Source organism: Chanos chanos, chromosome 3, assembly GCF_902362185.1.
Source record: "Chanos chanos chromosome 3, fChaCha1.1, whole genome shotgun sequence".
Lineage (NCBI taxonomy): Eukaryota > Metazoa > Chordata > Actinopteri > Gonorynchiformes > Chanidae > Chanos > Chanos chanos.
This window is the reverse complement of record NC_044497.1, coordinates 14,107,267-14,382,500: the sequence shown is the minus strand read 5'-3', so window position 1 is coordinate 14,382,500 and position 275,234 is coordinate 14,107,267. Positions and strand designations below refer to the sequence as shown.

General features: G+C 40.8%; 5 protein-coding genes across 13 annotated transcripts in view; 3 read left to right on the top strand and 2 right to left on the bottom strand.

Moving 5' to 3' along the window:
• The first annotated feature begins 12,194 nt into the window (after positions 1 to 12,194).
• Positions 12,195 to 25,413, top strand: ptbp2a (polypyrimidine tract binding protein 2a). 7 transcript variants are annotated; one of them, XM_030768532.1, is made up of 14 exons: positions 12,195 to 12,254; positions 13,653 to 13,683; positions 15,728 to 15,788; positions 16,654 to 16,835; positions 17,107 to 17,250; positions 17,429 to 17,593; positions 17,815 to 17,925; positions 18,074 to 18,272; positions 20,671 to 20,786; positions 22,478 to 22,511; positions 23,031 to 23,123; positions 23,329 to 23,545; positions 23,632 to 23,709; positions 23,839 to 25,413. In XM_030768532.1, the coding sequence occupies exons 1-14, from the start codon at positions 12,247 to 12,249 to the stop codon at positions 23,966 to 23,968; spliced, it is 1,569 nt and encodes a 522-aa protein (XP_030624392.1). In that variant the 5' UTR covers positions 12,195 to 12,246; the 3' UTR covers positions 23,969 to 25,413. The 7 variants fall into 7 exon arrangements, with proteins under 7 accessions (XP_030624392.1, XP_030624386.1, XP_030624390.1 ...); XM_030768526.1 differs by having other exon boundaries at positions 18,074 to 18,284; positions 20,602 to 20,786; XM_030768530.1 differs by having other exon boundaries at positions 15,728 to 15,794; positions 18,074 to 18,284.
• Positions 25,414 to 43,852: 18,439 nt separating this feature from the next.
• dpyda (dihydropyrimidine dehydrogenase a) lies at positions 43,853 to 155,918 on the bottom strand. Of its 2 annotated transcripts, XM_030768357.1 has the most exons (23): positions 155,540 to 155,918; positions 144,950 to 145,060; positions 138,626 to 138,708; positions 127,345 to 127,432; positions 125,301 to 125,462; positions 121,359 to 121,555; positions 120,629 to 120,710; positions 119,837 to 119,924; positions 113,936 to 114,043; positions 111,837 to 112,006; positions 110,071 to 110,281; positions 104,925 to 105,109; positions 101,543 to 101,758; positions 89,403 to 89,567; positions 85,756 to 85,824; positions 81,441 to 81,524; positions 75,078 to 75,198; positions 74,576 to 74,695; positions 63,314 to 63,456; positions 58,217 to 58,396; positions 47,062 to 47,208; positions 46,601 to 46,741; positions 43,853 to 45,371 (listed from the first exon to the last, which is right to left on the bottom strand). In XM_030768357.1, the coding sequence occupies exons 1-23, from the start codon at positions 155,576 to 155,578 to the stop codon at positions 45,201 to 45,203; spliced, it is 3,081 nt and encodes a 1,026-aa protein (XP_030624217.1). In that variant the 5' UTR covers positions 155,579 to 155,918; the 3' UTR covers positions 43,853 to 45,200. The 2 variants fall into 2 exon arrangements, with proteins under 2 accessions (XP_030624217.1, XP_030624218.1); XM_030768358.1 differs by lacking the exons at positions 43,853 to 45,371; positions 46,601 to 46,741; positions 47,062 to 47,208; ... (8 more) ...; positions 104,925 to 105,109; positions 110,071 to 110,281 and having other exon boundaries at positions 111,879 to 112,008; positions 113,937 to 114,043.
• A 47,018-nt stretch (positions 155,919 to 202,936) lies between these two features.
• Positions 202,937 to 218,060, top strand: snx7 (sorting nexin 7). Its single transcript, XM_030768898.1, has 9 exons — positions 202,937 to 203,117; positions 204,785 to 204,976; positions 205,368 to 205,478; positions 205,645 to 205,809; positions 206,652 to 206,850; positions 206,978 to 207,177; positions 207,581 to 207,667; positions 211,796 to 211,948; positions 217,731 to 218,060. The coding sequence occupies exons 1-9, from the start codon at positions 202,992 to 202,994 to the stop codon at positions 217,809 to 217,811; spliced, it is 1,314 nt and encodes a 437-aa protein (XP_030624758.1). The 5' UTR covers positions 202,937 to 202,991; the 3' UTR covers positions 217,812 to 218,060.
• Positions 218,061 to 229,784: 11,724 nt separating this feature from the next.
• On the bottom strand, positions 229,785 to 253,685 carry plppr5b (phospholipid phosphatase related 5b). Of its 2 annotated transcripts, none has more exons than XM_030769371.1 (6): positions 253,455 to 253,664; positions 244,735 to 244,867; positions 240,848 to 241,098; positions 236,653 to 236,829; positions 232,807 to 232,941; positions 229,785 to 229,814 (listed from the first exon to the last, which is right to left on the bottom strand). In XM_030769371.1, the coding sequence occupies exons 1-6, from the start codon at positions 253,656 to 253,658 to the stop codon at positions 229,785 to 229,787; spliced, it is 930 nt and encodes a 309-aa protein (XP_030625231.1). In that variant the 5' UTR covers positions 253,659 to 253,664. The 2 variants fall into 2 exon arrangements, with proteins under 2 accessions (XP_030625231.1, XP_030625230.1); XM_030769370.1 differs by lacking the exon at positions 229,785 to 229,814 and adding an exon at positions 232,321 to 232,446 and having other exon boundaries at positions 253,455 to 253,685.
• A 15,342-nt stretch (positions 253,686 to 269,027) lies between these two features.
• The window catches only part of plppr4b (phospholipid phosphatase related 4b), an 11,453-nt gene continuing 5,246 nt past the window's right edge, over positions 269,028 to 275,234 (top strand). The window contains exons 1-2 of the mRNA XM_030769445.1: positions 269,028 to 269,105; positions 272,951 to 273,136. Coding sequence (XP_030625305.1) covers positions 269,028 to 269,105; positions 272,951 to 273,136 — 264 coding nt within the window. The remainder of the gene's footprint in view (positions 269,106 to 272,950; positions 273,137 to 275,234) is intronic.

The following is a 275,234-nucleotide window of genomic DNA, read 5'->3' as shown; positions in this document are numbered from 1 at the left end:
TTGACTTCTGCTAGGAATGGACCTTCTTCATATGGTGAAAATGCTATAGTCCTCTTATGGCTACTGTAAGCTCTCACAAGAATACTAGTATTGCTGGGTTTATTCTGGCAAATAAATGCCCTTTTTCCTCTGTTCTGGATCAGTTTAACATTTCATAGTACAGCATATTTCCAAATAAAGAAATACATTTTAAAAGCCCATAAATAAACAAATAAACTTTCCCTGAGACTGCAAATCCACAGACTCCATATGTATAGTACATATGTGTGTGTGTGTGTGTGTGTGTGTGTGGGTGTGTATACATATATGCCAGTTTCTTAAGGTTTCTACAGCTTTGATCACTATGAGCTAAGTAAAGCAGGAAGAAGCATAGCACTACACAATATTTAGTCATTTCAACACATTAATCAATGGGACAATTTCACCCCACCCCACCCCCTTTCCAGCCCCTCCTCTCCAATTTATTCTAATGCTTTATGAATCACTTAAATTGTCTGTGGAGAATCTAACTTAACAGTGCATTAAAAGGAGTTCTCAATGGGTGTTTTAATTTGAGAATAATAGTGTTCCTGTGTGTATACCTGTTTATCAAACCAACTCACTTACTCCCTCTGGTATCTTTAGCCCATTCTCTCTCATATGGGCTGTGGTTTATGTGCTAAAATGTACAAGTGTGAAAACCTGACCAGCTCTTATGGTCATGTTTCACAGAGGCCTGGTGTGATTAGTGTATTCATGCCATTTAACAGGCTTAGTTTGATGGTTTCTTTTATCATTCCTTCGTTAACGGTATTAATCAGACTAGTTAAACAAATCTCAAGAAGATTAATAGACAAACTAATATATTTAAAAAATTAATCACATGAGTATATGAATAAATCACTCAGTGTGTTAAAAAGAAGTGGTTGTTTATTGAAATTTAATGTTCTGGTGAGTAATTTGTCAATTCTCAAATGTCATGCAAAATGAGACATTACTGACGGTCGCTTCCCAATGGTATTAGGTGGATCAATGCTGACAATGTTAGATGTAATATAAGCTGTAATACTGAAGTGATTTATGTAGTTACGGATAAAAATGGTCAAATGGTGGCATATGGCATGTTTGAACCGTAGCTTAAGAATGAGAGTTTTTAAAATGTTGTATGTATTCTCTTGAGATAACCATTTGAGGACATTCACAATAGTAGCATACGGTTTTGAAATAACAGAACAAACATTTCAGAATAACCATCTATCTATCCATCAGCAACCTGCAATTACGCAGCTGCAGATGGTAATAATCATTTTTATATTATTAAACTTGGCTTGTCTGAAGTATAACAGCGTGATTCAATGGATTTTCATAGCAGAAAAAGTGATGTCACAGTTCATTTTGAGATTTGATTATTCTCTGTTCCGGTATATGACTTAGATGCAGCTAACCACTGACAAAGATCTTCTCAGAGAAATAAAGAGAGAGATACCTGTATGTGAAATCACTCTAGTTTCCTGCCTTTCATCTTCTACCTACATAATATTTTTCATCACTTTGTTACCACAGTCAACTTTCAGATGGGTGTCCTGGTAACAGGTTGAACATTACAGAATTTCACCTACCAGTTTTGACAGTTATCAGATGCAATAACAATGTCTCAGTTGGCGTCCTGACACCTGCATATTAAAGGCATGGAAATAGCCCTGATCATTATTAATGGACGGTGGGTGTGGTGTTCAGGTGGGCCCACCAGCTCCTTCACTGCGACTCAGATGCAGTGGAGAATTCTACTAATCTGATTACGAAATGTGGGCTGTAATCTCTGCTGCTTATCACTGGGGAAAGAAAATAATACCATCAGACTAGATAGATTTTGTGATGTTCAACCGTTTTATCTTCATGTTTTATAAGCCATCTATGAGGAGCAGTTTATACATGGTCTACATTTTTACGTACAATAATTTCACGTGTATCTGTATGTGTATCCTTTTATTTTGTGGATAATGTGATCTTATTTTATAGAGAATGTACTCGAGGTTTAATTCTGCAGCTCTGCACCAGAAGTGAACCTGGACTGCAATAGATGAACAATGCCTTTGGCTGTCATTTCTATGTAGGTTAAAGGCCAAAGACCAGACTTTTCCATATACTCCCAATATGCTTCAAATGTTCTAACATTTACACCACAGTACGGCCCTTGGCAATCAGATCTGTAGTCTGAGAGAAGACATGCCTCATGCCCCAAAGCTTCTATGCAAATAATTTGTAAATGCTACAGAATGCTATTGGGAAAACACTTTGTGTTGTTCTCAGTGAGCTATTCCTATTGCAAGTCCTCAGTTTGACAAAACATTTCCCCTTTTCACATAAACTACAAATAAATGATTCATATTTATGCATACAAATCAGGATAAATATAACCAGTGTTCACCCAGGTTCACTCAATCAACTTTCTGATGACTTGAGGCTGCCCTTCACTGAAAGTGGGAGTTATTCTAGCCTTGGATTTGCTCTGATTGCAGTGTTTAGTGAGGCTTTGAGAGGTCACTGGCCCTATCTCCCCTCCCTCAGTAGGTAATAGGCATTCTCTAGGCCAGAACACTCTCTGCCAACCCCTGCCTTCCTTCACTGTCCCAAACTCTCAGCACATCCAATTTTCCCTAGCCATGACGCCATAGGCGTGCTATCACCTCTCCCATCAGTGCAGTGTCTCCGAGTCACGATAGATCACTGCACAGATCCCCCTCTTTAACCTTTTTAACCCCCTCTCTGCCTGCTGATACAGCATCCTACGGATGTAACATCGCCACTTCTATATCTGATGCTTACCTGGCACTGTTGTCCCTGAGTTTGCACAAGCTTGGCGAACTCAGGGCCTGATTGGAGGATCCCTCGGTTGTAAAATGTCCACCCGCTGCTCTGTTTGTGAGCATTCTCATCGTGGGTAAATGAGTTATAAAGCCAATAAGAGGCAACATGGAGGGAGGGAAGTGGAAACTGTAGCAGAATAAAAAAAGAAAAAAAACACAGGGATGCATCAGGGTGGATTTAGTGGTTTGTATCCGTCCCCGTGTCTCTGCGTCAGTGGTGATGGGCCACACGAGACTGGAGACAGCTTGCGGCTCTCTGTTTCATCTCATTTTCATAATCATAAGGCATCCTGGTGCTGCAGCTGTGCCAATATTGTGTGGGCCACATTGGGGGAAAAACATGATTATATTACCCTGTAAGAGGTCCAGGCTTGGGCTCCGATTGGCACCGAATGGGCCTCTAAAAGGCAGACTTGAGAATTATAGAAATTGGATCAAATTTAGAAAAATGGACCCAATTCCATTTTCTCTCTCTCCCTGTTCCTGCTATTCACCATTCTAGCTACACAGATAACAGAGAGTGTAATAATAATAATAATAATAATAAAAATAATAATAATAAAGGAAACACAGCAACAGAAAATACATTTCAGGACCCAAAAGATGAAAAGGTAAGCTGAGGGTGTGTTTTAATGAATTTCCAAAGCGTCCCCCAGCATCCCCAAGATGACCTGATAACAATATATTAGTTTGTGTCCTTTTCTCCCCCCTACAATGCAATGCATAGACAGCTGTTCAGGCAGCTGCATTTCTCCTATGTGGACAGGAGTCTGGGAAATTGTCCTTCAACTCAGCACAAACAGTCTCGGGCACAATAGCAATGCATGAATATTTGATCATACCTGACCTTGTGACGATGCCCATTGTGTGACTATTCATTACCTTCAGTTGATGTGGAATTTGTCCTGACAAGCGCATGTCAAAGCCAAAGTAAGGCGTAACATTTTAAGCATTTCGGTTATTTTCACACATAGTTTCTCAATTCAGTTTTATTTCATCCTTCTGATTGTTTTCTGCTTGAATAATTTGCATTTTTGTGGGGCAAGAAAAAATGAGCCCATATGTAGTTTAGTAGTATTGATTTATATATTGATATGTTATAACCACATAAACATCACATGTCCCCCCCTTTGAATTGACGTACTATACAGCAGAAATACCTACACCAATATTATAAAGGATTCTACATATGTTTAATATTAATTTCAATACTAATTACTCAAATTTTCAGCCACAAAAATCGCAGTGAAGTTGGCATTTTGATATACAAACTTTAACAGCAATATGAGAGATCTAACAAATTTTGAAAGATGGCTGTCAGTTGAAGTCCAAGTTGCAGGTAGCCTACATCAGTTGTAGAATCTGCAACATTATTAAATGTATCAAGGGGAACGGTGACAAAAATCATGACAGCATATGCCAAATGAGAGGAAAGCAAGAAGAGAGAGGAACAGTACTTGCAAGTGGAGGCTGACCAACAAGGATGGATATTTCGTAAGATAAGTGCTAAAACACTGCAAATTCTGAAGTTCACAAAACTGGTGTTCATTGTAGGACTGCCATTCAAAACTAGCTTATAAATAAAGCCATTTCGACGCAATGACAATAACTTAATAACGAAATAACGATAACGAAAGCAAACCTTGGACTTTTGTGTCATGGCCTTTTGGTGTTCATTTTACTGTTTTTCCTGCATCTGAATGGAGTTATGTTTGGAGACAACCATGAAACCTTTACCAGTATTGCCCAGCCAGCGGGCCTAGATTCCACCCAAATCTTCCCAGACTCATTCCATGGCCAAAGTTATGTTGCAAGTTGGTTGGTTGGACGGAAAAGGACAACATGAGGATTTAATGGCTAGAGAGAAAGAGAGAGATGAATGTTTGCTTATTGTCGGTAAAAAACCTATCTGCACCTGGGTTTGTGAAGCCGGCACCAGTAGATGATGGCTTACAGCTCTGGTGGCTCCATCCCTAGATCATCACAAAGCTGGTGCATATGGGGGGACTGAATAACTCATTTGAACTTTGTCTGTGTTTGTTGTCTCTTGTCTTTTGTTTGGAACTCTTTTTTCTTTCTTTCTGTGCACAGACCTGGGACTTGTCTTTTTTTGTGTTCCTCCTGGGAGTTCATATTTTGAAAAGACATATTATTGGCCCTTTTGGCATCCATTCTGCATTTCTGGCCTTTCGATTTTTTTCCCTCAAACCTTTCCTAGAAGAATACAGCATCTGAAGATTGGCTGGTTTTAGCCCTTTTGGTGTTGGTTTTGAATTTTGGAACCTCTACTTTTTTGTTTTCTTTTATGGGATTTCTTTTGACTCTTCTAATGGACCACACAGTTGTAAATAAAATGTAAAATATTGTGAAGCTTCAGTTTGTCTCAGCTTGTACTGAGAAAAATGAGAAAAATACTTGCAAATGCAAATGTCATTTCATCTTATCTAGTTGTAAAAGCTTCTTGATGTGAATCTAATGTTTACTTTAACTTGTCTATGAATATTTGAACAATATAGCTGTTCATGAGTGAACAGAGTTTACATTTCAGTAACACTGAGGCCCTTTCTTTCGTTTACAATTAGCACTATGCTCATTACTTCTAATGGACTGTTAAAGCCTTTTCCCAATTGTTATAAATTATGGCAGACTTGTTAAATGGGTAACCATCTTATGAGTCAGTTGTTCTCAATATTACTATGCTTGGTAACATTTCAGCCAAAGAATTCACAAACCACTTTAGAGTCATTCCATCTCAAATCACACAAAATGACCTCAAATGGGCTTATGCGGGGCTGTAGGGTCGATCCACTGGTGGAGTTCGGCCATTTATCTGGTTTCCCCATGCCCAAATCCCTGTCAGAAAGGAAGTTTTGACAACTTGGAGCATCAAAATCATTTTTATGGAATATTTTGTGACTTCTTCAAAAGTGTTTCAGAAAGAGATTGTGGAGACGAGAGCCAAGAAGTAGGTTTAACACTGAGAGGAGTGCTTTATTTGTGAGGGGCCCTTTGTCTGTTTGACTGGCGCTCAGGGTACTGGCGTATAGGTGCTCAGTGTGGTGTAGGTCTGATGCCAGGCTGAATCTTTTGGCTGGTTGGTGGCTTCTGGCCGGTTTCAGTGCAGGGTCTAGTAGGCGTTGAACCCTGGGCTCCAGGATGGCTGGTAAGAGCTCTTCCTCTGGACTACCCTGCTGGCAGTGCTCAGTGTGAGAGGCAGCTCAGATCAAGTCTGTGGGAGAAGAGGGATATCCATTAGATCCCTCTGTCGTCTCTGCTTCCTTCTCCTTATGCTTGCTCCTTTAGCTGACACATGATGGATCTCTTGATGAGCTGCCAGCCATGCCTGCTTAGGTTTTACCACCGTTACTCCATGTTCCACCATTTCTGTTTTGGTTGACCATGTGCTTTTGTTGTTGTTACCTTGGCCAAGCGGTTGCTGTTTTTCCTGAGTGTGGTCCTAAAGTGGCATGGCTCGGCAGAGGACCAGCGTGGCACTGATCCTCTAAGACACAACCGTCACAGTGTGTATTTTGAGTGGACACTTATCTATCTCTAACAAGACCAATAATCTCAGAACAAGTTGACATCATAGGTTCATGGGTGTTGAACTCCACAAGTAACTCTGTTCCTGGTAACATTCTCTGTTATACACATAATTGAACAGATTCACATGTGGTGTCATGATTACCAAGATGAGATGAAGCTGATCATTTTGCATGGCCTATCCTCACACCAGATCCAAACAGCACCAAACCTTCATGGGAAATTCTGGAACATAGTGTGATGTGAATTTCCATCTGTTTTATCTTTTAAGGAAGTGACGATTTTCTCTTGAGACAAATGATCCAATATTTCACTAAAAGAAAAACTCTTTAAAACTTTTGTAAGAGTATCCCTAAGAATGACAAAAACTGTCCAGAGGGAAAAGGGCAGTCCATCATAGGTCCCTATAATGCTTGGTTTTTGTTGCTTCTAATGTGCTGAATTCCAACCTAATGTAATATTGAAAGAATGCCACTTTAACAGCATATTCCTATTGAACTGTAACAAAAGAAAATGTAATCATAAGATTTGCAGGTTGAAATTATTCCTCGTTCTGATAAAGAATGACTCATACTGGATGATAACTACTTCATCAGCTGATAGGCCGAATTTCTCTTCTTTCCTCTGGAGCTCACTTACACTGATGAGCAGTGAAAACAGAGCAGAATATTTGATGAATCATATCTGTTTCCTGCATCATCAGATGTCCAATCATACGTTTTCTCACTGGTCACTCTTTACTGTGTCTGAATCCTAGAGAGATGAAACAGAATTGCTTTAATTTGCAACGAATTATGTTTGAGTTCTGTCATCAAACATATTTAAATATTAAATTAAAATACATAACAATCCCTAACAGTATATTTAGTGACTAACATACAGTGGGCTCCAAAATTACTGGCACCCCTGACTGGCAATGCACAAACAATACCTTAAAAAATATAAACAATATATTTATAGAGAAACTATTTTTTAGAGATATAATACCAACATGTGAGAAATACTGTACTATACTGATGTTTCAATGGAACCCACCAAAATCGCTTACTGATTTCATTAAAAATCAGTTTGCTCCACATCAAAGTTTCACAATTAATGACATCCTGAAAGATTATTGTAAATAACATCTACCAAAATTAAACCAGGAATTAAATTCCACTTATTTAAGTTTATCTAAGTCTTAAGTAACTATACCGAGCCATTACATCAGTGGTTCTGAACTGCAGTCCTGAGGGCCAGTCCTGCATGTCTTTATTTTAACTCTTCATTATCACAGTTAATTGAGCTAATCAATGATTAACGATGATTAACTTGATGATTAACTGATCAGTGAAATCAGGTGTGTCAGTCCTGAGCTCAGAGGAGTTAAAACAAAGATGTGCAGGACAGGGGGCCCTCAGGACTGGAGTTGAGAACCATTGCATTACATCACTTCCTGTTTCAGTAGGGTATAAAAATGAGGCAACACACATGCAATACCCCTTTGTCATCCAACACCATGAGGAAAACAAAAGAACTGGCAGTTCAAAAGAGACAGATGGCCGTAGACCTTCATAAATTTGGTAACGGTTACAAGAAGATCCACAAACGATTGACTATACTACTGAGCACTGTTAGGGCAATTATTAAAAAATTCAAAAGATATGGAACAGTCGAAAACCTCATAGAGGGTGGAGGGTGCAAATGTATTTTGTCCCCGAGGATGGTGAGAGAAGCAACAAAATCCTCAAGAATCACTGTGAAAGAATTGTAGACCTTGGTGGCATCTTGGGGTCCCCAGGTTTCAAAAAGTACCATGAGATGCTACCACTACAACCACAGGCTTTTTGGAGGGTTTGCAAAAAGAAAGCCTTTTCTGACCCCAAGGCACAGATGCAAGTGCTTGGAGTTTGTCAAACGTCATTTAAATTATGACTGGAAGAAGGTGCTCTGGTCAGATGAGACCAAACATTTTGGTCAGATACAGCATTGGCATGTTTGGCGTTGAAACAGAGATGCATACAAGGAGACCCACCTCATACCCATGGTGAAATATGGTGGTGAGTCAATGACGTTTTGGGGCTGTTTCAGTTCCAAAGGTCAAGGGGTGCTAGTTAAGATTGATGGCATAATGAATTCCACCAAGTATCAGGCAATTTTGGCTGACAATCTGGTTGCCTCTGCCAGAAGGTTGGGGCTTGGCCATAGGTGGACTTTCCAACAAGACAATGACCCAAAACATACCTCAGGATCCACACAGAAATGGTTCTGTGACAACAAAATCAATGTTCTGCCATAGCTATCTCAGTTGCTGGACCTCAATCCAATTGAAAACCTGTGGACTAAGTTGAAGAGGGCAGTTGATAAGTGCAAACCGAAGAATGTCAAGGATCTTGAAAGGATCTGCATAAAGGAATGGACCAGAATCACTCCAAATGTGTTCCTTGACCTTATCAAACATTACAGGAAAAGACTCCATGCTGTTATCCTTGCCAGAGGTTGATGCACTATGTATTAAATGAGGAGCGCCAAAATTTATGAAACCTTGATTTTGGTGAAATTCATTTTGTATTAAATTATTGTATGATTTTGATGGTTCCATTGAAACATTAATAATAATAATGTATTTCTAACATGATGATATTTTGAGTTTCTCTCTATAATTATCTTGTTTATATTTTTTAAAGCACTGTTTGTGCATCGCCAGTCAGGGGTGCCAGTAATTTTGGAGTCCACTGTACATGATGCAACACAATCTGTGTGAGTAGGCAGTGGATATCTTTGTAACACAGCGAGCAAGGCAGAAAGATAGATATATTTAATAGAGACTCAAATTGAAAATATGGTGTAGTATTGGCTCCCAGGCAGCATCATCAGCATGTTGATCTAGCACTTTTGTTTAGTGATGCTTGGCTGAGGTGTGTGAGGGCTGGAGGGTCCCAAGAAACATACACGTAGAAAATTGGAAATCAATACAAGTTGATACTCAGTAGCAAAGCAATGCTCTTTTAGTGATTGGAGAAATGCTATCATTAATGGTGGGACTATTTGAGTGAGTGGAAACATACACAGTCTTCTTCCTTTGTCAATAAGACGTGCTAGAGAAAAAGATAAGAGAACCTGGGAAAGGGAATCACTTGATTAATATAATCAGTCAAAAATACAAAACAAGAGACTTACTGGTAGTGATTTTCACGCAGATTAAATTAATGGATCTGTATTTTAAACTATGAGGCTTCAAAATAGACATATAATAAGTGTGATTTTTAGGGATTATATTTAACTACAACATCAGTTAGTATCAAAAGAGTGTCTATGTTTAAGAGGATAAATATTGGAAACTTTACTAATAATAATGAAAGCATTTTTCTCGTTTCGTACTATTACTACTTGTGTTTATAATCACTAAGATTAACACAGTGTTCCTCAGAGACATTTCAAGGACTAATGCTTCTATAATACTGCAGTTTTATAACATTTCCCTGCATTTACAACATTTCTGCAGGCACTCATTCCAAGGCAGGCTGACTTCAGACGAGGGTATGATTCAGTCAGACAGCTTACTCGTTCTCTACACCTTATGAAGTGTCTGGTCCTGATGTGCTCTAAAGGAGAGCCAGAGCCAAATCAAAGTGCTCTGGGTCGCATTACAATGACATCATTTGTGAGCACATGACCCTGAATTCCCTGGTGATGTCAGGAGAATGACATCACTCTTGACATGGCTTGTCAGAACGGCCTTTATTTGTGCATCATAAGTATATCAATTAGTAACTAGGCCAAGACCCTGATGGATAATTTGACATGAATTTGAAATGTAGTGTTCAACAATATGAGGGATATTCTAATTCATTATTATGAGTTTATCAGTACAATATTTCACCAGACCAAAATGTTCCACTAGAAATGCCAGTGGTACACAAATATTACGGACATATTTTTATTTTTATATTATATTATAATACTATGCATCGAGATATTAAACCAAACATATAATATCAGAAATTGCATGATGATGTTTCTGCCAATACAAACACATAAAAAGTGCTTGCAGAATGTACTGTCAATAAAATGAAGACATAGTAAGGAGAACATATACTGTTGGCACACATGAACACAAGAGACCAAATATAAAATCTTGTAACTGCTCCTCACTGTTCATTGATAAGCTGCACCCTTTTCCTGTGTCTTGGCCAAAAGACCAGACCATAAGATGTTCCCATAGCAAGGTTGAGTGTACACCTGAGGTTAGCACAATAACCACATTCATATCATATCTGATTAGCATGCTACTAGCTAAAAAGAATATTACTTGTCTTGCTTGAGACAGGATTGGATGTCATTTAGCTGTTGTATCCCTCACTCTGGCTGATAAATGGTAGTGATTAGGTGGGCGGCTGACAGTTTGCTTATTTTTCTTCCGCTCAGAGGGCTCATATCAACTAATTTCAACATGGCAGTCTCGGAAGCACAACTTAGTGTTTGGGGAAATGTCATTTTTAATTAAATCCCAGGTTCTTTAAGATAAGCAGTTAGACATTAATTTCACCTGGGGCGTGAAGTTGCATAGAGCCAGAGTAGCATGACGTATGTCTGTCAAATTTAATGATATGCAAAAGCTCTATTTCTATTTTTTTTTCTTCACCACATTAAGTGAGACAAAGACCTTCAGTCACATGTATGATTCTGTAATATTAGCAGCGTGTAATGTGTTTGAATCAACAATATCAACTTTTGGTATACTTTTGGATATCCATGAATGCTTTGTGCAAATGTATGAATATTGATAATAAGGTATTCTTCACAAGAGTTGTTTTTCTTAATTAAGTTATAATCAAATGCATTAAATGAACAATCATTCTTTTACTTTAAGTGAAAAAACCAAACAAACTCAGCATAAACAAACATTGGTTTACAAATAAACTCAATGCCAGAAAAAAATAGTGTATTAGTTAGTATAGAAATGCTTTATATAATCTGAAATGTCATTGGCAAGCGAGTCTTTAATTCACTGCTGTTAGTATAGATGCACGACTAACACAAAATGAAAATAAAGGGCTATGCTACAAATTCCATAAATCTGATTAAGAATAGACATGTAGACTGTTACAGACATTTAAATACACATCCTACATTTTGCAGCCCCTCAGTTTACTGAAAAACTACTGCATGATTTCCTCAGATTATGAAGTAGGACATCATTGATCAATGCTCTCTACTCGTCTCCCCCAAAAGGAAAAAAAGTAATTTATCTGCTTCAGTAGAAATGTTTGTTCCTAACAATGACTGTTTTTTAGACTTCTGTAACTAGTTCTGTAAGAAATGAGAAATCTTGTTCATTATGATTTTCTTGATCATTATGATACATTTTTGTAATGTCTACATACGCCGTTTACATTATCATGACAAAGAAAAAAAAAGAAAAGAAATGTGTCATTGCAGATTAATCAGGGTTTCACATTGCTCAGATATCCAAGCATATGAACAACCCTCCGTCTAACACACACAGACACGCACACACAAACGTAAATATTTTTATCCTAGGTGGGTTTCAACACAAGCTTTAAAATATTTAACGTTTTAAACGTTAGGACATTTTACCGCGGTATATAACATATATATATATACTCAGAATTTTATAGTGAATATACTATGATGAAAATAATATTGTTTCAACATGAAAACTACTATTATTAGTAGTAGCAGTAGTTAACGTTCGTGAAGACCAGAGTGGCCTGTTTTTCGCTACCGTTAAGAGATTCGACAAGCTTCGTACTTTTCCGTCGCGATTTCCGCCTCCATTTTGTCGTCTTGCGCGCTGTTGGCAGAGCGGAAGAGTTGCACAGTTGGCTCTGTCGTAGAGATAGATTCCCTTGCCATGGACGGGTAAGCATTTACATTTTCAGTAGTTAAGCTGTTTTCTCGAATTTAAAAGTAGTGCATTATATGAAAAGACTACGCCATAAATGGCATTACTTTTTAGCTTGGTTACACAGCCTTCCCATCAAACCAGTTTCTGTGAAGATGAGTTTGCTAACGAGCTAGCCAAACAGCTAACTCATAAGCAAACGTTAACGCAGCGCAATGCTAAGTTACCTTAGCTAACAGTTAGCTAGCAGAACTCACTCACGTGTAGATTCCCTCTTAACCATAAAGTAAAACAAGTCAGGATAATTTAATTGAGGGGTTGTGCATTTTATTATTATAACTATAGTGAGCATTTACAGAGCCCATGCATCCAGTTTTGTAGCTAGAGAACAACTACACGCTTGAATATCCAGGAGGATGGAGTTGCTCTTCAGAACTAAGGCGCGTTGTGGCTAACTAGATACGAAAGGTGTGTCGCCGGTAGGAGCCTGTTGGAAGTCTTTTGTTTGTTGAGAGAGTGAAAACCGAGAAGGACCCTCGCTTTAAACTCCAGCTGTGTTTCACATGTTTGGCAAAATAATGTTAATGGGCTAAATTTTGTCGCATCCTCAGTTCAGTCGGTGACTTAGTGTTACTGTCAGTCTGGTTTTGTTGACGACAAGTTTGGCGTTAGCCAGCTAGCAAGGAGGGCTAACTCATTATCTCAGCTAACCTAGGTAAGTGTGCCGGCGGAGGTAGCTAACAAGTTAGCTTACCACTTAAGTGTCTAGATAGCAAACTTGGCTATATTGACTAGATGTGCACTAGAGGCAGTTACTTAACACGTAACATTCAAGAGAGCATTGTTTTCAATGTTTCAACACTTGATAGATCCCTGATTAGGTGAATTGAGATTTGATGTTATTTTTACATAAAGAGAGTTACAGTACGCTTGGTCGCAGTGGGAGGCCATGGCCTGTTGTTTGAGATGTGTTGTGAACTAGATTGTTCACATTCACCATAGTGCATGCATCTCTTATCAACTGTAGAACTAACTTTCCGTAGGATGTTATTTTGCTGATCTCTCTCCACTACGAATAAACGTTGGTCATACGAAATTGATTGATTTGGTTAGTCTTCGTCCAGTGCCGAGAAGTTTGCTACAAAATTGATACCTTCACATCCATTATTCGAGCATAGTTTTCATAACTAATTTTATTGCTATAAAAGTGCTGTAGGTCTCAGCGTTTAAGACGTGAACCTACCATAATACTGCTTAAGTACGTTGCCTTTTCCCCTTCAGCATTCAGTGATTCTCAGTGGCTCAGCATCACTGTTTTGCCATTCATGGGTTTTTCTTTTCCTGTTTGTACATATTATTAATCAACAATTAAATGAAAAAAAGGTTATCTGCAATTAAATCTCTTTGCTTTTCAGCATTGCCAGTGATGTTGCGGTTGGTGTAAAGGTAAGCTTTCTTCATGGATCCATCTAGATGTCTTGAGAGATTGTAAATCCCTTGTTACTTAGGCTTCTCTGTGTCTCTTGGGCTCAAAGGGTGTCATCAGTACAAGTCATAAGTCTTTACTTTTATGCTCTGTAACCTGTGTGACTGTTTTAATGGCCAACAACAGTCTCTCCAGGTAGAACTCTCTGCTGCCTTAAGCAAGAGCAACTAACAGCAGTCTACAGGTGGAATCATTTTTGATGCTTAAAGGGGTTTTTCCTCACCTGTGGCATGGTGGGAAGATGGAAACCACAACAGAAACTTAATCCCACTGTTACCTGAGAGGTGATGGTGTTCCATCAGTTGCAGCTGCAGTGTAGCTGCTCAAAGACAATCCAATATCTGCACTGATACTCCTGAGCTGAGGCATAAGCTGAGCTGTGTTATTTTTTATTGCATAACTAAGCTGCGTTTAGTAGTTTTTGAGATTTTTTTTTTTATGTAGCTTGATGCGGAAAATATCTCGCAGGTGCTTTCACAAGGTTTTGTTGTGCGTTTTCCCTTTGTCGGAGTTGCGTTTGATCATTTGATGCTGACAGGATTAGGCTAACCTTTGCATTGGGCAGGAGCTAAAAGTCAGTTGAAAGGCTGAGTCATCATTCAGCAGTATATATTACACTTCTACGCACAGCATTGTAATGTATCACATTCAGAATGGCTGTCAGAAAATGATTGGTCATATTCATAAAATAACATATTTTATTTAAGTGACAAGTTCAGGCTTGTTTTATCTAATATTTTTTGACTTGGATCGTTTATCTCTGTTGCCCATGGTACAGCACCATGTGAAATTTAAGAAAAAGCTTGCTTGACTAATGCATTAGAATTCACATTTAGTTTTTTTTCCCCTTTCAGATATTATGGGTTTATTTAATTGCTCTTCCACTTTAGGGGGAAAAAGAGGCCAATTCAAGCTTTAGGTAATGTCAGCGTAATTCATTTTGATAGTTGGGAAAGAATTGCCAAAACTATTTAAGTGCATTATTGGATGTCCTATGGCTTAGGTCTGTTGTCTGTAATTGAAAGAGTAGTAGCTTTGTCAGGAGATTTAGGCTTGTCTGTCGGTTAGATATTAAATATGTTTCAAGTTTCCATCTGTGACCTTCATGATATTAGACTGGCAGTAATTGAATGCAGCCTGTTTGTGTCTAGGATAGTTAAGGAAATCTCGTCCTGTTTCAGAAATGCCTTCTGATCACTGATCCACTAACATGGTTTGTGTTCCATGAGCACCATTTCCCCGTTGCAAAACCACGTTAACCTGTCTTTGTGGGAAAGTAGTTGGGTGGGAAAAAAACACAACATTTTTTTTTAATATAATTTTTTGCTTCCGGCCACCCCCCCCCCCCCCCAACTACCAGCTGCAAGGAGCAGCATTCATACAAAATCACCCCCTCAAATCCAAGCTTTTAGATGCCTTCGTCAGCTGTAGTGCTTTCAGATGCCTTGGTCAGCTGTAGTGCTTTGTCAAACCTTTGTTAGAAGTAACTTTATTGTGCTCTTATTTATTTGTGCTCTCTGGCTTTAAGGTTGGCGCAACGTTTGGTTTATCACAGTTATAAAATGCTCTGTCTGGTGAAGGGGGGGGGGGGACTATGGAATTCACTCCCAGGCCTAAACCTAAGACACCCTATTAGGCCGTGTGGTTTGTGAAGTCCCAACATTTGCCTTGTGTGTCCCATCAGTCAGATTTAGCTGTTGTGGGTACAGCCGTGCGCGGCTTCGGCTGCAGACAGCTCCGTGCCTTTGGGGAGCAGGAGGAGCTGGGGATGAGATGACACCATCTGACATTTTAGACTGGGCGAGATTAAAACAACAAAAGAGAAGAAATATAACAGGGACGTGACCGCGCCTGGGTTTTACACGGCCTAATTTCTCAAAGTTGTTTTCCAAGCACAGCATTTCACCGTCTCTTAGAGTAGCTCGAGAACAGGAGGGGAAATGTATTTATCGGAAGCAGCTGTCTTAGTTCTTAACCCATCTCTCTTTTTTTTTTCTCTTTCAGAGAGGCTCAGATGAGCTGCTGTCTGGCAGTTTGTATAATAGTCCCAACTCAGGGATGAGCAGTATCAGTGGTAAGTGGAGCCATGGTCTTTCTGTCTCTCTTTTTTAAAATCCCGTAGAACGATATTAACATAAGTCATTTGTTCTACCACCGAGGGCATTGAAGGAATTCAAAGGCTGAGGAACGTATCAAAGTCAAAGTGTTGTATAAGCAGATCTTGTCCTTGGATGAGGCAAGTTGCGTGTGAACAACCTCATGCTCCTTCGTAGGTGGGCACCCACACAAGCAAGCATGTGCTTGGAATTGAGATTATGGATGCTGTGCATCTTATTATGGTTCTTCAGAAGATACTTTTTCAATGCAACCTATTCATAGAGGGGAAAAGGCATTCATCTGCCTGAGAGGGCCTTTGTCTCCAGATTTTTCTCATTTAACTATCTCAATAGGCGCCTTAAAATGTAAGGGAAGAGCAAACTTCAGTGGAAATTCTTCGTTTTATGAATTTTCAGAGAGAGAGATTTTTTTTTTCCCCCCAACTGATAGCCATTGCAAAGGCCTCGTTAATTCAAGAAAAAAATATCAGTTATCCAGATGAATGTTTGTATTGTGTTGTAGAGATGATGCAAGGCTTTCTTAATGAAAATAGCCACAGATAGAGATGAATAGCCGTGACAGCAAATGTGTGTCAGATGATCTAAAAGTGAAGGTTGATTTTATGCATATGAGAGAGAGAGAGAGAGAGAGAAACTGCATTTTGACTGATGTAGAATATCATGAACTAGGAACACGTTCCTAACATCCTGAAAAGTCATTGCTTGCCTGAAACAAATTCTGTTCCCCCGGGAGGTTATTTAGACGACGAGCTATTTGTTAAAAATGCATTTTGCCGTTAGTCAGTGTTGAATTACTTTGAATTTGCTCGTTAGATGGCACATCTAATGGAAGTGACAGCAAAAAGTTAAGAGTGGAGGACAGAATGGATGCTCCACCTTCCCGCGTCCTCCACATCAGAAAGCTTCCCAACGAGGTCACAGAAACAGAGATTATCGCCCTGGGCCTGCCTTTCGGAAAGGTCACAAATATCCTCACGCTGAAAGGAAAAAACCAGGTGAGTCCAGCACTCTGGGCCAGCGGTTTGTTTTGCTTGAAGCTCTATGGAGTGTTATATACATTATAATGACACTATAACTTAGTCCTCGTGCTGTTGCTGCTGCTCTTCGTTTCGTGTGGTATTTTCCACGTCGGAATGAAATGACAGCGGTCAGTTTTTAACGTTTATTATTTTTGGTTTGTTTATGTGTCGGTTTTTTTGTGTAATATCATGTGTGTAAGGCTTAAAGTGTTTCCAGTGTGACTGAATGTGGCTGGGGTATGCGCAGGCTTTCTTGGAGCTGGGGACAGAGGAAGCGGCCATGACGATGGTAAACTACTACACAGCTGTCACGCCTCACGTTCGCAACGTGCCCATCTACATCCAGTACTCCAATCACAAGGAGCTCAAAACAGACAATGCAGGAAACCAGGTCAGAAACATTCCCAGCATAACACGCTTAAATAAGATCTAACTGTAAACAGCGAGTTCTGAATGATGACCTAAGCTAATTGCGTAGACACAGGGCAGTTTTCACTGCTGATGAGTCTGACGATGTCCAGAACATGGTTGAAAAGTTAGCGCGTCTGATGTTTTTTCCCGGGGACTAGCGGGCGCAGGCTGTTCTCCAGGCCGTGTCAGCTGTGCAGTCCGGTGGGACTCCTACATCAGGCTCCACAGCCAGTGAGAGTGCACTTACACCAGCCCCCAGCCCAGTGCTCCGGATAATCATCGACAACATGTTCTACCCCGTCACTCTGGACGTGCTGCAGCAAGTGAGTCCCCCCGCCTCGAAAATGCTATATTACTGCATTTAATAGAAGTGAAAAAGAAAGTTAACCGTCTCCTAGTAAAATGTAGTTTCTGTTTGTGACAGAACGATTTTTGCTTTTAGTCTTTTGCTTTTATACTTTAAAAAAAAAAATGTTTTTTAGATCTTTATAGTGAGGTACATATGATGGTCCATTGATTTCTGTGTTCCTGCTCTCCTTTCTAGATCTTTTCCAAATTTGGCACAGTCATGAAGATCATCACATTCACAAAAAACAATCAGTTTCAGGCCTTACTGCAGTATAATGACCCGGTGAATGCGCAACAAGCCAAAGTGGTGGGTGCCCAACACACACTGTGCTACATTGGCAAATATGCCCAAGATTTAGAGATGTAACTATTCAAGATCTTCACTGTTTGTTCATCTCATTTCTCTCTCTCTCTCTCTCTCTCTCTCTCTTTTTTTTCTTTTTTCCTCCTCGCAGGCCCTGGATGGTCAGAACATATACAACGCCTGCTGTACTCTACGCATAGACTACTCAAAGCTTGTCAACCTGAATGTGAAGTATAACAACGATAAGAGTCGGGACTACACCAGACCAGAGCTCCCTGCCGGGGACGGTCAGCCTGCTGTGGACCCCTCTGTAGCCGCTGCCTTCAGCAAGGACTCCAACTCCCTGCTCGGTAAGATCCCAGGTATCTTCCTCTTTTTTTTTCTCCCTCTCTGTTCTGTGTCTTTGTGGGCTTTTGGGTTCTGGGCTCTGTCAAAGCTTGCACTTTAATATTCTCTGGCTCTCTGCCTCTCTTAACGGTCCAAATTCAATTTCCTCCTGCATCTGAAATCCTTTTACGTATGAAAAGAACAACCTTATTGTGTTTTCTTATTTTCTTTTTTTTTTTTTCGTGCATGGGGGTTAGGTTGTGTACTGGGACTATCATTATAGTGATATTGAAGTCATACGTTTGAGGATCTTACACAGCAGTATGTAAACACTATCTCTCTCCATACTCACTGCGGTTGCATCTGCCAAAATATTTACACTCCACTTCCATATTCATGAACACGCTCTCTCTTGGAGAAGGAGTTTTCGCCAGGGGTTTATTGAGACTTTATTGAGATCTTCATTGATCTCTGGAGAGATCATTTGCCAATGACATTCATTACGAAAGCCCTCATCCAAGCATATTTAAGGATTTTACTTTTTTTATAATGTTTATGGTGAGGTAATTATAGCATTATTATTAGTTGTTTCTTTTCTTGTGCCTTAACCCATGTGTATGAAATGAAAGAGGTGCCGGTGAAGCAGAGCGGAAATTCAGTTGGGGAAAAGTCTTGAGTTGAGGGGCAGTTCACAGCGAGGGAAAAAAAATGTTAAATATGTGTGGAAGTCGACACATTTATCACCTAATCCATTTCATTGTCGAGTGTTTTTGGTCTGGATTTTCTTTTTCTTTTTTTTTTCTTTTTGAGAAAAGGCTTTTTAAATATTCTAGAGTGTGCTTATAAGTTAAATAAAATGTCACGTAGGCTTATACCTTTCAATAATTTGAATGACCTTTAGCTGGGAATCTAAACGCCTGACCTCGTATTTTTAGATTCATCTGACATTTCCTTAGTGGCTTGTCCAGACCGGTACATTTTATTAATGTTGATCTTAAAATATTATTTAATCCAGTTCACTTAGAGCAAATGAAGTCACCAGACCAGCGCTAGAACACCACTTTCTACCTTCTCCTTTCATTACAAGTGTTTTAAATAGGAGATTATCCAAATAAGCAGCTGTGCTATTGCTGGCTGTCTGACGTAGAATATTAATGATGCATATGGCTCCGTGAGTCCCGTAAAGCAGAGAAAAACGGAGCTTTGCCTTGCAGAGTCCTATAGCTCCTCGACTGTTATTGGCAAGAGAAACACAGCTAAATGAACCTATCTGTTCCAGCACATTAATAGTTGAAATTGAATGTTGGGTAAACTGTGCGCGTTAACCAAGGTTTGTTTCTGCCTCCACCGTTCACCGCACTCTTCCTCTGCTCTAATTGTTTTGGCTGCTAATGGCAAAACTGAAAGGCTTCAGTTCAAATGAAAACACAGAACCACTGACTATTAAACACTCTTGCATTCTCCCCAACTTTTTCCCATCCTGTTTCTCAGTGTATTGTTTGCACACTCTAGATTTTGGTAGAAGTGAGTCAAATAGATAATTGCATTAATAGATAATTGCCAGCATATGGGCAGAACTGACATAAAGGGTCTGAAAGGAGCTGTGAGCCACCAGAACAACTTCATCCCGTGCCATTGATTTAATATGTGTCTTTAACTCTTGAGGGATGTGACACCATTCTTCCACCAGAAACATTCTCGTCTGGTGATGTGTTGGTGGCGAAAAATGCTGTATGTCCTTGTAGAATTATTAATATGTGTGCAGTTTGTGTTGGGAAATCCATGGCGTATCGTTTAGGTCATTTTCACGTTCCTCAAATGGTTGCGCGGTCACTCATGCTCTGTAGATGGGGAGCAGTGTCGACCTGGAGCAGGCCCCTCCCTTCGGAAGTGAAATGCATTCAGAATGGCTTTATAGTTATTGAGGTTTACATTGCTTTTCTCTGTGTGACTGAGTGGAATTGAAGCATGCTGGGAAAATGCACCTCAGAATCCTACACGTGAGTGTCCAGAACCCCTCATCATGACAAACAGACACTCAGGCCTGGAGCTTTTTTTTGGCCTCCACTACACAAACACTCAGCACTGAGAACAGGATGAAATAACGGGGAGGCTCGTGCCAAACCAGCCGCAACACACACCCTCTCAAGAGATCTTCTCCTCTAGCCACAGTAGTCAAAGTTTCACGCCGGACCCGTCACATTTTTATACAGAACCCACGAGCAAGATGGGACATAAACGCTTAAATAACTCGGGAACAATGCCGTCGTGAATACAGTCGTTTTTCCTATGCCTGGTATCTCTCATCTGTGTGTATTTGTGGCAGTGACATTGTTACATTGTTGCTGTGAGATGGGGTGTTGAAAAAGCGAGTGCTGTGTTTCGGGGGAGAGGAAGATGATTGTGTCATGCCCGTTGCAGGAGCGCTGAGTCCTCTGAGTGCGGCGGCTGCAGCAGCCGCGGCCGCGGGGAGGGTGGCCTTGTCCGGACACTCGGGTGCCAGTGGTGTCCTATTGGCCAGCAATCTGAACGAAGAGGTTAGTACATCCTTATTACTCTACCAACAGCCATAGACCGGCTCTAGAATGTCTTAATCAGCCACTATGTACCTCTGTGTTGCTTCTTATCATACCATGGTCCCGTGTCTATGTCGATTTTTTTTTTTTTTATTTCAGTCAGTAAAACTACTCAATGAAATGGAAAAAAATGCCCTTGTTGGAGACTTGTTTGGAAATCGCATCTGTTTGGTTGGAATCAGTTTTTAGAGAGCGTTTTTGTGAAACACTAGTTGCTCTGCCAAAACATTTGAGCGGTGCCATTATGCAATGTCAGTGCATAGTTTAACCTATCACAGATAAAAGAGAATTGAATGATTGTGCCCAATATCTTATTACTAATTGACTGTCACCCCCTAAAACTCAACCATTTAGTACATAATATGGTGATAATAAAAACAATAAACCAAAGGACAGTAATTACTACGTTTTCCCTTTTCAAGCATTTTCCCTCTGCCCTCTGTGCTTGCATTTGTCCTGTCTGTCTTGTCTTTTTTTTTTTTTTTTTTTAACCTTTCCTCTGGAAATTCAACTCTTGACTTTTCACTTAGTCGGCTGTGCAGGGTTCCTGTCCAGTCTCCCGACAAACTTTGGTCATTGTGTCCAAAACTTTCTCTTTGTATCTGTTCTCTGCTTTGTTGAGGTGAACCTAGTTAACTCTCTCACTCTTGTCTATTTAAGCTCTCTCTCTCTCTCTCTCTCTCTCTCTGAAAGTTTGTATAAAATCTTAGGGTGGCACCACCACCTCTCTGCTTTGAGAGAACCTCTAAATTTCCCACGTGGCTATCATAACTGTTCTCCACATGCGCCCTCACCGTGTGTGTGTGGAGTTAGACATGACGGCATCTGTTCATGCCATAACTCTACAAGGTGGTTTTTCAGGCCAAATCAAAGAAACAGGCGACTGTACAGTGCACCAGTTCTGAGTGATTTGCCTTTTGTTTCATACTCTGCCACGCTTCAGCTGCCCCCAGAACTTCCAGACCTACAGCATGCCTCCTTTTCCTCCTGGTCCTACTGTTGTTATTATCATTGTTATTCGTTTTTATACTGTGTAGACGATTTATTTGGTTTGAATGTATCCAACCCAAATGCTTACTGGGTGACTACATTTGGCACAATTATTTGCTTGTATATGTAGCTTTGTAGAAATGCATAAACCAGCCATTCTCTGACCAAACTCCTGCATTTCCTATGTACTGACCTGTATTTTATTTTTTGTCCCCCTACTTTTTTTTTTATTCTGCATTTGCCCCTCCCCCACCATCATACCTCACCCCCTTTCTCTCTCTCTCTCTCTCCCTCTCTCTCCCTCTCCCACTCTTTCTCTCTCCCTCTCCCCCTCTCTCTCTCTCTCTCTCTCTCTCTCTCTCTCTACCTCTACCTCTACCTCTACCTCTCCACATCTCAATCCGTCCCTCTGTCCCAACTCTACCCCATGACCTCCAAAACCTTACCCTGACCACACCTCACTGTTCATGCTTTGTGCTTGAACAAAAATGTTCCTCCCTGGACCAACTTGCCCCCAATTAACTGCCTTGACCCATGATCCATGACCACCTCATCATTCTACGGGAAACCACCCTTCGTTCTGGATGATCTGTTCATCTCCGCTCTACCTCGACTCTTCTCTCTACCTGTCTCACGCTGCTTGCTCTTCTCTCCTTCTAAAGATGGTTACGCCCCAAAGTCTGTTTACCCTCTTCGGTATGTTCTTGTTAGCACTCTACCTCTTTTGGTTTGTTTTGGTGTTTACTTTCAAAAGTGTTTTTATTTGTCTAGGTAACACTATTTTTATTTATTTATTTATTTATTTTTATTTTGAGCATACAGTACGAAAGGGTTTTTTTTGTTTGTTTGTTTGTTTTTCTCTGTCTCTCTTTCTCTCTCTCTCTCTCATGAAGTGGTAGATTTACCTTAATGCACGCGTAGAATATTTTTGGCATGTAGTCTTTTATTTTCCATCAGACACAGATTTTTTTTTTTTCCTTTTAGTTTTTTTTTTGTTTGTTTGTTTAAAATTTGTTTTTAGGGTCTTATCATAATCTTCTCACTTCTGTTCAGACTGTGATCATTTCATTCATGGCGCTAAATGTTCTACCTCTTCCACTGTCCAAGTCTCTCTTCTCTGAAATGCTAACTGTTCCTCACGTTTTCCTTTCTTCTTCCTCTTACTTCACCTCTACTTCCTCTCCACTCCTCTGCCTCCTTGTCACTCTAACGCAGGGGTGTATGGTGATGTTCAGAGGGTGAAGATTCTCTATAATAAAAAAGACAGTGCATTGATCCAGATGGCAGATGCCAATCAGGCTCAGCTGGGTAAGATCTGCTTTGCCTATTGTGACTCCTTTAACAGCTCAAAGCACATGTCAGTAGAATGAACTTGTCAAAATGTGTTTCTCAGGCCATTCAAGTCGCGTGCTAAATATTTGAGTCCTGTGTCGTGATGTGCTTTGATTGTTTGAGATGCCGCGTTAATTTTCCTCTCGTTTGTCTCTGGGTCATTACCGTCTGTGTGTGTCAGCGATGAGTCATCTAAATGGTCAGAAGATGTACGGGAAGATTATCCGGGTGACCATGTCCAAACACCAGACGGTTCAGCTACCCAGGGAAGGCCTGGACGACCAAGGGCTCACCAAGGATTTCACCAACTCTCCACTGCATCGTTTCAAGAAACCCGGCTCCAAGAACTTCCAGAACATTTTCCCTCCATCAGCCACTCTTCATCTGTCAAACATCCCGTGAGTAAAAGGCTCGAGACTTCAGGCTCTTGTCAATCTCAGTATAGCTTGTCAGTGGGCTGAGTCTGTGTTTTGTCGATTGACAGACCCGACATAACTGAAGAAGACCTCCGAGTACTCTTCTCCAACTCCGGTGGCACTGTGAAAGCCTTCAAATTTTTCCAGTAAGACTCATGTTTTGTCATTCTGTGTGGACTTTTTAAGGTCTCTAATGCTCTTTTCAAATGAAAGGACGAAGGTTTGGGCTCATATGGTATATCTGCCATCTCTCTCTCTCTCTTTTTTTCGCTCAGGGATCACAAGATGGCTCTTCTTCAGATGACTACGGTGGAGGAGGCCATTCAAGCCCTGATTGACCTCCACAATTACAACATGGGTGACAACCACCACCTGAGAGTCTCTTTCTCCAAATCAACTATCTGAAAAGAAACTAGGGAAAACCAGCTGCGTCTTTAAGCTTTTTTTTTTTTCTTCTTCTTCTTTTCTTCTTCCTAGCGTTACTTGTTGACTTTCTGGACTCTGGGGACCACAGTTCTTTTTTTTTTCCCTTTTAATTTTTATCAGTCATTCCTTGAGAAAAATTTTTGAAAAGAAAAAAAAAAAAAAAGAATTTAAAAAACACAATCCCTTTGTGAAAAATGGGAGGAAATGAATGTGCATTGAAGACATTTTACTCCATTTTTTTTCCGCCCTGTGCGCTGTTTGTAGACGAGCGTGATAGACAGGCAGTACATACCCCCTCCCCCTTTTTCTTCACTAAAAGGAAGGAATGGATGACAGTTAGTACCTCCTTTTTACTCTAATTTCTTGATAAAAATATGTGCCTTACTCGACAGAATAGCGTAAAACTCTTTTACATCCATACATTTTTCACAGATCCTTGCAGTCTGCTACTGGGGTAAAAACTAGGTTGTGGTGCGGGACATTTTGTACTAAAATGTTGTTCTCTTCTCCGTGTGATTGTACAGTTTGTCAAGTTTTGTCTCCTGTACACCTGACCTCTTGGTTCCTATGCTTTTTTCCTCCCCCGTTTCTTAAAACTTTTTTTGTTGTTGTTGTAGAGGTCTGAGGTACATAGTGAAATCAACAGTGAACTGTATATAACTTGAGAAGAAAAATCTCTGATGAGCCTCTTCTAAAGCTTTAATCCTCGTTTGAATCCATACCCTGATGAAATTGTCATTTTAGCTTTCAGGAAGACTAAGTTTAGATTAGATGCTGCTTGAGTTTGGCTTCACAGGTGTTCACCTTTCACTCTCCTTATATTTGTATTGCAGTTTCATTTTTGTTTTTTTTTTTTTGTTTTTTTTTGCTCTTTTATTTTGTTATTGTTGACGCTGAACCCAAGGACTTAGGATGGATGTGGTTCTCTTTGCATGTACTGACAAAATGAGGTAGTTTGGGGATTTCTGAGTAAAAAAGCAAAAAGAAACAGCTCATGCGTGTGTTAGAGGAAGTGAACAAACGTAAGCCTACACTCACATCACAACAATTGACTGAAGAGGGACAACCTGGAGGGACCAAAGTGAATGTGCCTTGAGTCTTAATTTAAATGACATTTTGGGGGGAAAATTCCATCAGTGTCCTCATTTTTTTTTTTATTTCCAAAAAAAACAAAAGGCGCGACCCCCCCCCCCCCCCCCCCAAGTCAGATTGTGAAATTTATTTTACGGTTAATTTCGGACAGCTCATCTTGTTTTGTGTTCTTTCACCTTTCACTACCCAGACCAATGCAAATTAGGTTCTTTGCCTGTTAAAGAAAATGGGTCATGTATATTTTCATATTAGTGGAATTTTTACATCTTTAGAATTGTAAGATTCGGTATTGTTTGGACGCGGCACAATTAAAAGATAATTTTCTAACAAAGCGGGAAGGTTTGACTGGGTTCTGTGTGTTTTTGATTTATCTGTCTGTTTTTCTCCCTCGATACTGTAGTCTGCTTTTACCTTTGGAGCATGCTCAATAAACACTTCTTTAGCTCTACATTCACCTTCTCTGTCTCTCTGCTGCCTCTGTCTCCTCTCTCTCACTCCCTTTCTCTCTCTCTGTCTCGCTCCCTTTCTCTCTCTCTCTCCTCTTTTCTCTCTCTCTTACCAGTTTCAGCTTAACTTTATTTCTGATTCCATGTCTGTCCTCAGGCTGGGAAAATGGTAAACAGATTACACCTACACATTTTGTGTTTTCAGAAAGTTTCCAAATTGTTTCCCATCCTGCATTTTATTTTGCATCAGATTAATCTCTCTTCCCTTAAACTTAGTGCTTGGGTCCAGTAGCTCAGTCTGCTTAATGAGTCTTTGAAGTATCATGCAGCAAATCCATTTTTCCATAAACTTTCTCTCTCTCTCTCTCTCTCTCTCATCCTTGCTGAAAAACATTCTCTTGCGCAGTTTCAAAATGTTTATGGCCATGTGTTGGAAACACGTATTTGTGCAGAAAGACTTGTGTGGTATTAGCTTTCAAAAGATTTCCATGTTCTTTTTATGGCTGTAAATAAGTTGTTAAATGAGCTTGGAATTCTGGGCAATGCTTTGTGCTTGAAAAGAGACATCTGTGTTTGATGTGTAGATTGTTTTACTGTGCCGCCCTTTTACATGATCCAAAACAGCGATGCACTTCGGTTGACCTTGGTCCTTAGCATAATGTTAGTTTATACACTTGAGAATTCGACATTCAGAATTTGCAATTGATAAATGAAAAGAGCAAAACAATGTTTTTTTGTCCCCTTAGTAAAGCCTTCTATTTTTTGAGACTTTGATGCTGATGCTTTGGGAAATTTCTAAATGCCTGAAAGTTTGCCACACTTTTACACACACACACACACATATATAAAACAAAACGTATCTCTCGGCCTTAGTTTGTGATATTCTTAACATGCATTAGTCAAACAAGTCGCTATTTTACCAAGACCCAAAAGACTAGGCTCTGAGCATTTTGCCCTGTGTTGTCTACAATCCGTATACATTTACATGAAAACATCACTTTTTAACAACTAAGTACAAGTAGACCCTCTGGACTTCATGCATTTACATTAATATAATGAACTGACGACTATCTCACTATGGACTATAGGGACGTCATCGTAAAAATGTTACAGCAGGGTCAAACTCTTCCTTATTATGTATGTAGAGTGACAGAACGGGCCTTTAAAAGAAAGTTAGAGACACATTTTTATATTCTTTCCCCTCCCAGTTGAAAATGATAGAGGCTTCGCTCCTAGCATTCCTGTACTTCAGCAGTCGCCCTGCAGATATTGAGTCTGCTCATCGGAAGGTTACACAATGATGGACGCCCTGTCTGCCTTTGTCTGATGAAGACAATTCTGTAGCCTGTTTCAAAGTTAGGCCCCGGACGGTGCGATTCATCACTGGGTAGACGGCAGCGTTGCTTTACGCTGCTTTTATTTTGCACACTTAAATCGAAACACTCGTGTTCTCAATCTACCTTTATAAACAAAAATGACGCGATAAATCAGAGCATGGACCCAGACCAAATCAATACCTCGTCTGGCCATGAATCATGTGTTCCAGACATCTGTATCCATTCGCCATCAGAGAGGCAGAAAGGAGGGGAGGTGTATACCCCCTCCTCCTGTTCTTTTGTTTTCAGTTTATGGCTTTCCAGTCTCCAATAAAACTCATAGGAACTTTATATGTGATGAACGTGAGAATGTGATCTCGAAAGCTTGCCCGTATGAAGTAATCAAAGAGCGACAGAGAACTGTAATATTGAGGGTATAATCTGGGTTAATATTCAGAGGAATGTTTGCTGATTTATTGACACGTCTCAACCACCTACCCATGAACAGATTCTGGAATCTAATTATATAAAAAGATTAATCACAACTTGCAAGCATGGAACTGTAAGTTTTATTTGTGTTGAGAGAGTACAATGGAAAATTATTTGCATAAAATGGAAGTTTAACAGAATACGCAGACAGAATGGGTTCCAAGCGAACTGATGTCTTCAAATATTTCCCTAACGGTGTTTTAGAATCAATATTTCCCGGTTTGTCGAATAATCGTGCGGACAGAACTGGTCACTCTTATGTGAGTCGGGTGCTTGGCTAGCGTCGGGCGGGTTTTCGTGTCTGCTTCGTGGCACTCACAGTCTTGAGTTCTGTTTAGCTCAGCCATGCGACGCAGCGGAGCAGCAACTTTTCATAGCCATATATAGAGACACAGTCGCGCGCGCTTGCTGTTTTCATATTGTGTTCCATTTACTAAATTCACCAGTAGATCATCAGTGCGTGGCGGCGATTGTAATCGCTAATCCATACCTGCAGCTCGCAGGCAATTCTCCACTCTTAAAGAGCCAGGCTGCCCACATCCATCAAGCGCTTGACTCATAATCTTCACGTGTGTCGGCCGCCCTTTGCCCCAGGTGCTGTGACATCTAATTCAGCTCGGGCCTGCTGATAATGACAGTATTGATTTGGATTGTGTTGCTTTTCGGCAGACGCGCTTGTGTCTTTTTATGCTATGGCTCCTTCACGCTGAGAACAACCTCCTAACCCCCTCCTTCTCCCTTGGCCGCGGTAGCTCTATGTTGTGGGATCGTCATGGTGATTGCTGTCACCAAGCATTGTGTGGGGGGAGGTGGGGGGGTATTCATCGAGAGATATCAGGGGTCTGCGTTGTTTCAGCTTGTCTTCTCACTGCCTGAAGCAAGGCTGCCAGAGTCATATGGAACAGAGGGATTTCACATGAAATTACCCCTGTCAAGACAAGCACCTTAGAACTGCTTTCTCAGCTGCGCTCATGTAATAAAGCATCAAGTCTGCATACTAAAATCACTCTCATTTATGAATTTTAATATGACTGGTTTGTCCTTAAGATCACTCCCCTCTTTTAGAACTTTTAATCATGCTCGGTGGATGATTTTGGACATCTGCCTATACAGGTATTGCTCTCTGTTTATTATTTATTTAGGTTCTATACATCATGGCATGCTTTTTTTTTGGTCATGATTCCAGTTCAGAATTATTAAAGTATTTACCTTTTTTTCCAATAGCAGTGAAAACAACAACAAAAACAAATGGTTTATTTGACAGTCCGGTACTCATTTGCTGGTGCACATGAATCTAAATCAAGAATTAAAACTACTGAAGCGTCACATGATGAAATGCATCCTTCCTCGTGTGCATGCTGTGCTTTTATCAATTTCTTTCTTTCTTTTTTTTTTTTTTCCGGTAATATTTGTCAGATTAGATTTTTATTACATGGTAATTAAAAAACATCTGTGTGCTCATCTCAGTTAGCTTTTCCTTTGGACCTGTAATTCAAGCAATTTCCAAATAGTTTCATTCTTCCCTTATTTAAATGTAAGAGATTAACACATTTCTATTTTCCTTTGATCCGCATATCGGGCAAGCATAGTGAGGCAGGCTCATGTAACAAGCATGACAGTCATGCAGAGAATGACTTAATGTGAGTATTTCTGTGCCAAAAGGTGGAAATCTTGCAATTACACCCGTTAAACCTACAATTAGATCCCCCACTTAATCAGATGGCCCTGTTTCCATTTGTCCTTCTCCCCGTGAGCAGATAACTGGTCTTTCTCCCTGCCGTGGAACAGCACCTTTTACCGATGTTCACAGGATAATCAGGATGTGTATATGTAGCGTCGAGGTGCTCGGCCGTCTTCACTTCACTCTGCCGCCTAAAGAGGGTGTGGCACCCTGCATGCTAATAACTCAAGCAGGCCTAGGGGAGGTGGGTGAGGAGAGTTCATCTTTTTCCCCTCCCTCTCTCTCTCTCTCTCTCTCTCTCGCCTTTCTTTCCTGCCTCCTTGGTGCTGATGGAGGGCTGACCGTGGTCAGGGAGGCAGCTCAGTTTGCGCAGGGGAGGGGGGAGAGGAGGGGGGGGAGAGGTCAGAGCGCTAATGAGATGCCCGGGAAGAGACTGACAGGAGTGTGCATGTGTAAATAATCTATTAATTACAGAGAAGCACAGGATGAATAGGAAACCTTTCTCACTGATATCTTTATTCCTCTACTTGCACTTGCTTTCCTCCCTACCCCCCATCACCACTGCACACACGCACACACACACACACACACACACACATGTACACGCTCCCCAGGTTCATAAAAAAAAAAAAAAACACAAAGAGACATTTATTCAGAGATTAAAACAAAATCCTCAGGATTGCTGTATAAAAAGGTAATTTACAATATTAAACTGACTTTTATCTATATGCAAATGACTTCCCTCCTACACAGATTTAAATAATTTATGTGAAGGTTTGAAAGTGGAGGTGTGCATATGTTTGTTTTTTTTTTTAATTCTGTTTTTGTTTTTGTTTTTGTTTTTTTTTACCTAAAAAAAAAAAAAGATAACCCAGTTAGACCATGGTGAAAACCATTAACTTCTTTACTCCACCCCCCCCTCCCCCACCACCACCAGAGTTTATTTATTTCAATTACAGTAATTGTTTCATCTCTGGCCTGAGCTATGGGATTTTTCATGAGGGTTATTGCATTGTTTCTCTGTGAATATTTTGCCTGTGGGCTCATTCGGAATAATGTCAATATCTGAGGCTTATGCTCATTCCTCAGGTTTCCCTTCAGCCTCTTGTCACATATTGTGATGCCTCTCTGACATGAATAATTTCATCTTGTGTCAGAGTGTTTGCGGGCTTTCTACCAGATGTGACGGTCAGCCTTCTTCATGCCCACGGCATCACTGTACTGTCATACAAGAGCAATGACGGAGGAGAAGGGATTCCAGGAAACATCACTCTCCAACACACGCTGGCTGATGTCAGGCACTCTGTAAAAGAGACTTTTTCTTTCTTTCTTTCTTTCTTTCTTTCTTTCTTTCTTTCTTTCTTTCTTTTTTTACTCTGAATTCCTCCTCCTAATTACTGGAAACGTTCTTATGTGTGATTTTTTTTTTTCTCTTTTCATGAGCCTATGCTCAAAGCTTTCCTGAGAAATGGATGTTGACATGTTTACATCAAATCAAACAGTGGGTTAAAGCAAACTACGCATTAATCTTTGATGGGCGAAAAGATGTAGACTACAAAGATGATTTTAATCCTTTACAATTCTAGAGGCTAACACTGAGTGAGCAACAGGCCAAGGGGCTTAGTATTTGAAAAAAAAATAAAATCTTAAAGCTTTAGAAGTGTTTTAAAAAAGAGCGATAGTTTTGCCTTTGAAATGGAATTGGATTTGTTTATCTTTGATCTGTTTTAAATGTTTTCAGTTTGGAGCTAGTGGTATTCAATTGGTCCTGTCAACAGCAAAATAACTAAATAAATAAATAAATAAATAAATGGGGGGGGGGGGGGGGCGCGGACGGTTTGAGCACTCAGATCGCTATCAGACTTGTGGTTTTCTTGCTTAACTTTAAGAGCACAGAAACAGTTTAATGAGAATATAGGACACAAAGAGGACGGCCTGTTCTACGACTACTGCTAAAGACGCCAAAAACAGAAATAATCACATCTCAATTTTCCTTATGCCAGACATAGCCAGACAGACATAGTCTAGATACATAACAGTGCTTCTGCAGCACACGTATTTTGTTAAAGGTCAGTTGAGTACACTGTCCAGAGTTGGGAAAATACTTTTTTTTTTTTTTTTAGTATTTGTTTGGCTACATTGGAAGGACACTAACAGAATACTAAAGCACAGATTTCAGAAACTAAAAATAAAAAACTTACGTTTGCTCAAGAAACTGTCTCTCATACCTCTCTTGCCCTGTGATATATTTACACATCCTGAAACGGACTGGTTCTTTTAGCGCGTGTTTCTCCCTCACAACTCCAATCTCACTGAATAATATCAAATGCAATCCCTACCAACATATTTTACATGGTATCTGTTCAAATATACAGTAGTTGCATATTTTCACAAGTCACAGCCTGTAATATGCAGTTTCAATATTGCATTCAATGTATGGTGTCCAGTGTCCTCCCGTTCTTTGGGTTGTAGCCCTATGATTTACACCACATACTACAGCTGTAGATTATTAGACATAATTACGGCAGATGAACGCAAACTGAAATGTATGATCATCTCTTCAAACTTTATGTGCATCTTTCGCTTCCATTATTTATTTCTTCCCTTCATCAGAAAATGTATTCACTTCATTTTAAGCCAGTAATGCACTTAATACTGTCTGTTAATGCACACTGTGGTTACCTTGATGATGAAATCTAGATGCGACTGAGTCCAAAGGTTGAAAGAGGTTACATCTCCAGTGTGGTGTCTAATTGGTGATTATGTACATAATTTCTGCAAAGTGATTCATTTAATGAGCAGATCATTGGCACAATGACACACGGCCGATAGCCCCCCCGTTTTTCTCCAAGGACCGTGTTGGCATTGGGAATGACATGAACGCATGAGGTGAGGTCACCATTAGTGATCTAATCTCCCCCAAGGACGCATTACAGAATAAAAACAAGTTTAATATCCTGCTTTCAGGATGCTAAGTTGTCCTGATGGTGTTTCAGAAAGAGAGAGAGTGAGAGTGAGAGAGTGAGAGAGAGCAAAAAGCTCCAACCAGAAGCACATTACAGATAGTATCACATCTCACTATGTGTTCCTTTATTTTATTTTATATTATTTTGAGAGTATAATTCCATGTGGTATATCCTCAGCTGCTTTATCACTGCTTCATCTGTATCTTGGACACACAAACATGAGGGTTAAGAGTGTATTAGTAAAAGCACTCAGAGACTGAAAGACTAACATTCTGCTTCTATTTAAGTATACAACTCTGATGGTTTGAATTGATTAATTTTCCATCCTGACCTGTTCTCATATACATAGTCACAGTGGCAGAAGAACAATGAGAATGCATGCTCTGATTGGAGGAAGAGATGTGAGCAACATAAGTTTAAAATAGTGATGTCTCCTTGGTTACGGTGTCCAAAACAAAGCAGACGCCTAATTGGTTCTCTCAAATGAGTTTATTTCACAGGAGCTGTTTATGTGTCTCTATGACTATTACGGGGTCTGTTTCACAGAGGGCTTCAAGGAGTGGTTAAGATCCCCCGAGATCTTCTCACTGGGGGAAATAGACTAAGGTACAGGAGGGGAGAGGTCCACATTCTGTCATACATGTTAGGGCTAGTTTGCTGAGGGAGAAATATGTTTTCCAATCTTTAAATATTAGCTACAGAAACGCCACGTACTTATTCTTATTTAAAGTGAAAGGTCACCTTAAAAACATGCCAGAGAAGCAAATGGTTTATGATAATGTAGTTATGAACTATTACATATTGAAAAAAAAAATGAAGCTTACGAATTCTAATTTAATCAGGAAAAAGACAACAACAGAACAAACGTACAGTGATTCGTATTTTCCCTGCTTGTGGTAACAATTAAGAATGTGTCTTTTTAAATCAGGCTCATTGTTTCAATAAATAATTTCATGAAGCTCCAACATCTCAGACTTTTTTTGTTTTGTTTTGTTTGTTTGTTTTCTCTTTCCTTTCTTTCTCTCTTTTCTTATTTGAAGTCTTTTGTGACTGGGAGCTAATCAGTAAAGGGAAATACAGTAACCATGTTTTCATTGACTCTTCAAGACAGAGATAAAGTACCGTGTTTTACAGGGAACATTCATGATATGCCCTGGAGTACAACTACCACTTAAACAAGCAGAGGTACTGGAAAACACAGTATACCAATACACAGGAAAAATATAATATACTGCTTTCTGATATCTATACATTTTAGTTTGTTCCCTTGATTTGTTTGTAAAATACTGTTGTTTTATTTAAAAAAAACAAAAACAGTAAGAATACATAAGAAAGAAGGAAAGAAAGAGAAGAAACAGATTTTCAAGGGAAAGTCTTGCAGGAGGATACACTCATAATTATTCCCATGTCAGGGATAAATGTGTTTTGAAATCAAAAGAATGAATGTTCAAATGGATTCTTTATGTTACTCCACCACTCTCTGAAACAACATGACAAAGGGTATCTTCTGCTGTCTGGCAATTTCTGCTATTGTCACAGAGCACAATTCAGTGGGCTCCTTTCAGAAGCCTATGCGCCCTTTCTCATTGTGCCTGACTCGTTGACGTCACTGTTATAGCAACCAGTGTGGGGCCAATTAACATTTTAATCCCTATTTATACAGGAATAACATACATACTCACTGTGCCATGGATGTTTGGAAGAAAATTCAATTTAAAGCCTGAAAATCTGTGTAATTCACTTTTTTTTTTTTGCAATATTGAGAAAAATATGCTGGTGCCAAATTAAAGGACTGGATGCCGGTGAAATGGTAATTAGTTTAACCCAAACGTCCTTCTAACATTGGGCTGGGAAGAGGAATGTAGATTTGTTCCATCTCGCCGCAACATTCTGTCAGCAAAATTAGTACCTAAAATATTACAAAACTGACTTGGGGTATTTTTTGTCTATTTTCTGATGCAATATAATTACTGCTTCAGAAAACTCAACAAAGAGACAGATTGTTTTTCAGACTTTAGATATTGCCTTAATAATAATAATATTAACAAAAACAAGTAAACAAACCAGCCAAAATACATTTATAATTGTACATTTCATCAAGCTACGAGAGCAACATGCACAAGCGCTTGAGTTTTTTGGGAAATATTTCTCCTCCCCTTCTTCACTACAAAAGAGAGAAAGAGAGCAAAAGAGAGGGAGAAGGAGAGAGGGAGAGAGATTAGGAGCCTCAGGATTTAGGATAGCAGGAAAAAAAATGACAAACAGAGCAGCCGGAATCCAAATTGCAGCAGGCATCACAGAGCTTGTTTAATTCTGGAGAAGTATTGATTGGTGCCAGGAAAAAAAAAAAAAGAAAGAAAGAAAGAAAAGAAAAGAGGAGCGTGCACACATATCCAGCTTGCCACGGCGCTGATTACTGGCGGTGAGCGGTACATCAGAGAGCCAGAGTACAGGAGTAGTTTATGATGCATGCTGTGGAAGAAGGGAGGTGAATCTATGCTCCTCCTGCATCCTGTGAGTTCACTGCTAAGTGACACCAGCTTCCAGGGTTGTTCAAGCATTGGGTGGCACGAGATAATCCCAGGGGTATTTTTCATCCCTACAGGGTAAGAATACATCTCTCAGCATGGAGAAACATAGATTCAGTCTGTCTTGTCTCTGTCTGTCTCTTACTCGGCATCTGAGCACTCAGAGTTGAGCTGGTGTCTCCACTGTGCTCCTCCAGTGCAGGGTCATTGAATGCACAGCAGAATCTCTCCCTCTTCTGTCTGTGTATCATCCCACACAACATTGCACATCTCGCCTGGACATGGCTCGCTCGGGCTTCCAACATTTCACACACCCCTATTTTCTTTTTTTTTCTTTCTTTCTTTCTTTTTTTAAACATCCTACATCTGTGACTCTTGAAACTCATATTAAACGTAACATTAAAAAGCCACGCAAAATCCCGCTTCCGTCTTCATTATGAATGCCTTTCGTTAATGTGTTTGTCTCTTTTCTTTTCCTACAGCCGTTACATGAATTTTTAAACGGTAAGTGTGCATCCTGCTACAGTATGGTCTCAGATGGAGCCAAAATGGAGAACGGTGCAGAAGAGTGCAGTGCTTTCAGAGGCATATACAGTGCCACCAAGGGCAGATGTATTAGTTGTATACAGCCAACTTAGCGATTTGCGCTCAGATCTTGTTTTCAGACTATTGCTTTTGGAGTGACTGTATGTTGGCTAACGTTTGCCAAGTGCACCTGAGGTAAACAGAAGGTTCCAATTCATCCATCCACCTGCTATTCCTATTGCTGTATCCACGGGCCCCTCACCTCCCCTTGCCAATTCTCTGTGGCAAAGAGGTCCATTTGCCTTTTGAGGTAATCACTTCCATTAGCATTTATCAGTGCATTTATCCAGGGACCACTTTGGGAACATCTGCTTTCTGCCGCACTCTAAAAGGCAAAAAATGTTCCGTTCTGCAGGCCTATGCAACCACAGTGGTACAGGGGGGAGAATGCGCCAGGGCTTTACAAAAGTATTAATTGATGGCTTTTAGGGCAAACCAGGGGGTATTAGCAGCTAAAATGCCTACCTCCAGTCTTCTAAAAAAAAAAACAATGATTTTTTTTTTCTTTCTTCTCCTCTCTCTAATTGAGGGGCAGCCCCCGCAAGCCTTGGCAGAGGACATGTTTGTGACCCAACTCTTTGCCTCTTATTCCAAAACACCATTGCCCACCCTCTTGACTCTGTCATCCTCTCCAAATCAATGCCCTGCCAAAACTACGCAGGAAAATTCCAGAAGGTTTTTAATGATGCATGGTGCCATGGCCTCTGCCAAAATCCTTGACAGTGACGGCTGACACCAACTCCACCAAGGCCTGGTGGCACTGGGCAGTCTTCCGAGTGAGGCCCAGTAGCAGACTGGCACAATTAAATCACTGAACACAGCATGGCACAGACAGCCTTCTTACCTCCAGTGGGTTTCACTAAGAGGCAAAATAAGAGTTTCTCTTCACAAAGCGTAATTGAAATCGATTGTTATTACATGTATATCTTGTGGCCATAAACAGTTGAACTGCTAATTTGATGATTTGAAATATCAGCGTGTGACAAAACGTTTCTGGCATGAGATGACACGTGTAGAGGACCAAGGAAAGAAATACACAAGAAATAGAAAGTTCTGCTTAGTGGATTTTGAGGAAAGCTCTTTGATGATGAGTAATAGAATGTGAAGAACTTCAGTTCCATGAAAATCAGTCATTCTGGCCATCTCTTGGATTCCCTGTGACCTAAAAGATTGAAAAGGATGTGGTTGCCAGAGAAACCACAGTGAGGGATACAGGCAAAGGATCAATATCCTCTTGAATATACATATACTTGTGTACATGGTAGAAAACATTCACCGCCGACAACTGGGGGTATAAACCAGTCAAAGGCTGCATCATCTACAGCATCACATTGTGAACAAAACCAAACACTATTTGACCAGTAACATGAAAATATCTTTTTCCCCTCAAATAAATTAATATGCATAGTATGTTGTTTTATGTCCTCCTCCTAAGGTGTCTTGTTGTGTTCAGTGGTGGATGTTAGATATGATGTTTTATACCTAACAGACATCCAAGCAGGAAAGCAAACTAAAGAGGTTTTCTAAATTTTTAGATAAAAACAATATTTGCTGTACATTACTTTTGGAGGGTGATAAGTACTTCTATTATTAGTGCTTCGTGTGTATTTTCTATTGATGCAGAATTTGTAATATTATTCTTGGGTGGTTGTTTCTGTGTGAGATTCCATAATCACATCTAAAATGTACATCATGCAAAAAACATACCTAGTTTTTGTACTTGGGCTGATTGATTAACAACATGTCACTCACATCAGAAGTAACCCAGATTTATCAATTTTCTTTTTTTTTTTGGTCATTCAACTTTCCTTTTTGATAACAAAACCCACCCCCCCCCCCCGCCCATCCAACAGACACACACACACACACATAGATACACACTCACCCATCATCAATACCCTTCCTCCCTTATGTTGTCACTATGTGCCACCCTCTATTACAGTTTATCATGAAATCATATATATATATATATATTCAACCCTGCCTTTTATGCCCAAGTATACCAAAAATGGTATACTAGGAACTACTGAAAATAAATTCAAAATGTGCTTTCTGCCATGCGGGGAAAAAAAAAAAAAACAGCCTTCAAACAGGTATGATGAGAACAGTACACGCTGATTTCTTGTCGTTTTACATTGTGTAGCCATCATGCTGACTGCCAAGCACCTGACTCAGACTTTAAAGTCTAGAACACCAGTGGACAGGATGCTGAGTGACATGAACTACTACACGTGTGGGTGAGGAGAGCTTGGCATTAAGACAAAAAGGAACACACTCTGTGAAATATCGACCTTGTCAGGCGGATTAACATGGTAGCAAAGTTAACAACAAACAGATCAGGGGCCAGGGAAAAAGGGGAAAAAAAACAATTACGACTATTTGACAAGACAACTGCGGCAGTGCAGGAGAAATGTCCGTCGCTGCACCTGTGATAGACTCTATACAGCCTTAAAGAGATGGGTCTCGTCTCGCTCTGATCAAAGCCTCCCCACCCCCCCCCCACCCCCCTTTTTCTTTCTAGAACAGCAGGGACAAGATGCTGAGGTAATTCTCACTGGCACTATTTCTTCAAAGAGACATCGCTCTGAGGAAGGGTGGCGGTCCTTTGTGAGATAACAAAAGGGTCCAACCTTTTTCTTGGCTGAAAATAACTTCCCAGGCTCAAGACAATTACACTGATGGACGGAGCACTGTGACCCCCCCCCCCCCCCCCCCCCCCCCCCCCCCCCCCCCCCCCCCCCCCCCCCCCCCCCCCCGCCCCCAGCCTACTCCTGAGTGCTCCCTGACTCCAGCGTGTGGAATGACATCGGCACCATGAACGGGAAGAGAAACAAACACGCTCTTCTTGGATGACAGTTAGAAAGTGCTGGTTTAGACCTTTGAAAAGCTTTCAGGTTGGGGAACAAAAAAGGATTTTGACAGAGTTTAAAATGAAATAATTAACAATATCCAGAACAGAGGCTACATGGTATTCTACAATGTAATTAGATTAGACTATGAGTAGAACAATGGAATCAATTTAGTTATTTGTTTTGTTTTGTTTTGCCTGTGACGGTTGTTGTGAGATGTGTGTGGGAGAGGTCTGTGTGTGTGTGTGTGTGTGTGTGTGTGTGTGCGTGCATGTGTGCATAGCAAGGATTAGCAATGTTTTGGCCATTGGACAACACGAAATTTTCAAAGGCAAAACCTTGCTATAATTGTAACTATGCTAGGCCAAATTCAGCTTAGTACCTAGGAAAAATATTTTTTAAAAAGGGCCATTGACGCAACCATCACCATGGAGTACTTAGGACTGTGCGTCAGTTTTCTGTACATAACTCATAACGGTTCACTGTAAATCATACCACACACTCAGTCACACTTTTAGTCTCAGTTGACCTGTTAATTGCTGTAATACTCTTAAGCACCATTGCTTAAAAAATAGCAGAACTTTGACATAACTTGCATAAACAAAACCAATAAAAAAAAAAAACATCGTATTTCGAAATCTTAATATCTTAATTGTTCAAAGCAAACATTTGTTCTGTGTTAATTCTCTATGTCTAAATATAAGTACATTGTTCTAAAACCACTGAAAAAATACATGAAATGTGCATGCCATTTCTACACGTTCCCTGACTGACAGTGTTGTTTTGATCCCTGTTGGTGAGATTTGACTGCATAGCAAAGATTCTCCTGAAGGACATCATGTGATGCAGCGTTATTAAAATTCCCTGCCACAGACACAGAATGCAAATACATACAGTAATGTAATAGACAGCATCGTACATCATTGAGTAGTGGAGCAGAAAACGAAAGCAAGAAAAAAAAAAGAAAACATGCCTGCCTGGCTTGCATTTCAGCGCAAGAATTTGCAAGTTATCAGAGACAGAATATCTCAATCAAAATGTCACTTGATGCCTAGAATCTATGTCAGAACAGTGAGTGCTCAGCAGCCAGTGTTTGCAGATTGCTACTCAATATAAGAAGTCTCAAAGGATGGCACTGTAGCATAGATGTAACCACACGGAAACAGAGCACTGGATGGACTGGCTATCGTTGTATTTAACTTACCTCATCCCTGCTTCTCCTCATTGTGTGTGTGTGTGCGTGCGTGTGTGTGTGTTAACTATTCTGTTAGACAGTGCTGCTGTATTTTAAACCTTTAAGACAAAACAGCACAGCAAATCAGGGCTGATTCTCAATGGTCTCACTGATAAAGAGAGGATTACATAAAAAAAAAAAACATTGTTTTTAATACAAATTATGAGTTGAAAATACATTTGCTCTGTGTTTCTAAACTCATGACCAGGGTATTCATGATATTAAAAAAAAACTACTTTCAGACATGCACTGACACATATGACTAATTAGAACTTCCAGTATCTGATTAGTTGATGACATCAGTCAAATATGTTATAGTCTGGTTGGAACAGGAAAGAACAATTGTACATTTTTTGCCAGGACTTGAACTAGGGAAGGCAGTTAATTGGAAAGTATATTGGCTCAACCCACATTTTCCAGTAATTGGTGAAAAAAAAGTAAGAAAGACAGAAAGCAATATACCCATTTGCGTTTCACACAGCACACACTTAGCACCTTCCTCAGATCACCCAAGCCTCTTTCATTATCAGAATGTGTGAAAACACTTCTCTTCTCTGAGAATGAAATTATGAATTTGGTTGTCCTCAGCCCCTTGACAATTACTTGCTGGGCTCAGAAAAATCAAAGTAACAGTGTACACAGATTACTAAATGACTGGCAACAGGTTGTGAATCTCAACAGCGAGGAAGAGAAGATGGAACACAAGTATCTGCGTATGACGGGAGGAGAAGAGAGTTTTGTTGTCGGGTTGTGGTTTTTTTTTTACCCTCAGAGTAATGAAGCGGCTGAGCACGTGCAGCGCCCTCTGTTGGAGGATGATGAACGAGGAGTTTTGAGAGTTTTGGGTTGACGGACGCACAGGCTGATGTGAGAACAGCAGTGAAGTTCTGACTCAGCAGGGACAAATACCAGGCTGTCCTGACATCTTAAGCTCCGTGTTCTGCTATTTCCACTTGGATCCTCCCTCTGACCTTTCACTGGTAGGCTGCAGTTGTGTAGCTACTGGGGCGAACACGTCGACATGTCCTTAAAACAGCTTTCTGAAACGACCCGTGGTACAGTTACGCAATACTTTTAAGATTTCATTACAATCTTTTAATCTTCGCCGTGGCCTTTTGATTTGTACACTTTTTTGGGGGGGGTTATATTCAAAGCTCAAGTCATGAAAATATTACTTTAGCAGAGGGGGAAAAAAAAAAACTTTTTTTTTTTTTAATTTTGCAATGACAAAGAGGTTATTAAAAGGAGGGACCAATGTAATTACAGATATTGTCTGCATTAACAGGCACACCACGGAACAGAGTAGTGATGATGGTGGAAAAAAGCACTTGAATCATCATTATTTGTTTTAATAGAGGCAAGTTCCTGATAATAACACGCTCCAATAAGGTCAATATTTTTATAGAATATGGAGGGATGGGGTATGTCTATTAGCATTCATGAATAATTTAATCTCACATGGCTGGCCAAAGTCCAAGTGCATCATTTGCTAATGGCAATTAGAGGAGGGCAGGAATTGGCCTAGTGGACTGTGGGAACTGTGTGAGCCTGGGAAGAGGCTCAAACAGCAAATTTCTCTCATTCTTTCACCACGCAGGTCAACCAGGACCTGAGAGCGATCATTCTTTCTCTTATCATAGGTATAAAGAAACCTGGGAAAGTCATATAAACTCTCTCACACAATAAAAGCTATAAACAACTCCACACAGAGAAAAAGACATACATCATCATTTGACCCAGACACTGCTCAAGCAGTGAAAAAGCGTCCAGACATAAAACGTCCAGACTCTCTCCTTCACAAGTTTGCCAAACGGTGAGATGCAGAACTGCTATTAATCTGAAAAACAGTGGGGTAAAAGCCAAGAATCTTAAAGTAACATCACAGCAGCTGGAAAGTCGTAAGCGGTTGAAACATAACTTAGGTGAAAGGTTTACAAGTGGAAGTCATTTTGTTTTTACTGTGGATGTTGGTCTCACTGACGAGTAAGTCTCTGAAGCAAAAAAAAAAGAGGACATATCAGAGGGACTCAGCCAGGGCTACAGCCAAACTTTCAAATTGACGATTACCCTCTGCCACCCCGTCTCCCCCCACCGTTCTCGGAGAGAGAGAGAGAGAGGAGATGGTTTCTCTTCACATAGGCACGCTCGCCAGAAATCAAATTGATTATTACACAGTAGAGTGGATCCTCTATTACTATACATGTCTCTGGGAGCGTGTCCTTTTGAAGCGTTGCCAGAAATGCATTCTCCCTCGGCTCCGTGTGCCCCCACCGCGACACTTCTGAAAGGCACAGATGAGCACGAAGCCACGGAGATGGTTCACAATGCATGTCAACTCCCATCTTGACTGCGCAATGGAAATACCGTCGAACAGACGACCAGCTCCAACAATAACAAACGCCAAACAGGCTGTTATGCTAAAACTTCTTGTGCAAAAACAAGAGCTAGGACAGCTGTAAGGGCCTCTCAAGACTCAACACCTTCATCGTTTTTTTTTTTTGTTTTTTTTTCTCCCTTCCTCCTTAACATGTTTGGAAAGCTCTAACCACTGACAGGTGTTTGGCATAATCAGACAGCATGGAAAGAGGGCCTGTTTTTAAAGTCAGAAAAGGTAGGGAGGATATTAAAAAAAAAAAAAAAAAAAGGAAAATAAGAAAGAGAGGGAGCCGGCCGCTTTCCTCCAGCTCAGACCATTAAAGTTGAGGTGCTAGATACTCTCTCATTCATCCGTCACTCTGGCCTGGAAGTTCCAAATGTCAGACACAACGATTTCTCAGCTGCCTTCTCTTTCTGCACAACACCGACAGAGGTAGATTTTGTATCGAACCGTGTGGAGAGGGAACAAATACAAAGCTTTGAGCTAATGCTTTTGTTCATTACACCAGGTCTGATGGATGACACTTGCTCCAAAAGTTTCAGTGTCTTGCCCGGGATGCTCTGTCTGATGCCTGCCCCCTACAAAAATGACATAAACAGGGGCTTGGGGGGAGGGGGGAAAAGGATCGGATTTTTAAACAGTAAAACGTTTGTTGCTATGGTGACTGAAAAGCAGTGATGCTAAAAAAGATCTGGTCTGAAATAAAATTCAGTACGTGTTCTGTGTAACTTTTGAGAGCATAAAGTGCTTACAACAGACTGGATCAGCATTCTGATGTCTCGTCTAGTGAACTGCTTGCACTGCATTTCAAATGTACTTTGAGTCTTGGAGTACCGTAGCATTGAGAACATTACATCAGAGTTAAACCACTGCTGTAAATACCTTTACTAGACATGAGCGTAGATAAATGAAGCTTCATGACAAAGAGAAACTGTGACATATATTTCAACATTGGAATATATTGAGTAGGAATGTGGAGAAGTGAAGCGAGTCACCCGAAGATTACGCATGCATTTTGATCATTTAGATTCAGCATATTCCGTCTCCTGGCAGAGCTCCAAAGTTTGGATAATGGATCGATACTCAAGCCAGACCGAACAAAAAAACATACATGGAAAAACCATATACCATACCTATGTGCTCGAACTGGTTCGTTTTACTTAGTATGCAATGAGTTATTCTGTGATTTCTTTAACCAAATGGCGTTACAGCCCGAACGGTCGCCTGTACAGTCACGACACCTGTGCGGTTAGCTAGGGTCTTATTTCCTGCAGAGAGCATACTGAAACATGGTTTGCAATATTTTCAACAATGTATAATTTACATTTAAGTCTAACCAGGCAATTTTCTATCAAAATACACTCGCTGTAAGATGTCTCATCTCTTACGTCTTTTAGAAGCAACTGTGTGAATTCAATATCGCCAATTTACAAACTGAGTCTCCATCAGTAGTCTCTGTTACTGATCAATTCTGCTCTTCCAAGATCCCCTTTGTTATTTGAAACGCATAATGAGTGTTTTAACAAGCAAAAAAGATGTGACCTGGCTGAGTTTGTTTGGCGAGCAACGAGCGTGAATTGTTGTAAGGTCGTTCACCCACGTCATCTCAGTGATGGTGCGTGGCACCACGCAACTTAGCTCACCGGTGATGATCGTTCGCTCTGGCCTTGGGTTCACGCCCGCTGTCCGAGATTGATGCCATGTTGATTTTTAATGATGCACCGTGCAACGAAAGCGGGCAGTGGAAGAGCGCGTTTCATATCCTCGCGTTGCGTCCATGCTAAATGTCATTCTAATTATCTCTCCAGCTAGGGAATGGAGAAATAAACATTTACACTAACCCATGGCCTTCAGTCTCTCAGACGCAGCCGAACTGTTGCTGAAGATTTACAGCCTTCATTCGACCTTCCTCTTCTGCTATGCCGATTTGTACCCAGCATACTTATCTGTCGCGGTACAATCATGTCCTTAAAACGGGAACTGCTCATGACTAGACACAAATATAAATTATGATCCACCCGGAATTTGTCCTCAAGATTTCTCTTTATTTTCTATATACTGACGAGCTCTCTAGAGACGGTTCCTTACCATATGTTGTTTCTCCTTATTAACAGTGTCAGAAATGCCTTCCAAAAAATCAATCCTACTTGCGTTATGATAGTCTATATACCCTAACACTATCCACGAACGTGTGTCAACACTTCAAATTCACACATTACCTCACAAAATTAAGTTATAGGTTAACAAAACAAATGATTGAATAACACAAGTCGTCAGAAAAAAAACACACAAAAACGGAATGTTTTTGTGCCCTCAGTTTATTCTTGATTAAACAAATTTTATTAAAATGCCATTATAGTATTAGCAACAATAACAAAAAGATTTTTGTGGCTACTACCCTTGCTGTAAAGAGTTATTCTTGGAACCCCTTAGTGTAACAACCAGTATATCACTGTATGGTGTTTTTTGTAGGTCTGAAATGGAGCTGTTCCATAAAATTCTACATGTGGACAGGTATATAGTGCTCTGACACACATAAGCCATGTTTCTTCTCATGTATTACATGAACAGAGGCAGCTGCCAGTTTGAGCTCCCTGTAATGTGTGCTTGCTGGACAGGAGAGTATTTATTGAGTTAGAAGTGGTCAGAGTTGACCTTTAGGGTCCAGAATGAATCACAGCTAGTCTTCATATCTAATGATCTGGAAACAGTCAAAGTTGACCTTTTCTAACAAACGCTTGCCACATTACGCCAGCAATCTACCTCTCAGAATTACCTCTTACTGCCTCAACACATCAAAACTCACAACACATTGTTAGAATTAATTAAAAAAAGAAAAAAAAAAAAAGGATAATCAAAGTTAATTAAGAATTTAATGAAAACCTAATAAAATGGTTGCTTTCTATACATCACTTTAATTAGCACTCGAGAAGTATACAAGCTAATTATGATGAGTAGGTTAACATGTTCAATGTTGCGTTGTTGCTGCTTTGGAAACGTGAATGGTGAGGAGAGCCATGAATTGAATGTTTTCAGGGCTCTTCCTGCTCCTATTCATCTCTCTTCACGACCACCTCATGTATGTCTGATTATTTCCCCACAACATAATGTCTCATTTTACTGCAGTCTGCCTGTGGATGAACTGTCATTGCACCACTTGTTAGGAGATTGTAGCTACTATTGGGCACTGGCATGGGCTCCACACATCAGCATAAACATCCATTATATTTAGTCTCAGACTCTCGCCCTCCCCCCTGCTCCTTCACTCTCATTACCACTGTTTCTGCAGAACAGGAGGGAATGAACTCAACAACAACACATCGCCCTGCAATTGTTTCAAAATAATGCAACCGTTTTTCCGCCTGCATGATTATGTAGGGATAATTGGCTTTTGGGAATATAAGGCAATTATTTCTCAAAACTAATTATTTGCTTTTTTTTTTTTTTTTTTTTAAACCCCACAATAAACGTAATTTTTCACCCCACAATTATGAGGAGGAATCAATGCTATGATGTAGATGTTTAGATGGTCAGGTTCTTCTTTTTTTTTTTCTCTCTCTCCCTCTCTCTCTCCCCCTTCTCTCTTGCTTTCTTCCCCCCCCCCCTCTCTCTCTCTCTCCATCAGCTGAGGAAACGCTGTTTTGTTGTTCAGCACACGGGCACAACGGCTTGAGGGAGGCCTCGTTTTGGCACGTACGGCGTTGTCCTGGCAACCATTTTGATGCATTCGATGATGGGACAGACGCTGAGGCAGAGTGTGCAGCCGGTGCAGCTGTCCCTGACAGTGGGTAGATGGGTCTCAGGGTCAAACGTAATGGCCTGAGAGAAGAGAGAGGAACACAGACTATTAGATTAGAGTCATTATGCCCACATCAGGGGGTACAACCTGTTCCTGCTGGACATTACACAATACAGACACACACACACACACACACACACACACACACACACACACACACACACTCTGCAATGGCTTCATAGGCACTCTGACAACATGGACCTCTCTTCAATGCTAACACCAGGTAGTAACGACCTCCACGTGCTCTTGTTAGTGGTCTCATTTTGCCGTTTCACTGAGAATAGCAAAAAAACTACACACGGCTAAGCTGTGATGGGGGGAGAACTGCACCTAGAAGAACCTGTTTTGTGAGACCACATGTAATCAGTGGGGGAGAAAAAATAAACATCTTGTATAAAAGAAAGGTCAAACATATTTTTTTCCCTGACCCCCAAATGTAATGTCACACACACACACACACACACACACACACACACACACACATATATATTAATATATAAATATATATACACATTATGTGATGTCAAATAATGTCAGCATTTTTCAAACGTCAGTGGACTTTAGGTACTGCAAAAGTATGCTACTTTGCATAGTAAGCAGAGGCACCTATTTGATAGTGACACATAGTGTTGATGAATGCTCCTCTTTATTAGAAACCATTAATAACATCTAATCCTTCTCTGAGATCCACTCACCGACAACCAGCGTCACAATGAACAATTACTGCTTTGACAAAATGGGCCTGGCTACTTCATCAATACCCATATGATAAATCGCAGGAGACATTTATTTAGCAGCAGAAGCTGGAGATGAATACTTTAATAAAACTGTCAGAGCGGACCCACTGTGCATGGCTCTCTCTTCCTGCCGAAGCAGAAAAGACCTTCAGTGTTTTTCACAGATAATTCGCACTGAAGCTTCTGCCTCAACCGCAACTGGATAATGAGTTGCTTTTAGATTTTTTTTTTTTTTAAAAAGGAGGGTTACTCATTTTCTCCATTGTTCATGTCAGCATTCCTCAGACTCTGTTGTGTAAAGCCCATGGTAGCAGTGCGGCAGATGATTTGGTGTGCAGCACTGACTAAAGCTAAAATCTGGGTGAGTGACTATATTGTGAGCAGGACAGGTGGGGTGAAGAGAAGGACAGATATAGTCCAGGAGGCCCGGAGGCAGAGTGTGGAAAGGTTGATGGGCACGGCCGTGTACAGGGGCAAATATGGTGAGTAAGTGAATGAGCGAATGCTGGTACCTGGTATCCGGAGTCATTGCAGGTCATGTAGCACTTTCCACAGTTAATGCACATCTCTGAGTCAATGAGAGCTTGCACTTGCTCCTGGTTGTTAAGTTCCTGGTAGGCCCCAATATACCTCAATGCTCCAGCTATCACATCCTGACCAATGCAACAGAAACCAAATTCCATTTCAGTCAAACCGGAATATTGATGGAATTTTATCATTATCCCAGCCTCAATAATTCATAGCTTTGTTTAGACGTTTTATTTTGGGAAGATAAAGGAATGAGTTGATCCATTAGCTAATTGCTTAATTAAAAGAACATACGGTAATGTTTGTATAATGATAATAATACAGTTAATGATGTGTAAAAGATGGCAATATTTCTTATAATTGTTCTACATCAAAATACATCTTCATCTGCATTGAAAGACAAAGGAAAACAATGACAGTGAAGATTCGTGAATTGAATCCTTACTTTCACTGCTGGGACAGGTTTCTTAGGTGAGTTTATTCGTGATCCATTTGATTCCACAGTGATGTCACTGTGATCTCTAAGTTTCTCTTTGTACTTTGCCAGAGCAATTTTCTTCTCCTGAAGATATGGACCAAAATTGGGCAATGTCTGTGGAGGAGAGATGATCAGAGACATTAATCAATACATTTTGATAACAATATTTTTCTCATCAACATTGTCTGTTTTTTTAAGCATTAAAACAACAAGAAGAGTGCTTTTAGAGAGCTTCCCTTGTCAATCATCAAGCCAATAATGTATAAAAATAGATGCTCTGGTCAGATTTGGTAGCATCTGAATTCGTCATAGGCTCTGAACATCTCAATTATCCTTTGTGTGACACTGAATTAAATGGCAAACTCTTTTCTCTCTCTCTCTCTGTCTCTTTTTTTGGAAGCCTGTAATGTGTCTTTTCTTTTCAGCCCCTCTCACCAGGGAGACTGGTATTTATGCTTACTAGTGATTATTGAGCCACTGGGCTTTAGATGCTTTGTGTACTAAGGCATCAATGGCGTGTCCCTCATTAGAGTATTAGAGACAAACAAACAGAGAAGAGAGGAGAGTGAAAGCCCACAGTCTGGCTGACTGACTGACTGCACTAAACACACACACACACACACATACACACACACACACACACACACAGCTTTGCTTTGCAGAAGTGGCTACTGTTTTTCATCCTTGAAAATTAATGAGATCCCTTCTGTCCACATTCAGTGGTTTACAATGTCAGGGAGAGCCAGACAGAGCAGATTTCGTTATGGCTGTGGAAGAGGCTAAGAGGTTTATTCCATTTTGCTTTGGGAGATATCACAGGTGTAAGCTGAATCTGAAGAAATAAAAAAAAAAGAGAGAGAGAGAGAGAGAAATTTAACTTTTAGCTTTGAGACATCTCACATCTTTTCGACCAAATGCGCCTAGAGCACTTTGAGAAACAGTTGAAAACTGAAATGAAAGTTGATGTTGGTCATGCAGCGTGATTCCTCAAACATTATTGTCCTGGGTTTACTACTCTCTTATATTTTGCAGGCCCTGTACTGTAAAATCATGCACTATATTTGCAAAAATATTCATTTTCCATCCAGGCTTAAGACGTTACTATGCCAATGAACAGGGATATTGCGTGTTCACTCCAGAATGGTTGCCCCAGGCGATTCCACTTGATAATATTCAGCAGAAGTGACATTACAGAACACATTACCTCAACTGCTTAATGCCTGGCCCGGAATGGGTTGCTTTACCCTCTACAGCTAAAAGAAAACCACAAAAGCCACAATTCTTTGTCCTTAAACAAAAAAAAAAATTCTATATACCTTCTGAAAACACATGGAAAATGCAGGTTATTGCCTGAATGTGCAGGTGTTGCCTCAGAATTTGTTTGTATTGTAACTACTGGTTATGATATTTTACTATGGCTTTAAAATGAACATTAACCAGAAGTTTAAAGGGGATGTTGTATATGATTTTCCTTTTCAGTTGTAAACTGCCACTATGACTTGGACAAATACTGAAAGAATGGATGCAGATTAGTGTGTGAGGAAAGCAATATTCTCGGCTCCACATGAGGTTTAAAGCTCAAAGCGCACCCTGAACGGACCCAAAAGCCTGCTTGTGGCAATGCTCACCTCAAAGCTAATGTAGCTGATAACAATCCAAAAGAATGGGATTTACGCAAATGTGAAATTAATTCTTTCTCTTTCAAACTCTCCCTCACCTTCATCTCTCTCTCTCTCTCTCTCTCTCTCTCTATCTTGTGCGATTCATGGGGAGCTAATTTGATGTGAGCATCACCCAGCCACCCCATTATCGTCACCCACAGCTGGTGCTGAGCCGGGTGAGCGTGGGGGGGTGGGGGGTGGGGTCGGGTGGCGAGGGAGCGGAAGATGGGTGGTGACGACCCCGGATGAAAAGCGAACGTGCAGTCGGCCGCGACGGCCAAAAGGTCCGTTTTTTCCTAGCATGTGCTTAAGTGGAGATGTACCTGCTCTCTCTGATTTCCTCTGATTACCATATTCATGACAGTTTGGAGAGAGAAAATGCCACACACACACACACACACGGCTACCCTGGACATAGAGGGTAAGGGTGGGGGGGGGTGGGGGGGGGGGATTCACGCGTGGCATGGCAGGCAGTTTGTCTTCAGCAGGGCTGGGGACAAGTGGGGCTGGCGCTCTGAGCTGCTTTATGGAAATGGTGGGCGTAACGACGTGACAACAGGACGACTCACTGCAGCTGTGTGGAAACGTAATCACACGCAGCAACCAGCCTGTCCCAAATTCATTTCAGACTCCCCGATACCGACCCACAGAAAAACTTACAAACCATTACTCTTGTGCAGTGTGTCATAACGGCTGGGGGAACGTGATCAGTATTGGTTATTCTGAATTTTTTGCTTTTTGAAGAGAGTTTACCCAATCAAATTACCTTCTCAGTACCGGACTGAAACAGTTTTGTGTATAATAAAGTGACAGTAGCTTTAAACTGTCCTGAAGGAACTACACATTTACGCCAGGAATCAAGAGGATAACATACAAAGTTTACAACTAAATGGTCTCTTTGAAATGTTCAGTGACCAGTTTCAAATGTTCAGATTATCAGCTTTGTTTTCAGGTTTTGTTAATATTTAATGTATCATGACCCTTTTTTGTGTACTAAGGGTCATATGTATAGATAAACACACAAAATGACTATTAGAGAAATATAAAACAAGCACACAAACAAAAACTAAGGACGTGAGGAATATTGAGAGCAACAGGCTAGTGAAGGTAGATTTTTATATGAGATTTTAGGGAAAAAAATGTTGTCACCTCCACTCATGTAGTCTTAAAAATCTCTAATAACCAGCTGTGGCTTTGAGGACACACGCAGACGGCTGTTAAGGACATGAGAGATGTCTTACAAATTAGCCAAACAACTTGACAACTGAATATCCAACAGCTCCCTGTCCACCCTTTTCATTTGGTCACGAGTTTCACAGGTCTTAACAAAAAAAAAAAAAGAGAGAGAGAGAGAAAAGTGCATTAAAAATCAATGAGACTTCCGCAGATGGCTGACAAACAACACATTCACATTTCTCTGCTACAGCAGACAGGTGCGGCTGACATATGTCATCTTCCAACCAGCTATTTATTTTAATTAAATTTTAATCAATTTATTAATTTAATTTTAGTTTCATAATGAATACATTTTTGCTTAAAACAGAAAGACAGCTACATACAAGATAGGACAACTCTGTGGTGTATAACAACAACTAAAGACCCCTGCATATACAGAGTACCCCAGAATCACACATATGATGTGATTTCATTTGTATCATATACTGTGTGTGTGTGTGTGTGTGTGTGTGTGTGTATATATATATATATATATACACATATACACATACATATATATGTGTGTGTGTGTGTGTGTGTGTGTGTATATATATATATGTGTGTGTGTGTATAGGACACAAGGGTAACACACACACACACACACACATAGTAGAGTGTGTGTGTGTGGAGGTACATATATACCTCCATTATTTCAAGGTAGCAAGTCATACATTCAGCATAATGCATTAATTATGGTGTATTAGATATATTACATTAGTAAGTCAATTATTTAGCATAAAACATTAATTATGGTGCCTTAGCTGATGTCCCTGCAGGTTCCGATCAAAGACGTGATCAGTGTCTTCTCTGGTTTCTGCAGCTACAGTCAGGGCTGTCATGCCAAAAGATGCAAAGGAGAATTCAAAGCCTTACTCACAAGGCCATTTACATGAAAGAGAGGCATAGTTTCAAAGTCTGAGCGGGTGGGAGACATGCGTATTCTGCCATTTAGTCCCTCCAACACAGGCCTGTTCCAGAGTGTCTCTATATGATAAAAACATTATGGCTTATTGCTTCCTCAAATGTACATTGCCATTAAGAACAGACATCAGGTCATGAGTCTATATGGGGGGGGGGGGGCATAAACAACCCCGAAGCATAATAATTGTGCGATTTATCCTCACTAAACTACAGCAGTGAGCCATAATTAAATATGAAAACTTAAATTTATCTCGCAGTGTTCAACCCTCATTAATTTAAACCGGGGACAGCACAAAGTCCTAACCCAGGCACAGTTATTCTGCTCTCTCTCTCTTTCTCTCTCCCTCTTCCTTTCTCTCTCTCTCTCCTGCCATCCTCCCTAACCATTACAGAGCATTAAAATGTATATTAGGCTCTAAGCCCATCACCATAAACCACAAGGAGAGAGGGAATGCCCAGGGAGGCCATGAATGAGAGAAACCCAATGCTGGGCAGAGCACAAAGAGGTAGGAGACACACACTTAGGCTCATTAAGACAAAGCAGTCTCTCTGTGTGTTCTGCATGATAGCAGCCTGGTTTGTTGTGTAATAATTCAGGGCCTGTACACTGAAAAGTTGCCTGAGCGGCTGGGTTATGTAGGCTTTAATGAAAAGTACAGGGTGCCACCGTACTGCACGCCTGCCAAGTCCACGTCTTTAGCCATCATACCAACTCCTCCTAATTGGACGCAATGTTTTCCTCATCAAACAAAACTACACACAAACACACACACACAAACACACACACACACACACACACGCACGCACACACACACACACACACACACGAATACAAATACTGTCATCAGCATGAATTGTTTATGTGTTTCACTTGTTACGTCCTCCTTCACAAGTTGTAAATCATGAGTGTGGTGTAGAAGCAGCAACAAATAACCCATTGCTACATCTGCCTTCATAAATTATGCATCCAGAGAGAGGCCTGCTGCTGAACAGGATTTACTGTCAATACAAAACGCTAGCCTACCGACAGAAAATTATCACTTCGACCAAAAAAAAAAAAGAAAAGAAAAAAAGAAAAAGAAAAATGGATGAGCTTGTAGCACCCCTCAACTTTCCTTATTAATACCAACCTGCAATTAGATGAGGAAAAAGTGTTTACTAATGATCACATCATCTTCTCACTCACTCCTAACTTTGTCTGGAGCTCAGAGCACTTGCAAACACAATTAACACACAAGCTGCAAGAGCTTGGGCCTCTGGAAGTCAATTAGGCTTCCTGATTAACGGGACACTTTCAAATGATCAACTTCATCTGCAAAAGAACAAAACATAAAAAACAAAACAAAACAAAAAATAACTTGAATTATTCTAATAAGTCACACACATATGCTTACTGACACCAAAAGTAGGGCAAACCCACTTGACAATGTCAGAACCAGATCTCTGCTTAGTTCCCTAAAACTATATGCACGCGCACGCTAGCGCGTGCACACACACACACACACACACACAAAGCACTCACAAGACACAATTGGTCGGCGTGTTGGGAGCCCAATATGAGAGCATCTAATGAAAGAGCCCATAGAGTAGGCTGGCCTGCTTGGCAATAACAGTTTATCTTCACTCTGGCCACACTAATGGGACAGAGGGCAGCCAACCCTCTTTCTCTGTTAATATGCTCTGAAGCAATTCGCTAAACTGTTCTCCACAGACCGGCCTCACATGCTCACAACTCTACACGCAAATGATTCCATATGTCACCCTGAACAAACATGATTGTAATTGGTCTATCAGAGACAAAGTTTAAAGGGGAACTTCACTCTTTTTGACATATGGTTTCATTATACCTGGGCACTTGACTGTATTTCAGATGGGGTTTTTTTTGTTTTTTGCTTTTTGCACTTGCTTTTTTTGCCTTTTTTAAAAAAGGTTGTCTTTGTAATGATTAAAATGCATTCAAAATCACATCAGTGGATCTTTACCAACAATTCTGCACTATTAGACAGTGAACTCCCCCCAAAATCTTTAGAAGTCAAAGCAGGGGCGTCGGAAGGGGGGGGGGGGGGGGGCACTTGCCCCCCCACTTTTAGCTCTCAGAATATCTGCGTTAATCAACGCCGTCCACATTATGCCAAAAAACGGAGAGAGAAGTTAACCATCGCAGCGGTAACTGTGCTTGCGTCTAATGTACAGTCTCGTTGATTTGTACAGGTAGATATCTTTCTTTAGTTCTGGCTCGTAAGCGAGGGACCTCATAGCCAGCCCAATCCACATTATTTTAGGATTAATGTTTGACTCCCCGTTGTGATGTCACTCTGTACCACCAACCTATTTTATGCCTCGATCGCAAGATACTTAGCGTGATAATGTTTAGAAGGGTGAAGCTTACGCTAGCTGTGCATTGTGTTGATTTGGGAAATCGCATGTCAACAAACGCACTTGGATACCTGGCATGGCAAACAGTCAAGAGTTGTCATAACCTATGTCTGCATTCATTCAGTAATATTTGTTTATCTATATAAACCTACCTAGCCACTCCATCACTCAGTTTGCTAAACTCGACAAGTTAGCATTACCTTTGTGTTCACACAAAGGTTACTTCGACAACATATGACGCAGTCTCCTTAGTCTAAAAAAACAAACCTGTCGATCTCTAAATTAGCATACAGCAGAATGTCTGAACCCACAGAAAAAAATGAGAGCTCTCGCAAGCCAAATTATCATTCTAGAAAAGTTAAGAATACAACGTGACTCGGAGGATCTAGAATGATCTAGAATGGATGTGGAATGGATTCTTTACTTTTCAAGAATGATAATTTGGTTTGCGAGCGCTTTCATAAGGCTCTAGCTCTTCATCTCCGGGGTCTGCATTTTGACAGGTTTGATTGCATCAAATTAGAAATCATGAAATTACAATGTGGCATACGCTATAGATGGTAACGCCACTGCCTTTAGGCTTCCCGTTTCTGTCTCAAACTGTGGGAAAATGGTGCATTTAGATGCCCCCTGACCCCCCTACAGGTGTGGGTTTGCCCCCTCATCTTACCCCCCCCCTCCATGAAACGTTCTAGTGCCGCGGAGTCAAAGGAACACAGATAACTGAAAAGAAAACTATTTCTAACAAGCATAGGGTTATCCTAATTGTAAAGTATGCCAACATAATAGTTGTCTGATATATGTAAGATTGATAGCAGGTGTGACCAAAAGCACTTTTACTATTAGTCTTTAAAGAAACATTTAAATGTATGCTTGCCAAGTCAACCAGTGAATCACAAAGTTACACATTACAGTTTCACTAAGTGAAAGAACTGGTATATATTGGTCCACTGAAATAAGTTTTGAGAAAAAATGGATTAGCTACTAAATTATGAATGGGTTAATATTCAAACGGGTTCAAGTTCATAATTGTTTGAGTTGTGGAAAGGCATAGATTTCTACTACGAGAAACGATTCTCTACAATAAAAGCAGAAAGTTTCAAATTCACAGACTGACATCTAAACACAACAAATAGGACTGTTTCATTGCTTGCAGTAAAACTAACTTATATGAGCATGACTTATATGAGCATATATATCCAATTGTAAAATCTAGTTTCATTCTGTAATGAAAAAGTGAATCACAAGTATCAGGTTTATATTATTCTAATGGTCTAATTGTAATGGATTCAAAGTCTTTGCAACTTTAGCACCACCCATTGGCTGTTCTGAGCCGCCCAAAATGTAAACTGAAGCATTTCTTTACTCCTTACTGCTTTGTGGAAATCCACAGATCTGAACAGTTTACATCTCTACCTGCTCTAAATGACCTGCATCAGCTAATCAAGGTTTGGTAATTAGAGTTAGAGTTGAACCAGGTGAATGAGAGCAGAGAAACACCTATAAAGTTTAATGTTTTGGGCCCACTGAGCAGGACTAGGAAAAACAACTTTATATTACAGCTCCCTGCAGTTCAGTTGAACAAAGGGACACAAAACATGCACCTTAAGAGTGCATAGAAGATATTTCTTTACGAGAAAAATCTTTTAAAAATTCTAAAATGAAAAACAAGAAGATGAAAAAATATGTTTTAAAAATACACAGTCGTGGACTTGCGTACATTCCCACACAAGCACTCACACACACACACACACCACACGCCGTCTGTTCTGCCTCTCTCCCTGGTCGAGGCAGGTGGTTGGTCCCTTTCAGCGCGGGGAGCCCAGAGCCGTCTGTCTGAAGGCTTCATTACCTGCCAGGCCACAGTGCTTAGCGCAGCCGGCCAAACTGCTATTAAAGAGCCTCCATGCCGCCCACTGGCTACCACCGGAGACGCCCGCGCTCCCACTCCCCCTGTTTGGCCTAACTGAGGCAGGAGCCAGCGCAGGGGTGGGCAGCCCGGTCGCCAGCAGAGACACGGCGGGAGAGTTCAGAGGGGCACACGGCGTACTTCTCCAGGTTTCCCTATCACGCTGAGCCAAACTGCTTTCTTTCCAGCCAATGGCACACCTGCTGTACAACCCGCCCCCCACCCCCACCCCTCCCCTCTGTGTGCAGAGTTAGCAGAGTCCAGCAGTGCTTGTGTAGTTTCATAGAATCTGCAGCACTGCATAAGACATACTCTCTCTATATATAAAGTGCAGATCGGTTTGCCTCAATCCCAACATTTAATCAACTTCTCAAAGATGCTTTTCTCATATAGATATAAATCAATGATGAAAAATTCACCACAGAAGGCCAAATTTCAAGATTTACGGTGAAAAAACAAAAAAGAAATAAACAGACATCAACAAAAATTGAGATGTTTTTGTATTTTTTTTTAAATAAACGATACGCTTTGTTCTATGCCAGCATTCATTTTAAATGAAAACAAAGAGAAGAAAAAAATCTTGTTTCATGTTTATCAGTTATGGGTGACACACAGTAATGATGCATTGTGAAAAATGGAAAGCCTTTGAAAACAGGTTTGTGGAAACAGAAATTGCAAGACACACTCCTGAGCATCAAAGAAACGCTGCTTATCCCGGGAGATAGGATGGCTTGCTACAGACGCTGTCCATTTGAGACAGCGTGCTGACTGTCTGCGTTAAAGCGAGAAAGAGAAAATATGTCTTTAGTTGAACACTCCTTTAGGCTTGCCTTTATCAGCTGCCAGTCTCGTGAATTGCTATGACAGTGACTTTCCTGCTGTTGTCCTCTCTCTCTCTCTCTCTCTCTCTCTCCATGTCTTTTGAACTCTGGAGCTATCAAAACTGCCTTTTTCTGTGTTCTTGTTCTTCTTATTATTCTCTGTTGCTCACCATTTCTCCTGCTCCTCTTCTCCATTGCATGCTTCTTCTCGAACTGGCCTTACCTCCTCCTCTCAACTTCTGCCCCTTCGTAGTCTCTCTTTCTCTCTGTCTGTCTCTCTCTCTCTCTGTAGATAAAGTGTGTCTGAACCAATTTTTTCCCTTTTTCAGTCACAGCGGTGCCTCACACAGGTGAGCTTTCAATCACTTTGGGCTTCATGAGAGGCCAGTGTGAGTCCAGGGCTGACAGGCAATATCAACCATCCTCCTCATGTCCCCTCAAACCACAACTCCCTGAATACTCTCCTCTGCTCTCCTGGATCTCCTCCACTGCATTTTCTTTGGATGCCGCATCACGTGTCCATATGTCCATTTTTCTCCCATTTGTTACAAAACGAAAACGGGAAGAAAGTTAATAAATAAATAAAGGTTTTTTTCTTTTTTTTTTGTACTGAACAGAATCCAGCTGAAATATAGTAAAATGTCAAAGTTGAATGTTTAGCTGAAATCCCCTGCAGTAGACAAGAGAAAGACTTTTTATTTCTCAAGTTTAAAACAGCAGAAGTAAGTCACTGTGTTCAGAGAAGCACATGTCTATCGTTTTTTTGTTTTTTTTTTATCTGCGAGTTCATGATGGAGTGCGTTTTTTTTTGTTTTGTTTTTTTGTCGAAACCTTCCTGTGACCCATGCAATGAGTGACTTTTCCTTCTCGCATGTCACTACGCCGCACGTATGGGAGCGGATCCGAGCCCTCGGCTACGGGGGGACATGTGGGGAACGCATCTCCGTGTCCGCGCTGATATTTCTACATGACACCACACGGCTTCACTTTCCGTCGTTCCGTAGCCTGCCCGTTGGCCCATCCGGCCTCACGCTGTTGTTATTGTTGTCGATAGTGCAGACAACTCCGACAACAACGTCCTGTCGGCATGGAAATGACTCACACTTATCACTCTTCCGATACCGCTGTCTTTCCCTTCATTTATTTCTTCATTCCCAGGCCTCTTGTTTGGCATTAGCATATAAACTGTTGCCGTTCACCATAGCGCAATGTAATGGCCTTAGAGACTGCGCGTTAGCGGGTTGGCGCATTTGAAAACATGCGCCTTGCTTCAAAGACTTTCTTTGGCTGGTGCATTAGCAGAAAGACTGTGATCTGATAAAAAGCCTCTAATTCCGTGCTTTGAAAAGGGACTTTACTGAAGTTTGCTCATTTACATGTCGCCTAATATTTCTTGTGCACAAATAATAAGTGAGATTACAAAGTGTGGAACGCACATGCAAAATTACAAACCATTGAATGCAAGAGCAGCGGCTTTTGTCAAATCTCATTTTCTCTTTCTATATTATTACTCTGCTACTGTTATGTAAATGTAGTAGGCAAGAAAAAAGGCGGGAAAAAGTTATGGCACAAAAGTGAACCAATTATTTTGACTACAAGGCTAGACTGTTTTATATTTCAGCTAGATAAGATCTAATACCATCATATGACTCTTTCCTCCAATCTATCATAGATTTTTTTTGCCCTTTTTATGGCTTTTATTGCTTCTGGTATAATAGGTACTTTGACCTGCACTTAGTTGGTTGGTGAATTTGGTCATTTGGTACTACAGACATATTGTAATAGTAAATCACCAACATAAAAATCTGACCTCATTCAACAAGTTTTCTTCTGGCTTTACAAGGAAAAAAAAAAAAGGAAAAAAAAAAACAAAAAAAAAAAACTCTATAAGTGGAAAACGGGCTTGTGTTTCAAGGGATGGTGCAATTATGACGCAAATTCTCCAAGCCGCAAATCACAATGTAACACAAATGGAGAGAGGAGCGACCATCCGAACCGTGCTAATGTGGTGTTAATGAGTACCTACACTGTCTCCACTGGAATTATAGTGCGCTGCTTTAATGGACAGTGAGAGGCCTATAATAAAAGAGATAATACAGAAAGAATGAGGGAGTAGGTGTGAAGGGCAGAGTGAGGTAATGGTCGGGTGCGGCTTGGAGCCGGTGGCATTGGCGGGATTTGGAAAAAAACAAAAAAAAAAACGACTGCATGTCACTCACCTTCCCTGCCAGCTCCTCCGCGTGGGGCACGGCTTTGCCTTTCTGGTGGCGTGGGGTGGGCGGAGACTGGCCGTCCCAGTCCCGTAGTTCCTCGATGCTCTTCAGGTAAAGCAGCGTTTTCAGTCCCACGCAGTAGTCCTCGATGACAGTGAAGTCCTGGTTCTGAACAGCGCTGCACACCTGTTTGGTGGAACACACCCACACACGTGCATGCAAACGCACAAATACAGATAAGTACATAAACACACACACACACACACACAGAGAGACAGACCCAGACACAGGTGCACACAGACACAGACATACAAAACATAGATAGAGAGGGAGATGTTAAAACACTATCACACAAAAAGGCACTGAAAAAGGTAAGAGAAGACAAACAAAAGATGGTTTTAAAAAAAAAACGTTGCATGAATACATGACCAGAAATACTGTAGGTGACCTTTACAAAAATAGAAGGGAAAAAAAATATATCTATATATATATCTATATATATATATATATATATACACACACATATATCATACAGCAACTTGATAATGATCAACCTCTGTGAAAGCCCAGTAGTCAACTGCATCAAAATCCCCTTGCTCAAGCCCTTTCAATTGGCTCTTACTCTAAGCTGCAAGTATCTGATCTGCATCACGCGCAGGGACCCTCGCCTTTGTGTATGTGTCTCTGCCACTTCAGACAGGAGTCAGAGTGAGTCTTAAGGCAGAGAGATAAGATGTTTTTATCGCTGACTGCCATCTCTGAACTGACAAGAGTCCGCCGAGTCCGTAGGCCCGGCGTCAGCAGATTAGTATTCAAACGCACGGATAACGCACGGAATCATTACATGACTGAGCTGCAGGACCTCCTGCTTTTTTTTTTTTCTCTCTCTATCCAAGTTTTTCTTTTCTAATCTGATATCTTTTTTTTCTTTCATTTTTCCCCCCCTCTCTTTTCTGAAAACAAATTGACAACAGTCACAACAGAGGATTTCTTGGGGGGATGCCGAGCTGTGCTGTGTCAACTGTGTATTTAAAAATTAAATCTGCGACAGAATACCCCATGCTGAGAAAATGGAGGCATTTATTCAAACTCCCCCATCTCTGGCTCCCAGATATGTTTTCATTACCATTCTGATTTGCATAAAACTTGTTACACCGCTCTGTTACACATACAGTCTCTACACATGCTGCCTCTGAACAGCGCTCTTTCCGAGACGAGCAAACACAAACAAAGCAGAAATCAATCTGATATGTTTCTGCTTTGATTTAATTTCTGCAAATACAAAATGGCGGGAATTTGCCGGACACGCGGTTTAACGACCGAGTTGTAATTACGTCGGGGTAATAGAGTACATGTATTTGAAAGAGAGAGGGACTTTGTTTTTTGGGTTTTTTTCTAAGCGGGGTGGGTAAAGGACAGAGGAAAGGACTGGGGATTCTGTTTAGGATAGAGATAAAAGCGGTGGCCTGTTGAAGGAGAGTAGAGGAGAGGTACGTGTGTGTTTCCATTAGCATCAATATTCTCAGCTGTGAGAGAGACAGCTAGGCCTGATCCAACAGAAAGAAATCGAGTGTGCATTCAACGCAAGCTGTGTGAGAGAGGGAACGTCATTTGCGGCAGGACTTAAATAAGAAAAAAGGAAAAAAAAAAAAAACTTGCGTGGTTCCTTGTGGCGTTTTAAATTTAAAAGGAATCACATGTTACACTGAGCAATGACTAGACTGAATTGGACACTTCCTCTTCTTCTGGCAGATATTAAATGAACATGAGAGCTTAGGGACACTCTGTAGAAAAAACTCCAACCCTGTTCAAAGGATTACTCAAGGAAGAGGGGGGGAAAAATGGACAAATGAAAGTGAATGATAGTATTAATAATGCTAAAGAGGGATAAGAAAAAAAAATGTTGATCTTTTGATGGGTGGGACTGTAAAGTCTGGGCCTTGTTGTGACGCCTAGGAATATGTCCATTAGAGCCTCTCATTTGGTTGGGAACATCAAAGGATTGATGCCTTGGCACAGAGCATTTAGTGCTAATGTAGCTGACTCCTGAAATAAATCGAAGTGAGAATTTCTAAGTAGTTTCCAGGCAATTGAGACAGCAGGTCCTTTTTATCTGCTCTGAAAACTGTGGCTGTGCATTGATTTGAGCTCCTTCTGAGATCTCAAATGCTTTTAGATTCCCCACTCCAGTTCTCTCTCTCTCTCTCCCTCTGCCCCTCTCTCTCTCTCTCTCTGCTTTATAACTTTCTTTGTCAGCTCTTGTATATCCAGTGATAAAATTCTGGAATTTAGCAGAACACAATCTTCCCATAAGAAATGGAAACTAATTCAGTTTGGCGTCCAAATGTTACGATGATTATGCATGAAGTCCTTGTCCTTTTGATTTGTGCAGTATGACCAACATGCCAGGGGATATTAAGCACTGATATTTAGGTAAAAAATATCAGGTAAAAAAAAAAAACAAAAAAAGAAGCTGTCTGGAAGTAAGAGCAAGTAAATACATTTTACAAGTCAATGAACATGGGCAATTTCTTTTGTTGATTGAGTCCAGTTGGGGGGGGGGGGGCTGTACTAAATGGGAAGCCATAACCTTTTCCCTTTGTTTTTTTTTCTTTCTCTTTTCTGTCACAGGAATATGCGGTGCTGCTAAAATCGATATCTTAAGCACTATACAGACTGCTTGTTAAAAGCCTGTTTTATGGTCTCGCATTTTTTCTCTCTTTTTCTCCCCACCCAAACAACCTTTCTTCCTTTTTTTCCCCCTTTGCTTTCAATTTAGAAGCATAAAATCAAACGACAGATTCTTGATGTTGCCCGAACACAAGTCATTTTGGTTACCCGACGATGGCTCCTTTATCGCCGATTAAAACCGTTTACGTGCGGTGGGGAGGGCTAAAAAAAACCAAACAAAAAAAAAAACAGCATCCTGGGTCATTAAGACAAAACTGGCTCAGCCATTTGGTGAAATGCTGCTCCGTTGCCTCTGCAGGTAAGCTAATGAAAACGCCATCCAAATCTCCTCTTTATTTAGGTTAAATACAGCAATAAAAAAAAAAAATCAGCCCACAGAGCCCTGTAATAAAAGATGAACAAACTCCTTTCCATTGAACATTTTAGGTTTGCTAGTGTAACATCAACTCTTTTCTGCATTCCTATCTGAATGGTGACAGACACTGGAGAAGGGCAAATTCCTTTCCTGCACAAACCCGAAAAAGTCAATAGGTAGCGTATAAGGAAGAGAAATGCCCTCAAGAGTGATTGCAAACTTGTGTGTTTGGTAATGAATCAGCTAAGGAGTATTGATCGACAAGTGGATCACATTAGTTCAGCGTACGGATCCACTGCTCTGGCAAGGGCATCTTTAGCTATGCTTGTAATTTGCTTTCCGCTCAGAGACAGTCTCCATCAAGGGAAGTCTTTGGGCTAAACACTCTACACACACACACACTTATGAGGACACGCACCTACACACACGCACGCGCACACACACACACGCAGATGTAGAAATCTTGTTAAAACAGGATGAAAGGCATCTTAATTCTTTTCAAAAAGTCTTTTAAGTCTAACTTTACACCATATGATGATTTGCTTGTTACACGATAAGCCCTGGGATTGTATGAGTATGAGGATGAGTACTGAGGCCTTTTTAAAGAGTGCATGACAAAACTCTCAGATACAGCCATACTCCCCCCCCCCCCCCCCCCCCCCCCCCCCCTCTTTCTCAAGATGTCAATGCAGAATATGAATGGGCTTCATTATATTGTTTGTTCTGGGAAGAATGTGTTTGATGTGACTAAGGATCAATGAGATGGATTGCTCTGACACAATAGCACATGTAGCTTCATCGGTGTCGCACATACAGTTAAATGCCCACAACCTTGATTCTCCCATTCAGTCCCTTACTATAACCCTTTGGTTCTGACAACAAGACTCTTTGATTATAACACACTAAAATAAACAGTCCTTTTTTCCATGGCTATTGTGAATTAAACATGCTTCACTCCCTTTTGATGTTGTTTTTTTTGGTATACAGAATGCATACAGAAAAAAAAAAAATCTCAACTTTGTTGTGTAAGTCAGCACAACAATGAAAAAAAAAAAAACATTGAAAGCTGCTACTATCACAAGCATTTGCAAGGTCTTTCATTATAACAAAAGGTTGCCATCTGTGTGTGTGTGTCTGTGTTTTTCTTTTTTTCTCTGTGCGTTCAATTTCACAAAGCGGAAAGTCTCGAAGTTATCAAGGAACAAGCACTTGAACCCTGAGGTAAACAACCGGAGGCTACCCAAGACATTTCACTCAAATCCAGCTTTAGGTAGGAGCTTCATGTCTCTGACAAAACTTTTCATTTTTGACACTAACATACACTTACTTTTTCTCAAGAAGGCTGCATTATAAGTAGTAATTACATTCTGCAAGATGAAACACAAATGACGGCTTTACTAGAGAGAGAATTTGTAATTGAAGGAATTACGATACCATCAAGGAGGCCCTTTTTTAAAATGTAATTAAATTTTCATTATAATTTGGCAGTTAAACCTCTGGATAAACAGAGGAGAAAAAAAATTCCCATAGATCCCAAGTGTTAAGGTTTAACAGGTAGGTGAAGCAGTAGCATTAGGGAAACATTAAATCATCCTTTAAAAACATTGGAAGCATTTCTTCACAGATATTGATTCCATTTGCATGTAGATTCTCTCCCTGATTACTCCCCTGGCAAAAACCATTGAGGATATCAGGAGTTTAAAGAACACTTTTCAATCTTCAATCTAAATATTTCATTTAGACGTAACTAATTTGATTCAAAGTTTCTTCCAATTAAAAATATTTTCTACATTAAGCACAGGATTTGAATATATTTAACTGTCAAAGTAAAGAACATTTAAAAACCATTAAAATAACTTTCTCTCTCTCTCTCTCTGCCCATTTATCGCAAATTCCTCTCTTAATGTTAGATTCTGAACTAAGACACTTGAATTCCTTATGTCGGGGTTTAATGTTAGATTTTGAACTAAGACACTTGAATTCCTTATGCTGGGGTTTTTTTTAGTCCTAATGATTTCTGTAATGAGTCTGGTCTGAAAAAGCAGTGCGTACCGTACCTGCAGTACTGATGCTCCAGCATGGAGAAACTGCAGGCCAGACTCTGCAGAGTCAATGCCCCCAGTGGCCAGGATGGGGAACCCAGGCAAGGCCCTCGCTATGGCTGACACCGCGCGCAGAGCGATGGGGCGGATAGCGTTCCCTAGAAAAGAACGAAGAACATCCACACTAAAACATATGTATGCAAACATGCACACGCATAACAGGCACGCACACACACACGTACACACGCGCGCACACACGTACACGTCATTTAAAATAGCTCTCACACACATATATTCACAGACTGAATAATCCTCTGACTCTTATACCAGTTTATCCAGATTACATAAGTAAGCTGTGGTTTATCCCAGATCAGCTACACTCTTGCTCCAAACAAAAGCTACTCAAATATCACATTTGGTGGTCGAATATGAAATTACTATTAACGGCATCACTAAATCCAGTCACTTCAGCATAAGGAGCCCCCACCCCCCCAGCGTAACTAAACCACACGGTGGACTCTGAGAGTGAATATTTTGGCAGGAGAGTCAACCAGCATACAGTAAATGGCTCCCTTCTTGTGAGGGAGAAACAGCTCATGAAATTCTCCCTCCCTTAAAAGTGAACGTGAAGCTCAGGAGAGCACCGCACCTCCGAACATTACACCCTTTATTTATTTACCTGGGTCTCAATGTCCTGAATGAATTAAAACTTCCAGTCCAATCTCACTGACAGATGGAACAGTTTATCACATTAGATTTAACCTCATTTAGCTGGCAGCCTTCTCCACCATTGATCAGCGTGAGACGTTGTCTACCCTCATTTAGTGCCTGTGTCACTAAAGCCTCGACTGGAGACACACGCACGCGCACACACACACATACACACACACACACAGGAGAGGAGAGGAGAGGAGAGGAGAGAGAGTTTCTCCACATTCTCCTATTATAGGTTCTAAAACATGCACGCAGATGTGTTTCTCTCCTTACATCTTTAGCTCTAAACATTGTAGAGCAACACAAGAGATCTTTTTTTTTTTTTTTCTTTGCTATACATGCCCCCCCTCCCTCAAAAACTTGTGAAAAAAACCCCCCAAAAAACATGTTGGGTTTGATTGGGTCCCATAGCTGTTCAAGAGCAGCGCGGTCTCTAATTCCAAATTAGAGAACAGAGATATCAATGTCTCTCTGCTCCCCTCCAGCCCCAGGCTCTGTTGGCCAGAGAAACAGAACACTCGTCTAAAAAGGATTACACAAGCCAGCGCTGAACTCTTGTCACAGTGCCCCTGTCACTGATATACATGGGCCCGGGCCTACACGCCAAATGGCAGCCGTCACTACCACAGCCACTGAGTACACGGGTCTAGGAGTATGTTCTAGAAGGCTCTCCACCTCACATATTTTATGAACAGCATACAAAAAAAAAAATGCGAAAAACTATCTATGATTAACAGATACAACAGAAAATAACCAAAAAATTCATGGCCTAAATATCTTTTGTCTTCGAAAGATATCTTTTTTTTTTTTTTATTTTAAGTTTGCGACAGACAAAAACGAAGAGTAAGGGCACGCTGCGAGTTGGAGGTGTCAGGGACCTATTGGCTCAGTTCCTGACGTTAATCCAGCTGGTTTCATGGGTCACACAAGAGTTATGGATTAGCGTGACAGTTAACCGCTGTTCCAGATACCAGAGGCAGCCTCTCTCACCTTCACAGAGTGATGGGTTTATCTTCCTTAACACTACACTGCAAAAGCACTCCATGAAAAATGTGATCCTTGACACCTAGAGCCATGTAATCTACTGACACGAATTACAGTCAACTTAGTCATGGGACACTTAACAATTCTGCCAGCTGACACTCAAATATAAGCCTGGGGATTTCAAAGCAAGTGCAAATCACATCCGCTGACCAAAGACGGCCGAGGAGACTATCTAGAGGAGCTACTGAGGCTTCTAATTGCATTAGAAATGGACGAGCGGTACCCAACGATACAAGCCACTCCACAGGCACAATGCCGACACCCATCCTGTTTACAAATGCATGAGGGTCTCAGTGTTTCTTCTGACAGGCGAAGAAAGAAGAGAAAGAGAAAGAAGGACAGAGAAGCAAAGAGAGGAAGAGAGAGATAGAGAGAGCCAGAGAGAGAGAGAGAGACAGAGAGAGAGAGAGAGAGAGAGAGAGAGAGAGAGAGAGAGAGAGACAGAGAGAGAGAGAGAGACAAAGAAAGAGAGAGACAGAGAGAGAGACAGAGAGAAACAGAAATGACAGCTGGCTTCCATTCTGGACATGTTCCTTTTGTGTCATTACATATTGCTCGTCCTTGGTGAAGTGACGTTCCTTGTTTTCAGTGGCGTGGTAATGACGGCCAGCTCTCTAGGTGGTCGCTCTCATCTCAATGCTAACTGAGAAGAAACCAGCCTCGGGGTTAGCCAGGGGTCCTTACGGGGGGCTCACGCACCAGGGGTGGGCAGGGATCAGACAGAGGAGGCGAGGAGAAAACACTGCAGCAAGCTCCAGCTCCAGCTCTGCATCCAGGTCAATCAGGAGGAGAGACTTACACACACAATGCACGTAATATGTGCTATCGCCATGAATAATTCTGAATTCAGTGAGAGTGCTACTGAGGAGTCGGCCAAGACATTGAAGCATAGAATTCAGCATCATCAAACAGGAGAATGAAAAACAGAGCAAGAAATAAAAATGTACATTCAGATACTGGGGGTTCAATTAGGGAAATATTTACACAGCTGACCTACAGTATGGTAATGAGGAGTCGGCCTATATATGTGTGTGTGTGTGTGTGTGTGTGTGTGTCTGTGTGTGTGTGTGTGTGTGTACTTATTATATATTATGGACACACACTTGCAGTATGGCTCATACATTACTCAAATCTGTGTTTGGTCAGAAACAGAAGCAGGCGTGAGATGAATGAGTAATTGCAGTAAAAAGGCTTTTTGGAAACCCAGATGAAAGGATGTGCTTGAGGGCACAGAGTAGAAGTCAAAAAATCAACACCCATCATTAGCACATCGTGTTAATGACTAATGGTTGATACATACACGTGATATACATGAGATGCTTTGACTTTCCATGCAGGCCCTTGTGGCAGCAGTACATAAGGTTTTGCACCTTCACAATCCCTCTCTCTCTCTCTCTCTCTCTCTCTCTCTCTCTCTCTCTCTGCATCTGTCAGTACTGTCACGTCTTTCATCAGTTCAGGCTGCATCACAGGTGTCCGCATCAAGACTGTACCCTTTGACTGCTGTTTGTGCCACATATCCTGACAGCAACATTAAGATAATGAGCAATTTACTTCAGTAAGCAGTTTCAGATTAAAAAATACATGTATACACACACGTACATACACACACACACACACACACACACACAGCAAGGTTTAAAATAATGTACGTCAAGGTTTAAAATAATGTAATAAAAAGTGTTAAGATAATCCTGACATTTGTGAAAATGCCAGTGTTTCACCTTTTCGTTTTGATGCTGAGATGGCATTGTGTTTCAGCCATTAACTCATACAGCAAAGCTTTACTACAAAAATTCAACACAATCTCCAGGAACCCCATGACTGACGCCACATGGATCAGCCAGGCAGGAGATGAGCTTTTCAGTCTGAATGGAAGAATAATAGGAATGTGTAGCTTGTGGACTTTTTACTGGACAAAAGTGACTCTGTTTCCAGTATGTGTGATCACCATAACAGGAGCCTGCGCGCACGTGAGCACACACGCGTGCAAAATGCAACGTGCGGATACACACCCTCAGCATTCAGCTTCTGCCACAGGCCGCAGGCTGTTTCTGTGCAGCACTGTGGGGACTGCCACTAGCTGCTGCCGCTCCACACTCACAAACACACACACACAAACACACACACACACACACACATATACACACACATAGGCACACACAGTCACACACACAAACACACACACATATACAGAAACGCAGGCACACACACACACACACAGGTACACACACACACACACATATACACACATATAGGCACACACACTCACACACACACACACACACACACACACACACACGCACGCACGCACAAACACACACAAACATAGACACACGCACAAACACACACACATATACACACACGCAGGCACACACACACACACACACACACACACACACACATATCCCGTAAGGACTGAGTTTATTCTCCACCACACTCACTGTACAGGTCACTCCTGGCAGGTCCTTTCCTACGGGTCAAGGACTCTCGCCTGTTTGCACATGATGGTGAAACGCAAAGGTGCATTCTGCTGCAACTGTGCTGATGTATATGCATCACTAAATCATGAATCTACACACTCTCCATGCATTACAATGGGGTGCGGGGCTATAAGAGCTATCACATGGAGCGGAAAGCTTCATAATGACACACACAGAGGACCATATTTAAGCAAAATGCGGCTCCGCGTTGCAGGACTCGAACATAGATTAGGTTTAGAGATTTATCTTTCTCTTCTGTTGAAAGGAAGCACTGATTGTGAAGCTTTTCAGTTGTGGCTAACAAAAGGCTCTGTTTCATTCAATCTGCATCAGACAGAGGAAAGAAAGAAAGAAAGAAAGAAAGAAAGAAAGGAAGAAAGAAAGAAAGAAAGAAAGAAAGAAAGAAAGAAAGAAAGAAAGAAAGAAAGAAAGAAAGAAAGAAAGAAAGAAAAAAATGCTCACAGGTCAGCTATGCACGGCTGTAGCGCATTAATAAAAAATGGCCTGTATGCTTATACCTCTGTGTCTTACATTGGCAGAGACAGGTTAGACTAGAATAAGCATGAAATATAAAAAAAAATGGCCAAACTCTGAGGGCAATGGATACATTTGATTCTTGAAGAAAGAGCGGGCCTGCCTAACCCACCTTCAGCGCTTTTCTACCTGCACAGGTTTAGAGTCCATTTATTTTTCATATTTTTCATCACCGTTTTACATTAGCATTTTGGCAAAGCTTTGGAAGGACTGACACAGAGCAAAGGTGAAAGTATGAGGTCATCAAATATGTATGAATAGAAAAATTATTATGATGTAAGAACAAGCGCAGGAGAGAGTAACAGTGTCTTTAAGATTTAAAAAAAATACATAAATAAAACTTTTATGTGCAGCGTAATTAATGTCCAAACTACTCAATTATCACTTTCTTATTTGCACTGCCATGTAAATTGTTCTTAATTTCCTTCCTGTTTAATGCGTACTTAATTACGATGCAGGAGATAACGAAGCAGCACGACATGATCATTTGTGCTACAACATAAACAAATTAGCCGAAGCAAAGTTACATTCACAGAACATGCTATTTCGTTGTAAAAGATTTTTTTTTTAAAAAAGTGTCGTTTGAAGCAGCTGTTGAGAGTGGACCATCTAAAGGCTTTAAATGAAATACAATATCACTGAAGCAGACACAGATCAGTGTGTATTTAGCATGTCATGACACGTTTGTCTATTACACATCTGTGGGGGGCATTTCAACAGTATTCACTGTGTGTGAACAGATGAAAAGATTGGCCTTGTATGTGTGTTTACTAAGTTAGAAAAAATCCACAGTAGAGATTTGGACAAATATGTCCAGGCCAAATATCAGTCTGATACATGCACTGGAATACAACATTTGCCTCTAATGCTTTAGAGTAAGCTGTCCAGGCTTGAAAAGCCCTGGGCAAGAGTAAGTGCCACACAATCAAATGATGGGGGAGTGAATCCATTCTGTTTCCCCAACCTAAAGGACAAGAGCAGTTTCCTGTGAATTTCAAGAGCACTGAGCCTCAGGGCAACCCAGTCTGACCAGCAGATAGACAGATAGAGGGGTGGGGGGGTTAGAGGGAGAGAGAAAGAGAGAGACACTAAAAGAGAGACAGAAGGAAGAAGAGAAAGAGACATTACAGTCATGTTCTCTTCCTAATTTCTCTTTCAGTGTTTTCTCTCTCTCTCTCTCTCTCTCTCTCTGTCGGCGCGTCCCTGGAGACTGGAGTGATTGATAGCCTAATCCATTGACTATATTACAGGCACAGCATCCTGGCCTGTGTTCTTATCATTAGCAGTTAGCCTATGGTTACGTTCACAGCTCGCTGGCTGCTAGCAACCCCTGAGATTTAAGGGTCTGGCCTTTAGAAAATATTTAACATAAAATTGAAATCTTGACAGCACTGGTGAAAGTCCTCCTCAGCGAGGCAGTTTTAATTAATCAGGCCTACCGTACCGTGCTCTGTCTAACACGCAAGCGCCGGCGCTGTGACGAAGGATTACTGAAACATGTAGCACTAAATTAAACAGCCACCAGCTCACCAGCAGCTCAAAAGACACAGGGCTAGCTTCTCCCCTCACACTCATAGAGTTTTACTATGGCTGCTGGGGGAGGGGTGAAAAGGTGGATGAGTGGGTGTGGGGACAGAGCTGGTCTAGGCTGGGAGAATCAAAATGCAAATGTGAACGACGCGCTCTGCTTCTCGGAGCGGCTACTCTGCCGTTCAGCGGATCCATTTACGATCCAGTTAGAGTTCGCTGTCGGCTGCGGAGGTAACAGCTTTTCGCCCAGCTCGTTTCTTACCCTGTCCGTGTCGACGCTCTTTCTTCTCCAGTTCTTTTCTCCAGTTTGTGAGCGTTTGGCATTTCCAGTACGTTTGCTAATGTAGCTAGCGCTGGTGATGCGTTTGAGTAGAGGAATGGGTGAATCAGGTGTTGGAAAAGCTAGAAGTGTAGAATATCGCTGCCTCACGGCTATTACATGGCGAACCATGATCCTGTTATTCTCAGATTGACAGAACATCTCTGTTGATGTGCACCTAAGGATCTATCACTATTATACTGTAGCAAGTCCATATAGCACAGTGATAGACTTGGGAATACAACACGCTGATGTGGTTATGCGCGGGCCGCATGCTAACACTCATCGCCAAGTGGGTGGCGGGGGGAGGGGGGGGGGGGGGGTGAAAGCGAGAAAAAAAAGAGAAGAAGCAGAATGACATAACTTGTATTGTGAGAGGCTTGTTTAAACTGGACACCATTCTTGACAAACATCTCAACAATGCATTTACACTTCTCTCCCTATATATTTCTTTTCTCGTCCTTTTCTGTCACCTGAAGACTTCAGAAACGGGTGACAGCCATGTGGTACCTCGTGTTGCCATGTTCTGGTCACACTGGGTGTTAATGCACTCAAATGAGACCTTGCCAGCACACACCACTTGACTCAGCCATTACAGCTAATGACACAAGTCAAATGTTCCCCAGGCTTTAGAGCCCCAGTGTCCAAATTTGACTAAAAATAAATGTAAAATAAATTATGAAACCAAAAGTAAAAGATGGCATTGCCTGTGGAAGTTTGAGAAGTTTGCATTTTTGTGTGATTGCCTGGGTCAATAAAACCTGATCAAAAAACACAAACTCATTTTTAAGTATAATGACACAGCACTTCTACACATTTCAGAAAACCCTCAGTGGAAATCCTCTCAAAAGTGCCAGTATATACGGGGGTTTTATTTTTTGATCTAACAGTGACATCAAACCCGTACAAACAGAGTTTATGAATGCAGCTGTTTCTCGTTCTTACTTTTTGCTCCTTTGGTTTCCCTCAAATCGGAAATTACAGTGTGTTTTACTTTAACAAAAAGCCAGCATTTTTTTTAGATGCTGCGCTGAACACGCAGGTGAAAAGGAAAAAAAAAGAAAAAAAGAAACGAAACAAAATGTGTATGTTCTAGTCATAAAAAGTGAGCTGTCTTTGTGCAGTCTCTTTCTGACACATAACCATAGTTCAAAGGAATCTCTTGACATAAGCGCGTGTTAGATGTAGCTGTATGGCTCCGTCGGAGGAGTATTTAAACGTGACGGGGGGAGATTTTTGTAAAGTACACATGTGTGGTGAAAGGTCTGTCAGATCAGACTCTACTCCGACTGTGATCTCACCAGTGTGTGATATTTATCAGCTGTGAACAAACACACACACACACACACACACACACACACACACATCGAATGAGAGGATGGAAGACCTGAAGACAGCAGCAGAAGGCGTAGTCTGAACGCTCTATTGGAGCTACAGTGGGGTTTTTTTTCTCCAATATTAAAATAACCATAGTCATTGGAGATAATGGAGCCCCAGTAGCTGATCTTTACCCTCAAAGCCAAGCGGTAAGGGAAAATTGTCATACTTCAGTGCAGGTAAAACTAATACTTAAAAAAAAAATGTATTCTATGTAGCTTTTTTATTTACAGTAAAAATGCAGCCGGCACTGCCTCAAAGCATCGTACGTGCTCATTCATTTAAAGCATCCCATTAAAATGGACCCTATAGCTCTGAGATATCTTTGTTGTTCCATATTCAAATAAAAATCTAGGGACTCAGAAGAGAGCTGTTGTGGAGGCCCAGTTGAAAAGCAGTATATTAAAACTGCATTTGTTTCCAGGCAGTGGGACCGTTGTAATATTTGTGGCATGTGTCCCAGTAGCTACGAGTGGAAGGGTGTGATGGATGTTTGGCTAGGGTGAAGGAGAAGCCCTTGCAGGCTTCAGGTTGCCCAATTCCTAAGGGATGTCACCGAGCCCAACCAGCTACAACTTAAATGGGAGAAAGATGACACTGAGTAGTTTTGCTTACATAAAATACTGCTGCAATAGTTCTGCTATTAATTTTTAATGTTGTGCACTGCTTCCATAACCTTTTTTTTTCTTCTTTTTTCCAACCTTTTTTTTCCTCTCATATCCCTGTTATTGACTCAGTAGCAGCAAAAGTAAAAGAGAGAAGAAGAAGACGGAAAAGAGTTGGGCAAAAGGGGAGAGGTTCTTTCTGCCGCACACTATACCACACCGTACCAAGGGCCTTGTCAAAGTCATAAAGCCAAACACACACACACACACAAACCCATAAACACCTGAACCCATGAAATACACACACACACACACACACACACACACATACACACACACCCCCATAAACACCTGAACCCGTGAAATACACACACACACACACACACACCCATAAACACCTGAACCCATGAAATACACACACACACACACACACACACATACACACACACCCCCATAAACACCTGAACCCGTGAAATACACACACACACACACACACACACCCATAAACACCTGAATTCATGAAATACACACACACACACACACACACACACACACACACACTCATAAACACCTGAACCCATGAAATACACACACCCATAAACACCTGAATCCATGAAATACACACACACACACACCCATAAACACCTGAACCCATGAAATACACACACACACACACACACACACAATGAAAGGAAGATCCACTCATACATCATATTGAGTATGCAACTGTGAGGCTCCACAGCTGTAGCAATACAGTGAGAGGGGTGCAACATCACTCATATGAATTATTGACCACGGACTATAACACACCACTGGCTGAAGAACATTCTGGAATACTCCATAAGGAGGAACTCTGGATAAGGAGGGAGAGGTTGTAAAAGAATAAAAAAATCTGCAACATGACAGATGACAAAACATCAGTTGAGTCATGTTTCAATTATAAAGGGTAAAGGGCTTGTATTTTCAGATAAATATGAAGATAGCTAACGCTCAAATGATACTGCATAACTTTAGTGCTGAATGAGGATGTCATTATGGGTCAGAAAACAGTGCACTGGTGATATACAAACAGTGTCTCTAAAATGAATAGTACTACATTTTGTGTCAAATATTGTAAAAGCCTAAAACCACAGACAACTGTCAATGTTAAACACGCTAGACTGCTCCATGTGATGGATCTAAAGGAAAAAAAAAAGATGCCATTCTATTGAAGATGTGTCTCACTAATGTCTTTATCTTCTGCTGAAATGTCCATATCCCATGGCAACCAAAGAATCTTTGTTTCCAAGTCTCTACCGCTGAAGCACATCACTCAAAGTGTTCTGTAACATTCATGACATACTGAGTTGCAAGGAACAACTGCGACTGTAAAAAAATGTTCCAGTCCTACCTACAGATTACAGGATCAGTTCAAGCTCATGGCAACTCGGGGCATCCAATCACTGGCCAGTTGGGTGCTCCGGCCAATAGGGGTGTGGGTTTCTCACCCCTTCCCTGTCCATGCTTAGCTTTATGCTTACAAGTTTTTTAAACACAGCAAAGAGCATAGTGGAAGTAAGACAAGGAATATCTACCATGAGTGAGACTGAAACACAGGGAAAACACAAAACCCAAGACTGGATGAAGGTTTGAACAATATGTATCTTTTCTTTCATCTGATTTTCTTTTCCTGTTTTGGGAAACAAAGGGGATTTTGTCTTTTTTTTTTTTTTAGATTGGATCAAAGGATTCTGCGAGTACAAAATACCTGCTGTTGTCCTAGTCTCAGTAAAAATGAGCACAATTACTGCAGAACCCTGGGTTGAATCGTACAACATTTTCATCTGTGTGATTCTGACAGTTCTCCTTAAACGCTACAGGCTTCATAACATTTTAATACACAAATATAACTGTCATAGAAGTACACTACACAGGTGAGTTTTGATTTACATAGAATGTTCCAGACTGCATTTGAGTACATATATATGTACAATATGGGATTGTAGGATTTTTGCTTTGTTAGCTTGCATCTCCTCAAAGTGTCATTGTGCTATCACAGTAATTCCGAACACAATAGGGGTTCACGCAATTGCACTCAGTGCCACGTTGTCATGTTTTGATGGAACACACTCTCTGTGAAAATGCATCCTAAACCATTTTGGTACCATAAAAATTAAGCCTTTTCTCGGAAGCTCTATCAAATTTATTCAGGAAAGATGTCCCAGTCCCCGTCTTATCCGGCCTCTACTGTTTCATCTGGCACGGAGAGCCCACAGAGAGCTAGCATTAGCTGCACTCCCAGTCACTCTCCTTCCCATCTGTCACTTCTATTAGAGACACTGACCAGCAGCTCTGCACAGCCTGAGAAACACTAGAGTGAAGCTATTGCATTTATCCGCGAGCAAGTGCCCATCCAAATACAGTCACACACACACGGATGCATACATACATCCGTACACACACACACACACACACACATATGAATATGAACACACATATATGCACAGAAACACACACACACGTGCATGGATGCATTTGCACAAGAACACACTTACACAAGGCAAAAAGCAGAATATGCACATATATGCACATGCACGCGCGCACACACACACACACACACACACACACACACAATCTGGCTTTGTTGCCCCTGAGGAGAGGGAATGGATCCAGTGAGTTGGGTGACACTTACCAGACACACCGCCATATGTGGTGCGCTTGGCTTGGCCGATGCCAGGCCAGGGAGAGCCGTCTGCCTTCAGTCCCATCAGCCCAGACACCGTGTTGGTGGCAGTGACACCATCTGCACCACCTGCACCAACGAGTGCAAGACATTAACCGTGGGTGGGGGTGGGGGTTGCACTGGGGGCAGAGGAGAGAGACTAAATCTAGACCCCAAAAGCCCCACAGGGCTGTGCAGGGCCTCCAGTCAGTCTGATGGCACCTGAAGGAAGTCCACAGGGCAACACTGGGACACCAGTGCTAGTCTAATAGAATGCTGGCCAAGTCACTCCATTAGGACTCTTTTGTTGATTTAATAGGTTTGCCGTATCCCCTTAAAACTGTGTAGTTTCAGAATAACTAAATGGACAGATACAACATATAGCTTGTGTATTGCCTACAGTGATCTGATATTTGTAATCAACGTATGTTTTTGTCAGACCTAAAAGGAAGGGAAAGAAAGTCTGTTATACCTTCGTATGCTGCTTTGGCAATATCCACGATGTTGGTGACGTTGGGGGTAAGCTTGGCGAAGAAAGGGAGGCGGACAGCTTGTCGGACCCAGCGGCAGATGTTCCGCACCAGCTCTGGATCCTGTTCAAGAACAGAGGTCGCGAAACAAACAAACAAATAAACAGGCAAAAAATTGGAAAGAGTCTTGGAACGAGCTAAATGCAAAAAGGGGGCATTGCTTAATGTTGGCAATCTGTCAGATGACGGTGTGGGAGAAAGAGAAAGAGAGAGAGAGAGAGAGAAAGAGAGAGAAATGCTTAGGCTTGTGTAGGCGGGATCACATTACAGTAAAAGCGCGACTCCGGCAGGATTCATGCTTTATTAACCTGCCTAGAGCCTGTCGGTTGGAGTCTGTTTAGAGGGAGGAGCAGCCAGTCAGCGCCCCAGTACGACTCACAACAGCTACTCTGTAGCCTGCTCAAGCAAGGCCACATCTAAATCAACACTACTACAACAAACACCAGAAAAAACAGCGCACATACAATTAAAGTCATATTGTTCCACGCAACATATTTTCTTACATATTTATTTATTTATCTATTTATTTTCTCTCCATGAAATCTGAAAAAAAAAAGATTTCCATGAGATCTCCATGAAAAAAAACAAAACAATGGTTTATCGCTTTCGAGATTAAAACAACACATTCTGTTTTTTGGGGTTTTTTCTTTTCTTTTTCCTTTCGAGTCATTGTGCCCTGTGGAACAATTAGCATCTCTCATCTAAAAGGGCTTTTTGTTGTGTAAGGCATTTAGGATGACACATAGACCAAGCTGCATCTGAGCAGTGTCTGCTGGGGTGAGGCTCCTCCTCTGGGAAAAGACAGCACGTGAAAGACCGTCTACAAAATTTATGCATTTCCAAAAGGCTATTTAATGACCCATAAACTGTAACTATGGTCATTATATTCAAAAATATCATGGTCCTCCTTAACAATTTCTGATTCCCTCTGCTTGGGGTTTTGGTTCATTATGAAAAGTGTCTCATTATGATAACTACATAAAGTTTTCTGCTAAAAATGTGTAAAGTGGGCAAAAATCAGCCATCACTTTAACTCTACTTCCACTGCTATATTTCACCTCTCTCCTTTTTTTTCATCCTTTCCTCCACCCCCAGCCTTACACACACACACACACACACACACTCACACACACAAACATGTACTGCGCTCCTGTTCACAGCACACACTCTCTATTTTCTCTCTTTCTATCATTTTCATCTCTCTACCCTCTTCATCTCACCTTTCTTTCACAGGAAATGGGCCCCTGTTTTGACATAACCAATAACTGTTGGCATATATCCCCCTGAGCCGTGGGGTTCTCTCTCTTGTATAAAGAAGTGCGATTTACAAGGCCTATGTGCAAAACAGAGCTATCAGGTCAGCTCTTCACACAGGGGAAAGGTTAGCATTTGATTTTTTTTTTTTTTCTTTTTCAAACCATTAGCTAAAATTGATTTTTAAAGAATAGAAAGCCTGAAAGAGAATAAATAAATATATAAAAAACATATTTCCCTCCATCTATTTCCTTTCTATTTCCAGGTCATGCTGAGTGATTCAGGGCATAAAAAAAGATAAAAAAAAAAAAAAAAATCTCCTTTTCTCCAATGAGATTTGAATGCTGTAGTGTCCTCGGCGCTACATTCTGTTTTAGCGATGTGGAGAAAAGGGAGGTTGCAAACTGCTTAAAAAATATGCCAAACACATTTGCAAGACACTGGAGAGGGAGGGGACAGGAAAGGTTACTCTGTTGGAGATGATAAAATTCATTCTCAAGCTTTTTTTTTTTTTTTTTTTTGCCTTTTTTTTGCCTTTTTTTTTTTTTTAGAAGATATTGGATTTATGCACTTGTGTCTGCAGCTAGTGCCATCCATAGCAATTTGCCTTGATTTATTCAAGACTTTAACAGGGTATAAACAAGGCAGGAGCACCGGGTTCAGTCAGTCCACTCTCTCTGTTGCTTTCCAGAGGGGGAGCCGTAATGGCCGGACTCCTGAGAGATGTCTGATAGTGCTGCAGACTTCCTGAGGAAAAAAAACATTGGCTGACATAGCCTGTCCGCTACTCTGGGCAACAAAAAGCATTTGGCATCATCTTTGTTTTAGGTTTTAAAGCTGTGGGAGATGAGTACATAGCCATATCAATAAATACGTCAGCTCTAATATAGGTGTATGAAATATACAGTTTTGTTTTTTTTTCATTTTTGTTATATTTTATCTTTTCGTTCAGAAATAACTGATTCAAAAATCACCAATTAATCGGTAATTAAAATATTCAAGTAGTTGTAAAGCAGTGGGTGAAAGCAGACAGTAGATTCATGTCTTAAAAAAAAAAATTGAAGAAATGTTTGCAAAAGTCACATCAGACAGAGCTACAGTAATTCTCTATAAAACATGGCTCTTACTCACACCTATGGGAGAGTCACCAGCCTGAACCCAGTCTTGTATGAGGTCCAGCATCCTGAGGGCATGACTCTTTATGAACACACTGCTGGTGTTAGCCTTTAAGGAGAACAACAAAAACACAGCCGCACAGGAAGCAGAGCTGGCCCTCTTCCCAGGAGGGTCAGGGGAAATTACATTAGGCCCTGCTTCAGCACCATGGACGGGGGTTGTGGCCTGCAGCCAGGCAACCAGCGCCCAACCAGCTGCTGCTTGTAAGAATTCCGCTCTGGTGGAAGCCTGCCGTTCCCTCCCGAGCCCAGGCCCATGACAGCCTATTACGGGCCAGATGGGGGTGAAGGGGTGGTGGATGTCTGAGTGGAGGACTACAACCCTACCCCCCACCCCCTCCATCCCTGCGTGGTCTACAACACGGAGCATTACATGCTCCGTCGCACAGGGAGGACACCTGTGCAGCTGGCCTGCTTTTGCCCGCGAGTCCGTGACCCCCCCCCAAAAAAACCCTCACTGGTTGGCTTCACAGGCAGAGCAACGGTAAGACAGAGGCAGACTGGCCTCCCCGTGTTTTTTTTTTTTTTTTTTTTTTTTTTTTTTCTTTTGTGCCGTCGAGGGAAGAGGGCTTGGTTGTTGACAGGCAGTCAGTCATGAACAGGGAAAGGAACTCTTTAAATGCCTAATGGGAAAAGGGATGCAGTGATTGAGCACACACACATACACACACACACACACACTCTCACACACACACACACACACACTGAGTATTTATAACTGATAAAAAGTGAAACCTGAGTAAAAAGTGGCAAAATTTGCAGACTATGAAAACACAGAATTTCGGCTGAATCAAGCATGGCCGATGCGAGGCCTGCTATACAAAATTAGTAAAGAAACGAATGGGCCCCAAACACACTCTTTATTTTCTTTAACTTCCCCTCCCTGTGCCGTGTGCAAAGGCAAAGACGTGATTGGTGTTGGATTGGTTTTGGTGCAGCCTGATGGTGGTGCTGGTAATGGTGGTGTGTGTGTGTGTGTGTGTGTGCGTGTGCGCGCATATATGTGTGTGCGTGTGTGTTTGAGAGTGTGCATTGAGGAAGTGTGGTACCAAGGGGGGGGGGGGGGGGTGTTAGAATGTAGGTGAGGGAATAGAGGCTTTGCACCTGAAATTTTAATTTTACCGCCCAAGGTCACGGGAGGTTGGTGCTCTCGTTAAGAAGCGGCGAGTCAGGCGCAGTAGGGGGTAGAGGTGGAATGATGGAAGCGATGTGTCACTGGGCCCTGTTTGCAGGGCTGAAAATAGCCGTGGGAGGCAGCAGAGGTTTTAATTTGTGAATCAGACGAGCAGGATTGGAGGCAGGAGGAGAGACAGGAGAGAGAAGAAAGAGAGAGAGAAAAAGAAGAGTTCCCAGTGGATGCTGAGTCAAATGTGAGTCGAAGAACTCTGAAATTCAAACACCTCATCCTCCACAGATTCTGAGCCGTGTTGAGCCATTTTAACTATGATGACTATAATCCCTGACTGTGATTAAAGAGTTTTAAAGTTTAATAGGAACATGTGTTGATGTCATTTACCAACAGCAATGAAATTGTTATCTTCTCTCATGTATACATTTTACATACGGAAAGGAAGATTTCTCAGCTGATGCAAGTTAACTGTTGAACTGCTTTGGAGAAGACAAAAAAACAACGCAAACAAAACACGCAGAATTTTACTGGGAGAAAGAGAGAGGGAGTGAGAGAGAGAGAGAGAGAGAGAGAGAGAGAGAGAGAAAGAGAGAGAAAGAGAGAAGAGTGAGTGGGTGAAATTGCATATTAATATACCATTAAAATAAAGTTCTGTCCTTTCCTTCCATGCACTCAGAGCTAATGTTTTTTTCCCAGACATAGAGAAGAAGTGCCAAACAGTGTGATTAAATGATATTGCTTCTCTTTAGTTCACACAGAGGTTACCTGCCTGCGGCCCTGCGCCTTTGATTAGCTTTTTGTCTTAGAGCAGAAAATCTACAGCAGAAGGATATAGCTCTGCAAATTTACAGGCACTGCAGGAGCAAAATAGCTCTGTCTCTCTATTTGGATGGAGAAAAAAAATCTGCTTTATTTCCTCTACTGTACCATACAGCCAGAACAGTAAGAGGGAAAGCCATTCTCCGTGTGTATATATTCATGTCAGATACACTGATATAGCTCGTGTGGTTTTTAAAAACTGTCATGACCAGCATCGGTTTATTATTGTAACGTACAAATACAACATATGTCTCACATAGTGCATGGATTAAGAAAGACATATCTCGGCCTAAAATAATTCTTTCACGTAAAAGCCAAACAACACGCTTATAAATGTCAACTTTGTATGCAATGCAAAGTAATTCAGCAACAGATCAGCTCTACAGCTCCAGCCTTTCTTCTTAGGAACTTAATACTTGCCATCTGAGAATTCAAACACTGCCGATTTATTTATTCATTTGTTCATTTCTTTTCCATTAAAAGCCCGGCGAAAATCAACGCGGCAGCCTTCAAGTGTTACACGTGGAGAAGGTTGCGGACGGCGAGAGCGACGCTGGCTTCTCAAAAAAAAAACAAATAAAAAAAAAAACCCTTTCATCCAACTACTCAGGAACGCTACTTTGCATTTAATGACTCTGTTGTTTTAGTGATCTCAAACCCAGTGTCTGGAACCGCTGAATTTCGTGCCATTTAGTTGACCCCTACAAGATCTGTAACAAGCTGTGTCAAATACGTTCATGTCGCACGGCGCAATTTCCATAACACACGTTTCCATAAATGGCCAAACAATTTTGATATGAAGTATTTTAAGGCTGTGTTTCAGCAATCAAAACATATGGCTTAAGATATTTGACGGATGAACGATACAAACGAAAAGGAACGTGACTGTGTTTGTTCTATCGCCGCTAGATCGATAAACAGGTCTGCGCTCTACTTTTAACAACAACTGAAGCTATAATTAAAGTCATAAACAAGACTGTGTTATGTTTCCAAGAGATATGCATCGTGAGCGTGAAAAAGTTGCTTCTATTCCTTTATGGAAGACACAAACACGCTACATTAATCCTGGAGAATAGCGTACCTCGTATGAAAGAAAATTGTTTACAAACCACAAAAGGGATTATTTATGGATTATTAAATTCTGTTAATGCTTCAATTGAATGTGTTATGGAAAAGGTGTGTCATTAAGGCTTTCATAGAAAATCAATGCTCCGTTGGAGTGGAGTAACGTTTATATGTGTGTGTGCTAGCTGAGCTCTCTCTGGTGGATTTCATTGCCTATTCATACCAGATGCAATACACTTCATTTTACTGAGAATTATACACAGAGGAGCACATGTATGACTGCACCTCTCAGATACGAGTCTACACCTTGTGCATAATCACCCTCTTATTAATGCTATCACTTATCTCGTTATGATCCGCTAACAGGACTTTTCCCTATCTCCATGTGGTTAGCCACGACTAGTACTGCTAAGCAGCATCTAAATATACAAAACATATCACTACTAGCTATGAGTGGTTCAGTGGTCACAGTATACTCAATCACAGTAGCTATCAGTGATTCAGTGATTGCAGTATAGTCAGTCACAGCAGTGATCATTAGTTCAGTGGTCACAGTATACTCAATCACAGTAGCTATCAGTAATTCAGTAATTGCAGTATAGTCAGTCACAGCAGTGATCATTAGTTCAGTGGTCACAGTATACTCAGTCACAGTAGGTATCAGTGGTTCAGTGGTCACAGTATAGTCAGTCACAGTAGCTATCATTAGTTCGGTAGACACTGTACAGTCAGTCACAGCTATCAGTGGTTCAGTGGTCATAGTGCAGTCACAGTAGCTATCAGTGGTTCAGTAGCTGTGCTCTGTGCCTGTGTGTGTGTGAGCTGTCCAGTGAGGTAGGGTGAGGGCAGAACGCCAGACTTACCTGCCCGCAGGCTAGTCCCATACCCCTCTCTCCCATTCCATGTGGGCAGGATAGATTCAGCTCCAGGGCATCAGCTCCAGAGGCCTGTTCAATTCATGCAAAAGCCTCCAATTATTCCAATATATTCAATATATTTTCATCTTCTCAAGACAAAGAATGGTGTTTAAACAAAGTTACGCTTAAAGTTTAAATTCAGACAGACACACTTTAGGTATCAATCATGCTGAACCCACTTTCACTAAGAAATTCAAGACTCTCTGTATTTATCATGCAACACCAACAAAATGGTAACCATGGGGACACGACAATTACAAATAATAAAAATGGTAATTCAGTAAAGCCATTTTTGAATGTAAAACAGAAGAAAAACAGAAGAGCCGCCTGAGTGCACAAACATGCGAGACACACAGCAAGGGTGACTGAAAGATTATGGCTTAAAAAAAAAAAAAAAAAAGATTCGACAAATGATGAGCGTTCCGCGCGGCTGCACGAAGGAGAAGACACTGCTGTATATAGACTGGTGGAATGGGCCGTGGAGAGAGAGAGTGGCTGAGCAGGAAAGGCATTTGACAGGCAATTACATATCCGTGGGGGCTTTGCGCCACATCACAAGGGGGATTTAAACAATTACAACCAAAAAAAAAAAAAAAGCCAAAAAAAAAAAAAAAAAAAGAGGGAAAAAAAAAAAAAGCAAATGCTCTACAAACCTGCCAGACCACGACTCCAGCTGTAGATTTATGATTTTTTCCTCAGACTGACAACCATTAGAGGGAGAAAAGAATAATAAGCATTTTAGCCTTACAAAGTGCAGGAGACCAAGTGTCAGGATAAAGTCATTTGTCATAGTCAGCTATGAGGACAGCAAAGGGGTTCCAACATCAACCATGGATTAGGTCCCAGATTTCATGGTCAATTAAGGCCAATAGCAGGTACATAACAGGTACAATGAGCTAGGTTTCTCAAAGCCAATTATCAATAATGTTTAATTTCACCTGCCTCTCCTTTTAAGCTGTTCGTGGAGGGAGGGGGGGGGGCGTTGAGAAAGAGAAAGGGGCAGAGGAAAACCCCTCTCCCCACCCTGCTGCTGCCCCCCCCCCCCCCCCCCCCCCCCACCTCCATCTATCACCACAAAGAATGGTAGAGACAAAGAATAAATTGCTATCATTGCACATGACTATAAGAAGCCCTGTGCTTCTCTCTGTGAGTGAAGACAGTGCAAAAAAAAAAAAAAAAGCTGTTTGATATTACAGGCTGAGTACAGAGAGCGAGAGAGAGAAAAAAAGACAAAGAATGAAAGAGAAAGATGGGAGAACAGAATTCAGAATCTGGAGGAAAGGGGAAAAAAAAAAGATAATCGTGCAGAAGTTGTTCGTTAGAACAGATGACTCTGGATGCTGCCTGTGAAATGAAGAGACCTCATGGTCCCTTCATCTTTACCTGCCTTCATTGCTGAGAGAGAGAGAGAGAAAGAGAGAGAGGGAAAGGAGGGGAGAGCAAGGGAGGGAGAAAAGCACAGAGAACAAGAGGCTTACTACCATAGCAGCACACCTCCCAGCCTAATCCCAGCCAAGCAGACACACTTGAATGTCAACACAAGCTGTAGCATACATCCAAACACCAACAAAGCTGCCCAGTGAATAATAAAATACATTCCACTCTCAGCCACATGAATTGTACATTTTATTATTATCATTATTGCTATTGTTATTATTATTATTATTTTAATCCAGCCACCGGTAGACAGAAAACCTTGCATGAATATTAAAATGTGTTGACCCTAAACATTTGTTTTGGTCATGGGTAAGATGGGTGAGGACGACAATGGAAGATGAGGCTTCCCTTTAGCTTTTTTCTTCTTCTTCTTTTTTTTCTTTTTTGTTGAAAGCGTATAACTGCAAGAGCAGAGAGTCTTAAGGATATGCTCCACAAAAGAGCTGCAGGCCGCTGGTAGATATATATCAAACCTGACACTGCCTTTGACATGGATTATCAACTCCCAACTTGATAAGGAAAACATTACCTTTCCCTGTCATACACTTTGGAACATCAAGGTTGGCTTGATCTCTGGGGGCATTAGGAGGATGATACGGAGCGAAAAAGAAAAAAAAAATCTGAAGAGATACGCTCACTTACAGCAGCGCAAAAAAAAAAAAAATAAGAGAGAGAGAGAGAGAGAGAATTTACTGTAGGCTATAGCGGATAGACAGACAACAGATGAACCTCTGGCATCTCCAGCCAGTCTCTGTCTGTGACTGAAAATACTTGTTTTACAAAGGAAACTGTAACCTGTATGGAAATACCTTTGTTTGCTAGCTGGACCACTGTTTTTGAGTGACAGCTTCACTCTTCCATTTACCGTGTTTACCTCAGTGCAGTGACTCAGCCTTCCAGAAAGAGTTTGTGTCTCAGCTGTGATTACTAGTCTTAGTATTCTGCATTCAATTATAATCCCCTGAATTTAAACTGAACAAAACAGGAAAAGCTTCTGAAGTGTTTTTGACATCCATGAATTATAGTCTCTGGTATGGGGACTTTATTTTTCTTAAAGTCAAAGATTGCATGAAGAAAAATAAATAAATAAATAAATAAATAACAACAACAGGACTGAGGCAGCAGTCTAAAATGGTGTACCTCAAACTGACACCTCTGTATGGGTGGGTAAAAAAAGAGAGAGAGAGAGAGAGAGAGAGAGAGAGAGGCAAAGAGAGAAAGAGAGAGAGAAAGAAACTTTTAAGCAGTATCCTTAGGCAAGGAACAGTGTTAAGTGTACCCTTACAGATTTCAAAGTGGAAATGAATGGTTGATTCTCCTTGAACAGAGTTGCCATGGTAACCAGGCTTTTATTTCATATTTCCCAGCACAGGTAGCTAAACAGTGAGCTGCGGATGGGAAGAAGATAAGGGATCCAAGCTACAGAGGAGTCTATCTCACGTGACTATGCTGTTTCTGAGTAGGAGCCGTTAACTATCAGTCATCTTTCTGTCTCTTTCTCTCTCTCTCTTTCTCTTTCTCTTTCTCTCTCTCTCTCGTAGTCCTTGGTTTCCCTGAAACCATTCCCCACTGTGTCCAAAGCAATTCAGCTAGCAATTCAAGAAAGGGAGTCAAACATTTGCTATTGCAATTTGAATGAGCTTTAATACTATCTTAACAAATATTATCTTTTTACTTAAATATCAAATTTTGAATAACTTCTGGGGCAAGTTTTCTTTTACACATATGTCTTTCAGATGGAAATTCATATACTTTGTCTAAAGAAAGCAGATTTGAAACCCTGGTATGACCCAACTGTAATACCCTCAAGCAATGTACTAACCCTGGCTTACGTCAAGGACTAGTCAGCCCTATGAATATACAATATGCGAAATGTACCTGGCCCTCGCCAAGGCAGACTGCCAGGCAAATACATAATGACAGTAATCCTCTACATGAGATACACAAGTGTGTGTGTGTGTGTGTGTGTGTGTGTGTGTGCGCGCGTGTAAGGGACGAAACCAGACGTCTGTCTTTTTGTTAGGGTAAAATGTGGTTTTGGTGGTCTTGACAGGTCTGGTTTAATGAGCTGTCTGAGACAGTGGTACATCAATAAAATCGATAGCAGAATTACCAGATTGACAGTTGGACTTGTTTATTTTCTGATGTTTTTTCTGTGCACAATTAAGTGCCTGAGATATGTGAGTCAACTATGATTAATGCAGGAGTCACTAAACTGACTAGGTTCATCTCTGGTAAAAACATCAAGTCTGGCTGTATTGCAATGGAAAGAGGCAGCAAATTTCCATATGGGGTTGAAAAACCCGGTTACGCGGATACTACTGGGGATTTTTGTCTGCGTGACATCAGGAGACGAAAAGGAGAAGAAGCGTTCCAAGCACACAGATGGAGGTGCCTGGCTATGTCTGGCCTGAAGAACTCCTCTCAACACTCTTTCTTGTCTTCTTCTCCTCCTGCTCCGGTCTTCCTTTCCTCTTTTTTTTTTTATCACTGCTTGACTCCCACATTGTCATCTGTGTCACTTGTCTGGGAATCTTGGCAGGGTTACACCAGCTGGGCCTGATAAACATTTTCCCTAAAATGTTACACACTCCAAATGTCGGATCATTTCCCAGCCGTTCAATATTTGGGGTACTTAAGCGTGACCGGTGAATATGGCTTTCGCGGTGTGTTTTTTTTTTTTTTTTTTTTGGAAACAAGGTCAATTGTTATTTTTCTACACTCATGGAGTCAAAGCCGTTTGTAAAAGGATGGAGAGCCGAAGCGATGAATAAGGATATCGTTCCACGACCGTGGGACCGGAGAGTAATAAACAAATACTCACCTCTGCCATCTGGGAAAGCTCGGTCCAATCAGATTTGTTGTAACTGCACATTATACTGGATATAATAATCTATGGAAGAAAATGGGAAGAATAGAGAGAGAGAGAGAGAGAGAGAGGGAGAGAGAGAGAGAGAGAGAGAGAGACTGTGGTAAAAGTGGTCACAGTGATAAATGTACTTTGTCTTCCTTCATGGTCAAAGGACAAAGGATTCATTTAAGTGTGCACCAACATTTCAAACCTCAAGGTCTTCCATCTCCACATTATCATCTGAACACTATTATTATCTAGTATTTAAAAAGCAACTACCTTCTGCTTTTTTGCTCTCACAAAAGTCACAAAATCAATATTTATAATTTTCAAGATCAGAACAAATCCACTGGTGCACCGCTGTTATTAAAACAATAAAAATATCAGAGAGGAGGGGTGTTAGCTAAAAGCCCTTCTGGTATTGCTGGATTAGGTTCTACCATTTTGGCTTTTTTTCTACTTCAGACGCACAATAAGCTGGCTATAAAACAGGTTAGAACAAACCTGCTCTCATAATATCCCCTGCTGCTTTTAAGTAATCACAGACATAAAAAGCATTTGATATATAGACAAACTCAAGATAACCACACCATATGTCCTATTCTCAGAAAAGAGCGCTTCAGGCTGTGTCTAGCTTAAACAAAACAGGTATTCGCTTTGATATTTCTTGGACCACATCTCCGATCTTTGTTCATTTTTACGCGACACCGTTAAATACATAGCCGTGTTCTATTATTTTATTCTATTTGATAATAGCTGAGAAAACCCAGAAAAAAAATATGGTTCAACTGGGGCTACACCAGCTAAACCTGAGTTTGTTGTGCAACTGGATGTCTGTGTCTGCGACAGTCTGTCATCCAATGTTCACGGGCTCATTTTTGTTGGTACTGATGAGGGAAAAAAAAAAAGATGTCCCCCCCCAAAAAGACAGAAATTGTTCACTCTCTGACAATAATAACAGGTATGTGGAGTGAGGGGGAGAAAAAGCGAAACAGTGGAAGGATATTAAATGGCGGGGCCATGCTCTCCCTCAGGACAAATTTCCGCTGGATATAAATCTCTCGGGCATTAAGAGTTTCCCTCAAAGTGGTAAGCTGTTAGGGGGGTAACCCACACTCACAAAAGCAGAAAATATCACTAAGTTTTCAGAGGGCAAATAAAGTTAAGCACCCTGACATTTACCACAGAGATTTACTGAACAACAGCGATTTATGAGTGATATCTGATACACCATGAAATAGCGTTTGGCAATATTATGGTAAAGCTCCAGGCAGGCTGAGCGAGAGAGAGAGAGAGAGAGAGAGAGACAGAAATAAAGAAAGAAAGAGAGGGCGGAAGTGAGAGAAAGAGAGAGAGAGAGAGAGAGAGAGAGAGACAGAAATAAATAAAGAAAGAGAGGGTGGAGGCAATAGAGAGAGAAAGAAAGAGAGAAAGAGAAAGACAGAGGAAGGGATAGAGAGAGAGAAACAGAGAGACAGAGGAAGGGAGAGAGAAAGACACAAATAAAGAAAGAAAGAGTTGGTGGAGGTGGAAGAGAGAGGGAGAGAGAGAGAGACAGAGAGAGAGAGAGAGAGAGAGAGAAAGAGACAGAGAGAGATATTTTGTTATAGAAGAACGAAAACAGCAGTATGTCAGACAGCAGCTGTTTCAAGCTGGGAGCTAAGAGCTAACCTAGGGAGTGTAATGTTCCCTTTTTTGGTTTGACCCTCGAACTCCAGATTAGACAAGTAACATTCTAAACAAAAGGCTACTGAGCACCATTGCTTCCAAGTTTCATTAAAGACAATCCAGCTTCAGAGCCCTGCTCCGATACCAAAGTTAACCAGCACCAACCCTGCGGAGAGCCTCAGAGGAACTGGGATTACTTCGTTATCCGCTCAATAACTGACTCACAACTACTGCCCCCTAAAATCACATCCACCTCTAACAACATGTCTCCATGGAGATCTGTCCCCTGGAAACTGTCATTCCAGGCAGGTATGAGAAAATTTTGGGTTGGGGCTGAATAAGAGTGTAACCTGAAGCATTGATAACGACAGTCACAGCTATTTGTCCAAAAGCTCTGACCTGTGAAAGATGCGGAGGCTGAGCAGCCTGTCTGTGTGTGTGTGTGTGTGTGTGTGTATGTGTGTGTGTGTGTATTTTCCACACAGAGGAAATTTAGCTGTACTGTAGTCTTGATGGCTAGAGAACAGGGCAGACTGACCTAGCTGTTCCCCTCCTGTTGACAAATGTAATAATGGAAATCATTTACTCTGGAACACATTATAACCCCACTGAACTACCTCACACACTGACACACACACACGTGCGCATTCATACACACACACACACACACACACACGTTCTTACACACACATACACATGCACCTCACCCACAGATGCATGCCTACACATACACACAAACACACAAACACACACAGACACACACAAACACACACCACACAAAAGCATGCACACGCGCACACACACATACACACATATACACACACACTCAGAGCTCTTTTGTATATAAATGAAATACATCCAAGATATTTCAATTCAAATGGCCAAGGACTCTTTAGAGCCTTGCTCTGACTCAATCTGGATCGATGAAAAGGGGAACAGGGACACTCTCCCACTGATTAAAAACACACACACACACACACACACATACACACAACAGAGACATATTTCAGGTGTTTTCATCTTTCTACACAAAAGCTGTTCGACTGAATGCTGGACATCACTTCCATTAGCTCTCTCAATGACTGCAAGCACAAAGTCTCCAAGAAATCAATCAATCCTTTGATATTTCATGAGCATAAAACATATCTGAAATGGAGCGTCTTGGATGTGAACAAATGAGTTGTCATTTTGTAATTTTGGCCCATATATGCTGTTCCTAATGAATAAATAAAAAATGATACAGATTTGGCCAACGTTGCCAATATTTGGATTTAATTTACAAACATGAGTAAGAAGTCGAGAATAAACAATAAAGAGGGACACCGAGGAGTTAATATCAAAATCATATACAAATTTCATGAACATCAAGCAAAATCACAAAGGGTAAACAGGAGATAATTAGCTTACACAAAGAGGCATATGCTGAACTGACTTTGATAGCAATGCCTTTTTGAGCTATGCCAGGAGAGACTGACAAAAAAAAAACAAAAAACCAAGCAATGGCTTGAATATTGAATACATTATGACAGACCTAAATCTTAATAAAGACTTGAAGAATAATATCAGCGATTTGCCTGTATCTTAATTGCGCCTTTTGACTTTTCTAAAAATCAAAGACCGAAAAGAACTCATAATATTGATCTCTTATAGGAGCTCAATGCAACCGTGGCAGAAACCAAAGGAGAAACAGAAATCTACCAAGCATATAATTTCGTTTAAATCACCACTTAAGAAGAAATAAACAGACCAACTGACACAGAAAGGTTTTCTAGAGTGAAACCTGTTCATAGAATTCAATAGTTCTCGTATAATTTCGTAGCGGTTCCATTCTTAATCTTAGTTCTTCATCTTATTTTAATACAGGTTTGTGTGGTATTACAGAGTGTACAGTAATGATGCGTGTTTCTGAACCAGATTCCAAAAGCAGGCATTTATTGACATACGATACTTACATTATTGGGGAAATCAGCTTTGAGCTCAGTAACACTCTGACACCAGTAGGCAGCTGTCTTCTCACTGATCAGCTCAATGTTGAGGAAAGAACCCTGGTTTGGACCGAAGATCGGCCCTGACGTGGTCCCACGTACGATTCGAGGAGACACATTGGTCACCAGATCCTAAGAAAAAGAAGAAAATTCAAATGCATTCCTTTTTACGATAGCAGTAATGTTTTCTTCAAAGTTGTGGAGGAGAAAGTGGGCTAAACGTTGAACTGAATCCATGCTGTCTGTGACCTCACACAGCCTCTGTAACACTCAACTAATTACATACATGTGTGATACATCCACAGCTCAGCAAGCAGAAATAGCCTACAGTTAGTTTTACCTCGTGTTTAATATCGAGAACTTTACCACAACAGTGAACAGAGAACAGTGTTCTAAACGGCCATATGTTCTTAAGTCATTATTTTTCTGTAAAACACCATAAAGAGGACAATTATGGTCATATTTTACAAAAATACATGACACAAATTCAATAGTGTCATTTCATTTTTTTTTTTTTTTCTGCTCTCGTTCTTCCCTTAGGGGCTTTGAAGCTGAACTAAGCTCATATTTAATCGCACGCCGAAGAGAATCGTTTGAAAAATGACCAAGAGGAAGAGAAAAATCAAGTCTTTATGCACACAAGAAAAAGAAAAAGCTTTCGGCACCACAAAAGCAAAAAAAAAATCCAGCGGTTCTTCCACCCATTCCATTTATTAAATAATCGATCTGCTCTTTCGTTCTTTGTGCGCCGTCTTTACTTTTCCATGCTTGGTACAAGCTTGTCTTTCATTTAATGGGATCTTCTAAGAGAAAGCCAATGTTCTGCCACCTTTTAGGACCTCTCTCTACCTCTCTCTACTTTTCTCTATGATACATTTACTTAGTGCCAAGGGAAAATACATCAAACCTCAACTCCTGACAAAGGCTTTCTCCACAAAAAATCATGCCAAGCAGCCGTAACAGCCAGACGCAATTATGTTTCCATGTAGAAGAACATTTTTCTGCAGCCCTTTTCCACAGCTGTATAGAATCAGTTCACCCTACATGATCCAGTGCCAGCTGGAGAGAACTGGCAAGCAAACAAGGCTAATGTGCAAAGGTACCTGCTAATGGCTCTAATAGGTCATAAAACAGTCACAATTAGCACTACAAATGCAAGATTACTCACCAAGCAGAACAAAGAGATAAACACAATCAATGGGACTCTACACATGCAGTCAAAGCTTCTACAGACACTTGCCATAAACACCGGGAGTGACAACTAACTTCAAAATAAACAGTAGCTATTTCTCAGTTTCAGATACACAGATGACTGAGGTAATATTTTAATGAGTCACAAAAAAATTCTACATGCAATTTTCCCCCAAAACATCTTTTTCTCAAACCCAGTTATGCTTGAAGATGACAGCTTGAAGCTCATCGTGCTAATAATATGTCAATCATAATTGAGAGATGTGAGAGAACTATTTTTATATCTGAATGAAGGCCTAATACTGACAGCAAAATTTTCATAATAACACACTAACTTAATTTTCAACATTTAGACATTTTTTTTAACTACAGGAGGAAAATAACTTGTTAATTGCTGGCAATTAGCTCCTATTAACATAAGTTTGATTAGAAACAGTGTAGCCATAATGTCATCTCTTTATCAACCCAATTCTATTTTAGAATTATAAATCATGAGGAAAATCTATGCTTATTTATAAGGGTTGATACACAGTGTGGCAGCCTCACCAAAATTATCGCAGGACATCTCTTCCGCAGTGACTTACAAAAATTTGGATTTCAATTCAATGTGAATCAATGTTATCATGACATGTTTATATTAGAACATCCTAGGGAGGGGCTCCATCAAATACGGTTATTCCTGACATATGACTCTGGGCTCAGGCTACATTTATTTCAATTCAAAGAAAACCAGATATTTTGAAGCTATTGCTGCTGTCCTTTCTAATATCCTACATAAACAATCCAACAAACAAACAAACAAACAAAAATTTGAAAAAAAAAAAACCAACAACACGTGAATATAATGGAAGGTACTGGATTCACCTGGCTTGGTCTATTTCGTGTCGTGTTCCCTGTTTGATGAGTGGTTGTTTGGGATGAGACATGTAGTTGTGAATGAAGATGTATTTTTTTTTTTTTTTTAATGGAAGTGCACTGGTGCTCCACAGAAGGCTCTGTGGAGAATAGAGAGAGCCATTCCCCAGGGCTGCGGGCCACTCTCCCAGTCAGTATTTAATGAAGCTGTGACGGAGGTACATTTGGCTGCTGGCGGTCTGTATTATCAGGCCAGGCCCCAACAAGAGTTTTAATATTAAGCAATTGGGAACCATGAAAATCGCCCAAAGGGAGAGGGACTGGCACGCCGTGGAAACACACAGGTGCTACACACAGCGTGGAGAGATAAGCCACACAAACACACACACACACACACACACACACACACACAGAGACACACGCACCCTCAGCAACCCCTCCTTCTCCCTCTCAACTCTCCATCACGCATCCCAAGCAAATTGGATTCCCAAAGAGGCATCCTGTTGGACATGGAGCCGACATGCATTCCTGTCCGCTGAGCATTGCCGTAATGCGCGTGACTGTACCCAAAGAACACGAGACAGATTAACAGGTAGAGTGGACACGTACAATGTTTTATTTCTTTTTTTCTTTTTTTTTTTTCTTTACACCACCTGTGAGATGGAACATGCCCTTCCTGCTCTAGTGTTAAGGATTTTTTCTGAGCTCAATAAAATCAAAGAAGGAGAGAGAGAGAGAGAAAGAGAGAGAGAGAGAGAGACAGAGAGAGAGAGAGAGAGAGAGAGAGAGAGAGAGAGAGAGAGAGAAACTAGCACCTCTGTCCTGTCCATTAAAAGAGTCTGACCAGAGGAGGACTAAAATGGTGGCTCATTCTCTCTTTCATTCGGGCTCTGACTCGTTAGCTGCGACGTGTATGTCTTTCAGCTAACTGGGTTTTTATCACTGCTCAACAGCTCCCTAATCCTCCCATACAGCAAACTGCCTTTTCAGACAGACAGCACATGCACAAACTACTAATCGAATGCAATGGACCACACTGAGACACACACACACACACACACACACACACACAGAGAGAGAGAGAGAGAGAGAGAGAGAGAGAGAGAGAGAGAGAGAGAGAGAGAGAGAGAGAGAGAGAGGGTGAGAGAGAGTTGTGATTTTTAACAACATTCCTTGAGAGTATCAAACAAACAGGTTAACTGTAAAAGTATCTTTTTCAAATCTTACAAAACACGTACTTGGGTACCTTTGTAATGAGATGACACATTTCTACAAAAATTGAGAATGAACATATGTAATAAATGAATGTGTATATGCTTTTTATACCTTCTTTTTCAATACCCTTAGGAAGCTCTGTACTTCATTTCTCTCGCTCTCGCTCTCCCTCTCTCTCTCTCTCTCTTACTCTCTCTCTCTCTCTCTTTCTCTCTCTCTCTCTCTCATCCCAGCAGAGCTGTGCAGTGGAGGTCAAGAGCATAGTAAACAGGAGAATGGAAGATAATCCCACACATTAAACCACTGTCTAGAACTAATACCATATCAAATATTTTGCCATTCAGAAGCTGAGTGGTACATCTTCCTGTAACTCTATTATTTCAAAGGATCAACACTCGGCTTGTGTGTAAAATGCATGCAGTCATCAGCAATTTGGATGATAAGAAAAAAAAGAAGAAAAAAAATCAAAAAATACATTTATGCAAATACCTTCTTCAAAGTTAATAAGATTTTTCATGTCGTGTTATTGCAGCCATACCATACCCAGATTTCTAATAAAGGAAGGATTAATCTGAAATTAATTATAACGCTGTATATCTGAATGAAAATTTTAAAGCAAACATTAAAGAAAGATAGACAATGTTTATAATCAGGACCAGGTATCAGTTGGAGGAAGGAGTAGGAGGATCTTCACAACTGCATTTCCAGACAGACTGCAACATCCTGGTAACCAAATCACCCCAACATCTCACAATTCCTCTAAAACACCATTAGTCTAGGGAGCGTTTTCCTCAGCACACCATCCAAATCTAAAGGAATGGGTGAGATATACACCTAAATTTTAAATCATACCGTTTCTGAAGAGTCGGAATTATTTATTCATCTGTCTACAGAAGATAAAGGCGCGAGGGGAGGTTCCTCTGATACGGTGATAGGCACAAAACATCGCTCGGACTTCTTCTTTTTGCTCCACCCTCCTTTCCCTTTGCTTCCTGAACACACATAATGATGACCAGGATTCTAAGCTTGCTGAATCTATGTAAACATTACACTTAGAAGAAATAAGAATGAATCAAATCGTGTGGGGGCATAATTACAGTGAATAGCCCCAATCAATGCATTTATCATTATAAAGAATCAAGACAGCAAAATCAAAGCATAGCCATTTTGCTTCCCCTCCGCACCCAAGCAAGTGACACGCAGCAGCACTGTTAAACAAGACCTTCATCAGAGACAGAGAGAGAAAGAGCAAACGGGGGTGAATTCTTTTATTATTATTATTATCATTATTATTATTATTAATCTGAATATGGTTATACAGGGGCAAGGGTGACATCCTAAGATCTGTACATGTTTGAGCTGCATGTTATGTTTGTACACATGTGTGCCTCTGCCATTTCCTGATGCGTGATTTGTGGCAGAGATTACCAAAGACTTCTAATTCTTTGTCTCTACAGCCATCATTTAGAATTCTACACAACCTTGAATTTGTGACAACATCTAGCTGAGACATCTGCGCCCTTGAAACCTTGATAAACCATGTGACAGCTCTCTCTCTCTCTGTCCCTCTCTCTCTCTCTCTCTCTCTCTCTCTCTCTCTCACACACACACTTTCTATCTGCTAGTGAAAGGATTCCAAAACACAAAGCTCATAAGTGTTTCATTCCAACAGCCTGTGTCATTTGAAATGGTCAAAAGCATACGCTCCATCTCAAGGCCTTGACTTGTTTTTTTCTCGGTGAAGCAACAAGAACTGGGAAAATTTTCAACAAGTTGCCTGCCACTAAATCAGTGAAAACAAACACGTGCGTCTAGGTACATTCACTTGAAGCTCCTACCAGAAACCATCAACAAATCAACGCATACATATTTGAAGAAGGAGAAAAAAATATATCAGATTTCGGAGAAACTAAAGAAAGCTGATACGTTTGGTTTCCTATTATTTGTTACATTTTATGTCTCCGATTGATGTTGTAAAGAGTAATCTGATAACAATAGAGTGCTGTATTAAAAGGTATAACCATATTTTGCAGGAGAGAGCAAAAAACAAACTCTCCTTGCAATATAATCAAGCCTGTAACTTTTCCTGAAAATGTGACCAGAATTCCAGACCCGTGTGTAAGATCATTGGCTGGAAAGGGCTTAATAAATTTATGTCAAAGCAAAGGATATTAACCCCATGTGATAAATGAAGAAGGATATTGTCTGTCAGCTTGGTCATTAGTCCTTTTCACCATTTACTTCTCCAGAAGGAGAGGAGAAAGAAAATAACCTCAGCCTTGACTTTTTTTCCCCGGACTTTTCTATCTAAAACAACAAAACAAGCTCAAACATATCAAGGAATTAGACATCCATGCTTCGCTCACATTCAACATATACACATACAAGTATGTTACATACACATATACGGAACTAATATTTTCACATGCATATTTTCTAAACAAACAGTTATTTCAGGTATCCGTACGCAATATGCCAAAGCTTTACAAGATCTCTCAACAGTCTCTTCAATTGAACACTCCATCCAAAGAAACAAAAGCGTTAGCACTCAGACATGGGTGTCTCCAGCAGCTCTTGAATACGTTTAGCATGATTACAGACTATATCAGAGCTTGTGATTTACTGAGAGACTCTAACTCTGAGCTGAGACGCTGAGACTGCTCAGCTGTTACAATATGAGCACACAAGCTCACAAAGAGAGTTCTGCCAGGGCCAGTTAAAGTAAATGGTGCATTTGCAATGGCCGGCTTACACATTTAACTTTATCGAGGGTGAAGAGAGGCACATTTTAACTGAACGCACTTCCACTAGAGACCTTGAGTTTGTCTTTCTTTGCCTCATCCAAATTCTTTTTTTTTTTCTTTTTAGAGCAGCCATCACGCGCAGGAGGCTCTAGGAAGTGAGGTATGGTGTAACACTGTGTAATTCTCATCTAAATCACTGTCAGGCCTGTGAAGGGCAAAAAAAAAAAAAAAGAGAGAAATAAGTGAGTAAACAGATAAATAAATAAAGAATGCAGGTATGAGTCTCGTCAAATTAGGAAGACTAAACACATCTGTGAGCCACTGCTTATCTGGCCTCTCAGCCATGTGAGAGGTAGTCACTACTGCTTTGATCCTCCAATTAACGGCCGTATTTATAAACTGTAAACATGTAACTGAAGCTAATGAGCCCAGCCTATTTAACTTTCATTCTCTCTCTCTCTCTCTCTCTCTCTCTCTTTCTCTGTCTCTCTCTTTCGCTCTTGCTCTCTCTCCCTCCAGATCAATATCAACTTTGCTTTGGCTAATTTGCTTCTTGAATAAATACAAATCTCTGGACTGTGACTGGTCCTTCACATGCTAAATCCATTGTGCTATTGTTTAGTTGCGTTCGGTTTTTTTCTTCCCCTCCCCTCCATTAGAGAACGTACAGGGACTGTCCCTCCACAAACAAAGAACACTGGAACCGAGAAATCAGGATTATACAGCAGAATGCTGTCTTACAATTTAGGGCACATTTAACACCACAAACGAGACACAAAGCAGGGGAGTACTTAAATACTGATTTAGCATTTAAACATCAGCTACATTTAGTACCTTCCACGATGAATGTTTTTTGTTCTGTTAACTGTATGGCTAATGCATTTTACTGAGGTCTTTAAGAACTGTGAGTGTAGTCTTTTTTCTAAAGGTTTGGATTTCACCTTTGACATTTTGTGCATCGATTTTGATGGGAGTGTACTCTCTCTCTCTCTCTCTCTCTCTCTCTCTCTCTCTCGCTCTGTGTGTGCTCATCTCTCCCGTTTGACTTGGAGAACTGAACAGTGATTGAACAGCGGCTATGGCCTCTATCTCCCTCTGTATTGATTGGATGACAGCATAGATTGAGAAGACCGCCTTTTGTCGAGTGTCACGTCTTTCTGTTTCTGAGCCGTGTGGCAACTCTTATCAGAGCTGACCTGACAAAATGCCAACAACAATCCGACAGAGTTTACAAACCATCACATATCTGATGTATATGTGTTCATTCACAATCTCGCAACACGCTCTTCTCAGATGACAGACCGAAGCCGTGGCATAAACATCGATCTGTGTACTTCACACTGATTCTGCCCCAAACATAATGGAACATTAGAAGGCTGCGACAGAAACCGTTAGCATCTGCTCAAACGGTTATCGAAGAAACAAGCTGATCTGGAGTTCAAATAAGAATATAGAGGTACCGCTCATACACCGACTGATGAAGACAGAGGTTTGGAAGAAGTTTCTCTTTTTTGGGGGGGGGGGGGGGAGTGCTGTTAAGCTTTTCGGGAAATGCCTGCTGTCTCCTGTCAGTAGGTTACAGGAAAGCCAGGGCCTGCCAAGACACGCGTGACAAGCGTCTCCGTCCTAACACGCACATCCCAATTCTGTCATTCTCTCGTGCCTTCCCGTGTCATGTTAAGTGCCAGTCACTGCCACCGTGCCAATTATACAGCCCGCTTCCCGGGCATACTAACACACACACACACGTACGCGTACACAAAATTAGAGAGAGTGAGAGAGACTTCCACGAGACTACTGTGCAAGCTTACCCTAATTAACCATCAGCTTAATTAGACAATTTACTGTGTAATTAGCAGGCAATTAGTCAACACCTCTCAGATCTTACTGACTGCTTTGACAGGCCTGTTTTCCTGAGCTGATTCAGAGGGTCAAAATCACCTATGCAAGTTTTTTTTTTTTTTTTAGTTTCTTTCATCCTCTCTCTCTCTCTCCATCCCTCTTCAACATCTTAATGTGTAACAACTGCATCTAAGCACAGAGCATAATCATAGCTGATGAGGCAGGTACGGTAAAACACACACGCTTTATTTCGAAAAACAGGTGTGTGATGACATGCAGCATTCCCTCAACAGGAAAAGAAAGCCCAAACTGCCAGCTGAGCTTTTACTTGTGTTATGTTCCCCGAGGCAAAACTCAAAAAAAAAAAAAAAAGAAGAGGGAAAAAAAAAACAAAAAACAGACAGCAATAATCTATGAACAATGATTAAGAAGTGGGCGTGAGGACAGTAATGGCACATTTCACAGTCCAATTACGAGACGGAGTTCTCTGGGCGAAATAAAAAATCTACGACCAACGTTTTTACAGCCACTTCAACTTATACAACTTGTGTCTTGTGTGAAGGACGCAGCTGTCTGTGACTGTTAGCATCTCAATAAAAGTAAAAGAGGATTAGCATGGTAACATTAACATGAATTATGAAATGAGTGTGTAGGCGTTAAGCACGTGTGTGTGTGTGTGTATCTCACTGCGTGTGTGAGTTTTGTTGCCTTCTCTCGCCATGGCCATAACATGGACCCAGATCACTTCTCCGCTTTTTTTCTGGCACAGTCCTTGGGCTGATGAAATGACACTTACACACGGAGGGGGTTTGCTCCCAGGATTCAGTCCTTTTGGTGTGAAATGGAAATGAGCTCATGTGCAAGGCACACTGGGTAGTGCCAATCTATAATCAGGATACTGCTGAAGCCATGTGGGTGGCTTCTTTAGCATAGCATACATTCAAAATAATGACAATTTACAATAAAATCTAACCCAAAACAAACAAATTTAAACTACCTGACATACGAACATAAGAGAATGCTGGAATGATATTGGTTATATGTGGTATACGCTACTGTCATGGAGTGACAAAAGATGGAGGTGTAATTTCAGAGTACGGAAGTAGGGTGAAGCGCTAATAGTTATTTGCCTGTTGCCAATTTTATATCATGTAGCAATTAGATGCAGATATTTGTTGAGAACAGGAAACTACTGTAGTGCTCATTACTGGTGTCTGTAACCTTGATCTCTTGCCACATAGAGACAATGACAATTTACAGAGCATACGGCATACCTGCTGCTATTTATTATCAACAGAAATCACTCTGTGTGTGTGTGTGTGTGTGCGTGTGCGCGTGTGAGATAATGTGTGTTACGTTGTGCATGTTGTGCACGCTTGCATGTGTTAGGTTTGGATGAGCATGAAGCATCCCTGGAACATGACCTCTAACCTAGCTCTTCTTAATAAAAAACCTACAGTTGATTAACCTTAATTAGGAACACAGAGAATTCACAGGGAGCGGGTAGACGTGCATGTCGAGTGCGGGATAATGGTGCGCAGATGTTGGTCTAAAGGATGTGTGACACATCATCTGCGTTACCATGGAACCCTGTTCAACATCTCTCATTAAATCAGCTCAGTCGGAGACGTATAGCGTGTGCACGTGTGGACCATTACCGCTGCATGGAACTTCTGTTTTAATTGTGCTACGTCAGAACGCCGCGGTTCCTGTAGATTTCTACTTAACGTTTGAAACTTTCTTCAAATTGGCCCAACTTTCTCCCTCCTACACAAGAGAAACTATTGATGGTCTGGAGAGCGGATTGATTTTGTTCTGAAAGTTAAAAGGTAGGAGATAGATATTCATGTAGCGTAGGCATGTGAGAAACTCCAGTCATCGGAGAGCTCAATTTGGAGTATAGGGTCAGTACAATAGCATGTCTTCTCCACTCACACACTGAATGCATAGCAGTGAATAGAGCAACTAAATAACCTTATAAATACTACAGTGATCATTAAAGTGCTCAGCCAGACTGGTAAAGGTGATGTTACACGGCCTTAGCGAAGCACAGATAACTGGACCATAGATGAAGTGGATGAAGTTACTATCAACGACTAATTGGGTCGGTGCCAATTACAGGTGTGATCTATCCTGTCCTAACCAGCCAAAGGGTTAAATGGTCTCATAAAGTTCACGCCAAAGGAGGGCTGAGGAAAAAAAAAAAAAAAAAAGACACATTTTCATATGCAATACAGTTCATTAATTCTAATTAATGGTCACACAACTCGCACTGCAAAGCTTTGTTCTGCTGCCTCTCCACTGGCTCCGTAAGCTAATTAGCAATTCCAAGCACAGCCGTGCTCAGACAAGGCCCAGAAGCGTGAAGATTTTCATATCCATAGACAATCCACCCAGCATCTCCAACACTATCAATACCAAGGCATGGTAATGTTTTGATAGAAGCAGCACAAGGGGGGGAAAAAGCACAGGATATTAAAAAAAAAAATTCCCCAGTGTTTAAGCAGAACGATAGCAGAGTGCCGGCTGTTCATTCATATTGACATTAAGAACTTTTTATCTCTCTCCCCCAAGAAAACCCCCTTACAATCTTTCCCTTTGAGCACACAATAAAGAATAATATGATTTCTGTTTACCTAGATATCAGCTGGTATTTCAGCTCACACTGACAGCCAATAGCTGCAACATTATATTAGACCCCAATCTGGCATCTACAAATGTCAAGAGTAAAAACAGTGTGATGGGGAGTCAGAGAGAGAGAGAGAGAGAGAGAGAGAGAGAGAGAGAAACTGGGGGTAGGGTACAATGTTCACAAGTGCACAAAATCCAGAAAAGGAAAAAAAAAAAGGTAAGTTCACATAAACATATCTGAGACTGCAACAATATGCGGCTGTCAATCTTAATGCTTCACCTGGGAGCAAGGCACAGTGGGAGACAGGATAACGGAGACTTAAGCAGATGTCCTGACTTTGCCTCTCCTCTCTCAGAGCTCGCCTGGTAAACCCAGTGAAGGTAAAATTACATTTATTCAAAATGCACTGCTGCAATGCTAATATATACCCTATTGCTTCCATAAAACCCCTTCACCACCCAAGTCCCCTCGCACACCCCCACCCCCACCCCCCCCCTTCCCCTATTCATTCATCTCAGTTAAAAATAAAAAAAGCTGACCTTTTCCAAATGACAATGGAGTAGCATATAGGACTACTGATGGAAGCACTGACAGGTCCCAATGATACAGGTTCAGTGACTTTGTTCACACTTGTACTGCGGTAAGAATGTCATTTACACACCTTGCGAGGCTTCCCACTCCAATCAGAAATTAACTCACACACACACAGAAAGATGGGAGGTCTGAATAAACAAACAATTTTCCCTCAATGTCATCTCCTTTCTTTGCCTGTTAGCAGTATGGCTACATACCGAATGCTATTAGAGAGAAGTCTGTCGGGAGGGTCTTTTTTTTTTTCTTTCTCTCACTTTCTTCCTCTTTTTTATTAACTTTCATTTAATTGCCATTTCTAGCTCTATTAATAGAGGGTTGGTGGAAAGCACACACCAAACATATGTTACTAATTAATATTCATACCATCCTGAGACAGAAAAGAACATAAGCTTCGAAATTCAACAGCGCTTTCCAGATTTTCCAAGTTTCCTTTTTTTCTTCACAATTTTTTTCCCAAAATAATACAAATTCATGTATTATTAGGAGCACTCACCGATTTATTAGCTAGAGAGTCCAAATATACAAAGAAATATGTCTGTACACAAAATGCACGTCACAGGAATGTTTATCTTCCAGAAACAGTCCTTTGAGAAATGTGGTGTATGAATATGCATGGTAAAAATCGCACTTGAGATGTTGACTCTACTATAACCATAATTTTCTGTATTTGAATTTTAATATAATTTACTGAGCATTATACCCTGTGCAAATTTCTCACACAATCCTTCTAGGATCATATGATAATTTAAGGTTGTGTGGGTGCAGTAAGTCTGTGACACGAACAGTGCGTCCACAAAACTAATGCTTATATAACACACATTCATTCAGTCTCAAAGAATCAAGACCATATATTTCCAGAAATCAGACTGTAAAGCTAAGCAGACAACTCCTCACACCAATACATTTCAGTAGTAAGTGATACGTTAGTCACAGTGTTTCAGGAGGTCGACCATAACTGTGAAGGTTTCTGACTGTCAGTCTGAGGTAAAATATTTTGATTGCAGTTGGTAGTGTGGCAATGAGAGGACTGTTACCTTGTCCAGAGAGAAGGTCTTCGTCAGGGCGAAACCCCAGCCTTGCTCAAAGGCTCTGCGGATCATGGGTGTGCTGGTGGTTGGTGGAGCACTGGCCAAACCAAATGGGTTTGGGAACTTTATCCCACACATCTCCACGCTTATGTCCACAGCGTCTATGGGGGAGTAGAAGAGAGGCAGCTGGGGCTGACTGTCCACCGTCTGCCCGTGGAGGGACTGCCATGAAAAGAGACCAAAAAAAAAGCACTCACATGAGAGTCTACATCGACGTATGCTGTGTTACTCAGACGAGCTGCATTAACATGAATCAGAGATATATCATTTCAAGATGTTTGAATGTATATGTCTAAGGGTTATTTTTACAATTGAGTATATAATTACACATATGTGGACACACACACACACACATACACACACGCGCGCACATTTAATGCAACAGTAGCATGGCAGACAGTAAAGGACAGAGTGTGTTTGTCTGGCGTCCCACGGCACTGTTTATCTCACTCCATCGTAGCACAAAAGGCAGTCAGCACCAGTCATACATCAGCACTCGCTTTAATTAGCCGAGCGTTTATCAAGCGCTTATGATTGCTTTTGTAATGATGTCACTGCGGCATAATGAACGAGGGGGTGTCAAGCGGAGAAAGAAAGCATGCTATGACATGACAGCCCTCCCCCGTTCCCCACCGAGAAGCCGTCAGCCAACGAGAGATGTGCCAGCCCAGGAACACAGAGAAACACCACCAGAGAAAAACAACAAACACCAGAGGGGCATTCTCCCGCGTGCTAGCAGGGTAATCATGGCAGTTTAGCTGTCATTGCTATGTTTTGAGAAGCAGATATATCCATAAATGAGTGATTTTTTTTCTTCTTTTGGGTCACTGTTTTCCCGTCTCCAACTACGACTTATGTCTATTTATATTTTGTATGAAACATTTCACCTGAACTTATTTTACTGAACTTTCATAGAAAATATCTTCAAGCTTAATGTAACATCAAGCATGAATGCCGGGAAGGGTATTTCCATAGAGCTCTCTTAATTAACCTTTACAGTTTTCAAAGACTAAAAGACTAGCTCCATCTTCTATAATGCTGGTCAGATAGAACCCTTTTAAAGAGGACAGAAGGCCTGAAATAGCACTTACATGTCAGATGCCTAATTGCATACAGGGGGAAAAAAACACACCTACGGCACATTATTACTTTCATGAAAAAAAAAAAAAAACATATGGACGAAAGACATGGCGAATGCAGTTCAAGTGATCTTTGAGCGAGTCCGATATTAATCGGTGAACCTTTTGGCAAAGTGCTCAATTCATTTCCTCCAGCATGGTCCATTATTGTAAAAAGCAAGGCAATCTGCTGTCCTTCCTTTGGTGCTGGAAGTGGTAATTTAATCGGGAAATAAACAGTTATCTCTGTCTCACTCTGACCACTGTCTTAGCCCGACAATTAACCCCAGTATAAACTGCTTCAGTCAGGCGAGTACAGCACTTTACAAGACCACTCTGTATCAAATGGAGGGACAAAGGGCTAGGTCAGATACCCCTTAAGATGCGTACTGCCATTTTGGGGTAATCTTTCTGGTGTCTGAGACAACACAAGGTCACATTAGTCTGTCCTCTTTGTGTCTGATTCTCCTTTGAGGGTTTTTCTCGAGGAAAGAGATGGAGTCGCAAGTAGTTCATTTACGTTAAGCCGAATGCACCTAAATTACAGTTCACTGACCATGTCTGTCTACATGATTTTACTCATATAGAAACATTAATGAACTATTAATTAGCAACATGTTCATGAACATATTTAGGGACTGTAGACGTGTTATACATTATATAATAGTACATGGTACAGATAGCATAATAACTAAAGCCATGCTAATAATAGATCAGTTACAATGTAATATGTATGTTATTACAAAAAAAATCCCTTTTTTTTACTCCCATGAAGCCAGTGTAACAAACCACTTCTGTTCCAAGCAAAATGATCCATGTGATCCAGATTGTTTTCTACATCTTCTGAACACATGAGACATCCTGATGTCTCACAGGATGACATCCTCAGTTGTGCGCGTGCGCGTGCGCACACACACACACACACACACACACAGTAAGGGAGAGAAGCTCAGTCTTGAATCTGGCTCTCTGTGTACATGGGAAATGGAGGTCGTCTGAAGCATACGAGCCTCTAGTAAGCCTTTGTCTCTGGAGCCCCTGCCTGCTCCAGCCCGCAAGGCTCAAACAATTCAGAGCGCTTGCTCACTCGCTCTCCTGTAGGTACTTCTTAGAGGCAAACTAATTAAGCTAAACAACCTTCTAATGCCAATGCTTCAGAGGTGAGCCTTACAAAAAAATAAGCCTAAGCTAGTTAGCACGGTGTAAGCCTTTGACATGCTAGGGAGGAAAACAATAGGAAGACTTCCTGCTATGCAGAAGGAGTAAGTCACTAGAAACAGAATATAATATAAATGCCTTCATTTCAAGACTCAGATTAGCAATAAATAAATTGTAATGAAAGGTTTTTGTATCCACCAACATGAGAAAAACAACAATTCCCGTGTAGAGAGCATGTAAAGCTTTCATCTTCATAATTAATCAGCACTCTAAATCCTCCCCTTCCATTGGGTTTTCTGATCTTCACACAGGACTTAATCAGGGAAACATCTGCTTGGGTCTCATCAGCACTAAAGCAAGTGGTGTGAGGTGTGAAGTATGTGTGTGTGTGTGTTGTTGTGTGTGTGTGTGTGTGTGTGTGTGTTGTTCTTGTTGTGTTTGTGTGTGTGTGTGTGTGTGTGTTAGTTTTTGTGTTTATGTTTGTGTTTGTGAGGGCATGTACATATGTGCATCTGCATGTTTCCAAGCTTGTCTGTGTGTGTGTGTGTGTGTGTGTGTGTGTGTGTGTGTGTGTGTGTGTGTGTGTGTGTGTGTGAGTGTGGGTGCGTATGTGTGTGTATGTGTGTGTGATGCTCACATCACAGACTGAAAGGGTTGTTAATTTTGTGTGTGTGTGTGTGTGTGTGTGTGTTTATGTTTGTGTTTGTGAGGGCATGTACATATGTGTTTGTGCATCTGCGTGTTCCCAAGCTTGTCTGTGTGTGTGTGTGTGTGTGTGTGTGTGTGTGTGTGTAATGCTCACAGTACAGTCAAAAGAGTCATCTGTTTTTTAGTTTTGTGTGTGTGTGTGTGTGTGTGTGTGTAATGCTCACAGTACAGTCAAAAGAGTCGTCTGTTTTTTTAGTTTTGTGTGTGTGTGTATGTGTGTGTGTGTGTGTGTGTGTGGGGGGGGGGGGGGGGGGGGGGGGGTTGGCTGTTGTGTCTGTTTGGCCATGTGTATAAGCAGAGCTGGGTTATGTAGGGTTATGTGTGGTTAGGACCAGTTGAGTTACCTGTAAGTATCTGTGGATGTGCCAGGAGGCTTGCTTGCCGTCGTTGACCGATTCCACTGTGGTGTTAGCCAGGCCAGCCACATCGCCCCCAGCAAACACCCACGGCTCGCTGCACTGCATGGTTTCTGGATGCAGGTCAGGGAGTCCCCATCTGTTTAACCTAATGGGAGCCATGGCCTCCTTCACTGCACAGAGGGGAGAGACAGAGTCAGCCAGAGACACTGTTTGATAGACTGAAAACCATAGAGAGAGAGAGCAATATGAAGTCTCTGACAAGACAAATGACAAAAAGACTGTTCTCTCTCTCTCTTTCTCTCTCTCTCTCTCTCTCATCTACCACCCCCTCTTCTCTCTGCTAGGTTAATGTAACATTTCCTGATGCATTTCATTCACCGTTAGCAATGTTAGCAAAAACATACTCTGTCAAACTGATCTACATTATAAAATGGCATCCCCTCCCAACTCTAGCCTTCCTGTGCATACCTATACTATTCATCTTCCAGAAGCAATGCTTTTCAGCGTGGACGCTAGCTTGCATTTATCAATAAGGACATTTTAAAATACAGATCTATGAGTTGCACAAGATTTATTGCACACTATTAGTACTGGTGCGGGAAAAAAATCACCTTCTCTCTGTCTGTTTGGTGGAGAGAGGGTTTCTTTTGTGACCATAGGTCAACTGCACAATGAAATCTACAAATAATACAATACAAAATCTTCATATTTTTCTTAAAAGAATTCCATAAACTCTTGGTGGGATTAGGCAAGTGAAATGTATGACTCTTCAGCACAAGCCCAGAAAAAAAGTACACACTGAAGGCAAATAAAACAGAAAAAAACAAAAACATTCATGCAATCATAGACACTACAGAGAGAAAGAATGCTTGCATAGATCTGCCATATTGATGAATGGATTCAATTGTAGAGGCTTTCCAGAATGAAACAGCATTGAGTACATTCCTTTAGAGAGTAATACTGCACAAATATTACAGGCAAATGGGCCAACTTGTATTTTGAGCATTCTAATAAATATCACAACATCAAGTTTAATTATTAAGACGGGAACAAATGTTTAAGGTTATGAGAATGGTCAGTGAATAAAGAAACATTCTCAGCTTGGATAGTCAGAGAGAATGAAATGCATGAGAGGAAAAGACATGAATTATCTTGGTAGGTTTGTGGGTTAGATCAGAAGAGGACAAGCTCAGGTTTAGAAGGTGAAATTATGCCTTTAATGTTGTTTGAACCCTTGCATCTCTCTCTCTCTCTCTCTCTCTCTCTCTCTCTCTCTCTCTCCCCTCTCTCTCTCTCTCTCCCTCTCTCTCCATCTCTTTCTCTCTCTCTCCCTCTCTCTCTCTGCTTTTTTCCGAAATCATCTCGAGGAAAAATCTCAACGTCCAATAGCCTCACATGACCTGTTTGTACTCTCTCTCTCTGTCTCTCTCTCACACACGCGCACACAGAAACACACACGCACACACACACACACACACTGAGACAAACACTCACAGACACACAGAGACACACACACACACACTCACACACCACAGGAGGGATTGTATTCCGTCTTTTCTCTCCTCACTCCTCAGCTTTGGGGAGGTAGTGGAGTGTGTCAGGCCCCTCTTACTCCTAAGAGATCAGTCTTAAGTAAAATAGCTGCTGCTTGCACACACACATACACACACACACACACACACACACTTACACAAAGTACCCACTCTACACACACAGAATCTCCAGAGACCACTCCATATTGCCAGATGCAGATTTCTAGGCCCCATTAAGCAAAAGGATCTCTGCTGGATGGGAGACAGTGGGAGGATGCTGAGGCCCCAAACAGCTAGAGCCGAGCAGGAACCACACGTCCATATCTCTTCAAAATGATTCCGCGACACACGAAATCTCCTCAAGACCCGTCATAGCACAACAATTTCATTTCCTGTTTCCCCTCAAAGGAGTTTATGAGTTAACACATTTAGAATGTAAGCCATACATTGTCTTTTATGGGGTTTTTTTTTTGTTGTTTTTTTTTTTTTGTTTTACTTGGTACTTCCTGCGTACTCCTATTTCTGTGCGAGTCAATTAGAGTTTTATTAGTATTAGTACAAAACCATTAGGCACGTCATTGCGAGCTGTCGTACAAACGCTGGTGCATTAGACACGTGCATATGCTTAGCACAGAGACCAGACCAAACAGAAACATTAATGGTGAACACAGCCACCTGATTAATGACCTGAGAGGGATCTGGTGAGTACAGTCATTATCCTTGATGTGTGGTGATTAATGGAATGCTGATGTCTGAATATTTTGCCAAGGCTACGTGGAGGTGGGTCTCTCCAGAAGTGACAGCGTTCCGGGAGAAAACCGCTCCATCATAATACGGAGCAGGTCTATCTTCTGCAAAAGAAACCAGTGCCAAAAGTGGCCGGGGATCTAATCATCTCCTCACTCCAGTGGGCCGACCCAGTAGATCACCGGTCTGCTTTTTCTAGCCCTGTCAGCTATTCCTGCCCCGCTCAGCACCGGGGCCTCCTGAATGGATCCAACGAGATACTTGAGTGGGTAAGTAATTCATATTTCCGTAAATGAAAGAACACAGACTGTGGGAGAAAAAAGATGAACTCTCAGCGTTTTTTTTTTTTTTTTCCTTTTTTTTTTTTTTCCCGAAGACTTGGCAGAGGAGTTGGCCTGGAGCAGCACTGTACTATGTAGACACAATAGGTGGTGTTATACACTGTGTTTTATTTATGGCCATTGAGTCAATAGATAAGACTACGATACAGTACGCTGACTGCAACATGTTCAGGCATGTTTTCATAAATGTGAAACTGGAGGGTATCAAATAAAGCAGCAGAAAATACTGAAAATACTTGTATACTCGCATCAGCGCTACAACGTTCAACACACACCACAGCTACATCTTTTGTTTAGCAAAACTGATACAAACATATGCTAACCCTGACGGCATTTAAGAGTAATTATTCTGTTTGGGGTTTTTTTCAGTTTTTTTTTATGTTAAAGTCAGCAGGGTCTTTTCTGAGAACAGATCCTTTAGTAAAGACACCCATCAAGGCTGTGTCAGCTCTTCAGGTTTACTCACACTATCCATAAATGACGAGCACTTGTTTATTCCACTGTATCAATTAAACTCTTCAACGTATTAAAAACAGGTTTAATGAGTCATTAGCTAAATACAATATATAGGTAGAGGCACTGTGTGTATTCATGCTCCTTATGTGTGACATTTCCATGGGATTTGAGTTTTTATGTTATTTTGTAAGATATCATTAATTAAGGTCTTTTAAGTATAACTCTGGGTTATGCTTCTACAGTACAGCGGAAGACTGTAAATGACTGTTTTCCTTTAAGAACGAAGCAATACACTGCTAGATTGCGCATGACATAGCCACACACACACACACACACACACTTATGGAATAATTCAATATGCGAATCTTAAATGCCTGACCTTCCAAAATCACTTCAAGTTCAAAAGCGTTTTCAGAATGCAGGAAAAAAAAAAAACTGAATAAGTTGCTCAATTAAACAAGTGTTTCACGGAGGAGACGGAGAGAAATCAGAATGAAAAATAATAGAAAATGTGCTCACTCGTCTAACCCTTCGAGTGATATTCACCGAGTTCTGATCATTTGGTTGAATAAATGTGTATTTTTAGAATAATGGTTAATCGTACAGGCATGTAAAACATGCCCAACTCCTGCTTAAGTAGTGAGAACCTACATTAGCATGTAAGTAATGCCTCACAGAGCTAGGTAATGGCTTCACTGACTAACCAGTTGTGTAAAGTTCTGGTTTTGTGTGTAGGCTGAAACTCATTACTCTGATTTTGTGTCAACTCTGGTCTGCTCTGGACAGTGTTGCCCCCACCCCCCGTGACATTACATTGTTTATTCAATCCTGCCCTAATTGAAAACCGTAGCAGGTGTGCCCTTTATCTGTGTAATCTAATTATCTGTCTTCACAATGGTGTCAGAAAAAAAGAGACTATGGAGAGTCAGATGTACATAGCAATTCTGGACCATGTTGAAATGATTCAACATGAAAAAAAAAAACCCCAAAACAAAACTAAGCTCATTTAATGAACAATAACCCAACTGAATATTATCCCTAACATGAGATGCTTTTTAATGAGGGTCCCCAACAAACACTTTATATGTTCTTATTTGTTTGTGTTTATCAGCTGTTGTTTACTTGTCTAGTAAGAGTGAATGCAGTGTCCATGAAAGTTTTATGTCATATATATATATATATATATATATATATATATATATATTTATTTATTTTAATGACGGATAAATTACAGTGGAAAATGGCATGCTGTAAGTCTGTCAAGGACTTTAGCTAAAAACAAATCATGTTAAAAACAGCTAAATGACTACAGATACAGCTCGCTTAGTTAAATGACATTATCACCTGTCTGCCTGCACAGAACTACATGCTGCTTAGTGGAGTGTTCACATCTCTTACACAGAGTCTTGAACAGCTCACCATTCATTCTGTGCATCCTACCTATTAAACACCATTTCTCGGTCAGAGCAGCCAAAGGAACATTCACTTGGACAAGGCATAAAGAGGTAACATTTAAAAAGCTCAGAAGCTACTGATGCTATATTCTTGAAATTTGCAGTTCCTCGCTGCACTGGATGACAGTACAAGGTAATTAAAAACAAACAAAAAATGATACTGTTGAAATCAATGCTATAATCTATACCGTCCTACTAGAGAGAAGCTAAGAAGCTACTATGGCATTGCAATGGTAATTGTTCATAAACAGTGCTATGATTTCAGTTTCCTCCAGTTGCCATGAAACTAAGTGAGCAGATTATCACAGACAGCGGGACACCTGTTCAAATTTACCATTGTCCACTTCATCACTTCATCAGAGTCTGCTGTGTGCTAATGCTAGTCCCCTAGTCAAATTCAAACAGAGCAATAGGACAATATTGTCAATATGGCATCATCTGTGTAAAATGGCAGCTACTCAAACCATTCACCACACTGAGGATAACTGGCTTCACAACAAATCCGAGATGTAGAAACGCCGTCGTGTAAGCGTGACTTACGTGACGACGGTTCTGTGAATGTTTTTCATCGCAAAGAGTTTGAGTCTGTTTTGCTGCCCACCTTTGGGGTCATTTAGCACCGAGCCAAAAGCGCTGATGATGTAATCGGCTTTAAGGCGTATGATCTGTTCTTCATCCTCCACCCACTCGCCCGAATCCGTCTGCTCCGTCCGGCAGAACTCCATACCGCACACACGGCCAGCCTTAACCATGACCTCCCGCGGGGACAGGAAAGGCAAGAACTCGCATTTCTCCTCTTTAGCCAGCTCCATCTACACAGCAAACAGTAGGACATTGGCTGAATGATTAACAGAGCTGCACGAAAAAAAAGAACTGCACAGTATTAAAACACTCCCTATGTCTGCTATATGAAATATGAGTTGCACTGGAGTCTGAGAACCGCATAGGACAGTGATAGGACATTATACATAGGGGAGGCATCAAAAGGGAACCAATAGTCTTGAATCAGTACGAGCTGAAACTGTATTTTTAACTGGTAAGACTGAACACAATAAATCCATGGCTCTGTAACAATTTTCTAAAGAATACCAAAGAATTTAAAAAAGAAAATTAAAAAGTTTTTCAAAGTACTTTTGCACCTGAGACACAAACAAAAATAACAACGGCCAAGCAATAATGCCTTCTTTGTTTTCCCCTCCACGCTGTTTCCCTAAATTGTTTCAGTTCACATCAATGCGCATGTATCGCACCACTTTGAGTGGAATTTTCTCAGCTATGTGAAGGTTACTTACGCCTACAAGAGTCCAAAATGTAACACACCTTATAAACAAACTTAATTAGTTGGAGTTGATGGTAGAGGCTTAGCTATGCAATGCTGCTTGGGTGAGTAAACAGATGTGAATAATTACCTTACTTTCTTTAAGTTATTTTGGTCGTTTCTATGGCAGCGCAAGGTGGGCGCTGAGTAGAACTGCATGAGGCGTGACAAAAGTTAGCTTGGCTGGCTGATTTAGAATAGACTTCACTGATCTGTCTATTCTAATCTATCACTTTGTAACTTTTCCACCTTCACTGGTGTATTAATAGCGCAATTATTATAAACAATTCGTAGAGGAAGGCAGAAGTTATTTGGAACACGAAATGACAGTTATATTTGAAGCCATGGTTACGTTATATGACTGTGATGTGGTGAATGTGCCCTTTTTTTTTTCTTTTCTTTGGCTTTCTTCACCGTGTTTAATAGAGTTATGCTGTACCGACCAAACTCTTCCTCTACGCTTTATAAAACTGTAGCAAAAAAAGAAAAAAAAATGATTTCGGAAAATAAAAAATTAGGGGTGGAAAAATCTTTTTTGCTGTGCTGAGAACATTGGGAACAGGATAGAGTGGAGATGAAAAAACTTCTTTTTTTTTTCTACTTTCATGTCAGTGCTGTGCCTCAGACACCTATTTCTCTAGTACAGAGTCTAAATAAAATTGTTCATGACATCCTTTAGCTTACAAGCATCATTATCAGAGAAGAGTCACCCGTGCAGAGCAGCCTAGTGCCTGCTCTCCTCACTGGGCAAGAGTGGGACTTTTGACAGTAATCTCCCCCTGAAAGCAAAGACAAGTCTTTGCAATAAAGGAAAGTGGGGAAGGCTTAGGAGCAGTGTCAGTGGGGCAAAGAGAGAGAGGACATTCTCTGAGACGTCTTAATAAAGCACCAGCTAGAAACTCCACTCCACTCACAAGGCCAAATATTAATAAGCTGTACTCAGCTGCCTTGTGTTGACACTCTCTCTCTCTCTCTCTCTCTCTCTCTCTCTCTCTTTATCTGTCTCATTCTCTCCTGCTCTTTTTCTCCCTTTTCGCTCTCTTCCTCACCTCTTCGGGGACCGCGCGGATGTTGGTGAAGCCTTTCCTGAAGACCACGTAGACGCGACGGGCGCCGCAGCGGAGGGCTGACGTGGCGCAGTCAAAAGCCGTGTCGCCCGCGCCCAACACGATGACAGTGCCACGCAGCTCCGGCAACGCGGAGCGGCAGCTACACATGCCTGGAAACCAGAGAACAACAGGAGGCAAAGAAAAGACCCCATGAAGATAGGTGGGGGGTGGGGGGGGGGGGGCGCAGTGGAGAGAGAAAAAGAGAAAAAGAGAAACATGATTTCTTTCTGCAGAAACCATCACTGCTTAGCGGCTCTGCAGATCCTGGTACTTAAGGCAGTGTAAAATTGCATTTCCAAGTATGCCGACACAGCATGTCACTATCAAATTATTCTGCTTCAATGAAACGTAGTTCTATCCTTCCCTCTCTCTCTCTCTCTCTTTTTCTCTGTCTGTCTCTGTCCCTTTCTCTTTTTTTTTTGGGGGGGGGGGGGGGGGGGGGGGGTGGTGTCTCCGTAAAGGTAATTTCATACCCCACACCTTTAGCCGTGCTGCTTTTTATTTTTATCTGCGATAAGGATAAGCACAGATTATCACTGAATGCTGCTGATTTGAACGTCTGATAACACACAACGGCTGAATACGTCCTCACATATACTCATCTATTTCTACATGACTCACACTCAAAGACATAAAAGTTCCCATTCATGAAGGGTACAGGAGCATTGTCTCACAGAGAGATCAACATTCTCTATTAATTTCAACTGAGTGTGTGGCACATGTATTCTTATATTATTACAGTCGTGCCTCACTTAACGACAGGGATACGTTCTGAGAAATGCGTTGTTAGGCGATTTCGTCATCGTGCGAACATCATAGAGTGTACTTACACAGACCTGGATGGTATAGCCTACTACACACCTAGGGTATATGGTATAACCTACTACTCCTAGGCTACAAAACTCTACAGAGACGTGGTAAACACGAGATGTATGAGGCTGCTGCCGGCTTAACACAGCGTACTGCTTTAAAGTAAACTTTTTTTTTTTTTAAGTAGAAAGACTACACTTTAAAACAAAGATAAAAAGTACAGTATAGTAAATACACAAACCAGTAGCAAAGTTGTTTATGATCATTATCAAGTATTACATACTGTACATAATTGTATGTGCTTTTATACAACTGGCAGCACAGTAGGTTTGTTTACACCAGCATCGCCACAAACATGTGAGTAATGCGTTGTGCCACGACGGTGCGACAGCTACGACGTCAAGAGGCGATAGAAATTTTTCTGCTCCATTATAATCTTCTGGGACCACTGTCGTATATGCAGTCCGTCGTTGGCTGAAAAGTTGTTATGTGGCGCATGACCGTACTTACAGTTACAATGGATGAAGACTGTTGTGAATGCACATGTCAGGAGTCAGAGGCATATGGTACAAATATACAAATAATGTGTATACTATAAGCCTGTCATATATCATGACAACTCAGAGCATTTGAATAGGTATAATTAATAGATCTGAAGCACTTTCTCCAAATGTTGGAATTGCTAGTTACCCATGTTTGCAATTCTCCCTTTCATATAACAGCCTCTCTTGCATTCATTTGATACACGTGAAGCAGTGTTGAGCATCACTTGAAGTGTTACTTTAAGGTGAGGGAACTCTTGGCGAAAGCATGTCTGCTCACACTCTTCAGTTTACTTCTAAATTGGTAAGGACATCAAACAAAACGTTCAGCGAGTCTCAGTTGTGTTTTTTTTTTTCTTCTTACACAGCTATATCAAAGTTTTACTTCGCAGCTTTCCATTTAAAAGCATCTGAGGATGTCTAGAGCTTATCAATCTGTCCTTTTCTCGGTGCATATATGTTATGGTGGACTTATTCTAAGAAACAGGCAAATAAAACGCTTTTTTAACGCCAACAGTACAGAATTGCTATAGCTCCATTCGTGTGGGTTTGAACCTTAGGTAATCCACTTGAAGAAAATTGAGCATTTTTTTTTTTTGTATGTGACAAAGCAAAACTTTTGTTATATCTCTAAAAAAAAAACTCTCCCAAACAAATGACATGTGTGGAGTGTTCTTTTTTCTTTACCTTTTTTACTAGCCTTGGAAACCAGTGGTAGAAAATCCTTGGATGTATAAAAACCCTGTTCCATGGAAAGGCTCTCAAAGATTTTGTGCTTGTTGGCTTGAGGTAGACCTGTTTGAACAAAATTTGAAAAAAAAAAAAAAAAGTATGAATAGAAGGACTTAAATAAGGGGTACATAATAACAGTGAAAACAAATATTATTCCATGTCAGCTTTGGTTACTCCTAAATTTTAAACCCTTTTAAACCTCCTAAATCAAACACATATAAGTGGTTTATGAAGAACATGTGCATTGTTTTTCACAAAAACATGCTAATGTGCTACATCAATAACTCTAAAACCATAACAGGCTCTCCAGGTAACTGCTAACATTCTCCTCTGTTTGCAATATGAAGGATTAAGAGTCGATTTTGCATTTATTTTGTCTCTGTTCCTCCTGCATGTTACACTGTCCCTCGTAATGTGAATATCTTGAAATAATCCTCAATTTTTGTTGAATCTTCTATACACACAGATAATCAAAATTGTACCGAGGGGGTATAAAAGTCATGCCAAGACTTAATGCTAACGCAGCTTGCGCGCCCTCTCTCTCTCTCCCTCTCTCTCTCTCTCTCTCTCTTCTGTCTTTCTCATCTTCCATCAGCCCTTATATACTCTTCATATTCTCACCTCTCTCCCTCCTACCCCATCCCCCTCTCCTGTTTCCCTTTCACGTTCTTCTCTTCTCCTCTCTGCTCTACTCATTCTCATCTTATGTATAGGGTGCTATAAATTCATTCCTCTATTGTGTGAGTGAGGAAACGATTTCACTCCATCACTCCAGTAGAGACAATATCTGATATCCTACTGTCAAGTCTGCCGTACACTATCCATTGTGCTTTTGCAAGCTGTCATTAACCTCATCACACTACCTTGTCATTATCTTTGTGGTTTTTAAGGGAGCAATATTTAAATATATGCTTCAGGAGTGTCTAACAAAGCCTCTAATTTGTCATAACCTGCCATTACCACATATATTCAGAGGAAACATAAAATGAGAGGGAACCTGGACAAGCCTCAGATTCAGCTAAGTGACTATCAGCGAAATGCATTCCGCAGAATTAGGAGCCAGCCATTCCGCTTTTACAGTGGGTTGAGTATACAACTTCAGATCCTTTATGTGCAAAAAAAAAAAAAATATCTTTTTCAAAGAATGCGATATTTGTGCAAAGCTGAAACGCGAGAACCTCCGTGCTACCCACTTTCATTTCAATGTTAAGCAGGACTTTCACACATCACAGCTGTTAAACTGATTGAGAACAGGATGAGTGAAGCTTCTCCTGTCACTATCAATTATTTTCCACTGCACACTCTTCAATGTTAATTTGATTTCAAGCAACTGCTCCAGCCAAGTTCTGTATTAAAGTAGGCATTAATAGACCTTATTGCCTCTCACTCACCATTCCACCGCTTTCTTTTTTTTCTTCACTGAATTCACGTAACTGTTCGGTTAATGAAGTCAGTCAATCAAAAATTGCTTTTTTTTTTTTTTTTTTAAAAATAATAAAGTACAAATAAGAAAAAGCTTATTTTGTTCATCACTTTCATCCTTTAACGAATGATCTGCTGACTTTTACCTAAATTAGTACTTTTTTATAGCGACAGTTTTTTTTTTTAAAGCTGCATCCCAAAGTACCCTTCTTGGCATCTTTGGGTTGCTTTTGACCAGTTTTCAGTACGCAGTCGAGTAATAGCTGAGTTTCACTTAGTCATTTTACCTTGGCGAAGGAGAGTATCATCACAAGTTTTTTAAAAGGTGAGAACGAACAGCGTGATTTAGAAAGTTAGACTCATAATTAATAGACCTGGCCACTGAGTCACGCCATAATTAGACGCCCACATTCCATCATACACATTCTCACCTTTTACCTTCATCAATAACACAGTAATTACCCAGTATTTCATACTTAATCTCACCCACCAAAAAAAAAAAAAAAAGGGAGGGGGGGGGGGGTGGTGGAGGGTGTGGGGGAGGGGGGGGGTTTGCGAGGACGACGACTTGGTGCTTCTGATGGAGAGGTGTAGCTATCAATCTGGAGCTCATAAGGAGGCTGTCGCCCATGTTCAAGCCCGATGTGTTCTGGCAGGCTGCCATATGAAATGTTTGACAGAGCATCCTTACAGCTGTCTGCTGGATCAGGGCCTGCCTCGCGCGTGCTATACATCAGAGAAGAACATTAGCGCTATCACAGTTTTTATAAATGGTGCCATTTGGAACAGTGTAAACCGTTGCTCTAGCTTATCTGCCCTGCGCTACGCTACGCTCTTAAATAGTACCAAGCACCCCAGCACCATGCTATAATGAGGGAATTATATCATAGATGAGAGCTCATGAAATATGAATATGATATGCTAAATCACTGTGGCTGAGGGTAAACTGAGGCACAGGGGAAGGTTTTTTTCTTTTCGCTACAGCCGAGCTGTGAAAGCTAGTCTTTAAAAATGTGTACATAATGTTTACTATATATGACTCTATATGAATGACCCGGGGAAGAGCTCATTTCTGGGACTGTATGGGGGAAAAAGCCTAAACATACAGATCTATTAGCTACTAAGACAATCCTTAGGGTCTATAGACTTTCCTGTACACCAGGTCTGTTAAGATGCCAAGCTTTCTGAACATTACAATGAACCAAATTTCAGAAGCACAAGTGCTGAACATGCACATGAGGACTTGAGGTACTAGTTCATCACGGTTTTAATACATGTGACCATGCTGCGCAACCATTTAATTTCAAACAATGTTGGTTCATCATTTACAAATCATTTTGTATCTGTGCAGAACGAATTGAGCTTTCTGCTTACATTGCTCAGTTTCCCTCGGTTCTTCTGAAAGATTGATTTAAATGGAGCAGTCCCGGCATTCCGAACTCCTAATATATTCTTCACACATAGAAAGAGACTCCTGGTGCATGAATAACATGGACAAATAAAGTCACCTGCAGCTTCCCCCTGGCTTCTCTAAGTCAGAGACAGCTGTTTGCGTTAGTGAAGCTAGGCTACACTTCTAGCAAAGTTACGGAATATTACCTTCTGTCATCTCAGCCCACGTCAAGTGGATAAAAGAGCTACAGCTGTCCTTAACTCCAAATCAGAAAGGGTTGTCTGGGACGAAACAGATTTCTTTTTTTTTTTTTAATAAAAACACTCATTTGTCTCTGACAGTTCTTTTTGTCTTTTAATGTGTCTCCATTTGTCCCATCTTGCGTCTCATTTACCCTCTGTTCTGCATGGAGCTACAGTACAGTAGGCCGGGATGCATCCCCTCCCCCAATCCTGTTTCTTTCTTTCTTTCTTTCTTTTTTTTATGAAGAATAAAAATAATAAATCATCTATTGCAGATGTTTTCACTCGCGAGCCGACCCCTCCCTCGTTAATCACATGTTATCAGTTGCCATCGGCGCCCGACAGGGGAGAAGAGGGGAGCAGAATAAGCATCTCCACACTCAGCTCTGACTTTCATTCGCTGTGCAGTCCATGACCTGCGCTAACCCTTATGAATTGCGTAAAGCTGAACAAGGATCAGGGGCGCGGTGTTAAATAATGCAGAGGCACACTAAGTACATTAGGATTTAAAATAAATAAAGACCTTGGAGGCAATACATGTTCTCCTTCCCGGTCATTCATTAACCTTGTCACCGACCAAACTGGGGGAAGCTCCTGAAGAGAACGCTTTGAGAGAATGGCGCATTTCTTTCTCGTGTAGCAGCTAATCGATGTAGCCGCAACAAACACTTTCTGATGGACTCAAAGATGGCTTTCTGTGATTCATGGCTTTAAGGCAAATTTTTCAAAGCAACTGAGGAAAAGCAACATGACGCATCACAACTAACTAATTGTGCCAAGGTCGTGTTTTGGTTCAGAAAGCCCTCCACCGCGATCGATTAACTGACTTTTTAGATTTTAAAGCTTGTGGAAACATTCGCGTGGAAACATTTGTGCGCTTTCAAATATTAAACGTTAAATCTGTTCTCTTGTACCTTCGTATATTGATCTTTGCTTTTTTTTTTCTCTGTGTCTTTCTTTCCCTGACGCAAATCTGGCCGCGCTCTGGTTTGTACACGTGTATGGGCTTTATATTGATAACGCTGTCCTCTTTTAAGGCGTTCCAGTCAAATGCATGAGGTTCCTTTCAACTTCCTCACGTTAGGAACATCTGCCTCCTCGTTTTGTGGTTGAAAGAGCATTGAGCTTAGAGGCTCTGTTGTGAGACCAGCATCAAAGGGTAAGCTAAAGCTGTCCGACCACATCCCCAGATCACATCATAGGACGGCAGTGAAAGGGTTAATTCACTCTTTTAAAGCCATTGAACCTAGGAGCCAGCTCCCTAAGCCTATAGCCCAGAAACAATACCCTTATCTGCCTTACTCAACCTGGCATTCCACTTAGCACATTGCCAAGGAGAAATTTGCATGTCAATCATGGAAGAGGATGACATTTAAAAAGCCTGTAAAAGACTAGTGTGAAATCACAAGAAATTAATTGCAAACACCTAGCACTTTCATTTTCCCTGGGAATTGAAATTCCTTTGCATCTCTTTGTGAGGAGAAATCCCAAAATGGTTTGGGTAAATGACTTGGCGTAATTAGGACACCAGTATCAAAAGACTTGGAGCAATTTTTAAACAATGAATAATATGAGTTCTTTTTTCTTTTCCCATTCAGTACAATAAGACAAACAAAGAGTGAGCTTCAAGAAATGTTTGAATTTCTTGAATCCACATACGACAGGGGGGGTTTATTTTCTTACTATATAAAGTAAAATTACTCTCTTAATAAGTTTTTCAGGTTTTGTTTTAAAAGATATAGAAGTTTCTGGGAGTAGGAGTTCTAATTTAAACTGCATCAGGATGTAAGGGATAGCTTATTTGGGCAAATTTAATGGGGAGGCTAACATTGTGGTTTTTGCATAGCCGGGAGACATCTAGCGCTGAGAATACTAACGCTATTCTGTGGTTGGCAGAAAAAAGAAAAGTAATAATAATCTATTTCAGGTTGTAGCAAAACTCATTAAATTAGCAGACCATCAGACCATCATAACATGCCAACAGGGAAACCGTAAGACAAAAACAAACAAAGCAACAGCGTACCTTAAAGGCCACACTAATATATGATAATTATTGATTGATTGAAGGTGCTAGAGGTCTCCCCTTCAACAATATTCATTTATGGCAGTCAAAAAAGGAAAGAGAGAGGGAGAGAGAGAGAGAGGGAGAGAGAAAAAGCAAAAGAGCAACGGAAGATGTTGTCGCCCAACTCTCCTGATAAGACCATGATGCCTAAGAGAACTGCAGGTCAACAAGTGAGAGTACTGAATACGCCTCAGCAGGAGGAGCGTGAGGAAATGGGATTTGAGAAAAAAGTGCAGGGCATCCTCCACAAAGAGACGGTGGGCAGCCCAGCATGGGCCGTTAGGTTAGCTTAGCGGGACACATAAGACGGTGTCGAGAGAGAGAGAGAGAGAGAGAGAGAAAGTGAAAGAGAAAATGAGCACTGAATGGGGTTACGGGTTGAGGCAGAACTCTGAGGGAGAATCATTGTGGGAGCCAATCATCTACAGCCATTATCAGAGGAACACAGTGTCCAGTATGAAGTATGGCCTGCTTTCAATGCCCTCCTCTAACCCACAAGTCCCTCTCATTGTACTCTGTGTGTGTGTGTGTGTGTGTGTGTGTGTGTGTGTGTGTGTGTGTGTGTGTGTGCGTGTGTGTGTGTGTGTGTGTGTGAGAGAGAGAGAGAGAGAGAGAGAGAGAGAGAGAGAAAGAGAAAGGGAAAGACTGTGTTTTTCTGAGGTTAATACTTTGGGAACTTAGTCAACAGGGAAACACAAATATATATATATATATATTAAATGCAGCAAACAAACCAATTCCAATAAAGACAGCTTTGTATCCTTCCTCTTTCAGTGAGAGAACAGTCATTCCATCCTGTCCCAGTCCTTTCTCACATACAATCTGAAACGATAAACAAATGCATGTCAGAGACAGTAAACTCCAAGAAATACACAAACTAAGCAAGACCAATGTCTAACGTTCACGGCTAACGTATGTCGTGTCAGTAAACTCCGTGACTCAGATATTGAATTCTCTCCAACCAGGTGCCAGCTGGACCAATCGCTGTCCTTTCCTGAAGCACTATGTTATTTATCTTCGCCCCGCTGTCGTGTGCAGCTCTAAAACATCTATTTTTTTTTCCTTTTTCTCGGCATAGAGAACGCAAATGCAAATGCGTTACCTCTTCCCAACCTCCACCTCAGCAACCCCTCCAGCAACTTTGAGAAAATGTGTTTCCTGTTTAAAATGAATGGCGAGCAGCTGGGCTAGGATGAAGACTATCGATTGCCCTTTCTCACCATGCTGGCATTCAGGCTGCAGACAGGCAAAGTGCCCGCAGCCTGAGTGCAGCCCCTGTTCAGCCTCCACCGCCTGCCTCCCTAATGCTGCTTTTAATTGTTCTTTATTAATGCGTCTGACATTTGGGTTGCTGATCCTCTCTGAGACCTGTCGCCTTCCTCAACCCTCTGAAGCAGGCGGGAGAAAGACAGGTAGAAAAGAAAGGGAGGCAGGGAGGGAGGGAGGGAGGGAGAGAGGGAGAGAGAGAGAGAGAGAGAGGGAAAGAAAGAGCAGAGGGAGGAATGAGGTGAAATGCTACCCATTACCTTCACTCCCAGGTCTTTCATCAGATCAACCTCAAACTGCACCACCTCGAAGGGCAGTCGGAACTGAGGAATCTCTGAAGAACTGCAAAAGAGAAAAAAAAAAAAGTGGGGGAAAAACAAAAAAAGAGAAAAAAATGAGAAGAGGAGGACCAATATAGAGGGAGAGAAAGGTCCCAGTGGACTAGAAAGTTAGGATGGGTAGGAAATGAAAAGAGAGAGAGAGAGACACACACACAAAAAAAGAAGATTCTGCTTGTGCAGGACCTCTCCCTCTCTCTTATTCCATTTGATGTTTTAGAAGGTAGTGGATCTCCTGCTTCTCTAAACCAACAGCAGGTAGAGCTTCACAGTCTTATTTCCATTCCCACTGGCTTCTGGGGACTAACATATGCTTTGGACATTTATAAGGCTCCCCTGTGCTATCGACCACTTGCCTAAAGTATGCCCATGGTGAAAATGCGTGGGGGGGGGCGGGGGGGGGGGGGGGGGGGGGGTGACTAATTGATAACCTCGTCCCATCTCGGCATTTGAAAGATGAATATTCCCAATTACAGAGAGCGTTCATTAATTATTCTGACCTTATACAGTGTTTCCATATTGATCACACCTAGTCTGATCTACCGCTGCCCTTTAGTCTGACCAGCTGAGCCACCGGACAGGAATTCAGACTATGAAATGATTGCGGGGGGAAAAGACGGAGAGGAGAAGCGGGGGAGAGTGACGGGTTCACCTGAGTCCACCGATGTACTTCTGTTTCTCGAATACGGTGATGTTATCGTATCCCAGACGAGCCAGGAAAGAGGCACAGCTAATGCTGGCAGGACCACAACCAATCAGCGCGATCTTGGAGTGGTAGCTCTCAGGCATCTCCTCTGGAGGGGGCAGATTTGGGTTTCGTACCTGAGGAATCCCCATCTTAGAGAACACCTGTGGTTAACACAAACATAGTTCCCGTAACTGTCACGTATAAACCATTAATATGCACTGATGAGTGGTACATAATGCTGTAAAATGATGTTGTATGCATGAGTGGCGAATTCAAGTTTTCTGAACCGTAGTTTGTCACTGTGATATGAATATACATTACATTTGTTTGAGTGGATGAAATTCACAAATACATCATATACAAAGGATGATTAACCAGAGGGATTTGCATACCTTGTAATTCAGAGCGTAGACCAAAAGAGGATGCAAATAATAATAATAATAATAATAATAATAACAACAATAATAACAAAAAAAAAACATGGTTGAAGGTCATTTTACTCTGAGAGTGACTGGAATGTATTTGGTTTACGTCAAATGAAGACATTGAAGAGATACATGAACACTGCATTGAGTTGTGCAAACTCATTGTTATGTGCAGTCCATGGCTGTATATCCATTACCAGATGTAAAATGAGTGGACCAGCTCTTTGTCTTCTTAATAAGATTATCTACATCTATACATAAAGTCTGCTATTGCTAATATGATATTATGCCTCAGCAGGCAACATTATAGGTGATATTAATTTAGTTATTCATGAGTTTCATGAACTGTGAAGCTCAAATTGCTGCATGACAATGCATTTTTAATAATCCCTAAGAGCAGTTTAGAGATCTTCCTATTATACAGCTGCTATGATACAAACAATACATCAATTCAACACACAATCTCGCCTCTCTAATTCTCTTCATCGCATGATTGGAACAATGAACGTCGAACTGCTTTTGACAAACCGTATCATGCTGAATTGGTTGGCTTAAAGTTAGTGCGCAAAAGATCTTAAATGATTTGTCAAATACATTTACTACTGTGCAGTGAATGCACTGTCCAGCTGACGCGAACAGTTATGTTATGGCTATCAACTCAATGGAAAGTAACACAATGTCAATGTCTGCCTAAGTCTCCAGAAAAGTTTTAATAGACAAAGAAAGAGGCCTTAGGAGAGTGATTGACAAGTGAAGACGTTTCTTCTCGGTCGGTGAGACCAATTTGGACAGAAGACGGCAAAAGGTTTGGATTGGTCTATTTCTCTGGGAATTTGGCATAGTCAAACTAGTCTCTATAGCAGACACCCAAGGTGGCACTCTTTGGGTGGGGTGGGGGTGGGGGGGTCACTATTTACAGAATAGAGTCGGCCCTAAGGAGGCTAATGCGCTTAGCCTCCCAGAAAGATAGACACGCAGTGTGTATGAGGTATAATTGAGAGGGGGCATTGACTTTATCTATGATTGCAGTCAAACTAGAGGAGCAGTGGCTGTGTGAAGCCAGGCTGCGATATCGCCCCTCTTCCTGGGGTTATCTAATTATCAACTCGATAACCACACTGACCTCTCACATTTAAGGAAAGGGGAGCTGCCACCTAGATAGAGATGTCTAATAAGTCACAGCAGAGGTGGATGGCAGAGAGAGAGAGAGAACGATCACTTTTGTAATTGTACCTTTAATCCTTTTGGAAGTAATGAAATTTTACACGCTGTGCTTGCTCTCTGGCTCTCTCTCGCTCTCTCTCTCTCACTCTCACTCTCTCTCTCTCTCTCCCTCTCTCTCTCCCTCTTTTTAAGTGTTGTAGATTGGGCTTGATAGGAAGGACAAGTAAGGGTCTCGGGGACTTGAGAGGGTCACCTGATGGAGTCAGGGCAAAAATGAACTGCCATGTTTCAGTCTCTCTCCCATCAGCCCATTAAAATAAATAAATAAATAAATAAAAATAAACAAATAAATAAATAAAAACATGACATGTGTGAACCTCTTAGAATTGCAAACAAATGGCTTAAGGACAAACCCTCCCAGCAACGCCAGGAGATACAGCCCTCTACAGTCACTTCATTTACCTCTGCTGAAATACATGTTTCTGAATTACATTTGGAAACGAAGGATTCCCAAGTTATGACTTTGACAGCTGTGCTGCCGCATACATATTTGGTAGAAAGCTTGACATAGAGCAACATTACAATCTTGGCCATAGTTAGTTAATAAACAATGATTTATATGTCTTTTGGGATCCATTGGTTGCATTTGTTTGAATTTAAGTTCCTGTGTTTTAATGAGTATTAATCCATGGTACTTAAACAGTTACACAACACTGACTAAAAAAAAAACACGTTCATACTCACTTTGCACCCACCCACAGCAGCGCATGGGATAACCACAACCCAGAACAAATACTTGAATTACCCTTTGTTTATTTTTCAGAGAAATGTATGAATGTCATTACGCAGTATTGTTTTTATGTTCAGAATTTCTAACCATAAGCAGATTTCGCAGTCTGCTTCTCCTCGTCACACACTGGAAAGCACAAAGCTTCGTTAGGAGGAGAAAACGCATCCTTCTCGCTGGCCATAGTAGGCCAGGGGTCAAAGGCAGCAATTCAAGCCCACACACTATCTTTGACATTTTCATTTAATTAGCAGTTACCAGGGAACTAAATAAAGCCCGCTATGACAATGACAAGAACAGATACCACGATTATCTTCCTACTTCTGTAGTGTTATATTAAAAAAAAAAAAAAAAGAAAGAAAGAAAAAAAAAAAAACACCTGTAGCTCCAGTCATTATTCTGGCAGAGGGGAAAACACGCCTACAGAAGATCAAAAACATCTGCCGCGTCTTGGTTCAAAAACCTAAAGCTCTATGCAAGAGATGTCGCCATTGATGATAACAGTCACGGCATGCGAGAAGGCCATGCTTCCCCTCACTTAAATCTCAGCTCAAATCTGTTTACCAAAAAAAAACCATCGTACATATCCTTTAAACCAAAAGAAGAAGAAGATGAAGAAAAAAAAAAGATACACCCTCTCTTCCACCTCCCTAGTCTTCTTTTTTAGTCTTTCCTTTAGAACATGAAATCAATTTCATTTGACTTTGAGTCTTGTGTTTTAGACATGAAAGAACACCCCCATAGTTCTTTTAGCTTCTTAATACCAACATCTTAACATAGGCATCTGTGTTTGACGTTTAGCCTGAGTAAGGAAGCACTTCCATTTCCTCTGATTTCTCCTGGCCTGTTTTCTGTCGGTTGAATCTGACGTTTATCATAGCAGAAGGCTAAGGCGGCTCCGATAAAGTATGGAGAGAATTATGACTGTAATGGTACGACATGACAGACGCCATGCGCTCAAACCCATACTGTTGCCATAACAAAGGACTGAGGAGTCCCATTAATAGTGCACTGCTACAACAGACCGCCACTCCATCATGGCTTATGGGAAGTAAACAGAGAAAGAGAGAGAGAGAGAGAGAGAGAGAGAGAAGTTGCAGCATGCCAGTTCACAGAGGTTGCACAGATACCACACATCAAGAATGGTAACATCAAATCGTGTATGTGTGTGTTTATGTGTTTTTGTGTTTGTGTGTGTGTTTGTGTGAGTGAGTGAGAGAGAGAGAGAGAAAGAGAGTGAAACCTGAGTCGGATCCAGTACTCTCGAGCAATTAATCATAAACCACATAAAACATTTTTCTAAAAGCAAAAACGCGAGCAATGTCACCGTGATCCCATTTGTTACCATAATGCTTCAATTAAAATAGGTTTATTCAATTATTAATGTAAAACAGCACAAGAGAAGAACAAGTCCAGTTTTCAATACAAGGACCTGGCAAAGTTGTTAATGCAATTTTTGACTGAAGAACGAGAACAAATGACATATTCTGTCTGAGCATTCCACAGAAGTCAGACTGTAGCAAAATTTACCTCAGTTGCAAACTGCTGCAGCCCTCCAATGTTGATGGGTCCCTCTTCAGAGGCGTACAGGTTACAACCCCCTACGCACAGGTCAGAGGTCGGACAGACCATTCCGCATGTCAAACCTAGTGGATTGTCTGAAAGAATGGCACGGGCGGCCCCGTAGTAGTTCTACAAGAGATCACACACATACACACACACACACATACACACACACACACACACACACACACGCACAGTATAAACCTAAACAAAACAGTAGGAGTCCATATGCAAGAGGCAGCACAGTAATGTTGAACTAAAACCTCTGAATTCCTTTTCACCATGCATTTTCATGGTGATTTTCCTCTCTATAGTCACAAGGTCACCTACAAAGTGACATCAGTTCTTAGCTGATTGTCATGTGTCCACTGACTGTCAGACTCACGTCGAAAGATATGACAGCAATGATATGACTACCATTCAATAGACAGCCTTGACGTATAGCCTAGTTTCTCTATTCAAAAAAAAAAAAAAGCAAGAGATGCCCACAGCCTTAACAGAAAACAACACATAATGAGAAAGGAATAATAGGAAAAGTAATGGTAACCAGCATTTATTAAACCCATTTTAGAGAGCATTTTTTTTTTTGGGGTCTCATGTTGATTATGCAAGTTAGTCTTGAGCTTCAATAAAGGAGTACTGACAATACAAATCTGTTGAAAGGCCTGGAATATAAGAGAACAGGAACCTTCCAGCATGGATGAAATGTTACAAGCAAATTACCACTTTCAAATAGCTCTCACAACTCCTGTAAGAGGGAGTTGATAACAAACGCCTAAAAGTTCAAGTTCACTGTCGCAGCTTATGCGCATTCTGCATTTCTTCTGTCCAAATTATTACTCGTTCACTGCAAGGAATCATGTTTGAAGGAAAAGAAGAGAACACATTGAAGCTCTTTTTCATTTGTGTCTATCTCATTGGAATGAAACCATCAGTAGTCAAGGCTGGCTTGAGCTATAGAATGGAGGTGGGGTTTTTTTTTCCCTTCACAGTTTGTGATCATTTCATTTCCCAAATGTACAAAAGAATAACAAAGCAAATGAAAGTTGCTTTTTTTTTTTTGTTTCTTTTATTCTTTACAGAAAAAATTATCAAAAGAATCTCCCGGAAGTGTGGTACACTCCAGTATTCGAATCTTAATGAGATTCTTCAAATATTAAATTAAAAAAAAAATCTTGAAACTGGATGGATTTATAATATTCTCCACCATAGCAAATGAACAGACATGTTTGCAATAGGAGCTTATAGCCTGCTTCAACTCCGCTCAACTCTCCCTTCTTTCATCTCATCAAGCCCAAAGTGTGTCACAGCTAGAAAAGGAAACGAATGGAGACGAATTTTAGTTTTTAATAAAACTGTGGCGATTCACATATGTGACATGTGAAGGCAGTTCTTAAAATTGTCACCAGGATATCAAAGTGATAAAATTCACAATAATCTTAAGATTCTAATACAATTCACAAATGGTTTAGGGTCCATTTCTCTAATTCAATGATTTTTGTAAAATGTGTTTAGCAATACATGAAAAATAACTTGGTTGACAACCTTAATGCACCTTAATATATAAACTACATGCTTAACTTCACCCTTTTTCTGACACTTGTCCTATTTTTTTTTTTAAGTGAGGATTATGCTTAATGTGCTTCACTGTGGCCTCTAACTGACTCAAACTTCAATTAGAGAGAATCTTACTTCATGTACACAGAGCTTTGAATACAGATGTAAAAAGATAGCTTATTAAATCCAGTCCAATCAGCTCTTCCTTACCGCATCCTGAGGACATGCTCAAATGACCTAGACTCATGTCCAAAGACTTCTCTCCTACCCTCCTTTAAACATGGACAGGATGCTGAGGCTTTCATTAGCAAGATTAAACACTTAAAAAAAAAAAAAAAAAAAAAACACAACTACATTCAGCACATACTTAAATGTCCGAGTATCGTGGCTTGGAAATTTGACAGATATTCAGAGACGCTGGAACCTTTCTAGTTTAGAGAAACTGGACTGTTACCTTGTTAGAGATGCTAGTGATGAAGGCCTTAATGTCTAAGTTGGTCGGACAGCTCTTCTGACACGGTGCATCTGCACATTTCAGACATCTGTAAAGTAATTAAAGTCCAACACACGCTGTCATTATTACATATTAAACAGAGGGCTAGCATACACTTAGCATGCTAGTAGAGAACTATAGAAAGAAAACAGTCAAGCTAACAAATAATTGTTTATTTGTGTGTGTGTGTGTGTGTGTGTGTGTGTGTGTGTGTGTGTGTGTGTGTGCGTGAGTGTGTGTGTGTGTGCCCTTTGCTCATTATGAGACCCAATCAGTCAAAAAGAAAGAAAAAAAACAACAACTACAACAAAAAAAACAGAAACGTGTTTGTCAACCTGAGATAAATCTATTGCTAGTGTTTCTGAGGATCCCACTGCATGATTCCAGTGATTGTACTGCAGCTCAGACGCCATATTGGTGACAATGACATACCAATTTTAAATGATAAATAGGGATAATTTAGAGGAGGCCAATTAAATATTCATGCACAATCAGAATGGATGGGCCATGTTTTGCCCCTCTGTGAGAGTGGCGCATGCCAAGCAGAGAGGGGCGGGGAGGTTCCCATCCCTGCTGCTTGTTCACAGTCATTATTTTACACGTTAAAAACACACAGCTGTTTAAACAGGGAGTGGTTAATGGTTTCACATGATGTAGCAGTGACTTGGAAGAGTGGTTTTGCTTTATGGAAGAAAGAAAGATAATAAGAAACCAAGAGTGAGTGAGTGAGTGAGAGAGAGAGGGAGAGGGAGAGAGAGAGGGAAAGAGAGAGAGAGAGAGAGAGGCACACATAAACATAGGAGAGCAAGAACCATCCCCACACCTTAGCTTCTTTACACACACACTCACACACATACACACACATACACACACACTACAGCTGGACGCCCATAATAATCCCATCTTGCAATTCTCTGAGCTCACTGCAGTCTAAAGTGCACAAGGCTGCCATTAATACCACTTATCAGGATGACAGCAGGGTAATTACAGGAGCGCCGTGGCCAGGTAGAGACGGCAGGAGCACACAGCGCCGCTATGTTTTATTAATCCTGGGTGGTTGATCATCAAGTGACATTAGTGTTGACCCATTTTCTTTATTTGACAATAAATTATCCTTGGCCCATAGCATAATGGAGATTGCAGTCTTTGTCCAAGAAATATGCTAGGCTGGGATTCAAGTATGTACACACACACACACACACACACGCACACGCACACATACAGTCACATTCACTCACTCATACACAAACCTAAAGTGGAAGAAATACACTGAGGAGACTCGTGTCCCTGATTTAGCCTGACTTGATTAATACTGAGAGTACACACCAGGGAATGAATGACAAGAATCCATTTCTCTCTCTCTCTCTCTCTCTCTCTCTCTCTCTTCCACCCACCCTCTCCCTTGCTCTCTCTCTCTCTCTCTGTCCAATGCTTATGTTTTTAACTTCACATTAAAGTAGCATGTTATGAAAAGGGTTCCAACTGAGCCGTTCACAATTTGATACTCAATACTGATGACAAGTTTAGATACACAGGCTAGAAAACAGGATCCCAAGTCAAAGTGCACAAAAACATTACAAAAATGAGATGCTGGAGATCAAAATGGAAATCTGTGAGCAGGGCACCTTCATTCGATTGTTTGGTGTGGGAAGGAGTTTAAAAAAAAACAACAAAAAAAAACAAAAAACCCTGAGACAAGAAAAAGAGGAGGCAAAATAAAATGACCCTATTCCCCCCACAGTCACACACAAGGCTGTGCTGAATTTCTGTGGCCAACAATCCTATTGTCTCTCTCTCTCTTTTTTTTCTTTCTCTTTCCCTCTCTTCTCAAGGTAACATTAAAGACAGTGGATACAGACACATTTTAGGCGCTCATCTATCTCTCCTGGCCGGCAGCCGAAGTGCTTAGCAAATGTCAACAGAAAATAATGCACACACAAAGGCAATCTTATTTGTTCAAGAATCGCTCTAGGTCACAGCAATTGAGGTGGGCACACACAGCGAGAGGCGCTGCTAGAAAAGAGAGAGAGTGAGAGAGGGAGGGAGAGGGAGAGAGAGAGAGAGAGAGAGAGAGAGAGAGAGAGAGAGAGAGGGGCAGAGGCTTTGAGAACACTGCATTAGGTACAGCATCACAGCTTTCACCAGCCATAATGCAATCAAATCATTGTGCACACATTTTTTGCACAACCCCCCCCCCCCCCACACACACACACACACCCTACTCTCCCCCCTCCTCCCCCCATTTCAAAAATGATCCAATAAGCATTGTTAAAATTGAAGGTACTGTTGATTAGCAACCCTGAGCTATCTGCCCCCCCCCCTTTACTGCCCCTCTCCTTCCCCCAACCCCCCCCCCCCCCCTTTCTCTCTCTCTCTCCCTCCCTCCCTCTCTTTTTGTCCTTTCGCTCGACTTATAATCAAGCTTTTGAAAGCTTTGTATGATGAGTGTATTCCAAGGTATTATGAAAACCCAGTATGCACAGGTAGCTCATCTTGTAATTCATTGTTTCGTATTATTACTAAACCAAATGAGCTAGCAATAGAAAAGTGGAATTCAATAACACAAGCCTCTCTTTGGCTTTACAGTTTAATGATTGCTTTCCTCTATAAATTAGTTGTCTCTACAAATATAACTACTCATAATTTATTTGAGAAACAAATCATTTTATTCATAGCCACAGTAAAAATTGGAACCTGTATTGTCTTTTTTTTTTTTTTTTTTTAAATAAAAAAGCATTATGAGCGTCTGTCAGAAGTGCTCTAAAAATTTTGCCTGAATCCTAAAATGGCAAAGCGTCACAGTCAAACTGCTCTCAGCGGAACAGTGAAATGGAAGCAATTGAGATGTTACCTCAGAAAAAGTCTAAAATTCTGCCTCCCATGAAATGGACTCCAAATCGTAGAGCTCAAGTGTCATTTGACAATTTCAACTGTCTCTCGTCTTAGACTAATCCCGGCAAAGTTGCCGAAATCAAAATGCCACCAAGCATTGCCCTAAGAATGCTGCTCCTTGTGATATTTTGAGGAGGCTTTGCCGAAAAACACAATTTTAAAATGGTTCTAAAAATACCTAAACACCAGTTGTCTTAAATGCCCATTGTCTAACATGAGACAGTTGCTTACTCAACATCAAGACCTCACGTATCAAGTATACGTTAAAATATCTAGTATATTTTAAGCTGTGTGCTGTGTTTTTGAGCATTTATAAAGATGAGCGTTATCAATATATAAAATTCTTTGTCTGAATCAAATGCTGTTTGTGCATAGCAGGTATTACCTGTGGAGCTTGTGTGGTTATTTTTTCTTTTTTCTTTTTAAGTGAGCGTGAAATTAAGAGCATTGTCTGTAATGGCAATATCATTTAACATTCAAGGAAAAAATCTAGAAGTAGAAACAAGATTTATTTTTCAGTCTTGGTGGACCTGCCTCATAAGTACACACAATTACCAGAGCCAAAAATGTTTGTGAAATCTGTTTTCTGCCAAAGGGTCTCTTGGGTTTAAACATCAATCTGACTTCCATTTTTGACACTGTTCAGCATAAAAGCAAAAGAATAAGAAATAAAAAAGTGATTTTCCACTTTGTGAATGTGCATGACATAAATCTAATCTAATACTTCAATATCTTTCCCCCCACCTCTATCTTGCTCTTTAAACTTGCATCCCAAGAGAATCAATCCATTCCACATTGCTGACAGGCAAACGCATTTCAAAACATCAACAAAACAATCAAAAAAATGCATATTGAACAGACATCAAACTTTTCAAATGGTAGAATCCTTGTCTCCACTCCCCACCAACAACGAACATATTTTCACTGTTAACCCTTCAGAATCTACTGTAGGTAGTTTGTGAGATACAACTCCTGGATGTCAAAAACATCACATCTGAATGCCACTTCCTAACAATTTGGTGCGGTATTTGGATCAAACTTCCAGGTCAAACGCAATCATGTCCAAAACAAACCAATACGCCAATGCACAGTTCACATGCTGGGGGAGATGTGATGTTGCCGTGGATGTTTGTGGGAGGAGCACAGCTGTTGGTGCCCAGGCCCTGGTGTCTGCTGGATGTTTAATGATGTCAGTGTGGCTCAGAAGGGAGAACCTGGCAGGACTCAGAGGGAGGTGAGGTGAGATTACTGTGCTCTGGTCAGGTTACCACAGGAACCATCAGAGCTGTCAAAGCAGTCCTGTCCAGCTCTGCCCTGGATCAGACGCTTGGGGGGTGGGGTGGGGTGGGGGGTGGGGTGGGGATTCTACAGCTGCACATAATGCACAAAAAAACACCTTCTCATTCTAACTCAGACAGGCAGATGCACACACACACGAACACACAAACACACATACACACAGACACTCTGATTCATTGTGATGTGGATGTGAATGTGTATTCAGCTGAAAAGCGTGTGTGTGTGTCTGTGTCTATGTGTGTGTGTATGTGCCCTTGTCCAGGTTATACGTATAAATTTGTGACAGTGCTGATGGTAATTCCAGTTGGGAAGGGAAAAGCCTTAACCGTTGTTTACTAACTTAACTAATGTTTACTTCACTCCACACCACCCATACTCTCACTGTCTAAACAAAGACAGTGCATTTAGTGCATTTAACAGTGCACACAAATTAATAACAAATTCAGTTCCATACACATAACCTCCTTCCCAAATCGTTGTAACTTTGACTTAAATGGAATCAAGTGACTGCTGCCATGGTAACGGCTGGTGCAGGGGAGGGTATGGGATATGTCAGTTTAGACAGGTGAGGTTAAGTGAACGTGCTCACTTTGCAGGTTCAGCTGTCGTTTTAATTGCTTGAATGGTCACAGTTTTAACCAATTAAAACTGATACTAAAAGTCCTGCACAACTAATGCAAAAAATGCTTTGTTTGATCAACACTTTTGTTACACATTGCCTAATCTGCATTTATTACTATATGACATTTTTTTCTTCCCTTTAGTGGAACAAATGTATAATTTGTGTCAATCTAGGCAATAAATTAGTCATTCATTTTGAGTATTTCAAGGAAGTAGAAAAAAAGACAAAAATCCAACAGGCTGTCAGGAAACAAAGAGCAAATGACTGCCATTAAAAGTCAAGAATTTCAGCTACATATTAAAAGGCATTTCCCTTTTGTTATGAATATTGGAGCCTTGATTTTAACGGCCTTGTTTAAATCGAGCATCGATTGATTTTTTGCTAATCCGGACAGTTTGCAGCAGCAGCAGCGGGAGCTTCTGCACTGGGAAAGTGCCTTAATAATGACTTAACTGCAGAGGACAGCAGAGAGCAGTGTGGAGAACTGAAAGGATTCATCAGAAATAATTCTACACAATCCCACAATTAGCGGCACTGCCCTGATCTCAGATCAGCCCTGTTATCACCACTCAAAACCCTGCGACCGTGGGCAACGAGTCCAAACGTTGGTCTCTCTCTGACCCTATCACTTGCCAGTAAGAACAGAGCAAGTCATCACACCGTGACGCAAACCCAAAGTACACATATTTTATTATATTCTGATTTTCTTTTTTTTTTTTTTTTTGTCGTAAGGTCTTCAAAGCCAAAAAAGTACATCTAGATAGTTAAATGCATATAAAGCGAACAACTATTTCAGTCTGTGTATGATTAAAATGTGAGTGACAAAGCCTTAGATCTCCAGGGAACTGTCTGTGAGTAAAGTGAGACTGTAATTCATTTCTTTCCGTCATTCAAATGGATGACGGCAGTTCTCCACTACAGGAATATGCAATCCAATTCTGAGTGACCATTTTCAGCTCAAAATGACACGATAATAGTAATGACCGTAGCCTTTGGAAAGGCATTTCAAATCTCCGACTAACTCCTGTGGGGGAAATACCAAAATGAAATGCGTGGGGAAAAAAAAGGCGGCTACAACAATAAACACATTTGGATCTATATTCTAAAAATAGTACGTAATAAAAAGGGTTTAAAAATAAAATAATACAGTTATATTGAATAACTTGATTTTGTCATGAGCTTATCCAAAAAGAATGAGAAACCGGGGAAACCATTTTAAATTTGAAAGAAAAAAGGTTTTGATCTTGGTTTTTGCCATGCGGCAGGCACAGAGTTCACAATGGTAAAAGGGACGTAAAAAATAAATAAATAAATAAATAAATAAAATAACCATAATCTCTGACAATGGTGCACTGACAAAGGTCACTCAAAGTCCTTCCAAGGTCCCGGCTTTTTGAAATCCAATTGAAATTCATATGTCTATTGAATGTGGCCCAGGATGCTTTGAGGGCAGTGTTTTCCCCAGCGAGAGCATCAGTCACGGCACAGGAGAGTGAGGCTCACGCTAACAGCGCGCTCGGGCCAAGCGGCCGCAGCGTCCAATCAGAGCAAATAAAAGCAGAGACAGATGACTGCTGCTTCACACGTTTGTGAGTCATACGCTTTCATTTAGGGAGCGGTTGGCCATCCCTCAGCGTGGCAGGGACAGTATACTCTCTCTCTCTTTGTCTCACTTTCTCTCTCTCTCGCTCTCTCTCTTTTTCTGGCCACTACCAGCTCTTAGACTCCTAGCACTCTTCTGCTACCGTTCAGCCAAAGCAACACCAATACGCGGCACCGCGGGGACATTTGTTGCCACTCATTAGCTCCGCGCTGTCGCTAACGGGGCACCACAACGCCACGTCTCCCTGACCTCTACGTCCTGCTTTTGAGTCAGACCGCGGGTACAATCACCTCTCTTCAGCCACCACACCTAGGTTCCTTCCTCCAGGTCAGGTACTTTTCTGTAATAGATAGCACTGAATCACCACGTTGCAGTTTTTTTTTTGTTTTTTTTTCTCTTCCCTCTGAGATGCAGTGCTAGAGAACCATATGTAAGTGCCAAAAACTCCCACTACTAACAGGTGTTCTGTGTCTTTGAGCAGCCTGCTGGAACTGTACGTACACACACTCACACACACACACACACACACACATTCAGAGTGAAAGGCATCTTGACACAGACTGTTAAGTCACTTGGACAGTGGACGTTAGGAACCCACGGAGGACTTAGCAGGCCAGACACACTCATACTCAAACTTAACTTCTCATCCTCAAAACATGAGTCATACCAAGAGGCTCCAGAATCAGACTGACTTCAGTTGACTGAGGTTCGATGTAGAAGTATGTTAACCGTACACTTCAAAATCTCTAAATAATTAATCGTTTGGGTCTAGCAAAATGAATTTCTTAGTCATAACTAATAATGTATAACAGATGATTGGATTATTCATTTTTTTTCTTACCAACAAATAAGTCACTTGGACTTGGATATAATCTGTATATTCATTTCATTTAGCGTGCGCTTTATCTTAAATTATACGCTCCCGACACTTTGGATATGACACGAACGGAGCAGTGTCAACGTTTAAGGATTTGCCATTTTTATCAGAGGATTAGCGATGTTATTGGCTAGATTTATTCTCCAGCACTTGCTTTTTTAGGGCAAAAGGTTTATGGAAATTTACTCAGACCATCCAGGGATCTGACTCGCTGCATGCGGAATGATTTGTGGCGGAGAGGTGTAGCTAACCTTGTTAACTCGAGCAATTAAAGTCATGTCACACACTCATATCTGTGCCATTATAGGCGGAACAACTTAGAAAGAGACACAAATGAGGATTTTAACCGTCTCTATCTGTGTCAGTATCACTCACCTCAGAAAACACACACACACGTACACACACGTACACACACGCACACGCACACACACACCTCTTCCACAATAAACTGAGGAACAGACGCTCACACTGAGATAGATGAACAGATCCATTCTCCTCACACACCAAGCTCCAAAGCTCACTCACATACACCCCCTCATTCAAGTTCAGATCTCTTTCTTTCATTTCAGAAGTGCAGATTTTTAATCAAACTCTATTCACGCTTTTAATTACTGTATCAAAACGCACTTATTGCATAAGGATACAATCATATATCAGAAAAATCTACCGCCTCTGTCATGGGAATAAACACAAGTATATTTTGTTCTGGTCGACTATTTGGTAGCTGGTATCAAACAACTCAGTGATTACTTGGGAATGGTCAGCAATGTACCATTAAAAGAAGTTGCGTGTTTTCTGTTTTGGAAAATACCATTGTTACATTAAATGCTGTACCCTGTCCATTTTGGAGCTTTCACAGACATTGGTAGATTTTTTTTTTTTTTTTTTTTTTTTCAAATCGGCATCTGAAGTCTACATTTCAAAACATACAGCACTAAGGCTACAACTAAGGATGCAAATCTTCACATTAAAGAGGATGAGACTTTCTGCCAAAATGCTGAAGCTGCTAGCTAACCAATAAAACACATTCACATATTGATGCATTAATGAATACATTTTAAACTGATAAGTAATTCATTATTATTAGAAGCCTTACTGCTGTCCTTAAAAGGCAATTAGTGCAAGATCTTAAATATTATTGAATCAATGCTCAAGATTAGCAAACCAGTAACAGACAGTCTTCACAAATGTATTAACTGACAGCTCAAAAACACTGTCACTAATTCATTTAGCTCTGATTAAATGATCTTAACATGTTTATTTAAATAGAGGAGATATTAACTGGAAAATAAAAAATTAACCAATCAATTATGTCATGCCCTGGTTCTCCCTCTCCCCCTCTGCTGGTCATTCTATGTTAGATTTGTTTATGAACTTTCTATGTTACTTTGTTAGTTTAATCATTTGTTGCACCTGAGTTTGTTAATCTAGTCCTGTTCTGTCCTGTATAAACTGTTGCAGTTTTCCATTGTTTTGTTCTAATAAACTGAGGAACCTGCACAAGAATCTAGAACCTGCTTAAGTCTGTGACAGAATTCCACACAGCACCATGGATGCAGCAGATTGTCCTCAGTTCATATAGAGACCAGAGAGGTATGATGGATCCCCTTGGAATTGCTGGGAATTTCGGGCTCAGCGCTCCCGGTACTTTGCACAAGAGAGGATCTATGGTGACGATACCCAGATGGCAGCATTTATTAATCTTCTAGAGGGACAAGCATTGTTATGGGCAGCTGACTGTTGGCGGGGGGGGGGGCACTACTACTTGTTCTACACCATTTACCTTCCATAAGGCCTCTTATGACAAGCTCATCTCCCAGTTCCATGCCACCCTTTGAACACCTGCTAGAGGCGACAGTGGGTAAGTCAAGGCGGACCACGAGAACTCCCATCACCAGAAGGCCATGGGCGAGGAGTCGCCACGGGGTCTGGGATCTGGATGAGTGGGACGCCCTCTGCCTACTCAACATCCAACCACTCGTTACAGCTACCTGCCACCTTAATGCTCCGGGTCACTGTTTCCACCATCCCAGGGGCTCTGGACCTACATCCAGATCCTGCTCCTGCCCTGCTGAGGGTTGTGGTGGGGACTCCAGTCCCAGATCCTACTGTCACCTAGGCTTTGCCCTCCTCTGTCACTGTCATGCCCTGGTTCTCTCTCTCTCCCTCCTCTGGTCATTTTGTTAGGTTTGTTCATGCATGTCCTTATTTACCTTGTTAATCATTTGTTGTATCTGAGTTTGCTAATCTAGTTCTGTTCTGTCCTGTATAAATAGTCCTACTTTTCCATTCTTTAGTGCATGGAATTGTTGTCAATGTGTGTACACCAGAAGTCGAATCCTGAAACATGATAGTTCCTTGAAGTCTTTTGTTAAACCTGATTCATTCTAATGAACTTAAGGATTTGCACATGCATCCAGAATCTCCTTCAGCACATGACCAATTGAAAACTCCATCCTACGCTCTCATATGCAGAATGACTGGATGCGGCATCCACCCTACAAACAATATGAAAGAAAATCTAAGACTATAGAAACAAACCATTTCGTTACCAAAGATACCAGAATCTTCCTGATTCTATAAATGGACGTGTTTATTAGTGAAGTCTAGGCCTCAGCTCCTCCCTTTACTGCCTAATGAAGCCAGATGTCAGAGTTGCTCTTCTTGGCAGATTTGGAAGAGCAGGACACTGCGCCCTTACATTCTTATGATCAGTGGCAGATAAAGGCAGCCTACCAGGTGCTTTGATGTTTCACATTATTAGCATTTAGGAAACCTCAATCTTTCATCAAATTTTGTTGCTCGCCTTAGCAGGGGGTCGTTTAAAGAGGAATTCTAATCAGCAAGCATGCCAAACTGAGGTGGATCTAGGCATCGCTGTACAAGACTTCTAGTGTTTCCTTCTTTCTTTTTCTTTCTTTCTTTCTTCCTTTCTTTCTTTCTTTCTTTGTGTGTGTGTGTGTACTGTCATAATCTCTTCTATAGATTCGGCCAATTAGCACATCCTAGTATGCCGTAATTCTAGCAAATAACACCCCATTCTACACAAAGGGAATTCAATTAATTGCTATTTTGATGATGTTTGTGTCTCCCTGATGATGTATTTATCTGGGTACTGTTTAAATTTCACTAGGAATTATGTTCATTTACATGCAGTTCACTGTAATCCTACTCTATCTTTTTTAATGAAGTTAAGGAGATTAAACATGATTTTGCAACAGCCACCGCGCACCACGGATTCTCCACCGTCTTATCACGCTACCCCCATAATTCCATTTGTGCTATGGATCAGTGAGAGGAAAATGGAATGGAGAAATCATATTTAATACACTGGTTATTCTGAAAATGTATAACGCTGATATGTTCTCCATTGATGAATGGCTTGGCTATATTCAAAGCAGTCAAAAAGCATTCATATCAAGCAGCAACTTAAGATAGCTACACAAAATGTAGCACAATAGATTTTGGCAAACGCTACACATTCAGCCAACGTCCCCACGTACACTGAATATCTCCCCAACCATATGTGTGATTAAAGACGCACTTCAAGGTAAAACAAATCACTCTGGGTGTCATAAAAAAAAAAAAAAAGAAAAACAAAAAGCGAGTTTAGCTAGGACAACAGTACACCTTGGCCGGTCTAATATCTATCCAGGACACCATAGGCAGAAGAGGGCCAAATTAAACAGTGACATACTGCTGATGTGGAGGATGCCTGGGGTAGTTCAGAAACAAGAGTGAGGCCCTGGGGGAGACTTCTCCACTCACGAATGAATACCTCCGAGAGGAAAGCTGAACGTTGGCAATAAACTCATTTGTTCCCCCAATAATGAAGAATGACTACACCTCCTCTGCAACAACGGACAACCCCTCCACCCCCCCCCCCTTTCCCAAACACCCTTCCTCTTAACCATATCTGTGACTGTTGCCATGGTGACCCCGGCCTTACCTCACAGCTTCCCGAAGTGCTCCGCGCTCACTCAGAGTCGTGTGTTTGATGTCGTCAAAATTGTTCTCCAGCTTCACACAGCTCTGCAACAACGGAGAGAGAGAGAGAGAGAAATGTGATGAGACAGGAAACAGATCTATTTGTTTGCGTGTGTGTTTGTGTCTGATACGTCACATCAATGGGGAGCCATTACAAAGGCTTTGAACTTAATCCTCTTCAATATCATCACCCAGCCTCTTCTTCTTCTTCTTCTTCTTCTTCTTCTTCTTTTTTTTTTTGTTTTCAGCTTTATCTTCAATGCAAATTGTCCCAGACTTCCCAGAGGTTTGTTGGCGCGTGCACGATTCATCAAATGTGACAAGGCCAACTTCTAGGGTGGTACAAAATGTCCGACCTTTTTTAGGGCCGGCATGCTGTTGTCATGGCAATCAGCCTCTCCATCCCCCTGACCCCTGGAGGTGAGTTCGGATGTGGACTGAGGCCTGCTGTTATTGACACCGGGGTGATTAGAGCACAGGAGCGGGCGGGCGGACAGATAAACAGTGCCGTCTCTCTCTCCTGGAGCACGCGGGGCTCAGCGGCCATCCTCCTGATCCTCTCTCCTCACACTCCAGAGCAGAGAGCAGGAATCATTATCTCTGATAACCCTCACTGGCAAACACAATAAACAGCTCCTCCAACTGTGCTCTATGTGTGACTAAGCAGCCACTCCGTTCGTTTAGCCCTCAAAAAAAAAAAAAAATACTGTTTATAGCAGCCTGCAGCAAATAATAATGTGTGTGTGTATGTGTGTGTGTGTGCGTGTGCGTGCACACATGTGTATGTGTGTGTGCACGTGCGCGCTTGCTTGTGTGTGTGTGTGTGTGTGTGTGTGAGTGAGAGAGAGGGAGAAACAGAATTGCTTGAATGCTTCAGTATTACGGTAGATTGTGATGGCTTGAAATGCAGAGCCCAGACCATACATCAAAACGTGATGTTTCATTTTATTTTTTGCAATGCTTAACACAGATTCACTACAATCCCAAAGTTTTAGGATTTTAGATATCCAACACACGGAAGTCATACAATAACATACATAAAAACGTTGGATAAACAGATAAACGCTTAGATTTATAACATTTCTCGCTTTTTGTTTACTTGGACTATGATATGGCTCTGCTAACACAGAGGAATCTGAACTCAGTTTTCTCTTGCTTTTTTTTTTTTTTCTTTCATTCTTTTTTTTTATGTCATGCACAGAAAGACCAATGGTAGGTCACATTTGGATTCTAATAACAGAGGAAATGCTCACCAATTCTTATTGACATCTCATTTGCATGATTATGGCTGAACTGCAAGTCAGTGATTTTCAAATTGAATTCTCTCCGCGCCCTTCGCCAATGTCTTCATCTAATTGAGTGGCATTAACAAATGTTTTGTTTCACGTTGTTCAAACAATAAAAGAAAACAATGATATGGAAATTGATAATTATTGTATTGTCTGTGCTTGTGGGTGACAGGAAAATATTACATCTCAAAGCAAAGTGGATACATTTGGAAAATCGTTTGCGTGGGCTTTCCATCCTTAACTGCATCCTCTCCAGGAGTCTAAGGAATGACTGTGATATGATGAATAACATAATAATGCCATTCAAGATGGAATGCAAATATTTGCAGCATTACTGAGACAGTACTGGGGTTCGGAAGATCATTGCAAAAAAAAAAAAAAATTTCAAACTGTCTACCACTGCAATACATTCCAATGACAAATGCTTTGAAAATGTATGATAAGCCAGACTTTGCATAAACTGCAGCTATCTGTCTGTCCGTCTATTAAGAAAGTGCAACAAGCACCGTCCGTCCAGATGTCCGTGAAATGATACTTGAAGCCGAGTTAAGGTAATCTTTAATACCTGGGCTTTTGTCTGAGGCGTCAAGATTTCTAACCCTTCATTTCATACGCACGCACTGCCCGTGAACACAGCTCAGAAAGTTCCAGATTAGCCAGAACGCTCACATTAATGTTCCTTGTCAGATTTATGAATTCTCTTCTTTTGAATGAATATGATTAATAGGAGCCATTAAGCAAAGTGATGTGACATGTATTCCCTCGTGTCTGGGAAGTAGTTTTAAAAAGAACTGCCATCAACTTTGGTGCCCTCCCTAAAGTTAAACTAACTAAATGAGCTAAAGGAGCTAAAAGCAGCACCCAACAGGACACAATATGAGACCAGAAGCCGGTAAGTGACTTAAGAACATCTCCTTAATGAAAGCCCATGACAAAATGAAAGAGTCTGTTATTGGGGAAAAGCCATTCAGGATATTACCAGTCTCCTGTTACTGTACACAGCTAGCTGAGCAGGCACAAAAAAGCTCTCTATGTAATCCATTGTACATTAAGAAGCATGGAAATATGCTTGGAGGAAAGACCTATTAGGGGTTTCTATTAACATCAAACCTTAACATTATTCATTTAAGCTGCCCCCCCCTCCTCCCCACACACACAGACACACACATCCTCTTCCTCCTCCTCCTTGCCTTTCCTCTATCAAAATGGCTTAAGCGTGGAAGCGCTGGTGGTGTAATCCGTGTATCTGCAGTTAAATCCCGGGAGAGGAGAGGATTCAAGGGGGAGTGTTGGGATTATGGATGGAGTGGGGTGGGGAGCGGGGGGGGTTAGAGTAGGGTTTGGGTTAGCTAGGACTTGTCTCTGTGCTGGAGCTGATAAAACCAGTTGATCCTCAGCTCCCCCTCAACAAACACACATACACACACATACACATAAATACACACAAATACACACACACACATCTCCCAATCTTGAACCCCCTCAACCTCCACACATCTTGAACCCTCTGACCCAGCGGCACAGGCAACAGGATGACATTACATCAGACAGAAGCAATCAAATCAGTGCTTCACCTGATCAGCATTGCATAAATGCAGTGAATACTTAGAGATTGGTGATCAATCTGTTCAATCTAAATTTCATACTCCCCTCTGGAATGATCCAAACTAAGCCACATGCCTAGGCTGCAGCTACACACAGCACCCCCTATTGGTCATCCTGAGCAAAAGCGCAATTTACTTTCCACAGGGCTCCTACCGACTGGATTTTATTGTATATTTCAGTGCCAAAATGTCACTCTTACATAACAATCTTTGTGGCTGTCAACAACACTTTGATTTCTGCAACAAAGGCTCCTGGGTCATTTTACTGTGACAACCTTTATATTTTGGAGAGGGAATAAAAATTAAGCATGTCACATTTTTAACAGCATGCAAACGTTTTAATGAGCAATCTATCTTCCCATCGGCCGACGATTAGAGACATGATCCATTTACTTTTATCTCAGAGTGATGGAGTGGAGCATTTGTTCCTCATTCTACTCCATCTATTTCTCTTCAATGGCCACACATCAACCTGGCAAAACTCTTAATGTGAGACAATCTATAACACTCACAAAGAGGGAAATGATTTCATGTGCTCAGATTGAACTACTGCAGTTGAGTCTCTGTGTGTGTGTGTGTGTGTGTGTGCGCGCGTGCGCAGTGAACCGCATTTCCTTTAACAAGCACTGTGTAACATTTAGTTTTGCTCACGAGCTTGCACAACTTTGATGCAAGCAAACACTTCCAGCAATGAAAGTGCAGTATATTTGTTGTAAGAAGAGTTTAAAAGGCAAAAGAAAACTGCTTTTGACTCAAAGTCTTGTCAGTTTAAATTGCTTTACTTGGAAGATGGATGAAATGGCCTTTGTCTTAAAAGTAAATGGCATATATTATCATCCTGTCTTTCACTTACTAAAGAAAATAGTGATAAAGCAATGCTTTAATTTGATAGTAAAATGTTATTCCTACATCTGAGAGCCTCAAAGAGCCTTAATATCAATTAGACAAAATGTTTAGCACCCAAATTGCTCTAATTTGACCATAATTTATGCATCTAATGAACATGAAGGCAAATGAGATTTTACGAGAAGGAGGGGGAGAGGTGGTTGGGCTATAAAAGAAAATCTATTTTAAAAAGCAGAGCTTCGACTCCTTCGATGGACCTTGACTATGACCTGAGCCGAGCAAGGATTATGAGAGGCAATTTGAAATATTTAACGAATTCCAGAAAGGATTCGTATTAAGGTTTTTTTTTTCCCCCTCTCCACTCACTTTCATCATGTCTCATTAAAGCAATTACCTCTGATGCTTAATAAACCTCCCAGAAGCCTTCTTCAACACCAAAGCCCAGACCCCAGACACTGAACAGAACGGACTATTAGAGGGAAGGCTAGCAAGTAAACGAGCTATAACTCACTGTCGCTATGGAAGCGCCATACTCAGCCTCTGGCCCGTAAGGAAGGCTATTCCACGAGCAGCGCTTCAGATAAAACTCAAAGGGATTGAGGGAAAGAGAAGTAGACAGCCTTATTGAGAATGCCAAGGTTAAAACTCACAAGTCACTCTTTGTGAATGCGTGTGCGTGCGTGCGTGTGTGCGCGTGTCTCTCTCTGTTTCTCTCTCTCTCTCTCTCTCTCTCTCTATTGCTGGAAGAAAACATTAGCACCTGTATCTCTCAGATATACCTGCCCTTCACTCAGCTCTGGGATCATAATGCAATCTGGAGGCTCATTAAATTGGATTAGACGATACGAGCCGATTATTAAAACCAAACCGTAAGTAAACAGTGGCGTTATCAGAAAAACAAGGGCACTTCAAGTGTGTTTCCTCTCTACATCTCCATACCTGGAGCAAAACCTATAGCCTTCGCTTTTTTTTTGTTGTTTAATAGATTATCTCAAGTCCTTGATTTGCTGTTGGAGCAGAAAGACAAATAGCGTGGAGCATATGGTCAGTTCATGGTTTAAAATCAAACCCAGACCAGTGAGAAACGTCTTTCGTGGTAAAGAATAACAAAGTGACTTCACTGAAGGAAGCCTGTACATAAACGACAGAGAGGGGGGAAAAAAGCCCAGTCTAGACCTCTATCAGACTATGAGAACATTTCCTATATGCCTGTTATATCTCTCTGGACATTCACTGTTCATAGATTCCCTATAAAAATAAATTTACAACGACTGTAGCATCCTGGTGCTTCCACCAAACAATTATGATGATGCCTCTGGTCCCAACAAAACTTATTTTAAGGATCACTAAAATGCTCATTGCTTCTGCTTTACGAATACAGATAAATCTGGCGCGAGCGATCGATGCCTAGAAAGTGTGTTATCGTCACCGGTGAAGAGACTCAGCAGTCTGAGGGAGAAGCTACGGGGCTGTATCGGCGAATCGACAGCGAGAAACGCACAACGTGAAGACGAAACACTGCAAAACCATCCATGAGGGATAATGCCGGTTTGAATACGTATCTTCATACAAACGAATTCAATTCCCCAGTCTTGTTGTTTTCTTTTTTTTTTTTTTTATTTGGCTGTCACAATATGTCACATCAGTATAGCAGTCATTAAGACAGAAGAGGAATGTAGACTAGGCGGACACAAAGGCTGAACATGACAAATACCAGAATGTGTGTATACCCCTGATGCTGTATATACACAGACCATATGTTTAGTCCATAGCATAGGGCCTGCATGAAATAAAATGAAGCTTCCAATCTATCCACATAGATTAAAATGATGAATTAGGCGGCTGTACTTAGCAACAGTGCAGTCAGTGGGGAGTTGATAATCTCTCCTACAAAATGCCTCCATCTTGTTTTGTGTCTACATCAAATACGCTAGAGTCTCAGTTGCCTTTAAAGGACAGACGAGACTCCAAGGCCACCTGCCAAAAAACAAACACTTCTGCGACACCCTGGTCTTGGGAGATATTCCTGAGTCTTTGACAGTGTGTGCCTGGAATCCTAAGATAATTACATTTGAGACTGTTTGTGTCTGTCTGTCTCTGCACACAGAGTAGTACAGTACCTTTTTCTGTGTTTGCGCGCGTGCGCTTCTCTGTGTGTGTGTGTGCGCGTGTGCGTGCGCGTGCGTGTGAGAGTGTGTCTTTGTTCATTTGTTACTGTGTAACTGTTTGCTGTGTGGGTGTGGTGTGGCATATGTGTATGGTGCGTGTGTGTGTGTGCGCGCACGTTTTTATAGACGAGGATTTGCATGCTAGAACACAGCTGCAAACTCCCCCATAAGAACCAAAGAAAGGTTGAAAAACAGCCACCACCTTACGTAACCCCAGCAGACGGGGTCCACTGCCAAGAAAACAAAGCTACTAAATTTGGCTTCAGCACACAAGTCTCCTACCTGTCCCTCCTCCTGTTTGGTCAGTGAGGTTGTGTGAGGGCCAGACCTCAGCGTGCTGGACCATGTGTATGGGGTCAGTGAGAGGGGATATACTCACGTCACAACCTTTCTCCGGGTTTCTCTTCCAGTGCTTCTTCTCCACTTTCTTTGCAGCAGTGGAGTGGAGCACAGCATGGGTCTTCACCCTGGGGTTCAGTGCCAAAATATTCTAAGAATAAGAGAGAAAGAGAGAGAGAGAAAGAGAGAGAGAGAGAGAATGCTTCAGTAAAGATCTGCAGTATGACTAAATGGTTTTTAAGAGCTTTCCTTTTTCCTTAGTGTGTGTGTGTGTGTGTGTGTGTGTGTTTATGTGCAAGTCTGAGTATCTCTGTATCCACTGAGATTCTAATCAAGGGCAAATTAAACACTCCAAGCCAATAACACACAAAGGAAGTTTCACACACTACAGATCAAGAGTCATTTGAGGCCATGTTAAATTGTTTGCTAAAATTATCTCTGAAAAGAGGAACTTCCCTGATATCTGCAACCAAAACTGTAAGCAAAAAAAAAAAAAAAAAATAGGGTTGGACATACTGGACACATATTTTACCTCTGAATAAGCCTAAATAACTTTTTATGTGTTTTAATCCACGCTGAACTTATGAATTGCTTTTGGTCCTCTAAACTAAGCTATGTACTCACAATGAGTTTTCAACTAATAATTGCTTATTATCAGTATATCTTCATTTCTGATATATTGAATAAATGTTTCGCCTTCAGTTTAAATTATTATGCTGTGCACGGCTTGTTTTTCATTTTCTCTCTCTTTTGCAGAAAATCTGGATGCAGCTGGGTCCAGAAACGGACACGTTTACAATAAGAGAACAACAATATCCCAAAAGCTGTGATTTCCTAACAACGGGTGCATTGTTAGAGCAGACTTGTCTGACACTTGTGCATGCACTAAGTCTCCAAATCACGTATGCACGTATTAATACTTTGGTATGAATCGTTAGCTTTTTAAATCGTTAGTATTCGTTAGTATTTTTAAAACCCCCTTACTGTATAAGCCTCAAGTGCTGAGCATCTCATCTGTAAGACCATCCTGACAAGCTGAAGTCACTTTGCCCTATTCAAATGAGTGTATTTCAATCTCTCTCTCTCTCTCCCTCTCTTTTTCAGATTCTCTATACCCTACTCAAAAACTAAACCTCACAAGCATTGCTGTTCACAATACCTCCATTTGTTCTTGACAACAAACACTAAAACATAACCTCCCATTACAATCAGCAATGCCCCCACTCAGAACTGGAGACCAGCCACTCCTGCAGGACAGTGCTCAAATCAATCCACAATCATATCAACCATATCACATTACCCATGCACTGCACACAACAGTATTGTACTGTACAACGTGTCTGTCTTAAATATAAGACTCATTCAGCAAGGCCACAAGGAGCTCGCCATCATCTAACATCTAAAACACCAAACCTATAAACAAACTTAATGGTCTAAAGTCTGGTTTTAAAGACAAGGTAAAGATTTGAGGAAAAACAGACACAGATTTGGATTGTGCAACAAATGTTTTTGGCTCTGTTTCAGCAGTTTGGAATGATGAAATACTAACTTTTGACCGGATTTTTTGCCTGTTCCCGTTGACTTCTCACAAGCCAAGCGCAAAAACTTCTCTATCTCTGTATTTTGTTTACACTTGAGAGAGTCACTTTGAGATTCTTTGCTGCGCTCCCCCATTTTCACCATAACATCGACAGCCCACCTCAATTAGTGTCCTGCAGGCAACGTGACAACACATAAAACATCTCCTTTCAATATTTTCACAGTAGGCTGGATGAAAGCCCATTTCATATGGAGGTATGTGGTGTTAAAAGGGCAAGTAGACACTGGGTAACCTGCCTCTCTCTCCCGTCGAGCGTCAGCCTGGAGACGTCTTGTGCTAAATGAAATGTCCCGCTTTACGCAACAGCAGCTATCGTCCTATTAATTCTTTAATTTCACACCTAATAAAGTGTAGTTAAACCGCTGCGTGAGATACATATTGAAACAATAAAAAATACACCTCTTCTTGGTTTTATTGCATGTTAAGGGCTATAATACTTATCTGTTTTTCATATAATGTGAGGCAGATGGGCCAATCTCTTTTTCCGGATAGATCCTTTAGGTAAACTCGGAGGAGATGATGGCAAGGTCGTTTGTGGACTGGGGAATGAGCCACTCCTGGGATCCGGTGACAATAATCAGTGTTGGGCAGCAGGAGCCTGGTGCTACAAAGGCTAAACAGTCTTTTCTACCTATCAGGTGGATACAGTACATGCCTGCTTTCTGCTTTCACCTTCACACACACACACACACACACACACACACTGGGTAATATAATCAGCAAAGCTTTGCCTCATCAGGTCTCACTGTTTTCAACATTACTTAGACACACTGCATTTGTTTGAGGTGGGCTCAAGGATTACGAACAAACAAACATAATTAGCTTTGGCTGCCCGAAGTGGAACTGAGACAATACACAGCCAAAGAGAAGCCACAACACCGTTAATTAACGTTAACCACAATTTAAAACAATACAGCCACCGCAATCAGATTGACCAGGGGCACTATCAAACAAATGGCTGGAAGAAAAGATCAGGTGAGCTCAAAGCAATATTCCAGCTCATTTGTATTCCAAGGTCAACATAATAATTATGAGAAGTGTTTTTGGACCAATTTTTATTGTTGGTTATTAAGGTTTTAAGAAGATTTAATTTTAAACAAAATTCCCAAATTGGCAGATTACATTGACGCACTGAACCTGTGTAGGCTCAGAGGAACGCTTTGAAGCCTAATGGACCACCTCATGAGTTCTTAAATATCAAATTGAGGGTCTTTTTTTTCATATTGAACCAATGAATGAAACCGGTACCATATGGATGTTTGTTATGCGCATTGATAGTGTGTAACTGAAGTGCCAGTCTGTTTCAGTGAGGTCCAGCACTCCTGTCATTACCTAACTGTTTGGCAGGAAAACGGCTAAAAGCCTGGCTACTACTGAAACAGGCTAAAAAACACACAAAAAAATCTCCACATTAAATACATTAAACACAATTCACATGCTTCATATTCCTTACCATAATGTATACCACAGTTGAAGCACTACATACTAATACTGGCTTTTTTCTAATAAACAAACAAACATACAAAAAGAAAAGCAAAGCATTACCAAATGCTAATGCTAATTTGACACAAGCAGTTTTAAACCCTCTTGTTGAGAAGATTTAAGCACACAAAAGCTCTGAAGAAGCACCTCTGTTTTCCTGTCTCATGCTGAGATTCTTGCCTGGCCCAGTATTGACCTTCTCTCCTCAAGTGGAAAATGTACAAGAGAAACAGATCCATGCTGCAAGACGGCTAAAGGAACCGCTAATGATGTTTGACAGGCTCTAATCTGCTTCTGCTACAGAATGTTTAAGGCAAGAGAAATTACACCGAAGAAGCAGACTGGATTGTATCTCTAGGATTTTGTACAGTTAAAAACGACGAAGGCCACATAGCCAGAGTGATGCTAACTCGTTGGGAGCCTGGACACAAAACGTGCCAAATTTTACAGTGGTTTACATGTCCTCTTCACATGTATTCACATAGAATCACAGTGATTTTTTAAATCACAGGTTTAAAAATCAACATTCAAAGGGTTTCTTCTCTGTAACGTCAAACGTTATGCATCAGCGCCAATGTGATCAATACTGCACACAAGACAAGGCATATATCCATACAGTCAAATCAATACTTCATGTACTGCAAGCCCTGAATACTATTTTAAACAACCTCCCATTCGCTAGTATAAAGGTGGCATAACAAAAGCAACTTTGGACATTTATACCCATCCCCAGACTTTTTTCACAGTCCCAGTGGAGTATTGTCTACGTTGCATTTGATAAATGTCATGGAGCCAAATTATCTTAGACAGCCATGTCTTTTTTTTTTTTTTTTTTTTGTCCTCTAGTTATTGAAAACTCTTCAAGGATTCACTGGACCAACAAGGGGTTATGTGTGCTATCAAACAATATTTAAAATACAAAACAGCCACACATCTCCCCGATGTTTGTGTGACCTTTTCCAGTCAGTACTGAAGGCAGTACTAGCGGCTAGGGGACTCGCAGACAGCCTTCTCCTCACACAAGGCCCATCTGTGAGTCTTGGATCATTCCGCAGGGAGCCGGAGCGTCTGGCTTTATCACTCCTCACTGATCACACAGGCCCAAACAGATGGGAGATCAATAACCGGCTCTGCAGAGCCAAATGCATGCAAACGCCGGCCCCTCCGAGGAAATCAGATAGGAGCAAATATATGATGGACAGGGGGAAATGGCAAATCAAATTCAGCTGCATGTGGTAATTAATGTAGGGATGAGAGCTGAGAGGCCGCAAGCCCTGCTATATGTACAGCGGTCACTACCACAGGCAACAACATATGAGACATGTCGAAATAATTCAAAGAGACACTGCTAGCCTGTCTTCTTGCGGATATACGTAACTGCAGCTATTTGAAAAAGTACAATAAAAGATTTGACCTGGTGCATGACTTTAGCTCACCACATTACGTTCTTATCTTCTATAGCTGTTTGGAGTTGGAGACACATGCTTGAAACATTCATATGGCTATTAGCAAGGCAGTTGGGCTTGCCCTTTTGCTGTCTAATCAATACCAGCACCATATTGTGCAATAAATTACCTTGACCTTCCTCATCCCCCTCGAACAAGACAGAGCTCCCAGGATTTAGCATGCAGGAGGCGTCGTCAGTCTTAGCATGCATAAGGAGAATGCAGCAGAAAACTTAACTCTTTTTCACATTAGTGGCCTTCTTAAACAGGGAAATCATTTACTGCTGGAGGGTAGGGAATAGTTAAACATGAGCTGGCAGTCTTGAGCCACTTGCTCACTCCTCTGCTCCGATCAATAGAGGAATTTCCACATATTGATCTGTCGTTAGGGAAATAAAGCAACAGCCTGTAGGTCAGCAGTATTAAATATAGGACCCTGAACATCGTTTAGTCTCTGGTATGATTAGAAATGTCACAAGCGAAAATGACAAGTTATGAGACATTCCAAAAGTTACAGATAAAATTTTGTCAGACAATTCAAAAACCTGTAAATAACCTTTTTAAAGCTGTGGAAACGAGAAGGTTGTGACAGGGCGAGTGTAATTATGGGAACGCGCTCTTTGTGTCATGCTATTCATCAGATTTGTTATATGGCGGGTGAACAATAATGTAGTCAATAATAAGGTCTGAACTATATCATATATCATAACTGTAAGCTCTTTATGAACACTTAAATCACAGTTCAACTGAGCCTCAAAATGCCAAAGCTGACATTAAAATACACAGTCTATAGCCACATTTCCACTGTCATCAGTATGTTTACACAGAAATTCTGATTCTGCTCATATCTCCATTCAGATGTCTGCCCAACTATCCACAGTAATACATGGATAAAGCATTAAGAACCACTGCAGGCTAAAAGTGCACCACCGCCTTCATTGCATGACATACAGTCTTAAGTCAATTAAATTACTGGGAAATGGCATTAGGCCAAAAATCAGATTAACATTTAGAACGTAGAATTGTGTAGGTTGAGTCTTTCTGCTGATCATATACTACCCCGTGATTACGTATCACATGAGCATCCTGTGAGCTGGTTCCCAGGCATTCTTTTCTCCCTCAGAGTTGGAATGTAACAAAACACAAGTACTGTACTGTAACTTTTTTTCATGTATTTTATGTAGGTTTGTTTTGTTTTTTTTAATCGGTTGATTGATTTGAAGTATTGTACTTTACTATTAAAAAAAACCCTTCCAACTAAGATTATAATATTATATGTACTTCATATAATTTTTATAGCTCTGTCAGTGAGATCTTTTTCACATTCTCCTTATAGAACCTATGATCAATTCATTTGCTCTCTTCCTTGGCAACAACAACATTTAAAATGTAACGCAAATAAGTGATACTCTGACTTGTTGAAAATATTTCAGCACTCATTCTGCCCCTGCCTTTTTGAGCAGTGATAGCAGATTATGGTATTATTAAATCAGTGCAGAGCAAGAGCAGAACTCAAAGCTCTGCTTCAGCGAGGTTAAGGACCCCACTGACTGAGGTACTTCAATGAGAGTCAGGGGAGCAGCATTATATTCTCAACATAAAGCATGTTTTCCATGTAGACACACTGCTTAGAGAATGATCTATAGAACATTTATAGAGCTGTGGAGGGGGAGGATCCTCATTCCAAACAGTCCAGTTTTTCCCCATAGAAAACATAACCAGAAGGTTGTAAACTGGTGCCCTCAGTTTGACTTAGTGCCACTGACCAATCATAGGAGCCCATAATCATTTAGGAGACACACGCCCCCATGAAGACTGAGCTTGTTCAGAACATTCAGCTCTTCTACCTACTAAGCAACAGAGCTATAAAATACAGCATGCAGACCACTCTGAAGATATAACACACAAGTAAAAAGAGGAATTTAACTGGCACCACCATCACTAGAACTGAAGGAACTGTCCAGTAAATAAAAAAAGAGAGCTATACTATGAGATCCAGTCTCTGTTTCCTTTCTTAATTTCAAAAAAACGTATTTGAAGAGTTAAACAGAACATCTCCGGCCATCTGCTCCACTCCTACAAATCCAGGCATTGTATGTGAAAGGGAGCCAGACCCAGAGTATGTATCAGTTGCACCCTCTTCCCAGCACTGAGAATAGCAAAACCTCATTCTCCAGCCAGGCTCACAGTCTATTAAATGACGCATAGGTCCACCGTGCTGCCAATCAGAACCCGACCATGGGCCCTTCACCACAGTGTGGAGGCACGGGAGGCCAGGACCTGCTGGAGACAAAGCAACACACCATGGCACTGGCTTTAGTTCAGTAATGGCCCAGACGTGCCAAAGCCTCATTACATGGCCTTTGAGATGGTCCCTGGGTATGTTGGGCCTCAGAAAACAATTAGCACAGAAGCAGAAGGGAAATGAACTGTAAAGGAATCAGGGCTGGGTGACCAAGGATTTATCTGCTCTTGGAGGAAGAGTAGAGGGAAGAGAAACACACGCACACACAGAGCAAGAGAAGGACAGAGGGATGAGACATAAAAACAAGTTCAATATGCCACATGCACCATACGTGTGGTAGCAGCCTGGCTTGCCTGGGGGGGGGGGGGGGGGAGGGAGGGAGGGAGGGAGGTCTGGGCTACGAACTCCTCCGAGGGGGATTGAGTTTGCAGACAGAGATTGCAGCAGACAGAGAGGTCACATGTGATCAGGTGAGTGCGCGCTGCCCCCGGGGGCCTGGAGGAGGAGGTGGCAGTAAATTGTGGCAGTTGGAGAAGCACACAGTTCCAGCAAGCCGTGCTACAGCTCTCTCTCTCTCTCTCTGTCTCTGCTTTCATTCTGCAGGCTCTGGGAACAGAGTCTTCAACCCTGACAAGGCTCCAGACCATCACTGCTTCCTTGATTGATTAAAAGAGCAATCCGAGCGAACTTTGCCAGAGGTGCAATTACCGGTCCACCACTTCTCCGCAAGCTCGCCCATTCGTGTCTGAAACAACGCCAACGACACTATGATCTAAACCCAGCAACAAGGTGGGGTAGACATTCAAAGGCACTGCCTTTGATCCTAGTCATGTTTACATCCATCTTGTGTCTGTATAAACATGATAAATATTACTTGGTTACACCCAATCAAGTAACTGACAAAAAATAAACAAGAGAAATGCTAATTGGAAAGGGCTTCATACCTTTTTATGGTTGCCTTATCTCATTTTGCAGTAAGGTGCAATGGATAAACTATGCTTAGATTATTATATTTGTACTGTTGTTATATACTGCATGTTGCAGCAGACAGGAGTCAGACTAGTAAATAACAAAATCATCAACACTGAAAATCCCCCCCCAAAAAAAAGAAAGAAAAACTGTCTCTGAATTTCAGTTGAAATATAAAAATTACAGCTTACTGGAAATGTCAGTAAATAAAGAATGAATTATCTGATCTTTTTTGAACCCCTGTTTTAAAAACTAGGCAGAAAACACCATTCCCACATGTGGTGTTTGAGCAGCCAAACATTTCCATAATATTTAATTTGCATTTTATTTTGGAGCCGTCCCCTGTCAACATTCCAGACGTCAACCGAACAGCACCAGCCTAGAGTGGCACGAGGTGTCTGCCTTTAAGACTTGTACCTCTTTGTTTAAATGCTGCATTGCACTAGGTTTTTTTTTTTTTTTTTTTTTTTAATGAACTCTAATGGCGATCCGGGAAGGATTTTAATTAATCTACACGCTCACACAAAAGGCCCCCACATTTTGAGCTTTCAGAAGCACTGTGGATATTAAAATAAGACATCTGACAGGCCAGCTAGGAAAAATGGAGGATTTAATTGCTCCAGAGATGGCAATTATTATGAGATTTAGAAAGCCATTTTCAATGGGCAGACAGGAGTCGTTTAGTGGCAGTCTTAAGAGCAGCAGAAAGGCGAAGGTCACATCACTGTTGTCGTTACTCCCTGAGTAAAGTCACTAATGAAGGTGTACCTTCTTTCCCCTCCTCTCTCCATAAAGGTTGCAGTGGAGTCCCCGAGCACATTTTCCAGGGCCACCCTTACTCATATTAACCTGAGAAGAGCTGGGAAATGTGGACAACTGCAGAAACATGTTGCTTGCATCTGAGAGCACAAACCAACACGATTATGTTCCCAATGAACTTTTTGGTGAAAGGTGAAATGCCTTTTCGCTGCCTTTTGTGACAGCAAAACGAGTGCAAATATTTCTAACAGCAATCACACAAAAGTGATCCAAAGAGCGGGCTATCATTTTATTTCCTTACAAAGAGAATTGTAGCGCTGTTGTGTTTTTGTTTATACCGTGTTATAAAAACCAAATTATATTTACTCTCTTTATCATAAACAGAGCTGTTATAATTAAGCAAGTCTGTTGATTATAACTTGAAGTGACATTTGACAAGCAAATCTGCACAGCAAGCATTGTTCTGTTGGTTGTTTTGTTTCTTGTGAGATTACTCACAATGCTAACTTTGAGCATTTACCAAGTCAGAGTTGGCCAAACATCTTTTTGTTTTTGCCCAACATTATTTTGCCATCTCAACAGATTACAACAAAAGTCACATTGAAAAGACTGATAGGAATCATAATATACAATATACACTAAGGAGGGAGAAATTAAGTATAATGCAGTAAAAATAGTAATAATAACAACAACAACAACAACAACAACCATAATAATGTAATAATAATACAATGTTGCCACTGTATGTTTTATTTTAATTATTTGTAATACTTATATACTTTTACATACTATATACTTTTATATACTATACCTTTTTGGCTTCATGAACACACACATATGTGTTTGATTAGGCATTAGTGAAGATGTTACATTTTAAAGGGTTCTTTTTTCACAGACATTATAGATGCAGACAATAGTTAAAGTAGCTTTCTACCAAAGCTAGTCGAAACAGTGAATGAACTTTGACTGAAAAATAAAGAAATAATTCCTTGAATTAGTAAACAATCCCACATGTTCACTCCATCATGAGCAAAGGCTCTCATTGGCTGTTTCCAAGCCAGAAACAATGGTTAAAGGGCATTGCCTGAAGTAAACTCAAGGCACGGCGTTATTTATTGGTTAATGATTTACAATACAATACGAAAACAATTCGAAGAACGATTGAAACGGACAGTAGCTATCGCATTTCTGATTTATACAAGCTGTTAAACTTGCATACACTTGCTGTACCGACAGACGATTGACTGCTCCATGTATTCTCCAGATTAACTGTAGACAGCAGAGAAAAGAGTGTGTGGTACTCACATGGCTGGTACCGTGTGTTAGCCATGCAGTGGAATGTGTTTCTCATAAAGCTGTAAATCTAAATCATTCCTGAACCCAGGAAGCACTGTTCTGCCCTAACATGTTTTCTCTCTTAACTATTTCGTGAGAAAGTTGTTTCCCCAGTAATTCTCATTTCTTGTTTAAAGCTTTGCAGAAAACATCATAGCACAGGCAGTGGTAATTTGGTCATGTAAGAGGATAAAAATATATCATCAAATATATTTTAAAAATTCTGTTTACACAGCTCTAGCACTGTCCGCTTTTGCTTAGTGACTTAAACAGTCGATTTTTAATCTTTACATTCATTCTAAACAAATAACCAACATATAATATTTACTATGTTATATTTGTACATGCATGAACGAGACACAATCACCAAGAGGAAGATGTAACACTTCTCAGTAGCCCCGTAGTACGTCAACAACATTCGTCGTATTTTTCTCAGATGCTACAGGGAACGTACATCCAGGAAAAAACCCCACTCCGATAAACTTTAACCCGATAACTTTTTTCCTGAACCCAAGCACAACTTTTCGACACTGCTTGCTCGAATTCATGCCATTTAACAAATTAAAGTTGACAACTGAAAGTAACAGCGACGCTTATTATTATAGTATATTACACCGATGTTCGTTTTCTGAAGTGCACCGACAAGTGATAATAACGCTGATTCACGGGAGTTGCTTTACTGCACGGATCGGTTCTCCGTCTGGGCTTGGTGCAATAGACTACTGCTCAACTTAATGTTTGTAATAAACTATTGTTTATTATTTTGGGGTGGGTGATAGGAGTTTAACAATATACCTCGATATCTGGAAGATCCTTGCTCAGCATTCTAGCCATGTCTTCCGTTCGCAGAATCACAACACAGATGACTTCAGTTCCAAGCAACCGAAACCGAAGCAAAAGCAATAAAACTGTGCGCGCTTCCGATGACTTGTTTGATATCCCGCTGTTTGAGTCGCAAGAACAGTCGAGGGAGACGGATCCAGTGACACTTTACTGATCTCTATGCGACAGCGTATTTGATTTCTCTCGAACTGTCCTCTGCAGGTCAGAGTGAAGGAAAAGTGGTCACTACGACAGCGAAATGAATGTTGTATAAATACTATGCATAGAAACCATACAGTTTCCACTAGAAAGTGAGAGAGAGCGCAGAACAGCGGTAGCGATTCCAACATGAGCCAGCGGAAAAGTTTAATATTGACTTGTAACTTTGCGTTGCATCACAGGGCGTGGTACATGCGTTCACGCGAGGTCAGTGGCCGGTACACCTTTCATCTTTCAGAAGTTCCCGTCTCAGGTGACCCCTATGACAATCGAATCGATGCAAAATGGCATTGTTTGTACATAAACTATGTTAATTTCTGAAAAGAGTGGGGTCCCGAGTATGCTGTCACACTTTCTGTCAAGAGGGTGACAGATAGGACGCGACTGTATGGCTCTGGCCATCATAAGATATGTTTTTTTTTTTTTCTTTTTCACCACTCTCATAATTATGGACTTGCATATTCACTTGAATGGCACATCTGTTTGAAATGTATCTAATGTCTCACAAATGGTAAAAATGTTTACTGTAGACTTTATGAGTCCTTTGCATTGCACCACTGCATCACACAGTGTGTGCTCCCAAGATCAAAATTAATTGATCACATATTTCCACTGTCAACATTTTCAAATTTAAAATGGTTGACTATTCTTCAAGAGATTTCCCTTCAGTGTTTAGTCCCATCATTTGTCAAACGAGCTATTCTGTTGCAGTCTCAAACATTAAAACCTTTTTTTTTTTTTTCTTTTTTTTTTTTTTTGCTTTTTCCTACCGCTTGCACAAACACATGGAGAAAAAAAAAACTGGCAGTCAGATGGCAGAGTGTGTAGGGTCCAGCAGAACAAACACACTGCCTATTGATCTTCCCCTGATGCAGGTGTCATGCAGTCCAATACCCTTTCATTTGTTAGGCAGCACTTTTAATGCAAGCAGCAGAAGCTGTTGATTACCTATGCACACTTTGACCTCCTCCTGTCTAAAGAGAACAAATAATAAATTAGATGTCATTTCAGCACTTTAAAGCATTTATCTAGCATTTTGATTCTGATCGGACTGTTTGGGTAGATTCTTATTAAGTGAAGATGTTGGGTTTTTTTTTTTTCTTTAAAAGTAACTGATACTCTTTTTTATTTTTGAAATGTGCTGTGGCGTTTATGTGCAAGTGCTTGAACCAACGTTCCATGAGTACATTTTGTAATCATTAAATGCCTGATTTGAGGAATTTGGACCATCTGTGTGCTAATAAAATGTCAGTGAAAAAAGTTCTGGTTAATATTTAATGTAATGAGTATATGCCTTTGCCAGTGATGATACTCAGCATTTGTTCTGTCAGTTGGCATAGATTTCACTCCACAGTATATTTAGTTTGTGTCAGCAGAGTTAGTCTTCTTTCTCCACTGTTTTATGAGGTTCAGTCCGGATCTGTATCAAGACCTGTATCTAATCTGAACTCATTTATAGAAGACGTTATGTACTGCGGAGTGAAGCTACATCCATGTGAGTGTTCCAAAATAAAGCTGTAAAATGTTACATAAACAGCAAAACAGCATTCAGAAATTCTCTGCACCCTCTCTCTCTCTCTCTCTCTCTCTCTCTCTCCCTCCCTCTCTCACTGTATGTATTTCTTGTCTGTGTGTACACTATGGCAGTAGCTTGCACTGACTGAAAAGACTTGGCATTTGAGACAGGGTTGACATGTTTTTCCTGCTCAAGGTTACAGAACAGGTCAGGAATTGATTAATTCACATTAAATCCCCCACCCTCAGTCCTGTCACCTAAACACAAACACAAGAGCTTATTTTTTTTTCTGATGATGCAGCTTAAACTTTGCCCACAACGTCTCTCATTTACCATGTGAAGTTCAGCTGTGTCTCCGATCACGACTATTCAGCTTAAACAAAACAAGAGATCTGAATTACAACAAATCACAAGAATGTTACTGGTCTTACAACCACGATACTGAAACAGTCTTCGTGATGCTTTAGAGAGACAATAATATTGTAATATAGTATAAGCCGTTAAGAGCTTTGTCTTTCTTGTATCTGACCTGACAACTGTTTTGACTACAGGGTTACGAATAATAGATTGTTTTCTCTTGTGTGTTTCATGTATTTACAATTCATTTCAAACTGAAGTTTTTCGTTATGTGAGCATGTCAAATCCAATTACACACAGTCCGTTTTTATGTTTTGAGAGTAATCCTCAGTTTAATGTGATTGTAGACTTTCCTTTTCTTTTTTTTCTTTTCAGATCGCGTTTCACTCAGTTACTGCGGGCCTCTGCATATTTTTAAATAATGTCCTGTTATTACTTAGGAAATGGGACCATTTCTAATCAGGTCATACAAATTTCATTACGTTGCATATTTCATGATTTCATCAAACTAATTGAGTCATTTATCTGACTTAAAAAAAAATACAAGTTTAATTCCCATTTACAAACGTGACTATCTATCCTTCTTCTTGTTAAAGAATGAAGAGTGTTTTCACACCAGTGACTTGTTATGATCTATAGGTTTTTCTCCCATTTTGCTGTCAAAGTCAAAACATTATGGAAGAAAAGAAAAAGAATTTAAGAAGGAAGGAAATGTTTCACACCACCAATGTGGTGGTTAATATTTCACTACATATTGTAATTCTTTGGAAGCCATTACAACTATACAGACTATAATCCGCCTTTATGCTGGGCCTTCTAAACCACAAATGCATTCAGCTACAGAACTGTTACTGTAAAAATTCCTGCACGTAACATGCCGGCATTGTTTCTGTGTATCACATTCTGATCTTGACATGGTTATGAAACTGGGGTTGTAACCAATTAACAGGATAAAGGGCTTCTCAACACCACCTTTTACATTGCTGTACCATGTGTTTATTGTTTTGTCTTAATGGTCATTAAAATCTCAGATTATAGGAGAACAGTACGGTTTTGTATAGAAGAAACACTTATATAAATCAGAGTCTAATGAACACAAAGCTTTGTACTTCATGTATTACATTGTGTTTTCTGACTGAAGCACAGAAACTTCCGGTAGTGATATGTTATGTGGAAGAATTAATTTATTGTAATATTTCTGTAATTGAATACATTTATGGCTAGGAGCATCTTTGTTTTTTATAAGAAATCAATAATTATAGTGAATAGACCATGCTTGAATAAGCACAGAGTCTGTTAATGGTATTAATAATTTAAACTCAAGTAACTAAAGAGAGCTGAGTGGTTTGCCACATTATGCATTAAAGTTCCTAAAAATGTGCCAAAGTTCAATCGAATAAGACTGGACATTTTTTTTTCCATCAATAATGGATGATATTTACTGGTTGGCAATGAGTAAAAAAGTGCCCAGGGACACGCCTTTTTGCCCTCGCTTCATTTGGCAGTGTGACAGGATCCATAACCCTCCTCGAGTCCCTTCAAATGATGTGGGATGAAGTGTCATCTTCTCACTCGATGCTTTTGAGAAGTTTCATCTCTGCAGGGAACTGTCATCAGCTTCCCCCTCTCTTCTTTTTCTCATCTCTGCCTCTCTCTCTCTCTCTCTCTCTCTCTTTCATTCCCATCAAGTGGCTCCCAATGCCATGGCCATCAGATCTCCCCAATCACAGGCTCATTGTGCCGCCATCCACTCAGCAGGTGAAGCTCCAGCCAGCATCCCATCCATCCGTCCTCCACCTCATAGCCTGCAGGGAACCTGGTCTCACAACCTCTCAGCTGGCTTTGTCCTGGCCCACCTGGGTAGAGTCCTCTCTCTCTCTCTCTCTCTCTCTCTCTCTCTTTCTTACACCCCCCCCCTCTTTTGCTTGCTTTCTCTCTCTCTCTCTCTCTCTCTCTCTCTCTCTCTTTCTCTTTCTCTCTCTCCCAACTGCCCGCTGGTCCTCTGGAGCAAACATGCTGCATTTTCTCGTCTCATTCTTTTCCAAATGCACAGCAAGCTCTTGTATTTTTTTTTTTTTTCTAAGGAATGTAGCAGTGCTGTGTGAAAGGGAGAGGCAGTGACCTTGGAAAATAAAGAGTTTGAACTGAATGCCTTTCATTGTTGCTTTCTGTGAAACGGTATAACTTCATAAATAGAGTTGAGGAATTATAAATATTGTCATACAAAATTGTCTTAAGGCTGTACTCCCACTCAATGTTTTTATTTACTGAAGTGTGGGCAGTAATTAAAAAGTTTTATTGTAATTCTTACAACCAATTAAAAATACAAATAACTTCCAATAACTGCATTCATGTTGAAGGCCAAATGCGTCATGTTGTTAAAAAATGCTACTAATAGATTTTTTACTCATATGATGAAATACGTACAAAAAAAAAGTTTTGAAACCATCTCTTTGTTTAAGTTATGTGACACCGATAGCCCATAGTTGATACATTTCACACAAAGATTTCATAGCCAAATGGCAACAACATCTCAAAAATCACTGAGTATTTACATCCATCAGTGCACACTACAAGTGTTATAAATCATTCCCTCATCTAGCAAATGAATTACTATTTTGTCCTACCTTATCAATCCCATATTCTGGAGTAATTGAGCCGTAATCTAATTGGTCCTGCGACCCCTTACATAATTAAACGTTATCAAAGAGATCTGTCGGCAACTGGCAGCGAGCAGATGTTGCGTTTCAGTGGAGTAATCAGTCATCGACCCCCGACTTCAGTCAATCATAATTACCTTGATTTGCGCTGTCCAGAATGTGGCCCCCTCGTCCTGAGCGCAGCAAGTCAAGTCTGACCCTACAATCAATAGCCTCCTCTGCCACGCCAACAGCTCTGCTGCTGATCGTCAATGCGTTTGATCAGGCTTTCCGTCGGCCGGAGTCAGCCATAAAGAAAAACACACACTCGGATGCAACCGTGTGTGTCCCATCATGCACCAGGAGGACACAAACATGAGTAATCATGGAAAATAAGCTTGGGTTTATTGTTCTTATTCTTGAAACAGACATGTGTGTATATGTGTGTGTGTGTGTGTGTGTGTGTGTGTGTGTGTGTGTGTGTGTTTTATGTTCCCCCTGCTGTGTGGGAACCTCATTTTTCTACCTTGAGTTTTTTTCCCCTTTCTTTCTTACTTTCTTTCTTTCTTTCTTTCTTTCTTTCTTTCTTTCTTTCCTCCTTTTTTTTTTAAATGCACAAGTTTCTGAGTTCTTGGAATTGTGATAAGTGTTAGATTGTACTTTTAAGTTCAATGCCTTTCAGTTTTATTGTCAGGACAAAAGGCTCTGTGGTTATAAATGAATCAATAGGAAGCCTTGAGACGTCCATGTTGCTGATATGATGTAATCTCTCTTTGTTAGCCCCATAATGTCTCCATCCTGCGTGACTGACTCATTCTGCCTTTCTCATTGTACTGTGTTCCCGTGCTTGTTCTGGTATGTCTGTAAGATATCCAGTCAGCTTCTTCTTTCTCCCAGGTTTCGTCAGCGCAGTCGGGATAAGCAGGCCTCGAAGGCAGGATAATTAGATCAAACAATAGGATTAGAGCTCATTACAAAATAAGAGATCCCCCCCCCCCCCACCTTCGCCCCCACTCCCACATCAAGCCCTCATCTCCCCCCATTTTTTGAAGGGGGCTCTGCATCAGCTTGCCAGTATTTGGCGGGGCACCATTTGGTTTTAGGAGGCACCAGCGTTGTATGAATCATTTGATTTCTTCATCATTAGTTTTGCTCAGTGCTTAGTCTAGTCACAGCATGGCTTGTCTATCAGAGAGAGAATAAAAAAGATGGAGGTCTGAAGTGCTCATGAAGGACAGAGGCATTTTGAAGATAACATGGTCTGATAAAAAAAAAAAAAAGATAATAATTAATTAGGTTTCAGCATTTCTAATAAAGTTGGCATATTCAGTTAACTGTTGCTCCTTGGTTGATGACTTATGATCATCAGTGGTCAAATACTATATGAGTATATATGAAATCGTTTAACTTCCCACCCGGTACAGTTTGATCGGACAGATTTACTGAATAGAGGTGAGGTGTATATACAGAATATGGTGGGTGTATATATTGTATGCACTAGTGTGCAGTGGAGCCCATATCTGTTTAAAATAAGCTAGTTACCATTCTGCTTATATAAACTAAAAATACGTAAAGTATTTTATTGGATTATGTCAATATGTGAAGAAGTACAAACTGTCTAAAACCAATGTTTAAAAAAGAAGAAAAGAATACAAGCTGTTGAAATGAGAGCCTATGTCAAATGGAACATTGCAAATAAAACAAATATTTAAAACGTTTGGCCTTGTGGCTGAAATACACACCAATGAGGTCAGTCATGATTTAATTGTGTATTTAAATGTTTTATTTATAGAATAAAATATCATTACAGTGGTCCCTCAGGGATCCTGAGGGGGTGTTAGTAATAAAAACAGCATCTAATTAACAGGGAACACAGTAACTGAGACCAGGATAAGGTTGATTCACTATTCATGCTACATTCATATTTCAAACATTGTCTTCAGGCTATTTACTGCAGGTACAGGGCCACTATAGGAAAAAAAAGAAGTATCACATTGATTCACTGTATGCTTTCACCTCATGCAGTCTGCAGAATACAAATTAAATTTAAATGATACCAGTGTAACAACACAAAACATCGAATATTCATGAAGATTTCAGATTTTTTTCATGGTATGTGAAACGTGGTTTATAAAGGTACAAAAAGCCGTTGTCTATGAAAGGTGGTTTATTTCATAACACACACACACACACTCAAAGAAATGGCGCAGGTTGAGGTAAAACACATGAGAAAGGAAACAAATCTTAAGATAAATTCTTCTGTTAGGGTAAATAAGGTACAGTATGTGAGCCTAAGATGCTGGAGTCAGACGTATCCAGAGTGAAGCAGTGCAACGCTTCTCCTGCTAAATCAGGCAGCATTCCATCACAACACATTACCAGAGAATGGAGTGTCCCTCTGCCATGATGAAACCTCACAGAAATAACCTGCAACATTTGCACCTTGACGAAAACAGCAGACAAAATGTGAACAGATGTACACTACTCCGTTTAAACAGTCCCATTCACTGGTCTTACATTCACTGCAACATGTTATTTCATTTCATTTATTCCATTAGAAGCCCTAAATTCAAGTGTACTAACACCCTGTGTTCATTTTAGAACAGAATAAAAAAAAAAAAAATAGAGCGGGGGGCAAAAATGACATTCCTCATGGGATTCACAACTCCCTCAGAATTCCAATCTTATTCCCAGAATTCCATAGCGGCCAGAGAGACATTAATTGTAAATCAGACAGGTCGACTGTTTCCACTAAGACAGGCGTCCCAAAATGAAGTGTTATTCTTAATTGCAGGTCAGTGTGAAACTGATGTGTCAGCTGCTCCGGCTGTTAATTAATTCTATTCTGAAAAGAAGTCGACGACATTCTCCATCTGCTAGTGTTTAACCTGAGAGAGAGCGGAATGTTGGTTTGTCATGCTCTCATTATGACAATGCACTCGGCTATAATTACGACTTTTCGCTGGGATGCGGAAGATGAAGTAACGTTTTCCTTTTTTTTTTCTTTCAAACATCGGTATCTGAAATTTTGTAAAAATGCTACGTTCTTGTTTCAGGGTGTTCTTTTTCTTTTTTTTTCTTTTTTTTTTTTTGTTGTCAATGAACACGTATTATATAATGCAGTGCTTGAGAAAAATTATTAGATTCAGAGGATAAACGGGAATTGGTTGTTCTTCTTCCTTTTCGGGCGCGAAACTGCCACAATCCATTCTTGGGAATATCTCCATTTGGTTGTAAAATAGGGACAGGAAAGAGAGAGAGAGAGATGAGAGAGGGGGAGGGAGGGAGAGAGACACAGAAACAGAAACAGCGAGACAGAGAGATACAGCGCTTTTACAGGAGCAGCATTTACAAGTGTCTATTCATCAGAGCTTACCATCACCCACTCACACATAATCACTGGTGATGATGTCACAGCAGACGCAAGCACTGATCATCTGTAACAAAATGACCAAATTGATTAGTCCCCCACACACACGCACATGCACACTCACGCACGCACGCACGCACACACACACACGCATACACACACACACACACACACACACACACACACACACACACACACACACACACAAACCCTATAGCCCACATCTTGGCCTAAGAAAATGCATGCATCATCATCAATAATGCATTACTAAATAAGCCAGTCATTAAGTGCTTCCCACTGTCCCTGCTTTAGAGCCCAGTGCAGGCCGGGTACGCTGATGACTCACGCTTTGTCTCAGAGAGAGAGAGAGAGAGAGAGAGACAGAGAGAAGGGGGGGCAGAGACAAGGACAGATAGATAGAGAGAGAGGGTGAGAGTGAGAGAGGAGGGGGCAGGGTGCTCTAGGTGAATGACAGGAAAAACAGAACAGTTGGAGAGGTAGAGAGAGTATGCTGTTTGTGGTTCAGACTGGAGCTAAGAGAGAGAATGTGTGTGTGTATGTGTGTGTGTGTGTGAGAGAGAGAGAGAGAGAGAGAGAAGCCTACATTGTCAGTCTGTGTACAGGGAGTTGACTGGATCATTCTACCTGCTCTCAGCAGTGTGAGAGGAGATCTCCATACATACTGTGAATGAGGAGGGAAGATAAGTACCTGTGCTCATGAACAACATCACCTATGCACCAGTAACCAAAGACAAGTTTGTGAATGGAGATGGTCTGAACATCAGAGTCATAATATGATAACATCAAAATGTGAAAATATGTACAGAAAGACAAAAAAGATAGAGCACACTGCAGGCAGGGTGCGTATTGGTGGGGGGGGATACTGGGGAGGTCTGACCCCCCCTAATTAAGACCTGGACCCTCCCCAAAAGAGGTAAAAACAACAGTTTGGTGGGGAGGGTTGAAACATTTACATATCCTGTGGTATATAGCCCTGGAGAAAAAGTTGACCACCAACTGTCATTGTATAATTCACACTTTGGCTGCAGGTCAAACAACTTTATAACACAGTAATTCATTAAAACAATATAACTACCTATTTCAGTAAGAAGTAAACAAACATAGTGAATCCAATGAGAATAGCCTTTATATAAATTAAAGATACTAAAATGGGTCAAACCATGGACAGAAACTTTGAAATCAACTTGAATGATCAGAGAACATATTGTAATACTGGAACACCTCGAGGCATTCTCTCTCTCTCTCTCTCCCTGTCATTACACTGAACTCGTTTTTGATATTGTTCTGGTGACATTTGCAGATGGTAGTGCTATTCACACATTCAGCACGACTGCTGTGAAGGTAGTGTCTCCACAACTGTTTTGTGAATCAGGAGTAAGCGTTTTATTTGCCCTTTTTTGCATTGGAATGACACACCAGAAAGCATTAATGTTTCTATTATCAAGACCGACCTGGACAATGGTGTTCACAAGATATTCTCTTACAGATACATCATTTGGTTGTCCCATAGTTACATCTAAATATCAATATACAATATTGATATACAATCCATGTCACGGGTAAATGAAGGTAAAAAGCTGTACCAACTAAGCATTTGATTGACTTTACAGATTCAGGTGGTTTTGAATAAATCATAGCAATTATTAATATACATCATAAAAATATTGCATATTAAAACAACAACAACAAAAACAGCACAAGGACACATACACTAAAGACTATGGCCATGACATAAGGCATTGTAACTGCTCAACACACTTTACCCACCAAACATGATATTGAGCCAGTTTCAGCTGACTGACTTTTGCTTTATTTGAGGTGTTCTGTGGCTTGCTGGTCTCTTACTGAACAACCTTCCATTTCTGAGCAGCGAATGTCATTTGAAAATGGAATGAAGGAGGATCTCTACATTCTAAAGCCAGATACACAACTGAGTATCTTAAATAGGTTTGCTTTAATACAGCCTCTTTCTTATCAATAACACAGTAATGTAAGTGCTCATGTGTCCTGGTTTTCCTCTCAGAGAGATAAATTACACTCAGACAGTTGTTCCACTTTACTGAGAACCGCTGACAATAGATGTTTACCTAGATACTGCAAAATGCCTGTTTTTCCCTCTTTTTTTTTCCTGACAATGATGCGTTCCATCAAGATGGAGCACCCTCTGTTCACTGGAAGAAAGTCCAGAGATCTCCATTCCCAAGGAGCACCTCTGAGGGGCAGCCAGCATTTAGGAGATTTGATTAATCATAGGCTCTCTCTTTCTCTGTCTCCCTCCCTCTCTCTCTCTCTCTCTCTCTCTCTCTCTCTGGGTTTGGCTGAGGTGATAGCTCATGGCGCGAGCAGGCCAGGCCCTCGTTAACTGTGCATCCAGGGAGAGATGGGAGTTTACAGAATGGTGTGATCAAGGAGAGATGAATGAAAAGACCCGCTGCAACCATCAATTATCACCCTCCACCCCTTTCCCTATGCGACGGGACAGCTTTACGCTAGGCAAACACACACGCACGCGCACGAGCACACACACACACACACACACACAAAATGACATTTATCTGTGTGATTCACACCTTTTCTGATATTCCAATGAGATCCTTTATTTTTTTCTTGCAGTTTTAAATTGTAAAATAGTGCTGGATGATGCTTGTAGCACTCTCAGAGAAGGAGTCCCCAAAGTTTGGGAAGAGTGATGAGATAAAGGAGAGGGGAGAGAAATAAATAGATAGATAGATAGAGATAGAGAGAGGAGAGAGAGAGAGAGAGAGAGAGAGAGAGAGAGAGAGAATGATTGTAGAGGTTGGGAATGAGTGGTGTCCACAGAGAATTTGGAAGTAGTGGATCTGACTCCCCCATTCAATCTGTGCAATCTCCTGTTCTGTGAAAATAAATTGCTTTTTAAATAGATTGCTTAGCTCCTATCTATAAGACACTAATGTGGATACATTTCAACTCTATTTAAATGAATCCCAGCCCCCAAACCACCGTTTACCCTCATTGGTAGTACCGGTAAGTAAAACTGTCTATTCTAACCTAAACTTCATCTCAAAATTCATTGAGGATATGATATACAAGATAACCTGCCCGCAGCATCCAAAAAAAATCTGGCACTTGAAATATATTTAGAGGCGAGTAGCATTGCAAATGATTAATCTCATGAAAGTTAGCGTGTCATATCAGCCCTCGGTAGCAGTACAGTGATATTGGCCTGTAGAAAAGGCAGTAAACCTGAGGATAGGGGTCTAATGTCTGTCTCCGCTTTAGTCTTGTGCTCACAGGCTCCAGATAGCGGATGTGCAGTTGGCTAATGGAGCACGCTTCCAATTGATTAATGCCATAGATCTTATTTGTGGAAACCACATTATGTTCCTAGAGGAAGTGGAGTGTAGATAGGGAATCATTTTAGTTATGCATATTGGAAAAGAGGAGGGGTGGGGGTGGGGGTGGGGGGGGTATGATAGAAAAACCCTTAAAAGATACCACTCAAAAACATTCTGATGTTTCATTTCTAATATATTTCCATTTCACTCCTCATACTGAAAGCATTTGGATCTTAGGTCATGCATCAGTAAGTACACCATTTACGTCAGCATTCATTTCTAATATACTTCTGTATGTTAACATCTTTACAGTTGATAGAACAAATAAATAAAAAAAATACATATTTATACTTGAATTACATTTGAATTATATCTTATTTAAATTACTAGCAACATTTTTTTAAAAAAGGTCTGAATTAATCTAGGCAGTTCAAACATGCCAGGTTAGTATAGGGCCATGCTTCCATTATCGGTGAGGCAAAGACAGACCAAAAGAAACTCTACAGTAAAGTGAATGCAGAATGGTGATCCATCAGGCTAAAATGATATTGCTCCAAAACCATTTCCTTTCATTGATTCTTTTTGTGTGTATACTCTTATGAAATCCCATTATCCTAATAGTGTTTTAAATAAATAACAACCACACACACACACACACACGCAAAAAACACAACTCTCACCAATTTCAGTACAGCATTTCATCACAACACCACAGAAAGGGACTAATTCATATGCTCTTTCCATGACAACTGGAGCGCTAGTGAACATTTAGTATCTGCTTAGGTGGGCCACTGTAATATGTAAGAGCCAAAAAAAATGCACATAACCAATTACTCTTACCAAAAATGAATTGTACTTCAAAAATAAATGGATGAGTGAGAAAATCTAAACATTCAGTAAAATTTAAAACACGGAGATGCTGAACTTAAAGAACTTTGGGTAATGGGTTTGGTCTGTGTCCACTGGGAGTGAATGACTGACAGGTGATTTCGCTCTGTTAAATGAAGTGGATGTTAGTAAAGTAGAATAATCCTGTGTCACACTGTGTCACTGATGAACTGAGATAAACAGATGTGCCTGTGAATTGACAGGCTAATATTTTAATGTGAATGTCTTTGCCTGAAGATGACAGTGACATTTAGGGCCCAGCAATAAAGACCTTCTGTTGTCGCTTGAGCAATGTGTTTACTCCCTTTGCTGAGCCAAAACATAAATGAATTAGCACAGACAAGTAATTCAAAGGCGCTCAGGGCAAACTCCGGGAGAATAAATAGGATGTAATATGATAATTTGGTGAATTGTGATATGATATAAATTTCATCCAGCGATAGTTATCATAAAAAAAGTGTGAAGGCAAACTGTTACAAATGTGGTCATCCTAAACACTGACAAGTTGAGTCATTTGGGCAATTGAGTTTGTCATTTGTCATTATATGAGTAACTTGTAATTGTATGTCATATAAGTTTCCCAGTGTATTCCATTTTGATTAAAACATATATATTTTTTTCTATTCTTGGAGTGCCTGTTTTTAAAGTAATAGTTTTTGAATTGCTATTCCAAAATTACCAGGGAAAAAAGATTCAAATACAGCGTGATTTCATTTGAATAAAGCTTTATTCCTCACATGAATAAAAGGGAAACGTGCATGACTAGAGAATTTTAATAAAGTACAGTTAAGTTAGAGAAATATGAATACCTGAGATAGGTCACAAGCTTTTATCAAATTTGAACACAGTTACTAAGGGATTTTACAGAAATATATGACCTTTAAAAAGGTGTATATTTGTTAATAATTCATTTTTTATCGTTTCAAATTCCATTGTTATGACAGCACCAGATAAGTTATTATTGTTGGTCTAATTTTTCCATTTTGAAGAGAGAGTAAACAAGTCTAATAATTAAACTGAGTGTAGAGTCCTAGTGTTACAGGATAACTATGTCACACTGCAAAATCAAGCAAAGGGGGGGGGGGGGGGGGGGGGTAGAGACTAACTGCAATACCAACTGCAATCACACTGGCCAAATTCTCTTCCCTGACTGATTTCATTAAGAAAACTATGGTAAGGTGAACAAGTCCACATGGCTTTGGGTTTAGTGAAGGTTCCTCTGCTTGTGTTAATTTATTACTTTATTTATTTATTTTCTTACTAAGCATACAAGATCATCAAAAACAGCTCTCTAACATCTCTCTCTCCTCCTATAGCAGAAAAAATCTAGTTGACGCTCAGAAAAAAACAAAGTGAGGAGACAAACTGTAGTTTGAATTTTGGTTTCGGCTACTGAAACAGTGACAAAAATCTCTCTTTTTAATTTTCTTTCGTCTCCACAGAATCCCAAAACTCCATCTAAAATAGCCCACATTTGGGCCTAATCTCTCCTGCTACAGGCAGTGCAGGAAAGAAAGAGAAAGCTAATGTCTTCTCTTGTCCAATCAGTTTTAAATGGCTCAATCATTCTTCAAAAGCCTCTTGCACCACTGAGGATATATATTTCTCCAGCTATTTCTGAAGATATAGGGTCTTAAATGCTAGTGGAGATGCTGAAGTGGTAGGCAGGTGCATGTGCTCCCACCTTTGAGGTAGTAGGTGAGACAGATGTGACTGAATGGCCCTCAGCACAAGGCCTGAGAGCACATCAGGGCTCAGGAAAAGAGTTCAGTCTACATTCACAACGTCAGCGTTGGAAAAAAACAAAAACAAAAAAAAAAAGGTGAGAGGCTACAGCTCCACAACTCACTACATCACCCTGGGGGAGCACAGACACTTCTGGTAAGAGAACCTACAGTAGAATCTCTTCAGATTCTCACTGCATCCCCATGAAAAGACACAGGGGGACTCCCCAGGAAAAGGAGCGTAACTTGACTGATACTCAGAGAACACTCTCCTGCTCCAACTTATATTATGTTTAATTACATTAGGGCACCAACTCAGATTAACAGTTTTAGCTGAAAATTGTCAAATAAAGATAAACATATCCTAAAAGTAAGGCTTTTTTAAAAACAAAACAAAAAAAAACCATATGAACACTGTACTTTTGATAGCATAACAAATGCTTTTTTTGTGAAATCCACAAAAGTGTTTCTCAAAATTATTATTATTATTATTATTATTATTATTATTATTATTATTATTATCATTATTATTATTGTTGTTGTTGTTGTTGTTGTTGTTGTTCCAGGTCATCAAAGGATTATGTAACACTTAAATTATAACTGTACTGTTGGACAATAAAGTTACTGTGTTTTGTACTTTAAATTCTTCTTTAAACTCTTTGTAGTGGGGTGCTGTGCTAAAGTATTGACATTCAAAGGAACTGTGCAAAAGCAACTATATTTAATCCTTTCTAAAGTCCTGATTAATTTTTAAAAATCACAAAAAGGTGATTTGTTTTTTAAACCTACATTGGATAACAAGTATTTTTACAATGATGCTACTAATTCAATATTTTACTACCGAGGTTGCATTTGTTGTCTATTGCTTAAAGTGATGATTTGTTAAATTAAAAGACATGGCAAAATTGTGGTAAGGAAAATATGTTATATAATCATATTAGAACAATTACAATGTGGTGAAAATAAACATAACATAAACTTAGATTTCTCCCACAATGTTAATGTTAGAATATCATACATCTCTCCATATTCAGGCATGGAAAAATATACTGACATTTATTTCTAGCTGTATATTTATGCCACAAGGACTTTAAAAATGTATATAAGAACTGCAAAGTATATTTTTCTTCTGTTTCTTTTTTCAGTTGTCTGGGTCCCCTAGTGGCAAGGCTGAATAAAATGGCCCCTCCAATTTCTTTCTTCCTTTGCTGTCTATTCATTTAAGCAAAGAGCCAGAGGAAGGATAATTATAGAGTGATCAAGAGCAGAACCACACAATTGTTTTCTTTAGACTATCTGAAATGCTAATGTGTCATTTGAACATGGTTACTGACAATTAGGAGTAAATTGGACTGTTTGCAGATTTAGAAAATCGTTCCCTCTTAATACATCAACAATTTCTTTTACTGAACAAACCATCTTTACATTTTGTCACGGCTGCAAAAATATATATAATGATAATAATAATAATAATAATAATAATAATAATAATAATAATAATAATAAATGTTAAATCAATTCCTGGCCACAAAAACAGGGAGAAAAAAAAATCTCATGTATATTTATGAGATCTGACATGTCTGAGGATATGCTTTCATAAGTCAAGTAGATCCTATTAGGTGGTAAAATGGATTTTCATGGGTATTAGAGTTTAGAATGCACCATCATATGCAAGGATGTGATACATATTCATGGAACGTGTGTGCTTACATGGCAAAGCAGGTCCTAGTCAATCTAAGCCCTTTGGTGATTGTTTATCTCTGCTGTGTGTGTTGCCTTAGAATCAGTAGTCTTCTCAGTGCATAAATTGAGCTGTCTCTAGCACGCTGGACAAATTTTTTTTTTTTCTTCTCTGTCCTGATAGCATGGTAAAGCTCCTCTTGCGGAAACCACCGCACGATAAATGTCATTTCCAAATCAATTTGCATTTGAAAAAAACGAAAAAGAAGAAAGGCTGGAGTGGGAGTTAAGGAGTGTGTGGTCTGGAAGGACAGTTAATAAATACTCTACCCTACATATATATATATTTCCATGTCAAATCCAGCCCAGCTTTCTACTGCTCTTCTTATACATTCAGACTCCCCACAAATGCAGACGCATTCAAAAAAGAAAGAAATAAGTCAATCAATAAGTAAATAAGTAAAAATCACCAGACAGCAAAAAGATTAATGCAGCTAAATTAGATTTACAAAATTCAGTGCGCAGGAAAGCAACAGACAAGTAATATGAAAAAATAATAAAGCGTCTACATACAAATATAGCCTCAATCAATATTTGCAGATTATATATATATATATATATATATATATATATATATATATATATGCACACATATATACATATATATATATCTGTGTGTGTGTGTGTGTGTGTGTGTGTGTGTGTGTATGTATTGTACGTGTGTGTGCATAAGCAATGGTCAGCAATGGCAGTGTGCAGCATCTCTACCAAGCAGCACAATCATAACACACACAGGCAGGAAATGCAGCTCTGTCTGTCTTGCTTAACAAACCAACCCGGGTGTAAGTCTCGACCTGCACATGCTGCAACAGCCCCTCCAGTACAAAGGAAACAGGCAGGTGGGCATTTTTGGGCGGGGGGGGGGGGGGGGGGGGGGGGGGTTGGGGGAGTCGAGGGGGGGGGGCAGGGGAGAGTGTTCATCACGTTCTAGTCCCATGGAGTCTCCGCAGACATGACTCTCCTCGACTACGCGTATTCTTAAGCAATAACAACGTGATCCGTATTATCCACCCAAGAATACCCGTCACCGAAGAGAGCCTCCTCTTTTTTTTCTTTTCTTTTCTTTTTTTTTTTTTTTTTTTTACATAGAGAACGCAATAATGCTATCGCTAGCATTGTCCCCGGCCGTTTGGCAACAGCCATGGCTCTCAAAATAATTGATTGAAGATGCTTTGTAGTACAAGGCAAGGCCCCATCAATGGCTTTTCTGTAAACAGAAATTAACAAAGTGCATTTTTCAATCCAGCTTTAAATGAAAAAAAGAAAAAAAAAGAAATGAAAAGAGAAAGATGAAAAAAGAAAAAAAATGTCTAGCCATAGCTTTTCTTCCAACAGTCTTTTTCCCTCTTTTTTCCCCCTCTGGTTAATTTTGTATTTGATGAAGCTGCGTCAGAACGGAAAAGAGGGTACGATTATGGGGGAGGGTGGGAAGAAGGTGGGGGCATTGCTCCCCCCCCCCGCCCCCACCCCCTCCCCAGCAGACACTTACTTAGGGTTCGTAGGTCGTGAGGGCCTGCTCCAAGCTTGGGTTCTTTAGCAGCAATCCATGGATTTTTCCCTCTTTTTCCTCAGTGTCCAATAAAACTGTATCCGAGTATGTTGGACCCTCCTGAAAAATAGGGAAATGGTGTTAAGAGCTAAGTGTTAAGGTTCATGACCTCTCTAACCTACCTGAACACTCTACACCCTATTACATAAGCTAACCTCATCAGTCCAAAAACAGAGACAGACAAAGGGACAGAGTGACAATATACCAACCAGAATCACATGAGAATTCAACACGAACAGTTTAATTACAATGAGGCATTCAAGCACTTCTCTCCTTAATCCAATATTAAATTAAATGTACAATAACAGTGAATAAAATTTAAAACAAAAAGAGAGATGATAGATTATAAATCCTACAAAGCAGATACATTCAATTAAAAATCTTTACAGCACAGAACCAGAGTTCGTGGTTTAATAATATCTGTCTTTGGAAAGATAGTTGAATTATTATTTAAAGTGAAACTGAATCATAATATAACATAATAACTATGAAACTGTATGCTTGCAAAAATATTTTCAAAAATCAGGTAGAAAACAACATATTTGATTATTTTATAAACACCCAAATCAACACTCAGTAATATTTGATATTTAAAGCCATAAAATGAAGGTAATATATTTCCATTTGAATAGTTATGTTAATATGCGTAGAAATAACATGTTCTTGCTAAGCCAGCTCAAAATTGCTTCATTGATTTATTTTCAGATCAATACACTCAAATTAGTCTTCAGGTGTTGGCTTCTACTTTTGTATTTACATTATTCTGTTCAGACTTTTTTTTTTTTAAAAAAAATATGTTCTTTATATTGAGAGTATAATATTTAACTTACACAGAATAGAGAAGACAATAAATCATATCTGGAAATTCAGATCAAATACAATCAAGACATAAAACCTGACTGAGAGCACACAACACAAACAGCACTTCCATCTAGAGTTATATATCAATCCATTGACCACTTAATAGGAAAATAAAAGCTGATTTTCCTCAAAGAACCCAAATTAAAACCACAAAAAATTCATCAAACTAGCCCAAAAATTCTTTTTGGCAAAAATATTGTGCCTTTGCATAAATATCTGTATTAACCTGTTGTATCTCCTGGCTGCATACAGATGTTCCGAAAATAGAGCTGTCACATTTTAAAATCATATGGTACACAGAACCAACACACTCACACAAAAGCATTGAAACAGGATGGGTAATTTAAAAAAATAAAATACAACAGGCTTACCCACACTAAAATCCCAATACAGAACCAATACTACAGAACCAGAGAAAGAGAGAGAGAGAGAGAGAGAGAAAGGTAGAGAGAGAGAGAGAGGGAGAGAGAGAGAGAGAGAGAGAGTGAGTGAGTGAGTGAGTGAGAGAGAGAGAGAGAGAGAGAGAGAGAGAGAGAGAGAAACAGAGGCAGAGACAGAGACAGAGACAGAGGCTGACGGTGAGGGTGAGGGTGAGGGTGAGGAAGGGGGAAGCAGTGAGTAGAGGGGTCGGGAAATGGAGAGGAACTGCTGTCTGAATGTTCCCTTCCTGTGCACGGACGCAGGACTCAAGCACTAAACACAACAAAAGCAGCACTGGAGCATCTCAGCACTCCTTCGTCAGGCTGCCCTACTCCCTCTCTCTCTCTCTCTCTCTCTCTCTCTCTCTCTCTCTCCTACTCTCTTTCTTTTCCTCTCTAACCAGCCTCAGCAACCCTCACAGCCTACTGAAGCAACGGGACGTACCCCCCACACGGCAGCCCTGGTGCAGGGGTATACTCTCTCAAACACACACACACACACACACACACACACACATAGACACACACACACACATACCCCTGTAGCCTCAGGGCTCTCTCTCTCCACCACCTCTGAGCAAACACACAGACTCACTCTCAGACCCACCACGCCAACATGGATTTCTTCCCCCTCTACCCCTCAAATTAATCAATGCCCCTTCATGCATCTCTCTCTCTCTCTCTCTCTCTCTCTCTCTCTCTCTCTCTCTCTCTCTGTCTCTCTCTCTCTCTCTCTCTCTCTCTCTGTCTATCTCTCCCTTTTCCTGTCTCTTTATTTCTCTGTATGTCCTCTGCAAAGTTCCTTTGGGTGCATTCAATCTCTCTCTCTCTCTCTCTCTCTCTCCCTCCCTCTTTCTCTCTCTCTCTGTCTTTTCCTTTTTTCATTTTACGCTTTATTTCTGTTTATCATTCTCTGTCTTATATAGTATGTCCTTATGACGGAAACATGCAACTTTGATTTCAGGAAAAGAAAAGGATAGAAAATCTCTAATGTCTCTCTCTCTCTCTCTCTCTCCTTCTCTCCTTTTTTTCATCGCCGCTGTTGAGCATCTCTGAGTGAATCTGTATTCTCTCCATCACTCCACACCTCTTCTCTGACTATGAGCTCCGTGGTGCCCTGTTCCACCGGATCGGTGAAGGAGAAGAAGAAGAAAAAAAAAACACTTCTTCCAGGACCCTTTCCCTGATTGCAGTTTAATTGCACTGAGTGCCTGAATGCGGTGTTACCTTACAGAGCACTTGGTAAAATCCAAAAAACAAAAAACCCTCATACAAGACGTTTAAACATATATTACCACAACGACACACAGACACAAAACAGAAAAAGAAAAAAATAATTACACCCAAACATAAAAACTTCTATTGTTAAAAAAAAAAAAAAATGCATATCAAAATATTTTTAAAATTTATAAATGAAAAAAAAAAAACAGTAAAAGAAAAGACACACCAAAACTACACGACGAATCTTTCTAGACGCCCTTTTCTCTATCTGAAATACTAAAACCACAGAAGAAGAAAAAAAACAAATAAAAGAGAAAACAGAGAGATGTCCACATTTGTAAGAGGAAACGTCTTACCCTCTCAGGCTTGGTCCAGAACAGCCTCCCACCGAGCATGACGCCAGGGTGGTGGCTGGTGTCGCTGCCGATGGCTGTGATATGCCCAGGATGGGAAAAAAAAAAAGATCGTCTCCTCTCTTCTTCAGCGTGTGACAGCCTTTAGAGTGGGAACTGCGTCCTACGGGTTAGTGTGCCGGCAAGAGAGCCAGAGAGCCAGAGAGAGGAGAGGAGGAGGAGAGAGAGAGAGAGAGAGAGACGGAGAGAGAGAGAGAGTGAGAGAGAGAGAGAGAGAGAGAAAGAGCAGATGCAGGCAGTCCCAGGGTATGCAGGTGGACTCTTCTGCTCCTGCCTCTGTTTCTGGTGCTGAAACTGCTGCAGCATCCTCCCAGGGATGCTCAACAAAAGGATCAAACCCCCCACTTCCCGCTCCAAGCCAGTTGTTGCTTGACACAGCGAATGAACTTGCAGTGAGCAGATCGGAGTGAGAGACAGAAGGAGAGGGAGAGAGAGGGAGAGAGAGAGAGAGAGAGAGAGAGAGAGAGAAGCGGGGAGAGCGAGCGAGAATGACAGAGAGGGAAGAGTGTGTGTGTGTGTGTGTGTGTATGTGAGAGGGAGATAGAGAGGGAGACAGAGGTAGAGAGAGGAGGGGAGAAAGAGAGAGGGGGGTCTGAGCAAGCGAGTGAATGTGAGAGAGAAAGAGGGAGAGAGAGAGAGAGAGAGAGAGAGAGAGAGAGAGAGCAGCATAAAAAACCCTTAGCTATAAGGCTGTGAACTGACACTGGATGGTCTCTCTCTCTCTCTCTCTCTCTCTCTGTCTCTCTCTCTGCTTCTCTCTCTTCTTGTCGTTCAGAAGAAGGGGGAGAATAATTAGATTTGAGCCACACGCGCTTTCCAAACGCACTGAGTCGTGGATCCCAGGCACCTAATGGTGGATTAATTGAGGGAGATCTGACGTGCTACATGCTCAGTGAGCTTCCAGTCCTGACATCCCAAAGGGGCTGCAGCCGAACACCCCCCCACCACCACCCACCCACCCACCACCTCCATCGCCCCCCCCCTCCCTTCCCCCAGGGACTGCTGTTAATACACAATCAAAAAACTGCCATCATAAAAATGGCTATGTGTTTGCTGCTTCCATTCCCCTCTCTCACCAGCATATGCTGACCGACATTGCTCAGTTGGTTGTAAAAAAGAAAAACGGAGAAAGCTTTTTTTTTTTTCACCTCTTCATAAATTGTTGAAGGCTCATTTTATCCCCTTATGAACAAAAAAAAAAAAAGTCATATTTGTCATCAGCGAACATAAAGTATGCTGTAGAGAATACCTGGGAATGGAGGCGTTAGATGCCAGAAGTGGAAAGAATTCCTTAGCGACTGGATGAGAAAAGGGAAAGAGAGAATTTCATCGGAATATCAAAAAGCCAAAAAAAAAAAAAAAAAAACCCCACAACAAATTCACGTAATTTCATTCAGGGCTGATGTAAGGTCGTCTTAATGCCAATATGGCTTTTAACTTCCCTCAATGGGAATGACTTTTGAAGCTGACATTTTCAATTACGAAGACCAAAAATGATTTGAAAAGGGTGATGCTTTTCTCTTTTTTTTTGTCTTTCCTTTTTACTTTTCTTTAAGTAATGGTGGGCAGACGGCTGGTTTATGATGTGAGACTATTCCCATTGGTCCGTATGGATAGATCTGTAAAATAACTTCATGCAAAACAGAGAACGTAGCTCATGAAAAAGAAATCTGTTCTCTCTGTCTCTCTCTCTGTCACCTCTCACACACACACACATGCACACACGCACAAACACAAACATGCGCGCGCACACACACACACACACACACACACACATACACACACACACACACACACAATTTAAACAATACATCAAATTGTTTTTATTTTGCTCTGGAGGGGGTTTTTTTTGTTGGAAAAACTGTAACAGTGTATTTTTAAAGATCAAAAATGTTGTTTGCTATATTTAATAAGATCTGAATCATACTAAATCATAGTCCAGAATTGGAAAATTAGAATGAACATTTCAGCAAAATGATACTAATTTATTCATCTTATCGTTGCAAATATAAGATGTCTGTCAAAGAGGTCTGAGTGCATAAACAGATGACAACCGTGGTGTCTATTTTAAAAGAATAATTGATATTTTCATAATCAGTCATTTTTTCTCCTCAGCACACGCTCCTCTAGCCTTCAGCAGAAACCCTGTTACATGCAAGAAGTACAAATCATATCCGTGTTTAAGATAAATGAAAAATAAAACAGCTCTATCTCCTCAATGAATTCTTATTCAAAGCAGACAAAGGAATAAAATGGGCAGAATTTCAGGCAAAAGACAGCCATTTACTGCCCCCTGTTGACCAATCTGTTCTCAAAACCAAACAGCAAAGGCCCGTATCGGTTTTATAGAGGGATGGTTTGTGCCGAAAGCACGCCATAATTATAGGACAGCAGTAAATAATTCTTTATCAAGCACAGTCATTCAAGAAACAAACAACAACACATAAAGCGTGAAATGCAGAAAAGCGTGGAGGCAAGCAAACACCTCTCTTCCTTTCCCTACTCCGAGGGAAATCATATGATGAAGGGAGAGGACAGGAGGAGGAAAGAGGGAGGAGTAAAAGAGAGTGGAGCTGGAGCCATCTCGGGGAGGTTATCTCACAAAAGCCTTCTTGATTTTTTTTTTCTTTCTTTCCTTTTTTTTTTTTTTTTCATCCCCTTCAAGGCCAAGCACAAATACAGACTGTATACACTGTGAAAAACTCTCTCTCTCTCTCTCTCTCTCTCTCTCTCTCTCTTTCTCTCCCCTCTCTCTCTCTCTCTCTCTCTTTTTGACATAAAGGAGTAATTAAGGTGAATGTGTAGCAGAGCACTGAGTACGAGGAGAGAGAGAGAGACTAGATTCTGTTCTCGTGTTGACATCCTTTGTTTGCTCGTGTTGGAGTAATTGAAATCGACTTTCAGAAGTGGAATCGGGCGAGGGTGGGGGGGGGGGGTGTCGGGAAGGACACAGTAATTGGTCTTCATCACTGATGAAGGTCCGGGTCAAATAAGTCTTAAAATTATCACTATGGTGAAAAGGCTCTTTTTGAATCAGCGATGATGAAAAAAATGATTGCTATCTCTCACTTTAACTGTGTCTCTTAAAGAAAGAGAGAGAGAGAGAGAGAGAGGGAGAGAGAGAGAGAAAATACATGAGAAATACATAGCATTATAATGAACACTGAAGAGAAAGCAGCATGTGTCAGCTAATCACAGATGTTACACGACGCCTGCTGTTCTGCTCCTTTAACATATATGTGAGCAGATTGTAATGGTCTGTTATTTGTTTTTTTTTTATGATATTTATGTACTGCCCATCATAACAAATCACTTTATTAACACCTGCTCAGTCACCATAACCATTCCCTCGCTGCAGCAGAGGGGGCGTTTCCAATGTAGGGGTGGGAAAAAAAGGAACAAACAAATGGAAAAAAGATGTAAACGTGATAGAGTCGGTTGATTTGTCTTTGTGGATCATGTTATCTTGCAGGGAGCTTCTACGGTTTCTGTTACTCTCAGGGTTAAAACACGTGTCTGGCAACCTTTCAGTTCCATAAATACACACCCACATGCCTCATCGATATTTACCGACACACTTAGCGTATGTATATGTCCACAATCGCTGTACATGTACACACACACACATGTACGTACACACGCATACACATGCACATACGCACACACACACACACACACACACACGCACACTCTCTCTCTCTCTCTCTCTCTCTCTCTCTCTCTCTCTCTCTCTCTCTCTCTCTCTCACACACACACAGACACACACAGATACAAATACACACTATGTAAAATGCTGCATACACACTCGTTTAAACATTCGTGCCTGGTAAATAGAATTTCTTCAGATATACGTGGGTTGAAAGGCACTCTGGGGAGAGAGAGAGAGGAGAAGGGCACATTGCAAAGGCCATGCTCTGAGCACTCTGAAACCAAATGGCATTATTCTTCCTCAATGTGTACATCTTAGGAATGCATTATTAAAAAGCAGGAGAGCTGCAGGCCACAGCTGAGGGACTAGCAAATAATAAACAAGAGAAAAATGCCAACATTTGAAAACTTAGCATGCATAAATGAGCTTCACACATTTATTTTCCACACTAGCTTCTTGTGTGCAATTACATGTGTTTGTGCATGCTTGGCTACTATGTATGAGGTGTGTTTATGTGCTTTCGTAGGAGACACAATATTTAAGTGACAAAATGGGTGTAGGTGTACGTGTAGTTGTGTTTTTCTATGACTTAGAGCATTACTACAGAGTAATACAACCTCTTAATGAAAAACATTTATTCAGAGAGATCAGAATATTTCTAAAACATGGCATCGGGATGGAAACTGTAATCCTCCTGTTAGAAATCAAGTGCTTGCCTTGATGAAAGTGAAGGATTTAAAAATTTTCAGCATTTTTGTTTGTTTGTTTATCTATTTATTTATTTTAGCGCCAGTGCTGACAAAACCTTGTGCACAGTTCTGTACATAATGGTGAGTTCTTGACATGGCGGTGTTGACCCGTGGATAGCCCCTCACCAGTTGCAGGCTGCTTATTAGTCAGAGCATTGGAGACCCCTGGCTGCTAGGCAACACCCTGCACACCAGTATACACTCAGCCCAGTGTCAAACCTTTGATCTTGTACTAGCTTCAGAGAATAGAGTCTCAAACAAACTGATTTATCTGAGCTATCTGTACGTGCTGATGATGACATCATCACTATGGCAATAGATTTACAGTGCATGAGGACTAGGGGAGGATGGATTGAGCCGGTGATGTGGAGATGTTTTGGTCCGTTTTAGGGTCAGGTGCATTTTAAAAGATTTATGAATAATGCACAGTTGACTTATGTTAGGACAAATTTTGCATTGAGAACTAGATAGCTTTATAAACCGGTATGAAACCTCTGCACAAGAGGATTCTGGGGCATGCCATAGAAATTATAAACCATCTGAAACCATGCATTATCTCTCTCTCTCTCTCTCTCTCTCTCTCTCTCACACACACACACACACACATACACACACACACCACACAGACTCAGGCTAGGTATGTAAATCGGATGCTCTCTCATGCAAATTATTTGTTAGTTATTAAAAGTGGTCAGGGTTGATTTGGAAAATCTGCCACTCCAGTAGATTTAAATTGCTGTAGATGGTTGCTTTTTAATGTAAATACATAAAAAAATACCTGATTGAAATGCAAGGTTTTTTTATTTTTGGTTTGTTTGTTTGTTTGTTTGTTTTAGAAAGACATTAGGCACAGCACAGCACAAACAAAACATTTTTGAGAGGGAGAAACTATATTAAGTGGCATCACATCAGAGAAGACACACACACATATAAGGTATAATTTTTTCCTCAAGAAATCTCTCTTTGTTGCTGTCGCCTATCAGTTGTAGCTTGCTGGCTGTCATCAAGAGCCCCAGCCAATCTCTCCTTGGCACCCGTCTGTCAATACTGACAAAGCAAAATTATTGCACGTCACCACATATATATTGCTGGAGAGCTCGAACCAGACAGAATTGTTCTATATTATTTCTGTCTTCTGTCCATAAATTGACCGGGAGATTGACCTCTGTCTGCTGCCATAAGTCATGTGGCTGAGACGCTCGGCAGCTCCATTGGATAATAGCCATAAATAAAGGACCAAATGAAAGGCCCCTCCAACCTAAGGGAATACTTTAGAGGAGTAGCTACTGTCCTGCAGTGTGCCTGTCTTCCAAAGGCATAGCCTCATTACTGTATCCACTCCCACAGATGAGGGATGCATGCATGTATTTCATAATCAATCAATCACAGTTTGCCTCCTCTCCCTGCAGACGGATCCCTGCTATTGTTGTAGTCAACTGTAAGCTTTGGTGCAATACAATGTTAAAATTTCCATTTCCTCTCTCCTCCAGGTTTACACTTAGGTTCAGGTGCACAATAACTTGGCAGGAATGGGTTTTAACAAGCTTTATTTAGTCACATGAGATGAACATGAAATCACAGGAAAAAGGGTGGCAAGCAGACATACATACTGAAGCCAGAGGTATACACCAGGGAGTTTTCACAGTTTTCTTAAATACTATACAGAGCCCTCTAAGAGTCACACACCAAACCATACACACATGAATTTGTAGAGCAGCCTAATAAGCATGGAGAGAGAAAAAAGAAAGAAAAATGACAAAATTTGCAAGAAAAGTCCTTTGAGGCAAAACAGCAAACATCTTTGGGAAAAAAATGTGGTCCTTCACTCCCCATAACTGATCTGTTCAGTGACCACTCAGTCTGCAGTGGGTCCCTGGCTGGCCATGGCCACTCTGTCCTGATATCTGGCCTCCTGACACCCAGCCATGTCCTTAGGAGACTTCCCTTTTGTATTTCAACTTCCTGGGTGCACATGATGGTTGCTGCAGTGGATGGTCCAGGTCAGCCCATCCTGTTCTTCTTGCCAGGTCTGGCAAAGGTTTGTGTCACAGTGGTGGCTGGGATTCCTTCGGGACCCACTCTCACAGGTAGGTGCTAATTCCAATGGGCCTGTTCCAGCTCACTGATAGTTTTCTGAAGCTTGAAAAAAAGTCCAATTCATTCACTTGAAGGCACCATTGCCCTGTGGATGGAAGGGAATAGGCTACAACAACCATAAAGCATGCACAGCCACTGGGCTAGGTCTGCCAAGAATGAAGAATGTCCCTAGTCCTTCAGGATCCTCAAAGAGCACACAAAAGGCAAGATCGCCTGGTCCACAAAGCCTGAACTATGGCGACTGCTGTCTGGTCTTTGGTCAGCAAGGGTGGGCCTCAAACAACTTGACCATCTCTAATACGTATGAGCATGTGTCTCTGGGGAAACTTAATAGCCAAGGCCCAACACTTCCCCTGGGTAACTTCTTCAAGTGGGATGCAATAGCGCCCTCACCTCTGACCTGGCACTGCCTTGGCAACCCCTAGTTATCACAGTTCATCCCAAATCATAACAGCCTCTCCTATAGTTGCTGGTCCTTTACATGGCCCAGAGTTGACTAATACTCCTTGCTGATGCCCATATCACAATGGCAGTGCCTTCTCCCTCTGGCTGCAAATTATAAACAAGTCTGTACCATACCTCCAGCTGTTGTAACCTGCCGATCCTCTGCAGGTGACTTTTCCCAGTCTTCATAGCAGTGTGTGTAGGGAGCCTGCCTTCGTTGCAAAGGCAGCTGTGTATTTTTGGTAACATAGCATATCAAACAAGGCCGCATTGGTCACCATACACACCTAAACCTCCAGCACCTGTTCAGCCACCCTCACCATGTCACCATGTTTTGAACATCATCTGTGACCAGTTTTATTACTTGAGCAAGGGACAACTGTTAGATATGTATGAGGAATATAAAGAGGGAGTAGGACCCATCTGTCCTGCACTTAAGTAGAACTCACCTATCCTGCACTTTTCACAGTTCTTGTTCATGCCTCTTCTGTGTGAGAGGGGGCCACTCCCACCCTGAACCCCAGCCCACATGTCACTGTTGCTGCCCTTGGGATACTATATTTGAAAAAAGTGGATTGATACCCTTTTTTGCAGAGGCGCTTGCAACAGTGCTAGGTCACGTTCATGTCTAAATCTCCAGAGCTGGATAAGAGGTAGCAGTTCTGCTCTCAGCTGGAGATGCTTCGATTTGCCAGGTATCTCAATCATCTCTTCGAAATGATTGGGTGACATCAGCAAATCATTGCAAAATCTGAGGAGCATAGCTCTGGGTGTAATCAGTTATATCTTTCATCAACACTTGTTTGAAAACAGTTCCTCCTCCATCCACGGCAGTCTATAAATGATATCCGTCATTTTTCCTCATTGCAGAACCATATGTGGAGTTCCTGCTTCGCAGACTATGCTCTTTCCTTATAGTGCATAGTCTGTGCAAACATGACCAATTGCATCTGTTAACAAACACAATATCCCCATCACCAATACTGTGGCCCAGTTCAGTTAAAACATTCAAAATATACAAAACTATTCAAATATTCAAAACATATATGTACTCATATTGCGAAATATACTGCCTGGTACATGACACTGTAGATGCGGTGAACTCTGCCAATAGTGCCGATATTTTCTCTATGCATAAGAGAGAAGCCACTGGTATGTATATGCGTTGGGAATATTATGTGTTTGCACATGTGTGTGTGTTTCAGAGAGAGAGAGTGTGATGAATGAGGCGAGCAATTTCAGATTCATATTCATCGTTTTGGAAAAATACGTCTTATTTTTACGTTCAGTCTTCTAACCTGATTTCACTAAGTGACATATTCCCAATTCAGTAATTCTCTCTGACCTAACTCTTCTGTCATGTTGTCTTCTGCAAACCAGCTGGCATTCATACAGAAATTGGAATTCAGCAACGACAATGAAACTGCACAATGTTCACTTATTAGGTTTGATTCCCTAGCTAGGTTAATTATCTGTCAATGTCCTCATCATTTTCTTCTTCTTCTTCTTCTTCTTCTTCTTCTTCTTCTTCCCTTTTGTTTGCTTGGCTTGCAACAGACTTATTATTTTTGGCACATTTACTCATGTTTACTCTTGAGTGCTCAGATATTTATGTGGTTGAAGGAGAGCAAAACTGAGGTGGAGCCAAGTCGCTGACACATTTTTGAGATGTTCTGGTGGTTTCCGTGACACATGAGACTGTGGGAGTGGGTAGAGGCAGAATGTGATCTCACACCCATCTTAAAAACTGCCATCTGTCTCCTCCAGTACAACAGGATGACACTCACGCTAATGAATCGTTGTAATGTGCTACATTTTTAAGCGTGGAAAAGGCAAAGATTCTATAATTTAAGAATTTGGTTTGATTCTGATGGTGCAAATAATTGTTTCTGAAAGTGCAACAACTTGTCACTAAAGCAAAAATGTCACTCCAAAAAAAAAAAAAAAAAACCCATCTGTGAAATTGTATTTCCTGCAAAGATTTCTATGTATCTGTTTTGACAAGGGGAGAGACAGTGTATGTGATAGCTACCAAGAGCTATCGAGCAGGAGCAAAACACATTTTATACTCATGGTGGAAGCTATGAACCTGGAAGCTATTGAGGTTGTGTGTTGAATGTCTTGTAGCTCAGCTTGCTATCTATGTTTGTACAGGCACTATCTCTCAGTTGGGTAATTGTTTAGGTCCATTTGTAAAGCTTGCTGACAGGGTGGTAATCCATCCAGCACACCTCTCTTCCTTTCATACTGGGATGTTCTGCAGTTAAATCAGTCTGAAAATCACATAGTATACCCTTCCTGGAACATTCTAGCCTCCTCACTCATTTTCTTTAACGAGACCGGCATCACCTGAAAACTTAAACGTAATAACTCTTCGCGGAATTTTATGACCTCACGGTGTGGTATTTGATGAAATACAGTCTGGGTCCTGGGGTAAGTTTTGTTGTGTGTAGAGCGTGTGATTTGGGTTCTGTGAGTGGGTTGCTAATTGACGCCGTGCAGCGGCATGCTGACGGTGGTGTGACGGCTCTTACCAGAAGCCAGCCATGACTCAGGCTGACAGAAACATGGCACCCAGGAGACTTACACCCAGATCACCATCGCTTACAGGAGCCCGAGTGACACACGGTCGACTGAGACCCGCACACACTCTTTCTGGGCCTTTCTGTGTCTTACTCTTTCTCCCAGTTACTGCATGAGCTGTTTCCTTTTCTCTCTCTCTCTCTCTCTCTCTCTCTCTCTCTCTCTCTCTCTCTCTCTCTTTCGCTACACTCACAACACCTACAATGTTTTTTTTTACTGCCCTGACATATTGAGTATTTCACTAGCTGGAAATTTGTCATCGTGTATAACACGCTAAAATTCAAAGTTGTCTCCAAAATGTATTTACTGTTGATTTTTTTTTTCTTTACTATCCATCTGTATTTGTTCATTTTGTGATATTGGCATCTCTTCATTTATTTACAACACAACTGTGATCATCAGGGACAGCTGTCTGGGATCAGTGCTGAAGCTATACAGATAACTAAATATTGTTTTACACCTTAACTTTCCCTTGTCAAATCTTTGCACTTTCCAGTGATATTTTTCCCCTCTGGCACAATGATAGCTTGGACCACTAATTGCTAAGTTTCAAGCATCAAAGAAACTGCCTGTGATCCTTTGGCCTATAAAAAATAAGGCTATAACCTTAGCTATTGCATTTATCACAGCAGGGCCAGGGCTGCCACCACCTGGTCAGGTCCAGAAATAAAGGTGGATGCTGTAATACACAACCTAAGACATTGTATAGGAAAAGGCAGTAAATATTAAACAAAATTCAAGAACAGCTAGCATATGGGAGTAGAAGGCAAGAAATTAAAACATATTGTTTGAACATACACACTATATATATATATATATATATACCCTGTGTTGCGTATGACAGTACCATTTTCCACTGTGTTTTTATGACAGTCAACTGCTTTACGTGTGCTTTTGTCTTGAACACGACTGATGCTGAAAGTAAAGGGAATAGTGTTTTAGGGAATAGTTAACTATCGTGCGGACCTCCATTCATTATGTTGGCTCCTTAAATGTGACACCCTGTGCATAAATCAATAAGAAGACACCCAAAAAAAACCTGTTGGCACATTTCAGATGAGTAAAGGTCTTATAAAAAACTCTTGTTCCTAATATTATCCTCCTATCTACCATAACATCCATTAATTTGTCTTAACCTACCCTTATCACACAGTCCTCACAATCCAGGACTCTTCCCTAGACAAGGATCTGTAAGACGTCAACACCACATGTTTCAGGAATACTGGATGAGACCAGCAGAGGACAATTCTGCAAACATTAGCTTAACACCATAGTCTCATACTGTCCAATGTACCACATCCATGATTTTATCCCAGAGAATCACATCTTGACAGTTCTTCCCTGTTTTACAATGGAAGGGTCAACAATGAATCTTAAGAAATACGTATACTGGTTTTAACGGGAAGAGTTCACCACCAAAAACCCCTCTCAGAATAACAGACCTACACCTCAGTTACACGGAACACCCACCACCAAGTCAGCCACATAGGCTATTGGCCTCAGGAGACCATTAGTGAACCTCACATTGATGAGTGCAGTCATACACATTAGTCCAGCTTCTCTTCCTTTAATAAAGAGTTCCCCGCTCCAGGCTCCATGACCAAGTCCCAGGTGCTCATAATTATACTCTTAATTACAGACATGAACACACTCCCTCTTCACATTCAAAGATCTCACTTTGCTTAAGTGACAAACAGTGGAAGCCTATATCACTTAAAAATCTAAATCATGATCTGAGTCAAAGCAGAAGCACATAAAATCTCAAACCTGTTTTAGGGAAAGTTAAAACTCTTGATATGTGGTTATTTGTCCATTCCAACATAACTGCCATCTACTGAGGTTATGCAGCTGACTGCTCACACACCAGTGAAACCACTTCAGTAAAATTTATCTTTCCAACTACCTTGGTTTGAGTCACAGAACCTGCTTAACATCTGGTCAAATATTTGTGTGTTCCATATCATTCTGTTAATCTGGGCTATCTCTGATTTCTAGTTATATAATGACAACATGCATTGCATTGTAGTAGGCTTACTGATGCTGAAATGGTGGAACAACATGCGAAATCCACCGAGAAAAGACACAGCGCACCGCTTAGATGTGAATAAAATCTCTTGAGATGAATTTAATGAAGCTTAATTTTGTTTGTTCATTTGGTGGTTTGTGCTCTTTGGGAGTTCCCTTTCATGTCTGCTCTCCTTTGTCGTGGCATATGGCCCAGTATCCATGATCCGAGTTCAGCTCAAACGGTGCTGGTAGTGAGGACCAGGGCTCCTCACTCAGAAGGCCCGATCGCTGTGAGCGATCGATCCTCTTGTTTTTTATTAGCCCTAATTAAACATTTACAGGCACATGCCCCCCCGTTGCTCAATGTAATTTTGTCTGAATTCAGAAGTTTTGCGGCCCGGGAAATCTTTATTATTGGCAATGAACCCAGAGCTATAATGAGCAAATGGGATGAAATACTCCGTTTAGCAGGCCCCAGTTGCCATTTCAAGGGTTCCACTAAGCCAAAGGGGAAGGAGGGAGGCCTAACACAGGGTGTCAGTGGCTCATTACCCAAAGATAAGGATGTGTTCACAATAATGCAAAAAGGCGCGTCAAATTGAACAGCTGAATTCACAGCCAACGGCATAATGAAGCCAGATCCAAACAAGCAGGACTGAGCAGATTCTGTGTTCTAGTGTAACAGATCCTAATAGCAATGACACACAAATGAAGAACTTTGAATCAAAAAAAGAAATGAAATTTAAGGCTGGATGACAAAACAATTTATGGGTAACAAATCGGCAGATTTGAGAAATCAGAGCTGTAAACAGGATGTGTGTTTATTGACCGATTAGTAATTGATTTGTTTTGGTCGTAAGAATGTTTTTCCTTCAGAGATGACTTTTTTTTATATATCTTTGTGAGGATCTCTAGTGGGGAACAGACATTTTTGAAAGGCACGTCTGTTAGGCAGAATTAAAAGTTAAAGTGAGATGTTATGATAAATTTTGTTTTCAGTCTTGATTTTACCCCATAGATGAAGCCATGGCATCCCTCACTGTCGTGAATGATCTTTTAAGTCCGACATTTCACTCCACCGAGCAAACACAATATGTAATTGATTGCACAGGGTTCTGAGTGTATATTTAATTTATTAAACCAATTTTTACAAATATATCCACCATTACAAAATAGGTTGTATTATAAGGACAGATTCACTTTGGAGAAAATCTGTCTCGACAAACAGATCCACCACTGCCAAAAACCTATTTCTACTTCTACTAGTATTGCTGTTATTTCTCTGGCAGTAGCGCTGGTACAATTGCAAATCTTGATTTGCTCAGATCAATGCATATACATTTTAATAGCTGTGTTTCTGCGCAGTAGCTGTGAGGAACACTGTTCGATCACTTGGCCCAGCAATCTGTGTTGCGCTTATTATCAGCTGTGTTTTATGAAATGCATATATCTGTATCAAGATGTACATATCTATAACTCTCAAATAAAACTGAAGTCCCCCTTTACTCTCCTACCAACCTTCTACACTTGTACGTTAATATTAGAGCCAATCTGATGCTCCAGTGCAGAGGGAAGCATTACTCATTTAAGGAGAGCATGACACTATCTGTCTTTATCTCTCTCAGTGTGGGGCCTAATGACTCTGATTGTTTTCCAAATTCAATTTAGACAGGATATTACCGTTACATGAGCTTTCTCCAACAATGCCATTTCCCTTGCTTACACAGTACATTACCCATCAACGCTCACTTCCTCAATGAATTCTCTACTAAAAACAAACAAAAAAAAGAAGGCTTTGAGATCTTACAGCTCTGCGAACAATGGTGCTATGATTGGCGATTTCAAACTGTATTTAAGGGCAACACGATTGAAATTCTGCAGCAGAGCATGCAAAATGTGTATACTCGTGAGGCAATTGCATTTACAGCGTGGTAACAGCGTAGAGCAAGAATACTAGACAACCTCAGACCATCTTGATCATTCAGACTGTGCCTGCACACAAGCAGAAACTTTTTCCTCAGCCCGTCACGTCACCCGGTGTCACTGCATATCTCGGAGATCCGCTATTGTAGGTAAATATTTCTGTTTGCTCTCGGCCAAATGAATGTGATCATTAATGAAGGGAGGTGTATGTGTTTTTTTTTTTTTTTTAAAAAAAGATCTAGGATCCCTGTGGTGCAATAAATAGGCCTTTTTATAATCGGCACGGCCCATTGTGTAGATGCTGGGCCTGCAAAGTTGTGCAGGCAAGCTAGGCACTGATTATTTTAACAAATAGCATCCCTATTCAAGTCAACAGAAAGGTTTCCAATGACAGCTCGCATGACAAAAGGTCAGAGGGAGGCTGCTTGGCGTTAATTAAGTAAAATTGGTGAATGTCAGAAATACAAAGGTCAACGCTAATCCCCTGATATTGTCTCCTCCAGCTCAGAGGCAATGAGGGATGGGGGTTGGGAGCTCCATTCAAATGATCACGCGAGGAATATTCATTCACTATTTAAAGATTTATCCTGCAACATACCACCAAAACCACAAAGCCAATGATATACATGGTGTAAGAACTGTATTTCTGTCACAGATATTACAGAAGGAGATGGCAAATAGACCCAAGTTCTATCCTTTCTAATTATCTCAGTGATGTTTACACGATACTATGATTCACAAAGCATACAGATGGAAACTAACGCTGTAGTGCAAACACAGTGCAAACAGATCATTTCAAAGAAAGGGGGGAAAAAAAGAAAGAAATCATAAGATTCTGAATTCATGGTCCAATTTAGCCAGATATGAAAGGTTTGTTGTAGATGCAAGACAGCCCTCTGTTTGTTTATTGAGATTCTCTGGAGAAGCGTTGACACAGCAGATCACTGTAGTCTATAATGAGCAATAACTCCATCCTCCCGTGTGTTCTCTATTGATCATTAGCCCTCTATGTTCACCAAAATGCCTAATATGATTGTGTTTTCCAAAGGACGCCAACATCTCCAGCAGAGTTCAGCAACGTTTGAAAGCATGCAAAATGCATATCTGTGGTTTTGACTTCTCAGGGGATGTTGTGGTGTCATTTGCTAAATGTAAAAGTTTAGGCTTAATATGAAATTGGGATGGTATCTTATTAACCTGAAATGCACTATGTAAAAAAGCACAAAATTCAAAAAGGACGAGGCTGACAAACTGATAACATCAGTTTGAAGTTTTCATAAAGTTTTTAAAACAAACACCGACAATTTGTGTTTCAAACTGATAATTACCCAAATACAAGATATGAAAGTTAAGCAAAGTCCCTCATGGACAATGAAATGGAATGCGATAATGTTCCAAAACAGCATACACACAGTTACGACACCATCTCCACATGCAGAATTCAGCCTCTTTATCACCAGTGGGCAAAGACTGAAGACAGAAGAGGTAGAGGGAGGAGAAACAAAGAGAGGTAGACAGAGGCTGTCCATTCAGTTTCAGTGTGGCACTCCAGGGTTGTGGGTAAAGCTGGGTAGTAGCACTCTCTAAAGGCATTGTTGGTTGATACAGCTGGGCGTCCGCTTTGCCTCTGTGGAGACCGTGCATTAACTCGTCAGGATATCTGACAATCGCACAATGCCACCGTACCAGCTGCTGGCCAGTGCCTCTCTGCTCCTCATCCAAACAAACCTCATTTACATCACAATTAAAACCTCGCCAGTGGATTTGGGATGATGTTTACTCTGCGGGGGGTTAATATGCCTTCTTCACAGTCTGATATTGTGATGATCCAGGTGGCTACATCCCCTCCACCCACACCGTTCTACTATGCACACACACACACACACACTCACACACACACACACATACACACATTCATACATACACATGTGTGCACACACGCAAAAACACACATGCCCTGCAGGGTCTTTGAGAATGTTGCCAAATGCTTTAACTTTCCCAGAAGGTGTGTATGCATGTGTGTGTGTTTTCCCCAAGGTTATATGTTCTCTGCATTCATTAAAAAGCTCTGGCGGAGTTGAACATTGAAGTTTTTATATTCCTAGAGCAAAATGGCCACATAGTTTTAAGGAGACACTGCTTTGGGAAAGCTTTACCGTTTTCTCAGCTCTTAAACCATTGCAATGTTTACTTCAGCACCCTTAAAGGGATGCTATGGATCCGCGTAACCACGCTGTATAACCACAAAAATAATTCCATTCCACATTTGTGTGAACAGTGAAAATCTGACGTAGACATTGATGATACTAGACACTGATTTGGACAGATTATGGCAGAGACAGATTTAGGCTTCATTGACAGAAACTAATTTAGGTTTTATTGACAGAGAGACTAATTTAGGTTTTAGTGATAGAGAGACAAATTTAGGGTTTTAGTGATAGAGACTCGTCTAGGTCTTATTGATAAAGGCTGATTCAGGATTCACTGTTAGGGACTGATTTAGAATTTGTTGATAAAGACTGATTTAAGATTTATTAATAAAGACTGATTAGGATTCACTATTAGGGACTGATTTAGAATTTGTTGATAAAGGCTTATTTAGGATTCACTGACAGGGACTGATTTAGGCTTTATTGATAGACTGATTTGGTATTTACAAATAAAGGCTGATTTAGTTTTTATCGATAAAGGCTGATTTGGTATTAATTGATAAAGGCTGATTTAGTATTTATCGATGGGGGCTGGTTAAGGCTTTCCTGATAAGGTCTGATTTAAGTTTGATTCAGACGAACTGATTTAGACATTTGATGATGGTAGAGACTGATTTGGACATTAACCTGAGAACATAGAATGATAACGTGGTTATTTACATTAACACCAGAGACTCTTGGGAGGGAAGAGTCGATGAAATTACACACTCACAAAGAACACAAACAGCTTTTATAAAGCAGGGCGTCCCAGTAATTTAGAAAAATATTTTTTCCCCTTATACTCAGCGTAATGCATTAATTATTTAGTTTCGAGTTCAAGTGTTTATTTATGCAGGTGCCTCAATGTATTTTTAATCATGAGACAAATTGAACACTGAACAGTGTTGCTTTCATTAATATTTGTCATCCATAAGAGTATTTTTACTCCAGTGTGCATTTTAGCCCAAACTGTAATTGCTCATTTTTCAGGAAATGATTAGAATAAAAGCGGTTGCATTACAGGAGGAATGTGAAAAGAAAGGAATTAGTGCAGCAGCAGTAATCTCATTTGGAGAAATACTGGACCCTTTTAGCGAGAGACCACTGCATACATTACATTGCTGATTAAACCTGATGTCGCGCTGTGCGACGGGTCTCTTTCATTTCATGACCGGACTCAGATTTTTGTCATTAGGGGCATCGTTTTCCCCCCCGCTCTTCTTTTTTTTTTTTTTTTTTTTGCTCTCCCTTGGCCAGCCGTTTGCTGCCCTGCGCTGGGGACCTGATTAGCTGAGCCTCTGCTGGTTGTTTGGAATCATTACTGCTCCCTAAATGCTTCAGCGACCAGGTTGGCTCATAGAACACTCGAGCGGAACGCCGAACCTGCAGGAGAGCTGATAAAGCCACCAGACCAGGAGAGAGAGCGGGCGGTTAAAAAAAATAAAAGAAAGTATCGAAAAAGTCCAACTTCCCAAGTCGGCCCCTCAGTTTGTAGTCAAGCGTTTAATTATTTATTTATTTGGTTGGCTGGCAAATAGAGCTTGGAATCAAACTTGGTGGCAGTGGACCAAGTCAGGTTCCCAAAGAGTGAGAGAGCCTCCTATCACAGTAGCTGATGGAAATATGTGATGGGGCTCTTGAGAGAGAGAGAGAGAGAGAGAGAGAGAGAGAGAGAGAGAGAGAGAAATGTTTTTCACCGAGTGGGATGGACTATCAAATGATCGACAGTAGGTTGATTAGGAGCATTCAAGCAGTAAGGTGCATGGTTTCATCCAGTCAGGAATGCCACTGCATAGAGTCTGTGCATCAGGGCCCTGACCGCTGTCAAAAATGGCCAGAATTTTCTATCACAGTGCATTTTAAATTTAGATGGCAAAGGTGTGTATATATATATAGTGGTACATGGTATACTGTGTTTGTTTGGATTGTGGGGGTAGATCTTGGCATAAAATCCTCATTGTAGCTTGGATCTCTCTCTGGCTGACATTTAAACCATTTTATCATCTCAAAGTCGAGTAAAATATTGGTAATGCAGTTTTAAAGCCTACATTAGTCCATTGTTTGTTCATTCATATGCAAAACACAAACATCTGAATGTCAGTCTCAAGTCCAGCCAGATATTCTATAGTCTGAGTTGTACACTAAGAGTATTCGAAGAGTAGAGCCATTCTGCACTGTTTCAGGCCCCTCAAAGACACCAGAGTGATGTAATGTAGTGTAAAGTGTGAGAGATACAGATTGTGGAAATGAAAAGATTTGATGGTGGACATATTGTATGGTGAATTGCGGCACCCTGCTGACCTGAGAATGATTCACCATGAGCTCAGACCTGAGACACACACACACACACGCGCACACACACAAACACACACAAAACCTGACTCAAACATTACCTCACCTCTCCTTACACTAAAGCACAGCTACAATAGCTCACTAAAGACCATTAACACCTAATGCAAGGCATCAGGTCTGCACAGTAAACCACTCAGCCACAAATTTCATTCACTACAGCAGACATACACAGAAACTCATGGAAAAATATGTTCAATCCCATGTTCTTCTAAATGTGCAGTTAACGTTAAGTGTGTGTGTGTGTGTGTGTGTGCGTGTGTGTATGTGTTAGGGGGTGTTTACAGTATGGACAATTGAATAGAGATACGCCTTACAGCGGGCAGCATTGTTTGCTCTTTCTCCTTGCATATATTCAGAAGCATTTACACGTAGGCCCGTGGGGAAATGTCAAAAGAAAACAGCTCACTTTGGATAGGGTGGTTAGAACTGTTCTCAGAGGGCCTGCCAAATACTTTTCCACCCCTCCACACACACACACACACACACACACACACACACTCCCTCTCTCCCCCTTATAAATAATGCACACACAGCTCCACTCATTTCCATCCAAGACAGCCCCAGTGTTATGAAGTGCAAGTTAATGGGTAAACTAATTGCAATAAACAGGAGTGGTGTTTAATGCGAGCGAGCACTTTAATAGGGAAAACAGGCCTAATTAGGGTGTGTTGCTGATGTGACAGCGGGCACGCCAGAGACTTCTCCATTCATCAGCGGGGGGGAGGAGGAGGTAGAAGGGAAAGGAGGGTCATGACAGCTCTCTGATCATCGTCTTTACCGGTGGACCCTGCAGGCCCATCTCAGAGGGCTCAGCTCCTCGATTGATCTGCTGCTGCTGCTGCTGCTGCTGCTGCTGCTGCTACACACACACACACACACCACTGACAGAGAAGACGGATATTTTCTTTCCACGTCATAGAGATGCCATGACTGACCTCCACGTCATCTTGCGCAAGCGAACACGTGCACACACGCGGTCACACACACACACACACACACACACTCGGTTGCCCAGATAACAAAAATGAACACACGTACAATACGTACTCATGCACGCAGATATCCACTCATTCTAAAACACTCACACACACACACACACACACACTCAGAGGCACTAAAAAAGGCACACACATACACACAAACAAATGCCCCGGTAACGACGTTGGAGCTACTCACATTGCTTTTTGATGAGGATGAATTGAAAGAGCAGGCTGCTATGATGTGGTCCAACAATGCTGGTTCTTATTTGCATTGAGCACAACCAGGTAGCCTCAGTAATGGCTTTGTGGCTCAACAACAGATGTCTTTGATGCTGGCTGAATCAATGTGGCACTTGAGAACTTCATATCCCTCTAGATACATCTTCTCATGTCCACTCAGACAGCACCATCAGACCAAAATAAGAGGAGAGCAAGAGATAAAATGGCTTTTGTGGCTGCTCTCTTTCACCCAATTCGACAACAACAAATAGTCTTGTGTGAGGAGTCAGACATTGTTTGTCTATTTCTGAGCCTTTACGACAGACATGTACCAATTCAAGTAGTTGAGTCATTCAACTCATCTTCCCCCCCCCCCAAAAAACTGAGGTGATTTATCCACACTTTCCAAATACCACTTTGCAGATCTAAATTACCCTTCATTGAAGCTGAACTTTCACAAAGAAAAAAAAAAAAGTTCCTTACTTCCTCATTGGGACTTGGGTGTAGACATAAAGCTGAAAAGCATAACTCTGAGCATGGGAGGGAGATTCTGTCGCTGGAAGCAGCACTGAGGATAATTTGATGAATGAAAGGTGATGGTTAGTCATTACAGGTGTCAATGAGGGCTCTGGAAAATCGCGTGTGGCAGGCCCAGCTTCTTCCATGAGACAGCTTGTCACCCAGTAACCAAAGTAAAGGGTAAGCTGATTAAATGAGACCTTTCCCAGTGTGTTTTGTTTGGTTAGCTCCACTGGAAAAATTCGCTAACCCCCCCCGCCCTCCATCCCTACTACCCCCCCACTATGAAATGAGGGGCAAGAGTGCAGAGCTACATGATAGAAGTTCAAATAGGCTTGTGTAATTGGGATGCAGGTAGCATCTTTGGGCCGCAAAAGGGCCTCTGTGGATGTGTTGGTCGGTCACACTGTTCCAAGCAGATTAACATAACTGAAACAACATGTCAACTTTGGACCACTCTAAGGAGATGCTAATTACACATCCAGAGTATAAATCAATACCTTAGAGAAAATGCAGTTACGTAAAAAAAAAAAAAAAAAAATCCACCCAAATTACACTTTAGCTTTTTTTTTTTTTTTGTAACCCCTCCTCTTTTCTTTCCCCTCCTCTACAAAGGCCTCATTAGGGAGATGCAGTGTTATCACCCGGCTACCAAAGACTCTGCTTCTGTGTCTAATGCCACCCAATTGGTTGTGTTTACTGAGGAGCCTCTGCCGTGGTCGGCTTCTAATGCGCTGCTTTAAATTTTAATGCTCCGAGTTCACACAAGAGGATTGTGAGGCCCCATCAAGGAAGGGGCAGGAGCCAGATGCCCATCTCTGCCCCAGAAGGATGTGGAAGTATTACATTAGACGGTAAATCAACACCGCCCTTGTTAATTATTTAGGAAAACAAAGTGCTGCAGTCATAGACACTCCGCTGTGCGGCTGTGCAATGTTTAATCTACATAATGTATCTGGAGGCAGACGGAGTGGGAAGAGAGATAGAGAGAGAGAGAGAGAGAGAGAGAGAAGTAGAGAGAGGGAGAGAGAAAGAGAGGTAGAGGTAAGAGAAGGCAGAGAGAGGAAAAGAGTGCAGCACCAAGGTGACAGATAGGCAGGTAAAAGGTGAGATAATGAGACACACACACACACAAGACAAGCCTGAGAATTGGAGGAGAATAGAATAGTAAAAGCAAGCTAGGTAAGAGACCTAAATGAGGGGTCCATGAGAGGTGAGAGACAAGAGATTATATAGTGTTGCAAAGAGAGGGAAGAGTGGATAAGTCTGAAATCTAAAGGATGAACAGAACAGGTACAGGGGTGTCAATTAAACAGAAGACGGTTTGGTATTAGTCTGTTGTGGGATGACTGTGCAGAGAGAGAGATAGAGAGAGAGAGAGAGAGAGAGAGAGAGAGAGTGTGTGTGTGTGACAGAGACAGAGAGAGAGCATGAAGAGAGACAGGATTACAGCACAATGTGGTGATCTGGACAGAATAAAGTTTAAGGAGAAATAGATGAATGGGTGGATGTTTTTAGGTGGATAGACAGGAAATTGAGACAGAGACCTCAGTATGGCACACTAACCACACACACACACACACACACACATACACACACACACACACACACACACACACACACACACACACACACACACACACACATCTTTCCCCTTCTTAATCCTGCCATTGTTACAATGTCTTCAGTGCCTCGCCTGACTGAACAAAGACTTATAATTGACAATATGCTTAAAAATACATTTTTATGACATAAATAAAGAAGACAATATGGATTTCTTCATTTTAACCATTCCAGACAATGGTAAATCCCCAAAACCTAATCAAAGGAATAATAACTTTTTTTCCCCCTCCTATATCCAAATGAAATCCCTCAAACATAATATTTGTCAAAGCAGGGTAGAACTGATTATAAGAAAAAAAAATGTTTTCAAAACTCTGTGTGTGCATATTTCCAAAGCAGACATATGTAGATATTCTCCTGTTGGCACAGAACTGAAAAACATTCAATCACATGAGAATGTGACCGCACTTGCCACACTCCCACTGAAGCAATGTTGCTGGTATTAATAAAACATTCATAATTTAAAAAGAGAGAGAGAGAGAGAGAGAGAAAGAGAGGCGGTGGTAGTAGGAGGAGTTGGCATAAGGTATAGGAAATAATGGCATGGTAACTGTAAGCCTAATTATTAAAATCAGGCCATCCAGAGACGCGTGTCTGGTTACATACTACAGCGCTAGCATCCTTCTGTCGCCTGCTTCTCTTCAACTCCCTCTGACCCCTGCCTTCTGCCAGCCGCTCACAAGCCTGTCGAAGTTCAGAAAAATAAACCGAGAGACCCCCCTGTATATCCCTCAGCGACTGCCACGTATGCCTTAGGGACGGTCACACTCAACTCTCCATATCCAAATGCATGCGGCACGTTTCTAGAAGGTTCCTAAAATAAGATTTTTTTCCGGCTGGAACAGTAGCGACGGCGCTATGTCAAACAGTTTCGAGATGAAATCTCTCTTTTGTAACAAAAAAAAAATGGTCAAAAAAGAAAAAAGACAATTTACAGCAAGTAAGCTGTGTTGGCACCTGACTTTCCCCATGTGTGCGACAGGGTTATTTAGAATTCCACTGAAGGCACTTTGAGCATGTTTTCCCCCTTCTGTTATCTCCTGCATTCAGCCCTCAATCATTCTGCTCTCTGTTTTAATTTATCTTATTTCTGGATGATTGATTAGGAATGCTTTTTTCTGTTTGTTTCTAGTGGAGACTTAATTAGATTTCACAGGTTAGAGGTCCACATACTGAAAGTTCAAGATAATTATTATTATTTTAATTAAAGGCTGCCATTAAAGTAGAATGCAGTACGACATTGTTGTGCAGAAAGGAGCAATGGTGTATGGACCTGCCAATTGTATTATTATGAGTGCAGCACAGTTCAATAAGAAGACATCTTGTCTTATTCACTTGTTGGTACGCATGCACGTGAAGAGAAAGAGAGAGAGAGAGAAAGAGAGAGAGAGAGAGAGAGAGAGAGAGAGAGACTACAAAGTGGAGTTGTGTTTTTTTTTTATTATTTATATTATTATTTTGGTGTCTCCATTCATGAGGCATTTATTAATATGCTGCTTGCTGCTGATTCATATGTAATACCATAGTCTGTTCATCAAAACCCTAAAAACTAGAAATACTTGAAAACAGATACTTGATGTCAACCAATTCAACCAGCCTCAGGCAGTGCAATTTCCACAAATCAGACTAAAACTACCAGTGGTATTGTTTTTGTGCGACACATTGGGGAACACTCGATGCTTCATCCGCTGATCTACACAGTTTGGTAAGAATCCAGACCTCTCCTGAAAATAGTACAACGTTAAGTTTCAAGTAATCTCAGAAATGATGGGAAAAGGCCAAAAACAAAAAAGATAGTTCAGTTAACCCCAGCATAGTCCAATTTAAAATATGATTGTCAACTCCCCCCCCCCCCCCCCCCAAACAGGTTTTATGTCTGTCACCATAATGAATGGGAGACCATGCTTCTCTCATCTCAAAACGTAATGCACTGGAAGTTTCAGATTTTAATCACTTATCATTTATAGTAAATGGTTTGAAATCTGACATTTCTGTCATCTTTACTCTTAAGTGGCAGTGAGTAGATTTTTTTTTTTTTTTTAGGGAAGGCTATTAACAAATAACCCTCTGTAATTATTGTAACATGTAGTAATGAGAAAAGTAGATGGCGTGAGAGTGTGATGTTAGCTCCTCTGAGGGGATTTGGTGTGTGGTTCCTGATGTAAATGAAGCGAGAGGACAGGGAGTAACCAGCAGAAATCAACAGCCAGCGACAGACGTGAGGTGTAATGAGTGATCATTAATATGACGTGTACAAGCTTCTAATGAGGGTGATAATCAGGCCACGGGCATTGGATTGGACACCTGGTAGGAATTTAGCAGCAGTCACATTTAAAATGCATTTAGGTGCCTGATTACAACCATATGAGATTGTGTATAATGATCCTCATCTGAATTCACTGGATCTCAAAAAGTAAGCGAGGAAAGAATGAAAATAATATATATATTAAAAAAAAAAAGAAACGTTAAAATGATAACTATTACACACATCTAGGGGGGAAAAAAAATAATAATAAATGCGTGCTATGCAACGGTGCTTCCATCAGTACTGAGAGACACCAGTCTGCATGTGGCTTTAATTAGAAAGCAAAGCTTTTTTGACAGCAAATTGATTTTTAATTGTTCACTTATGTATTCACTCCAGGTGGCCGAGTCTCTTCCTCTGGTTGTTTTGTGTGTGTGTGTGTGTGTGTGTGTTTTTTTTTTCTCACCCTCTCTCTCTAAACACCGTACATTAAGAGATGCAATATAGTAAGCGCCAATCTCCCAAATCCAAGCTCATATTGCACATTTTAAGAAAATTCCGGCAACTCTAGGCGTAATTGTCTCCTATCCGTTCTGTACGTATCCAGAGGCTTGCATTCACAAACAGTACCAATAAAGGATGCTGTGCAGACGATCTGGCTTGGCCACGCTAATGGGCCTGACAGGAAGGAAATGTAATTTCAAAGGAGCTGATCTATGGAAGCCATTGTTGTGGGGCAATGCTGATCTAATTATTAACTGCCACTGATGGAACAGTAATGTTAGGCGGATTTGTGTCCAGCGGGCAACGCTGGATGCCAGGGCTCGCTGGTTAGGCGCCATCCAGCCACCGCACTGGCGTAAGCAGCGGGCACCACCTCTTCACCTAGGCCTGGTGATAACTTGATGCTGTTGTTTCTCAGTCGTAGTCTTGAAACTTATAGAATGACTGAACCGCTCTGCGTACGTCTGGAGGAGGACGCGTTGCAGCCTGAGTCAGACACAAAGGAGCTGTTCCTTTCCAGCGGCACAGTTGGCGCGGGGACACGTGAAATCCGAACCCTCCCTTAAATCAAAGTGGGGAAGTACTCTGCCGCTGGACAATGAGTCTACAGGGAGAGATTTTCTAGCATGTAGCATTTTAAAGGTCTGATAGAATGACTAAGGGCATGATCGATATGCGTGTTTGTGAGATAGGAGGATAAACCATAAGGCATTAGCAAACGACAAAAAAAATTGGCAGAGCAGAAAGAAAGGACATCACTGACCCATCTACAGATATCAGTGACTACAACTTTCAATAGATGTGGTTTGCTCTTTCTTTTAGGTTTGTGTTAATGTTGTGTTGTGTACAGCTTAAAGACTAACAATATTTTTGTGTGTGTTCAGATCTGGCATGTCGAAAAAATCCAGTGAAACTGAAAACCATGTAAAGTTTTAAAATAAGGTCTGAATAACTGGCAGTGAGAGATGTTAGCGATCGAACTTCAAAGTAGGTTTTTCCCTTTACAAGGTGCCTGTAATCACACACATTTCATGCAATTAAGGATCAATTATCTCTCTGTATTGAACACCTTCCTACTGATGCTGGTACTTCATCAAAGTCTACCACACTGAGATCTCTTTTTATTAAAACCATCAAGGGAATATGAAGAGGACTGCACTCCTGATATTTTCACAGGGTTCAACGTTGTCATGTACACACAGGCCCACGTGCACACACACACACACACACACACACACACACACACTTTTAACATCAGGTTAAAATCAATCACACAGACAAATGATATGAAATGGCAGGAAGATAATACGATTGTGGCGAAGGTGACCTTTTCTATATTCAGTACTGTACCAGTCTGAATTCCACAAAGCAAAGGGCTGACCTTTGTAAAATTATTATAATACTGTCTAATCTGAATGGCTGAGGAATATGCTTCTCGCGATTTATGGAAAGGTTACGCAATCCGTATGATGGTGGCAGCATTTCAAGGACTTCTCACGTGTGGGAGTTTCTGTTGGAACTGACACAATATTTGCCTGCCAATATAATATACATTTTACTATGTTGTGATGAAGAGAAAGTGTGATGTAGACTAACTGTACTCTCACCCTCTCTCACAGTCTCTCCCTCTGGCTCTGTCATTATCGTGAAATAATATACAAACAATCACATAAACATGTCTTACATGCCACTGACAGCTCTGTTATTGACATTACCCAATGTGGAAGGATGACATAGATCATAATGTAATTATTATAATATAATATGTGAAATATGTTCATGTTTTAAATGTGAAGAATTCATAAAGAAGGCATATTGGCAATGATACATACCTTTACCACTAATGGCAGCAAACCTGGATTATCTGAATTAGGGGCCATTGCTGGATTATGGTCAGGGACATCACACCAGGTTCACAATTCTGGCTCTCAAATCTATGTAAGTACTCACATTTCAATTACAGTTATGGTAACTGTAAGTTTTGAAAAGGAGACTTCAGTGTTTTCACCATCATGGGATAATCTGAAAGCTGTTTTGCATTTCAGTGCTAGGTAAGGTCCTCCTTCCAAAAGGAATTACATCATCTTTTTAGAATGACAGCATATGTACCACTTTTTCATATCTTTATGAATATCTGCTAATGTTAACTGAGGAGACATGTTATGCCTGGAATTATATTTATAGAATTTAAATTTCAGTTGTGTTCATGGTCATGCTTTTGATTGTGCAACAGTGACATCTTTTGGTCAAGGCAGCTCACCCAAAAGCCACCCACAGAGAGCAGCTTTATCCAGAGTAAGAGATCCCCCCCCCCCTTCCGTCAAATCATTCACAATGGACTGGCTCATTTTTCACTGACAGGGTAGAGTTTTCTCTCTTCACCACAAGGATCTTGCTTCACTGTAACACAGGATTAATCACAATAGCAAGTTTCACAATAGTAACAATAGCACATTTTGTTTAAAATATGGTGAGAGACTGGCAGTTTGTTGGGAGTGGCCTATGGCTTTTGGCAGAGACAGACTCGGAAGGAAACACAGAAGGTATTGAATACAGTGGGCTCAGTATTATGTGTCAGAGGTGATAATGTCATAGTAGGAGTATAGTCTTTTCCAATATTATCTCCTTCAAACAAAATATTATCGTGACTTATGGAATTTGGGTTAAGATTAACAGCCGGCAGGGACAAGCGGGGCCGGGTCACCTTTTCAATAACGTTGCTGGAAAAGCAGGGATCCGCCTAAAAGCAACAGGGATGATCAATGAGCTCGGTTACAAATAAAATGATAAGACCCATCAGTGAAACAGCGAACGAGCAGTAATCCAATAACGACATTTTTCATTCTATTCGAGTCTGTAAACCACACCACGAAGCAATTATTCCACTTTCCCACTGATTCTGTCTATCACTTTTCAGCACATCCACGTACCATAGCCACCCTCATCCACTCCTCTTTACTGGGTACGGTATTTCCGTTTCTGCGCAGTAAGGTCGATCTGTCTCGGCGTTGAGTTTCAGAGTTTTTGTGGAAAGCCGACGAGGCGCAGAAGTTGTCACAGAGTAGTGATTTAAAGTAGGCTAGGAGAGATGATGAGTGGGACTATCTCCGACACCACAGTCTCCTCAAGTACTCCAGCTCAAGCAATACCGGCAGACGTCTCTGGACAAATGTTAGATCTAGATGAGGACGATGACTTGGAAGTTTTTAGTAAGGTAATTTTAAGGGCAAACTTCAGGGAAACGGGGAAATGGACAGTGATTGGTAGTGGCTGTGGCTAAGGACTGAATTTGATACTTGCTACGTGGAATCACTGAGCAATCTGAACTTGAAACAGATCTAAATCATATCGTTACTTTTACACTTGCTACATTTAACAAGAGATTGACGACTGTGTATCTATATTCGATTAATCATATGTAGCCTACAGACTGAGTAGAAAAGTGTATAGGCTATGTAAACATAGTTTACATGCGAGAAATGTCTTATCCGAGCGCATCACGGTAAGCGAAATCGGTTTAGCTTCAGTCTGCTGGCACTTTTCGGGTCTTGTGTTAAGGTATCAAAGGTCAGTAATCAGGTGCTATCGTTTTGAGATCAACAGCTCTCCCTTGTAGCAAGTCTTTTGATACAACAGTCACAGCTGAATATCATCATTTTCATGTAAGATAGTCGTGCTCTTACCTTAAAGAAAAATGCCGTCTTTTGGTGCTGGTCATTTTAAAATATGACATGTCAACGCTGCTTATCTTTCATTTTATGTGTTGGTACCTTTGGTCATTCCGTTCATATCACCCGAGTCTTCTCCAACAACTGCTTTCTTCTCTTGTTTGTGTCTCTTTATGGAAGGGGGTGACTTTATGTGATTTTCTTTAGCGTCACATTTATTCAGGACAACCGTGTAGGCCTCTGTTGATCACTTTGTTAGACTTTTTTTGAAAGCGCTACCGGGAATTCGTTTCTGCTGACGGTTGTGTAGTTTGTTATGACAGGAAGCTCCCATGATAGAACGGTGATGAAAGCTAGTATTTGTGAACAGAAAGAGGGAGCATCCGTCGAAATGAACCCAAACCACTGTGTGTGTCAATCATCTACCAATGGCTAGAGAAATAAACAAAGGCCATCCTTTATATGGATATATACCAGAAATGAACCCATTAAATTCACTTTTTCTACAGCCTGTAAAGCTGCTCACGCCCTCCCTAAAAAAACATCAAATGTCTGTAAGAAAATGATCTGCCAATGAACTCAACGTTATGTACTTCTATACACTATTGTGTTGTGAGGACTTTTTACCATTGTCGCCTGAAAAAGTAAACAGTACAGTATACAGGCATTCTGTGCAGCAGATACACCCACATTTTAAAGTTGTATGACCTTGTAAGACTTACCCAGTAGTCTTTGCACTCTGTGTGATGTTTGAAAAACAGTTCTGAAACTTGGGTCACGTCATGCTTCATGTTATCCTCTGTTTCGACTCACGCTATACTTTCAAACCCACATTATTTTTATATTCATCATACTCCTGCAGTCTGCTATGAGCTATTAACATTAAACACTTTCAGTCTCCAGTATATGGCTGATGCTGTCCAATGTCACAGAGTAGCTCTTGGTAACAGTACAGGCCATTAGCATGACTAATGGAGACACTAAAACGAAATCATTTTTCTATAATATCACTTACATTTATTAAAAAAAATGATTTAGTCTTCTATTTATTGTAATATCCCCTTCTTCACTCTCCACACAGATTTTCAGCCGAAGTCATTCAGTTAATTTCCGTTTTAGGCCTCTGAAGTTGTTTGATGACTGTTTGAGACAGGGGTTAGATCAAGCACCCTTGGGTTGTTACCTTCACCTTCGTTTGCATTCTGTTCCACAGAACGTGACCCTTACAGATGGAAGCTCGGCCGACGCCTCCATGCACACCTCCCCTGGGTCCATGGTCAATCAGTACAGGTTTGAAGAGGAGGATGGAGATGCTGACACCAAAGACATTTTTGTCACGGTGGATAGTCCAGAGAGTCATGTGACTGCCATAGAGACATTCATTACATACAGAGTTGTAACTAAGGTACCAGCACATTCATTGTATTTTTTTTTTTGTTAACTAAACCTGTTGTAATTCATTTACAGGCTGAAGTCAGCGTTATCAATCATTACCATGATTCACACAAGACAACAGTAAATAGATTTTTACACAGTGTGTTTTAGCCACAGCATTAAAATATCTGGAGAAACATGGTTTTAACCAGTGTAGTGAGGGACCATAAATACCGAGGAGATCTGGTGTAGATGTGAGAGAAAACTGTACAATGCCATCAGTATCTGTTGTTTTTAACAGTGTGGTGTTTGTTAATGTAAATATAGATTGATAAAAGTGAATTATTAGTTCCTCTTGTCATAACTTATTTGCACAATATTTGTATGTGTATCTCTGAGTGTGTTCTTCTGTCTGTCGTTAGACCACTCGTAGTGAATTTGACTCTAGTGAGTATGAAGTCCGCCGACGGTACCAAGACTTTCTGTGGCTGAAAGGTAAACTTGAGGAGGCCCACCCCACGCTCATAGTTCATGTAAGTGTATCATTCTCTACAGCATTTCTCATTATTTTTCAGTCTGTTTTAGAAAGTTGATACAGTCCTCTGCTGGTGGCAGCTGAATGATTGACCAAAGTCGCCTTTTTTCGAGTTCATGTGTTCTTTTCAGTGTAACCTGACTCCAGTTTTGTTTTTCTCTCAGCCTCTTCCGGAGAAATTTGTGATGAAAGGAATGGTTGAGAGGTTCAGCGAGGATTTTATCGAGACGCGGAGAAAAGCCCTGCACAAATTCCTCAACAGGATCGCTGATCACCCAATTCTCTCCTCCAGCGAGGATTTCAAGATCTTTCTGACTGCACAAGCCTGGGTAAAATAAACAGACGCAGTGCAAAAGCACAAGAAACACACAATGCATGACAGAGCTACAGATTCTAAATATAATTCAAGTATACACTGTGCTCAAATCTGATCGCTAGCTAATGTCAGCATATGCGTGTATGAACAGAAGTTCAAATTTCGTGGGTTTTTTTTTTTTTTTTATTTATTCTAGTCTCTGTGATAATCTTATGGTGGGACTCCCTAAGAGGATTGTGTTTCAATAACCTGAGGAATATTGTGTGGTAGGGAGAGATCTGGCTGGTACGCTCTGTAGAGGTCAAGTAAAAAAAAAACAACAAAAAAAAAAAACTGTGAGGTGGCCTCTGGATACGAGGCTTGGTCAGTTGAGGGAAAATAGAGAAAAGCTGAAGCTATTTCTCCTGGTTAGAATATGCCATGAAAATGAATCCTTTTCATCACTTCTGAAAGTAAGAGCCTCGTTGGTCTTTGGAGATGACCTTAGAGGTTCTTTCATTACACATAATGAAAGATGCAAGACAGGAGCAAGGGTATCCGAGCTTTCAGACTGACATTGGCCTCAACACAAAACAATAATATTTGAAGAAAAACTGAGCGCCCCAGACTTATATATTTCATTATAATGTAAGCTCTTTGGACGGTTATTTTTGTCTCTGAAAACAGAAATGTTTGTCATTACATAACAATCAACTCTTATTACAGTGCTTGTGTATGCATTATGTTTCTCTGGATCTTTTTATATATCTGTATCGGATCTTTGTGTGTGTGTGTGTGTGTGTGTGTGTGTGCGCGTGTGTGTGTGTGTGCGCGTGTGTAAGTCAGCATTCATATTTTCTATGTAATCCTCCGCAGGAATTGACCTCCCATAAGAAGCAGGGTCCAGGTTTCCTCAGCAGAATGGGGGACACAGTGAGAGCAGTAGCTGCCTCAGTAAGAGGGGTGAAAAACCGACCAGAGGAGTTTACAGCTATACAGGAATACGTGGATGCCTTCAGTCAAAAAATGACTTCACTGGACAAAATTACACAAAGGATAGTCAAAGAACAGAAGGGTATATATGTGTATATATATGCATCCCGTGTGATCAGTGCACCAGTGGCATTATACATACACTTAGATTCTCTGTAACATAGAGGATCCTGGGTACTGTAGTGAAAAGCCATTCGTTCCTTTCCCAGAGTACCTGGACGAGCTGAAAGAGTACGGTCCCGTATACACACTGTGGTCAGGTTCTGAGGAGGCATTGGTAGATCCCCTGAAGAGTATGGCTGGCTGTTTGGACAGGTGTTGCCGGGAGACAGAGGAGCAGATCCGACAGCTCTCTGAGAACCTGGTTCCGACGCTGCACGAATATGTCTTGTGTGCAGAGACACTCAAGGTACAGTTTTCTCGCCTGTCACCAGAATAGCCTGGTCTTCAGATTTAACTTCATAGGGAGGGTGGTAAGCAACTCCTGCGTAAGACTTTGTTAAAACATGTATTGACTGAATCAGTGGAAGCTTCAAATAGTGGTGTTGTTGTTTTTTGTTTTTTTTTAAAGGAAATTACTCTGCCAAAGTAAATGGTGCCTTGTTTCCCAGTATTAATCCTGGTTTGAATTGTGTTTGACACTCATAACATTATATGGTTTGTGTTATAGCTTTAGGCTCAAATCCATGTAAGGTATTAAAATCATTACACTGTGCATTATGTTGTACCTATCCTTTTTCGGGGGGGGGGGGGGGGGGCAAGTCTCATACTTCATTAAAGGGTATTGATTAACAGTAGTGTCTTGTGTTCAGGCAGTGCTACGGAGAAGAGACAACATTCAAGCAGAGTTGGAATCTAAGAGCGAGGCTCTTGCCACTAAGAAGGCAGACAAAGAAGCGGTGAGTGCGATATTGACTCTTTCCATTCCTTCTCTAATCCACCTTGCTCTCTTCATCAATTTCCCAAAGATTATTAGTAATAAAGCCTTGCTCCAGTGCCCGTGTCTGATCTCGTCTGAAAGCAATCCATTCTAAGCCCAGAAGGAAATCTGAAGATATTGCTAAAGGTCTGTTGTGGAGATTATCTAAATATCTTTAGGATGACTCAGAAAGTCCCACAGAGCCCGATCAAACCTGAAGGAGAACAGTCATAAACATTATTGAATTTAGCCTCTGCTAATCAAGCTGTATAGAAGATCTCTTGAGCTTTTGATGTTTCCCATCAAATATCAGGGGGGCAAAAAAAGGACCTCCTCAAGATGTGCGGAGAGAGGAAAAAAAAAAAAGAAAGATGCACAGAGAGGGGGAAAAAAAGAGAAAAGAAGAACTCTGATGGGAATTAAAGGACAAAGTTATTTGAAGAAACCTCCTGATACGAACCCAGCATAGCAACAACCTTTCTTCCTGAGATTTTAATTAAGAAACTTGGAGTGAGTACTCTGCCCGTGGACTTTAACAAAGCACCGAAATGGCAGCAGGTTTGAGTAGGGGAACTCCCATGATCCTGTTTTAAAATAGAATGCTTTTAGTATCCTGGCTACTGCTGCACCCCAATGCTGTTAACACAACTTTTAATGTCAAATGCCTGCTTGTTCTACCAGTTCCCATTGTGCATCCCGGTGACTTTATTGAATGTTGGAATGAGATTCTTATCAGATGCTGGAAATGAGGTTAAGTAAAGACACTAGGCCATAACATACAACATTTGAATACCTCCACATGCAAATACAGAGCGATCTGCTGGAACTTTAGCCCTTTGCCATGGACTGTCCTTTCTGTTTTAGGGTAAACTTGCTTGTTAAAAAACAATGATCCTTTAGTCAGTAAATTGTACATAAACTACCTGTTTTTGGAACTACTACTTGGTCATGAACATGAACAGACACATTCCCAGTGGAGCGGTTTTCTGACTGGTCGATTTAGGGTTGGGCATGACTTGTATCACGGATAAGAAGAGAAACCTGTCTGGGGTTGTGTTGATACGAGAATTCCTCCCCTTTTGAACTACTGAAGGAATCGAGGGATCTGAGCTTTGTGTGGGACAGCCTTGTTGGCAAAAACCCAGAGATGACCAGGCAGCAGAAGCAACGGCGACTGAACGGAGAGATCGAGGAGGTACAGCTTATAAAGGACGTAGTTCCTGTTGGGCTGCTCTCAATGTTTGAGCATGGATGCCTTTCAGTAGAATCTGCAGTGTTTGAGATGGTAACATTTTAAGTAAATCTCTACTCCTCAAAGGACCAGGCTTCGACAATTTTAAGATGTCTGGGCTGCGACCGTTAGTTGTAGAAGAAATATTCGACATAAGAACACAGTGCAATTTCACTTATATTCTTGTGTGTTTTGTCAACTGATGAACGTCTTCCAAGTGGGGGAAAACGTATCATGAAATGTTACCAGCTCATGCTTGGAAAGCAAAGCGATAGCATGGTTCTATCCCCTTTAAACGACTGTGGTGTTCTCAGCTTGCAGTGCTGCTAACACTGGCCTTTGTTATAACATTGCTTTGGTTTATCTGACTATGGGCTCAGTCCCATAAGCCTATTAACACTGGTGATGTGGATGTGTTTGGAATGGCAAATTAACCTACTTTGAACTGACTTGCAGAATTCTCACCTCCTTTGAATAACTAGTTAATGTTTTCAGAATTTTGTTTTGCTGGCAATTGATTTGACATTTAAAAAACATGTTTATTCATTTATTTATGGGGGGGGGGGGGTCCCGTAGACGTACAAGCTAACAAACAAATACTTCTGTTCCAGCATGACATGTTCAGTCCTACTATGTCAAAAATTGTGTGAACATAGCGATAGCGGTGATGATTTTTCTATCCACTAGATGGCAGTAAAGGTCAAAGCAAGCACGTTGCACTGTCTGCCGATGAAAGACCATTTAACCTGTCACCGGATTATAAATGGCCTTCACACACCGGCGTCTTTATACCAAACTTTCTGACAGAACTCTCATTAAGAGCAGGATGTAGTGCAGTATAATTTGCAACAAAAGAATAGTATGTATATTGTCTTTCTCTTCTCTGAATCTGTTCTTTGAGTGATATAGTACGTGACTTGATGAACCTTGAAGTTAATAATGAGTATTTGTCTTGTTTGTTTGTTTCCAAGTGGGTTGTGCTTATTTATGTGTATAGTTATGACAGCAAGGTCCAGTCTCTGTAACTAATGATGTGTCCTGGTTGTCACAAGGGAGACGTTGCTCCAGACAGTTACTGATCACGCTAGCGCTTTAGCGGCTGCCCCACTCGGCCTCGCGTTCCACTAGACAGCCTTCCGGAACGTAACCAGACAATGTCTGGGGTAGAGAGACCGTCACAAACCCTCCTCCAAAACTGCGCCTGTGGAAGAACGCCAGCAAGTACACAACGCTCGACCTTCATCAACTCACCTGTCAGTAAGCGTCGGGTTTTCATAGCGGTTCGCTGCGTCTTCACACAGTAATTTGACACTTAATCCTCCCCATAGACTGCAGTCATCCGTGCCATCATTTATGTTATTAATTATTCATTTCACTCTGTGCCGTAGTGTGTCAACACCAGTACTTTTTGAGACTGCTACTGGAAGCCATCATGGCCCATGAGGGAGTGCTTGTCCCATTAACAAAAGGGCTTTGATACGGGGATGTTGTGGGAAACCACCTCGATGAGGTCGACAGATCGATAAAGGCGCAGTTACAAGAGAACCATTGTGTTCGTGTGTGTAAAGCGGTGAGAGAGTTTTAGCAGCACACGCCACCGTGTGTGGCAGTTAGAGACAATGTATGTATTGTGCTCTGAACAGGAAGCCCTGAATACATCAATGTAGGCTTAATGGGTCTGTGTGAAGTTTACCGAAGTTACAGGTAGCTTCAGGAAAATGAGCTAAACCACACTGGCCCAACCTGTGCAAAACAAGTTGACTTCTCAGGCCAGATCTACAGCTCATACTAGTTTAATTACATAAAATGGAAAACGTGAGTGGAAAGTAGATGAGTAATTTCTTTCAAATGAAAGAGTGAGAAGATGCACCTAAAGACTACCTGAGCCAAACTAAGAATTAGAAAGGATGATAACTGCTATACATAGCCATCCTGCTATACAACATTTTCTGCCTAACTAAAAAACTTAATAAAACTTCCTTCTAGCATATGAAGGCCTCCTTCTGATTAAATTACCACAAACTGAGCATGCTAGTCACAGCACTAAAATAGCATCCAAAAGTGTAATCTTCAATCTCACTCAATCAGTCTCACGATTCTTTTTGCCCTTGACACAGATACACAGTGTAAATGTGTTAATTATCACTAGGAAAACTTGTTAGGTGCACCTGTCAAAGGATTAGCGCTATTTTTCTGTTTATTTGAGTCTGAAACGAGAGGCACTATGGAATTGTCTGGTTTCATTCCGACAACAACTCGCACCTCCTGAAGACGGTGCTGGTTTGTGCCAAAGAGCAAATCTTTTTAATTAGACTGATGTATTAATCAGCTTATTACTTCACATAACATTTACAGCAGTCCGCTGCAAGTCTGCAGAATTTAGATTTCTGCTCAGTCCAGTCATTATCGATCACATCTTAACAGGGGCCATAGTCCACCATAATGGAACTTTTTACAGCATTTTTGAAATACCTTCATAACACGTATAAAGCTTTGTGCTCGGAGGATACCTCCAGGAAAGTTAGTGTGATTCAGCAATACCTCTGCCAGATTAGTTTAAAGTTGGAAAACCAGGGATGCTTCATGACAAAATGTCCATGTTTTGTGTGTGTGTGTGTGTTTGTGTTTGTGCGCGCGTGTGTCACGCATTTGAGTGTGTGTGTGTGTGTGTGTGCATCAAGAGCAGGACGTTATAATGTTGTCATGCCTATAATGGTATCCGCTGTGTGTGTATGCACATGTGTGTGTTTGGGTGTTCGTACATGTGTGTGTACATTAAATTAGTGTTACTCTGACGTATGTGAGCATGTGCTGGATGACTGAGGTGGTACCCTGTGTTTGTACATAATATAATTAGACCTGGGTTTGTTTCAACAGCTGAAGGAGGAGGTTGATAAATTGGAAGATAGGCTGGAATGGGCCAACAATGCCCTGAAAGGAGACTGGAGTCGATGGCAAAAGAGCACAAGGAATGACCTCAGAGCGACCTTTGTCACCACAGCTGAGAAGAACATAGACTACTACGAGAAGGTGAGGGACTCCCAATCCTGTTAACACCACATACTGCACAGAGCCATATAGTTTGTGTGTGTGTGTGTGTGTGTGTGTGTGAGTGAGTGTGTGTGTGTGAGAGAGAGAGAGACAGAGACAGAGAGAGAGACAAAGACACAAAGTGGAAGAAATTCAGAGAACATTTTTTGGTTTTAAAAACAGAGACCTGACATAAGACAAAAAGTCAGCTTAAATTTAAAAAAATGATCAAATAAAACATATGTCAAATAAAGAGGGAGATTTTAGATCAGAAAGCTGTACAAATAAAATTTGTTTCCAGCACCTGAGGGCTTTGAGGCGCAAAGAGGACTTGACAGATATACGTAGCTATGTACTTCCTCTCATTTGCATCCTTGTACTGGAGGTGAGCCAGTAGAGGGTGGTAGTAAGTCATTTTTATTTCCACTGACAAACCAGTGCAAGTGATGGGCTCCCAGGCTCCTTAAATTGCCTGATATTTCCAGTTGAAAAGGTTTAGAAGGGTAAGGTGTTTCAGAGAAGTCTCTAGACACTTAAACATTTTTTTTTTGCAGTTTCCTCTTGTAGTAGTCACCTCTATTTTCTAATGCTGAACTAGAATTGTGACCCAAACATTGATGACTCACCATAGATTTAAGAACTGAGGATGTTCACTGGAGATCAAAATGAAAAAAAAAAAAAAAAACTCCCGTAAGGATTCTTGAGAGGAGTGGCAGAGGTTTTAATAGAGTTTGTGAACTATTCTTGCTCTGTCTGGCTTCTTGGTTCTCCAGGGGTCCAACCTTCACTTTCTCTATGGCCAAGAAGCAGACACATGTAATTATCCATAGTGTAAATATCCCATGTTTTCTGTGTGCTGTGTCTTTCCTCAGGGATACAAAGCTCCACGGAGCCTCAGTGCATTGATAGCACATATCGTCAGAAATGCCACATTCTGAAAAAGCCATCCCTATGGTAACTGAAACTGGCACCTTTTTTTTTTTTTTTTTTTTCTTTCTTTCAGCCTGGTTTTGCTGGCGGTCGATAGCTCGCTTCAGGCTAGCAAACTCTTTGTTATATGTTCCAAAAAAGCAAGGAAAAAAAAACACTAATTGATCCAGATGTCCTAAATGAATTTGCTTAGGGTCATTCATCCTTTACTGTAGGTTTTCTCACGGAGGATGGGAACCGAGACGAGATCTATATTACATCAGCCCATTTCTCGAATCGTCTCGTGTCGTCGTGGATCCCTAAGGCTGTATAAAACTGTTAAATATAGTGAGAGAGGGTGAGAGGGAGAGTGTTGTTCAGTCTTAATCACTAGAGACACTTGAGAGTGAATGAAGGTGCAACCTGGTAGAGCAGCTGTTGAGAAGTTAATGTGCTTTAATAAGAGCTGAGTGGAAGCTGTGGGTAGGGCCCATGGAGTGGAGATGTGGGTCTTTGCGTTGATATTCAGGTTGAGACGGTTGAAGGCAGCGCGCCTTTGGCAGCTGACGGCTTCATGAATGATTTATGGGTGTCAGAGCGACCTCAATAAGACGCAGGAGAAGGAAGAAATGGACCATTCGCTGAAAGTCGGACGTGAAGGGGGCGGGGTCAGTGACGGTGCCCCCCCCCCCCCCCCCCCCCCCCCCCCCCCTGACTGAAAGTCTTCACTGCTTCTCAGCATGGCATCCAACAAGCCTAATTATCTGTCCCTGTATGAGGAGAAGGGTGAAGGAGGTGAGGTGGGGAGTACAAGGAGAAGAGAAGGGAAATAAGGCCGAGGCATAGACGGAGGGCGAGGTAAAGAGTGATTGAGGGAGAAGAGAAGAATGATGGGGAGAAATCGAGGAAAAATGGTGCTGAAAGAGGACCCACCAGACTGTTTGTCAATACTGAGTGTAATATTCAGATCCCATTGCATGCTGACGCCAGTCACTTGCAGCTGGAGTACAACATCCGGCACGCATCTCGACATCACTGACATAAAACCACGTGACTACCTTCTCTCCGTCTGTGTGTGTGTGTGTGTGCGCGTGTGTGCGTGCGTGTGTGTGTGTTTGTGTGAGCGTACTTCCTATGATTATTCATGCATGCATGTGTGCCTTTGTATGTGGGTCAATGTTCATTTATATGGATTTTTACTGTTCACATCTGCTCACGTTGGTGCATTCACGCTCTGTCATATGGTATGAGCAGCCTATAGTTCATATAGGAATATTTCTAATGAATTAGGCTATGTTTACCAACACGAAATGTAATTAGTTATGTTTTTTCACACACTTTCAGTTGCAGAATACTCTTCTCTGTTGATGTACATGGCAACATTAGAATCCTATAGAATTGTGTGGGTTTTTTTTTTTTTTTTTTTTTTTCCCATTGGCTGATCATGTCTTTGATGAGTTGATGCAATCTTGGAGTAACCACACCTTGATCCCCTCTTTGAATCTGTCTCCCATCCAACACTATGACGTAGAGACAACGTGTATGTAAATATGATCCACATCATTTGGGCATGTAATGTCACATAATGATGTTGTACACAGCTCTCTTCTGAATGGTATCATCCAGGGAGCTTGACTCAATGAGATGTGGTTTTTTTTTTTTCTATTTTCATTTTTTTCCTGGATGCACAGACAAACATACCATAAGTATATCCAGTATAACCCTATGTACTTGTGTGGGTGGGTAACAGAAATCATCATTTTTTTAGAGGTATTTGCATGGTACAGAATTCTGGGAGCACTGCAGCTGTACACTGAAAGATTGCAACTTCAGAGGATTGCCATGGAGACGCCATAGCAACAAGGATGTTGCTGGAAGACGGGAAAGACAAGGATCTCGTCATTAAATGTTAGGCTTAATTCAGACCACGCCAAAGCACACTGAGGGCTTTCAAGGATAAACCTCTAAAACACTTCTTTTGTTTAAGGACGGTATCGCATAAATTAGACTTTTAAGTTCTTTGTCCGTAAGAGTTACCCTCAGTTATCAGTAACCCCCTTCACAATTTTTTTTTCTTCTTAAATTCTATTTTCCTCGTCCTCACTTTTTTTTTTCTTTTTTACCGCTGAGTTTGTCCAATCGTTCCCCTCTTTCCTCGTTGATTATGGGTGCAGAGAGCTCTGAAAGCCCTTGTCTTCAGTGTGACAGGAACCTGAGCATGCCTAGCAGGGAACGAGACAGCTGGTTTCACCCCGCAAGCACCATCCTTGTGCTCCCGATTATCTCTGTTTACCTGCACGCCGGGCTCTTGGGCGTCTGCAGACGTGGGGACGCTCCATTGGCTAATGGGGCCAAGGCCTCAGCTGGCTAATGAGAGACACCTAATTACAGCTCCGCGTTTTTTTTCACGTCCCCCACCCCTCGCTCCGACTCTGACTCCATTACCGCGGCGGGATCCGTCTCAGGTAGTGTCAGACACTGAGAATTGCCTCTCTTCTTCCTTAAGCACCGCACTGGCTTCTTCGCTTGTTCTCAATGGGTGAACTGACATTTTCAGGTCTCATCAATGAGCCAAGAAGACATCTGATTGGACGGCCAATTTATCGGTCCCGTGGATTGTTACGTCAATGCGCGTCAGTAGGTGTCAGAGTTGATGCCTAGAGAGAGATCAGTGACAGGTTCATCTTTTTTGTCGTTGTTATTTTGGTTTATGTGTTTGTTTGTTGAATGTGACTGAGTCTTTTTTTTTTTTTTTTTTGTCATCTAGGATTGTGACAAAAAGAAGTTAACGCTCGCTGAATGTGACCGCTGCCTTAGGATGAATGAAAGAAATCACTCTTGGGTGGATAGGGAATTTTGCCAATTTATTGCCATCTTGAAAATAGGCATCTCCAACAGCCAATAGAAATCTCAGTCCACTATCCCAGCTACACCGTCCATTAAAACTTAAATTATGGTCAAGCATATTTTAGAACCAATGAAATGCCATATATCTGGGCAGCAGTATTGAACTGTCAGTTCTCTTGTTTAAAAACATAGCTGTATGGCCTTATATGACAGATTGCACTCCTGTTTCTCTTTCCTCATACTCTGTCTTTCTTCTTCTTCTTTATTCTTCCTCTGTCCTTCTTGTATGTCTTCTGAGATCTCAGGGTGTTGAGGTTTTTTCTTTCTTTCTTTCTTTCTTTTTTTTTTTGTTTTGTTTTGTTATGTCCCTACATCAGCTGCCATACCAAAGCAACACTGGTTCAGACAGCACTGGGGTTTGAGTGACAGCTGTCCATCTTAGCCTTTCTGCTGTCTCTGACACCAAGAGCCAGACAGCCCTTGGCCAGGCTCATCTGATCGGAGCTTCAAATAATCACTGATCTCTCTCTCTCTCTCTCTCTCTCTCTCTCTCTCTCTCTCTCTCTCTCTGTCTCTCTCTCTCTCTCCCTCTCCCCCCCTCCCTCCCTTCCCTTCTCTCTTTCTTTCTCAACTTCTTTCTCTCCACTGAGAGATAACCACCTGAGCTTTCTCATGCCTGTTGGCTCTTAAACTCAAACTCACATCTTTAACCTTCTCCAGAGATGACCGTCATTCCCTTGTACTTCAAGAAACTCTTTTTTTTTTTACAGTCTTTGCCAAAACTGACACTATTTTCAAAGCTATATTCAGGTCTTATTTGATGTTTTTAAAATATTTTCCTCAAAGACAATGTGCAGTAGTGTGGTATAAATAGTGAAGCAGTTACACACAGTGTGCTAAACTTTCATCATTTCTCTTTCTGATTCAAATGGAGAAATTTTAGAATGCATTTACATTTTACTCCAGCTCTGAGAATTGCTGGCCCGCTTAGCTTAAATGACTTAAATTTATGACCTGGGGCATTGGAGCGGTCAACCTGAGGGACTGTTTTTTTCTTCTTTTTTTTATCCAGTCATTCTTGGCTGTTCCTGAGAACCACCTGCCCTCCTTCTCCAGTAATAATATATTGTTGCTGAGTCAGAAAGTTCAGAATGAACTTTGTGGAGGAGAGCGCAGCAGGTAGTTAGCCCAGCAGTCGGGAAAGCCAAACGACGCCATCTCTTCCCGCCTTTTGTCCTATCGACGGTCCTAAACAAGCAAATCTGTTTTCACTGCCTTATTAATTATGGTTTTTTTTGGTCGTTTTTTTTTTTATGCAGGGCAAAGAAGTTCAGTGTTAATTTTTTTTTTTAATCAGTGTGCCCATTCAAAACTTTTCTTTTTTTTTTTAAATCATGACTTACCTGATGTCATTTTACGCTTCTCCTTTTCAATTACAGTTACACACCATATCAAAAAGCTCTGTTTGAGGCACCTCAGACCTGTTCGCATGGCGAACGGCCAGCCCGAAATGTAAAGGCTTTGGACAAGTGACGTGTCTGTGCGCGTCTGTGTATGTGAGCATGCCTTTATTTTGCCCACCGCGCTAAAAAAAAAAACAGACACAGCAATGCCAGGCAGGGTTGCTCAGTCAGAAGGTGGGGGGGGTGGGGGAGCGGGGGAGGGGCACATTCGACGGCACCGGGCGGGCGGCAAGGCGAAGGCTTGGCTAGAGCATTAATCAGGAGTCTGTGTGAGTGACACCTAAATGAGACAGGGGCCAGGGACTCGTGGCAGCGTGTGAGTGAAATTGGAGGCTAAATTGAAAGGAGCCGTGTGTCAAGCCTCATGGCAGTCATTAAACAGGCAGCCATTACTTTGGGCTCGGGCCGGTTTTATTGATGTGGGAGAAAACAAAAGCGGATGGTCGAGTCTATAGGTGAAAGCCCACGCTGGATTCACAATGAGACAGATAGAGATTTTGTGTGCTCTGTTGACTGTGACGTTGTGTGTGTGTGTGTGTGTGTGTCTGTGTGGTCTCTTCCAGTGCCTGGCGGTCTGGGAGTCTTTTCTCCTCTCCCAGAAGACGAGTGTGAGTGATGGAGATGTCGGGGGGGGTTCCTCCTAACCTCTCCTACAGGTGCCTGTTATCCAAGCGCGGACCACCAAAGACCAACTATACCTGTGACCAGTTTTAACCCTGCAGTCTCAAGGCTGCATTCTATACAGCCACATAGCACAGCCAATCCAGGAGATGGGAGCACACATCCTGATGGGCCTTAGGCATTTTGACCAGGAAGCCTGGGAAAGATGACAATCTGTAATGGATCCCATATTGCTTTCATCTCAGGGTGATGAGATGGCCCCAGGCATACCTGTTTTTTGTTTTTTTTCTCCTCTGTTCCTGTTCCAGATTTTTTTTTTTCTGATAATGAAAAAAATAGCCAAATCTTTTATATACATATTTTTCACTTCTTTATAAAAGGTACAAACCATTGATTTTTTTTTAGATATGAAATAAATAAAGGAATTTCAACTAAACCAAACTGATCAGAGATGCGTTGTTTTATTTCTACGGTTTTCATAGCTATTAACTGTATCATTGAAAAGAGAGGAACCACAATGCAATGGAAATTCCGTTATAACCAGTTTTCGATAAAGAAATGCCTGTTTGGCATATAATATCGATAAAATCCATATTCACGGAAAATACACTTCAAAATGACTCATTTCCTGAAACAGACTGAACTGATGTACCAGTACACTAATACACTACAGCACGGAACCACTGTTTAACGAGAATATGCATGTTTTTGAAAGTCGAGGTTTAGAAAAAGTTTTTAACATTTGTGCAGCTCAGTTGTGTTGCAATAATAATAATAAAAAATTCCCATAAATATGTAAAGGGATTAGCTTTTTATAGACTGTATGTGCAGCACTCCAATTACCTTACTGCGGCTAATTTACATCTTGTGGAAATAAACAACCATATAGAGCTATAGACCCCATGGACATCAAGAGAGAGAAAAAGTCGTATTTTTAGAAATTTGGCTTCTAAATGACAAACTGTAATTGAAAAAAAAAAATAGTCTTTTGTGGTACATTTAGAGAGGGCTAAATAAGGATTTTTGTTTTTCTTTGTGGAGAAACTCTTAAGTCTGGGTGTGAAAGAACAGAGAGCTCAGCAGCATGTTAGATTGTAAAGTAGGTTACTCACTTGACTTAATCGCATTAAACATTAAACAGCTCTCTTTAAATAACACAGCACCCTGAAATGATTGCTTTTATCAGCAGTTTATTTAATTCAGAATTTAAAGGAAAAGGGCCCTTAGTTCTGTTTCTCTCTGTTTTTTGGGGTTTTTTTTTCAGAAATCACACGCTGGCTAACTGGACTCTTATTGATTCATTGGCTAAACAGACGGTGGTCTAGACAATACCGACAACTGCTGGTCCACCTGATGTGGGATGGTGTCAAAGCCCTCATCCTATGACACCAACCACCAACTCAGCTCTTCCCCATTTCATTTCATGTTTTTTTTTTTTTTCTCAAATGAAAAACCCACCCTTACAATCTTTTTATTTTTTTTTTCTTTCTGCTCAATTATCACACTACTGGGATAGAGGAATTCGTAATGAGTCGACGGACTTGGTTTTCCTCTGTGGTTTCCCTGCCGACGGAGATGAATATTCTAGCAGTGTGGTTAAGCTAAATAACCGTGCTACCCATTCCACCACTTCACTATGAGAGGACTAACTCATCAACACTAAGCAGAGATCCCCTCTCAAAAATCATTCAGGATGTACCAATATGTATTCATGTATGGAGTAGACCCTCTGAACAAACCCTGAGGGAAATGTGTGTACGAGCATGTGAGGGACGGGCGGAGATGCTTCAGAGATTCTGGTATTGGAGCATAAGCGACAAATTAATGTTCATTGCACTCCATATTCTGTCCTCTTTTTTTTAATATTAACATTTGGTGTGAAGAGCTGGAGGCAGTTTTACACAGTTTAGTGTGGGGTGAGTTTTGATCTCAGGTGTGTTGTTTGAAGCTTTACTCGTCATGCTGAATAAGGATTTTCGGTGTAATTACACATTAAGTAAGTATGATAAATTTTAAATAACAAAGTCCAACTGACAATGGTCCCCCAGGGACAATGTTGCATCTGCCAGTGACTTTACACAAACAGATACTTATATACTACATGAATGCCTCACAAACACACACACACACACACAGATACATAAACTTTATTATCTTCCATGTGTTATGGAATTTTAATTTTCTCTGGGGTTATCCAGAACAGATGTTTTCTTGGCTTGGGCATCTGGGTTTACCACAGCAGGTTCACTCAGAACTGAAACCCAACAGAGTTCACGAAGTTTTTCATTGGCAGAAAGATATGGAGATAAATTGCATCAACAGCACACAAAAGAGATGAAAGTCCGTACACTTAGCATCCAAAAACCCACTTTCAACCTGCCTGGCAGTGCGTGACAGGCTATTTGAAAAGGGAACGTAGCTTCATCAAACTGTTGCAGTCATCATCTCATCATTATGAACTATTTCAAACCCAAATGATAATACCGAAGACCTGGTACCAGCTCACATTTTGAAACTACCGAAGTCATTTATCCTTTGAATGATACAGTAGCATGTGAAGACATTATCTATTGTAGTTTGTCACAAACTTTTCCTCAAAAAAAGTTTTATTCTACATTTCAAGGCTATGAATCATCCTGCATATGATGCAAAACATTGCCACCTCAACTGGAAAGTCTGGCTTTTCTATTCATCAGATGTAAGCATGTTTCTCTGAGTTGTGAAAAATTTTTGCATTTGTACTTGGGGCCTGTATTTCCCAGGACAGTCAAGATTTTTTTTTTTTGGGTGGGGGGGTTGTTTTTCTTTTCCCTGAAAGCAACTCGGAGTATAAATAAGAATTCTAGGTCTAGTGTAGTTTTGGGTGCAAAACACTTTGGCACGCAGGAGGTGCCTTACCATTCCACATAGTGAGTAAGTGTGTGTGTGTGTGTGTGTGTGTGTGTGTGTGTGTTTGTGTGAAGTTGCTATATTTTCATTATATATTTGAGTTTCTAATTATGAGCCTTTAAGCATCCAGTTTTAGAATTTCAGAAGAAAAAGATTGCATGAGTGGGAGAAGGAGCTTGAGTGTGGAGGTGTACTCCTCTCTCTGTAGTTCGGAGAGGGAGGTTATGTCCCTGGGTTTCATTGTTTGGTGGGTGGAAATACTTGCTTTGCCAGGTCTTGGATGACCCTGACACGCTCATGCGGTAAATGAACCATGGCCAAGTTCCTAGTTACGGTTGTGAGTCTCCGTAATTACAGCAGTGGGTGTGAAATCGATGCGTGAACAAGGCAGACTGAGCGGTTATGTCAAAATCCTCAAAGCGTTTGAATATGCCAACAGGGGAATATGAGGAAAAGATGGTCTCCAGTCGAGAATAAACCAAGGAGAAAAAGGTACATCTGCTACAGTTCATACAATTTCTCCAATATTCTTGTCAGTTTTATATCGAATGCAGTTTCTTCACGTACCTGGGCAAGGTAATGATCCACTTTGCAAGACACCATGAGGCACAATGAAAATGGCTATAAATCATCACCATTAATCTCGTTTAATATGATTGACATGTTGATATTATTATTTTCTAGCCCTGTTAAAAGGAGTTATAGGGAACTTTGGCTTTAACGTTGCTGTGATATAAACACTACAGAAATAGCAGGGGACTGAAGGTTAGCCTTTAATTGACATGATAAAATAATAAGGAGTAATGAACAGGATTCTCTGGCACTGTGGAGGCCCTTTATTTGTTCTTGCAGGGCTCATTTTCTAGAAACTTCAGAGGGTCCTCTGTGAATTGAGTGACTGTGTGTGCTCTATCTGTGCCACAGTGCCCAGAGACATCAGAGGATAGAAAGGACCTTATACTACACATACCCTGCAGACATGTCAGTTACTGAGAGGGGAAAACTAGAAATGCACTGGAAAGTACTCATCAGAGTCCATTTGGGGAGCAGCACATCACCTTTACATCAAATGATGTTACCTCTCTCTCTCTCTCTCTCTCTCTCTCTCTCTCTCTCTCATTTTGCTCTGTGTGAGTGATTTGGTGTGTATCTAGCATTGTAAAAACGAGCAGTCATATGTTGGTTTTGTCACAGTGGCGATAATGGAGGCCAGCGTATAGCGGTAATTATGCACATTTCAGGCCTCATTGACCGAGAATTAAAGAGTGCTTCGCTCTCAGATGAGATGTGAGATGAGGTGTTCAAAAACGTATATTCATTTGGATCACAGCACACATAGAGAGACTGCAGTAGGATTCACTTTTTCAGTTCATTTTACAGCTTATCGCATGTACCATGGAGAGGAACTAACGTATCCAGGCCAGTGTTAATCACCGTTCTTACACTGGCCGTTACCAGCACAACACTGGCTACATGACACCAGAGACAGTATAGAGTACAATGGAACACATGACTTGAAATAATCCCTCCGCATGGAAGCATAACGTTCCCTTAAATTTCTTTAAGTGGCGTTGCTTTGCTTAGCACAAAATCAGCAAATCAAAATGTCCTGTTCATTAGAGTGTGCATTGTGGTAAGCTTTCTACAACAATGTTGCGTATAACGGCTGTAATATCAACTTCTTTCAAGTAAAATACTGCTTATGGTTTCCTGTAATTATGACTTGTGTTGAAACGAGTCTTCCGTACGCTTTCAAAGAACTTGCTAACACTTTGATGAGTACATTCAGAATATTCTAGTCTTTCTGTGAGCTCATTCGTAATCTGTTCACAGAGAAGATGAAAAGAGAAGCCTGTACAGTGCTTGGGAAAGCTTCGATGCAGATAATGGATGCATTGGTAAGTAATCAAAGCCATTCATTCTCAAACCTGTTTAGATCTCTGAAGGTAGAAAATTCTAATCCCGTGTCTACGAATTTCATCGACTGATGAGGCTGGTCTCACCGACGAAAAACAGTGTCGAAGAAATTCAGTGCCCTCACCACACGTATCTATGACACCAATATCTCTCCAAAGCTGTAAATATATATAAAGTGACATTCCAACTGCATGGCCCTCAAACATAGCTGAGGTTTAGCAACAGGAGAGGACAGATAATGGCTGTAGTCTGTTTTTACGCACTGGCCACATCTCCGGTGTTTCTCCTACATAATTGCGCAGGCATCTGGCTTGCTGCTGTGCAGAATTCTTCGATACAATCCGAGGGTATTTATTATGCGTGGAACAGGCCCAGTTTAAACTACTGAGCTTAGCTTGACTCCCTGCATGTTGCAGAGCCGCTGCACAGTTTTGGGATTTAGAAGCAGAAACTCCTGCCAAGTGCGCAGTGGTACAGAGATTTGCAATCACAGAGACACGCTATGTTGATACGACAAGTTCGGAATAATTTTCTGGTTAAATATTTTTGGTTGATTCTGAATGCCGTAATTGACTAGTTCCATATTTTCTCTATTGAGGCATAACTTCGAGAGAGGATCGTTGCTTGGAATATTTATAGAGGGCACTTCACTTGCAAATCACATTGTGACACACCCCATGTGTCTCAGATATGAACCGCTTCCTGTGAGTTCCCTGTCAAATTAAAGGTCACTTTAGGGTCTCTAATATTAGAATTCAGCCCTTCTGGCTTAGACACTGAGGAGCATAAGATATGAATAGTGAAAAATATGCCATCTCTCTCTCTCTCTCTCTCTCTATCTCTCTCTCCCTCTTTCTCCCTTTAACTGTGGTGTTGGTTGAAGAGAGAACTCTCTCTGTCCCCCAGTGGCAGTGTAGAACAGTGTTCTGGAACAGAGCCTGGGAGTAAGTCATCGATCAGAGGCGGGCCATGTGCTGTTTGGACCTGACATTCATTTGTCAGAGCCTGTGATTAATCATCAGGCTAACAGGGCCTTGGCTGCACAGCTAATCCTACTGTACCAGTCCCTCTTACCCTATAATACACAACAGGCAATTACACATCAGCACAACCCATTCATGGCTGACATTATTCCTCATTACATGGAAAAATTAAATAATTCAGCAACCAACAAAGTTCCTAGCTGACAACACAACCAACTGAGAAGAGATGCATCAAAGACAGAACAGTAAACAGGGATGAATTCAAAAGAAAATATAAAAAAAATCAGGAACAGAGAAAGGAAAAATGAAATTATATACAAAAAAACTAAGAAATCGTGAATCATCACCTATGAACACCTGGGATTTCAGGAAAATGTGTTATAGTTACATCTAATAAATGAAAGGCGTTAGATTGAGTGCCCCTTTCTGTGATATTAAACAAAAATAAAAAAGAAATAAAGATAAACTGTGGGTATGACTCTTTGATAGAAGTGAGGTATAGTCTTACAGAATGTTTTACTACAGTAACTACCTTTTCTGCCATTATTTTCTATAATGACAACAACTCTTGAATGTTAATGATCTGTTTTTGATGTGTTGTTTTTCTCAATGCCTGTGGAGATTCAAGGAACTTATTCCAGCTTAAATGCCCTGGCGGTCACCTCCAGCTAGGCGGCCATAACGGGATTAACGTAATTCATTTTCCTACTTGGTAAATATGAACAATTTCTCATTTATTGCAGATGATAATGCATTTCATGGATGCCAGAAGGCTAAACAGGAGGTTGGGCAGAAATGCAGATTTTTGGATGAGAGGAATATTGTACTGTCACCTCATTTAGTAACTAAGCCCTGGTTCCGAGGCACAGAGAAGGGTAATGTGATGAGGAATTTGTTTCCAGGACGGGACCCAATTCAAAATAATGTTTTCCCATCTACATCTGCAACAAACCTCCAGGCAGGCCTCAGGTTTGAGAGGTTGACTCCAAACAACGCTGACTTTTCTCAGACAAATTCCCGTCAGCCCAGGGACTCTGTGATCCGTAAACGAGATGATGCTTTGGACCCAAATCCCATGCAAACAGATATCACGGGACCGAGGCACATCCTAAAGTTGATACCGCTGAAAGAGTGGGTTCCTGCCATATCCCATGTACGAAGCTCAGAGGAACCGGTACCTTGGCGCTGTGAGGCATTAGTCACGCTGAGAAATAAAACAGGTCCCGTTCAACCGTTGAATCTCAGGAAAAGGACATTTGGCAAGAGGGGGGACAGTGGTCGAGTGAACCGGGCCAGCGAGGCTCATCTGGGGAAGCGGTCACTCGACGCAGTTCTGTCTGCGTTGAGAACCAGAGCAGCCTTTCAGAAGGTGACAGGACTCAACAGGGGTCACAGAGGGGCCCAGCTGCAGGGCAGCCACATGGAACAGTGGGTCGGGCCAGAGAGTTACTGGGAGCTGGTGGCTCGCGACACAAGCCTGCACAGTACTGATTGTAGCGTGTCAACCCCCACAGTATTCACCCACCAACAAACCCATTCAACTGGCTTCAATGGCTCACTGCCATTACGGGCAAGTGAATGTAGAGAAGTTAGCGAACAAAGGGACAGAAATGAGGGCCAGAATGATGTTCGTTTTATGTTTGAAAGGAAGCAATGCGGTCGGCAGGGAGAAGAAGCAGACGCGGTTCGTTCCGAAGCGACGGGGTCAACGGTAAGAGCTTGCTGTTGTCATGTTCCATGCAGGTGCAGATAGGATTCATATTTTATCTGTCTGCTCCGTAACTTTGCCTCCTTCATCAATGCCAATCTCTGTGTCTCCTCTCTATTCTATTTTTTTCCTTGTGGAATGAAAAGGACTTTTCTGTCTGAGGACAAAAAAAAAAAAAAAACTCTTACTCAAACTCAGATACAGTAAGATGCATTGAAACACTTGATCTTAAGAACACCCTCATAGTGGGGACTTTGAATCCTTGCTGTGCCATTAATAGTACTGATCAATTTGACACAATACATGTTATAGTACTCTCAAGATACAACAGAATGCAATGTTTTTCATATATATTCTGTCATTGTGTGCTTAAGTATAGAGGAACATTGCAAGTAGTTATTTTTAGGCAATTTAAGGTGAATGCAGTGTAGATAAGTATAGAGAGGCCTACTGAAAGCTCTGTTTCATCTCACCTTGAACAATGTCTACTGTGAATCTTAACAAAGCCATGATCCATTTTCTTAAATCTGCAATTACCACCCATGGCAACCAAGTGCTTGGCATTGTGTGAAACAGCTCTGTTCATAGAGCTTCTGGAGTTTTCAAGATAGACAACACAGATCCACACAGGATATTGTGTAGATAATATCTGGGCTTGCTTCTTTTTCTTCTGCTCAGATGAAAACATTGCACATCAAAGAGAAAAGCTTGTCTTTTTCCAGTCAGTTTATTTTCCAGTCAGATTTATATCTGAAAAAGTAACATAGCTCTTTTTTCCCTGACTAGTACCTAATGGGTCTCATTTTGTATAGAGTGGCTTTCTGTCTAGAGCTTGTTGGCTGCAGATAGCTCGGGGTTTACAATCATAAAGTATTTTTTAAAAATATACAAATAACTTGAATTTCCGGAGATAAAATGTTATCCCTCCCTTCGTAGCCTCTATTTTGTCCAATGTAATTAAATGTCATATTCAAATGTGATAAAACGGAAGGCAATATGAGAAGTGAGGATACATAGTGAGACTTGTGTGATGGTGTTGTGAATATAACCATTGAGAGTTTGTGTAAAGGGCATGACAAAGCTTCCAAAGACTAAGATTAAGCAGCAGTCGTTTCAAGCAGCTTCTAGTCATTAGCGGGAGAGATTTCACAGTTTGACTATAGTCTCTGATTGAGTTTCACTAAAACTCTGCTCAACAGAATATATTAGAAGTCTTTCTTTCTGGGAACACAATGATCTTGCTGAAGTTCGAGAGCTAAAGCTTGCCCAAATAACGACTTGGTCTGCACTAAGTGACAGTTACAAATGTGCGGTTCTTGTACTACTTCATCTCCCTTGTTTGTTGGTTTGTTTGTTTGTGTACTGTAGGATATGTCGTGTCAGTCGAAACAGCAACGGAGCATCGTGTCCTTGGCAACTGACTGTGATGTCACCCTGTTTCATCTTCTCCAGGTTCTACAGAACAAGTCAGTCACGCCCCCTCTGGTCAGGACCAATCAGCTTCAAAAACTTTATGTATAAAGACCTTAAAGACAACGCAGAGCTTGATGTGTTTTCTGATGACTATCTAGAACACATTGGTGAAATTGTGCAACTCAAAAACGTCTTCAGTAAAGCAAAACACATATCCTCAGATTTTTTTTTTTTTTTTTTATTCAAAATCTTTTTATTTCATTTCATCTACAGTGTAAAAGGTCATAAGGGGTCATGATTTAATGAATGTTTACAAAAGATTGACTGATGATGAAAAATGAAAGGGATTAAGCTATGACATCCATCCAAAAGCATCAACTACATCGTGATAATGTCAATCAGAAGTAAAGCCCAATAAATAGATGAAATTAAAATAATCAATAAAAAATACTCCATCAGGCTGTAGGAATCTGTCTTTCTTAAGACCACAAATTCTGTACAAGCTATAAAACGAAATCAAGTATGAAATATGTCAGACGTTGTGACACAACAAAATATGTAAAATATTAACACCATTAAAAAGAAATATTTAAAAAAAGTAATTAGCTAATAACAGTATAACAGTGAGTTTTACAACAGCTATGTGTCAAAGTATCTTAAAGATTAAATGAACACACACTACATTTTGTATTTTTTGCGATATTACGTACACACTCACACGTACATACACGCATACCCACACATACAAGCACACACACAGAGTGCACTAACATAAGAGATTGAACAGCCAATAAGGTTGACAAAATTATATTAGTATGTGCATTAATACATTTATTCACATCTTAATTCATTTTCATGTAATACCATTACAAGTACTATAGTAACTGCAATGCACATTTAGCGTTTTCCCTTTGAATCCTGATTCATCGACAGCTTTATGGGTGACAATTATTATATCTGCGCCTTTTGAATTTTAGTTGATTTTAAAGTGCTGCATTTTCATTGTCCAGTCTAATGGCCTTTATGTGAAGTGCCTAATCAAGAATTACAAAAATATAGGCCTACCATTTCAGGGGCAAGCTGAATGGAAAAAACAATGAAAGTATTTGTGTAGTAAAACAGAAAGCACAAAGTGTTATTGCTCTTTAAAAGAACTGCTAGCGTCACTGGGAGATCTCAGTTTCAAATATCTTTTCAAAATAATTAAATTATTTTATTTATTTATCTATCTATCTATTTATTTATTTATTTTTGGATGAACCCAGCGGTGCCCTGCGATGGACTGGCGACCTGTCCAGGGTGTTTCCCCGCCTTTCGCCCTATGAGCGCTGGGATAGGCTCCAGCACCCCCCGCGACCCTAATCAGGATAAGCGGCTTAGATAATGAGTGAGTGAGTGAGTGAACCCAGCGGTGTCTTGAGAATGGATGTAATAGGCCCTGTTTGGAGTTCACATACAGAGCTGGAGTAATCCGTTGCAAACAAGTATGCCACTTCAATTTGGCATGTAATGTAAATTAAAAAAAAAAAAAGAAAGAAAGAGGAAAACCCACTGATTTAATGTGGTAACTTACCTTTAAAACTTAAATTAAAAACTTCAAACGGAACACATTAGTGTCTCAGCTCCCCTTTCAATTTTTTTTACAGTGTGTTCATTAAAAAAAAATTGGGGGATTAAAAATATTTGCTCATTTATTTGGATTCCATCATTAGACCTGAGGTATCGTGGTTTCATATCAGTAAATCGAGGGGACATTATAGCTATTTAACTACTTGAATATCACATGGCTTCAGAGGAAGGAATCCACATCTCTCCAAAGCCATTTTAAAGCCACAGGCTGTCCACAAACCCAAGAGACTAAATTCATTTTAAGAAAACAAAGGAGGGGCAAAAAAAGAGAGATCAAACGTTAGAGACAGGTAAATGATGACAATAAATCTCCATTGTTTACCCTGTGACTGGGCCAGATGATCAGAGAAAAACAGGAATAAATCCGAATCCTAATGAACTGAGCCCCAAGCTCTGTAAAACTGAGGGATGGGCCACAGCGGCACGGCAAATGCCTGCATCATCATTCCCCCAACCCAAATTAACACCGGCTAGTCCTCTAGCCTGCTGAATTACCCAGAATTCCTGGGAGGGAGGGAGACAGAGAGAGTGAAAGAGAGAGAGAGAGAGAGAAAAAAAAAGAAAAAGCGCTGGTGATTGTCTGTACGGCTGATCCATCCTTCATGGATTGGAGGGGATGAAGGACAAGAACACAGCAGGGGAAATCAGCAGCATTTGGCTGCTCTAGCTTCAATGATTGCACTATATCAGGCATGGTACAGACAAACCCTCTGTACACTCATGATCATCAACATATACATATATATAATAATCAATATCTCATTTAGATTCTGTCATGTTTGTCATGACCATTCTAGATTTTAATGATTTTTAACCACCAAGTGAGTTCTCTTCTTAACTGTATCAGTAATGTGGATTACATGTTATTTTTAAATATAGGAAAAAAATACACATACAATTTTCCCAAATTTTTGAAATGTGAACTCCGCAGCGCCAGATATGTGCTTTTTTTTTCCTTCTTTTTTTGAAATACAAGCACAAAATTATGCAAAATATATTTCAGTAATACGGAAAGCACATAAGAAAATACACTTATCCAAAGACATGAATCCAAGCTGTCCACTCTTGAGTATGAAAGGTGAAATTCTTTTTCTTTTTTTTTTCCTTCTCTGAAAATAGATTTCAAAACACATGGAATTGTCTTTCCAGATAAAGACAGGCAGATTTGAACTGGTTTAACTTCCACTTGCAGACGGTCCAGCAAACGATAAATAAAATCAGATAAAGAGCAATGGATTTTAGTTTGCTCAAGCGGCAGCTGCAACTTAGTGACACGCAGTGTTTTTTGTTCTGGACATGACCAACATGTTTACGCACACATACTGGAGGGCAGGAGTAATCCAAAAACAATAGTGGGTAGGAGATGACTGTTGCAGTTAGCGTTTCACCTTGACTATGATGACTGGACGGTAAAGAGTGTGGATGTCCAATGGGTTTGCCATACCGCCGATTCAAGGTCATGTGACTTCAGCGAAGGCGATGTGATTCTGTGACAGACAGACAGACACATATGTCAGCAAAGGCATGAGCTGAAATCTCATTAAGAAAGCATCTCCTTTTAAAACCTGCAAACAGTCACTGGACGTCAATCTTTTCCACGTAGCAAGCGTTCTATAAATAAATGTGTTTACCCCTCATGCAGATATAAGCTACAACATGTCGCTTTAATGAAGAGTTTTCGATGAACGAGTTTTCAGTTAATGTCTTACGATAGAAAACCTCTTCGTTAATTTCTAGTTGGGAATCCGTATGCCCATGTAATATGTATGCAGGCAGCTCTGCTTTGCGATTAAAGCGTTTGGTGAGGAAGCAGGAGAGAGGGAACTGGTTATTTTTTTTATGCAGGCACAATGACTGCGTGGCTTCAAAACCAAGCCAAAACCTGCCACCTGGAGATTAATGTAAGTGCCTGGGAAGAGCTCATCTCAAGCACAGGAAGCAGTCATGCAGTGCCCGGCTCCAAAGTCTTTGTGCTACCTTGATAATCTTGTTCAGCTGCCATGTAACCCTTATGTTCTGGCCAAATCTGAAACCAAATGAGTGCCCATCAGACACAGTCACTTATATACACATTAGGATCCCAGGGAAAGAGAGAGAGAGAGAGAAAGAGATAGAGAGAGAGAGAGAGAGATCAAAGACAAATTCTAGTAAGAACAGCCATATCTAAGGTGAAGTACATTCCAAACATTACATTTACTTGAGTACTGGAAACAGTTCTGTGCATTTTATGATTTTTCTCAGCTACATACACTGTGTACTGCAGTTGTCTTTAATATTTAGTGGGAAAATGATGCAATCCAAATTCTTAGCGGTGTTGTTTGCAGTGGAGCAATTAATTACAGCTGCTTCAAGGAAAACAGAGACATCATTAGAATTTCCGTGCATCCCTTGTTAATATTTCAGTTTCGAGGTCAGAAATAATTGGTATGTTAAGAGCACTCTTAAAATGAGTCATTCAAGCACGTGTTAAATTTTCATAGATGCAATTACAAAGAAACAGAAAACCGGTGTTCCTAAACTGTCAAAACTACACGAGAACCCGAACATCACGCAGAGAGATCAGATGAGTGCAGGGTAGCAACATATCACCACACACCCTCTGACCAGACAAGCGAGTGATAGTACACAAGACCCAAACCGCACATCAACGAAAGAGAAGAACATACTATGATGTGCACTTTCATCCTTATTTATATATTTCTTTGCATTCACGTGGCATGACTTCCTCTGTATTATCTGTTGCGACAGCGGTCTGAACCTGAGGACATTTCTGTGTGAAGCAGTGCGTGATGTGGTACATCACTGCTCTCCAGTTTCCTCCCTCTCCTCAGACTGCACTTCACTTCCACACATCTCTAAACGACTTGTCACAAAAGACAAACATGACCGATAAGCATTCCCTTCCTTTCCTTGAATCGACCTCCTCGGGGAGAAAAAAAAAACAAAAAAAGAGGGGAAAAAAAGGGACATTAGGATTTTTTTATTATTATTATTATTGGTGCAGATATCACTCCGGTCTGACACACCTCACTCCATGCGTTTCAGTCACATTACCAAACCCAAAAAACCTACCAGCTTTTCTTCAAACAAGTAAAACATTAAATTCCCCCGTGTGAAAGAACGACAAAAAAAAACCCCACCAACAAAACAAAACAAAGCAACACAGCAATCAGGAATTTAAAAATTCACTTGTTTGCTTGTTTGATCATCTTATGAGTATTGCAAATTATATTTAAAGCGTTATAGTGATGGTGTAATTATGTTCTTACTGAGTGCTGTGCAGTAGGAGTTCAGAACGTAGAGTAATTAATGACAGGTTGTCAAATCTAAATCAGCACCCTGCATGCTGACAAGCTACTGAGTGTAGGAAGGTAAACACAGACAAAACTATACCCAGAGAGACAGATGCTTTTGAAGAGCTTTTCATAAAGGTCTCCTTGGGTTTAGCAGTGTGAATTGGGAAATCTCAACCCCCTGTAATCTGAGGTACAAGAGAACTAAGAGGTTATTTTTAGATCTGTCTTCACAGGTACTGATGTGTACACGCCAGCTCAGTCTTGAGAAATCTCTGACAAACACATCAGGATGAAACCAATGCACTCAACCAGTTCCCATTAGTGTGCTTTGCCTTGCGTGCAGCTTTTCCTACATGAATTAGCGCATCGGTATTGCGGTATTGTAACCCAAGTAATGCCCAAAAAATAAATAAATATACAAATAAATAAAGAAGCTGTCATGTAAGGTGAGAAGGCACAACCGATGGGAGACCTGACTGAATCAAATCGAGACAGATTAGCACAACGCAGTCTTCACAACGCACATGAAAAATTTCAACCAGGAATGCCAAACGCTCTGGGTGCGGCGCGATTACGGATAAGTAATTGGAACGTTGGATGTAAATGAATGCGATTGGATTTAGACTGGCTCTAATGGCAACGGCAACACACTCCAGAGGCTTGGCAAGCTGGGATCTTCACACAGGTGTGCATACGTTTATTGCCTTGTGCTGTGCAGGTGCTTAAAACGTCTGGTCCCCGTTATCCAGCCAAAGAAATTCAGGAAACGATCTTTCAATGTACGGGGCGCCAGATCTACCTCATCTGCTCTCAACTCCGCCATCTGAAGTATCAGCCAGTACAGACACGGAGAGAGGAGAGGGGTCATGCACACCAGACACAGAAGCCTTGAAACATAGATCCCACGGACCAGTTTATATTGCTCACTACCAATTTGGCATAATTTATTTTGGCACATCCAAACTCAATCATTATACACTTGAAACCAATGCCACAGGAGTCTATTTCATATAACCATGCTGCTCTGCACATAAACCAGCATGGCTTTGTTTAGTGTTCTCGCAGTGGATTCATGAATGTAGGAGTCGCACATACTGGGTTACTTTATATGATCAATGATTTTTCCATGGGGACTGAGTATAGCTTAGCTCTGTGCATTTTTGTGCAGGGTGCGGTCCTTTACCTGTGAGGCCATGTATTTCTCCAGAGGGCTCTCCACTCTCGGCATGTTTATCATAGGCATATTACCCAGGTGATCCTGTGGGGCATCCTCATTCAGCAGCAGCTTGCCTTTGAAGTTATGGACAACACACACAACCTGAAAAAAAAAAACACAAAGAAAAAACACAACAAATGATGGCTATCACACACTGACCGTGACACAGCGCCGAGACGAGAAAAGGCTTGTCGGGAATCCGGCACCGCTGAGCCATGCAGCAGTGTCAAAGTTAGGGATGAGGGAAGACCCTCTACGCTCTTGAATCTGAGTATAATCAAAAGACAAAATGCAAAACATACTCTGTCTCGCCCTAAAACAAAGCCCGGGACCTGCGTCGGGCTTCGTCTAATAGGTGTAGGGCTGGTGTGTCTCAAAAAGCAGCAGACACAGGATGAGACTAATGCCAAACGTACACAAGCTCACGAAGAGCACAGAGACACTAACAAACACGTCAACGAGACACAGGGTTTAGTTTTTCGAGGCTGCTGCCTTTTTCGTGCTTGAATATTCCAGTTGTTTTGCATGGAAGAACTGGGCGAGTTTCACTCTCTCAAGGCAAGCCATGCCCCACATAAGTCTTCATTATCCTACACCGCAAACGCGGCTCGCCAACCGCAAAAGGGACAGAAAGAAAGAGAGAAAGAAAGAAAGAAAGGGGGGAAAAAAAGGCTGCAATGCAAATGCGTGTGCACTCGAGGCGTGAGAGGGAATGTGTTTTCCCCTGGAGTAGGTCTGTAGTCCAAATGGACGAGAGGCCAAACCGTGCACCGGTATTGAAGATGAAGTTATCAATCACAGCGAGTGCATCAGCTAAGCAAGGAGCCGTGTGCATATTTTTGTCTTTGCACCGTTCTGTTCGTTAGTCTGTAAAACTGAAAGAAACACTTTACCATCTGCGTTACACCACTGTTTTCCCCGGGCACAGCCATGCTCTTTATTTCACGCAGATACCAAACAGCCAAACCCACAGAAAGCGACGATTTAAACGCGCCTGTCTTTTTTAATTACTGGGGGAAAATGCATTGAAATACTTATACACAATAAAAAAAACCATATATATTAAAAATATAAGTCCCCCAAAGCAAATAAATAAATAATAAATAAGCAGACAATACAAAAATTACTCTAAACAATTTGTTTCCTAGTTGTTGATAATTGATGTCATGTCAAAACATGTTCTGATGAGGCAAACTGGGGCAAAGTAGGTCTTCCTGACTCCTAACAGAAGAGCCCTGTAGCTTCGTTCTCCTAGCAAAACAAAGCCATAGGGCCCTGTGCTCTGAGTTAACTAACTAAAACAGAGTTTCCACTAAACCCACTTTCTGGAATACCCCAATGGTCTATAACGCAGAGTAAATATTAGTAACCTAGTGACAGTGTTAGATGCTATGAATTCATAGCATCAAAGACTAAAATAAACATTTTCAGCATCTTCGTTCTCAGATATATTTGTGCTTTGGGGCTATAATGAAGTCTTAATGAGATGACTTATTTATGCTCTCACATCACATTCAATTAGTCACCGCTGATGGACGAGCAGTCTGACTTGCTGTTTGATCAGACTCAGTACAGAGAGCCCTCTGACAAACTAATTGCTGGAGTCAATCAAATAATCATCGAAGATTTCTGTGTTAGACGGTTCATTAAAACAGACATCAGCCTCTATCTTTGACCACTCAATATTCACCCTTTCTCCATCAGGGGAAGGAGTGTTCTCAGAGGAGTCTGATATAATTTGATTAATATATTTCACTTTTTAATGATATCACGAGGGATTAAACGAATTTAAAGGGAACAATGTTTACAGTTTCTTCATCTTCAGTTGGAGACTTGGGAAAAAAAAAAAAAGATTGACTGGGTCTTCTCGCTGCCTTATCAGACTGTTCATTTTCCCAGATGGCATTGCAGTGAGTTGATTGATGGCTGATATGACTAAGAGTCTCCTCTATACTGCACAATAATCAGTGGTCCAATCTATGGGGATGGTGAGGAGAATTTTGAAAACTCATAAAACTCAGAACAAACAGCAAGGAAATACTTGTACATAATCTCACAGTAATGTGACCAAATCAGATAAGTGTTTCAAAGAAGTAACAAATGCCTTCAGTTCTAATTGTTCCATTGCCATAATCTGACCTAATTAACTGCTAAACCACGGCTTATATGAATCCTTACCATTTGCTGGCCTCTTTTGTCTGGCAGGCATAAGGGCGTATGGTGCTTGTGTATGCCAGACACTCATGCATATTCAGTATGGAGGGAAAGGATAGAGTTGTGGTTTAGTCATCCAACATGACTGCTATTGTAGTGAATGTGCAGCCTTCTCTGGATCCAGAGTTCCACCCCAGAGAAGCCAACCACATTTCAGAGCTCACCTGTCTACAGCTTCTGTAGACTACAGACCCAGGCCTTTTGAGGTCATCTCATTTCCAAAGGGACCTACAGCCACTCACTGTGTGAGCAAGACAACTGCTCTCTGCTTGCAGCTAAGACAAAAGTTGAAGTTAAGGATGAAACGCCTACGGCTAGAGTCACTGGGGTCCTCTGGCCCTGCCGAGCGCTGAGTCTATCTGTCTTTGTAGAGGAAGGGTGAGAGAAAGAGAAAGAGACAGAAACAAAGAGTGGTCGTGGCAGCTGCTGGATCCATTATCTCTTCAGCCACATTTTCACTCGTGTTAAGCCACAGGCACTTGGAGACAGTTCTGGAAGCTTGTGCGCTGCAGGGGCAGTGACGTCTCCAGATCCGGGTGGTGGAATGAGAGAGGGAATCCGCTGCACGGTAAATAGGTGCTCAGCTGCATACAATTGGCTTTGGGTTGGGGGATGGCGTGGAGGCTGGTTGAGCCAAAGGTGTAGAGGCTGTCAGGCACGGTAGGGGGGCTGCTTGGCTGTATGACCGATAGGGGTGGAATTGAGCCCAAGTACACTGACTGAGGGTCTCAATGGCTCAGATTAGAAGCTCCCTGCCAGGCAACCTGACAACTCCATCCTCCAGGAGCCCAGCATAGACTCCACAGCCACCTGCAGGGATGGGACTTTGAGCCTCTATCACAGACTGGAAAGTGAGTGTACACTCTTTCTTAAAAGGGCACCAAAAATACCCTCGGGGATTGTTGCTATTCTCAGGGCATTTGTAAAGGGTATTATCATACACAGTGAGGAGTGTCGTGCTATCAAAATGTCTCTGTCAAGAACTGGTATTGAGTTAGACATTTGTGAAAATGATGTATGTATCCAGTGTCTGTTTAGAATGGTAGGTGAAACCGCTTGTCTAATGAGGTGAAGAGTCCATTAGGAAGTACAATGTACATGACATGCTTGATAGATTTCACAGTCTGCCCGAGTCTGTGCATAATTCTTTTTATTACTTTTTAAAAATTTAATTGAGTTTTAATCCCCCCCAGTTATTCTCCCAATTTAGAATGCCCAATTCCAAAAGATCTCGCCAAAGTGTCCCCTTAACACGGCAGACTACTCTGATACACGTTAAGCCCTGGCAGTGGCCCTGACCGAGACACCAAGACAGGGGAAATGTCTAACTGTGTTCCCCTATACCCACAGCCACTATTGGCAAGAGTGTCACAGATCATAGCTTGTATCTCATCATTCTCAGGTGTCGAACACATCTCTATGCCATGTGATTGGGTGCACCACTCAAGAGTCAAGCCATTGTCACAAGTGTAATTAATGCACCATCTGTAATTTTTTCAATCTTAGACCAGAGATGGCTCCAGAATATGTAAACAGCTGATGGTGTCCATAAGCCAGTGGTAGTACAATGGCAGAAGAACAGTAAACTCAAGATCTTACCAGAAAAGTTGCGATGGCCACTCCAATGATGAAGCCGGCGATCACGTCGGACCAGTGATTGCGGTACTCAGCCACCCTGTTGATCCCAGTGAGGAAAGCCAAGCACATCAGGCCCAGGGACATGACCGGCTTAGCTAGCCTGGTTCCCTTGGCTTTCACCGTACATGTGATGTACATCTACACCAGAGGAACAGAAGACAAATCACACGTATCAACCACAATGGGCAATTACAAGTTTTTCAGGTGTTCACTTAAAGTGGAGTTTATTAATCTTGCGGTGAAAAACACTAAGGCTCATCAGAGATGGTGACCAGAAAACGAGCTGACAGTAAATAAAATGATAAGGCTGTAAACTCACAGGGACTGATTCATCTTTCTAGTGACACTGCTGACAATCTTCATTACCTGAATTAGCATCAAGCTGAGGCACAGCTGACAGCAAAATAAGTATTACTACACTTACATAAAGATGTCCACATGAGAAGCCTAAATGAGAAGTTGAAATGTGAAATGTGTGTGTGCGTGTGTGTGTGTGTGTGTGTGTGTGTGTGTGTGTGTGTGCGTGTGTCCTTTGCCCTAGGGAGACAGAGGGAGAGCATGCAGCTGCCCAACACTCTCTGCTAAATCAGAAAGACTGAGTGTCAGTCAGACACAGCGCCTGAAGCAGGTCTGCCTATTGCACAGCTGAGAGAGGACACATTTTATATTTTTCACCACAAAAAGTTAATGTCAAAGTTTAACTTAATGTGCTGTGAAATAAAATGTTGACACAAAGGAAGCCAAACAAAAAGCTGAAGTATTAAAAGCACTCTTAGAATTACATTCAAAAAGGGCTTTGGGTGCTAAATGTACGTTACTGTACCAAGGTAATGTGTAAATGAGAGAGGAACTCAGACACAGTATTAGGTGCTGTGAGATGTTTTTGTCAGTTTGTTTTTTTGGTAAGTGGGAACATGCTGAAGGTCACAGGAAGTCTGTCTGCACTCCTGAGGAAGCCAAAGACAGTGGCAGTGACTATAATCCTCTGTGAGTCTCACGCCTGTTCCAAAGGACCATTTTCTCTTGCTTGTTTGTCTAGTTTGTTTTCTCTTTTTCCATGAGGAATATTTGTGTAAGGACTCGAAGGTCATCACTCTGTGACCCAATTTCATTTCATCTCTGGAGGGAAGAGATGAGAGCACATTTCTGCTCCATGCTCCGTCTGGGTATGTGTGTATTTGTGTGTGCGTGTGTGTGTGTGTGTGTGTGTGCAGATGGAGGATAAAGCCAGTTAGAATCTTTCCTGTAATACGATAAAGAGTACTTCTACACATATTGTTTTTGAGGTACTAAAAATCATTTTTAAAAAAATGCTCAAAGGTTTTGGTTAAGTGATGCAAATGCTAATCTAAAAGCACTTTTGGTTAAATGCATTTAAATGTTCCATATGATTTAGCCTTGCGGCAAATGAGCCAATGTTTGGGGAAAAAAAAGAAATCTTTCCTTTGGAGATAATGGCACTGACATGTTTCATTTAATTCCTAGTTACAGTTTCATAAAATCTGTTCAAGAGAAACAGAAAAAAAAAAATCAAAATATGCAAATACTATTTTTGTGCAAACCAAACATTATAAAAATACATGGCTTATTTTCTGCCCTCGCTTAAGGATTAACCTTTCCATGTCAAAAACAGTCATCATTATTGTCAAGGGCATGATTCACCTATTCCCTGGAGCTACATTAAATATCAAGCGTATTTCTGTATGCAGCAAAGTCTCTCCATTCAGGGGCAGGGCAGCGCCTTCGGTCAGCATGAGAGCTGAAGCTTGTAAGTTGTCAAAAATAACCATTTTACTTGCGGCTGGACTGGACCGTGCTCTGGCGCGGTGGAACGTCCTTTCTGTCGGCTGGGGTTTGCCAAACCGTGGCATCAACTTGATTTACACCGCGTAACGACCCAAACGAATATTTTTCAGGCGCCTCGTACCTGTTATTTGACTTCTCAATTGGATGCGTGACATTAACAGAACATTCGCTCTGTCTCTTTATCAAAAGTTTTCAGCTTAACGGGTTTGGGGGAAATCATATATCTTCACTCTTAGAGCACTTTAAGAAGTGTAAGAGTGTCCTCAGACGCTGTAGTTAATTAGATTTATCGTCTTTTGCAAGATACTGCAATATCCTGCGGGGGTTTCTCGCTCGCAGCCTAACTGAACTTCATCAGACTTAGGCTTTTATTCTCCGAATGTATGGATTTAGCTAGTGTTTCTATATTTGATTGCCTCTCTATTTAACACTTGAACAATATGAAAATGGCTCTCCCCAGCAGAGTTTAAACACATGACCAAATCATGTACACAGTCTATGGTAGCCTAGGGGCAAAGTTATCAGCGCCGAACATGTATGAATATCTTCCTACACAATGGATCTTCACGAACAAGAATGATGCTCAGGGAGCAGCCAAGCACTTGATCCAGATTATCAGCCTCTAACCATCCATTCCTAATGGTTTTATTAGAATTATGTTAGGACCCATCACACCAAGATGTAGTTTGAACAGGAACAAGCAGAAAACAATGTCTCCATAATAAGTGACCTACTTAGATCCCGATCTACTCTGCAGATAGCGGGAAACAGTCCACGCAAACACGCCTCTTGGGCGACAATTCAAAGAACCGAAGCTAAATGTCTTAAGACCTGACATAGAAACCAAAATCTGATACACTCAAGCCTCTCCCACTGTTTTTTTTTTTTTTTTTTTTTTTTTATGGCCACTTAACTTTGAGGACTTCAGGAGTCTTTCTGAGAACTGTTCACCACCCATTTAAAGTCTAACTGTCCACATGGAGGCAGCGTTACCGGTCCTTTCCTTCCTTAATACCCATCAAGCCATGGCTACATTTTACATCCTAGTCTTAACCACCGTAGGACAGGCTCCATCAGGCAAGACGGTAATTCATTGACTTTGGTTGGCTTTTCGGGTAATGCTCCCCTTCATCTACCAATGCAGGGCTTCCCTCGTCCTTCTGTTTTTTGTTTTTTTTTTAAGAACTGGTGATGTGTAAAGTGAGAGTTTTATCTGAGAGGTAAATGAGATGATTCATCTAATTGGCTGGTTATTTCAAAGACACGTTGGGGTCAGGCAAGCTGAGTTAGCAACTTCAGAGAGAGATCGTTTTACTCAACCAAAATATTTTTAGATCACAGCAAAATGTGTTTCATCAAGCCAAAGAAAAGTTTCTCTTTTTTTCAATCCTATGCAAGTGAATGATATTTTGAGTGGCAATCCCCCTGTGTTTCTCACCTGCAAAATTTCTTAATTTTAGTAATACAAGAGACTGATTTGTTTTTATATTCAACACATTCGCAAGATGTTGTTTTATGGAAATTACAAAGGCCAATATCACAGCCAGAGGCTGCACAAGGCACTCTGATTAGCATTTGATCAGATCTTTAGCACTTTGATTAGTTTTCTTTTCTTTTCTTTTTTTTTTTTCTTGTAACATGTCCTAGAACTTTTGCCTTCACTGCAGGCGATGCTAAATATGTCATTATGATTCATAAAGCATCCAACACGTTCTAATTCATGCCTTTTATTCAGATTAACAGCACATCAAACCAACAGATTGTAGAGAGAAACAGTATTGAAGGCCAAAAAGAGAGTTTCCACCCTATGCTTGCACTTATTAAGCAAAAACATCGGGGCATTCTCATAGCTTTCACCGCGACATATTGCATTCCACTCGGCATCCCCGTGCTCTTTCACACTGCATAAAATGCAAATCCAGGCCTTGTGAATGCACATCTGAATTTCAAAAGCGTTTGGGGCTAAAATCATCCCCCACTGCATGCAGGGCAAGATTAGAATACGCTGCAAAGATTGCCTTATAACGCTGCATCTGATAGACAAAGCAGCTGATTTATGACAACGTCTGCCGCAAAACACATTACGTAAATCAAATAAATTTGAAGCAAATGATGAAAACGTAAACAAACAAACAAAGATTTAAAAAAAAAAAAAGGGGGCAAAAGTACAATTTTCTGGATTAGTCTCTGAAAGTATACCAAAACAGACACTGGCTGAATATTGCAAGGAATACAAGCAAAACAATCAGAGACTGAAATGAGAATTGACAAAAAAAAAAAAAGCACATTAATCTTTCGGAATAACAGAGTCAGAGGTGAGGACAAGTAATGTTTCAGCCAATCTACTCACAGCGAGATAGAGCGCTGCGTAAACGCTGAGCGCTGCCTCTTTGGAAGGGAATGTTTTGCGGGCCCGTAGGATGTCCTCTTCATTGCCTGTGCAGGCCTCCTGGTGACTTATGTAGCGTAGTGCCTGTTGACAGCCCAGCGCTGTGTAGTTGGGTTTACATACAGTCAGAAAGTGGGGGGCCAGGTTCCCCGTGACCACCTGCCCGGCATTGACAAATATGTCCGTGGTGAAGAGACCGAATGCGTATACACCTATGGAAAAAAAAAACGGAAAAAAAAAACAAAAAAAAAAAACGGACAGACAGAAGTATGAAAAAGACGTCGTCATACAAATGTCAGGGACATGGAAGAAAACACAAAGAAACTCTCATCCTCGGCTATGGAGAGCACTTTTCATTACCAAGTTTACAAGCGTAATTCAAAACATCCATGAAGCCATGTTATTGTATTTGATTATTCATTATGAGCCGGTCCAAAACACGTCTACGGAGCCTGTTCAAGCACAGGCAGTAAAAGGATGACAAATCTCTCACAGGACCGTTTTTGGTCTACAGACATGGCTCAAATTATACAGTTCCCCCTCACAGACAATCATCTTTCAGAGCGAGTGTGAATGTGCATAAGAAGTACTAATGTTCTTCCACTGAAGAGCTAATAAGTTTTCCTTGCTTTCATCTCAGTAACATCACACTCCACGGATCTGAGTGTGTGAGAATAATGACACGTGTAACAGAGCTTAGGAACATTATTATCACTGCAATTCCAGAAAAAAAACCCCTACTGTGTGCACAGACTAAGGCTTTATGAGCACAATTTACATGCTAAAGAGAACAGCTAGATTGTTTTTGAGATAAAAACCTAAGCAATGGCCTTTACCAGACACCAACAGCTAAAGGAATAATCTGTTTAGTATAACAGCAGCACTAAATCAAGAAATGTTCTGTCAGATGTCTGTAAGTATGATTTATAACACGGCTGCGTTTTGTTTCCTTTATGCTACGTTTCCTAAAGACATCGACTAAATCTTATGTTTAATCTTTTCATTAGTTAGCATTTATTGTTATATTTCATCATATCTTTTTCATTCTTTGGCTTCACGTTTTTAGGGACGCTTTCGGCCCTAATCCATGCTCCATGTACTTTCCGTTACATTTCTTGTATGGAAGGCACTGCACAAACCAAACTATTTGTCCTTATCATTACTGTTATTATTATCATTATTGTCATCACTGGCGAATAATGACAAACTGTTATTGTGTGTGAAAGCGTCGTATTTCTTTCCTTCACTGTTGTTACAATCTAATCGTCACGTTTCTTCTTCCCCATCTGTGTATCTCCTGTGACAGACACACTTGACAGGAGCATTTTTACAGCTGTCAGATAAGACTTGCGTCTTCATTGAGTCATCTGATAAACATCGGCCGAGGCATTCCGTCGACGCTAATCGAACAATACCCCTTTTAGCAGCTTACACACCAAAAACACAATTGGCCCTTGGCTGGAGCTTTTCGAGACATGGAAAAAGTCCCATTTTTTTGGCGACAGCATCCAGGAAAATCTCGTCAGATGACATTAGTGAATGTGACTCAACCTGATTGCTTTGCGTAAAGAAAGTATAAATTTAAAAGGAGTCTGACTTATGTCAAATTCATCATATTTGCTGTCATGCATGCATGCATGCAGTACCGCTGGGCTTGGAGAACTTGGGAGTTGAAGTCACTGGCTGTACACTGGCTGCAAGTGCAAAAACCCATAATAGTTCACATCTGTCTACAGAGTTATTTCAACTTTGAGGTAAAGTGATGAAGTCATTCCAGCTGATGATCCTCAGTTGTTATTAGTATTAAAGGAAATCAAAAACTTAGGTAAATGCTGAATGAGAAAGTGATTAATGTCTTTTTTTGTTTTTTTACTTTTTAATTCACACTGTTGATGTAAGTGTCAGGAATAAACAATGACTCAAGGAAATATTTTAATAAGCTAGTGCAAAATTGGATTTCTTTTTAGTCTGAGAAATCCTTGAAAATTACTTTATGACTAAATGTCAGAGATAAAAAAAAAAAAAAAAGTATTAGAGATTGTTGAGATGAACTCTCAAAACTGTGTCAAGCGTGACTGTCTTTCATTTTATTTAAAAAAAAAAAAAAAAAAAAAAAACAAGCTACAAAACATAAGTCATTCAAGTTTTGAATTCATTTGAAAACAGCATTTTAGAGCTTTAGAGTTTTTCTTTTTTTTCCTGACAACTTCTGTTCTACTCTGAGAGCAGGCAAGAACCTGCAGTGTGCTCTCTTTGAAGTACCTTTCATCTTTCTATGCATTCCCTCTATCCAGCCCTCTGCAATTGTCTCCACAGTGTGTATTAATGAGGAAACCTCTTCAGACACAGAGAGTGGAAAAAAGAGAAGAATATAAACATCGAAAAGCAAAACGACAGTGTGCCTGTGGTTAAGCGCTGGCGTATCATGACCTGTGGCTATTTTTTCTAAATTTAATCTCTGACTGGTAACGCTGCCATGTGAGTCATTATGCACATACGAAAGGAAAAATGAAGAAAAGCCCGGGTCGTGAAGCAACTGGTTTCATTGAATATGCTCTCGCCAAAGTACTCGCAGACAGAATTACTATCAAGACGTCTGTGGGTGTGTGTCCTCTGTCTATCTGTGTGTGTGTGTGTGTGTGTGTGTGTGCATGTGTGTGTGGGAGGGTGTGGGTGAGTGCCAGTTACATGGTCTGCATTTAGACAACAAAATCCACAGAACAATAAAATGGATAAAGGCAAAGAGGAGAGTTACAGAACCCAGAGGTACCCCCCAAAAAAAGGTAATGAAGCCAAATTCTTAGTTGGAGTAACTGCAGCGAAAGGTTTGCCAAAGCTATAAAAGGATATATGATATTTCTTGAGTGCCTATAAATGTATTTAGTCAAACACCAGAGAAGAAAAGCAAAGGAAAGGGTTTCCATCCTAACCACTGGAGTAAACGGTAATAGTGCCATCTACATTTTGTCACACTGGTATTTTTACGGACGGATCCTGTGGATAGAAAGTGTAAGTGTTAATCAGTGATCCCTGAGAAAGTGGCAAGAGCCCTGCTCTTCGTAGAGCGCTCCTGCTGTTTCTCTCGGACGGATGCTCTCGTGGTCCTAAAGATCATCCTGTTGGCACCACAACAATAGAGTATGAGGGCCTCCTCCTCCTCCTCCTCCTCCTCCCATCTGATCTGTGTCTTTAAAACCAATGAGTAATTCTGTCAAATCCTCAACCGGACAAATCCACCGCTCGTATGGTGTCCGAGAGTAAGCTGGCGTGAACGTTTAAAGCCCACACACAAGCAGTGAGGATCTCACACACACACACACACATACATAACCGCTCTGATTCTGTTTGGAACGATTATTCATAGAGTTGAATTTCAGTCAGGTGTAAAGTAGCACAGGTATAAACAGTTAACTAGCAATGATATGTAACTGTGGCTTTTCTCAACTGAGAGAGGTGAGGTGAAGAGAAAAGAGCCTATTTATTGGTGTAAATGCAAGACTTAAGAGGAGATAGGAGAGGATTTCCACTGAAGATCAGGCTAATAATCCTCTTCACTACTCTATCCTTATCTCGGAGAAGCTCCAAAGCAGAAGAGACAACTGCACAGTATAGCCCCACCTTTACTGTGTCAGGGTTCAGAACCTTCATTGTACGGCAAAATCACTGGAGTGAAACAAACTCCGGGATTGTTTGTACCGTCTTAAACTCTCAGAGTTGGACACCGGTACATTTGCCGTCTGAGGGCAAATGACAATGACCCCCGAGGTTAAATGAGACCGGAGAACATACTCGAGTTAGATATATTTGTGATGCTTTAAAAAATATACAGAGAAGTCATGCACACATACCTAAAAAACGGAATGTCCTGCGGACCAGCGGGTTGAGATAACAACAGTCCCCCGTCACAATGGTCTTCTCTCGGGTATCCAGCTCTTTTGATGTGTACTGTATCAAAAAGAGCGCAGTCTCTGTGATAGTAATCTAAAAAGAGAACAAAACAGATAAAAAAAAAAAAAAAAAGAACAGAGAGGCATTAACAACAATGCGAAACTCCTTTTCCGAAATCGCCATAAAGTAAACCGCTGGGTGGCACATGACAGTCGCCATGGGAAACCAGTCAGAACTCAGTACGCAGAAAGTATACAGCCATTAAAAGGAACGCCATCTGCATGCCACCTGCTGAATGCAATACGGCATATTGAGAGAGATTACCTTGGCTTACTCAGACAGTTTACATTACTGATACACTGACACACCGCACACAGGTGGCAGCTGTTGTAAGGTTCTCCAGCAGATGAATGGATGCATGAGGCCCATGTCCACACGCAAAATACAAAACTCTCTCACAATACTACAGTTACGTTTCAAGGGCCTATGCAGGTGGGATGGTTAACAACAGACATGGTACTCCAGTGGGCTAAGGATTGTAACAGTTACTGGTGTGTGAAATGTTGAAATTGAATATTGAATTTGTTGTTGCCATTGGAGACCAGGAAGAGAAAGAGGGTGTAGGAATGGAGGGCAGGGGGAGTGGGGGTGGGGTGTATTTTGCACTTTCAATGAGACACTCAACACAGTAGAGAGAGTTTAGAGATAGATTTTTCGCTATGAAACCTTTTTGAAGCGTTGGTATAAAATGCACCTGACGATTTCTTCTTCTTTTTCTTCATTTTTAATTAACTGGTTTTGTTTCATTGTTCAAGTGCCAGTAATGCCAAACATGCATAATTCAAACGGTTTTGGAGTTCATACGTGATGCTGGCACACATTGGCAGCTGTTAGTCAATGAACTCTGGATTCATTACTGTGCAAAGTACTGTCCTGCTTTTTTTTGGCAGCTGCCCTTTCCCTTCACATCCATATTGGCCTATACTCTGACTAATTATCTTTCCTTTTTTTTCTTACATAATTATACAGAGCCCAAAGACACATTACAGGAGGCACCTTATATCGCACTTTATAACAAGCCTTCAAGCATCAATGTCACAAGATGCGTGAGAGTGTGTCCGGCGTCTGACAAAATCATTTTCCTATGGGCGGCGCTCAGAAAATTGCAGGTTTTATGCCACTTTATGGATCCTTTAAAAAAGAAAAAAAAAAGAGCACATTCTCCTTGTAAAAAGCTACGCCTGAAATGACTTTGCTTTCAACTTGACCATGGAGCAAAATCAGGTTATGGAGTTATAATAACATTCTTACTCAGTCTAAACCTGCTGCATGGTGGACTTTTCACACTGGCCCTGAACTGTGCACATACACCCTGCTCCTGTCAGAGAGGCACACTCCAGCTTACAGGATCAGCTCTGTATCCAGAAACGCCAGGTTGATTTATGAAACCCTCCAGCCGAACAGTGCAGCAAAGACAGAGAGAGAGAGAGAGAGTGAGAGAGAGAGAGAGAACACCCAAAGGCTTAACACAAGGAATAAACCTGAGTAGAACAACTCTGAATATGATGGGGTTTTTTTTTTTCATAGTGTTGCGAGAGCCACACAGATATGTGTGCTGAAAAAAAAAAAAAAAGAAACAGGAGGTCTTGGCTACAACCCCCCCATCCACACACACACTTACACACGCACACACACACACACACAAACACACACCACCTTTCTCTGAAGAGCCAAGCAGCCCTAGGCCTGGCTCCACAGCACAACACCACGGTGAAATCTGGGTTATGCTCTTTTCCTACGAGAGACATGCTCTGGGTACTTGAAAGACATCATGCTGTGGTTCTCTGTTGTTGTAATTTGGATTCTTTTCGCGATGGTGCAAAAATGAACTTGATATACTGCACATTCAGTTCAATATTCTCTCTCTGGGTGAAAGTGAAACTGATTTAGCACAAACAAAAAACAAATGCAAACATCAAATTCGGATTCAAACCTGTTTTACTGCCTACCGTAGTGCAGTTTCGTTCCTGTATTACTGAAAAACAGCTATGAATGGTATCATGAAGCTCTCAGCGATATTGCTTTTCAGAATAGTCTTATTACCAGACATCCCATTTGAAATGCATGAGGAAGTAACACCTGTACTGAAAACCACATTGCCTCAAAATCCTCAAAAGTATCATTTTTGAGAATTGCTAGCACAAGGAGAAATATAATTTGTTTCTGATAATTGCCCTTGGATATTTCTTACACTATGAGCTGTGTTTATGCTCTCATGATATTCATATATCAACAGAGGATAAGAATAAGTATGTCTATTTGACGGGCAGTCTGAGTTTCGTGATGCATTACTCTAATAATGTCAAAGGTTAAGGGCTAGATTAGGGTTTATATGGTCCAGTGCCCTATAAAGCTCAATAGAGCATAAGAGGCATTTTAATGGGGTTTTCAGACACACAGCTCACTGACTGACTGACGGGGGTCAAATGAACTATAAATTCACTGGAGGACTTTCCCCTTTTAATCCATAAAATTTTAAAAATAAAACATCTTAACAGATTTGAATTAGACTGCAGAAATACAAGCATTTAAAAAAAATCCCCATTAAAATAGAGTTGGAAATTAATCTCCATCAAAATAATCTAACAGTTAACTCTAAGCCTTAACTAAGCCATGGTGTTCTTAAATACATATTTTCAAGGTTTCTGAACATGAAGAGATAATAAGACAGCAGTTGGAGTAAAGAAATGAAGTCTCAGGCCACCCTGACAGTTTGCCTTGCTCTCACAGTAGCACCACTACACAGTCTTTGTGGCCTGTCAATGCATGCTCCAATCAGAAGCCATTAAGATACTGACAGAGAAGCAGTTCTACAGCACATACAAAACATACTGCACATAGATACACAGAGAGAGAGAGAGAGAGAGAGAGAGAACTATAGACCAGATACACACACACACATGCACACATAACTGTGGCGCACACACACACACACACCCACAGAGCTGTGCCGTACACACACATACACACGCACGCACACACACACACACACACACACACACACACACACACTCTCACACACACACAGACACATCACATCACACTGTCATATTTCTCAAACCCAGCACTTTCCAGAGGCAGAGGAGGAAGAGGAGGCGGTAGTTTGGCTCTTTTATGTTTTCCTACTCTACTGTCGTTTTCACTTTTGCTGATGTTCTATCAATTTATATACCTTCTCGTTGGTGCTCTCGCTTTCCCCGATCAATATCGGCATTTAGTTCTTAACTCAATCAACTGATTTCTTTTCTTTGGGTACACAAAGGAAACCGATGAGTGCCAGGGTGTGTGTGTGTGTGTGTGTGTGTAAGAACACTAACCTCTAAAAGAAAATAATGCTGACAAATCCCTCTAATAAAACAGTTTACACTTGGTGTCTCATTTCCCTTTCCACTAAGGAGAATAAAGCAGTTAGGAAGCATTACTTCCAGGCTTTGGAAAGATGGAGCAAAACTGTGAATAATTTACAGGGTAAACTTAAGGTACCTGAACTTCCGCAGTTAGTCACTGCAAACCGTAGTCTTCCTGTCGTATCCCATTAACATAAGCTACAATTGCCCTAATAAGGTACAACTTACTTATCCCAGTCTCTTAAGCACACAACACAACAGAGAGCCATTAAGACCAAACCACTGAGGCAGCTAGAGAACATCTGTCAGTGTTTCCCCAGCCCCGTGACAACAGTCTGATCCTGGGCGAAAATAAAGAGATGTTTTTGTAGGCACCATTCTCTGGACCTAATGAACAGGAACCACACTATGTCTTCATTTGAACCCAACCCATTCATGGCAAATATCTACACACTACACACACACACACACACACAAACAAAAAGGTTGAAACCAAAGCTCAAACTGGAATCCGCACCTGTGTATATCAGTCAGACCAGCAGTAGGTAGCTGTAATTTTCAATGCGTCCCATCTGAAGGATAAAAGGGTTATTGAGGTCTTTTACAGGTATATTGGATTTGGGGGGAAAAAAGAGAGAGAAAAAGACAGAGAGAGAAAAAATGTAATCCTTTGAACATTAAGCCAGCTCTTGGTGTTTTAAATTTTTTTGTTGCTCTAGGCTATGTCTTTCTCATGACTTTTGCAACAGAGCTCGCAGTCAAATTTCAGTAACCCTTAAACCTTTCAGTGCACCAAATTACTAATCACTCAAACGTTCAAAAGAAGGTGATTTTCATGAGGTGAAAAATATATTAGGACCACTGCAGTTGAACAGTCAGAGATATAACCATAAGCAGACTTCAGGATTGGAACAATTCCAGCATAGTAACAGAGAACAGGGGATTAAGAAATAAAATTGCATTAGTTATCTCCTTTTTTTTTAATTCAAGGATTTCTTACCAACACAGCTTTGACTAATGGATAACGAGAGTTTATAGACACCATCAATTCCATAAAATTATTCTGTGTCACAAGAGGTTAAATAAATGCACTGTAGTTAAAGCCAGGCACTGAAATTTAAAATGGAATGTCTTGCATAAAAACAAAAAGGAGATATTTTCTGCAATCTTTTCAAATGCATCCAACTAGTTTTCTAAAACGTTACCTCTGAAGATTTTTAGCGGGATTCCAAAAGGAAAAATCAACCCAGAAAACCAAGCATACTTCACACATTCATAATTCATGGCACCTTTTTTTGGCAATTTCAAAAGAAAACAACTAAGCTTTTAAAAACTCTCAGTCTATGTGGGCACAGACAACTAAAAATTCCTAACAGTGTAACTTATTTAAAAAAAAAACAAACAATAAAGGCCAAAACACGCATCTTTCACATAACAAAGACTAAAATCAAGCCACTACAATGTAAGCAATGCAACATTCATGTTAAATGAAAGAACTTAGGCCTGTTTGTTGCATTTCCAATTAAATCCAAACTCCAAACAACAGATACACCATCAGAAAGAAACCAACCAGCACAACTCTTAATGGTCTGGACCAGGTTGTCACATCATTACCTTATTGTCCACTGTCCAGTGTGAATAGGGAAGGAGAGAGGAAACTCAATATTCTCATGAATTTCATTAAAATAAATGCAATGGACTGATGATTGCTCAGTGTCTTTAGTGAAGAATGTAGCATTCAAAGAATGTGACTGCACCCTTTTTTCTTATTCTTTCAAATCTTTTTTTTTTTCTCTCGTTCAGCTTTCATGTGCCAGTCTAAGGTGAGGTAGATGAGGATGTGCAATCAGTCTCATTTGAATTGAACCAGGAGGTCAGAGATACTGTTTATCTGTTAACTGCAGCCATTAGCATCTGTGTTTGGATTCAGTCAATCACACCTGCTCTCTCTCTCAGGTCAGTTCAACAGCCCTGGGCTACAGATGCTGCTTGTGCATGATGTGTGTTTATGTTGGTGTAAAGTGAGTGTGCGAAAGAGAGAGAGAGAGAGAGAGAGAGAGAGAGAGAGGGGGGGGGGGGGGGGGGGGAGAGAGAGAGTGAGAGGGGGGAAGGTTGAAATTGCTAACTTTACCTGATAAGGATTATTGACGATTTCATTGATATAATGTGATTTGCGCATACATTAAAAGGACAATGCCTTTTTCATTTGTATATCCCTTCTGTCGAAATCACTTAACCGATCTATCTGGTAAGGATTTTACCTAAATCCATGATAGAAATACAAATCCCACATAAAAGCTATCATTAAACAAGCATTTAAACATTTTTATTCCTTAGAACAGTAAGGGCTGGTTTTCACTGAAGATTAATCCAAATGGATTTTTACACTGTATTTATGTATTTACCATGGCTGAACAGGTTTGGCATCAGTCCAGCATATCAGTTCATCATCTATGGCACTATACTGTCAGAGTGGTTCAAGCCTATGCTACGTCATCTGGTACTGTCTTTACCTGTGTCCCCGACAGTGTCATAAACAAAATACCAGTCATAAAGCACCATAACCTGAAATAGCTAGCAATTCACAGAGACGGACGCCATTACCTACAAGTGCTATAGAATAGCGCACGGCAATTTCAATACTGTCAGTTGGTTCATAATGGAAAAGGTGCCATGTGTCATACGAAGTCATACATTTTATGTTTGTGGGCATAAGAAGGTGTTACGCTAATTATGTGCCATTGTTTGAGTTGATGGCACTATCACATTTAACAAAGACTTGTTAATTGTGAACTACTGCTTAGTTTATAAGTAGATTTTGAAAAAGTTATAATGTCAGGGAACTTACATTATGATAAAATACAGCAATTACCACAACAAAAACAGACATTGCTTTTTTTAAGTTCTCCAAACTATGTTTTGTTAAATTTGCACAGACATGTTTAGAGAAGATCAGTTGGAAGATATGATTCTCAGATTAACAAAAGCACTACTGAATTTAATAACTTCGGTGTATCAATCTCACCTGAACCTCCTTTACAAAAACACTCAGGGTATGAAGTGTTTCAGTGTAAAACAGTCTTCTTATTCAGCTTCACGCAGTATGCTTCACTGCTCATATGATGTGGTTCATCTTGTGCAAATCCACATTTTTTTGTATTTTTTTAGACCAATCCATATCCGTCACGCTACCAGCTCTGACTATAAATTAGACACTGTTTTACTGTACAGTAAGTATCAAATCTCCCTGCAGCTGTTTTTTGTGGGGTTTTTTCCCTTCAGACTGAACTGATCTCTGTCTACATCAGCTTCACCCAGGGTCAGCTAAAGTGAAATGGAACTTGGGTTATTTTTTTCCAAGCCTGGATCAGGAGAGACGTGATCCGTATATGTTATCACCTATCTCCCAGACTATTACACCAAGCAAGAAAAGACTTATTGGACAATGCTGTTCACTGGGTCACCATCACTTTCAACCAGCCCATCGTTCAATGAAGCTTGATTCAGTAAAGCCGTTCACAGAAGACCATTAATACATGCTGGAATGATATCGTCACTGAATTACATTCCTTTAAAAGAAGGATTTCACATCCATTACTAAGGTGAGAGAGGCTCTTCTTGTATTGACCGATCTAAGACTTTCCAACCCTTTCTTTGTGACACAGTGTAACATTATGCAGTGTAACAGATATGAGGAAATGTGACATGAGACAGGTCTTGTGCTAAAAGTCGTTAATGATATGTTTCTGTAGAAATGACTGGTAATTCTAGTAGGAATTCTAAGTAGGAAACCCTTAATCAGAGTGCAAATTATACAATGACAATTGGGGGGGTCAACTTTTTCTCCAGGGCTCTATAGCATAGGATAAATAAATGTTCTGACCCCTCCCCCAAAATGTTGTTTTTTTTCCTCTTTGTGGGGGTCCAAGTCTTAATTAAGGGGGTCAGACCCCCCCAATCCCCCCCGTAATTCGAACCATGCCCTTAATGCAGTCATGAAGTGTAGGTGACGGTCAGTTTCACCATAATACACGTGCTGAAAGACATTTGAGAGGTCATTTTGCTGACAAATGGTTTTCAGCCTTGGGGATTGACAAAAACAACAAAAGGCAGAAAATATTTAACTGTCTGCACAGACAAATTCCACATATTAACGTTTAAAAATCATTCAGACCCGAACGAAAGTTCGTAAATAGGCAGTGGAAATACAGAAAGCATCGAAGATGACCTAGATGCAGTGTGTAGCGGTGGAGGTGCGTCTGAGTATACCCTACAGATTTTAACAGAGAGCAGTCAGACAGATTGCACACTGAAACTACGAACAAACTCCAATTAGAGGGTCGTTCTTTGTCACAAGAGAAGTGTGAATAAAGTTCGAAGTGGGGATTGATGCAAAGAGTTAGGCAGGAACAGCTCTACTGAGTCACTTACAGATTGTCACCTCTAATGATTGTGTGTGGGCTGTGAAAATGTGGGGATTTCTCTTTTGTCTGAACAGATAGTGACGTGTGAGTCGGGAGTTAGAACGGACGAAAGTTAGAGAAATCTCCTTTCAAAACTGACAGTGCCTCTGAGGTGTCAAGTGACTGAATCATAAAGTAAACTAATAGCATTCAATACAGGCTCATGTGGCTCCATTTATGTAATTGGGGAATGGGTGAAGAGGGGCACGTGTTTGTCATAAACATGTCATATACTTGTCATATATTGTCAAGAGGACACCGAAATCTTTTATATATTACCACATTCGTTGATTATTTCCATTTATCCCTCATTAATTAAACATGAATGCATGTTCCAAAAATTGGTCTGACCAGTGTGCTAATGTGACACTGCGCTAATTGGTCCGTAACCTAGGCTGTGCTGACGATAATTCGGATGGTACTCTTGACCTTTCCTATAGCCATCGACCGCATGTTGGACGCTTATTCTCTCATGGGTTTAAGCGTTTAAAGCACCGGGCTTGTAAACGAGAGACAGAAGAGAAATGAATGTATCGACCTATGCCTTGATCGATTCAAGCTGGATAACTCTTGTCACATTCACCCAACTGTATAATTCCCAGCGCCGCCCCGACTTCAGACACCTTCTCTGAAGTCTACCTTGCCAAATAAAAACAACAGCTTTAAAACAGCGAAGTCAAATAAAGTGCTGTTTTAACGAGAGAAGAACTCTATATTTAAGCTAAATGTCTTTTAATGACTTCTTGCAATTTTTGGGTCACTACATGGACTTCGAACAGTGATCATTGTGCGGGGGGCAGAGCAACTCACCACAAGTGTCGGGACACCTGCAACCACCGCATACAGCAGGGCGGGAGGGATAGCGCTCGTCTCCTCGGGTCCGAGGTAGGGCTTCGTGTAGGAGTTGTCGTAGCAGAAAAATCCCTGGACGTGCACGTTGAACGTGTCGGTGTACTCGAAGTAATATGCCAGCATGACTGTCCCCGCCATGATCACCAGCTGAAAATAGAGCATGGTCGTCAATAATTGGGGCAAAAACATTTAACAATCCACTTTGCTGAGGCACTAAAACCCGGCAGTCTTGAGTTTCCTTCGTCTGCCTAGAGCAGAATGGTCATAGCCCCTTCCATCTCCTCATTCCGCCAGCATCTACAGCTCGTTGGAAGGCATCTGAAGGTGGCATGTAAAAAAGCGCTCTCTGACATGGCACTTCGCTCAGCTGCGCGGACCCAAATGAGCGAGCTCAGAGAGGAGGAGCGCACAGAAGCGCTCGCGACGCGTGGGTCTGCGTCTGAGATACGTGCAGCCACTGTTCGCCCTTGGCAGCAAATGATGAGGGATGGCACACAGGGCGCCGTGCCCGCTCCCCATCCACTCAGAATTTAAGCTCAGCAAATGACTCTGAGCAACTTGTCAGAGCGATCGGTGTTTGCTCAACAATTTGTCAACGATTTGGCTCACGTATTCGTACTGAGCGTGCCACAGTGGGAGGATATACGAATGGGAACAACCGTTAAAAATTTGGGGCCGTGCACCAACTAATTCATCACAGCATTTGGGGAAAGATGTACTGAGTAATTCATCACAGCAATCAAAGCAATCTCAAGTTCCAGCACACTTGCCATCCGAACTAAGGACTAACTCAAATCTCATTTTTAGCGTCAAGTGTCTGCTTCAAGTGCTGGGAGTTAAGCATGTTTTTGCCTGATTTGAGTAACTCCCAGATAATAAATGTAGGAGTGAGGCCAGTCAACAAACGCTTGAGCAAATAAACTCTAATTGGCGTGGCTGTGAATAATTTTCTCCCAAAATGTGGAAGAGGGACATTTTTGTGGGACTATAGTAAATGAAGCAGCTGTTCACTGTGTAGTATTTACAAGGGCACTCTTGCAAATTAGCATGCTTGATACGTTTATTCTACCCTATGTTTTTGCTGATTGTCTCATTTTATGGTTTCAGCTCAATATTTAGATTGAATTATCTTGTTTTAAGGGCCAATATTCCAAGAAACACAGGTTTAAGCCCTGATTTGATGGCAATGGAATCCAGATACCTGAATACTTACCACAGTTTTTTTGGAGTGAAACTGCACTAATAAGCAAGTCAGTCAAGAGGGTGCTGCCATAACCTTTAAACATCCCAGAACATATTTCCATGGCAGCTATGTGATGTTTGCACTATATGGTTCACCATCAAATCAGACAGAACACTCTGAATCATGAGAAAGATTATGTTCACCACTGACCCATCAGTTCCAAACCAAGATGTATTTCTGGATGTTGCCTTCAGTATCTGCATTTATTTAAGAATCAGTCAATGTCAGAAAATCAGAGGACAAATACTTCAGGATATCAGAATTCAGCACAAATGTATCAGGCAGTAAAATTACATTTGCATCATCATGAAATCACTATACATTATAATCATATAGTTGATGATCACTCCAACGCTCGTGCACAGTGTCCATCATCAACGACCTGTGTAGGAATTTTACAGAGGTTAATCCCATCTCAGATGCACTATTAAAACTCAAGTGAGCCAATCTAAAGGGACCCAGCTCAGCTTGCATAAAACCAGATGTTCATGTTAACCTTGTGGTGAATCAGTTATGGGAAGATGTTGTCTGTGTGACGCACAATTGTGCATCTGTTTTGTGCAGAACTCTAAAGGAACAAATCACAGTAATTGGGTAGTCATTATTTACAGCCTTATGGCTGACGTGATTGGTGTTCCAGTCTGTGCACAGACGTAATGATGGCTCACACTTGCATCCATGGATAATTCATTACTGCATGAAGAATAGAATAGAATAGGATAGAATAGAATGTGTGTCTATTATATGTCTTTATGGAAAAAAAAGAATAGAAAAGTCCTAAAAGTCATTTTAACAGAAAGTTAAACAATGATTGGCAATGCGATACCGGAAACAGAATATCATTAAAAGTTACAGTGACTTGTTTGTACAGATTTAAGTCTTCCTTGGAACCTGGTCATATGTTTATACTTGTACACTGACCATATCTATTATTCTTACAGTATATTCACTTTAATATATCATCTCTTTTTCATGAGGGTACCAGTATCTCATGACAGTCCTTTTACCCATAAGAGCTATAATATCCTTCTCTAATTGAATAAATTGAAGAAATCGCTTAGAAAAGCTTACTTTACACTTTTGCGCTGCGAGATTGCCCCAAAGAAACGCTTCGGCCTACATAGAGCAACCACAGACCCTTAAGATGTCCACAGGCTTGGGATAAAAAGGATCCCAACAAAAGCTCAGCCTGCAATACTGTGTGTACTAGTATTCTGATTTTTTTTTTCCTGCAGATAATAAACAGAGCTATAATAAAACCGCTCCCTGCAAATAAAGGCACATCAGAGAAGTTATGAAGGCAATATGCACTACGAGGAAAAAGATCACTATTAAGAAATTTGTTTATAATGCCGAGCATCGTTTCATCAGCCCATCTAAAATAAACAGTACTTATTAAAAGGCAAAGTAACAGAGGGAGAATCTTCAAAGCAGAAAGCTTCAAGCTGCCATGGCTTATCGTGTGTGCCATGCTTCATAAGAAATTCATGCCCTGTCTTCGTTGCACCCGGCAACATTTGAAGGGATCCTGTTTGCCTTTTTTTTTTCTTTTTTTTTTGAATGAAAACTATTTGTGACAGGCTGAGAAATGCTGAAATTTGAAGGGCATATGGATAGAATGAAAAGGTCCATATGGTGTTGAATAGCTTACATCAGGTGTCTTATACTCTCTAAACACACTACTAACTCTCTACTAGAGGTCAAGAGTCCATATTTATTGTTAGATTTTTTTAATGATCCATGTTCAAAATATCTCAAAGTGTGAAGTGGCGTTGCATCTTGCTGCATCAGACTGGAATGTTGTGATATGGATGTGTTACGTAAACTGGCATTTCCTCAAACATATCATAATTTTCTCTTTCGGTCTCAAATATAAACATTTTTAAGAGCACTGGCTATGACAACCAACCTACATGAATTACTGATTAGCGAACACATTTTGAAGATACACTGAAACTGAAAAAGAAAAGTCTGAAACAGGCATCTTGGAACAGTGTGCAGTGTCTGAGTAAGACACTCTTTAACTATAAGATGATATGGTGATTCCAGTTTTTATTATTCACATGATACAGAACAGAACTGCAAAAAGAAGGAAGAAAAGAAGGTCGATAGAATTTGTTTAGATGCTAGAATTTCAGCCAGGCAGGAATGTTTCCTGGTGAATGATGAAAAGATAATTACAAAGTAGATCAAGCTTATCAGGACTCTCCCCAAAGTCATTATGCTTTTAATTACTAATACATGCAAATATGTCAAATGCTACGAGCATAGCCTCACATGTTTACCTGGGCATGTCATCTTAGTTTTGCTGTAAATGCTTGTTTCTGCTGAAAACAGCAGAGACCAGTCTTGCATAGGCCAATTCCTCAATTATTCTGCTTAATCTGAGTTAATCTGCCTAACACAGTCGGATCCTGACGAAGACTCGAAATCTGACCTCACCTCACCTTACTGAGTGTTACTTTTTCCACATAGAAGCAAACCCTGAGCCACAAGGAATCCCAAAATACATGGAAACCTGAATATACATTTTACCTAACACGACACACTTATGAAATAGTCGTGTCTAATAAACTATCGGCTTCAGGTTTGACAGCTGAGAGGAGGTGAATTCTGTTTGAGGTTTGAATCAGAGATCCACGTGCTGTAGCTGTACTGTGCACTCACAGGGCTCTGCCTGTCCACCGCCATGCTGTATAGTTCATCAGCCAGGCCATTACATTCCGATGTACTCTCTCAGGGGTACATCTTTTGTTAATAACCCTGTAAAGTTGTGAAAGGGGCTCTGTTCTCAATTGGGAGATGCCTTTAATGCCCTGTGAGTTGAATATGACTGAAACTGGCATCAAAGCCCACTACACGAAATATATGACTGTCTCATGCACAACCATAAAAGGCTCTCTCCTTCAGAAAGTTTGGCTGTATTAAAAGAGCGGGCTGTTCCATGATTTATTAATCTGCCTCATGATTCTTTTAATAGTCTGCTGGTCTTTGTTTTAAAAGAGATGCACACTGAAAGCTTTAATCATGCGTTTTATACATCTAAAAGACACTGGCTTAATGAATCTGGTCATTTCGGGGCTTTAGTAAAGTTAACTTAAAAATAATATAGATTTTGAAAGAAAAAATATAATTGGGAGGGTTGGGGGGGCGGTTGGTAGTAAGAGCATTACTATTATGTTGCAAATCAGCGCTTGGCTAATTTATCTGTCCCCGCTACTCTATTTTGCATTCAGTAGCCTTGCTTCAGTAGACTAGACTTGCTGAATGCCACAAAGAATAGCAGGAACTCATAAAGAAGCTCTTACCTGGGAAACGGAACTTCTGGAGTGATATAAAAAAAAACAAGTTATTTTCCTTTTTTTGAAGGACTCTGCTCTCCTTTTATTTGCAGGGCCTGCAGACATGCCATAGAGAACGTGCCAGATGAAAAGGCAGGATGGAAGAAATAGCTCTCCGCACAAACGCGTATGCTCTGCAGATTCACTGGTACGTTATCATGTATTTCTAAATCGAATGACTGTATCCGGATCCAAATCTACCATAATGTTTGACCGCAAATTAAGTCTGATTAAGTTTTTTTTTCTTTCATAGATGTTAATGATTTAAAAATGGGAGAAGAATCCACGAACATTATTGTGGGATATGTGGCAACCCTTATGAGAACTATATCATTATAAAAACATGATTTGAACGTGAAACCAATATTGAAAAATGTCACATTAAATAAGTATTTCAACTGTTCTAGTTTTTTTTTTTTATTGGAATATATTCCAAGTCAGTGTGGAAATAATTAATTCTGCTTCCTGGTATGCCTGAGGAAGTTGCCCCAGCTTTCACCTATAAAAATTAATTTTTAATCGCCAATTTCTGGATTCAGAATCCTTTAACTTCTCTGTTTTTATGGGAATACACTCAAACTGATGGAAACATTGTACGAATTTTACAGACATGTCATAGAATGACATTGCATAAGCAAAGCAAAACCATCAGTACTGAGTCATGGGGAAAAAAATCACAGCGTTGTTCTGGTTAATACCACTTTTTCAAAAAACTGAGTGACTGAGGGTCTTTGAGTTGAGGAAGTTGCAGAGACCTTTGTTCAGGGTGAAACACATCACAAACAGACAATTCGACATTTCGGTAATGAGTGCATGACTCATCCTTTGGCACAAAGGATGCTAAAAGTTGAATGTCGTGTCAACACTTTGCTGATGTATTCCGTACAACAGTTGGCCACAGATGTACTAAAATATCAATCATACTATCGGTGTAAACCAAAAGCAACAGGACCTTTCTATTGCCCACAGTTAAAGAATGACTCAGATGATAAATAGATATTATGTGCTAATGAAGTGCCATCTAGTGGCCCTGCAGTATAAAAAATCTATTATAACCTGTCATTTATAAATGAGGGTGTAGCCACAGGTGAAACCAGTGTTCTGTCACAAACATATAAGACACACTAGATAAGATGCTGACCCAACACTAGATAAGATTTGAAATGATGGAGTAATTTACTCTGTGTAGTGTTTACATTCAGTGTAAACAGAAATGATGTGTTATAGGACAGCACTACTTATGGTCTACAGTGTGTCTCCTATGACTGGCACAGTTTACAAATGTGCTACCAATTATAACAAAATCAATCATTAATCCCCACCATCACCGAATTCCTCAAATTATACAACCGCACAGAACATGTAAACACCTGTCTGATCATCTGTAATGATTTAAACTCTGTCTGAACGTAAAACACTGTAAAATGTCAAAGTCTATGGTAACACGCTTTTGTGTTAAAGTCTGATCCCCCAAACCTGATCTATAATGATCATCCTTCTGAAAGCACACCATGAGGCATCTGGGCTAATTACAAATATTTACAGCCCGCTGTCTTCCTCGATTACTGTGGCGGTGCAAAGGAAAAAAAAAAAAGCGCCGTGTCATTGCGACAGGCCTAAGCCAGACTGAGCCGGCCAGATTAATGAGGCTAGACCAGGAGGGAGCAATGACTGAGCATTTCATTACGGGCTCACCACAAAAGCAAATTCAGCACACACACACACACAAACACCACCACAGCAACACACATACACACACTCCACACCCCTATAGTTGCATAAATACACACCTGTGTTACCTTCCTAATCCCTGAACCTATTTCAAATTCTGTGTCCCCGATACTGAGGACTGAGACAGAAAGCACAGTGTGCCAGTGCACACATAAAAAGATAATATTTCAGGTTATGGTGCTAAAGCAACAGATCTCACAAGAGGAAATGTGAACAACTGGAGTGTTTGAATGTTTTCCCCTGAAGCATACAAATGTACAACAAATATATTGTACTATTTCCCATGATGTTCTTTAAGTGTTCTAGACTAAACCCTGTCAAGATGAAACAGTGCATAGCTTGAATGATGATATTTTGGAAGAAGCAAACAGAATAGAGATTATCTCAAAATAACCTGAGAAAATTCTAGAACAAACACAAACAATAATACATGACTGTATAAGGAAGATTAAGAAGAGAGAGAGAGAGAGAGAGAGAGAGAGAGAGAGAGGTGAAGACAGGTTCATCACGAGGGTGTAAGTTCTGGGGGGCGTGACACATCCTCCTATTTAAGAGGCATTATGAGAGGAGTGTGTGTTGCATGACTGACAGCAAAGAGACCAGACGTGACTCTAAGGTGTCTTTGACAGATGGAGAGAATATGCTGTGCACATCGTGGGGGCCTTTAACCCAATAGAGACTCACTTTGGGTGTGATTAAATAAAGAAAGTTTTGGCAGTCTTGGCCAGGCCCTTTCCCTGCAGTGGTTTAAAGCCCTATCTTTCGTGCAGTGGAGGATTCTGGCTGATTCACATTACCAGGGAAGCCTCATAAAAATTCAATGATGCAAGAGTACAAGCTTTCAGTGTAGAAACGGTGCCAGCTACACCATCTTTTCAAATATTTTATTTTATTCTTTTATCTGTTACGTATAATAACCGAACAATATAATTTCACGGTCCAAAAATGTCAAGTTCTAGACTAATGCATGAGCATAAGAGTTACTGTCTATGTCTTTGACATTTTCCAGGTTAGATGAACAATGTTGGTACCACAGCCGTGAAAATTAGGACAAGAGCTGTACCATTAAAGACCACACTGCTCTTATCCTCCACAGGAAGCAATACATTTCACTGGATTACTCCAGAAAGTTCTGTTCTGAAGCCTCAAGACTGTGTTTAGTGGGTAGAGTGGTACAGTAACCTTGGGAACAGAGAGCCTTGATTCAGGGCCCTGTAGACACTCTGTGCCCACTCAGAATGCCTCAGCTCCACCAACGCAATCCAAATCCCAATTCTACAGACAGGAGCGAAGTCTCAGCGCCATACTGTGTCCCTCCTCACCAGAGCAGAGCCCAGACTGAGAGGGCTGTTTTTAAAACTCACTCAGTAAGAACCAGATCATCACAGTCTTGTGTGAATACATTACATTTTTGATCTATAAAGCACAGTCTTAAACCCACACCTACAGCAGTAACCATATCACATCTAACTACCCTTCCATGACACATAACTCAGGTGAATGGGTATTTTTGCCACACATTTCCCATAGAATATCAAAAATATCATTTGATTTTCTTATGCACGCACATAAAGAAAAGGTTTTCACCATCATGGTCTTCCATTTAAAACAACTCTAAGAGGACAGTTAGTTGATACATTCTGCTGGCTGTGATAACTGAGTCTGAAGATGCCAGTAGCCCCATATGTGCTGAAAAACAATGGGAGAATATGAGGCTGTGATTTGGCTTTCTCACTAGGCAAGTAATCAGTTACCACAGCCTGTGGATCTCAACATGCCCATGTGCATACATCGGGATGATGAAAAGACTAAAAAAAAAGTGCACCTTTCCTTTACATATATATGCTTGTGTAAGGTTAACATATCTCTAGTATTAAACATGCAGCTAAACCATTCTAACCACTTGTTAAGAACAGCATGGTAAAATGATGAAAATGTATCATCTTTACAATTTAAGAACTGATGTATTAACTTTCCAATTAAGAACTGCTAAAACAATAAAATGTAAGAAACAAAAAGGTCAGAAAAACAGTCACTTCTCAGCTTTTTCCATACATCAGTCACCTCTGAAGCATGTTGTATATCGCAAATACTACCATTTGCGGGTCATATCATTAGCATGGGAACAGTTTGTTTGCTAAGCCTAAATGCCACAGTCAGGTCATTTTGGTTTAATAATGACTGGCCAGATCTGACCCTGCAGTGCTAAATGTACTCTGTAAACGTAGAGAGATGAGGATGTGGCCCATTTCACACCTATTGCTGATTCATGTATCCTCTTTATTTAAATGAAGGTGATTATAATGTTATTGCATCTCTCCTTAGTGATAATAGAACCCTGATTAAACAGCCTTGCCTCTTTTTCAGGAGAAAATCATCAAATCTCTGCTAACCGCTGGGTCGGCCTGGTTAATTTACTGTGACATTTTCACACATTCACCTTCTCTCCTCTCTATGGCACAAAGTAGCACGAAGGAACGAACGAAACAGTTCGAGGTCGGTGTAATCTTAATGATCTGTGATACTGCTTTAAAAATTATAGACTACAAGAAGAGGAGAGGTCACATCCATTTTTTTTGTTAAAAAAGCAAATTAAAGTAAGGTCAAAACAAGCTCGCTTCTTAATCAACTATCTAAGATTATAATCATTTTGTGTTCTAATTAAAAATTAGCTCAATTTGTTCAGTCCTTACCTCAACAAGCATATATTTGTAGATTTCCCAGTTACTTCTTTGAGGTGGCATTTCTTGACTTCTGACTCCTGGATGTGAAAGAAAGAGATATTTATATGATTAATTATGTATTTAACGGTTACATTATTACATACTAATTACATTTCGTATAACATTTTTTTCTTGTCTCCTTGCAGGTATACATTATTAAGACATACCACTAGATGGCGCCTGATACCCTCACTTGATGACCAACCTATGATCCATAGTGTCTGGTCTATTTCATTTCAATTAGGTATAATTTAATACAATTTATTTTTCAGCATAAATCAGTTTGACATTCAATACCTGATAGAGTACTTCGTATTATTTCACATTATAAAATTTTTAGGTGCATGATGCAATTATTACCACCAGGGGGAGCTCAAGTTATTTTGGAGAAGAGGAGGATTTTCTGCTCATGAAAAATCAATGGATGTGAACAAAAATATAACAACGATAATGCTCATCACAAATATATGTTACATAACCAGGAATAATATTACAGCCTTAAGGGTGACATTTAAATATGTGAATATTTACAAGCTGTGTAATATACATAGCAATGCTGTGTTAGGACACATTTCAGGTTAAAACAACTCTAAGACTAAATAAATAAATAATGCAGATTATGGGGAAAGTGCAAAACATAGACTCCAAAACCAACACCTTAGATACATTTAACACGAAGTGCTCTCTAAATCAACCTGATCTACACGTTCCCCTGGGAAATGAACCCCCGACAGCCATAGAAACTGAACTAGCATCTCTTTTTACTCTTTTCTGTTCACTTAATGAACTGTCTGCCTACACTGTGGTTCCATGGTTTATATCAACACAATGTCATCAAACTCTTCGTGACTTTATATAAGTTGTGAATCCTTACCTGTCTTTTAAACTTGGCACTATTATGATGGTCTATAGGTTCTATGTCACCCAAACGTTCACCTCAGGCATGCTCACTAGAGCTCTTAGACCCCAGATTCTGTTAAGCTTCACTATGATAAATGTGTCCTGTGAATGGCATGACACTAAATAAAACTGAGCTGAATTTAGAACTGCTATAGAGGCAATTAAAGGTAAGTAGGCATGCGGTGCACAACCCTCTCTCACTCAAAATAAATGAAAAACGCATACACACCATGGCTGTATAATCAGCACAGAAAGGTTATGTAATGATAAAGTCCAGTTAGTGTGTGTAATGACAACAGGGAGTCAAAGCCTTTTCTGATCAGTCAATCCAGTGGCCAGTTCTAAGCCTTGCTTCTGATTCACTCATATATAAGAGATACTCACTGTGTATGCACAGATTGAGACTGAGGCTAATAAACATCTAGTTGTACAGTCCTATATCTGTGCTGATTTGTCACACTGACCAGATATTATTGATGCATGTTCATGTTGCAGACTTACACTCATAGACACATAAGACTACATCTGAATGTTGTCTGGTTGAATATGGTTGAATATCTTCAGATCATACCATAAAGCCCATTTAAAAATGAAGACCAGTGCATGCAGGGAGCATCAGCAGGGAGCCATGGACTCAGAGCATACAAACAGGATAATAAGTGTGTTCACTTACAGATTCCCAAGTATAATTCTAAGTATTTATTTTAGGCAGTAAGAATACATCAGCCCTGTTGTCTGAAAGGATTAAAGGTGCTTGTTATTATGTGCAGGCTAAATGGAGAACCATGTCAAGTAAAATTAAATGTTTTGATCCTGTAGCTTTAAGATGTAGCTTTACTCTGTGGGCATTTACTGAAATTAAACTCTATCTCCAAGCAATTAAATAGATTCCCATTGAGTTAAAAGCACCTAAGAAAGATAACTAGAAAGAACAATCAAATCAGCATGTGGTGTTAGCTCAATCTTGTGGAGCAGCAATGGAAATTTAGCTAGATTGGTACTTTGCAGGTTTGTGAGGGAAATGGTAATCTCTTCAGCGAAAACAATGCATGTATGAACATCTGAGTAACTTTGACCACTGACAATCCCTGACAAGGAAGTACTCAATAATCAAATACATCACTATCTCTTAATTTCAAAGATGACAATTATTATTACCCACTTTTCTCTCTGGTGCTGAGACCTGGAGCAATTGCATCAATTTACCATATGACCTCACAAGCCTGATGTCAATGCAGATTGTGTAGACTGAGCACACTAAATCTTTTGTCTAACATAGTTGCCAAAAGATGCTTGAAATGACTGATTGAAATGCGAGGCTTTGCTAGGTTGCAAAGGTTATCCAAAGGCAATTTAAAGCACTTTTTATTAACATGACCTGTGAATGAACTTGGAATAAGACATTGCAGTTTTCAGAGTTGCTGATTTTTACCCCTGGTTTGATTATATAACTGATATCAGTTGTGCACTGATAGGATCTTTGAAGAAGATGTGAGCAAAATAAATTTGCCAAAAGGGAAATATGCTGTAAGTATATTCCAGGACACTTTTTACATTGTCTTCAGTGGAAGTCTGATATATTAGGCAAAAAGAACACCGGGACAGCCTAGTTTCTCTCTGATGAACTGAATGCCTATGACTAACTCAGCTGAACCTTCTATTCTGTTGGTAATTTAAGTAGGTAAATCAAAGTGAAGAACAAACTGTGTTGTGTCCAATGTCCAAAATCCTTTCATTAAGAAAGAGTTAAACTACCTCACAGAAATGCACACAACCTGTGGATATACACATGTTCATCACAGTCATATCTTTACATTAAAACATACAGTGTACGTGGAAAATGCTGGTAATGGTGAATCCTGTCCTGCATGTTCACAGGTGTTAAGTGTTTACACATAAAATGGCAATCACACAACAACATACATACAGGTGCCTCCCCCCCTCTTTTTCTGTGTGTGTTTGTGTGTGTGTGTGTGTGTGTGCGCGCGCAGGCGTGCGCGTGTATGGCACTCAACTGCGCTTGTCCGTGATGAGGCACCTGGATACACACCTTCTTAGATTAACAGACCGTTGACAGTATTTGATCTCTACAAGAAATAACATCAGACAACAAAAATAATACAAATAATGAAACTAATAGTGATAGGGCACAAAAGAATGTGGATTATTTTAACAGGGTTACGACTTTAACAGGAGTTAATTTAGAAAAAGACTCACGCTGTTGTTAACTGATGAAAGAATTAAAGTTTGAAAATATCTGGACACAGATGTGTATTGTATATGTGATAAATAAGTGAAAGACTGCTACGAATCTTTGACTGTTAAAACGTCTTGAGAACGATAAGGGACTATTAACTTTGGTGCAATGCCGTATCCTCTTTCTCACTGCATGAACAGTGTCCGCGGGCGATGTAGCAATCTGCAGATAAACATTAAGGGGAAATTAATACGTGACTAAGTGCGACACGGGGTATCAAAAAAGTCCTACCTTGACCAGTCTGAGTTTTAGCGGTTCAACAGCATCAGAATGGTAGCTGCCGGAGGGAGCTTAGACATGGATACGCAACGTATGATTCTCCCTCTCTGATTCGCCGTTTTCAAGAAGGTACTGTAGTTTTGTATATATAGGTAACAGAATTTTGATGCCTCCTCGGCTGATTTTATAGGAATATATCGACAGTTTTGTTTTCCCGGCTAATGTTGTGAATTAGTTTACTGCATTTAGCTAGACAGCTGGTGCGCAGGCGCTTCTTGAGTCACTGTTACTCTCACTCTCTTCCCTGAATGATTGCATCGTCTCCTTGGTATTGGTGAATTCGACTGTCCCCGTCCCCGGGTTTCGTCTAGTCCCCTGTTTAGAGCCAGGTATTCTTTTCACCTGACGTGCACCTCCTGGAGTCTCCATTTCCCTATCGCATGCAGGTATAGCGAAACAGTCGTGAGGTTAAAGGTGGTGTAAGAAGAGTAGTCTGTGGTGGAGACCTGTGAATTTGACCAAATGGTTTGGTGTCATATTGTTGAGGCAACAGAGATTTAAGCAATGTAGAATATTCTTACTTCGGATTGCTAAAATAAACTCGTTACATACATTCATTAAACTGACCTTTTTCTTAGCCTATGACCAGGGGAATTAGGAATTCCTCATGTCTATGACATAACTGACCTGGAATCCAATCCCTCTTTCTCTCCACGTCACTGAGAGTTTACCACGAACGAGACCTTAGCCAGCAATCATTAAAGTGCACTGTCATTTCATTATAGACATTGTTCATTCCCAGAAGAGCTCACAGACATAATAAATCAAGGAACAAAAGCAAATTTCTTTCCCTTAATATTCTAGATGATTAGGCAAGTGACAGATTATTCATTCAGATGGTCCAAGTATTAATATGGTGATTGCTCAGCACATGATTTCAGAGGATTTAATACTTGGTTTGCACTAGGGAAGGACAGAATTACTGGCTTGTACATATAGTTAAGGATTTGGCTCAGTTATCACACCTGTAGAGTTAAAGAGCCACAAACTCTGAGAAAATGCTAGTAAGTAAGTACTGCAACTGTCATAATGATCTGGATCCCTAATGAAGTCCAGTTAATAGTTTGTATTTGTTTGTTTGTTTCCATTCGAACATATGGCATAATAAAACTCCTACCATTTAGATGTCAAATACATATGGTAATTCATATACAAAAGTAGAGTTGTCATTCATACATAAATGTGCAGAAAATACACAGGGACAGCTTCTATTCTGCGACGGATCTTGCATAGGGAAAAGGCATGAATGCATAATGAGGCACTATGACTGTAGTGTCTAAGGCACAGTAGTTTCCACACCTAGCACAGCTGAATGTTAGATTAATGGTTTATGGGAATTTTTCAGAAGCCTACAAAAACAAATCCAACTCATGGTCTTGGCCAAAGCATTTCAATACATAAATGCATATATAAGTTCATGCATACTCAGACAGCAGCCCAAATCTGAAACAAATATACTAACATGTTGAACAGGGAGGTGCGGGGAAAAAGAAAAAAAAAACCTCAATGATGACAATACCGAAATGTATGCATTTAGGAAAGGCTATAAGAGAATTTCAAATTCAAAATGGCTTTGAATAAACTTTGGGGCACTTTCAGGTCATTGACTGTCAAGTGAAAACACCTTGGCTGCATTAATAAGACTCTGACAACCAGTCAGGCTATTCATCCATTGTCAAAGAAACTGATCTCTCACTCAGATTTGGACTTTAAAAATGTTAACACTTTGAGTGCTATTTCAAGGTTGTTGTTTTTTTTTCAAATTTATTACACAAACATGCCCCATCTGTACGGGCAAGCACAACACTAGTGTTGAAAAAAGTCATAGAATGTAATGCATTGGTGTTGCACTAAAGCAAGTGCTGGCATAGGTGAGAAGGTTTTGAAGTATTATAAGTGACATGAGAATCTTTTTGAAAATTAAAGATTTTTCAGTGCCCTTGTGTTAGGGAGAGTATCTGATGTTGTGCTGGTGGCAAAAGTCAGTGTACAGTATCAGGCTAATGAATGAAACAGGGCACATCGCACTACTAACAACATCTCTGGGGTTAGTTTACAGCAAAAGACAGAGGGAGGCATTTAAAAGGCTGAAGAAAAGCTGGAAAGTGCAAAGAACAGGCAGATCTCTGAGGATAATCCGTTTCAGTCGACACAACAACAGTCCAAAGTGGACATGGCTCATCAAGAGGAACATAAATATCCTCAAGTGGCCCATTCAAAGCCCAGACCTGAATCCCATAATATATATATATGTGTGTGTGTGTGTGTGTGTGTGTGTAGCAAGACATGAATCTGCTAGGTACAGATAATTCTCTCCTTGAAAGATTTTTAAGTTTTTGCAAAGAAGACTGGACAAAAGCTAAATGTTGATACTTAACCAGAAACACCTGTGGCAGTCCCTCCTGCAAAAGTAGATCTCAGCAAGTGATGCCAGTTCTTGTGGACACTTAAGGCATCCAGACTTTAAAATTCTTCATTATTTACTGAATATTTAAAATGATTTTTCTCGTAGTGTTATAGTGTATGGTGTGACAATCAGTGAGATAAACTTTAATGCCTGTAGGACATTTTTAAGACTGCAGAAAGAAATGTGTGTATATATGTTGTCAAATAAAATACATCATAATACATTAAATCTAATCACAATGATGCGAAAGTAACGGTATTTTTTTTTCTAGTAACAACGTTTCAGATTCAAAAAGCATGCTGGTATCTTGCGCGTGCGCATAGAGACTCGTGCGCCAAAGGTGGTGGAAAAAAATCTGATGTCATTCTGGTGGCCAATCTATCCGCTCTCACTTTGTAGTCACAGAGTGTTGTCATGGAATGCTGCAGAAGTGTCCTCCAGCGATTATCTTATTAGTGACACGAGGTTTACACTTGGCATAGGCTGCAGAGGTGCATACTGTGGGAAGCCGTACTCACCATCAAAACCTACACGTATGGAACAAGCAGCTGTCGTCCATATCACGTCATACTGTCGAGTGAAGGTAGCCGCGGATATTTAAATACAACAGGTTTCTTTTTTCTTGAACAAGAAGAGTCAGAAATCCTGTCATGTCCACAAGAGAAAGGCTCAAGGGGAAAATGACAAAAGACAGCGTTACCTTGCTGCCTTGTTTTTATTTCGTTGAGGTAAGTAGGATTGCGTCTGCACTGAATAGCATCACCGACTGATGACAGGAAGATTACATCTTATTACTGTAATAGCGAACTTTGCATCCATCTGCACGGGGAATAAGAAATAGAATACTCTTCGGATAATGTCATTTCAACTATATTTTCAAGAGTATTCAGTGACAGTCATATTTACTATATCAGACGTTAAATGTTCATGAAATTAACACTATTATCGAACGTATTTACATTGATTATTTACTGTATTGAACACTCAGATATAAGTTCATTCTTCTGAACATCAGACGTGCACACTGTATTAAAGGGCGATCAGAGAGGAGGAAGCCAGTATGTCTGTTGCAGTTGTAAACATAAATATCTGATGGAAGCATGCGTGCACTTCTGCTAGTCTGCCAAAAGCTATAATAGGAATATAAGGGTTAGAACTTAACCAGAATTCTGGAGACTTAAGACTCTTTACTTGCTTTGGGATATTATCGCTTGTGTGTGTGTATGTGTGTGTGTGTGTGTGTGTGTGTGTGTGTGTGTGTGTGTGAACGTGGTAATGCAGTTAGATTATTACCGTGTATCATTTCTTGAAGTAACCTTCCACGTGTAATACCTTTGATAATAATTCACTTTCAATTTCTGCAAGGAAGGAGTGAGCAAATAAGACTATTCTCATGAAACATCATCACTCTTTAATGAACTGATTCTCTGTGGACAATTCAGATCAGTCAACTAAACCCATGTTGGCATAAGACACAATGGAGCTTCTAGGACTCTAGATAAGCAAGATGAAAAAGTAATGAGTTCTTGTTCTGTTAATTAAAACGAGTCATACTTAGCTGTATTTTGTGGTCACTAGGTATGTAGTTCATTAGGTTACTGTTTCTTAGGAGCTTTAGGTGATTGAAATCATCTCATCACCTATTCTTGTCATAACAGTTCACACAGGGAAATAACAACTTTGTTTACCTGAGATGTACCGGTTCTGCTTGTGAAGAAGAATGAGGGGTTAATATCCTCATAATTTTATGGGATGAACTATACTCCCTTAGGCAGTCTGACTGGAGAGACAGCTGTATTCTTTTTTTCTTTTCTTTCCATTTTGTGTGTGTGTGTGTGTGTGTGTGTGTGTGTATTGTGGGGCCATGAGGAATTGGAGCATATGTAGGCCAATGGGACACACAGAATGGAGGCAAGTCAGCTTTCCAGGGCTGAATTAAAAAAAAAAAAAACACAGTGAAGAGGGCTTGAACTGTTCAGTGGTTACATATGAGGATCCCACAGAGAGACACTGCATAGAGACTGTCACTGTCATTCAATCATTAATTCATCTATCCAACCATCCATTCATTTCAAACTGTCTGTTTTAGAATCTTGGAGTTACCTCAGCAAAACTACACATGCCACTCGTCAGCAGGAAACTCTGTCACTCAAGTAAAGCCAGCCACACATGACAACACGAATTCCTCACTGGGAGTCATTACATTTATTCTTACTGTAGACACAGCAGGGGAGATACACTCCAGAAATCACAGGCTTCATACTCCCACCTCTTAATGAACACACTAAACCACAGGCAACCAACGGTTACCCAGCCACTTCCCTGTCCTTCAGGTCTCTGATGTTAGGTCGTCTACTCAGCAGGGCTGTGTCCATGTAATGATGAGCTGTAGTTTTGAGCTCTAACGAGTGAGTGAAGTCCATGGCCGTTACACACACCTCCACTCTGCCTGCTTTCATAGCACAAGTGTCTTATGGATCTAAAAATAACCACCAGCTAAGACTGCCCACCCTCCGTTTGTACCCATCCATTATTGTACCCATTCCTTTTTTTTTTTCTTTTTTATTCACAGTCATTTGAAATGAGATAAGCCTGAGTAAGAAAAAAAAAGAGAGGAGACGTTTGTTCTCTCGCTAAGGCTGAGTGACAGTCAAATACATAAGTTTCATTCAATTATTCCTGTTCATGATGGTCGCTTTCACATGTGTACGCTAAGCCCCTTACAAATGGAATCATCATATTACAGTTTGAGTGTTCCATATAATGCAGGCTCAGTGTGGCAAGTTTTTTTTTGTCTCCGAATTCATATTTAGTGACAGTTTCAGTTACAGTGAACACTCTCGCGTTAAAATGGCACCGGAAAATTTTCATCCGCGTAGTTGTCAGGACTCCTTATATTATCATTAACATTTTAGTCTGCTGTTCAGGGATGACTGTGTCAGTGTGTTATGCAGTAAAAAGTAAATCGGTCATGAAGTTCACAACTGCTTGATATGCAGAGTGGTACAGTAAGCAGCTGCCCGCTGCATGCTGATGCTGCAGTGTTTTCGTTTTAGTGGAGGTGCTATTACTGACCTACATTTCTCCCCCATGCATCAGCACATGGAAGATGTGTGAAAGGCGCCCAGCCTCTGCTGAGCCAAGAGCTCCCAAAAAAGCCCCAAAAACACTTTTACTTGGTTTTAGTCTTAAATTACATCTCTCAGTTCTCTCTCAATGAAGAAAGTGGACATTTGTTTTGGCAAGACTACATTACAAATTTTGGAATAGATCTTGCTCTGATAATGACCTCCAGTAGGTTTCCCTGGATTCATGAGTGGCACAACATGAATATTTGAACATTTCAACATTTTTTGTTGCAATGGCTTGTCACTTTTTTGAGATTTATGAAATGGGCTGTGGAGATGAAGTAAATAAGACGCATGGTAGAAAACACATTTTTGGGTCCTAATATTAGCGAAATTTGTGGTCTGTCTTATCTGTGTGTGTGTCTGTTTGAAGTCAGTAGCAGATCTGTAAGCTTTCTCTGGCTCAGTGGGAGTCAGTTTAGCATTCCTCACATCAAGAGAAAGCCTTCTTCACAGTCAACAGCAGGGGGTCTTTCACATTCTGCTCATAACACTGGCCATTTAAGCATGAATATGACATTACAGTATAAAAGTCCCCATGACCAGATTCAAAGCGCATGGCCCACCACAGCCCAGGGATGAGCCCTCACTTTAGTGGGTTAGGATGCTTATAGGACTTTGGGACTCTATACTGGTTCATAAAGGGTTAAGTTTTCGTGTTTTAAAAGATCCCATTTTCTCTCCCATCTAGTCTCAGATTGGTTGTAGCTACTCTCCTGACCTTTTCACTGTCGCTCTACGGTGTTAGTCTTAAATCCCTCATTTTTTCAGCATGCGTCAGGACCTAATATCAATTTGCAGTCCTCAGTTTTCTTTGAAAGTCGCCCTGTCTCTGCACCTCTCTTGGCTCACACAGTGCATCTGGGCTCCTCTCTTTCTCTGTCAGCATAGTATACGAATAAGCATTGAGTGTAGTATCCAGAGAGGGACTGTCTCTAAGGAGACCAGGGTTTCAGAGCACTTAAAGATAATTACTTGGCTGTGTACTGGAGCTATGGCATGTCAGTGAGAGAGGCATACAATGATGCATTCTCCTTCAGTCAGAAAAAAAAGAAACCCACTTCATTACTGAAATATTCTACCAAAGAAGCTTTTAATGATATGTGTTATGGTTCCCTTCAGACTGGCTGTGTTCAATTTCTGATGACTTCTAGACTATGACTTCTGAATTATTAGTTGTATTATTACAGTATATTGTTATCACCTTTCACTGTGATCTGCTTTGGACTAAACAAACATCTGAAAAAGAGCCTACATTTTGCGTTTTACTCTTGTCCTCAAGTTTTCCAAAGCACACTGAAGCCACGAGTGTATTTCCATTTTGTATTATTTAGATTGAAGGCCTAGGATTTTGAATAATTCACATAGAGGGTAATGTTTTGAAAATGAATTTCTTCACTCGTCCTTTTTATTTTTTTATTTTTTTTTCTGCTGACGCGGGACAGCTGCCCATCCTGGTCTCCTCGGTGGTGAGCCTGTACTTTCTGGAATGGACAGACGTGTTCAAGCCAGTCCGCTCAGGCTTCAGCTGCCACGACCGTAGTCTCAGCCTGCCTTACATCGAACCCACGCGGGAGGTGGTACCCTTCCTTATGCTCCTCAGCCTCGCCTTCGCTGCCCCCGCCATCACGGTCAGACTCATCTCTCAACCTGTACACGCTTTTGACTTATGACTGTGCATTCATACCTTATACTTAATAAGCGGAGTTTCCCTCCTCCTGCACTGTTGTGTCTGCTTCTGTGTTTGCTGAACGCCACTTGTGTTTCCACTGATGCCGTGCTTCGGTTGAGTTGTGTGAACACGGCAAGTTGTGACAGACAGCAATTTGTGTTTGGTCTGCAAAGGGTAGCGTGATGCTTTTTTGGCCGAGAGGTTTTAGCCTGACGTGAGCGCCCCTTCTGACTCAGTCAAAAGACAATAAAAAAGACATCCATTGGCCTTACTGAAAGAATGTTGAAAGATCGATTGCTGATAGACATGAGTGTCCTCTGAGTTCTTTATACTGTAGAGCTGTGTGATATGTTTGACAGAGAATTGCCTTTATCTCTTTTGATGTTGTTGTATTACTCCTGGCTAAGTAGCACCAAGAGATCTACAAGGAGGCCTCATATGAAGGCCTGAGGAGGGTAGAACATTGATGTATAAAATATCATAGTGAAAGGAAATATATCAAGCTGCTTATAAGGCTACAACCCCGAGCTTCAGCTTCTAACATATTTTTTTGTTTTATTTTATAGTCTGGATAAAATTGCTCGGCGTCGGTTTTTTGACGCTTTTGTGATAAATCTATGTTATTCTTTCTTTTTCCCTTGGTGTGAATGAAATATGCTCTTTTTCATACCCAGATATTTATGAGATGATCGTAGCCGTATATCTGAGAGTTTTATAATCTGTTGTACGCTGGGTCCTTTTAAGAATATCTCCAATGAAATATTAAACCCTCTGTAACCAACAGAAAAATAAAGGATTTTATTAATGGCCTTTCCAAGCTCTTTTGGACATTAATAAAACTCTACGTTAGGGCCCCGATGACGCAGTCTTTTGGCTTTTCTTAGTAACTTGTGCCTGCTTTGGGGAGGTTCTGTCAGATTCTCTCACTGTTACAAGCTGTGCGCTGTCAGCTATCACTGCTACCCACTCCAGAGCACAATGAGAGCATCAGTGCCAAGCAAGCTGCTCTTTCTCTGAGGACCACAACATGACCTAGCGAATCTCTTTTTACCCCACAAAATCCCCCCCCCCCCCCACCTCATTCATGCGGCCCCGTATGTTAATGGCTGGTCTCAAAACGATAGACCAGCGTTTTTACGTGGGATTCTATGTGTTTTGTGGAACATCCTATATTCACAACAGTACAGATTTTCCTGGGTCATTTATGCATTTCTCAAGGTAAATTAGTCATATGTAATGGAAACTCTCCGATGGTTAAATAGGTTTGAACTCTATTTAGAGTGACACCACTGTCATGGGTCAGGCAAAGTGCCCTGTCTTGTGTTCTGTTTCTTTTCTCTTATGTAGATCTCTGTGATCCCCCCGGGACTTGACTCATCTATTCCTTATAGCTTGTCAAAAATAATTTGAAACATTATCAGATGTAATGTACATTATGTCCGTAGTCTGAGTGATTCAAAGTAATCTAAATGAATTGGATTGGACACTCTGTACGGATTAAACAGTGCTAAAACAGTGGAGATAATGAGTACAGCATGGAAGCTATTTCCACTAATTAAAGAATTCAGTTCCTGTACTGAGCATGGAGAGCTCAATGTGTCACAAAAATCACCCTCCATGGCCTGATTCATTGGCTGTTTAGCGCTTTACCCCCCCGTAAAAGGTTTATATGCATTACACTGATATTACACTCTGTTCCATAAATTGTGCAAACATTGGTTGTTATATTATTAATTATTACATTAGTTCTAACCCAATTCATACGCTTGTTTTTGTCTCTGCATCTGTGTTTGTCTAGAAACTGTTTACATCATACGACAGATTTAGCATCAGGCAGGAAGTCACAGTGGGTACTATGGTTTAGCCAGTGCTCTGACTGTTGGTGAGAAGTCTGTTTGTGTGGGATTGGAAGAGTCTGATACAGAGAGCTATAGAGAGAACTGCATGCTCTCCGGGCCCATATTGAGGTCCAAACGTGGCCGTGACTTAAGTAAAGGCTCAGCCTGTGTCCTCAGCACCTGCTCCGCTAAGACAAAGTGTCGATTCCCACTGACATC

Bases quoted from the DNA above. Each gene is read 5' to 3' on its own strand.
- dpyda (XM_030768357.1), bottom strand. From the start codon at position 155,578: ATGGCTAGAATGCTGAGCAAGGATCTTCCAGATATCGAG. The intron at 112,007-113,935 runs GTAAAGAAAAAA...TCTGGTTTCCAG, and splicing joins TTCCAAGGCTAGTAAAAAAG to GCATGTGTAGCTGCCGCTCC. The intron at 105,110-110,070 runs GTGGGCAGCAAA...CCCTCTGTGCAG, and splicing joins GGTGCTAAATGACCCCAAAG to TGAAGGAGGCCATGGCTCCC.
- snx7 (XM_030768898.1), top strand. From the start codon at position 202,992: ATGATGAGTGGGACTATCTCCGACACCACAGTCTCCTCAAGTACTCCA. The intron at 207,178-207,580 runs GTACAGTTTTCT...TCTTGTGTTCAG, and splicing joins TGTGTGCAGAGACACTCAAG to GCAGTGCTACGGAGAAGAGA. The intron at 211,949-217,730 runs GTGAGGGACTCC...GGTCTCTTCCAG, and splicing joins ACATAGACTACTACGAGAAG to TGCCTGGCGGTCTGGGAGTC.
- ptbp2a (XM_030768526.1), top strand. The intron at 17,926-18,073 runs GTGGGTGCCCAA...TCCTCCTCGCAG, and splicing joins ATGCGCAACAAGCCAAAGTG to GCCCTGGATGGTCAGAACAT. The intron at 18,285-20,601 runs GTATCTTCCTCT...TGTTGCTGTGAG, and splicing joins CCTGCTCGGTAAGATCCCAG to ATGGGGTGTTGAAAAAGCGA.
- plppr5b (XM_030769370.1), bottom strand. From the start codon at position 253,685: ATGTTTTTGCCCCAATTATTGACGACCATGCTCTATTTTCAGCTGGTG. The intron at 244,868-253,454 runs GTGAGTTGCTCT...TTCTCTTTTTAG, and splicing joins CAGGTGTCCCGACACTTGTG to ATTACTATCACAGAGACTGC. The intron at 232,942-236,652 runs GTAAGATCTTGA...TTTTTTTTTCAG, and splicing joins TGGCCATCGCAACTTTTCTG to GTTGTGTGTGTTGTCCATAA.